Below are 288358 nucleotides of genomic sequence, written 5' to 3' on the forward strand. Positions count from 1 at the left end.
ATTAGGACCAGGAATCTTTCCCTCAAGCACTTCCATTGGAGGGACTCAGCCTTCCCCCACTAGTTTACCATATGCCTTTGTTTCCTCTTTAAGGGGGCCCACCCATCCATTTTCTCTGCCTTCACATTCCTTTTCCTTTCCTCTGTAGTTTCTTCAGAGAGGGAGAAGAGAGAGAAAAAATAAAGACCGAGAACAATGAGGTGTGATTCTCCCCCATGATTGTCCCTAAATCCTCCTAAAGATTCCCAACTTAAAAATGTGTGGTTATGAGTAGATTTTTGTAGAAACTGGTAAACAGACTGGGCCTTCTGCCTGGATTGATGTGTGGGAACACAGAGGAAGAAGCCCAAGGAAGCCAGTCCTGAGCATTCACAAGAATCATGGGGAAGATTCTGCCTTTCACAATCCTATAGAATTTGGGTTTGTCCAAGTTTAAACAGATCTTTAAATTCCCTATTTGACATATGTGTTTCATTTGGGGTCCTGTCCAGTATCGTTTGAATTAAGGGGCAGAGCTGAACCAGGAGTATAGCCTTATAATGACTTCCAAACTGTGGGGTATACTGTGCAGGGAGATTAGAGGTTTGTTGGATAGGCTAAAAATTTTGATGATTTTGGAAATTCCATTTATATTTAGAGCAAAGTTATGGAAACCATTTTGAGATAGGCAATACAGCCTTTGGGGAAAGTACACTTTAATATTAGCTGTTTCAGAACGAAGCTAGGTATGTGCTGAATCACAAACAAGATGGGTGGCAACATCTGTCAGCATGAGAGACATAAGAACATACATAAGACTTCTTGGTATGCAGTGTGGTTTTATTAATGGAGAGAAGAGACATTTTGTGGCAGACTCCTGCTAGCAGGAAAAACCATTGCTTTTCCAGGAGTAAGGTCAGAAAATGGGAAAGAAGTCAAAGAGGTGACTACTCCAGCACCATCAGTAAAGGTGCTCATTTAAACCAACTAACCCTTTCTTGTACACGGATGAAGCTGTAAAGAGAGATGCTATAGAGGGCAGGGTGCCCACCTAACACTTTCCAGGGTGGTCTCTGAGCCTGAAGATGAAGAAAATGTGGCACAAGGTTTAGATTGGGAGTTTCACTCCTTTCTTGGAGCTCCCTTAAGCCTAGTACTGTTGACTGTATTGACAGTGCCCCCTTCACAGACTTCTCTCCTTGGTTCCTCGGTGATCTCTGCTGCCAGAGAAAACCTTGTCTGGTTGGGTTGTGTGGGAGAGACCCTTCAAATGAATAAAGAGGCAAAGCTAGAAGAGGATTCCAAGATCTCTAAGGCCACAGGAGAAGGATAGCAGAAGTTAGGGCCATGTAGTGAAGTAGGTGTGATGTGGACGGGAATGGTGTGACAAGTAGTCAACATGCTTTATCTTCTCCTTTGGGGGAGAACTTGGTAAAAACTGTGAAAGATGGCTTATGTTCCCCTTTTCGCCTTCACTTAGGGGAAATTTTAATAAGATGGAGAAAATTATATTCACTAGAATTCACTTAGGTGGACAAATGTCCTGTTTAGGAAAGTGCATGGGGTTTAGAATGAGATTCCAAGGAATTCTTTTGAGCTAAACAAGCAAAGAACTTTCTTACTTCTTGGTGGGGAAGAAAGGATGCATCCAAATGATGGAAAGTCACATGCTCTGTAATGCAGTCTCTCTTCATGACTATATAACAAGGTTATACATTCAAGAAGTGCTTGAGCATGACTGTATTTTTTGTGGCAGCCAATGAGGAGAATCTGTATGGAATTATAGGAGCACTTGGATGGGAGAGGCTTAAGCCAGGGAGAAGGAAGAAAAAATTGGACATCACCTGTAATGTTCTGCACTCTCACAGTCTTAATAATTGGCAGCCAAATTTAACCAGATCCATGGTGTGTGTGTGTGTGTGTGTTTCTGTGTTTCTGTGTGTATGTGTGCCCGTGCGTGCACGTGGCCATCTCACTAAATAAAAGGAATCGTCTCTTCCTGGGAATCTTCCTGCCCTAGGACTGTATATTCCCATGGCAGCACTTTATATACTGTATTGTAATCATAATCCTTCTGACTCCTTTTTACCCCCAGACACAGACAGTTCCCATCCACTGAGTTATCATAGTTCCCTCATTCAAAGGTTCCCTTGTTTCTCTGTTTCCATAGGAAGTCCATGTAGATGAGGCAAAATTCTTTCAAATAATTTTAACCTCTTCTCATCAGACGGATATAATCAGACCAAAAGAAAAAGGGAGGGGAGGAAACCCCCTCATAATCCCGTGTGACTGCCATACTCCTGCCTTCACATCTTTGTTTATCTTAGCCTTTTGCCTAAATGCCTTCCTTCCACCCAAATCTTCCATCCTTCAAGGCCTAGTTAAAGGCATATGTCCTCCTGAACTTTTTTCTGATCTTTCCAGTCCTTGATGATCTTTCTGGCATTTATCATGCCTCTAACTCCACTGCATCCTCTTTGAGGATGAGACATGTATCATGCTTCTCAAACTTCTGCAGTACCTAGCACAATGCTGCATGCATTGTAAACATTTCATTTAAACACATTTTCTTACTAGCTATGGGCAAGCCCCTAGAGGGCAGAGACTAGGGCTTGCAGGTGTTTTTTTCTTTCTTCTTCTTTTTTTTAAACAGACTTCACACATTTTAGGCTGTTTGACTGTACTGAACAATGAGGGCCATGAGAGTACTAAAAACCTCATTAAAAGTTTCCATGGGATGCATGCTTGTTCTGATACTTTATGATGGATGTGAAATAGCAATGAGCTATTCTGTAGGTGACTCCCAGTGGCCAGGCATGCCAGGAAAACAATTATTGCAGTTATTACCTACTGGGATTTTAACTGATTTTACTTTGTGCAAATATTGCCATAAGGCTAAAAAACCCCAACGTCTTGGTTTTGAATTTATCCTGAATTGAATAATGAATTATTATTACTAGACAAGACATAAGAGCAAAGTGTAAGTAGAAAATCAGCAGCCATTGGTTAACAGTAAGACTGGAAAAATGGAATTAAGCCAGAGTCTCTTTACTCACTCAAAGAGCTCATACCTTTCTTAAAGCCTTGTGTTATTAATAATAAGAAGAAACTTTGTCAGCTACTTGGATCCAGAGAGCATTCCAAGACCAACAGAAATGATTTCAGGGAGCCAAGTCTTCAGGGTTTGCATAATTGCTAAACACTGTACTTCTCATCTTTCATAAGACAAGCCCATCTTCAAAATTTATTTATGAGATGAATAATTGAGCCTAAAAATTAGATTCTGACATTTCCTGCCTATTGTAGACCTCAGAAGAGTTGTCTTAATCACATTTTCAGTAGTGTCCAAGAATGACATTCTTCTGACTCCTTTTAAGTAGGGACTTGCAGAAATTTTTAGTGTAAATGATTACCTCAATTTTGGTAGCCATTTCCTTTGGGGAATGCAGTTGAGCGTCTTTCCTTTCTCTTATGGAGTAGGTCCTGCAGAGTGGAGGAATCACATCCCTATGGAAGATTTGACTTCATGACAACCTTTATGTATCACAGACAAAGGATATTCTTTTTCATCCTTGTAAAAGTGTTCTTGTCTAGGGAGTCACGTAGAGAAGGGTTGGGTGAGGCAGGAATGAACTGACTCATTGATATATCTCCCATGAACTCTCTGGATTGCTTTAGAGGGATGAAATGAGCAGTTGAACGATTGTCTAAATTCCAAGGCAGAGAACTGGCTTAAGAACAACAAACACAGTTTGGGCCTGCATAAAATAGAGGGCTTTCTAAGGGATCAGAAAAAAACCTGTTTTGCACAGGTGTTACTCTAATTGTGATCCAGAGCTGTGGAGAATTTCACAGTGTGCTGTGGTTCCTGCGTTGAGGCCACAGCTGTTATAATTCAAGTCCCTCCCCACCCTGTGTGGTGGTCTTGCCTTGTTACATAGATCCATAATGGGATGCACATAGAAAAATAAGGCTTATGCCTGGTTCCAGTGAATGTGGGTAGCTTTGCTCCCACAGTTAGGTTTTGATATGTTTAATAAATGTCTGTAGAGGCAAATGTACAAACTGAAAACTTCTTCTAGTATATAGAACCACTTTTAGGGGTTACAAGTGAGGATTGCACACACGTTTAAATTAAAGTGGAAGGCAAAATTAAAGGGGGAAAAAAAACACAATTCCAGAGATAGACACCCAGGTCAATAGGATATAAGTTTCTGTTAACAGGGTTTTTTGGAATCATTGCTCTTAAAAGTCGATTTGGTCTTGAACATTAGTCTTTCAGATATAAGATGTTATCTGCTAATCTATTCTTGGGGTAAGAATAGAAATAGAAAGTGAATTCATTTCATTAATGGATTCACTTGATTGTAAGTGGGTTTGTTAGCGGTCTGCTTTTAAATTGGTGGGTATGGATTTCCTTGAGGGTTGTCATCTTGTATATTGTTGGCACAAATATTAAGAAACATGGGGCCCAGTAGAGTAGACCAGTTTTTAAGATTGTGTGTTTGGTTTGCTGCACTTTCTGGGATGATGCAATAAGTTACTTCATCTCTTTTTAAAAATATCAACCGCAAGGATCCGGCATTGCCGTGAGCTATGGTGTAGGTCACAGATGTGGCTTGGATTTGGCATTGCTGTGGCTGTGGCCATAGGCCCCCTAGCCTGAGAGCCTCCAGATGCCGTGGGTGTGGCCATAAAAAGACCCCCTCCCCCGCCAAAAAAATCAACAGCAAATAACTTTTCCTTGGTTATTCAGAACTCCTTATTGAATATCAGTGTGATTGCTTTTAAATTTTGAAAATTGTCTTGTCTTAAACTGTCTTAGGTGTTCTTACCTCTCCAACTTTCTACAGAGCTTTTCTTTTCTCACTCTATATAAATCGCTTTACTGTCACCTTATCATGTAGTTACATTTCAGTGCCTTTTCCTTCCTGTTCCTATAGCCCCTTATCTGTCTTATTGTAAATTCTTCAAAGGTTGGGAACTGCTAATCTGTATCTTTGTTAATCCAAATGTATTTATTAACTCAAAGATTATTCTCCATCTCTTCTTTCACATACTTTTGTTTCTTTTCATAATATGCCTTCTTTTTATCATCTCACTGAGAGATATAGAACTCTGTTAGTAACTTTAATGTGGTGGTCCCCAACCTTTACATATTGGGATGTGGTGAGCCTAAAAAAATACTAATACCTGGGTCCTATCCCCAGGAATCCTGATTGAATTGGTCTGTAATGTGGTCTGGGTTTTGAGGTTTTATAAAAAGCTCCTTAGGTGATCCAAGGTTGAGGGTCACTGCTCTTATGCCCTATTGGTTCCAATCATGATTTGAATTTCCTTCAGTTAGCACTATATGCAAATGTATAGCACTTTAATCTTCGCAATGATGTTGATTTAAAATGATGATGATGTTAATTGTTATTGAGAGCTTCATATTGCCAGGCACTAAACACTTTACAATTTATTTTACTTTTACAAAAATGATGAGATAAGAAATAGTATTATTTTCATTTTACAGATGAAGAAATTTAGGCATAGGGAAGTTAAGTAAATTCCCCCAAGTCACGTAACTAGTAAATGACACTGCTGAGATTTATACCCAGGGAGGCTAAACTCCAAAGTCTACATTCCCAATTACATTATGCTGCTGTCTGTCACACCTTCTTAGGATGATGCATTCTGATGAATGAGGATTTCCAGTTACCAGAAAAAAATTGCTAGCCAGTCACATGGTATTTCGCCTGTAGCCTTCATCTACTCAGTTCTGTACTGAGGGGCATGATGAGGAAGAGATTTCTTCTAAAGAGGAAATAGGCAGATTAAAATATATGAGAATAACATGCTGCAGAGCCACAGAAGTATCTAATCCAAGTGTTTTCAGCTGTGGCACTGTTGATCGGTAGCATGCCCCCTTCAGTTGTGACAATCAAAAATGTTTCCTGACATTGCCAAACTTCCTCATTGAGAACCACCATTCTAATCAAACAGCTTTCAAGCTAATAATAGTAATTTAACTTGGCGTACTAAGATATTTTGATTGATGGTGACAACTTCTTTCAAAACAAACATATCATAATTTACTTATTCAAATGAGTGTTTCTATCCAAGTAATCAACTGGGAAGATACACACTTACTCCAATAATGCTGCTGTTCAAAACATTTAAAAATTGTCTTCAGATCTTTTAGTACAACTTAAAAATACTACCTAGCATAATAAATCATCATTTACATGGTGAGTCTAATATTTAGATACCTCTGAAAGATATTTAGAGCCAAGTCTGGTGATGCAGGGTGTGTTGATAAACTGTAGAGTATTTGTAACTCTAACAGCATAGCCTTGTATGGCTCATAAACTGTCTTTGACAGCCATTAAACAAGAAGAATTCAAACTAATGTTAGTGATGTTCTTTGTAGAAGTCCTTCCAGAACTTCTCCTCTGAAGGACAATACTATATAACAATACTGTATAATGCCAATTTTTGTTTGAAAATAAATTTCATTTCAAAGCATCACATATCATGCATGTACTAAGAATTTTCATGGGTGAGCAAGTCCTAGTACCAGAGAAGAGTGGGAAGGCTTCCTAAAGGAAGTTAATCTTGAAAGAAGGAAAAGTGCAGGACTAGCTGAGAAAAATTGGGGACGTAATCCAGGTAGAGGCAGTAATTTCTGCAAAGCTTGGAGGTGGGAGGGAGTTAGTCATGAGCTAGGGATGGTAAGCAGGTGCACTTAACTAGATCGGAGAGTCTGAATTGAGGACTGTGGTCTTAATTCTGGCCACATTGTCAGCATCGCCTAAGAAGTTTATAAAATGCCATAGCTGCCTGAGTTCCACACTGGACCTTTAATTAAGACACCAGTGGGGTGGTGTCTTGAGTCTCTTGTATTTTGTTTTGAAAAACCTTCACAAGGTATCTTAATGCATATACATGTTTGAGAATCAATATAAGACATATACCTGATTGAGTAAAGGGAGCCTATAATCCTTGTTTTCCATGCCCACAAAGTAATAGTGAGCCAGGTCAGGCTTCTGAGCAAGTCAATAAGAACCTCATGCAGTTTTGTAGATATTAAGATGATGGTACTGATTTAGAATCAGAGAATCCAAAAGAGATTAAAAATCTTGTCCAAGTTCATCTAGCCAGTAAGTACAAAGCCGAGGCATAATTCCCAAGTCTTTTGATTTTAGTTCTCATAAGGGCAGACCAGAGAAAGGATTGGGGAATTTTTGGTGAACAGAAGCGGAAGAGGGGTTAAAATAATATGTGGAAGGTATCTGTACCTTTAGAAGGTCTTAGAGATCAGAAGGAAGAAAATGAAAATTGAACACGCCCATGTGCTGGGCTGTATCTCATTTAATCTTCCCAGTACCCCAGCAGGGTAGCAGTGGTGCATGCAAAGTTAGTATTGAGGCTTGGAGTGGTCAATAACTTGTCTGATGTCACTTAGATAGGAAGAGAGATTCAAACCATACCTAGGTCTGCTGGTTCCAGATCTCATGATCTATTTATTACTTCATTTGTCCCCTTATCTGAGAGAAGGGGTTCTTTACTGAGGACAGTTTTGCCCTCCAGGGACATTTGACAATATTTGGAGATGTTTTGGGTTGTCATAATTGTAGGGGCTTCTACTAATATTTAGAAGGTAGAGGCCAGATATGCTGCTCAATAATAATGCATAGAACAGCCACAGAGAATTATCCAGCTCAAAGTGGCAATAGTGCTGAGACTGAGAAACCCTGACATAGAAGGATGGTTGTGGCTTAGGAAATTGGCAGTGAAAGAAAAGTTTATGGCTAAGATGATGAAGTGGCTTCAAACATTTATGTATTAGTTAAGCGTTCTGTTGAATCTAGCTGTCTCATCTCCTTCTACCTCAGAGTTACTTGAGGCTGATTACACTGTAATCTAGTAAGTGACCTCATGCCTTAACTAACTGCCTCTTTATAGGAGCCCTCCTTCAAGACTGCAGATGGGTTTATTACCCCAGGAATAGCTAGTTTCTAACCACTTATTAAGGTGAAGAGGGTTTTCTCTTTCTATTTTTTCCTTTTTTCTCTTAGTTTATTATTATTATTATTTATTTTTTTCTTCCTTATGGCCTACTTAATTCTTAGCAGATCCAATAGACATTTGCCCAAGGTTTCTCTTTTTAGCCTTTTATTTGTGGGAAGTAGATTCTTGTTTACCAGGACTCAAGTAGAAACGCCCAACCCCAAAAGCCACAATAAGGCAGCCATTTTCAGTCACTTTCCACCTGGGCTGAATCCGAGCCAGAAGATAAGAGGCAAAACATATCCTATTATCAGGCCCATGAGCCATCTACTCTCCTGATTTCTCCCACGGATATTCTTGTTCCAATGCCAGTAAGCCCACATATTCTGTTTGTGGTGGCAGGGAGCCAAAATCCAGGTTGGATATTCCAAAGCATTTTTGTAGAGGAGTTTTCAGCTGGTATTTTGTTTACCTGCATTTTTGGCCAGTCTCAATCCTTTGGGAGCCAAAAGCTTACAGAACAGTAACATCTCTAGCTTTTACCATACCTGTCTATAAAATATGTATGAATACAGATTTTACACAATATGTCTGTGGCCTTTGGTGACCCTTTCCTTGCCTTTGTCTTTCTTTAGGAAATTCCAAGAGACTGTGGGAACACCTCCTATTTAGCTACTGCTCATCAGAAATTTGCTACCCCCACAAAGTGCTCTGAGGTCTTCGGCATAATAAAAGCCCTCTAAAATCAAGGTATGTTGTTCTAGGGATTATTTCCTATTTTTCAGTAGAAGACCCTTCTTGAATGTTCATCTTAAGATAGCCCTGGAGCAAGTTCATAATAAATAAATTAGCCATAAATAAGTTCTTCCACTCTGTCAATTCTAGGGAAATACTAAACATAATCCAGACTTGGATTTTTGTGTATTTGGCTTTGAGATCACCTTCCTCTTTGGCTTCTTTGGGGCCGTTGTATTATTCCTCTCGCTTTGGGGCCTGGATGTATGTGTGCTCGCTGGCTCTTGTGTTCATCTCTGCTCCTGTCGTAGGCTTTACCTCTGGATGTCTGCATTGGCCTCCGGTATGTAGGGCAGTGGGACAGGTGGAGGGTCATGGATTAGTAGACAGAGACTTATGGCAGAGGGCCTGCAGGCAAGTTCTACTCTTAGTACTTTTACTGTTGACATACAGACCCTCTTAGTCTTATTTCTGTCATCTGTAAAATGGGGATGGGCTTTTCCCCCTGTACCTGATTTAGGACTTTGCCTTATTCACCATGTCTAGGACAAGGCTTGGTGCCTAATAACCACACAATAAATGTATGTTGACTTCATGAATAAACATCATATAAAATTCCCCAATTCTAAATGAATTTAATATATTGCTTTCTGGGAGAGGATGTTATACTTTAAACTAGTCTGTCTTTATTAAACATAAGGTAAAATAAAACTTTTTGACAATATTTCTGCCTTAACTTGCTTCTGGCCCTGGGCCATGGAACTATCAGAGTACAAGAAATGAGATTATCATAGATTTTTCCATGTCAGTAGTGAGGGGCCTTCCAGAGTACAGTTTTTTCCTAGGCATGTTTTTATTGGAAAATGATTATTACTATTTATTATGTACTTTTAAAGGGAAAATCATTGTATGGATTCTTCATCTACTTTTTTTTTTTTTGGCTTTTTGCCATTTGTAAGGCTGCTTCTGTGGCATATGGAGGTTCCTGGGCTAGGGGTCGAATCGGAGCCATAGCCGCTGACCTAGACCAGAGCCACAGCAACTCAGGATCTGAGCCACGTCTGCAACCTACACCACAGCTCACAGCAACGCCGGATCCTTAACCTGCTGAGCAAGGCCAGGGGTTGAACCCGCAACCTCATGGTTCCTGGTCAGATTCATTAACCACTGCGCCACGACGGGAACTCCTTCATCTACATTTTTTGCATCTCAGTTTTTAAGATTTTTGTGAGGGAGAGAACTAAATATAGAGTGTTAGGGTCTTAGTCTACTGCACTATGTACTTCCCAGAGACTTCAAATCAGGGAGACTCTTGGATTTGGCTTGCAGGTTGGGGAAAGTGAAGGCATCAACAGTTTGTGGTTGTCTCTTGATTCATAGGCATGATATATTCTCATGTGTGTGCATGCACACACACATGTATACACACATGTTATCAGGACAGTGGCAACTTATTTGATGGCTAACCTTGTTGTTGGAAAAGTCAAAACTGAGTATGCCTTTTGTTAAGATTCCTTCTTACATTTCTGTTGAATCTTAGTTAACTAGAGCTTGTGTTTGTGTTTAAATTAACTCAGTGGTAATTTTCTTCTTTGAACATTTGTATGATTAAAAGTTGAAATGTTAGGACCTCTTCTGCCATGTAGTCTGCTTGATCCTTAAGCTAAAATCCTCAGGACAACTTGAAACCTGAAATGTTTAGATTTGAGTGGTTTTTTTTAAATTTTTTCTTTGGCCACACCTACTGCATGTGCAATTTCCTGAGCCAGGGATTGAACCTGTGCCACAGCAGTGACTGGAGCCACTGCAGTGACAATGGAGGATCTTTAACCCACTGTGCCACAAGGGAACTCTGAGGTTTTAAACTTTGTACTTTAGATTTTTGAAAGACAATAAGATACATTTACTAGTAACTCTCTCATCTGGGTCTGGACCAGCATCCGTGGTCAGTTGAGTCTTTTGCAATAACATGCATGATAATTTTACTAAGAGGAATAAATCAAAACTATAAATAACCTCGTGGAGATTCAGGTCAGATTTTTGCCTGGGAGTTTAGTGATGAATTTTCAGATTAAGTCAGATTTGCTACCGAAAGAGTTTAGATTTTTTTTTTTTCAGTTTGGAAACTTTTGGTTATCAGAGGTTATAGAAGAAGGATTGTAGACTGATATTTCAAAAACATAATTATTAATTAGCTTTATTTTTTGGATTTCATTAAGAAGAGCGAAACCTCATTTTATCCAGAGCCTTGTGGAGGGAGGTAGGTGGCTTGCCTTGGGGTCCTTTGTCCTCCACAGAAAGCATACAGTGTTTCTATCCACAGTCATTTGAAAATCAGCTGAATATACTTCTTTGTGCAGACTGTCAAAATGGCTTGGATTCCACTAGAGGGCAGTTGGGCCTTATCTCAATGGACTTTATGGTTATCAGATCTGGTCCTATCAAATTGGATAATTTTTGCCATTGACCACCACTCATTTCTGTTTCTATTCAGCACCTGTCTGTCCCACTTGACGTCACCCATACATCATAAATATCAGTGATTCCCATGTTTGCATCCAGCCTAGACTACTCTTCTGGACTCTGCTCAGTGTCTCTAGTTGGTTGTTTTAAGACCATTCAATCTGGACATGTCAAAGGTTGACCTCAAGAGCTCTACTGCCTGTTCTCCACTCCCAGTTCTCTTCTTCCTGTGGCCCTTGGCTCACGGACTGTCACCCCTGTCTATTTGCTTATGCAAGCCTTGGAACCTAGGCTTCATCCTTGACACTCCTACGTCCTTCCTCGTCACAGCCTCTCAATTTACTTGTCAAATGTCTCTCAAGTTCTTTCTACTTTTGTGTCTCCACTCCTTGCTGCCACCTTCTTTTATTTGGCCACTAGCCACCTAACTGGTCTAGCTCTAGGTTTGCCTTTCTCCATTCTAAATTTTTCTCTTATCCTTTGCTTTTCCTTCTGCCAACTGTAGACCTTTCAGTCAATATCAGTTCCTGTCCCCATACTTGTATAATTCAACATTTTGAAATGCCGTTTTTTAAGCATGTGAAAGGCCACTGAACTAAAGGTGAAGATAGTAAGACTCAGTTTCCTGGGAGAGTAGCGCAAGGTCATATGTACAAATAGTTCTCATTTTGCATGGCTCCTTATATGTATGAATTTCACTTAGCACGAGTTAGTTACATAACATCAGTCTCCCAACAACATGGTAAAATTTTAGATCTCCACTTAGTTGTTTTCGTGGAGAAGTCTTCCCCTCAGAGATGGGAACATCTTAAAGGCACTCATAGCTCTCTCTCTTTTTTTTTTCCACGACACTTATCATAGTTTGTAATTATTTCTTTCTTCTTCCTTTCTTCCTTCCCTCCCCCCTCTGTTCCTCCATCTCTCCCTTCCTTTCTTCTTTTCTTCTGTAAATTAGCTTATTGTTGTCTGCCTTATTCATTACATTAAAGGGCAGTGAGGTTACTCCAGCCCCAGCTTATAACAGTGACTGGGAATTCTCGGTTAATAAAGGCTGAATGAGTGATTTAATGGATAAATTAACAAAAACAGGCCCCGTTTGTTTTTTCTTAGCTACCAGCATCTCCCAAGGTGTAAGGTGAAAGTAGATGTTATACCTCAGCCATAGGGGATGAAGAGGGAGGTATTTACATTTTAATAATGGGAAAGGAATTTTAGCATAGAGTTTAGTGTGCAGCATACACTCAGTGAAATATTCATTGAGTGGATGACAAATTTCTGGTGATGGAATTAATATGAAGGACATATTTAGGGAAACTGAGTCTTCTTAGTACCTTAAAAAGAATTATTTGAACAATTCAGGAAGATAAAAGAAAGTTTAAAGAAATCACAATTCATCTCTTACTCCCTTCTTTTCTATTTTCTTTTATTACTCAAGTTATACATGGATATAGTCTTATTTTAGATTCAAACCATACATATGTTTGCAAAAATGAAGAATTAAAGATGAGAAACTTTTTCTACCATCATTTCCATTCCTCTCCCAGAAGAAACTATTATCAAATTAGATGTACACTTTCTCTACTACCCCCCTGTGCGTTTCATAGCTATATATCTATATATTCACATTAAAAAAAATGAAAGAGAAAAACCACTGAGGTATGAGGCTGGCAGTCACCATGCAAGGCAAAACAGTTAGTAAAGACACTCTAGTAGGACTGTTAAAGAGAAGAGGAATAACATATTTAGCCCAAATTGATGCGCTAAAGTGCCTCATTTCTCTGTGCCCAACCCAAGCACTTTTCAATAAAGTCTCCTTCACACATATACAAAACAAAACAAAACAAAACAAAAGCCGCCCCAAAGAAAAAAAAAACCCAAATGTGATCATGTTGTAGGGAGAAAAAGTAATTTTCCCTTTACTCTTCTAGGTTTTTGGCTGAGACCCCCCCCCAATAATAAAAAGATAGATTCATAAGAGAAAAATAAACAAGTTTAATAACTTATGCCTCCATCATACATGGGAGATATCCAGGAAAACTGAGTAACTCCCTAAAATGGCCCAAGCCAACACCTTAAATACTATCTCCAGTTAAAGACAAAAGAAAGGTGTCTGCTAGGGAGTGGTGGGCAAGGCCAGTGAGGGGCCGTTAACAAGAAAAACACAGTAAACAAGAGTAGAGTTGTTTTGTGGGTTTATTGCTTTCTCCATTGATAAGAGATTATTTATTTATTATTATTATTTTTTTTTTTTTTGCTTTTTAGAGCCACTCCTGCAGGATATGGAATTTCCCAGACTAGGGGGTCAAATCATAACTGTAGCTGCTGGCCTACATCACAGTCATAGCAATGCAGGATCCAAGCTGCGTCTGCGACCTGCACCACAGCTCATGACAACACTAGATCCTTAACCAACTTAGCGGGTCAGGGATCTAACACGCATCCACGTGGATACTACTTGCATTTGTTTCTGCTGAGCCACAGTGGGAACTCTAAGATTAATTCTGTAGATTTAGAGTCAACCTCCTCTTCCTGATACAGAGAGGGTGACACTCTCAGGAAATGAAGATTTCTTTTATAAATGACCGAAGGGTAATTTCTACTTGGTTTCTACCATGTCTGCTGCTCTTTTAAAAATAATTGGTTCAAAATAATCCTTATGCCAAAGAGGCGTATTTTGGGGTGGCATATTCTGCTCCCCTTCAATATCTTAATGTTCTGTAATGATGCTTTTCTCCTTAATGAGGCTCAAAAGTCTTTTTAACATGAATAAGAAGTTTAGGAGTTCCCGTTGTGATTGAGTGGAAACGAATCTGACTAGTATCCATGAGGACGCAGGTTCAGTCCTTGGCATCACTCAGTGGGTTAAGGATCTGGCATGGCCGTGAGCTGTGGTGTAGGTTGCAGACATGGCTCAGATCTGGTATTGCTGTGGCTGTGGCATAGGCCAGTGGCTATAGCTCCAATTCGACCCCTAGCCTGGGAACCTCCATATGCCATGCGTGCAGCCCTAAAAAGACAGGAAAACAAGTTTACCTTATTCTTCTTAATGTTGTCATAATGCTTCATAATATGAATGTGCTATCATTTATTTACCATTCCTCTGTTAATGGAAACATGGCTTCTCCATTTTTTTTCAACTACAAACTATACTTTGTTGAACTTCCTACTTTTGTGCACATATTGAAATTTTCTTCTATGTGAATTCTTCAAAGTGGAATTTTTCCATCAAAACATGAGCATTTTTTTTACATTTTGATAGATATTGTCAAATTGAATCAGTTTGTATTATATGACTGTGCTTCTCTCCATTTGTCAGGACATAATATTAAAATAATTATTTAAAATAAGTAATGACAATTGATGGATGAAGAATATTTCATTATTGTTTTGGTTGGCATTTCCCTGATATATAAAATGGGTGAGAATATTTTAATGTGTTTATTGGATATACATGCAACACACACACATGTATCTTTTGCCCATTTTTTTTTAAATGGGCAAATTCATGGCACATGGAAGTTCCCGGGCCAGGGATTGAATACAAGCCACAGCAGTGACCCATGCCACAGCTATGGCAACGCTGGATCCCTCAACCCACTGCACCAGGCCAGGGATCAAACCTGTGCCTCTTCAGCAGTCTGAGGTGCTGCAGTCAGATTCTTAACCCACTGTGCCACAGTGGGTACTTTTTTGCCTATTTTTATAAACTTTTGTTTTTTCATTTAGAAGAGCTTTTCATAGTCATTTGTTTAATCTTGTCAACCAGCATTTATCAACGACTGGCACTCTATAGGCATAATGCTGGGTGTTGAGACTACAAAACGTTTACGGTATACAATACCTGTCCTTTTAAGGGTGGGCTGGTTGGAGGAAATGTGGACTTGCAAAGAAAATAAATGCAATGAGGTGTTAGCAACTGTCATGTTAGACAAACTACTTAAGAATAACTGGGTTGTTGCTTATAAGCCATCTCAGAGGGAGAAAAATTAAAACTGGCATAGCAGTTCATCTCGGTAGCAAATTCGCAATATATTGAAAATTGCTTACTATTTTTTAGCTTACTCTTCTTTCCTTAAATTAGACTTTTTACATATTTAACTCAGCAATTATTGCTTATGCTAGTAGTTCTGAAGGCCAGAGAACTAAGAATAAAGACTCTTGGGAGTTCCCGTCGTGGCGCAGTGGTTAACGAATCCGACTAGGAACCATGAGGTTGCGGGTTCGGTCCCTGCCCTTGCTCAGTGGGTTAACGATCTGGCGTTGCCGTGAGCTGTGGTGTAGGTTGCAGACACGGCTCAGATCCTGCATTGCTGTGGCTCTGGCGTAGGCCGGTGGCTACAGCTCCAATTCGACCCCTAGCCTGGGAACCTCCATATGCCGCAGGAGCGGCCCAAGAAATAGCAAAAAGACAAAAAAAAAAAAAAAAGACTCTTGGAGGTAATTTAGTGTTTCAATATAGAGTGGTTTTTTTTTTTTTTAATTTTATTATTTTATTTTTGCGACACCCATGGCATATGGAAGTTTCTGGGCCAGGAATCAAATCAGAGCTGCAGTTGTGACCTACACCAAGCTGCAACAATGCCAGTTTCCTAACCCACTGCATCATAGGGGGAACTCCCTACTGTATCTTTAATTGCACTGATGCTCTCATTCACCTACGTAAGAGTCCTTTGATAGCTCCCATGACTTTCCGCTCTACATATTTAAATAGACATACTGAGACAAAGAGTCACACAGACACACGGGCATAGCTGAGCCAGGTGGCATTATGAGAAAGTACTAGACAGAATGCTGGTGACTGCGATACTGGTGAAGAGGACGCAGCTGGGGAGACCCACATTCATGAGATCTCTATTTGCCAGTTAAAACAAAGTTGATTTAACACATTAGTGCTGCAATTTATTAAGAACCATAGAGACTGGAGTGAGTTAGTAAGGTAGTAAGTGCTTTACTTATGACCAGGAAGAGGGTTAATGTTTGTATATCTTTATGGAAAATTATAAAACTCATTGTTTTGGAAAGCAGGAGAGGTGGTTCAAATTTACTGAGAGAGTGCCCTGTGGATTTAAGAAGGCAGAAGAGTAGGTGGTCTTATTTCTTTTTAAGTATAATCCTAATTAGACTGACCAGAAAGGAATAAGGGGGGGGGATGGATTATTGATCAGGTCACTACAAAGAAGTGCATGATGCCTCCTTCGAGGCTTTGTATCTGTGTGTGTCTTTGGTTTGGGGGAGGGTGTCAGAAATATGACAAGCCATGAAATGTGATAGTACATGCAATAGCTTGCAAATTGGGCGACATAAGTCACAGTGGTATTATTTTCTGTAGAAATATAAATCCTAACTGTGAGCTTTGATGTTCAGTTATAGAATGGATTTATAAGCAGTACTCTCTCTGGAAAAGAACTTGCCTTGAAACTGTACTTGTATAGTAAACACCTTATTTTTGTTTAGATTGTATGTGGATAGGTAGGAAAGGCACCAATATAGATTATGGTCACTGCAACCCCACATGTACCCTCATCCCTGAAGAGATCCCATGGCAGCACAGTCAACCACAGAAATATTTGTCAAGATAGACAGAAAACAGAGATAAACTCTGACCACCATCTTCTGGAGGGGATCCCCATTACCAAGTTAGATTGCTTATGAGGTGGTGATAGAGGGGGGAGGGCCTGAAAGGGAGATAAAAGCCACAGGCATATGTTTTTTCTCACCTGAGGATTCTGATAGAGACTATAGGCGAATTAAAATCCCTCGGATAGGAGTTCCTGTTGTGGCTTAGCAGAAACGAATCTGACTAGTATCCATGAGGATGAAGGTTCGATCCCTGGCCTCGCTCAGTGGGTTAAGGATCTGGCATTGCCGTGAGCTGTGGCATAGGTCGAAAACACAGCTTGGACCCCACATTGCTGTGGCTGTGGTGTAGGCTGGCAGATGTAGCTCTAATTTGACCCCTAACCTAGAAACCTCCATAATGCCAGGGATGCGGCCCCAAAAAGACCAAAAAAAAAAAAAAATCCCTCAGATACAAAATTTGCCACTTGGCAAGAGAGCTACATTAGTTGAACCTATAGAGGAGGTCTTACCTTAATTTGATTTAGGTTTCTATAGCATGGGGGATCTAGAGTAGCTTTGAGGGAGCATTTGTCATTCCTTATCTCCTTGTTTCCAGATCTCCTACTCGGGAAGGCATTTTCCTCACATTCTTCAGAGTTCAAAGAGCTTTCAAATAACAGACACTCGATATTTATTCTTCAGTATTACTCCATTATATACCACACTAGAGCACATTTGTTTTCACAACACTTAATTAGATTTCCCGGAAATGGAAAAGCCATTTGATTTTTTATGGATTTACTATCAGTCTGAAACCCAAGAACCTTCCAATATTTTAATACAAACCAGTCTTACTGACTTAAATTAAAGGAATGTGTTCAAAGTCAGAATAACAGTGATAAAATAGGCTTTTGACATGTGCCAGATAGCACCCAGTCTGACAGGATGACATTTTGGTGAAAGTGAATGAGACATGTTATCAAAGAGAGATTTTTCTTTCTTGAAATATTTAAAGCATTGTTTGCTTTTCCTTGGCAGAACAACAACAACAACAACAACAACAACAACAAAAGAAACCACATGGCCATTTTTCACTTTGCAAAGCATTCTTTATAGATGCCTGTCTAATTGTTTTTGGATGCCTTGAGGGTACTGACACCGTATGCAACTTTTGAAAGTTCTCCGCTAGGTCCAAGTAGCTGATGTTGAGATCCCAGTAATGGGTGAGGCACATCATGCTTTCTAGTGGCTTCAGCATTTTATTTGTCTATAATGTTGCATGCTCAGGAACATATCTGGCTGAAGACTCTTTCACTGTGTCTGGAACTTTACAGGACTGTGGCATTTTGTTTCCAGTGTAAATTTGGCAGCAGTACCTAGTGCAATGCCTGGCACCTAGTAGGTGCTGAATGAATGCTTTGAGATGGAAGGGTCTAGCTATTACCCACAAAGCTAGAAATGTACTGAAATTCTTGAATTGATGTCAACAACAGCCTCAAAACTGTGCCCCCCAAATTTGGCTCTATTGCCATTTTGGGGTAGACAGTTCTTTGCTGTAGGTGGCTGTCCTGTGCATCGTAGGAGGTTTAGCAGCATCCCTGGCCTCTCGCCACTAGATGTCCATGGCATTCCCTGGTTGTGAAAACCAAAAATGTCTTGACAAAGAGGCAAAAGTCACTCCCACATGGTATTGCTGCCCTAAACTAAGCATAGTTGTGTGGAACAGATCTGGCTTTAGGCCTGAGTTGAGTTAGCATTAGTAAATAATGAAATATGATATGAGCACCCTGAAAATGTGCTTTTGACCAATAATACCTCCCCTGACCACAGGATCTTCTAGGAAGTCTGACCATAAACATGTTAGCTGGGGTAGTTATAGGAAGTTGAGAGCAAATGATGGGGCCATCAGCCAGGGAAATGGTGCCTTTTTGATTTAAGGAAAAGGACAGTCACTTAGGAGTCATGTAGTCACTTGTAAAAAAGCAGGTGTCCAAGAGATAATATGGTATACTGGGGGGAAAACAGAGAGGAAATCAGGAGACTTCCACTCTAATCCTGACTTGGCTACTGACCAGCTATGTCTCATAGGGGGACTTTCTTCACTTGGCTGATAGCAAGGGGGCTGAACTAAGTGACCTATGAGGTTTTCTACCCCTCAGGTGTGAAGCAATCATTGATTTGTTTATCCAGTGAATATCCCGTTACTACCTGTTTTTTTTGCAGAAGAAGAATAGGGCTTTGAAGGAATGCAATGTAGGAGTCAGGAAGGTGTTATTAGGAGTATGAGGAGATAAGTAATGGGGTTTCGGGGTTGACAAAATCTAAGATGAGGATAATGGAGTTTGTACAAAATGGAAATCAGATTGTACAAGAAAGACACAAGATCCATGCAGTTTTCCTTTTGTGTGTGTGTGTGTGTGTTTAGGTTGGTGGTGGGGGTGCCGAGTGAACCACAGCTAGCAAGCTAGTCAGCTTCCACATGGCTCCTTAGGGAGAAGGGTATCCTCAGAAGAACAGTCTCTCTTGCCAAATATGAAAACCGCCATCGTAGGTTACTGACAGCAGTGGGCACTCTTGGATGTGTATGGAAGCTCTCACTGGAGCATTCAGCTGATTCAACTGCATTACCTATTTTGCAGATGTACATGTCAAAACAGTCCATAAATATTATGTCTTGTGGAAACCAATGTCATGATTCATTGACTAAGAAAAGGTAAAATGGCTTAAAAGATTCTGATATTCAATAACACAGAAACCAGAGTAGGACAAATCTGGCTGGAATTTGAATGTTTGAAGAGTTTTTTTAGCCATTTTGGGTTTGATAAAAGAGCAAACTCATTTTCTGAAGCAGTCTTACCCTTACTTTCTAAACAGTATGTATATTTGAAAGGAAATTCAATCCATATGTTTTTGATTAATCATCAAAATATTATTTCTTGAGAGTTGTTTGATGTCTAAGAAGTATTTAAGCCCTTTGAATAATTTTAGAGAAATATATATATATTTTCTTTTTAAAACAGGAAATCACTTTTTAAAGAGTTTAAATGGGTTTGGACACAAATGAGATTCAGACTTGAAATCCTGACCCTGTAAGATTAGGGAGAGTTTGAAACTTGCCAAAATAGACTCTCCCATTCCTCTCTAAATGTCAGTACCTTCTGATATTATATTGTCAGCAGAAATACTTGGGCATTCTCCAACAGAGTAAAATATTTTGTTATAGTTTTCTCCCAAGTCATAGGGTTCATAATCTCAGTAAACTTTGACTCTCTTCTCTCTCCTTTGCATTGGCTTTCATGTCAGGTTAAGTCATTAAGTTCTCTACATTTTTCAGGTTGTGTCTTCCTCTTGATTTGTGTTGCCTTTCACCCTTTTAGGCTTTTATCACCTCAGGCCTAGATCACAACATTTACCAGCTAGCTGATGCCTCTCTCTGTCTAGTCTCTCCTAATACCAATCAACTGTGTATTTTGTTGCCTTTTAATCCTCACCCAAATCCTCATTAAATCTTGGCTAAAATTCTCAGTCTTCTTCTAAGGAACTGTCCATGATCATTCAATGCTTCTTTGCATTTACTGACCTCGGCATACTTTTCAAACATAATCTCTTCTCAGAGTGGTTTGGTTGCTTTGTGAAACACAAGATTTGTAGCTAGGTCTGAAATGTCTTCCTCCTCTTCCACCTACTCATTCAGTGAGAACCAATCTAAATCTCACCTCCTTTCTGATGATTCCTGTCTGTGCCATAACTTCCTCTTTAGAGTTCATCACTGTCTCTTGTACCACTTGTCTTTCTGAGTTGCTGTTTGATCTGATGCTCCTGCATAAGATTCCTTCACTTCATAGATGTCTATGCCTTGCCTCCTTATCTAGACTAGAGACTAAGTTTTATAGTGACGGTTCTCCAAGAATAGTTCCTGGACCATAGTATTAGCATCATCTGAGAATCTGTCAGAAATATATATATTATATATATATATATATATATAATATATATATAAAATATATATATATTATATATATATATATATATTTTGTCTTTTTAGGGCCACACTTGTGGCATATGGAGGTTCCCAGGCTAGGGATCGAATTGGAGCTACAGCTGCTGGCCTATACCACAGCCACAGCAACGTGGAATCCGAGCCAAGTCTGCAGCCTACCCCACAGCTCATGGCAACACTGGATCCTTAACCCACTGAGCAAGGCCAGGGATTGAACCTGCCTCCTCATGGATGCTAGTCAGATTCATTTCCGCTGAGCCACGTCGGGAACTCCCAGAAATATAATTTCTTAGGCCCTACCCCAGGACCACTAAATCAGAAATTCTAGGTGTGGGGCCCAACACTCTGTATTTTAACAAGCCTTCCAGGTGATTTGAATGCATGCTCAAATTTGAGAACCAGTGTTATAAAGGAAAAGACAAATCTTATACTTCTTTGTATCCTGCACAATGCCAGAACATAGCAGAAATACAGATGTTATAAAATTCTAAATAATTTGAATTTTAAGACAAGTTCTCAATGACATGTAGAGAGTAGAAACACCTTCAAAAGTTTGTTATTAAATTTTAGGAAATAAAAAGCTGCTATTTCTTACTGATTTCCATGGAGGATTAAATAGTTTTCAAGTTTATTAATAATCCTCCTAATGAGAATTTCTTTCTTTTTTCTTTTTCCCTTTTTAAGGATTTTAGTGTTATTTAACACTGAGTAATAAGATGATAGAATATTCAGCACATTATGCTTCTAACATTCTTGAAACTCTAATCTGTAGTTTATAGGTGATTTTTTTTTTCCCTTTGGAGGTTGTGTGCTTAATGGCCATATGTGAGCATGGAGTATAATTTCCTTTTCTTCTGTTTCTCCGTAAAGTCCTTTATTGTAGCTAAGAATTCTCACAGAAGTGGATGTTGCTACATAATAAAAAAAATAGTGAAATACAGAAAAATCAACCCCTTGTGTATATCTGAGCACTACCAGGAGAAAAATACATTTAACTTACTGTTTCTCAAGAAGTATAAATATTGCATTCTTCCATCTTCTTCCAATCAGTTTATACATAGCACCACAGTTTATAGGCTTCATTGCTGTGGCGAGCCTTAACACAGTCATATTTTCTGTATTCCCTAAGAAAATTTTACCATCAGGGATGAACCCTATAAAGTCCCTGGTTCTGGCAGGCCTACCTATTGAGCAAGCCCATAGTTGCACTGAGCCAGTCTGATGACACCAGTACACATGAGCCCAAGCAGATGATAGAGGAGCCAAGGTTTTCTGCAGTTTTCATTGGTAACAGCCTGGCTTTTGATTAGAGGCAGCAACCAAGTTAGAATAGCTTTGAAGAAAACATTTATGCCTTGGAGTCAGACAGACCCCTGGTTTTCAAGCCCAGCTATTTATCTCTGACTAGCCACTTGCCTCCTATTTGTTTTTTTCTTTCGGAATGAGGTTCTTAGTATCTGTCCTTCAGGGTTGTTGAGAAAGGTATGGATGATGTATGCCGAGTATATGGCCCAAGTTGTATGCTTAGTAAGTGGAGTTATTATTGTTAGTCTCTCATAATTATTGTTTGTAACTCTTTCCTTTTTAATCTTAAACATATAACACAAATGAAATCATCCCCTACCTGGTATTTTTGCTTTCAAAGAGCTCTGCTTCAGTTGTTCTCATCTAACAATAACTGTGCTGCATTGATTTAAGATGTGTTGAGCAGTTTTCCTTTTGCTTTTTCTTTGCTCTTCTTTACTGAAATTGTACCTTTTGAGTTTCTAGAAAACAGGTGGGTAACTAATCAGTGCTATCATTTATTGAGAAATCAAATCTGTCTGGACCTTCTTTCTTTTACTGAACTAATATTTATTGGATGCTTACTCTCAGACAGTCTCTGAGGATACACAAGTGTGCATAGGAATCAGAGCATGGTCTGTTTAATTTCAGCCAATAGAGGGCTGAACTAAAAACTTGTGACTAGAATTATCCTATTGTCCATATTGTCCTTGCAAACTCAGATTTAGGAGTTGTGGAAGCAGGTATATGCCTAGTGGTGAGATTTTTCAGAATTTGATGCAAGGCATTTCCCCCATCTGTTTGTAGTATACCTGATGTTTCCTCTGCTAGAGTTAGTACTTATCAAGGACTTGGATCTTTTATGTTGAAAGAGAGTATGAACTGGAAACAGTGCTTTTCCCCTGTAGCATTCTCTGGACACATTAATAAAAGCTCACTTACCAGATCAGTGAAGCTACACTTTGTGAAGACTAGAGAAATAAGAGATTAAAAACACTAAAAATTTACTTTGGTTGGGATTCCATCTGGAGAGGATGGCCAGGACAAATGCTGGCAAGTATGCCAAGGTAGAAGGCCTTAGGTGGTTAGGCTCTGTGGTGACCTCCAACATGACCCCCAGTGATTCTAGTTTGCTATTAGTTACACTGTATTGTCTCTACTACTTGGAGTAAAGGTTAATTTGTACCCAATAGGACTTGTGGAAATGACTCCCAAAGCTGGGTCACATTGAGTTTTCTGTTATTATTCACTCTTTGACCCCTAGCCTGGGAACCTCATATGCTGTGTGTAAGCCCCTCCCCCCAAAAAAAAGAAAAAAAAAAGAAAAATACTTCTTGTTTTAATAGATACAGAGCCCAACATATGGTACTGAATTCTTGGAGAAAAGAGCAAAGTTAAGGAAGATATTGAAAGGGAACATCAGAAGACAGAGAACTTCTAAAACTTATTTTATTTTAATATTTATTTATTTATTTATTTATTTTCTTTTTAGGACTGCAGTCATGGCATATGAAAGTTCCCAGGCTTGGGGTCGAATAGGAGCTGCAGCTGCTGGCCTGCGCCATAGCCTCAGCAATGACAGATCTGAGCTGCATCTTTGACCTACACCACAGCTCATGGCAATGCCGGATCCTTAACTCACTGAGCAAGGCCAGGGATTGAACCCGTCTCCTCAGGGATGCCAGTCAGATTTGTTTCCTCTGAGCCATAATGGGAACTCCAAGAACTTTTTTTTTTAAAGGGCATAGAGAGATGAGACTGGGAATGGTGCTGGAGGAGGAGAAAATATATTAATACTCAATTCCCAGAGTTCATGGAAGAAAGAAGAAAAGGCAAAAGAATATATTAGTTTGGGAAGGATTCCTGAATATGAAAACTTAGAAGTGGATCTATTTTTCAATACTGTGTGAGGTTTTAAAAATTGATTTTTACTTGAGCAACTCTTGGATTTCATCAAAGAGTATGATCATAGTATTAGAGGTAAAAAAAAGTTTCTAGAGATCCTTTAGGCCTTCTTTTTTCCCCCATACAAGACGCTTGTTAAAGCCACCAAAGACTGTCTCACCTTTTAAATGTCAACATGCCAGCAAAAGCAGCAGTTTCCAGAGTTGACAAAAGGTTTCACATTCATTTAAACAAAAGGGGCTCTTTCTAAAATTATTTCCAAATATATTAAACTATGAATCACTTCTGTAACTCCAGGAAGTACTTAAGTGACATATGAGCATTTAGGTAAGAAGGCTTTGTATTAGAGATTAAAAAAAAATTTTTTTTTAAACAAATTGCTTTCTCTCTGAGTGGTTTTATAACTGTCAACATTTTATGTGCTTTCAGTTGAGGGGAATGATGAGGTTCTTTAGAGAGGGACAAGGCAGGAAACCAGTAATGATTCATACCACTTTTTAACATGCTTCTCTGACGAGTTTTAATCACAAATCTGGGTCCACTTGTATAAGAAAAACATTAAAAGAGGGTGTTTTAAACTGTGTCTTTTTATTAATCATGTATTTGGTCTTATAAATAATACACGCAAGTACATCCTTGTTACGTCAGTTGGAAACAGTGATTAACTAACTAGCTGTTTAACTAGGAGACAAGGGTATCTTGCAATTTTATATGTAGTCCTGAAATAGCTATGTGTTTTCTTTTGTGCTGTTTAATTTGATTTAGGCAAATATTTTAAATTTTAGAATGTTTTTAATGATTCTATCTTCCTTTACATTTAATGGCAATTTTAAAGACTCTAAAGGTAGTTTTCTATGCCACAATAACCTTTTGAAAGAAAAGCACATTTATTTGAAAGAAAAACACTTTGTTATTTCTAAGTCCCTTTGATATCACCGAAAATGGTTTTACTTTAGCTTTTCCTTCAGCCTAATTCTTTTCCCCCTTTGTTTCTATTGGGATGAGGTAATCCTGGGTTTGTAGAGTCTTTTGTGATGGAAATGATTATGACCACACAGGCACAGCATAATATTTACTATGAATATGAGAAATAGAAATATCAATAGTGCTGCTCATGAAGCATTTGAAAATACTCAAGTCCTTTATTTTCAGAGAGAAAAATGCTACTTAGCATGTTCATTATTAATTTGGGTGACTAAAACATAGTGTGTACACAAGTGAACCAAAATTGAGTGGGAAGAGGAGTTAAATTTAAAAATTAATTATGACAGGTGGGTGAGGTCTGAAGTTAAGGAGACCAGCTAGATTAATAATGCACTAATATAGTACAGGACATTCATAAGTAGAATAAGAAAATTACATGGAGCTGAGCAAGCTCAACAGATGAGTAGGGGCATATGTGAATACAATAGCTAGTTAAGTAGTTGTAGCCTAGATTCTGGAGCAGGGCTCAGAAACCTTTTTCTATAAAGGTCCAGTTTTGTAAATATTTTAAGTTTGGGGGCCATCAGGTCTCTATCACAACTGCTCAACTCTGCAGTTGCAGTAGAAAGCTTCCAAAGACAGCCCCAAAATGATTGAACGTAGTTGTGTTCCAATAAAACTTTATTTACAAAAGCAGACTGCGGACCAGATTTGGCATGTGGGCTGTAGTTTGCTAATTCTTATTTGATAAGGTATATATATATATTTTTTTTTCTTAGTTGTTTGTAGACCAATACATTGCATCATAACATTTGAAGCCATGTCCAAGAATTTATATAAAACTCTATGCTTCAAAATGCACATGGTAGGTTAATGGGTCACTGGGACCTGCTGAGGTTTTTGTGAGTAGGATTAGAGTCGGCTCTGGTTTACACTAGATTGAGTACATTTGTTGCTAGCACCAGGGAATAATTTGGGAAGAAAACCAGTGTCTAGACCATTCTGTTTCTTTTTCACTGAATATTATACATAACCTGTGCTGAGGATGAGGACCTACTTAAATGCCCTTCATGTTGACTTTGGTGGCAGCCTCCTCAGTTCAATAGCCGGCATATTTCCCAATGATCTTTCAGAAAGATTACGCTCAATTCCCATTTGACTTTAGGTTAAAAGACCTCTTCTTTTCAATGGCTTAGAAGACTCTTAAGTGCTCTGAGAAAGAAGGTGGGGCCCCTAACACCTGGAAGAGTAATTGTGTGGAAGGAAAATCATCTGCGTCTACACTGGGATGTGACTAAACAGGGATAACTCAACCCCTCCACCCCTCACCAAGTAGAATGGGAATAAAACGTACCCTCTATATATGTATATGTCCTTTGATCCTATAATGCCACTTGCAGGAACTTATCCTAAGAAAAATTCTAAGCTGCTAAAGATTTAGATATAATATTTGAACTTCAGCCTCACTTATTAAATAAAAAATTGGAAAGAAGTTAAATATCCAGCAGCAGAATAGGTAAATACATTATCCTCCCTATGAAGTAAAATAATATATTGTCTTGTAAAACTGCTTTTGCAGATAATTTTTTTCCTTTGCAAACCTGTATTTTTTTAAAAAGAAGTCATAATCATATTTATTCTGTCTATTGGTTTATTGAATTTTAAAGTTCCCTATTTCACATTGTAGAATAATGCATGTCTATTATATATATATATATATATATTATTTAATGATTTTTATTTTTTCCTTTATAGCTGGTATATAGTGTTCTGTCAATTTTCTACTGTATAGCAAGGTGACCCAGTCACACATACACATATACGTTTTTTATCTCACATTATCATGCTCCATCGTAAGTGACTAGATATAGTGCCCATTGCTGTACAGGAGGATCTCATTGCTTATTCATTCCAAAGGTAATTGTTTGCATCTATTAAACCCAAATTTCCAGTCCATTCCACTCCCCTGCCCCCCCCGGCAACCAAAAGTCTGTTTTCCATGTCTATGATTTTCTTCTCTGTGGAAAGGTTCATTTGTGCCATATATTAGGTTCCAGATATAAATGATATTGTATGGTATTTGTCTTTCTCTTTCTGACTTACTTCACTTAGTATGAGACTCTCTAGTTCCATCCTGCAGATGATTTTATGGCAGACATGTGCTCAATATATTTTAAGTGAATATAGCGAAATAAAGAATGGTCCCAATTTTGTTGAAAAATATAGCAAAAAGCGTAGAAGAAAATACATTGTGGAGGAGACTACTATCTATGAAAATCCTTTCTTTCCTTCTTCTACACTACATTTCATAGCTTCCCTGGCAATTTTGTGTGGCCATGTTACAGTTCTGTACAATGGGAAGTGAACATAAATGATGAATTGCATTTTAAAGGCTGACTTATAAAAATCTATGTTTCCTTGGCCTTTTTATTTTTTTATTTTTATTTTTTGCCTACTTTATTATTATTATTAATTATTATTATTTTTGTTTTTTGTATTTTTGAGGGCCGCACCCGTGGCATATGGAGGTTCCCAGGCTAGGGGTCTAATTGGAGCTGTAGCTGCAGGCCTACACCACAGCCACAGCAACACCAGATCTGAGCCACGTCTGCGACCCACACCACAGCTCACGGCAATGCCAGATCCTTCACCCACTGAGCCGGCAACCTCATGTTTCCTCGTCAAATTCCTTTTCACTGCACCACGACGGGAGCTCCCCCCCTTTTTTTTAAATGCCTTTAATTAACCACAATGTCAGTACTCAGGGCAGCCTTGGAAGTCACATGTTGAAAATGGCACAGTGTCCATCAGCTGAGGTTCGTGAGTGACCATGAAGAGATGAGTTGCTGGCCAACTTGAGTACTCATCTAGAATTGTCACTTGGGGGAAGAAATATATGCCTGTGAAAATGTTCTGCTGACCATGGTGGTGCCTGATAGGAGAATAGATGTGTGTAAACCCATGTAATACATCCACTGGGGACTTACAGAAACATTTGGTTGGGAGCAGAAGTGGTATGTTTTATTGGAACCAAAAGACTGAAAAATAGAAGTATAAGCTAGTATAATTTTAGTTATTTTTCAGTTTATTTAATTTTTATCCACATGGTGATGAGGCCTGATGAAGCTTGTGCTACATGTGGTTTTAACATTTTTTTTTTACTTAAGTATATACTATATTTCTAAATTGGGAGAGGCAGTGAAACATACAAACGTATACATGTTAAAATGGCAAAATGTAAGTAAATTAAAAAATATGGGCCAGGGAAAGCATAAACTAATGTGGAAGATAAAGAACCAGTGAAGATACAACATATAAGCCATTGTGTCCTATACATTTTCTGATTATTGAGTGTAAGTTATGTCTGATTTTCTTGTCAACCAAAGTGAATAGTTAAATGATTAATATACCAGTTTCTTATATGTGCACATGTTTCCTTTGGCAGTTAGTTCTGAAAGAAATTTCTCAGTGGATCTTCATATAAGAAGCAGTGTGCTCAGCAATATCCCTAAGAAAATATCGGAATGGGTATAGTGCTGCTTCTAGATTAACTAAAAAGACACTGAATCAAAACAAACTTTATGGAAAGAAAATCAAAAGTGAGAGTGAGAGCTGCAGCTTGACAATAGGACATGGGAGATGAGGGCCCCACTTGATCCAGTAGATAAACATGTGTGTAGAGAAATGGTGGGCCTTTCTGCTTTCAAATAGTTATTTAGTTATTTTTTAGTTTACTTCATTTGTATCCATGTTGGGTGAGGCATTGGTTAATATCCTTGCTTTTTTTTAGTGAGGCTTTTTTTTTTTTTTTTTTTTAAAGTCAGGTTCTATGCTCTAATAGGAGATACTCAAAACATTTTTAAAAATTGAAGTATAGATGATTTACAATTTTATTAGTTTCTGGTGTACAGCAAAGTGATTCAGTTATATATGTTCTTTTTCATATTCTTTTCCATTATGCTTTACTACAGGATATTTAATGTATAGTTCCCTGTGCTATACAGTAGAACCTTGTTATTTATCTATTTTATATATAGTAGTTTATATCTGCTAATCCTAAACTCTGAATTTATTCCTCTCCCCTTTCCCCTTTGGTAACCATACATTTGTTTTCTACCTCTGTGAGTCTATTTCTGTTTCACAAATAAGTTCATTTGTATCATGTGTTAGATTCCAAATATAAGTGATAGCATATAGTATTTGTTTTTCTCTTTATGACTTACATAGTATGATAATTTTAAGTCCATCCATGTTGCTGCAAATGGCATTATTTCATTCCTTTTTGTGGCTAAGTAGTATTCCACTGTATATATATACTGCATATACATGTGTGTGCGTGTATCATTTCGTTAAAAAAAATTTTTTTTACTAAAATGAATTTATAACATCTGTAGTTGTATAATGATCATCACAATCCAATTTCACAGGATTTCCTTTCCACAACCCAACCACATCCCCGAGCCCCCAAACTATCTCCTCTAGAGACCATAAGTTTTTCAAAGTCTGTGAGTCAGCATCTGTTCTACAAAGAAGTTCAGTCTGTCCTTTTTTCAGATTCCACATGTCAGTGAAAGCATTTGATGTTGGTGTCTCATTGTCTGGCTGACTTCACTTAGCATGATAATTTCTACGTCTATCCATGTTGCTAAAAATGCAGGTATTTCGTTCATTTTAATGGCAGAGTAATATTCCATTGTGTATATGTACCACTTCTTCTTGATCCACTCCTCTGTCGATGGACATTTAGGTTGTCTCCATGTCTTGGCTATTGCAAATAGTGCAAAAAATGAACATCGGAGTACATGTGTCTTTGTGAGTCATGGTTTTCTCTGGATAGATGCCCAGGAGTAGGATTGCTGGATCAAATGGTAGCTGTATGTTTAGTTTTCTGAGGAATCTCCATACTGTTTTCCACAGTGGTTGCACCAATTTACAATCTGACCAACAGTGTAATAGGGTTCCCTTTTCTCCACACTCTGTCCAGCTCTTATTGTTTGAAGACTTTTTGATGATGGCCATTCTGGCTGGTGTAAGGTGGTACCTCATAGTGGTTTTGATTTGCATTTCTCTAATAAATGAGTGATGTTGATCTCTTCATGTGTTTTTTGGCCATCCATCCGTATGGAGAACTGTCTGTTTAGGTCTTCTGCCCATTTCTTGATGGGGTGGGTTGTTTGTTTGGCATGGAGCTGCAGAAGGTGTTTATAAATTTTGGAGATGAATCCCTTGTCAGTTGATTCATTTGCAAAGATTTTCTCCCATTCTGTGGGTTGTCTTTTCATTTTGTTTAGGGTTTCCTTTGCTGTGCAGAAACTTTGAAGTTTTATTAGGCCCCATTTGTTTATTTTTCTTTTTATTGTCAATACTCTAAGAGGTGGATCTGAGAAGATGTTGCTGTTGTTTATGTCAGAGAGTGTTTGGCCTGTGTTTTCCTCTAAGAGTTTTATAGTATCTGGTCTTATATCTAGGTCTTTAATCCATTTGGAGTTTATTTTTGAGTATGGTGTTAGGGAGTATTCTAATTTCATTCTTTTCCATGTGGCTGTCCAGGTTTCCCAGCACCACTTATTGAAAGGGCTGTCCTTTATCCATTGTATATTCTTGCCTCCTTTGTCATAGATTAGTTGGCTGTAGGTGCGTGGTTTAAATTCTGGGCTTTCTATCCTGTTCCACTGACCTATATTCCTGTCTTTGTGCCAGTACCATACAGTTTTGATGATTGTTGCTTTGTAGTATAGTCTGAAGTCAGGGTGCCTGATTCCTCCAGCTCCATTTTTCTTTTTTCAGGATGTCTTTGGCTATTCTGGGTCTTTTGTGCTTCCAAGCAAACTTTAAAATATTTAGTTTGAGTTCTGTGAAAAATGTCCTTAGTAATTTGATAGGGATTGCATTGGCTCTGTAAATTGCCTTAGGTGGTATGGTCATTTTGATAATGTTGACTCTTCCAATCCAAGAGCATGGTATGTCTTTGCATCTATTTGTGTCATCTTTGAATTCTTTCATCAGTGTCTTATAGTTTTCAGAGTACAGGTCTTTTATCTCTTTAGGTAGGTTTCCTCCTAGGTATTTTATTCTTTTGGATGTGATGATAAATGGATTGCTTCCCTAATTTCTCTTTCTGCCCTTTCATTATTAGTGTATAGAAATGCCATTGATTTCTGTGTATTAATTTTGTATCCTGTGACTTTGCCAAATTCGTGGATGAGCTCTAACAGTTTTCTGGTAGAGTCTGTGGTATTCTCTAGGTATAGTATCATGTCATCTGCCAATAGTGATAGTTTTACTTCTTCCTTTCCAATTTGGATTCCTTTTATCTCTTTTACTTCTCTTATTGCTGTGGCTAGGACTTCCAAAACTATGTTGAAGAGTAGTGGTAAGAGCGGACATCCTTGTCTTGTTCCTGATCTCAGCAGGAATTCTTCTTTTTTTTTTTGCCATTTTTAGGGCCACTCCTGTGGCATAGGGAGGTTCCCAGGCTAGGGGTCTAATCAGAGCTGTAGCCGCCGGCCTATACCAGAGCCACAGCAACGCAGGATCCGAGCCGTGTCTGCGACCTACACCACAGCTCACGGCAATGCCTGATCCTTAACCTTCAGCGGGAATTCTTTCAGCTTTTCACCATTGAGAATGATGTTTGCTGTGGGTTTGTCATATATGGCCTTTATTATTTTGAGGTAGGTTCCCGTTATGCCCACTTTGAAGGGTTTTTATCAGAAATGGGTGTTGGATTTTGTCAAAGGCTTTTTCCGTGTCTATTTAGAGGATCATATGGTTTTTATGCTTCAGTTTGTTAATGTGCTGTATCACACTGATGGATTTGCGGATATTGAAGAACCCTTGCATCCCTGGGATAAATCCCACTTGATCATGATGTACAATCCTTTTAATATATTGTTGGATATGGTTTGCTAGTATTTTGTTGAGGATTTTTGCATCGATGTCCATCAGTGAAATTGGCCTGTAGTTTTCTTTTTTTGTGGAGTCTTTGTCTGGTTTTGGTATCAGGGTGATGGTGGCCTCATAGAATGAGTTTGGTAGTATTCCTTCCTTTGCAATTTTTTGCAATAGTTTCATAAGGAGAGGTGTTAGCTCTTCTCTAAATGTTTGATAGAATTCACCTGTGAAGCCATCTGGTTCTGGAGTTTTGTTTGTTGGAAGTTTTTAAATCACAGTTTCAATTTCAGTTCTTGTGATGGGTCCATTCATCTTTCCTATTTCATCTTGGTTTAGTCTTGGAAGATGGTACTTTTCTAAGAATTTTTCCATTTCTTCTAGGTTTTCCATTTTATTGGCGTATAGTTGCATATAGTAGTCTCTTATGGTCCTTTGTATTTCTGTAGTGTCCGTTGTTACTTCTCCTTTTTCATTTATAATTTTATTGATTTGAGTCCTCTCTCTTTTTTGCTTGATAAGTCTGGCTAAGGGTTTATCAATTTTGTTGATCTTTTCAAAGAACCAGCTTTTCGTTTCATTGATCTTTTCTATGGTTTTCTTTGTTTCTATTTCATTGATTTCTGCCTTGATCTTTATGATTTCCTTCCTTCTGCTAACTTTGTCTCATCTGTTCTTCTCTCTTGAGCTGCTTTAGATGTAAAGTTAGCTGGTTTATTTGAGCTTTTTCTTGTTTCCTGAGGTAGGCTTGTAGTACTATAAACTTTCCTCTTAGAATGGTTTTTGCTGCATCCCATAGGTTTTGGAGTGTCGTATCTTTGTTGTCATTTGCTTCTAGGTGTTTTTAAATTTCCTCTTTGATTTCTTCAGTGACCCATTGGTTGTTTAGCAGCATGTTGTTGAGTCTCCACGTGTTCGTGTTTTTTGCAGTTTTTTTCTTGTTGTTGATTTCCAATCGTATAGTGTTGTAGTTGGAAAAGATGCTTGATATGATTTCAGTTTTCTTAAAGTTACTGAGGTTGGATTTGTAGCCCAGGATGTGATCAATCTTAGAGAATGTTCCATGTGCACTTGAGAAGAATGCGTATTCTGTTGCTTTTGGGTGGAATGTCCTATAAATAACTATTAAGTCCATCTCATTTAATGCTTCATTCAGGGCCTGTGTTTCCTTATTGATTTTCTGTCTGGATGATCTGTCCATTGCTGTGAGTGGGGTGTTAAAGTCCCCAACTATGATTGTGTTATTGTTGATTACTGCTTTTAAAGTTGTTAGCAGTTGCCTTATATATTGTGGTGAACCTATGTTGGGTGGGTAGATACCTAAAATTGTTATATCTTCTTCTTGGATTGATCCTTTGATCATTATGTAATGACCTTCTTTGTCCCTTAAAATATGCTTTGTTTTAAAGTCTATTTTGTCTGATATGAGTATTGCTACTCCAGCTTTCTTTTGATCCCTGTTTGCATGAAATATTTTCTTCCATCTTCTCACTTTCAATTTGTATGTGTCCCTAGAAGTGAAGTGGGTCTCTTGAAGACAGCATATATGGGTCTTGTTTTTGTATCCATTCAGCCAGTCTATGTCTTTTGGTTGGGGCATTTAGTTCATTAACACTTAAGGTAATTATTGATATGTATGTTCTTATTGCCATTTTATTAATTGCTTTGGATTTGTTTTTGTTGCTCTTTTTTCTTCTCTTCTTTTCTTTTTCTGTCCTATTCTGGTTTGATGACTATCCTTAGTGTTGTATTTGAGTTGATTTTTCTTTGTGTATCAATTGTAGATTTTTGGTTTGCAGTTATTCTGAAGTTTTGATACAAGAATCTATATGTATATGAGATTGTTTTAAGTTGCTGTTCTCTTAATTGCAAGTTCATCTCCAGTGTCCTGCATTTATACCCACCTCTTCTCATGATTTCTGAATTTGGTGGTATAATTGTGCATGGATGATTACGTATGTTTACTGTATATATACCTTTACTGGTGAGCCTTGTCGTTTGTGGTATTTTTGTTTCCTGTTGTTGTCTTTTCTTTTCTGCCTAGAGAAATTCCTTTAGTATTTGTTGTAAGGCTGGTTTAGTGTTGCTGAATTCTCTCAGCTTTTGCTTATCTGTGAAGATTTTGATTTCTTCTTCAAATCTGAATGAGAGCCTTGCTGGGTAAAGTGATCTTGGTTGGAGTTTTTTTCCTTTCATCACGTTAAGTCTATCATGCCACTCCCTTCTGGCCTGCAGAGTTTCTGCTGAAAAATCTGCTGATAACCTTATTGGGGTTCCCTTGTATGTTATTTGTTTCTTTCCCTAGCTGCTTTCAAGATTTTCTCTTTGTCTTTAATTTTGGACAGTTTGATTAATATGTGTCTTGGTGTATTCCTCCTTGGGTTTATTTTATATGGTACTCATTGTGCTTCCTGGATTTGAGTGAGTGGTTCCTTTCCCATGTTAGGGATGTTTTTGGCTATTATCTCTTGGAATATTTTTTCTGTCCCTTTCTCTCTCTCTTCTCCTTCTGGCACCCCTATAATACGGATGTTGGTGCATTTAACATTGTCCCAGTGTTCTCTGAGGCTCTCTTCATTTGTTTTCAATCTTTTTTTTCTCTTTTCTGTTCTGCATTTGTAATTTCTACTAATCTGTCCTCCACCTAGCTTATTTTTTCTTCTGCTTCCTGTATTCTACTGTTAGCTGCTTCTAGTGAATTTTTTATTTCAGTTATTGTATTTTACATCTCTTCTTGTTTAAATTTTATATCTTGAATATCTTTGGTCAGTGTTTCCTGTAAGTTATCCCTCTTTGCCTCCAGTTTATTTCCAATGTCTTGCATCATCTTCAGCATCAATAGTTTAAAGTCTTTTTCCTGGAGGCTAAGAATCTCCTCATCACTTAGCTGATTTTCTGGGGATTTTCCTTTCTCCCTCATCTGAGGTATAGTTCTCTGTCTTTTCATTTTTATAGGTTTTTGGTGTGGTGACCTTTTTACAGATAATAGAGTTGTAGCCTCTCTTACTTCTGGTGTCTGCCCCCCTTGTGGTACAGGGGCTTGCTGTAGGCTTCCTGATGGGAGGGGCTGATGCCTGCCCACTGGTAGGTGGAGCTGATTCTAATCCCTCTGGTGGGTGTGGCTCTATCTCTGGATGGGATTAGAGGCAGCTGTGTGCCTGAGGGGTCTTAAGGTAGCCTGTTTACTGAGGGGTGGGGCTGCGATCCCAGCTGGGTTGTTGTTTGCCCTGGGGGTTCTCAGCCTGATTGATGGGTGGGCCAGATTTTCCAAAAATGGCCACCTCCAGAGAAAGGCAGCTGCTGAATATTCCTGACAGCTTTTCTTCCAGTGTCATTCCCCCACAACAAGCCACATTCACCCCTGTTTTCCCAGGATGTCCTCCAAGAACTGCAGTCAGGTTTGACTCAGATTCCTATGGAGACCTCACTCTGCCGTGGGATCCAGTGCACATGGAAGTCCGTGTGTGCCTTTTAAGAATGGTGTCTCTGTTTCCCCCAGTCCTGTGGAGCTCCTGCACACAAGCCCCACTGGCCTTCAGTGACAGATGCTCCAGGGGCTCTTTCTCCCAGTGCCAGATCCCCACATGTGAGAGTTTGATGTGGGGCTCAGAACTCTCACTCCTGTAGGTGAGTCTCTGTGAACCAGTTAGTTTCCAGTCTGTGGGGCTTCCCACCAGGGAGGTATGGGGTTGTTTATATCATGTATTTGCCCCTCCTACCTCTTGATGTGGCCTCCTCTTTGTCTTCCAGAGTCAGATATCTTCTCCAAGGTTTCTGGTCCATTTGGTTGAAGATTGCTCGGCCTTTAGTTGTGAATTTTGTTGTTTTTAGGAGAGAAGTTGAGCTCCAGTCCTTCTGTTCCACCATCTTAATCCCATCTCTGCATGTATCTTTTCAAATTAGAGTTTTCTCTGGATTATTTGTTTTAGATCTGTGAAAAATGTCATGAATAATTTGATAGGGATTGCATTCAATCTGAAGATTACTTTGGGTAGTATAGTCATTTTAACAATATCTGGAGTTCCCGTTGTGGCACAGTGGTTAACAAATCTGACTAGGAACCATGAGGTTGTGGGTTCGGTCCCTGCCCCTGCTCAGTGGGTTAAGGATCCGGCGTTGCCATGAGCTGTGGTGTAGGTTGCAGACGTGGCTCAGATCCCATGTTGCTGGGGCTCTGGCGTATGCTGGTGGCTATAGCTCCGATTAGACCCCTAGCCTGGGAATCTCCATATGCCGTGGGAGCGGCCCAAGAAATAGCAAAAAGACAAAAAAAACCCCAATATTAACAGTATTAATTCTTCTAATCCAAGAGCATGGGATGTCTTTCCATTTCTTTTTATCATCTTTAGTTTCCTTTATCAGTGCTTTATCGTTCTCAGCATTTATGTCTTTCACCTCCTTGATCAAGTTTATTCCTAAGGTTTTTTTCTTTTACATGAATTTAAAAGGGATTTTTAAAAATTTCCCTTTCTGATGTTTCATTGTTAGTGTATGTAAATGCAACCAATTTCTGTATGTTAATCTTGTATGCTGCTACCTTGCTGAATTTATCAGTTTTATTAATTTTTGTTTTGAGTCTTTAGGGTTTTCTCTGTATAGTATCATGTCATTTCCATAAAATGACAACTTTACCTCCTCAGTTCCAATTTGGGTACCTTTTATTTCTTTTTCTTGTCAGATTGTTGTGATTAGGACTTTCAATGCTATGTTGAATAGAAGTGGTGACAGTGGGCATCCTTGTCTCATTCCAGATTTTAGTAGGAAGGCTTTCCGTTTTTCACCATTGAGTATTATGTTGGCTGTGGGTTTGTCATAAAGAGCTTTTAATATATTGAAATGTGTTCCTTCTTAACCACTTTGGTAGGAGTTTTTATCCTGAGTGGATTTTGAATTTTATCAAATGCTTTTTCTGCACATATTGAGATGTTCATGTGGTTTTTGTCTTTTCTTTTGGTTAATGTGTTATATCACATTGATTTTGCGTATGTTGAACCATTCTTGTGGCCCTGCAATGAATTCAACTTGATCATGGTATATGATATTTTTTATTTGTTGTTAGATTCAGTTTGCTAAAATTTTGTTGAGAATTTTTACATCTATATTCTTCAAATATATTGGCTATAATTTTCTTTTTTGGTGAAATTTTTGTTTGATTTTGGCATCAGGGTGATGGTGGTTTCATAGAATGACTTGGGGAATGTTCCTTCCTCTTCAGTCTTTTGGAAGAGTTTGAGAAGGATTGGTATAAGTTATTCTGTATATGTTGTGTAGAATTTCCCATTGAAGCCATTTCATGAGGCTTTTAAAATGGGGGGCAGCAGGTGGTTTTTTGGGAGCTTTCCCAGAAACTGCTGTAAACTCATCTTTTTCCATTTGTCCCAATGCCTGTCTGTAAATGATTGATAGAAAATATTGGCTCTCTTGCCTTCTTAGTTTTGTGGTAATACCTATTTCTTACAGAATTAAACCCAGAACCATAATTAAAAGGGATTTGGGGGCTTTTCCCTTGTGATTGTAAGAACTTAAAAGAAGAAGGAAACTATGATGTTGAGTGGGTAACAGACCATTTGGCACACTGAGGAATTTTATGTGTTAGATCTCCTACGTGGTAAGTCAATAAATAGACAAACCAAATTGCCAACAATTGGTAATTATAATATCTTTTTGTTTAAAATCACCTCAAAACAAAATTGCAAGTAGAAATATTTGTATGTAAATATGAAGGAAAAAAGAGATATAGACCAATCTGAGAATAAAAATATCTCACAGGGTGGGAGTGGGATTTTACAGGACCAAGATATTTGTATGTTATCTGTATTAGGTGAAATTAAAAAAAAATGAATTTCTGTATATTAGTTCTTTAAATTAAAAAAAAATAGGAGTTCTTTTGTGGCACAGCAGGTTAAGGATCTGGTGTTGGCACTGTAGCAGCCTGGGTTGCTGCTGTGGCATAGGTTTGATCCTTGGCTGGGGAACTTCTGTGAGCATGGCCAAAAAAAAAGAGGAAGCTGTCCTGGGATAATTAGTACCTTAACATAATAGTTTAAATTCTGTGATATGGTATTCTGTGACAGCTCTGAAGGCAGTAAATGATAGAAACTTGAATTCTATCTCAATTTCTGTATCAGTGCTATGTGCTATAACTAGATAAGCAATTTTATATTCCTACACTTCTGTTTTCCCAGTTGCGAAACAAGGGGATTGGTTTACGTGGTTTATAAGATCCCTCTTAGTGCTGACAGCCTATAATTCTAGGATTTGTTAGAGAGAGATATTAGAAGCATGGAACAGTTCTAGGTGTGGGGAAGAGAAGACACTGCAGTGCTGTTCTCTGGGAAGCATGAAGAACTGCGTAAGGCTACTCAGGATTCAGAAATTAAAAGTGTCTGCAGATTAAGGTAACTTTTACATACATTAAAATTTCACTGAAGTGCATCTCTCTTCCACTGAGACACTTGAAGTTACACAGAGAAATTTGTTCTTATGCCTGTGAACAGAGGTTATATTCACTTGTTTGCAACAAAATTGCTCTATGGTTTATTTTTAGAGGGCATCCTTTCTGATTGTTTAGGTCTGTCCTTTTTGTATTATTGAATTTTAATCCTATCCATACGTCATACTTGCATATCTAAAGAGATGTAGTCCTTTCTTATTTACATTAGGAAGACTCTAGATGTGAAGTCTTGAGGTTTTACCATTTTCTACTATTGAGGGATCAAATTTGCAAACAATTTGCGTCAAATCTAAGGATCTACCCTTTCAGGGACTGAAAGTGAAGGTGAATATCCTTCAAGTAAAAGTGAAACTAGACATCTTATTTACACAATCAAGGAGAATAAATACATAAAGACCTAATAGCATAGAGGTTGAAGAAAGTCTACTAGCAAAAAAGTGTATTAGCAAAATTAGATGTAAAACCTAAGTTTTTAAATTATTTGCTGTAATAATAACATGCATTTAAATCATTTCTCGAGTAGTATTATTGACTTTTGACATTTGTTAGACTTAATTTATGTTCTCAATACTGAATGTTATAAAATAGAGTCTTCTAGGTATACTGATTCTAAAAAACATTCCAAGAAAAATACTTTGAAAGATTGATAACACAGGCATTGGGGTGAAAAAGGAATTTTGTATGTTTATGAATGGGAGAGTCAATATTGTAAAGATGTTAATTGTCCGCAGATTGATTTGCAAAGTCACCTTAAACCTAGTCAAAATATCACTAGACTTTTTGTTTTGTTTTGTTTTGGACAAATTGATTCTAAACTATATGTGGAAATGCAAAGAATATAGAAAAACCTAAGAGATTTTTAAAAAGAAGAAAAAAAAATGAAAGACCTACAGTACCCAATTTTGAGATTTAATGATAAAGCACTAGTAACCAAGACAATATAGTATTAGTGTAAAAATAACCAATAAATTGATGTAACAATAAAAAGTCTACAAATAGACCTATGCATATATAGCCAATTGATTTTCAGAAAAGGTATCAAAGCAGTCTAATGGTGCAAAGAATGATCTTTTCAACAAATGGTGCTGGAGCTCTTGGATAGATACGTACAGAGATATAAACCTCTATTCTTCATATCATATACAAAAATTAACTCAAAATGGATCATAGATTTAAATATAAGAGCTGAAACTATAAAATTGCTAAATGTAAACATGTGAGAAAATTTTATGAGCTAAGATCTAAATTTTTTTCTCTTATCTTTCACAAACCTGGTATAATCCCTAAGGGTTGGGGATTGTACTGGTGGAAAGTGGTGACTTCATAGGCCTCAACCCCTGTGGGAAGTTCCCTGATGCCCCTTCCTTGGTATTTGCCCAAAACACTTATGAACTGAAAGAATTGGACTCTTAATCTCAACTCATAGTTTGGTATCACTTCAGGTCCTAGTTGATCCTACCCTAGATTGGATGTAGTGATAATGCTCCTCCCTGACCACCCAGGTTGAGACCCTAAGAAAACACAGAGAGTCTGAGTGCTCAGGTTTATCAATGAGAAGGTGGCTTAGCTCAGGGTAGGAGTTGTTCCAAAGGAATATAGTGAAGGGCACTTAAATCACCATAAACAAGTAAAATATTTATTTTTAAAATATGCACAGGAAGGATGTGATGCTGTTTTTATAAGAAGGGCAGAATTTCTTCATTTCCTGTTCTCTGAATTAGAGGTCTCCAAGTTACTTTGTTCATAGCCTAGACAAACCCTGGGAAGAGATACTGCAACAGAGAATTTTTTTTTCCTTCTCTTTTAGTCTCACCATTGTGCTTTTTCTAAGCACTAGTGACATTTTAACTTAAAACTTAAGCTGATCTAAAAAGAAGATGAAGAGAACAAAAGAGAACTGCAAAAACAACCCCCAAACAATGAATAAAATGGCAATACATACATACCAATCAGTAATTATTTTAAAAGTAAATGGACTAAATGCTGCAATCAAAAGACATAGAGTGGCTGAATGGGTACAAAACCATATATATCATATATATATAAATATGCATACATACACCTATACACACACACATACATACATACATGCACAGATACACACATGCATACTCCCTGTAAGAGACTCATTTCAGATCTATAGACACACATAGACTGAAAGTGAGGGCATAGAAAAGGATATTCCATGCAAACAGAAACAAAAAAGAAAGTCAGGGTAGCAATACTATGTTAGAAAGAATAGACTTGAAAACAGAGTATAACAAGAAACAAAAAAGGACACTGCATAATGATAAAGGGACCAATTAAACATATAGGAAGATATAGCAATTGTTAACATATATGCACCCAATATAGGAGCACCTAAATACATAAAGAAAATATTAATAGACATAATGGGAGAGATTGACAGTAACAAAATAATAGTTGGGGGCTTTAATGCCCCACCTACATCAATGAATGGATCATCCGGACAGAAAAACAAAGAGGAAACACTGGCTTTAAATGACATATTAGACTAAAAGTACTCAATAGTTATATGTAGGACATTCCATCCCAATGCAGCAGAATACACATCCTTTTTAAGTGCACATGAGTGTTCTCTAGGATAGATTACATGCTGGGATACTAAACAAGTCTCAGTAAATTTAAGAAGATTGAAATCATGTCATCATCTTTTCTGACCACAATAATATGAGATTAGACATCAACTACAATAAAATAAAACTACCAAAAAACCACAATAACTTGAAGGCTAGACAATATGCTACTAAACAATGAATGGATCACTGAAGAAATAAAACAATACCTGGAGATGATGAAAATGAAAATACAGTGATCTAAAATCTATGGGATGCAGCAGGAGCAATTCTAAGAGGGAAGTTTAAGGTACAAGCCTACCTCAAGAAATAACAAAAATTTCAATTAAGCAACCTAACCTTATACCTAAAGGAACTAGAGAAAGAAAACAAAGCCCAAAGTAACTAGAAGGAAAGAAATCACAAAGATTAGAGCAGAAATAAATGAAATAGAGACAAAAAAATAGGAAAGATAAATGAAACTAAGACTTGATACTTTGAAAAGATAAAATCAATGAACCTTTAGACAGACTCATCAAGAAAAAGAGGGAGCCCAAGTCAATAAAATTAGAAATGGAGTTCCCATAGTGGCACAGTAGTGGCACAGTGGTTAATGAATCTGACTAGGAACCATGAGGTTGCGGGTTCAATCCCTGGCCTTGCTCAGTGGGTTAAGGATCCAGCGTTGCCATGAGCTGTGGTGTAGGTTGTAGACTCAGCTCGGATCCCGCATTACTGTGGCTCTTGTGTAGGCTGGCAGCTACAGCTCCGATTCGACCCCTAGCCTGGGAACCTCCATATGCTGAGGGAGTGGCCCTAGAAAAGGCAAAAAGACAATAAAATAAATAAATAAATAAATCAGAAATGAAAAAGGAGAAGTTAACTGGCATCAGAGAAATGTAGATGGTTATAAGATATTACTATGAACAATTATAAGATGGATAAAATGACAACCTAGAAGAAATGGAAAAATTCCTAGAAAAGTACAATCTCCCAAGACTGAATCAGGAAGAAATACAAATTATGTACAGACCAAGTACCAGTAATTTAAAAAATTCCCAAAAGAATATGTCCAGGACCATATGGCTTCACAGGTGAATTCTACCAAACATTTAGACCAGAGTAAACATCTACTTTCTCAAATTATTCCAAAGTATAGTGAGGAAGGAAAGCTTCCAAACTCATTCTATGAGGCCAGCATCACCCTGATACCAAAACCAGACAGAGATATCACAAAAAAGGTGAATCATGGGCCAATATTACTGGTAAACTCTTATGAAAAAGTCCTCAACAAAATGTTAGCAAACTGTATCCAACAATATCTTAAAAGGATCATACACCATGATCAAGTGGGATTTATCCTGGGAATGCAAGGATGGTTCAATATCCACAAATCAATCAATGTGATACACCATACTAACAAATTGAAGAATAAAAATCATCTCATTAGGTGCAGAAAAACTTTGACACAATTCAACATCATTTATGATAAACATTCTCAACAAAGTGAGTAGAGAGGGAACATACCTCTAATATATGAAGGTCATATATAACAAGCCACAGCTGAAATCCTTATCAGTGGTGAAAAGCTGAAAACCTTTACTCTAAGCTCAGGAGCAAGACAAGAATCCTCACTCTTGCTACTTTTATTCAATATTGTATTGGAAGTCCTAGCCAGAACAATTAAACAAGAAAAAGAAATACTTGAAATCTAGTTTAAAAGGAAGGAAGAAGTAAAACTATCAGTGTTTGCAGATGACATGACGCTATACATAGATAATCCTAAAGATACCACCAAAAAAACTACTGGATTTTATCAATGAATTCAGTAAAGTTGCAAGTTACAAAATTAATATAGAGGAATCTGTTGTGTTTGTATACACTGAACTATAAATTGTCAGAAAGAGAAATTACAAAAACAATCCCATTCATAATCATTAGAAAGAAGTAAACACCTGGGAATAAATCTAAGAAGATAAAAAAAAACCCTGTATTTGGAAAACTACAAAACACTGATGAAAGAAATTGAAGATGACACAAACAGGTGGAAAGATATACCATGCTCATGGATTATAAGAATTAATATGTTAAAATGACTGTCTGCCCAAGGAAATCTATAATTCAGTACAATCCCTTTCAAAACACCAATGGCATTTTTCACAGAACTAGAACAAATAATTCTAAAATTTGTATGGAAACACAAAAGACCTCAGATAGCCAAAACAATCTTAAGAAAGAAGAGCAAAACAGGAAGTATCACACTCCCTTATTTGAAACTATACTACAAAGCTACACTAATCAAAACAGTATGTTACTGGCACAGAAACAGACAGTTATATCAGTGGCACTGAATAGAGAGCCCAGAAATGAACCCACACTTATATGGGCAGTTAATGTATGATAAAGAAGGCAGGAATGTACAATGGAGAAAAGATAGCCTCTTCAATAAAGAGTTTGGGAAAATTGGACAGCCACATGCAAACTAATCAAATGATTACTTTTTCACATCATATAAAAAAATCATAATATGGACTTAAAAAACCTAAAATGTAAGACTTGGAAACCATAAAACATCTAAAAGAAAATATAGGCAGTAGGCTCTTTCACATCAGTCTTAGAGATAGTTTTTTGAATATGTCTCTTCAGGCAAGGAAACAAAAGTAAAAATGAACAAGTGGGTCTACCTCAATCTAAAAAGCTTGTGCATAGTGAAGGAAAATATCAATAAAGTAAAAAGGCTGCCTATGGAATGGGAGAAGATATTTGTAAACAATATGTCTGATAAGGGGTTAATAGCCAAAATACATAAAGAACTCATATGACTCAACATAAAAAGCCCCAACCTGATTAAAAAAATGCTCAGAAGACCTGAAGAGACATTTTTTCAAAGGCAATATACAGATTGCCAATAGGCATAGGAAAAGATACTCAGCATCACTAATCATCAGGGAAGAGCAAATCAGAATTATAATGAGATATCACCTTATACCTGTCAGAATGGCTGTTAACAAAAAGACAATAAATAACCAGTATTGGTGAGGCCATTAAGAAAAGAGAACCCTTGTGCACTGATAGTGGAAATGTAAATTGGTGCAGCCCTTATGGAAAACAGTATGGAGATTCCTCAAAAAATTAAAAGTAGAACTACTATATGTTCCAGCACTTCCACTTCTGAGCATTTGTTTATTTGTTTACCTGTTTATTTATTTTTGCTTTTTAGGGCCACACCCGCAGTATATGGAGGTTCCCAGGTTAGGGGTTGAATCAGAGCTACAGGTACCGGTCTATGCCATAGCTGCAGCAACGCCAGATCCTTGACCCACTGAGTGAGGCCAGGGATCGAACCTGCAACCTCATGGTTTCTAGTCAGATTCATTTCCACTGCGCCATGGCGGGAAATCCCCTGCCCCTGAGTATTTGAACAAAGAAACCAAAAGCACTAATTAGAAAAAGATATATGCCCCTCTATGTTCATTGCAGCAGTATTTATAATAGCCAAGATATGGAAGCAGCCTAAGTGATCATTAATAGATGAACGGATAAAGATGTGATATATATGTATATATGTTTTATATATATATATATATACACACACACACACACACACATACATACACAGAGAGAGAGACAATAAAATATTACCCATACGAAGAATGAAATCTTACCATTTGCAACAACATAGATGGACATAGATGGTATTATGCTACATGAAATAAGTCAGAGAAAGACAAATACTGTATGATTTCACATATATATGGAATCTAAAAAACAAAACAAATGATCTAACATAACAAAAGAGAAACAGAGTTACAGATACAGAGAACAATCAGGTGGTTGTCAGAGGGCAGGGGCATAGGAGAAGGAGAGAAATAGGTGAGGGGGGTTAAGAAGTCCCAACTTTCAATTACCAATTATAAATGAGTCTCACAAGTGTGAAATTTACAGTGTGGGGAATATAGTTAATAATTATATAACATCTCTGTATGGTGAAAGATGACAACTACACTTATCATGGTCATCATTTTGAAATATATATAAGTATCAAATCACTATGTTGTATACCATAAACTACCACAGTATTGTAGGTCAATTATACTTCAAAAACAAACATAGAAAAAGAGATCAGATTTGTGACTACTAGAGGTGGGAGTTGGGGGAGGGAAATTAGGTGAAGGTAGTCAGAAGGTACAAAATTCCGGTTGTAAGATATATAAGTACTAGGGATGTAATGTACATGATAAAGATAATGCTACATGTTATAAGTGAACATTATTAAGAGAGTAAATCTTTTTTTGTTGTTTGTTTTTGTTTTTGTTTTGCCTTTTCTAGGGCCACTGCCACAGCATACGGAGGTTCCCAGGTTAGGGGTCTAATCGGAGCCATAGCTGCCAGCCTACGCCAGAGCCACAGCAATGCGGGATCTGAGCCGCGTCTGTGACCTACACCACATCTCATGGCAACGCTGGATCCTTAACCCACTGAGCAAGGCCAGGGATCAAACCCGCAACCTCATGGTTCCTAGTAGGATTCGTTAACCACTGAGCCACGATGGGAACTTCAAGAGAGTAAATCTGTTTTTTTTTTTTATTTAATTTTTTTTATTTTCCCACTGTACAGCAAGGGGATCAAGTTATCCTTACATGTATACATTACAATTACATTTTTTTTTCCTACCCTTTGTTCTCTTGCAACATGAGTATCTAGACAAAATAAGAGAGTAAATCTTAAACATTCTTATCACAAGGAAAAATATTTCCTATTTCTTTAATGTATCTATATGAAATGTGCGTGTTCACTAAACCTATTGTGGTAATCATTTCATGATTTAGAAGTCAAATCATGTTGCACACTTTAAACTTATATTGTGCTGTATGTCAGTTATATCTCAGTAAAACTGAAAAAAACAAAACTTCAGCTGATCTAGTCTGTGGCAGAGTTAGCACTAAATCTGAGTCCTTGTGAGGAGCTGTTGTCATTTATTTATTTAATTTAATTTTTAAATTTAATTTTATTGGAATATAATTAATTGACAATGTTGTATTAGTTTCACATGTCCAGCAAAGTGAGACAGTCATACATATAAATATATGCATCCTTTTTTTTCCCATATAGGTTATTACAAACTACTGAGTAGATTTTCCTGTGCTATATAGTAGGTTTTCATTAATCATCTGTTTTATATAGCAGTGTATATGTGTTATTCCCACCTTCCCAATTAGAAAACTGTAAATTTGTTTGTTTTTTAAATAAGTTCTTTTGTATCATTTTATTAGATTCCACACATAAGTGATATCACATGATATTTGCCTTTCTCTGTCTGACTTTTTTTAGTATGATAATCTCTAGGTCCATCCATGTTGCTGCAAATGACATTATTTTTTCCCATTCTTTTCATGACTAAGTAATATTCCATTGTATGTAGGTACTGCGTCTTCTTTTATTTTTTTTGTCTTTTTGCTATTTCTTGGGCCGCTCCCACGGCATATGGAGGTTCCTAGGCTAGGGGTCGAATCGGAGCTGTAGCCACCGGCCTACGCCAGAACCACAGCAACGAGGGATCTGAGCTGCGTCTGCGACCTACACCACAGCTCACGGCAACGCCGGACCCTTAACCCACCGAGCAAGGGCAGGGACCGAACCCGCAACCTCATGGTTCCTAGTCGGATTCGTTAACCACTGCGCCACCACGGGAGCTCCAGCGTCTTCTTTATCCATTCAACCAGAATGTCCATCAACATAAGAATGTATAAAGGAGCTGGTCGTCATTTAGCAACAAAAGTTCTTTTCTGAACATGCATGTATTTGTGGTTTTGTATTGTTAGAAGCAAATGATTGGAGATTTTGGAGGATTGCCTTGGTCAGAGAAGCCTAAAGAGCACACTTTGTACATCTGTTAACTTCAGATTCATGCCTTCTTAGTAGAATCCTAAACTTCACATCCTTTGCCTTGATAGTTTTTCATTCCCTTTCCTTGTGGCTTATGTATTGTTTTGTTTTATACCAGCAGGTGCTTTACTTCCAGGGATGCCTTTCTTTCCTTCATGGAACACCAAAGGAGTACTTCAGATAAATACTGTTTAATTCAGGTCAAGATTATTCTAAAATTGGGAGTTCCCATTGTGGCTCAGCGGTAATGAACCACACTAGTAACCACGAGGATGCAGGTTTGATCCCTGGCCTTGCTCAGTGGTTAAGGATGTGGTGCTGCCATGAGCTGTGGTGTAGGTCACAACTGAGGCTTAGATCTCATGTTGCTGTGGCTGTGGTGTAGGATGGAAGCTGTAGTTCCAATTTGACCCCTAGCCTGGGAACTTTCACATGCCTCAGGAGGTGTGGCCCTAAAAAATTAAAAAAAAAAAAGAAGATTATTCTAAAATCAAAGGAGTTCATTCAGAAGAGGGTCTGCTTCAGGATCTAGAATCCCTTTAAACATGCCTTGGCATTTGGATAATCCCACAGCATATATGAGATATATGACAATAATTATATATGACACTTATTTAAGCTCTCTGCTTAAGCTGGGATATTTATATTCTCCTGCCCTTGGACACTGGAACTTCTGCTTTGCAGGCCTTCAGACATGGGTTGAATTAAACCACTAGTTTTTCTGGTTCTTCAGTTTGTAGATGGCAGATTGTGGGACTTCTCAGCTTCTATTATCATGTGAGCCAATTCCTATAATAAATCTCTCGAAATTACTCCATGTATCTGCTCAGACGTTGTATAAAATCTTATTTTATTTTGGGGGTTAAATTAGCAAAACATTATCTTCAAGCTGGAGATATATATATATATATATATATATATATATATATATATATATACACATACACACATATCCCTTTACAGAGACTGAGTTTATAAAACTATTTTTGCTTTTCCTCACTACCTCGTACTCTAGATGATTTGAAAGTAGCTGGTTCTTGACTGAGGAGACTGTCATTGAGGCAACAGTTGAAGGAACTTCTGGTTTATAGGATGGGAATTTATGATTTTCTGTAAATTTCAGAGTATCTATAAGAAGAGCTAGCTTTTTATTTCCGGCACAATAATGTAATATATTTTGTAACATTTTCTCATTTTACCAAGTTTTAAACTGCTTTTCACCAAACCAGTTTTTGTAATAGTGTGGTTGACATTTATTTCCCTTCATTCTCTGTGACATTTGTAAAGTAGGAAAATGAACAAAAAGTCAAGCAGAAGAAAGGTCTGGAATCTCTTCCAATGACCATAAGTTGATAAACATTTCTTTGGTAGATTTCGAAGAACTAAAATTTGGACTGCTATCATGTTCTCTGGTATTGCTACAACATTGAGGCTTTCACATATGCCGTTTTTTAAAAAAAAATCACTGCTTTTTTTTTAATTAAAGAAAGTTTTTAATTTTATGGCTTCACCCATGGCAAATGGCAGTTCCCGGACCAGGGACTGAATTTGAGCCATACCTGTGACCTATGCTGCAGCTGGGGCAATGCTGGATCCTTTAACCCACTGTGCCAGACTGGGGATTGAACCCATACCTGTGTGGTGATCTGAGCTTCTGCATTTGGATTCTTAACCTACTGCACCATGGCAGAACTCCAAAAAAATCACTGCTTTAGAAAGCTGTATGTGTTCATAGCTCTAGTGTGATCTAAGGACAATTCTACCTGAAGTTGATGATGGCTTCTGTGTCCCTCACTTGTCTTCAGTATTGGAGTTTCACCTTGTCTTAGTTTACTTGGATAGCCAAAATAAAATACCATAGACTGAGCAACTTAAACAACACACACTTATTTCTCACAGGTCTGGAGGCTGGAAGTCCAAGATCAAAGTCTAGGCACATTTAATTTTTGGTACCTTCATATAGTAGAGAAAGAGAGAGGGCTCTGGTCTCTTCCTCATTTTATAAGGGTACTAATCCCATCATGGAGGCTCTATCCTCATGACCTTATATAAACTTAATTACCCCAAAGGCCTCACCTCCAAATACCATCACACTGGAGAGTAGAACTTCAACACATGAATTTGGGGGTTAAGTTCACATATAGTCCATAGCACAACTCTTGCCCTTAGTTGCATGTAGGGTCTTCTGATGACTTCACTGGACATAAAATAGAAGATCCTGGGTAAGATTTTAGTTTTGCTCCTTGTAATTTGGTTCCCAGGAGTAGAGGGTTTGGTGAATTTCAATTCTCATGAATTTGCCCTCAAAGGAAAGTTATATAATTATGATTAAAATCTAGCATCCAGGGAGGCCTTTGTTAAGCATTCCTTATATTTATTGGGGATACCCTGAATAGCACATTGACAGGAAAGCTATGTCAGGCTGAAAGGATTTTACCATTTACTTTTTGATATAAACAGGTTTTATCCGGCACTTAGCAACAACTTGACCTACATTTTGTGTGGTACAACAAAAAATTTCAGTGAAAAATAGGAGCCAAGAGTGCTGGATTTGAAGCTAGAAATATTCAAGAGAGGGGGTGTTTATAGGTACTTCTTTCTGTTTATCATCTTAAAATGGATGCAGTACCAATGAAAGTTCTAGGATTTTATTTCAGCCCACATTTAAAATGTTCTGAATAAACGCATGTGGTTTACTTTCACAGTGTTTACAGAGCAGTTAAACAACATTCAGTGTCTAGGGTTAACCTCAAAATATTATGCATTTTACTAAAGAAGAGTGTAATCTTCTGAGCAAGACTGGAGAGTAGGTGCATTTCTTCTGTGCTTTTTTATTTAGTCAGTTCCATGAACTCTACTGCAACCTCACCCTTTTGTTCAGTGATAACTGCTTGTAGTAAATGATATTTATTGTCTCTCATTTTTTTAAATTTCAGGTGTATAACAGATATTGTCAGATACTTTGAAAGCCTTTTAGGAAAATAAGGAAGAAGGACATTTCTTTTTCTTCTAATGATGCAGCACTTTAAGGATGTAGGCTATGATCCTTAGGTCAATGATCAGGTATGCCAAGTTGAGGACAGTAATGACTTCGTTAACCCATAGTCTGTTGCTTATCTTGGGGTCTAAGGGAATAAGCCCAGGGCTGAGAGATGGAGGTAGTATTTCTCCAACCTTTTTCAGAGTAGGAAGCAATTGTATGTTGCCTGGTCCTGGCTCTAAGACTCGGGGGGACACTGCTTTTTCATAGAGATGGGAAATATTTATTCATAGGATTCAAATTCTGTGATAACATACTCTAGTCAAAAATCACAGAAATGTTTTATGTAAGGTCTTTCTTACTGACTGGGGACAATTTCTTCCTCATTCCTATTGACATTGACCTTCCTTTGAAATATATAGGGACTATGTTTTGACTTTAGAAGTAGGAAGAAGTAAAATAGAGTAACAGAGTAACAAATTTCTAAGTAACATAGAAGACATTTCCTTTTAAAATCTGAATTTAAAACACTGTCTTTAGCTTTTGGATAGGGCATTTTGGGGCTGCCAAAATGCTTGCTATGCGCAAAGTCTCTATTAGGCACTTCTGGATGGATCCATTTCTTCATCTTTTGCCATTTCTCCAAGCCACAAGAGTTCTTGTAGTTTAGTTACTTAAAATCAATGCACAAAAACTAATCCTCATGAAACCTCTTAGAAGTAAATGAGAGAATCCATGGCTGATTAAATATCTCATTAGACTAATCTATAAGAATTTAGGTTCATGTAATTATGCATGTTAATTTATATAAGGATTAGTGTTTATAGCATTACATAAGTATTGACTAACAAGTATAAAGTCGATCAGTCTTAACAGCAAACTAAACCTTTCTTGGAGATATTTTCAGATGTACCACTGAATCCTCTGCCTATTAATTTTTACCTAAAGGCATGTGTGATGGTTAATTTTATGTGTTAACTTGACTGGTCTAAGGGATTCCCTGATAGCTGTAAAACATTTTTCTGGTGTGTTTGTGTGGGTGTTTCTGGAAGAGATCAGCGTTTCAGTTGGTAGACTGAGTAAAGAAGATTCCCTCATATCAGTGTAGGTGGGCATGATCCAATCCACTCCCAACCTAAATAGAACAGAAAGACAAAGGAAGGGTGAATGTACTCTCTGCTTAATATGGGATATCCATCTTCTCTTGCCCTTGGGCATTGCAACTTCTGATTCTCAGGCCTTCAGACATGGACTGAATTAAACCATTAATTTTCCTGGTTCTTCAACCTGTAGATGACAAATTGGCAGATTTGGGCACTTTTCAGCCACCATTATCATGTGAGCCAATTCCTGTAATAGATCTCTTTATATGTATATATTTATAAATAAAAATGTGTATACTGATATATGCTGTATTATCTCTTCTATGTGAAAAATATATATATATATATACACTAATATATGCTGTATTAAGTTTCTATAGAGAATATCCTATTGGTTCTGTTTTTCTTTTTTTTTTGAGAACCCAAATATGGCATATAAGATAGAAACATAATCACTAAATCTTTTAAAAAATTTTTTCTTTTTATTTTAAGTTTTATTGAAGTATAGTCAATTTACAAGGTTGTGATAATTTCTGTTGTGCAACAAAGTGACCCAGTCATACATATACACATATCCATTCTCTCTCAGGTTCTTTTCCCACATAGATTATCACAGAATACTGGGTAGAGTTCTCTGTGTTGTACAGCAGGTCCCCGTTGGCTAGTCATTCTGTATACCTCACATAGTTACTAAATCTTAAACCCTCATCTTAGTCATGTCCATTGGTTTATTCTTATTCCTCTGCTCCTGAAAAGGTTAAGTTTAGGACAGTGAAATAAGACACAGTTATGGTCTGATTGTGATTTTAAGAATTCCTTATGTGCTTCTTGGAAATATTTCCAATTGAAACAACCCAAAAGTTTAACACTATCATGATGATTAAATGCTAAGATTATTAGTATAATATTAAACTGTACAATGAAATTAGTAAAAATATATTTCAAATATTTATTGATATAGAAATATCTTCATAATATATGGTTAGAGTCACTTAAATAGAGAAGCATATGTAACACTTATAATGAGGTAAATATATATTCATAAGAGAAGTTCTAGAACAGCATTATTCTATAGAAATATAATACCAGCCGCAAATACATGCCACATATGTCATTTATAATTTTCTAGTAACTACATTAAATCAAATAGAAATAAAGAAATGAGGAGTTCCTCTTGTGGCGCAGTGGTTAACGAATCTGAGTAGGAACCATGAGGTTGCGGGTTTGATCCCTGGCCTTGCTCAGTGGGTTAAGGATCCAGCGTTGCCATGAGATGTGGTGTAGGTCACAGACGCGGCTCAGATCCCGCATTGCTGTGGCTCTGGCGTAGGCTGATGGCTACAGCTCCGATTAGACCCCTAGCCTGGGAACCTCCATATGCTGCGGGAAGCGGCCCTAGAAAAGGCAAAAAGACAAAAAAAAAGAGAGAAATGAAATTAACTATAATAGTGTATATTTAAGCCAATATAGCCAAGATATTATTAAATATTAATTTATCTAACAAAATATTAACATAACTAACAGAAATTATTGATGTTTTAATTATTCATATACTTTTTTTTGAACCAATGAGTATTTTTTCATTAGAGCACATTTCATTTCAGACTAGGTATGTTTTATCTGCTTAATAGCCTCATGTGCTGGTAGCCACCTTATTGAATAGGTCAGAGCTAGAAAGACACTCATCAAAATGTTAACAGTGGTTAGGAATTTCCATTGTGGCTCATTTTGGACTAGGTATGTTTTATCTGCTTAATAGCCTCATGTGCTACCACCATATTGAAGAAGTCAGAGCTAGAGGAGTTCCCGTCGTGGCGCAGTGGTTAACGAATCCGACTAGGAACCATGAGGTTGCGGGTTCGGTTCGGTCCCTGCCCTTGCTCAGTGGGTTAACGATCTGGCGTTGCCGTGAGCTGTGGTGTAGGTTGCAGATGCAGCTCGGATCCCGCGTTGCTGTGGCTCTGGCGTAGGCCAGTGGCTACAGCTCTGATTCAAGCCCTAGCCTGGGAACCTCCATGTGCCGCGGGAGCGGCCCAAAGAAATAGCAGCAACAACAACAACAACAACAACAACAAAAAAAAAAAAGACAAAAGACAAAAAAAAAAAAGAAGTCAGAGCTAGAAAGACACTCATCAAAATATTAACAGCGGTTAGGAATTTCCATTGTGGCTCATCAAAATGTTAACAGTGGTTAGGAATTTCCATTGTTGGTTAAGAACCCAACATAATGTCTGCAAGGATGTGAATTTGACCCCTGACCTCCCTCAGTGGGTTAAGGATCTGGCATTGCAGCAGATGCAGCTCAGATCTGGTGCTGCTGCGGCTGTGGCATAGGTTGGCAGCTGTAGTTTGTATTCAATCCCTAGTCTGAAAACTTCCATCTGCCTTAGGTGTGGCCATAAAAAGAAAAACAAAAAAACCAAAATATTAACACTGGTTATATATAGATGGTAGCTTATGAATTCATCTTTTTGCTTGCTTACATTTTATATGATAAACAAAATGGATTTTTTTTACAATATTACTTTTATAATAAATTTAAAAGTCTATGTTTAATTTGAAATTTCTTTCATAAAAGGACTTTAGATTCTGTGGTGAAATTCCTGTTTGCTTATACCTCTCAGAAGTCCTTCAGTAGAGAAAGATGTAGTCTGTGTGTTTCAAGATAGCAGAAGTTTATGAATGGAGACTCCTGTCAGTATTATAGGTAGTCACAGGATTGTGTGTACATGTGTATGTATGTGTGAGTGTGTGTGCAAGTGTGTGTACATGTGTGTATATGTACATGAGTGGAGATGGTGTTTGTAAAAGGCTTTATGTGGACACTGGCAGTCCCCACAGTCATGGAGACATGGTGGCCCTGAGGCATGAGTACCATATATGGCCTTTCAATTGAGGGTTATTAACCTGAAGTGATAGTTCTCAGTCTCAGTTAATGTTTTTCTTCAGTATTTTCACATTTCTTAGCCCAGAATGACCTGCTTGACTAAGTACAAGATCTGGGCTAGATAGTTCTTGGATTGAGTTGTAGAGGTTAAGCATGAACATTTCAGAGCAGTTGGGGCCAGATTCCCATCAAAAGCAACCCCTTGGGAATTTGGAGTACTCAAATATTAGCCAAGTTAGGGTCTAGTTCAATATTCTTCTGGAATGACACACTGGAATTATTCTGTCAGAGGGAGCTATGGAATGTACCCCACCACGTGATCAGAAAGCCCTGAACTGTAAACAATGGTACTGTTAGAATGCCAAATGGAGTCACATGGAGATCAGTGACACTTTACATGCTATCGTCTTAGTGGCCTCATAACAAACATTGTATTCATTAAAATTTTGCCCTTGGGATACCTATGTCTATGATGGTCTAAAATACTACATTAAATAATTTCTAATTCCTTTGGCTTTTGTTAAAGTTAATCATGATAAACTCACTTAGTATTAATGCCGATGTTATAAGATCTTTATCAGATTTCCCCCCACAATTCACTACTAATTTTTCAGGAGATTCCCAGACGTCCCTGGGATGGAGTTAAGGTAAACATAAACTGGTTTCCCAGGGTTATGATTAGAGCAGTTTGAGCCAATCTGACAAAGCCTCATGTGCCTCTAAGTATAAAGCACCTGCCAAACCACATGTGCACCAGACCACTGGAATTCCTTGGCATTGTTTTCTCGAGAAGAAAGCTTGGGCAGTGGGGTGCTAACCAAACCACTCAGTATTTCTTTCTTTTTATTTCAAAAATAGAACATTCTTAACAAAACAAGCCTCATCCCTGGTTTCCAAACCATAAAATTCTGAAGCAAGGGCTTTCAGGAAACCACTGTATTTCTGAATGAAATGTTGCTAAGTCCCATTATTATTTTCAACTTTTGCTTTATTTGCAGAGAACTCTGGTGGTTTGTTGGTAAAATCACTTCACTTAGTGAAGTTTCTTATGTGGAATTAAGGAGAACAATATAACACCTCTTCTTTATTTGGGCTACAAGAATTAACTGGCATTTTCCAGGCTTTTTTTTTTTTTTTTTTTTTTGACTTGATGCCACAGTAGATATGACCCATGACTCCTGTGTTTCCTATTTCAGGTTCTGTGAGGAAGAACACACTTAATAACATTCCATGTAATGGAAAAATTAGTCTCCCCTCTGTACAAGTGTAATTACAAAAAACTAAGATTTTGGAAAAGATAATTTTTTGAGCCTTGTTTACTAATTAGAGATTCTAGAAATACTTTGTATCAATTAAGGTAGGCCAGTTGCTCTAACAGATAGACCACAAAATATATATTTGCCCAAATATAATATGAGTTTTTTTCTTGCCCATATACAATCTCTGGGCAAGAGAGTAGGTGGGGAGTATCCTTCCTTCACACAGTCATTCAGGGATCCAAGTTCATGGAGGCCTTGCCAGCGTCAGCCTGTGGATGCCCCACAGTGCTCACATTAGGGGACAAGAGCGGCAAGGAAGATTCACAGGAGAATTTTGTGGCCCAGAACTGGACATGGCATGTAACATTTCCACTCACTTTTCTTACACTAGGATTCATTTATGTGATCTCACCTAACTGCAAGGGATGCTAGGAAAGGTAGTGTCTGGCTGGACAATCATTTTTTATATAATCTCTACATTGTGGTTGGGGGACCACGAATTTTTGGTGTACAGCTAGCTATCTATGTCAAATGCTCTGGGCTTTTCCTTGAGAAAATTTAGGCATTAAAAAAAATAAAATAAAACTAGTGCCTAAAGTGGAAAAATAACAAAACCAGAGAACACGTAATTTTCCCTAGGAATATAACCTTAATGATGATACCTTCACTATTGTCTCCATGAAACTTGTTTAGAGGAGACTGAAGAGAAAGGAAATGGGAGGAAAGAAAGAAACAGAGGAGGTGAAAGAAAGCATCTGTGTTCACCACTGTACCACCAACACATGTAAGAGGAGGGGAAGGACTGTGAAATTGGGTGGATATTGTTAATTGCCATTGAATATAGAAAACCATAGGCTTAGAACAATCAATCACCTATTTAAAGCAAAGTGTGAGAGTTAGGGGGCATCTTAGCCTTCAGAGTAACTTCATTTCCTGCTAGTGGAAGAGAGATGGAGATGACGATCAGGCATAGGACCTATTTTTTGAGTGCCAGAACTTTGAGAAAGGCTAAATTTTCAGTGTAGCTGAGTCTCCTGTGCTAAAGATAAGTTCCGCATAGAGAAGGAGTGAGACCATAAGACCTGATATGAAGTTGTCTTGGTAGATTAACTTGGGCACCCAGATTCCCTTGTGCTCTTTGGGTTTGTGGAGCTGGCACCAACTCTTCATTGTAAGAAAATACACTCTACCTTTCTTGAAGACTCTGAGGTATGTAGTGATATTTTGTTGGTTTCCTCAGGATCTACTCTCAGTTCACTTCCTGATTGCCAGACCAATATTAGTATTAAATTTCATCATTAACCAGCTGGGCATGTGCTGGGAAAACTAATGGAAGTGGTGATGATATGTTAAAAGGTTGTCAGGGCATAACGGTTATATTCTGATAAGAATTAGGAGAGTATTTCTTAGAATAGATCCTGGGGTACTGGATTCCGGGTGAAGGATAATATATGGACGAGTATGAAGGGTGACTTTTCAACATGAGGCTATTGTCTCATGATGTGGAATTTAACATATGAATATCTTAGACATCTGGATATACTAGATACCTGGGAGACAATTGTAGTAAACTGCTGGATTGCTCTTGAAACTCACTGGAAAGTTATGACCCATGTTAAAACTTCCATGGCAGACAGTGGAGAAATGGATCAAAAAGTTCAGAGACTCTGTACTGACAGGTTTGATAACTTAGTGAAATTGACCAATTTCTTAAAAGATACATATATCAAAATTTACACAAGGCAGAATAGCTAATCTGAGTAGGCCTATATGGAGTAAATAAATTGAATTGACAATTAATCACCTTACAGAAGACTGTAAGCTCTAGACCCAGGTGGTTTCTGGTGAAGTCTATAAAAGATTTAAAGAAGAAATGGTATCAGTCCTCTGCAATCTCTTCTATAAAACTGGGGCAGAGAGAACACATTCTAACTCATAATATGAGGCCAGAATTGCCTAATACCAAAACCAGGCAAACACATCATAAGAAAAGAAAGCTACAGACCAGTATCTCTTGTGATTGGTGATGCAAGAACCCTCAACAATGTATTAGCAAATCAAGTCAAGAATTTTGCACCACAACTAAGTGGGATTCGTTCCAGGTGTGCAAGGCTGGTTCAGCATTTGAAAATCAATGTAATTCATCAACAGGCTAAGAAGAAAAATTATATGGTCATATCAATAGATGCAGAAAAATCATTTGACAAAATCCAATACTCATTCATGATAACAGCCCTTAGCAAACTAGAAATAGAGGGATACTTCCTCGATTTGAAAAAGAACATCACAAAAAACCTTTAATAATAAGAAACTACATATTTTTCTCCTAAGACTGGGAACAAGGCACTCTTATTAAGTATTGTATTGAAAGTCCTGGCTAATGTAATAACACAATAAGTAAATAATAAGTAAATGAATAAATAATTTACGGCTTGGGATGGAAGAAATAAAACTATCTTTGTTCACATATATATGATAGTCTATGCAGAAAATCTTGAAGAACTCATGGTAACAACTCTTGGAACTAATGATATGTGAAAGAAGTCAGTGTGAAAAGACTACATACTATATAGTCCAAATTATGTAACATCCTGGAAAAGGCAAAACTATAGAGATAATAAACAGATCAGTGATTGATTGCCAGGAGTTCAGGGTTGAGGTTGAATAGGTAAATATAAGGGGCTTTTTTTTGGAAGGTAAAACCGTTATCTATAATACTACAATGGTGAATATATGACACTATGCATTTGTTGAAACCCATAGAATTTTATAGCACAAAGAGTGAAACAATGTATACAACTTAAAAAATCATTTAGAATGTTTTAAGATCTCAGATGTAATACAGAATGTGACAAACTGCCAAGACCAGCTCAGCAGGATGGGGCTGAAGAACGGGTGCTGTGAAACTTAAGGAAAAGAGTTAACATAAAACAAGACACAGAGACAGTAAAGGTGGGAGTCGGGGCGGGGTGGGGGGTGGGGGGGCGGCTCAAGGTCTCAGGGACCAAGAGCACTGCCTCAAGAAACCACACCTGCTTTTATTGTGCTCTTTAGATGAGATTAAGTGAGGAGGGGCTATGGGTGGAGGATATAGGGTTTGTTTACTATAAGTTCTTCTACTATTTTAAAAGTCACTTAGCTGGTAAAAGGTTAAGCTTTTACTCTGACCTTTAGGCACATAACAGTCTTTGTTCTTAAGCTTAAGTCATTTACCAGCACTGTGACTGTTTTTCCCAGCAGGAAGATTGGATAAAGTAAAGAATGAAGATGGGATAAAGTAAAGGAGGACAAGATGGAGTTTTCAGAGAAACATGTCTTTGTGACAACATACCAATCTAATTGCTTTACAAATGTATGAGATACTCTCACTAATATACTGATATACTAATATACTCACTCTCCATACTGATATAAACAATGATTGAATTAGATAAGTAAATGGGAGAAGAGGCAAATCTTCTCTGCAGAAAAATTCCAAATAATTTATGTAGGTACTCTAGTATCAAGGAGGTAGAGGATCATGCCTTAGTCCTTAGGTGTGGGCTGCACCTGATGACTTTCTTCCAAAAGTACAATATGCAAAGGGAGAAAAGAGAATCTTTAGTGGAGAATCCTGACAAACACTACCTCAAGCAAATGATTAGGGTTAACATCAACAGTGAAGGTCATGTTGATAATATGTATGCTCAATATGATGTGATGAAAATGGTACTTCAACTCTGTGGTCTTACTCCCCAAAGCTCATAACCCCCATCTAATCATGATAGAAACATCAGACAAATCTCCATTGATAAACATTCTACAAAATACTTTATCAATAATCTTTAGAATTGTCAAGGTAATCAAAGCCAAAAGTCTCAGAAAGTGTCACAGCTGAGAGGAGTCTTGGGCGATCTAATGACTAAATATAATACAGTGTTCTAGAACAGAAAAGGACATTAGGTAAAAAAAAAAGCTAAGGAAATCTGAACTGGACTTTAGCCAATAATAATATATCAATATGTTTTGGTAACTACTACAGCTATATCATACAGTTTTAAGATGTTAAATAGGGAGAACTGGCTGTGGAATATATGAGAACTTGCTGTACTACTCTCTTTATAATTTTTCTATAAATCTACAACTATTCTAAAAATAAAGTTTTTTTTAAGTAAAAACTGAAATTTTCATGGTTAGAGTTTCTTTAGTGACATTTTAATATTGAATAATTCAATCCATCTTTTCCAGAAGGCGAAAATGTTAATGGGCTCGACACTCCAATTAAAAGGCAGAAATTACCAGAATGAAATAAAAAAGCAAGCTTTTCTTCTAGACGCTCACACACTTAAATATAAGTACTAGATAAGCTGGGAAAGTAAGTGGACAGAAAAAGATATGCCACGCAAACAATAAAAAGAAGCCTTGAGTGACTGTATTAATATCAAATAAAATAAACTTTAAAACAAGAAATATAACCAGTCTACTGTATTAGCTAGTACTTCCAGTAAGATATTGAATAGGAAGGTAGAAAGAAGACATCCTTACCTTGTTCTTTTTTTATTATTCAATGAATTTATTACATTTATAGTTGTACAATGATCACTGCAATCCAGTTTTATAGTATTTCCATCCCACACCCCCAGCCCATCCCCCCACCCCCAACCTCAATTCTTTGGAAACTGAAAGTTTTTCAAAGTCTGTGAGTCAGTATCTGTTCTGCAAAGAAGGTCATTGTGTCCTTTTTTTCAGGCTCCACATGTAAGTGATAGCATTTGATGCTGGTGTCTCATTGCCTGACTGACCTCACTCATCATGATAATTTCTAGGTCCATCCATGTTGCTAAAAATGCCAGTATTTCATTCCTTTTAATGGCTGAGTAATATTCCATTGTGTATATGTACCACTTCTTCTTGATCCGCTCCTCTGTCGATGGACACTTAGGTTGTTTCCCTGTCTTGGCTATTGAAAAGAGTGCTGCAATGAACATCGGAGTACATGTGTCTTTGTGAGTCATGGTTTTCTCTGGATAGATGCCTAGGAGTGGGATTGCTGGATCAAATGGTAGTCCTATGTTTAGTTTTCTGAGGAATCTCCATACTGTTTTCCACAGTGGTTGCACAAATTTACAATCCCACCAACAGTGTCATAGGGTTCCCTTTTCTCCACACCTTCTCCAGCACTTGTTTGTAGACTTTTTGATGATGGCCATTCTGGCTGGTGTAAGGTGGTACCCCATAAAATGATTGGCATTTCTCTAATAATGCGTTTTGTTGAACATCTTTTCATGTGTTTTTTGGCCATCTGTATGTCTTCTTTGGAGAACTGTCTGTTTAGATCTTCTGCCTATTATTTGATGGGGTTGCTTGTTTTTTTGGTATGGAGCTACAGAAGGTGTTTATAAATTTTGGAGATGAATACCTTGTCAGTTGATTCATTTGCAGATTTTTTCCCATTCTGTGGGTTGTCTTTTCATTTTGTTTAGGGTTTCCTTTGCTGTGCAGAAACTTATTATCCAGTTTCTCACAAATAAGTATATACTGTTAGCTTTAGTTTTTAGTGATATTCTTTATTAAGTTGAGAAGTTCCTCCGCCATTTCTCTTTTTCTTAAAGTTTTTGTTATGGATTTTGTGAAATTCTTTTTCTGTGACAAATTGATACTGATGTAATGATTTGATTTTTCAACTTTAGCCAGTTGATGTGGTGGTACATTTATTAATTTATTTTTGAGCGTTGATTAAGCCTTGCACACTTGAAATAAATTTCACTTTGTTGTGTTGTATAATTCTTATATATTGTTAGATTTGATTGGCTAGTATTTTGTTGAGGATTTTTATATCTATAGTCATTATACATATGTATATATACATACATATTTTATGGTCAGATTATATATATATATATATATATACTTATGTATATATGTATTTTTTATGGCCACACCCACGGCATATGGAAGTTCCTGAACCAGATATTGAATCTGAGCTGTAGCTGCATCCAATGCTGCATCCTTTAAGCCACTGTGCCAGGCTGGGGATCAAACCTGCACCTCTGCAGTGACCCAAGCCACTGCAATCAGGTTCTTAACCTGCTGTGCCAGAGGAACTCTGTCATTAGAGATTTTAATCTGTAGCTTTCCTTTCCAGTGATGTCTCTAGTTTTGGTAGTAGCATAGTACTGGCATTATAGAATGAGTTAGAAAGTTTTTCCTCTGCTTTTACTTTTTGAAAGTAATGTTTGGTAAAATTCTCCAGGAAAACAATCTTAGCGTGGGTTGTTTTCTTTTTTAGAAGTTCGTTAGTTATTGATTCCAATTTAGTAGATATATGGATAGTCAAGTTATATATTTAGTTTTGAGTGAGTTTTGGTAGTTTTGTATCTTTTAAGGTATTCGTCAGTTTCACCTAAGTTATCAAATTTGTGGCCTTAGTGTTGTATTCTTTATTACCTTTATTTATGGGATTAGTATTAGTGACCTCTACTTCACTTCTGATATTGATTATTTGTGCCTTCTCTCTGTAAACCTGGCTATAGGTTTGTCAATTTTATTGGTCTTTTCAAGGATCCAGCCTTTGGTTTCACTATTTTTCTATTATTTTCTTGTTTTTAATTTCATTGACTTATGCTCTAATTTTATTGTTTTATTTTGCTTGATTTAAGCTTAAATTGTTCTTTCCCTAGTTCCTTAATGAGATGCTAAAGTTATTATTTTAGATCTTTCTTTTTTTTTTTTTTGTCTTTTTGCTATTTCTAGGGCCACTCCCGTGTGGCATATGGAGATTCCCAGGCTAGGGGTCCAATCGGAGCTGTAGCCACCAGCCTACGCCAGAGCCACAGCAACTCGGGATCCGAGCCGCGTCTGCAAACTACACCACAGCTCAGGGCAACGCCGGATCGTTAACCCACTGAGCAAGGGCAGGGACCGAATCCGCAACCTCATGGTTCCTATTTGGATTCGTTAACCACTGCGCCACGACGGGAACTCCTAGATCTTTCTTTTTTTACAGCATTTAGTGTACTAGATTTCTTTCTAAGCACTACTGTTATTATATGCTACAGTTCTTGAAAAGTTAAATTTTTATTTCCATTTAGTTCAGTATTTTTAATTTCTCTTGAGATTTCTTCTTTAAGCCACGTGTTATTTGGAAGTATGTTGTCCAGTTTTTAAATGTTTGGGTATTTTCCAGCAATTTTTCTGTTGTTGACTTCTATTTTATCCACTGTAGTCTGAGAACATACCTTGTATAATTTTTTATTCTTTTTAAAATGTTGAGGTGTATTTCATGGCTCAGAATGTGATCTATCTTGTTGAACATTGCATATAAACTTGAAAAGAATGTATTTTCTTGTTGTTGAATGGAATAGTCTATAAATTTCAATTAGACCCAGCTGATTTATCATGCTGTTGAGTTTAACTATGTCCTTACTGGTTTTCTGTCTGCTGGATCAAGCAGTTACTGACAGAGGGGTCTTAAAGTCTCCAGGTATAATAGTGGATTTGCTGATTTCTCCCTGCTGCTCTATTAGTTTTTGCTGTATGTATTTTGACACTGCATTGTTAGGTTTATAAATGTATAGTATTATGTCTTCTTAAATAATTGAAGCCTTTTTATTATGTAATATCCATCTTATTCTTGATAATTTTCCTTGTTCTCAAATCAACTCTGTCTGAGAATTCCCTGGCAGTTCAGTTGGTTGTCACTGCTGTGGCTCTGGCTACTACTATGGTGTGGGTTTGATCCCTGTCCTGGGAACTTCCATATGCCAGAGGTACCACCAAAAAAAAAAAAAAAAAAAAAGAAAAAGAAATCAACTTTGTCTGAAATTAGGATAGGTATTCCAGCTTGTTTTGCTTAGTGTTAGTATGTATTTCTCTATCCCTTTACTATTCACCTGAGTTTTTATATTTTTAGTGAGTTTTGTATGATAGCATGTTTTAAAAAATATACTCTGTCTTTTAATTGGTGTGCTGATAGCATTCATATTCAAAGTGACTACTGATATAGAAGAATTAACATCTACTTTGTCAGTATCTCCTGTTTATTGCATTTGTTCCTCGTTTCCCTTTCCTCCTGATTTAAACTGATCATTTTATATGATTCTCTTTCATGTCATCTTTCAGCTAACCAATAATATACTTTAAAAAAAAAATGGAGTTGTTGCCCTAGAGTTTACAATACCTATATTTTAAACAAATCTCAGTTCACCTTCATGTGTAGTGCAAATGTAGTGTGGGTACCTTATAACTGTGCTCCCAGTTTCCCTTCCAGTTGCCTTTGACACTGGGATCATTCATTTCACTTATCAATATGTTATACTCATCCCATAGATTGTTACTATTATTAAGCAGTTGTCTTTCAGATTAATTAAGAATAAAAAATAAATTTTACTTTCACTTATTCTTCTGCTGATGTTCTTTTTCTTGTCTAGGTCCAACTTTCTATCCTATATAATTTCCTTTTTGCGTAAAGAACTATTTTTAACATTTCTTTTTGGGAAGCCTGTTATTGAATTCCCTCAGCTTTTGTTTTCTTCTGAGAAAAATCTTTATCTCTGCCTCACTTTTGAAGGATAACTTTGCTGGATATAGAAGTCTGCACTGGTGATTTTATTTTTCTCAACACTGTAAAGATTTTACTCCACCCTCAGCAAAATTTATGATGAGAGGTTCACTGTAATTCTTGTCCTTATTCCTCTAGAAATAGAGTCCCCCCCTCCCCCCCGGTTTGTTTCAAGATTTTTTGTCTTTAGTTTTTTTTTTTTTTTTTTTTTTTTTGCTGTTTGAATATAATTACCTTGGAGAGTGTGTGTGTGTCTGTGTGTGTCTGTGTATGTCTGTGTTGATAGTTATCCTGCTTGATACTTCCTAGATCTGCGGTTTGGTATCTGTCATAATTTTGGCAAATTCTCAGCTGTCATTACTTCAAATATTTTTTCTACTCCTTTCTATCTTCTCTTTCTGATGTTTCAACTATGCATTTTTAACACCTTTTGCAGTTATCCCACAGTTCTTGGATTTTGTTCTTTTTTTTTTTTTGGTTCTTTTTTCCATTTGTGTTTTGGTTTGAAATTTATATTGATCTTCAAATTCATTGATTTTTTTCCCCTTGCCCATGTTGTGTCCCCTTGCCCATGTTGAACCCATCAAAGGCGTTCCTTATTTGTGTTAGAATTTTTTTTATATCTAACATTTATTTATTTATTTATTTTTTCTTTTTAGGTCTGCACTTGTGGCATATGGAATTCCCAGGATAGGGGTTGAATTGGAGCTACAGCTGCTGGCCTACACCACAGCCACAGCAGTCTGGGCTCTGAGCTCTGTCTGCGATCTATACCACAGCTCTCAGCAATGATGGATCCCAACCCACTGAGCGAGGCCAGTGTTTGAACCTGTATGCTCATGGATACCAGTCAGATTTGTTTCCACTGAGCCATGACTTGAATTCCCTCTAACATTTATTTCTTAGAATGTCCATCTTTTTGCTTATATTACCCATTTTGTCTTGCATATTCTCTAGTTTTTCCACTTAGCGCCCTTAACATATTACTCATAGTTATTTTAAGAGTTTCATGCTCTACTGACTGAGCTACATGGTTGGCAGTTATTTTATTTTATTTTATTTTATTTGGCATTTCTTGGGCCGCTCCCGCGGCATATGGAGGTTCCCAGGCTAGGGGTCGAATCGGAGCTGTAGCCACCAGCCTATGCCAGAGGCACAGCAACGCAGGATCAGAGCCGTGTCTGCAACCTACACCACAGCTCACGGCAACGCTGGATCTTTAACCCACTGAGCAAGGGCAGGGACCGAACCCGCAACCTCATGGTTCCTAGTAGGATTCGTTAACCACTGCGCCACCACGGGAACTCCTGGCAGTTATTTTAAATTCCTTGTTATATTCTAAAATCTGTGTCACATCAGAATCTGGTTCTGGTACTTGGTTTGTCTTTGTAGACTGTGTTTTTTCTTGCCTTTTAAGCATGACTTGTTTTATTCTTGAAATCTAGACATGATGCATTGGGTAATAGGAAATGAGGTTTTAGTGTGAGGTTTTTTGTTAATCTGGCTTGGACTTGGGTTCTGTTTAGTGTTTATTATATTTGTAGATGCCTGAGGATTTTAATTCCTTTAGTGTCTTTGATTTTGCCTTTCCTGTTGTCTTTAGGGTTCCCTAAGAACTTCCCTTAGACTCTTTAGATAGAGTCCCAGTCTTGGAGATCATTGACCTGAATCCACTGATATACTGGGGCCTGATGGTGTGGTGGTAAGGAGTGAGGGAGAAGTAGCATTTTATAATCTTAAAATTAGATCTCCTTCCTTTTGTGCATCTGTGTCACTAGGCTGTGACCTTTACAAATTGTTCTCCATGGGCATAGCCCTGCTTGAATTCCCTTCCTTGGCTGCAGCATCTTTATCCTGTATTGATTCTGCTTTTTTTTTTTTCCTACCTTAAGGGGGACAGAAAGGATTGAAAGGACTATGTTAGGAGGAATACTGTTCCCCTAGATGGGATAAAGTTCTGGGAAAGTCTTTTCCCATGGGAGTAGACCTTGGTTATTGAGAAGACTCTGGATATATTTAAACTATTAATTTTCTCTCACACCTGCTTGCCAGAGCCATGAGGGGTTCTGTGTGGTAACCTGGTAGGGTTCCTAGAGGTAAAGCCCATGAAAATTTGGAGGCATCTCTAAGACAGGCTTTCAGGAGACTTTTACTCTTGTGGTGGTGCACACTCAGCCTCCAGCAGTTCATCAAAATTTCCATTTAAGTGTTTCTATGAATTCATGCCTCCAGTGGTGTCTGCTCTAGGTAATCAGGTCTCCGCTGTAACTCTCAGTTTTCTTCTGTCTTTCTAGATTTTGGGGGTGATAGTGATTTGCTTTGTAATTTTAGTTTTTCTGATGGATCTAAGAAGAGTAATTGATTTTCAAGTTACCCATCTTTTTCTTGATGAGATGGTGAAGTACTGACTTTTAAACTCTTTATTAAAAGAGCTGAAACTATAAGTTGTCTAATGACATTTAATATAATTATTTAATATAATTATTGATATGACTGGATTTAGGCCTTACAGTTTATTAATTGTTTTATATTTGCCCTGCTGGTTTTTTTTTTTAAAGATTTTATCTTTTAGAACAGTTTTAGGTACATAGCAAAATTGAATAGAATGTACAGAGATTTCTCATATATCCTTTGTTCTCACACAAGCATAGCCTTTTTTATTATCTACATCCTCAATCAGAGGGGTACTTTTTTTGCAATAGATGAACCTACACAGACTCATTATTATCACCCAAAGTTCATAGTTTATGTTAGGGTTCATTCAGTTTTGGTGCATTGACAAGGGTATAATGACAGGTATCTCACATTATAGTATCATATAGAATAGTGTAATGTCCCTAAAATTCCTCTATGCTTCACCTGTTTTTGTTTTTCAATTCCCCTTCCTCTCTTCCTTTTTACCTTCAATTTGATTACTTAAACATTTTTAGAATTCTATTTTTAATTTGTTATACTGGCTTTTAGCTATACTTTGCATTTTTTAGAATATTACAGTATACATTCTTACTTTTTACCATCTTCTTTGATTTAGTATTGTATAATGATATAGATCCTTTGTAATGATACAGATCTATTTATTATCCCTTCAGGTCTGTTGGCAATTAATTCTCTTAGTTGTCTTTCTCCTGAAAAATGTCTTTATTTCACCTTAATTCTTGAGGGATACTTTGCTATATATAGAATTCTTGGTTGAGAGTTATTTTGCTTTTAGTATTTCAACGATCTTGTTCAGTTGTCTTTTGTCTTCTGCAGTTTCAGATGTGAAGTCAGAATAATCCATGGGTTTTATAAGGCTGTTTCAATATTTTCCCTTTGTATTTGATTTTCAGCACTTTGATGTACTGACTCTTGGTTTTCTTTGCGCTTGTCCTGTTAGAATTAAATGGTTTCTTAAATCTGTAGACTTACGTCTCTCATCAAATTCGATGTTTTCAATTAATTTTTTTTACTCTATTCCCCTCCTCCTTTCTTCTGCTTCTGTTGATATGATCAAGTGACTTTTTTCTTTAGCTTATTGATGTAATGGATTATATTAATTGCACTTGTGATATGTGGAAGTTCCCAGGCTAGGGGTTGAATCAGAGATACAGCTGCCAGCCTATGCCACAGTCACAGCAACATGAGATCTGAGCCATGTCTGAGACCTACACCACAGCTCATGGCAACGCTGGATCCCCAACCTATCAGGTGAGGTCAGGGATTGAACCCAATTCCTCGTGGATTCCTTTCTGCTGTGGTGCACCACAATGGGAACTCCTTATGTTAATTGATTTTTGAATGTTGGACAAGACTTGCATATCTGGTTGTGGTTTATAGTTCTTTAAGTTCACTATCTTCAATTTCACTAACACTATTCTGTATGATTTTTTACTCTATTTTTAAGACAATTTTGTGTTTTTTAATTTAATTTAATTTTAGTTTGGTGTTATCCATGGCATGCAGAAGTTCCCTGGCCAGGGATCAAACCTGTGCCACAGCAGTAATCAGAGCCACAGCAGTGATAACACTGGATCCTTAACCTGATGAGCCACTAGAAAATACCTGTTTTTTAAATTTTAGATGTGTTTTTCAGTTCAAGAATTTCAATTTTGTTCCTTTTTATAATTTCTATACCTCTCCTGAGATTTTTTGAATCCTTTCATTAATTTGGAGGGTATTTACATTTACCTTATTGAGAATTGTTTAAACAGTACCTTTATTGGAGTTCTTGTCATGGCTCAGTGGTTAATGAACCCAACTAGTATCCATTGAGGATGTGGGTTTGATCCCTGACCTTGCTCAGTGGGTCAAGGATCTGGTGTTGCCATGAGCTGTGGTGAAGGTCATGGATGTGGCTCAGATCTGGCATTGCGCTTGCTGTGGTGTAGGCCGGCAACTACAGCTCTGATTGAACCCCTAGCATGGGAACCTCCATATGCCACTGCAGGTGTGGCCCAAAAAAAAAAAAAAAAAAAGGACAAAAATAAATAAATAAATACATAGTATCTTTATATTATTACTCATTTGATAATTTCAACATTTGGTTCAACTCAGGATTGGCTTCTGTTTATTGTTTTCTCCCTTGAGAATGGGTCACATTTACCTAGTTCTTCATATATTAAGTAATTATGGATTAAAGCCTAGATACTGTGAATAGTATATTGTGTATACTTTTAATTTTGTTATATTTCTCCAAAGATTATTCATGTTTCTTTGTTAAATGACAGTTTACTTGGTTAGATGCAAGAAATCAATTCATTTAAGGCTCCATTTTATTGCCCCTCTCAGTAAACTTTGGGAATAACTTTGTCTTTCTTGTGCTATGTGGCAAATTAAACATGTTTTATTCTTTTAGCTTCAGCTGCAAGTTGTTTTGAGCTGGCATACTTATATGGGAACATGCATATTCATAGTTTAGAGGTCAGCAAAACACTAGGGCAGATTTTATACACAAATTTTGGGGTACCCCTTCTTTCAGCCTCCTCATTCTAGATTTCCCCTTTGGTTACTTTGGCTCCATCCTCTGGTTCTCCAGACAAGAAAGATAGAGGATTTTCCAACAATGTTTTAGGCACTCTGTGACATGCCGTGACAGTAACCTGTTCTCCGAATAAAACCACAAAGATAGAAAACTCAACTTGTGTTGTTCTTTTACAAATTCCAACACCCTCCAATATCTGCTTGGTCTTATTAACTCTATAGAGCTTTGAAATAGTTTTTTGTTTGTTTGTTTGTTTTTGTCTGGAATTATGCTTGTTATTTTCAAGTAGTTTTGTATGTTAGGAATGTGTTCCACCATACTGAAAATAGAACACTCTCAGCCTCTGGCTTCTATGCCAGAGTCTCTAATCTGTACCACAGTCCAGTGACTTCCAAAGAAAACAGTGCTTAGTTTCTGAAATTACACTGCCTCACCAATAAAATGGAATCTTAAATGAATTGAGACATCTAAAATGTTAGGCAGTAAATAAATATTGAAATTTTCTTTCCTATATATCCTTTTCCTCTTTCATAGTGAGGTTCAATCTCTAATTTTGACTTGTCCATGTCCAAAATCCAACCTGAAACTATAATTTCTGGAAGCATTTCTGGAGTAGATACTCTAATATTTTTTATTTTATTCTTTTATGTGAGGTAGTGGGAATAAGCAAGACAGGAGTGGGAATAAGTAAGACAAGAGGAAGTTATCTTAAGATAGTAGCTTACAACTGAATGTAAACATCTCATTTCTTATAAATCCTTTGGTTATTTCCATCACTCTCCCAATATTAGGCGATTTTAGTAGATCATCCCTTCTATCAGAACTCCTCTGCTCCCTTTTCTTTGTTTTTCTCTGGCTAGTTCACTGACCTTCCAAAAGTACTATCCATTTCATATGCAGAGGAGTTTAGTTATATTCTTATCTCATTCTCAGTTAAGGCTCTAAAAGCTCTCCCCCCCAATAAAAGAGCCATCAAATGTTGGGCTAATCAAATACAGCTCTACTCTAATGAAGATTACTGTGACCAACTCTTAAGCAAGGATTTTTGTTGCTGTTTTTAATTTTTGGTTTTTTAAAATTCCCATTACGGCCACTCTACTAGGGAGTGAAAATGACATATACAGCCTTATAGAATCTTTGCAATTCTGAAATCCCAAAAGTTCTGGAAACAAAGTTTTTCTGTGAGTTTGGTTCAGATTCATTTGGATGCAAAAACCTCATTGTAACTAATGTGAGGCTTTTCATAGTCTTTCATTATCAATTTAGTATAAGCATTCGTGCATGTCACTGAAGAAATATTGATGTGCTTCAGTAAGATTCAGACATTGGAGTTGCATAATATATGGTACTATACCTGTATCACCTATATAAAATTTGAAAAGTTATGAATTCTAAAACACATCTTGCCCTAAAAGTTTTGGATGAGGGATTTCAGATCTATATTTTGAAAAAAATACTTTAGAAGATATTCATGTCTTATATTAGAAAATTATATTCCATAAAGGTGATTATTTGGAGATATATTTGCTATTGAGTTAACTAAACAACTCACTACAAATTAAATTTGAAGTAGTGAAACTAAGCTAACATTAATTCGTACTTAAATGGTAAGAAAAGAAGTAATTAAAAAACCACAACCTAGTTGTCAGCAACATGTACTGATTTCCAAAACTGCAAGAATTCTGATTTTCTGCACATCAGCATTTCCAAAAGTTGAATGATAGACTTGATAGGAAAAAAAATCCTCAGAGAGCTGTAAGTGTCAGTTAATGGTAACTATGAATATATAGGTTTAGTGTCTTTGATTAGTCATTTTACAAGTTATAGGGTAATGCCTCTTAGTCATAAAGAATGTAAAAATGGAAGTCAAGAGTATTTATCTTCTCACCCTTAATAGAGGATTTTCATTTTTATGGTTAATTTTTGACTCATTAGGATTATTTGGTAGGCCAGGAACCATACTATAAAAATTATCAATCTAGAATCATATTTATCATGTTGAAGGGGTGGTGGTATTTGGTCATGGGATTGAGGAAGGATGGTAAGAATAAATTTCTCCAATGTAATATAGTCATGGTAAACATTAGAGCAAGTGTAAGCAATAAGATGTCTACTTTGTGGACATTTATGAAACCAACAGTAACAAATATAAGGGAAATACTCTCTATAAGTGTGGTTTGATGTAGTTCATAAGGCCCACAAAACCACCCCATTTTCCCATTGTTTTATCAGTTACAAATGGACGTTTTAAAATGGTGCAGGATGGTAAGTTATATTGTAGCAGCAAGGATATGTTAGAACTTTTGACTTATTTTGGGTAAATGGACCCATGGTTAGAACTTTGTGACTTTATAGTATAAAGTAAACCAAATGAGTTTTTTTATTTTGAGGATTAGGAGAGAATTTTAATCCAAATAAAAATTTCAATAAAATTGTACAATTATGGAGTTTTTGTTGTGGTGCAGCGGAAACGAATCCAACTAGGAACGTTGAGGTTGCAGGTTCGATCCCTGGCATTTCTCAGGGGGTTAAGGATCTGGCATTGCCATGAGCTGTGGTGTAGATCACAGATATGGCTCGAATCTGATGTTGCTGTGAGTGTGGCCTAGGCTAGCAGCTGTAGCTCCGATTGGACCCCTAGCCTGGGAATCTCCGTATGCTGCTTGTGTGACCCTAAAAAGCAAAAAAAAAGAAAAAGAAAAATTATTATTTAAACCTCTGAGCTTGAAATTGTATTGACATGTCTTGGAGCTCTGACTTAAATCACTGTTGCTCTTGGTTACATATATATATTTTCACTTTTCTTAGTTTTCTTATTTATTTTATAAAGAGCTGTATAAGACTTGATCTTTCATTATTTTCATTGTTACACTCTCTGTGTCTTTCCTCAGACACTTACATGGCTGGCTCTTTTTCATTCAAGCTTTAGTTTAAATATCGCCATCACTTTCTCCTGATTCTGCTCAGTTTTATTTTCATACACCACTTTTCTTCATAGCACTTATGACTATATTAAATGTTTATATCTGGTCTCTCTTCATACCCTGCTTCATGTGACCTTGTGCCATCTACTAAATGCTAGTGTAAGAACAGTGCCTAACATAGAAAAGGCATTTAAAATATTTGAGTAAATGAATTAATGTGTGAATGAACAGATCAGAATCAAAGTGCAGGAAAATTATAAGTACTTGCAATGGGTGAAAATACCATATCCAGGAGTTCCCATCGTGGCGCAGTGGTTAACGAATCCGACTAGGAACCATGAGGTTGCGGGTTCGGTCCCTGCCCTTGCTCAGTGGGTTAACGATCCGGCGTTGCCGTGAGCTGTGGTGTAGGTTGCAGACGTGGCTCGGATCCAGCGTTGCTGTGGCTCTGGTGTAGGCTGGTGGCTGCAGCTCCGATTCAACCCCTAGCCTGGGAACTTCCATATGCCGCGGGAGTGGCCCAAGAAATAGCAAAAAGACAAAAAAAAAAAAAGAAAATACCATATCCACTGATAGTGAACTGTATCTTGGATATTTCAAATGTTCACTATACATTTATAATATGAAGTGGACCTTAAAGCTTTTTCTAGATATTAAAACTGGAGGTGATCCTCAAAAATAAAACTACCGTTTGACCTAGCAATTTTACTCCTGGGTATGTAACTGAAGAAAATGAAAACACTAATTCAAAAAGATACATGTCCTCAAATGCTCATAGCAGTATTATTTACAATAGCTAAGATTTGGAAGCAACCTAATTGTCCATCAATAGATGAATGGATAAAGAAGGTGTGGTATACATATACAATGGAATATTGCTCAGCTATAAAAAAAGAGTGAAATTTTGCCATTTGCAACAACATGGATGGATCTGGAGGGTATTATATTTAGTGAATTAAATCAGACATAGAAAGACAAATACTGTATGTTATCACTGATATGTGGGATCTGAAAAATAAAACAAACAAATGAATATAACAAAACAGAAACACACTCACAGATATAGAAAAAAACTAGTGGGTTACAAGTGGGGTGAGTGAAAGCAGGAGGGGCAAGATAAGGGTAGGGAATTAAGAGGTACAAGCTACTATGTATAAAGTAAATAAGCAGAGTTCCTGTCATGGCTCAGTGGTAACGAACCCAACTAATATCCATGAGGATGCGGATTTGATCCCTGGCCTTTCTCAGTGGGTTAAGGATCTGGCGTTGCCATGAGCTGTGGTGTAGGTCACAGACATAGCTTGGATCCACTGTTGCTGTGGCTGTGGCATAGGCCAGCAGCTACAGCTCTGATTTGACCCCTAGCCTGGAAACTTCCATATGCCACAGGTGTGGCCCTAAAAAAAAACAAACAAAAAAAACCCCAAAAACTTGGGTTTGGGAGCTCCCGTCGTGGTGCGGTGGTTAACGAATCCGACTGGGAACCATGAGGTTGCGGGTTCGGTCCCTGCCCTTGCTCGGTGGGTTAACGATCCGGCGTTGCCGTGAGCTGTGGTGTAGGTTGCAGACGTGGCTCGGATCCAGCGTTGCTGTGGCTCTGGCGTGGGCCGGTGGCTACAGCTCCGATTCAACCGCTAGCCTGGGAACCTCCATGTGCCGCGGGAGCGGCCCAAGAAATAGCAACAACAACAGCAACAACAATAACAACAACAACAAAAAGACAAAAAAAAACCCCAAAAAAACAAAAAAACTTGGGTTTGAATAATCAAAGTACTGCCTTGCAGCAGTATCTCAAAAATTGCTCTGATTCTTGAAAATGCTTACCTCTAACAGCAAAATATATAATAATGACAGTCAACGCATTCCATAGCATTCACAGACATGAAGCCTAGTGATTAACAAGGCTGGCCAAGTCTTTTTTATTTGTTTGTTTTTTTAGGACTGCAACCGTGACATATGGAAGTTCCCAGGTTAGGGGTCAAATCGGAGCTGTAGCTGCTGGCCTGTGCCACAGCCACAGCAATGCCAGATCTGAGCTGCATCTGTGACCTATACCACAGTTTGTGGCAATGCCTGATCCTTAACCCACTGAGCGATGCCATGTATTGAACCCACATCCTCATGGATACTGGTCAGGTGTGTTTCCACTGAGCCACAATGGGAACTCCCCAAAGGCTGGCAGAATCTTTATATCTTACCTCCTTTTTCTGATTCCTTACTGCAAAAGGCTGGAGAAGATTAAACTGTGTTCCTGGTGATTCTGGTCAGGGTTGAGCTGATGTTCTGTGGGTTAGGATGAGTCATGCCAAAACCAAGAAGTAGAGTATTTTTGAGTTTAAAGGATAAACATGAGCTTCAAGAATAAAACTGGTAGTATATCAGGTAAACAATGGAATAGGAATAGGAATAAAACCAAGGCCAGGAACAGAGTAAAGTGGTCCAAGAAAATTGTTATGAGAGTCTGTGATTCATTGCTTTTGCACACTAAACTATAAGAGGCATAGGGAGATTGACCTGGTGTGAAGGAACAGATCTGAGGAAGGCATAAAGACAGATATATTGGAAAGAACACTAAACTTTGTCCTCGAGTGCTTAAGATGTACAATCTGAGGAAATGATCTAATTTCTTTATCTTTTTCTACATCCATAATATGCAAATATATGCTTCAAAGTGTGTGTGTATATAAATGTGTGTGTGAAAATTAAGCAAAATTAAGTAAGATAACAAGGTATTTTACATGGTAACTAGAGGATGTTTGTTGAAATTTTATAAATACTAGATCAATATTTAAGGTCTACTCATCTTTTGAAAAGCCATAATCTTGTAATATAGCCAAGGATATTGAGATAGCAATCTTCTTAGGGTTCATCATTATTCACACATATATTGAGCACCAATTTGTGTAAAGTACCATACTAAGTGCTCATGACTCAGATAAAAGAAATATAATCTGATAGAGAAATTTAAATGTTTGCAATGCTGTCATTAAAAAATGTTGAGGAGTTCCTGTTGCGGCTCAGTGGTAATGAACTCGACTGGTATCCATGAGGATGCAGGTTTGATCCCTGACCTTGCTCAGTGGGTTAAGGATCCAGCATTGCTGTGAGCTGTGGTGTAGTTTGCAGTAGTGCCTTGGATCTGGCGCTGCTGTGTGGCATAGGCTGGCAGCCTTAGCTCTGATATGACCTCTAGTTTGGGAACTTCCATATGCTGCGGGTGCAGCCCTAAAAAGCAAAGCAAAGCAAAGAAAATGTTTTCCAGCTATAACATTGTAAACAACTGCAGTTTAAAATAAAAAGTGATTAGTACAAGAGGAGAAGGTGAGAGTGTCATAAGCATTAGAAGACAGAGGGAGAGTGGTCATCTGAGGCTATGTGGAAACACAGGGAAGGCAAAAAGGAGGGTGGAATGTAGGTGACATTTCTTTTACAAATCAATGTGGCATAGATATGTTCTAAATAATAATTTTACATACATGTTTTTTCTGATCTTTCTAATATTTCAGAATTTCAGTTTTCCTGTAATTGTATATGAATTAAAATTTTTCTTTATTTTTTAAAAAATATTTGTTGCCATTTACAGAGTCTGTAATGTACCTATTAAACATGTAATAATTAGTAAGCAGTTCTGGGCGAGCCCAGATTAGTCTTAACAATAGATTAAATTGTGAGTGGCTTCAATTCTCCTGATAGAAAATGTGAGACTGTCGCACTTGAGAATTAGTTTCTCAGCAACATAAACAGTTGGCTTTGGGAACATCTTGTTCTAAAGCAAATGCTGAAAGTATCTTGATTTAAGTGAATTTATTTAGAAAGTGAGTGGAGTTGAATCTTATACAACTGTTTGATTAAGTTTGACATTCCTGTGAGAGGGAAACTTACTAAAAGTTAAAGCTGCAAATGACAGAGAAGTTCCAGAGGAAAGATTTTTTTTTTAAACATAGAACATGGAAACCATTTAACAGTAAAATTTAGTGAAGTCATGGAAATTGTTAACCTTTGGAAGACAATTTCAAACTCTGCTCAGGAAAAAGTTATGTACAACTCAACTACCTCTGTGGGATTTGAATCTCAACCCCTCTTACTTAGTTCCTTTCAACTCCCCACAAATAGTGTTTACTATCCACACATCTTGGACTGAAAAAATATCAGAGGCTTGACTTTATATAATTATAGCATGTCCCATCATTTACATGAAAAAGTTATATTGTACAAAAACTAAATTACTTGGAGTGGGGGAGGCAAGTCTGAATTGTTGAAAAGTTCAAATGTTAGATTTAAAGAAAGGCATCATTATTTTCATAAACACGAAATACTTTGAATTATCTGTAAACAAAGCTTTGTCAAGGCGAGAGAAGGCCTGCTATGTTTTGGTGAATAGATAAGATGACATTAACACGTTAATTGTTTATATGCAAATGAATGCTGTTATGTAGTGCTTGAAAACAATTTGTGATCAAATTTTGATCAAAGCATTCCCCCCTGAAATCTTGTTTACATCAGAGAGATTTACCTCACATAATTTGCTTTCTTTACAAATACGGCAAAGGAAGCCCAAGTCAGATAACACAAATTCCAGATTAATGGAGTTCAAATTGATGAGAGGTTTCTTTATTATTATGTATTAAAGTTCATAATATTTTGCTGTTCTTAATGAGTTGATAATCTGAATGATCCACTGGTTGAAAACAATTTTTATTGAATATTTGGAATGGTTTACTGAAAAAAACTTCAGATGATGTAATATAAATGCAAGATTCTGGATCATGGCCTTTTTCCATCAACATTTAGCTTAGTTCTCCCATATTTTAAAGACATAAGCTCTCAGCTGTGAGATGTAGTGGGCAGAGATGCTAGAATACTCAAGTCATCACCATGTTCTCTTTTTAACATTTGTGTCCCACCTATGTGCTTGAGCTTACTCAAAAGGCAAAAAAATGGGAGAAATAAGCCAACATTGAAGTTCCTTTATCCTCACTTCACCTCCATGAATGGTCTTAAAAATTACCCTAGTAAATGCCAGTCATGCTCTTTGCAGTCTCTTTCCCTGAAGACACGTCATAAAACAGGTTTGCGGTGCATGCTGTCTTCCTTGGAAATTTTCTCTTGAGTTTTTTTCTTTTCTTTTTTCATCCTTGCCTGGATCATGATGGATTGAATCCTCATTGCCAGGCTTAGCAGAAGCCAAACTGTAAGCTCCCTTCTAGTACAACACATACAGTAACAATGTTTTAGGTTTGAGCTGGAACTTGAATCTTCTTGATTTATTAAAAAAAAAAAGGGAAAAGAAGAAGGAAGTCATTGACTTAAAGATGAACTGGAACTTTATTTTCAGACCAAATAATAAAAAGAAATCAGTCCCCTCAGTTTTTCTTTGCTTTATTTCTTTTTTGGGGTGTGACTTCATTATTAAATAAAACCACTTTATACAGGAAACAAAACCCATGTACAAATGACTGAAATAAACAGAGCAAGATTTATCCTCTATCTCTCTTTTTTTTAACCTAAGGAATTGTTTCTGAGAGATCTGAAGACTTAAACATGAGTCCTAAAATAACCAGCAAGCAATTCTGCAAAAAAGAAACCAAAATAAATACATCTTCTTAGAAGTCAGTTATAATTTCCCTTCTGACTTTTTTTTTCTCTTTTGCTTACATACTCTTTAACCCCTATCCTTTTCTGTCCCCATTCCACCTCCTTTGGAGCCAAGGATCTGGAAAAAAAGTTGCCTGGTAAGGCATCTGGTCTTCCCTTTCCTTGGCAGCTGACATTACCACTTGAAATATTTCTTATATAGAAAACTTCAGGAGACTTGTGAATTAATGCCTTAAGATGACAATGCTCCTTAAGAAACCTTTAAATAATTGCTGCTAATAGGTTTGGTTTTGTGGTAGATTTAATGTATTAGAAAGAAATTGTATTCAAACTTGAGAACAACTCAAGCTTGACCTGATTTCCCTTGGTTTCTTTTCAAAAGAATGGGTAGTTTGCTTCCTAGAAAATTTATATTTTTCTTACATTAGTGGAATTTTAGGTTATACTTGATATTTAGCTATGAGCCTATCCCTGGTGCCATGATCTTCATGGCAAATATGGACAAATTAAGCCTTATGTTTAATTATTCTCAAGTTATAAATTTAGAGGGATTGATGTCTCGATAATAGGATGATCTTACTTTCTGATTTCAGCTCGCAATCGTCAAGCCAGATTTTTGTCTGAAGCTTGTAGTCTTGATGAGTTCTTCTGTTTTTCTGATGATCTGTGTTTTTCTCCCTTTTGAGACCAGTGATGTCTGACCACTGGTTCACAAGGTCAGGTTCTAATTCTTGCTTCTAACACCAGTTCCTGATTTGTAGTTATTTCTCTGTGTAAACTGGGTAATGCAATGTACCTTACTGAAGGTGGAAAAAATTGAGAAGAAATTAGCTTCTGGTCAAGCCCTTGATACTTCCTTTTCAGAGGACCTTTACAAGTAGGTTTATTTCTGAGTTCGTAAGTTAGATAATTAGCTTCATTAAGAGATCAGGAAATTCAATTTTTTTTGGTTTATGGATGGAAAAAACAGTGATATTTCAGAAATAAACACTTACTCTTTTTCTTGAATATTTCCAGCTTTCCCCCCACAGTCCTAGTCAAAATTGAGGAGAGAGTTTTTAAAATAAGCTTTTTAATCTTAGAATAGTTTTAGATTTATGGAAGATTTAGAAAAACATTATAGAGAGTTCCTCCATATCTGGCAGCCACCTTCCCCTATTGTTAACATTACTCTGGTATCATAATCATAGCTAATGAACTGATATGGAGATGTTATTATTAACTAAAGTCTGTACTTTATTTGGATTTCCTTAGGTTCACCCTAATGTTCTTTTTCTGTTCTAGGATCCCATTAGGATGCCACATTATATTTATTTATTTATTTATTTTGTTTTTTTTTTTTTTTTTTTTTTTTTCTTTTTAGGGCCATACATGCTGCATATGGAAGTTTCCAGGCTAGGGGTTGCATCAGAGCTGGAGCTGCTGGCCTACACCACAGTCATAGCAACACTGGATCTGAGCTGCATCTGCAGCCTATGCCGCAGCTTTTGGCAATGCCGGATCCTAAACCCCCTGAACGAGGCCACGCATCCTCACAGAGACTATGTTGAGTTCTTAACCCACTGAGCCACAATGGGAAATCCCCACATTACATTTAGTCCTTGCATCTCCTTAGGATATTCTAGGCTGTGACAGTCTCTCAGTCTTTCCCTGATTTTGATGATTGTGGCAGTTTTGAGGAATATTGGTCAGATATTTTGTAGACTGTCCCTCAGTTTGAGTTGGTCCGATATTTTCCTCCTGACTAGATTGGAGTTACAGGTCTTTAGGAGGAATAAAAGTGCCTTTTTCAACACGTGATATTGTGTACATTCTATTAAAATCACTTATGCTTGTTGCCATGGTTATCACCTGGCTAAGGTAGTATTTCTCAAGTTTCTCCACTGTAAAATTACTCTTTGTTCTCTCTTTCAATACTGTTCTCTTTTGGAAGCCACGAGTGTACATCCTACACTTAAAGGATAGGGAGTTATGCTCTACTTCCTTGAAGGTGGAGTATCTGTGTAAATTATTAGGAATTTCTCTGCATGGGAGATTTGCCTATTCTTTTCCTGATATTTATTTAATATCATATCAGACTCAAAGTGCTAATTCTATACTTTGGGTTTTAATCCAGTATTATGTTATTGTATTGCTCAAGTTGTTCCAACTTGGCCTTTGGGTGCTCTTCCAGTTGGCTTCTATGTCCCCTTGACATAATCCCTTCATTGTGGGTTTTTGGTTTTTTGGGTACTTCCTTACTTTCTAATGCCACAAGTTGCTTCAGGCTTATCTTTTATTCCCAGCTTCAACCCTAGAATCATTCTATTCACCAGGTCTTGATTCTTTTTATGGAAGATGATATCAGAAACTGTAATCTGGGTTTGGAGTGGTAGAACACACTTTTGACATTGATAAATTCCCTCTAATTCTTCTAATCATACTATCACTATGAATTGTTATCTTTTCTGTGATGAGGAGATAGTATAAGTTTTGCACATATATATGTATAAATAGGTGCTTTAAATATTTTAATAAGACATGTAAGGTTAAAAAAAAGTAAAGAAAATAATGAAATAGACTTCTGTCTATCCCAGTCCAGCTTAAGACAGAAGATTTTTCAGGTACTACTCCCTTCTTCCCTTGACAAATGTAGCAATGATCTTAAATTTTTATATTTTACTAATTTTGCATGCAACCTTAAACTATATGTTGTATTGTTTTTTATATTTTTAACTTTAGATAAATGTTCACATACCATATAGTTTCACCCTTTTTTCTGCTTGACTATATATTTCTGATATTTTTCCATGTTGTTATTAGTTTATTCATTTTCATCACTATAATTCAATTTATGAAAATAGTATGATTTTTTTCATTTATTCTCTTTTTGATGATGCTCATTACAGTTGTTCCTGATTCTTTTTATAATACAAATACTGTATGTAGTGAAGACAAATTTTTTTGATGTGTTGAAAGTTTTTGATTTGTAGGCATAGCTTGGTTTCTCTCCCCGCCCCGCTCCCCCAGCTCTGTTGTAGATACAGCTCTGACCCTCATCCACCCAGGAGTGTTCTGTTCCCTAGAACAGCCTTGGGGAAAAATTCTTACTTTGAATGAGTATACCAAAGTATCTCCTCATTGTTGCTATTATTAAGCATATGTGCAATGTTGATAATGCATTACTGATTTCATGATTTCTACATTATTCTGATCTAAGTAGTCTTGTTAAAATGAGATCCTTTGTATTGACAGTTTTTTTTTCATTCATTTAAATATGCAGATAAAATGGTGGTCAAGTCAATCTTGACAGTTAAATTGCTTACCTTTATAGTCCATCTTTTTTTTCAGCTCTTATACTGTAAACAATTATCCTTTTTTTGCAACCTATTTGGTGCTACGATTTTTGCTTTTTTGTTGGTGATTTTGATGTTTCTAGGGGCCCCCAAGCCTAGTGTTGAAGTGCTGTCTAGTATTCCTGATGCAAGAAGGCTGTGGTTTGCCTTATGGAGAAAATATGTCTTAGATAAGCTCTGTCCAGGCACAAGTTGTGGTGCTGTCTGCCACAAGTTCAGTGTTAATGAATCAACAATATATGTTAAATTAGGTGTCTTTTAACACCTATCATACATAAAATAAGATTGTGTATTGATTGGTTGACAAAAAGATTGTGACCAAGGGGACTTAATATTATATTTTCCCTGGAGGCAGTGGTTTAGTGTTCACTAATTCAGTGTTCTCAGTGACGTAATAGACCACTTTAAAGAATCAGCTGTATAGTTTATAATAGAAAATATCAGAATTCATTTCACATTGTAGTTAAAAGTTCTACTATGTGATGTTTTGTTTCATATATATGTATGTATGTGAATACATATGTCTATGGGGTCTGAGTAATTCTATTAAATTATATAAAATAGATTTCTTACTCTTGGTCATGGTAGAATGTTTCAAGCCACTGATCTGTGATAATTTTGGGTGATAGAATTTAAGTTTTCCAGGACTGAAGATTGTGTACATCAGTGAAACTAGAGGTCAGGTAGGTTGATTTATATAAATCATTTAGCATTGAAAAGTTCTAAATAATTTTCTATAAATAATAGCTCCCTTTTCAGGAGATCCAGGAAAATTATTAAATCTACCAACTGTCCTCAATTCAGCTAAATTTCTTTGGGACCTTCAGCAGCTCAGGCTGGTATGTCTTAAAGCTTCTAATTTTTTTTCTTTCTTTCTTTTTTTTTTTATAGGGCCGCACCTACTGCATATGGAGGTTCCCAGGCTAGGGGTTGAATGGGAGCTGTAGCTGCTGGCTTGCAACCTACACCACAGCTCATGGCAACACCGGATCCTTAACCCACTGAGCAAGGCCAGGGATTGAACCCATGTCCTCATGGATACTAGTTGGATTTGTTTCTGCTGAGCCACGATGGGAACTCCAAAGCTTCTAATTTTGTTTTTTTATAATTAAGTTTTTATTATTTATTTATTTATTTATTTTTGTCTTTTTGCCATTTCTTGGGCCGCTCTTGTGGCATATGGATGTTCCCAGGCTAGGGGTCCAATCGGAGCTGTAGCCACCGGCCTACGCCAGAGCCACAGCAACACGGGATCCGAGCTGCGTCTGCGACCTACACCACAGCTCACGGCAATGCCGGATCATTAACTCACTGAGCAATCAGGGCGGGGATCGAACCGGCAACCTCATGGTTCCTAGTCGGATTTGTTAACCACTGCGCCACCACGGGAACTCCCAAAGCTTCTAAATTTCTTAAGTGTCAGGGTCACACCAGGATTTCACTGAAGGTCTGAGTGTCAAAGGGACATACAGTTCTCTTGGGAGGAGCTAGTTTCCACTTGGTTACTTGTGCATGGATACAACCCTAGAAAAATACAATCAAGGAAAAGAGAATGGGAAGATTATATGAGCCTCTTAGAAAACAAGTCTATTTGATGTTAATCATTGGCCATGCTCTGGTGAGATTGCTAGTGAGTGTTTGGAGAATATCAAATGTTATTCAACAGTTGGAATCAATGAAACTTAAATTATTCAAACATTCTTTGGATCTCATCATTGAATCTCATGTTTCCTTATTATCTCCTCTTTAATATCCAATATTAATATTTATTAAAAGAGGTTTTGTTGTAAACCACTACAATAGAAAATCTAATGTCTTTAGATTGCCCTAATAAAGACTGAAAAATAATCTCTAAAACTGGCATTGTGGATATAATGGGAACAGACATGACTTGAAATTTTTATGTGATCAGTTGCATACTATTATATTACCTAGACTTGCTTTATTCAAAAATGTGTTTCAGCCCATCAGAAAAGCAATGCCAAAATATTAACAATGCAAGCTTTTGCAGGCTTGTTTCATTGCATTACATTGTATCATCTTTGGCTTCATCTTTAAAGTTTAGTTTTTATGTTTATTCTTAGGTAGAAAATTCTTTCCCTGAAGGGATGTCATTCACACCATCAGTGAATAGGTGTTAAGGGATGCAGTAGACCCTCTCTAAATTATATTAGCCAGTTTTATTGCTCTTTCTGCAGAAATTCCTGCACATCCTCTGGTGCTGATTGGCTCTTGATGAGCTTTGGTTCTTAATTGGTCTTCACTAAGACAAGGAAAAGTCCACTTTAATGCTGTTTTAACATTAGATTGTAGTCCAGAGTCCTTGCAGTCTAGTGGAAAAAAAAAAACAAAGAAAAACAACAACAACAACAAAAAAACCAAAAAAAAAAAAAAAAACAACCCCACTGAGCTTCTCTTAAAACCAGTTTCCTCACTGGAAGGTTCCAAGTGATCTCCATAGACTTACACTTGGGTGTCCCAGTTCTTTCGGGAGGTAATTCTTTCTGAGTCGGTGGCCCTTGTTAAAGGTTGTATATTTCAAGCAAGTGCCTCTTATTCTAAAGAAATGTGGCTAGAGTAAAGAATGATTTTGAAATATCCATTTTTAACTCTTGCTGCCTGGCTGTTTTACTTACCAGATGACTTAAATGTGTTGCTGTGTCACTGTTGTGCATTGACTCAGCTAGACTCTGACCTTAGATTTACCTCGAAGCCACTCATCCCAAAGGAAATAGTTAAGTAGGAGCTAGAGCAAACAAACAGGCCCACATGTCTTATATGTTTACTATAATCACCTGCTCAAATGGAGGCACTGTTAGTGCATTAGGAAATCTTTCTGCATTAATGAAAAAGATATTTCTGATGATATCAAATAGAAAAAGTAATTCTGGCTAGGAAAAGTGGCTGCTTTAGGCAGGCAAACTGGCTAGGATAAAGGGGGAGGGAGGAAGAAGAAGGGAGACTCACGCCACCGAATACACTTTTGGACTTTGAACAATCTGTATGTATTATCTATTCAAAAATAAAAATACAAAAACTGTAACTATAGATGAAGACAGAGAAGGGGATGAAAAAAGTAATTATGCCTAATTACTTTGACTAAAAAGGAAGCTTGGGCCTACTGGTTTTTAGGAGAACTTTTTTGTTGTTGTTATTGTGGTTTGGTTTATGACGTGTTTGCAGCTTTTCAGAACTTAAGGTAAACCTCTGGGTGGATGAACTTTTCTTCAAATTCAGCTTAAGACAAGAACTCTGCTTTGCTCACATGCAACATTAAGGCATGTGCCATTTTGAATCTGAGGTTTCATTTGGACATTTATTATATAATCAGAGTCAAGAGCATGCTAAATATTATCATTTAGAATTAATGTATATCTTTTCCCCCTTTTTACAAATAAGAATGCTTATGCTGAGGGGCCGCACTAAGAAACATTCAAGGTTACACAGGCCTGCAAGAGCTGGGTGTGATGCCACGTCAGTGACTCTTTCCCCACTGTAGTTGTATCTGGTGACTTACTTGAATAGAGAATAGTATGTGTGACTTGGAGAATGCAGGCATACTTAAAGCCAAGATTTGTTGTCAATATCATGAAAGCCCAAATATTATTTGTGATAAAGTATTTTAAGTTAATAAACAGTCATAATGAAGGTAATGGGATAATGTAAAATGTAGTCCACATTCATTTTACCACTGGAGTGGAAATTAATATGGGAATGGACAGATTTTATGCAGTGATGAACATCCTTATAGTCTTGCATCCAGTGTGAAAATTACTAATTTTTCTTTATTTATCCATGTGTATTTGCTTTTGTGTCCTCAGGAGAGTAGAAATAGAAACAGCACTACCTGTCCAAGAGTGCAGGCTAGATATCCTGTTCTTCTAAGACCTCCACAGAGCAGGCTACTGGAGAAATCCCATTTTAGAATGGGCTTTTAGGTGATTAAAATCTGAAAGATTCTGTGAGGGTGGATCAAGAAACACTTGAGAGAAGGAAACTGTGTTGTTCTGATGTAGATGCCAGTTCTTAGGAAATGGAAATCCTAACCAAAAGTGGAGTATGGCAGTCCAAGGAGGACTCTCACCATTTGAATTGTACTAGGTTGTGCTTAAGGATGGGGCTGTGGTTGAACCAGAAGTGACTTGACTTATCCATTTTTAGTTGTATTTTGCAAGAACCTCTGAAGTCATCTTCCTGACCCTGTACACTTGTCACTGAAACCCATCTGCTTGTGACTGCCAGAATACACTTAAAGAATGCATTTTTGCTCTAAAGTGCTTTAATGGTTCCTCATTGCTTTTGGTATCAAGTTAAGATTCCTTAATGAGACTTGCAAAGTCCATTCTTGACTGCCAGCATCCCAGTCCCACTGTCCTCCATTCACCATCAAGCCTGTAAGTCTCAGACTCTCTGAACTGCATGAAATGCCTTGAACATACTGTGGTTTAAGGCATTTCCTAAACCTGGTTACCTGCAAATATAAGATGCCTCCTCTTCCTTTAAAAAGAAAAATCCATTTCCTAGTTGTGTATGATGTTTCAGTTCAAGCAACATTTCATCTATTATTTATTCATCAAGCATAATTGTCACTGGAGATATAAAGATGAGTAAAATATGGCCACTGCTCCAAAGGAACTTTCAGTGTATGGGTGATAGGTATGTAAACAATTAAATGAACTTGTTACAGACGTATGTGCAGGTCATGGTAAGGTATAGAAGAGGAACAGAAATATTCTTTGATCCCTCTGTGATGTCAAAGGTCCCCACTTAGTGCTCTCATAGTCACAAAGCCACCAAACCAGCATAAACACATATCATTAGAATTCTAATTATTGGCTCATTTTCTCTCAAGTAGAACTACCTCAGTGATTTCTAAATCTTTAGCCCCTGCTACATTATTGGGTTGTAGTAGGTACTTCAGGAATGTTTTCTTTCCAGTTGAATAATATAGGAGTGATTACACCCAGGAAGTGTTGGCACTCTGTGTAATCCAGCCAGTGGTAGGGAACTGGACCAAAAAAAAAAAGAAAAATCATGGAGAATCAGGCCCAGAATCTGTAGCATAAAAGGCCAAACCTACGCATATGCTCAAATCTGAAGGACACAAATTCATGGGTCTGCGGAGGAAGCCGTTCTGCAGAGAAAAGAATGGAGCTTATGCCAGAAAGAAGTACAAGCAAGTAGGAAAGAAGGGGAGGGAGAGAGGTGCTGGTTGTCTCTGAAGAGAAGGACAGCCAGTCCCATCTAACCCAGTTGAACCTCATTTCAGGAGAGCTCCATGTACCCAACAAGATGTCTTGCTTCCTCTCTTCACACCTTAGGTACTCCTTTATTTATTTAATTTTTAATGAGCTTGATTAGATTTTGTTTCATGTAATACCGAGACATTTAACTTCATGTTATTAATATACTGAGAGTTTTAGAACAACGTAACAATAATCAACACATAATTCATGAATGGTGAGGTTACTTTTCCCTGCTAACTATAGTTCATTCAGCTGTCACATGTTTACATTTAAAAACATTTCTGGGTAAACAGTTTAGAAAAGTTTTTTAGTCTTGTTATTTGAAAATGAAAATGACCTGAACTACTACAGCCAAGAGAAAGAATGAAATGAATCAATTATTTGCATTATTTGACTACTTGTCACTGTTTGTTGATTTGTTTTGGGTTAAATGACTATAGGAATGTTCCAAAGTATCTCACATAGTAGTAAATGGCAGTATAACTCAAGAACATTTGGAAAAATTTTTAGTGCAAGCCATGGAAATAAAGTATACTTTTTTTTTTTTTAATTTATTTATAGTCACAGACATATGCCACAGCCACAGGAATTTGGGATCTGAGCTGCGTCTGTGACCTACACCACAGCTCACGGCAATGCCAGATCCTTAACCCACTGAGCGAGGCCAGGGATCGAACCTGTGTCCTCATGGATACTAGTCAGATATTTTTCTGCTGAGCCACAACGGGAACTCCTTGCTCAGTTTTAGAAAGAGATGTGTATTCTATGTTCTTTTTGTTCCAAAAAGAAACTAATAATACATATAGTGTGCAAACCTTCAAACAAGAATTATATCATTTAAAATGGAGGGATACCATATTGAGCTTTCTTCTGTAATCTAAGTCATATTCTGTCCACGTTGCTTTTCATATGAGAGCTCAAGTTAAGGAAAGGAAGAAGGCTAAAAATGTCTTAGTGCTTTTGCAAAAATGACTTAAATTGTGAGTTCCCGTTGTGGTCCAGCAGAAACGAATTTGACAAGTATTCATGAGAATGCATGTTTGATCCCTGGCCTCACTGAGTGAATTAAGGTTCCAGCGTTGCCATGAGCTGTGGTGTAGGTCACAGACACGGCTTGGATCTGCGTTGCTGTGGCTGTGATGTAGGCTGTGATGTAGTCCAGCTCTGATTCGACCCCTAGCCTGAGAACTTCCTCACCTGAGGGTGAGGCCCTAAAAAGCAAAAAAGCAAAAACCAAAAAAACCCAAAAAACCCACCGCAAAAAACCCCCCACCTCAAATTAACTTAAAAAAAGAGACATCATGAACATGGGTGGCCATTTGATAAAGAGTTATTGTTGGAGTTCCCGTCGTGGCGCAGTGGTTAACGAATCCGACTAGGAACCATGAAGTTGCGGGTTCAGTCCCTGCCCTTGCTTAGTGGGTTAACGATCCGGCGTTTCCGTGAGCTATGGTGTAGGTTGCAGACGCGGCTTGGATCGCGCGTTGCTGTGGCTCTGGCATAGGCCGGCGGCTACAGCTCCGATTTGACCCCTAGCCTGGGAACCTCCATATGCCACAGAAGCGGCCCAAAGAAATAGCAAAAAAAAAAGAGTTATTGTTAATTGTTTTAGTCGGCATAATGATATCTTGGCTATTTTCCTTTTCCTTTTTCTTTTCTTTCTTTTTTTTTTTTTGGCTGCCCCACAGTATATGGAGTTCCCAGGTATCAGATCCGAGTGGCAGTTGTGACATATGCTGCAGCTGTGGCAACGCTGGATCCTTTAACCCACTGTGCTGGGTTGGGGACTGAAGCTGCAGAGAGGCTGCCAATTCCATTGCACTATAGCAGGAACTTCCTCTTGGCTATTTTTAAAGTGTAATTATTCGAGATATATGATGAAATATTTGTGGATGAAATAATATGATATTTGAGATTTACTTTAAAATAATGTAGAAGGGAGAAGTAGATGGGGGGTATAAGTGAATTAATATTAACCATGGATTGAAACTTGTTGAAGCTACATCCTGTGTATATGGGAGTTTATTATTAATCCTACTTTTGTTAGCATTTAAAATTTACTGTAATAAAAAGCTAAAGAAATAAAGCCAGGGCTTTAAAATAATTTATAGATAACAATTGATTTTTTTTTTTTCCCTGCTGTCTAGTTAGGTCTCAGACTAACTTGTAACTGTAAGGTTGAATAGAGAGAGAGGAACAAGATCAGGCTGGTTATTGGAGGGTGTCATTTTTTTGTGTATATTTGTGTGGCTTTTTGTGTGCATCCATGTGTTTGGTCATATATGTATATGGGTCACTGAAAGTGAAAAATTTTAAATATGTATCAATGCTTAATAGTGTTTATACTGTTTTTAGATTAATATATTGAATTATTCATGCTTCTTATTCCTTTTATTAGTTATGTGCACTTGAAATGTGGAAATATCTTTGGTTCTCATGTGTATTAGCTGTTCCATCAGGAAATTTGCAGGTAAACATTGTTGCTTTTACCTAATCACTGGAAAAAATTCAGAAAGGTTGAATAACTTTCCTAATATTCATTGAGTTAGAAGCATAAGCAGAAAAATAAGTCCCTGTTAGTGATACTTCTAGCTTTCTGTTTACCAATCTTTCTGTTATCCTAACATTCCCATGAGTTTCGGTCACAAATTTGTTTTTTACTGTAACAAAATCAAATACTTTAAAACTTAGGCATTGTGGAACAAGTTCAGATAATGAAGTGCCAACTGGATTTTGGCACCATTCCTTGCATATTTGTCATCAAGAGTCAAAAGTAATAGGGAAGAAATCAGGCAGATGAAAGCAGTTTGGTTTCGCAGGAACAGAACTGATGTTGTACAGTCAGCGCTGTGGAATTCGGAATTCTGCCACTACAACTACCACTACCATCCTCTCTAATCAGTTTCAGCAGATACATTGGGTTGAATTAATATCCGGAAATCCTCTACTACAATGAAACTCAACATTTCTGCTTAAGTCTACAATGTTTAGTCATAGCTCATGTTTATTCTTTTTACGTTCAACAGCTATTATACATAGCTTGTCGTTGAATTACTTTCAATTAGTGTTCCTTTATTGAGTTTTGGCAGGAAGCTTGCCCAGTCTTTTGACCAACTAGTATGGTACTAGGAGGCATTTTGGAGAGAATTCTGTGCTTGTTTTCATAACAGTGTTTTCAAAGTCAAAATTTTAACCCAAATTCTTTTTGCCTCTCTGGTTTCACTGACTTTATTTAAAGGTGGTTCTTTTAAAAGGCAATTTCTCTGTTAAGTTTAACTACCAAGTACATTTTTTTTTTTTTTAGATTTTAGTTGGGGTAACTATTACTCTTCTCAATTTCTTAGATATGATTAAGCAGAGCACATTTTGTAGCTATTTATGTGAACTTGAAGGCAGTTCAGTTTCTCTTAGGGAAGAGTTACTACTTGGCCTGAAGTAAAATGTGAAACGTGTATAGTACATTGGAGGTCTCTCTGGGCTAGGATGAGGTGTCCCCAAATAGGTGGCAGTCAATAGCTGTTGTCAGAGTTCCCGTCGTGGTGCAGTGGTTAACGAATCCAACTAGGAACCATGAGGTTGCGGGTTCGATCCCTGGCCTTGCTCAGTGGGTTAAGGATCCAGCGTTGCTGTGAGCTGTGGTGAGCTGTGGTGTAGGTCGCAGATGTGGCTCGGATCCCGTGTTGCTGTGGCTCTGGCGTAGGCCGGCAGCTACAGCTCCAATTAGACTCCTAGCCTGGGAACCTCCATATGCCATGGGAGCAGCCCAAGAAATGGCAAAAAGACCAAAAAAAAAAAAAAAATAGCTGTTGTCTTCTTAGGCATAGTTTATTTCTTTCGGTTCCTATCTAATTCACACTTTCAGCACCCAGTTGATAAAAGATTTCCCTAAGGATAGTGATTTTTGGTATACGCAGGTAGAGTTGTGGGCAGGCAATAAACAAAATTCAAAGATTATTTTTGCTTGTGGTAAGTTTTAGGTGATTTTGAAGATATTATACCGTGGTAACCCATGCAATTGTTCTAGTCCATTTGTTGGTGACAGCATTACAGAAGCCATGGACAGATTGCACTTCTGTGACCTTTCCTGAATCCAAATGATTGGTCTCAAAATTGGGTAGATTCTGCCATCTTCAGTGAAAGAGGCTAAGGAAAAAGGAAAAGTATTATAATGATGACACACCATGGTCACATAGTTCTTCCCTACTCACTGAAGAGCATGTTATAATAATGGAGGTATTATTTCATGCTTGTCACACCACAAAACAAAGATATAATAATGATCTGTGTACTAAATGGCAAATTTCTCTCTGGTAAGTAAATAACTCTGCAAGCATTAACTCTTAAAGAAGCACAGAAGAGAAAAAAGCAATAATAGGGAAATTTTCAAAGTGTGTCTAAGGTCATGTAGATGATTGCTTTAGAATTTAATCTTCCTCCATTTGCCCTTTAATAGATTGAGACCTTCATTTGGGTGTCAGTTGGGGCAGTTAAGTAACAATTCTGCAGCATGGATCCAGCATTTTTATTGTGAGGTTACTATTAGAAGTCACAGAAATATACTCCAGTAAGGTATCAGTAGGAAAATAAATCCAAGAACTATTCTCATCTATTCAAAATTGTTCTCTTAGAATTAGTTGACTCTTTTTGACTTGAAAGGATCAATATATTTTAGAAAATGCCCAACTTCCTGTTGAATAATTAATTTACTGAATGATAAATTTGGTTCAGAAAAGTCTGGGGTTGCCATCTATATAGCTTTCACCCAAATGATGGGGAATAAAACGGAATAATTATTGCCTTAGATGCCCAAACACAAAAGTTATTCATGAAGTTCTCAGCAGTCACCATGGAAAAACAAACAAATACCCCCCCCAAGACCACTGTTTGTATAATTCTTGACCAAGCACTGAAAAGTATGATATGAAATGCTTATTAAACACTTTGTAGACACGTATTAACATTCTTATTAATATTAGCCTGATATTGGTTCAGTAAACTTGTACCACAGAGAAATATGACATCTGTGGAACATTGAAGCTCAGTAATTGGGTCACAAAAATACTAAACAGAGACCTAGAGTCACTTAAAAATGTTTACTTTTATTTAAAAACAGAATTCTCAATGCCTCTCTGCTTTCTGATTTCATCTAGGACAAGAATGAAAATACTGAAATGTGGCAGGATTTCTAATAGAATGAAATCCAAGAAACACTGAAGACACAGTTTTGAGATTTCTGGGTTAATTTCTAGGACAAAGATTCATTGTTGGTTTGTATCATCTCTGCTACATAGATACCTGAATCAACAAAAGCTATTGACTTCTATGGGGTCAGCTGGTGCCCCATTTTGGCTCTGATTTTGCATTACTCTTCCCAGTATGTTCTGGGATGAGGCAAGCCTCTCTTTGCCACAGTGGCTCCTAAGCATTCCCAGAGGAAGAATTGGAAAATATTTGGGATTTTTCTTCTATACTTTCACATTAGTTTATTCTCAGAGCACTTATCATTTGTGTTTTGAGCCACATCTTGGGTAAAGAAATGTGGAAGAAGCATTTAACAACTTTTTTTTCCCTAAAAAGCAGTATCATATTTTTGGTAGTATAGTGTTTTGTTTCGATTTGACACATGGCTTCTGTAAAAATTTCAGTCAGTCTTCCTCTTTGAATTTAAGCACGCAGTTCAAGGGAATAAAAACAGACACCAAAGCATGAGTTTTTCATTTTATGAATTTGATTGCTTTTCATGTCAGTCTTTTAAAAATATCATTCAACTCATTATCTTATACCCATTATATGTAACACAAAAGAATGTATCAATTTTGAAAATTTATAAGAAAATTCATTAGCACTCTGGGTTTCACTTGGCACTATTTTTCGAAGACACAATTTCCTTTTCTTGTAACTTTACTTCATTCTTATGCTTAAATGTGGGAATAAATTACAAAAGGCAAGCTTTCGTTAACAGTGAGTACTTTCGTATCACCTTGGCATATCCAATTCCTTGACATAAGACAAAGAAGAAGTTGCAAAGGAAAACAGAGGTCATTAAATTTGGTTAAGGGATGGCACCTGGTTCTCTGCTGTCCTCATTTTTTTGGGCCAGAACACATTGAACAAATATTAGTATTTATTGATTTATTGCTAGAATTCGTGTCTGGCTATGTTCTGGAATATTACTATATCTTATGATACTTTACCATATCTTTCATACACATTTCTTTTTTAGCATTCTCATAGCCATCACCCTATGTCGGCTTTTAGCACCTTTCACTTTAAAAATCAGCTATATCCTCCTCCTAACGGGAAATTGTAAATTTAGGTGACTGTCCATGAGAACAGTAGGATTAAGCTGGGAACAAGCTGATCTGAGAGAGACTAGGCTCAGCCAATAAAACTCCTTTTGGAGGTCAACTTAGTGTCTGTTGAACTTCAAGTTGAACCACTGCTGCTGAGTGGCTCTATATCCATGGCTTTTTTACTACTTGGCACTACTACCTCCCACCAGATTCCCCTAGTGACTCAGCCACTACACTGAAAGCTCCTGGTTTCACTGCAGTTTGGCAGGTAGGAACGACTGTTCTATCATGGTCCACCTTGGTGTCTCGTCTTGGTTTTCAGTCTCCCATTTATATTTCTCCTATTCTGCATGTGTTTTAAACAACCAGCACTTTACAACATGGGACTTCAGTTTTCCATGACCTTTAGCAGTGAAAATTATGGAAGAATATGGTTCATCTTGATACTTCGGTATCAGCCACCAAGGGTGGTACCTAATAATTCTAATAATTTGTTTTCTATGTACAATGCTTATTCTGTCTTCAGAGATACTTACCAGTAAATGTTTTTATAAATGCAAATTGGTCTCTCTATTAGGATGGAAGGTGAATTGTATTAAAGAATGCTTTTTTATCTGGTAAATTATCAGGACGGATGAGCGGGTTTCTAGATAGATATGAAGAATCCGCTAGGTTACATGATATCTTTTATGCACTGGCTTTTTATGTTCTGGCACAATCCATTCAAAAGAGATAAATTCAGCTCATAACACATCAATACTCAATTGCCATCCATTCCAGCTCTTGAGACCCTAAAACTTGATAAGGTTTACTTTTCTGGCCCAGAGGATATTGATCTGCCAGTAAGGGCCTTCTGACATGAAATGCTGATAAATCTTCACCAAATTGGTTCTTTGCCCTTCTCTGCCCAGATGTGTTTCTCAAGAGCCTGACCTCTTTATGGGCTATACCACCTAAGCTCCCTTACCTTAGAGTTTCCATTTGTGGTCAGAAATGCTGGAGATTAGATGACAGGAGATAAGGAAAGATGGAGGTTGTTTTTTTTTATTTTTATTTTTTTTATCTTTTTGCCTTTTCTAGGGCCACTCCCTTGGCATATGGAGGTTCCCAGGCTAGGGGTCTAATCGGAGCTGTAGCCACTGGCCTACATCACAGCCACAGCAACACGGGATCTGAGCCGAGTCCAACACAGGTCACGGCAACGCCTTGGGTCCTTAACCCACTGAGCAAGGCCAGGGATCGAACCTGCAACCTTATGGTTCCTAGTCAGATTTGTTAACCACTGAGCCATGACGGGAACTCCAGTAAAGATGGAGTTTTATTTTCTCTGCTTCTCCTTGCCTGGTTTGAGTAGTCTTCCTTTACCTAGCGTAATAGCTATTTTAATTCACTGGTGCTGTTCTTATGGTTCTGGATCTCACTGAGTAACATAATCCCCCCCCCCTTTTTTTGTTTCATCTAGAGTAGAGAGGGTAACAGCTTTCTACTGTAGCTAGTCCTTGCACGTTTCATCGTCCTTCATAGGTAGCTTAATCTGACCCACACTTTTATAAATTGTTGCATCATTATACTTTTTTCAGTTTGTCATTTGATTATACCATCTGTTTCTTGTGGGACCCCTGTCTGATAGATGGGTGTTGAGAAGACAGAAAGCATGTATACTTGCTATTAATAGGTCTTTGTGAATGTGACTGCTCTATGGGGGATAGTGATGTGAAGGCCACAATGTATGTCTCAAAATTGTGTGTACATACATATTTTTTTAAAAAAAATTATTAATTATTATTTATTAAGAGATTTTTATTTTTTCCATCATACATCTTAAGCAGATGGAAAAACAGGAACTGTGAGGAGAGGATTGCTTGAGGAATATGGAGAGTTAAGATTTCCTTTCTGAGGGGATGAAATATTAAGACGGGTACACTTGGATAGCCTTTTGCTGTTCTGCTAAGTTAGTACTTTATTGAATAGGCACAGTGACAGGCAATAGAATAGACACTGGAAAGGTTGGAGCAGAAGCTAAGCATGTGTGTGTGAATCATCCAGTCCACCCAGAGAGGACTTGGACTGCTTCCCTCCTTTGGGGGTTATGAATGTCTACCATATTGGAGTCAACTCATGAATTAAGTGTAAACTGCATAACTTTGGGGATTAGCGTTTTCCTTTACTGAGGCAGAAAAATAGTGGTGGGCAAAGCTCTGTCAACACCTCAAAAGAGGAGTGGATAAGAGCATTTTAGCTGAATAGAATGTGGAGGATACAAAGGTCATTTCTGGTGGTGCTATGGACTTTAGCGGCTTTGTGCTATATAAACTATGCTTTATAAGAAGTGCCCATGGGCATGCATTTACTGAAGAATAATGACAAATGATGCTGTAAATTTCTTTAGGAGCTGTGAGGCTGTAGGAATAACAGAAAAAATGGGGCAAGTGAGAAGCTAAATCATGCTAATGTGACCTCACTTTCTAGAAAGCCCTCCTTAGGCCATAGTAATGGTGCTACTACATTCAAAGTTAAATTCAACTCAGTATGTCAGTTACAAGATTACTGCCTTAATCCACTGGCCATAATCTCTGAACATATCTCTGTACCTTTAAAGTGATCAGATTGCAGAAAATTTAAGGCATTCCATCACCGTGTATGGACTCTGGTATTTTTGTCAAAAACATTGAACTACACAGCCAAATTTAAGTGGAGAGTGTAGGAATTATCTGGTAAGTTATTCTGTGCCAACAGCTAAATGGGATCATTCTGGATCCAAGTTGACTTTTTTTTTTTTTTGGCCTATTCAACCAGTCTGAATTGGCTGTGTATGACAGACCAAAATTAATAAATCATAGGCTTTTAGACAAGGGACTGTCATTAGCAGAATGAAATGGGGCCATATTCAGGGAAATAATGAAATCCCTTGTGTTTTAGCTAGGGTTGAAAAGGAGGGGTGAAGAATAATATATATGTACCTTTTATTGGCACTAAGTGTTTAAATAATGATTGAAAATTAGCGTTAAAAACAAAAGTTCCATGTTCTAAAATTTTAGGTCATAGAGAAAAATTAATAACAGTAAATATTCACTGTTTGCCCTATGTCAATAGAAATGACATGGTACAGATTCAGTTCACCAGATTGCTGTTCTGTGTGTATTAAGCAGAGATGATTTCAGACAAGTCTGCCTGTCTTTACTGTGAATTAAATAACTATCTCTAAATTTCTCCAGTTCTATCCTACTCAATAACAATTCACACAGTCCACACTCACAGTGAACAAAGCTATTATTTAATGGAGTCTTTCCACTGTGAAACCCAATTATTTTAATTGGCTTAAAATAATACTAAATTCTGAAAGTCAAGTACATGACCTCTGGCTTTGTTGGTTTTTAAGAAATCATACTCTTCATACTTTCTGGTGAGAGTCTCAGACCTGTCTCTGAAGAAGAGCCAAATGTAAATAAATTCATAGTGTTTAGATCAGAGTTTTGCCAATGTATATCATGTCTCATATAAGCCCTTATTATATAACTTCCTCCTTTGGGCTTTACAGAGTTCTTGTTTGTTGACATTCAGGGTGTATCTAAAAAGTGTATCTTTGATTTATCCTACTCACCTAGGCAGAGTGCCCTGGACATTAGGGGATCTGGTTTATACTTAGTGGTTTATTTTTTTGTGGTTGTATATTTCCTACATTTTTTTCATGTGCCCTTGGACTTCTTAGGGAAAGCTTGACAGCTCATTTTTATAAATCAATAAATAAGTAAGTAATACATCATGGATCAAAGGCCACAGCAACAGCAGTGTAGAGAGAATTATATTGTCCTAGGCACTTATGTACTTATAATGATGATATCCTTGGACCCAAGGCCTAACACATTTTTCATTAAAACTATTAGATTCCATACAAGATCAACAATTACAAACACTCTAGTGAAGATGATTAAAATTAAACAGGCTTCTTTTACAGGCTTCAGAGTTTAGTATTCTTATGCCTTCCTCTTTGGCCTGACTTACTTCTGTATTTCTGAATTCCCTTGTTTGACTTCCAAAAGCTACTCTATTAATACCTCTTAAACCCAGAGGCATTACTGAAGAAGAATGAAACTTGGAATTCTTGAATTTTTAATGAACCTTTCAAGAGCCAGGTCCACCTTTGGAATTCTGTCCAGAAGCAAGCATGCCTGTCACTCTACTTGCTCCAGGTCAAACTTTAGAACTTCTAGTCCAAGAAGGGATTATATATCTTGTTTAATTCACCATGTTTCCTTTGGGAAGAAAGGACTGAGCCTGGGAGGGAAGTACTTCTCAGGAGCTGCTACCTAAAATATACCTGCTGCATATGTAGATATTCACCTGCTGTATTTAGCTGTGTCTCCTAGCCCCCAACACAGTACCCTGGCGCTAAGGAGGACTCACACATTATTTGTTGAATCCATGAATGAATAAAAACAATTTTTAAAACAAGGTAGAAAACGCAAGTATTTAATAGTTTTTTTTAAAATATGTAGTCTTAAATCTCTAACTTACGCATGTATCACCTATACTTGAAAGCAAAACAAAGGAACATCTTATGAATAAATGAAAATAAAATATAGGAAGATTGGGGAAAAAAGAGAGGCAAAGGCGAATAGAGAGAAGAAACAAGACTGTGGCACTTTATTCTGATAACAAGATTGAATATTTTGGTATGCTAGTTGCTTAGTCTTCTGTCATACTGTCTCATTTTGACCTTGCCTTCCTGTTTTATGGTCAAGTATTGGGTAGACTTGAGCAAAATTGTGGTCATTGAAATTTGTTGTAAAAGCATCTTCATTCCTTTCATCATTCTATTCCAAAAAGTTAGATTAATAATATTGTCAGCAATAAAAATAGCTCACACATTTTGAAGCCTTGCTCTATGTCAGGCATGAGCCAAAGGGTACTAATTGGACCAAGTCCTCATGACTACCCTGTAAGGTAGATGCCATGGTTTCTTGCATTCTCCAGATGAGGAGATTGTGATGAGGATGTTTAAAAGAGTTAAGCACCTTTGCCCAGGCGCACCCAGCACACGGGTAGCAGATTTGAACCCAGGTAGCCTTTCCCCACATCTTCTTGCTGGGTGCCCAGTGTCTTCAGTGCTTTCTCCCGGTGCCCTCAACCCTCATCACAGGGCTCACTCTGAATGTGAAGCTTCAGGAGTCCTACAGCGTATCTGGATGGGCTTTTCTAATTTCATTCCCTTCAAAACTTGCTTGTTGTGTGTTCTTCAGAGCCCTGCTCTGAGAAGTAAGTCCTTGCTAATGGATTAAGAACCAGTGATGAGTTGTTATTCCAAGGAATTCATTTATATATTTAACAGAGACTCCTTGAAGATTGTGCTTCACTCAAAGGAGTGACTACAGTATTGAGAATTTGAGACAGAGTAGATCTTTGGGGGAGGGACACTAATTCAGTCCAGGCCATCTTTTCAGTGCCCTTCACATCACAGTAAGAAAGCAGATGCCTTTTTGGCATATGTTCTGGGAAGATGTGATGAGGGAGAAAGTGTTGCATGTTCCTTTATTATTTATAAGTAATTCTAGTCAGTCTCATTCATATGTATGTACTCATTTCTCCTTTTGGCTATGAGAGCACCCAGGGAAGTTTGCTTGAATCCTTTGGGTTTTCTTAGGAAAGAGGGCAGTTTGACACCGGAAAAGAAAGACTGGATCACTCTTTTTAATTGACATTTGTGCTGATGCAGCAAGCAAACAAGCTTTTCTGTGAGTGGGTGTGTTCTAAATCAATTTCCAATTCTTCCTTTAGTGGTATTGTTTGTTGTGCTCTGTGTGGATGGAGAAAAGGAGAGAGAGGGGGACAGAGAGAGAGACTATGAATAAAACCTTGGAATAAATTTAGAATTGAGTTTGAATTTCTGCCTTTCTATGAGATATATGAGAAAAAAAAATTCAGTCTTGAATTACCTGATTTCAACTCTAACTATGGAGAGTTGAAATCAGGTAATTCAAGACTGAAATTTTTATTGTATATAAATATATATAAATATATGTAGTCCAATAGTCGTGATAGTAAGCTGAGGAAAAAAGTACAAATGGTAAAAAGAACAAAGGTCTTTGAGTTGCAAGGCCTGCGTTCTTTGACTCACTTGCTGTGTCTTATCTGTGAGAACTTCAGCAAGTTAACTCAGGATACTCAGGAGACCCTCTTAGTTTGGGTATGCTATAATTTTATGATTCAGTGATTTAAATCTTTGCCACTTGTAAACCTTTACCTCAAGGACCTCATCATCTGTCTTAGGGTGAGTTCCCAAGAAGCAGACCCTGAGACAAAGATTCCTATGCAAGTGTTTTTCAAAGGAAGTTTCACAGGGAAGTCCGGTAAATGGATGGGAAATAGAACAGGAAGAGTAGGAAGCAAAGCAAAGATCCATCTTAAGCAAAGTCTTACAGAATGTCTCTCAGCCTTATCCACAAGGGAGCTCTGGAGTGTTACTTGTGCCTCAGAGTGGTCATGACACAAGGCAAAGGAGCTGGGTTTTCTGCTCTTGTCTCTTGTCAAGGGCCACTTTATCTCCCTTGCTGCCTTTCTCCCCAGTTCCCTGTACTTCTGATTTCTCCCAGGCATAAATTCAAAGGGACTCCAGTGGTCTGAAGGCAGTTCTAAAAAGGGTGAGTGCTGGCTCCTGGAAGTGAAAGCATACTCAAAAGGGAATGGTGCATGGACATGGTAGAAAGAACTCTGAGGAGAGCTGGGTGGGGTGCCATTCTGCTCCACCCTACCATGCATTGTGAAAATGGCTAAGCTTGTGACATGGCTAAGTTACTGTCAACTTAAATTTACCCATGACAAGAAAAAAGATGGTAAACCTATATTTAGAAAGCAACCACTCTAGGAGTTCCCTGGTGCCTCTTGGGCTAAGGATCTGGCATTGTCACTGCTGTGACTCTGGTTTGATCCCTGGCCTGGGAACTTTCACATGCTACTGGTATGGCAAAAAAAATAAATAAATAAAAGAAAGGAAGAATGAAGAGAAAGCAGCCACACTCTTTCCAGAACTCCTCAGTTAGGCTAAATGCCCTTGTCAAACCAAACCAATTCTTATCCTCAAATCTGATTGCTAACAAAGTTTCAGGAGATATGAGAAAGGCAACAAGAATATCTAATACAACACAGAACTTAGATTCCCTTTGAGGTCACTCTAACATTTTTTACGTAAGGAGAGACAGCCTTGGGTCAAAGGTTGTATGCTCCGTGTACATGGTATCTTATAAATGAGAATACTCTAAAAAGTAATCATGTGAAGGGAAAAAAATGAACTAAGAAAAAGTAACTGGGAGAATCTGCATATTCAAATATTCTTAAAAGCAAAGATATTTATGTTCAATTTTCAGGCAATGGTTCTATCCTCAGACATACTTTTTTTTTTTAATGAGTTACTCATTTTCTTTCAAAACACCTACATACTTAAAATGTTTTCCTTATGAATCAATTTTTTATTTGACAGAAGTGAAGATACTTGTGCCCATAAAAAATGCCATGTGTTTTTGAAGTGTTAGAAAAAACAGCTCTTTGGCACTAAACAAAGCTGAGGCAGGAACGTAGGAGAGCAGCTGCAGAATGACAGAAAAAATGTAAGATAATGAGACATGTGAGAGAATGTATAATTTAATGTGAGGCTTGAAGCAAATGGCGGGAGGAGGAACATAAATGAGAAAACAGTTAAAAATAGTGACTAAAATGACTTTAAATCCAATAAAACATAAAATGAATCAATTAGTGCTTAAACGATGTAGAGGAGGCATGGTGCTGTGAAAGAATCTGGAAAAGGCTGACAGATTTTCAGTCTATGAATTTAAATTCATAGGACCAACAATTTCTCTGCTTAGGGAGATTTATCTGCTATTTTTTTTTTTTGTCTTTTACTAGTTGACAAAATGACTTCCTTTCTTTTCCACTTAGATGTGAATCAATCTGTTATAAAAGCCTCAGTTTTCAGTTTTCTGAAAACATTCCACAAGATGTATGGTAAAATGTGTTCAAGTTTTAAAATTCTTGTAACTCCCACTAAACTGTGGTTCTCTCTGTATGTGGATAGCAAAGGTGCTTCATAGGAATTGACCAGAGTGGGCTCACTGTGTGATTGATGGAATTCTGAGGAATGATGGCAAGTAGCATGTGGCTTCCCATGATGCCTGTTTGCTTCTTCCTGGTTTTTAATTATATTGTCCCTGAGCCTGAGTGTTAGACCCTATAACAATAACATACAGAGTCTTTGCAGTGAGTGCTTGTTCCAGGGGAAGTTATAGAAAGCTTTTAAGAAGCTGAAAGCTTTTAAGAACAGGCTGGCTCTGTCTGTCTTCCTGGAAGCTTGTGTTCATGGAAGCTGAGGCTTGGATGACTTCTAGAAACCCTTCTTGTTTCTAGGAAAATAAGATATTCTCCATACCGAGTGCTCATTCAATGTTGATTGAATGCATGAAGGGATAAAATACTGGGAAAATGAGTTTCATGGGCGGTTATGCTAACAAAATGACATTTCACCTTAGAACGTCAATAAGAAAGCTTTTATTTTAACTAGAGTCCAGTCCAGCAAACATATTTCTCACTCTTAGTTTTTTACATTTTCAAAATTCTAGCCATCGGTTCCTCTTCTAAAAGGTGTATGTTTTTATTTTATTTATTTTTTATTTTTGGTTTAAAAATTGTTTTAAATTATTTTTTTCTCTACTGTACAGCATGGCGACCCAGTTACACATACATGTGTACATTCTTTTTTCTCACATTATCATGCTCCATCATAAGTGATTAGACATAGTTCCCTACACAGCAGGAGCTCATTGCTAATCCATTCCAAAAGCAATAGTTTGCATCTATTAACCCCAAGCTCCCAATCCACCCCACTGGTGAATGTTTTTTAATTCTTTTTTTTTTTTTTTTGCTATTTCTTGGGCCACTCCTGTGGCATATGGAAGTTCCCAGGCTAGGGGTTGAATCGGAGCTGCAGCCACCAGCCTACACCAGAGCCACAGCAACGCTGGATCCGAGCCGCGTCTGCAACCTACACCACAGCTCACGGCAACGCCGGATCGTTAACCCACTGAGCAAGGGCAGGGACCAAACCCGCAACCTCATGGTTCCTAGTCGGATTCGTTAACCACTGCGCCACGATGGGAACTCCTGGTGAATGTTTTTAATGGGTTGTTGATCAAATTTTCTTCAGTTTTCCTCCAGCTTGGTAGTATGAATAATAATCAATTTAGCACTGAGGGAATATGATAGATAAATGTCTCTAAGAGTTTTGAAAATGTTCTCCTATTATCTCTTTCATTGAAAGAATATGCCTTATGGAGAAGTCTGTTTCAGAATTTTTGACCACCTATTCCTATCCATTTGTATTGAGGTGATATTTCTAAAATATGGTCTGTGAACCCACTGCCTTAGAATCACCTTGAATGCTTGTAAAAGTTAAGATTCCTGGGTTCCAAAACAAACCAATGAAATAGAATTTTAGGGAGTTCCTGTTGTGGTTCAGTGGTTGACTAATCTTACTGGGAGCCATGAGGTTGCGGGTTCGATCCCTGGCTGCACTCAGTGGGTTAAGGATCCGGCATTGCTGTGAGCTGTGGTGTAGGTCACAGACGAGGCTAGAATCTGGCATTGCTTTGGCTCTGGCGTAGGCTGGCAGCTACAGCTCCAATTAGACCTCTAGCCTGGGCACCTCCATATACCAAAAGTGTGGCCCTAAAAGGATAAAAAGAAAAAAAAAAAAAAACGAAATAGAATTTTAGGGCCCTGGGCTCTGAAATCTTCATTTTCCCAAGCTCCCAAGGCAATTCTTATGAAAAATTGACAACCACTGGCCTAAAGGGCAGAATGTACCTCAGACAGAATAGTGCAGTAGGCTTTGTCTTCAAAGATGTTTGACTCTTTTACCCCATTCTTCCCCTGCCTTCAGCACCTCTGGTTGTTATTTCAGTCCCCCATAATGTATTTTATAATGAGTTTACACTAATGCATCAATGACTTGATTTGTTGCCCATTCTAGATATTTTAAAAATATGCCTGCTGAGGATAGTAAGGCTAAGGCCCAAAAGGGACTGGCTGTCTAATGATGGATTTTTAGCCTCTGGAACAAAGGAGTTTTTTTCAGGGAGGGGAAGCCTTCTCAGCAACCATCACATCACTAATACAACAGACAACCATTCACCTACTTACCCAGTAACCCTTTGAAAGTCACTTCGTCCACAGTCCCTGGAAGCAGGAGTCTGAGTAGGGATGAGGCAAAACCAATTGGAATCTTTTGTTTCCCACTTTAAAAGTATTTAATTAGGGAAAATTCTTTTCCTGCTCTAGATGAAAACTTGTGCAGCGCCATGATATTTTTGTCCTTTAAAGTGAAAGAAATACATTTCAATGGAGTCATTCACAGTGTCTAGTTTCATATAATAATCAAAACTTTGAACCTGATTTAAAACTCAATCTTCCCTTTTCCCCACCAGACTTTTCTTTGCTTTGGGATGTCTCTTCACAGTAGCCTCCTTTTTTTCCCCATCTGGCATTTCTCTTCCTCTCCTAGGTTGATAACTACCATTTATTATCCTTCTAGTATTGAACCAAGGGAACACAGAAGGGTAAGAGGGACAGGAAGGCTCTTAACCTGATTGTTACTGAGGATGGTTTGACATTCTTCATTCAGTTCTTCAGAAGCTGTCACCCAGCACATTTGATGGCATATCTTGTGATATATATGTGGTGATGCATTTTTCTCAAGTTGGCCCATGTTTTTCTCACCTCCCTCCTTCTTTCCCTCCCTCCATCTTTTCCTTTCTTTTTTAACCTTTTTTTCTTTGCTGGATCACTCCACACAGATTAAGTTGTGATTCTCTTAAGTAGTTTTTAAAAATGGCTTCAAATCAAATCAGAGTTTCCCTTCCTTTTGTGTCAACATGCATGCCTCTTTTCCCTCAGCAAGTCCTGGGAATACCAGCAGATTACACAGTATAGCTACACCCTCTCTTTGCTTGGACTGATAGCCAGCTGTTTCAGTTACCTATTGCTAGGTAACAAATGACTCACACAGTGGTTCAAAATAACCATGATTTAATATTTCTAATGGTTCTTGAGTTGATTTGGTGGTTCTTTGCCTGTTTTGCCTGGGTTTATTCATGAGCTGCATTTAGCTGGAGGGGTGGCTCGGCTGGAAGACACAGATAGCTTCATTCATATGTCTAACAGTTGGTGCTAGCTGTTGCCTGGGGTGTCTCTCTTTCTCTTGACCCACCTTATCCTCACACCATTGTCTTTCAGCAGGTAAAATTGACTTTCTAAGTGGAAGGCTCAGTACAGTGCCTCAAGAAACAACAGTAGAAGTTGCAGAGCCTTTTAAGGCTTGGGCTTCTAGGTCATATAACATCCGTGTTGTTGCATTTTATTCATCAAAGCAAGTCCAGAGTCCAGCTCAGATTCAGAAGGTAGCGAAGTAGATGCCACACCTTGATGGAGGAAATGACAAAATCACAATACAAAATAGCTTAAATATTATGATGAGAGAAATTTGTGGTTGTATTTTGTTATCTACCACATTGATTTTTTAGAGTTTTTTCAAATTTATGTCAAGTATTAGTTCACAGAGTTCCCTTTGTGGTTTAGCAGGTTATAAACCCAATCAGTATCCATGAGGATGTAGGCTCCATCCCTGGCCTTGCTGAGTGGATTAAGGATGTGGCATTGCCTTGAGCTATGGTGCAGGTCGGTTGCAGACATGGCTCAGATCCCATGTTGCTGTGACCAGTTCACTGTGTCTCTGTAACTGCAGAAAACATATCAAACTGAATGATTCCATTGAAGAAAATTTCTCATCCTGGGCTTCAGGGCATAAAAAACAAGGTACAGGAGGTCACAAAGAACTATTTATTCCAAAGAAATCCTCCTTATAAAGATCTTCTTAATTTCTGATACCTTCATTCTTTTACATCATCAGCATAGATAAGCATCAAGTAATGTGTTTATGGATGACTTCTTTGTAAATTCTTTATGTGATCTCATACCTCCTTTGAAATGCATTATTTTTTGTATTTTGATGTCTTAACCCAAAGTTTATGTTAACATTTCATTGTACTTATTTGAAACAGAGTTCCAAAGTGAGCTTCACTAACATCTGAGCAAACAATAACTACTAGTGCAGCTTTGGAGTCATATGGGCCAGAGTTCTCTCTGACTTCTACATGATCACCTCTGCAATGGGACTCTAAGTCATCCTCTTGTGAGGCTTAAGCTTGTTTTGACAGTCCCATTCCTCTTTGCCAGTGATTTGTCTGTAGCACCGTGTGATCTGGTTCTGGCTAATCACATGTAAAATGAAGTTTGATAGGGATGTCCAAGGAAGCTAGAAAAGATGAAGGCTTTTTCCTTTGACCATCTTTCCTCCTTTTCTTAGTTTGGATGCTCTCATGTGAAGATATGATACCTAGAGCTAAGGCAGTCATCTTGTGACCAACAGGTGACAAAGCAGAAGGACAAAGGCCATTTCACTGAGAATGGTGGAAAAAGTGAGATTGTCAGAAGATCCTGGCTAAGCCGCCAAAGTAGCCTGAAAATGCTACTTCCAGCATTCTTATTATGTGAGAGAGATAAATACCATTATAATTTTGTTGAATATGGTTGAATATTTTACTTGCAGCCCAAAGCATACAGGATACATTTCCAGTCAGCAAGTATTTATTGAGCACCTACTAAATGCAAGTCCCTAGAAGAAACGTTCTCCACCTCTGGGCCTGAATATCATCAGGTGCTAGCTTAATATGGGGAAAACACAGGTAGGAAAGTGAAAAGAACACAGGTACTAGGTACACAGAGAAGCCCACTTCTGCCACTTAATTACCAGGTGATTTGGGGCAGGTCCCTTTTCAGAGCCAAGTTTCCATAGCTCTCGAATGCAGTTTTGCAGATCTGGCAAGGTTGTGACAAGAATGATATGCAAAATTAAGCAAGATAATAATGTCTGTGAATTCTATCACAAGATTGTATCTTAACCAGCCTTTTTAACATGTCAACAAAGTGTTTGGGCTGGGATCAGTTTCCCAAAGGCTGGTGAAGGAGGACAGATTTCCTCTCAAAGGTAATCTATAGTCTTTGGAGTGAGAAGATAAGCCAAACCAAGCCTGTCTGGGAAAGTCTTTATCTCAGGTGCAAACTCAAGGGCCACAGGCCAGCTCTAGTTGATGATAACAGTCATAGAGGGGCTGTTTGGGAACTAGTGTGGATGAAGTTTTAGGAATATGGCTGCAAACAACCTCAGGGTATATCCGACCTGCCTAAATGTATGGGTATAGAAAGCCTGCAAGGCAGATGTAGAATTTTCAAGTGTGCAGAGTGATTTGAACAGAGATGCTTAACAAGCTTTTTCTTTGAACTGATCCCAATGTCAGAAAATCTTTCTTCTGCCTTCTCTCCATTGTTGGAAAAAATCTCTACAGGGAAGGAGGAGCATGTTCTGGGAATCAAGCAAAAAGGATGAATAGGCTTCATGCCCAGGTATAACAGAGTTAGTCTTTGGATGGGAGGGAGGTGTCAGCCTGCAAAGAACTGACCCAGCAGACTTGGGTGAGGGCTTGAGTGGTAAGGATTAGTAGGAATCTCTGTAATATTGGGCTTTTTGGAAAAAGATTCTGAGCTAGAGATATGCATGCAGGAGTTTCATTGGGAGCACTCTCAGAAACACTGTCTGTAAAGGAGTAAGGGAAGCAGGACTGGTAAGGGGAGGAGGTGAACTTCAGCATGGTGGCAACAAAGGCCTTTAGTCAAGCCAGGCAGAACTCTGGGGCTGGGAGCACTGTTGAGGAATGGGGGCCTCCTTTAAACAAGCATTGGATGCAGGTTGTCTGAAGAAGGACCATGACCTTAAGCAAGGCAGCTTTCTTTGGCTTGATGTAATTCTCAGGGAGGAACATTGGGAACCAGTGTTCCCCACAGCTAGAAGAAAGAGTGAGTTGGTCTTGAGGGGGAGATTTGGCACATTTTAGCATTCAGTATAAACCCAAGTCTCACCTCCTACTAAACAATATGACCCAATACAAGGACTTCATAACTACTCTCAGTCCAGACTGCCTTCAGCCAGGTGAATTCGTATATAGTTATTGATTAAAAAATGAATAATGTTTTTGTGTGCAAGTTCTTGAGTACTTGGCCTCTGTCTGCAGCGATGATCTTTTTCGTTTTAGGAAGTTATTCTGCCCCAGACCTGATCCCAAGGCAGCTACCCGCCCCCAGCCAGATCCTAGGAAAAGGAAAAGCAAGAAGAACTCTATGATGTGTGCTACAATAAGAGTTGTGCTCATATCCAGAGCTCTTATTTAGAGTCATATATCCATCGATATCAGTCAGACATAGGGTTAGGGTGATAGGGATATTCAACCTTGCCCTACCTATAAGTAGGGAAAAATTGTCACTGCTTCTTAGTAGACCCTACTCCTTATTAAAGTAGTGAAGCTTGGCTTTCACAAATGTGCGATCTTGAGGCACATTTGCAAAATGGCCTAAATTCTTTATGTTATTACATGTAAGGTCAGATACTTTATCTTAAAAAGGTGTGTATTAAAATCTCAGTTCAAATTCTTTCCCTCTCTCCCATCTGTCACAGTAATAATCAACAATGAAACATACAATACAGTTGGTCTCTAAGGTCGATAGTCTTATTTTGATGTTAGCACCTGAGATAAACATTTAATGAGTGACTACTAGTGTTCTATAGTAAACACTTTCTGTGCATTTTTGTCTTTTAATCTGGGCATCAGCTCTCTCAATTTGATACAGTTATACCCCTGTTTCATATATGATGATATTGAAATGTGGAGATGGGGTGATTTGCCCAAGCTTCTGTAGCTAGTAAGTGGCAGAACTGTGGTTGGAACTCAGGTAGTTGAATGTCAGAGTTTGAGAACTTTTTTTTCTATAGCACACTGATGAATACCCAGCCCCATCCCCCAAAAGGCTAATGAGCAGGATATGAGTAAACATCCTGAAATCTAGAAAATAGAATGCTATTAAACTTAAGGAAATTAAAATAAGGAAATATTCTTTAGGTTTTTTTTTTTTTTTTTTTAAGTGCATAGGATTGGTATTTGAAGGTCATTCATGTATCAGCTGCTTCCCATTTCCAGTGTAGTTTGATATCATGGGTGATTGTTCAGTGCAGACCCTCCGTCTGAAGCAGATCAGACAGAGTCCTAATAGCAATAACCTTTAAATCAAGTGAGTTTACTCCAAATGTTCCCAACATAGCCCAAAGCCAGAAAAGTTCACAGCTCTACATTAAAATGTTAGAAAAAGATCACATTGCAGCAGCTGCTTATGTGGATTACCTAGTCTAGCCATTCTGCTAAGACTTAAAAAAAAACCTGTCTGAGTTGTAGGAAGAAAAAAAAGCAAGCCTCTAAAATATCAAGTTGGTGCTTGTTGGTAGAGCTGTGATTTCCCATTTGTTGCCCTAGAAGACTCAGGTGTATCTGAAATAAAAAGTCAAGATGTTTTTCCAGACTCTAAGGCACTGGAAGGTTTCATTTCTATACTTGCCCCCACCATGTCCTATGCTGTTTCCAGAACCATTAGCTTCCCTTGAAAACAGTTTTTAATCCTTGAAATGTTTCACAGCAATCCAAAGCACATTAGGAAATCTCAGTTCCTTCTCAGAGCCATTTTATGCAACTTCCTTTACTACTTTACAAATGGACTCACCCTCAGCCGATGTCTTCTGACTAAAGTCCAGTGATACTATTACTAATATGTGTGCATGCGCATACGTGCACACACCTGACCCTTTTGAAATTTAATGCATCTTAAGATTTTTATCTTCAAACATCAAAGCATGATCTGTAAGGCATGGTATGAGCTCCATTTTACAGAAGAGGATGCTGAAGTACAGTCTGGAAAAGTTCTTACAACAAGATTAGAAACTGCAGTGAGGCTTTTCAACTATCAGATTGGATATCTCTTCCTGAGCTCCTTATGTTCCCGTTTCTCTCCATAGTGCTACTTTTAGCATCATTAGTTTCTTGCCTTTCCTTGTTACTGTGGTTATTGCTGGTTTAATCATAGTCAGAAAAATCATGAAAGTAGATCCTACAATGGAATATTTCTTTGTGTGGTGATGTTAAAGACCTGGTTTCTGACATCATTCATTTAATTCCAGTATAATCTAGACCCCAAGGTGGAAATGATATTCTTTTCAGGGTTCAGAGATTTGCCAAGAGGGGAGATAGTGTTAGAGTATAAAGGTTCTGCTCTGTACTACAACCTTTTTCATCACAAAGAACAAAGTAAAAGTTAAATTGTCAGTCTAGTTTGAGGATGTTTATGAAAAGCTTTTTTTTTTTTTTTTTGGTCTTTTTGCCTTTTCTAGAGCCACTCCCATGGCATATGAAGGTTCCCAGGCTAGGGGTTGAATCAGAGCTGTAGCCACTGGCCCACACCAGAGCCACAGCAACACGAGATCCAAGCCGTGTCTGCAACCTACACCACAGGTCACAGCAACGCCGGATCCCCAACCCACTGAGCAAGGCCAGGGATCGAACCCGCAACCTCATGGTTCCTAGTTGGATTCGTTAACCACTGTGCCACTATGGGAACTCCTATATACCGTATTTTCTTAATCTACTGTATACGTCTATGGCTACTTTCATGTCACAACAGCAGAGGTGAGTAGATGTGATAGCAACTCCATAGCGCAGAAGGCCTAAAATATTTTCTGTCTGGTGTTTTTTAGAAAAAGCTGGCTGAGGGAAATTTGGGAATTAGAGATTTTTTTTAATTGGATTGTAGTTGATATACAGTATTATATAAGTTATGGGTATACAATAAAATGATTCACAATTTTTAAAGTTTATATTCCATTTACAGTTATTATGAAATACTTCTTCTATTACTTGTGTAGTACAATATATCTTTGTAGTTTATTTTATTTTTTATTTTTATTTTTGTTTTTTGGGGCCACACCTGCAGCCTCTGGAAGTTCCCAGGCAAGGCGTCGAATTGGAGCTGCAGTTGCCAACCTATGCCACAGCAACGTGAGATCTGAGCTGCATCCTTCACCTACATACACCACAGGTCATAGCAAAGCCGGATCTTTAACCCACTGAGCAGGGCCAGGGATTGAAACTGCAACCTCATGGATACTAGTCGGGTTCGGGCTTTGTTACTGCTGAACTGCAGTGGGAACTCTGTGTAGTTTATTTTATACCTAATAGTTTGTACTTCTTAATACCCTACAGTATATTGCCCCTCCCTCTTTCCTCTCCCCACTGGTAACCACTAGTTTGTTCTTTATATATATGTTGAGTCTGCTTCTTTTTTGTTATAGTCATTAGTTTGTTGCAGTTTTTAGATTTCACATATAAGTGATATCATACAGTATTTGTCTTTCTCTGACTTATTTCAGTTAGTATAATGCCAAGTTTATCCATGTTGCTGCAAATGGCAAAATTGCATTATATTTTATGGCTGAATAGTATTCCACTGTATATATTTATATACCACATCTTCTTTATCTATTCATCTGTTGATGGACACTTAGGTTGCTTCCATATCTTGGCAATTATAAATAATGCTACTGTGAACATTGGGGTACATGTGTCTTTTCAGAGATTCCAGTTTTTTGTTTGTTTGTTTGTTTGTTTTTTTACTTTACCAGATCTACTTAAATGTTCTCATCTAAATTTTCAGGATTCTGCTCTTTCCCAATCAGGGCCTCAGCCTTGGTGGAACAGACCTGCTAAGGCTGAGAATTCTGCTTTCTTAGTAGCTGTGCTCCTGTAGTCATTAAGTATTGGGTTTGATCCTCAGTCTTTTCTGCCTGTTGGCTGCACGAGGCAGTGATCTCTTTATAAGCCAAAATGCCCCCTGTCTTTCACATTTCATCCTTTATTGGTGATTAATCTCCATTAGTCTTCCACTGTCTTTCTCCAGTGCATCAGTGGCCCTGAGCAGTAGCCATCCAATTTCATAGTCCTTATGAACCTCTCAAATGCTTGAGATGTTATATTTGCTGGTACATTTCCTTCTCCCAATATCCTGACCCAGTTCATACTCAGGGTTTCCTTTATGGATTTGCAACCTGCAGAGTTGCACAGGGCCCTATGCTTGGCATTGTCCCACACATGGCTTAATGCTATGCCATTACCCTCTTGAAATTCTTAATAATTTTATTATTGCACTGCATTTTGCGAGTGAAGTCCAGTGGGACAGTCGAGCTGTGTGTGAGGGACAGGCGCACTGTGTGCACCCACCATTCTTTGCCATTCCATTACTGCAAAGCATTTGCTGTGCTCCACAAACACAGATCTCTCCAGCATATGTGGGTGTTCAGGGACATGCAAAGCAAGGGAAAGATAAGAATTTTAAGTTTGCAACTGAGTAAAATGTGGGAACTGGAATGATGGAAGGAAAGAGAAATCAAGAAGTTGAAGATAGTATTGGTAAAGTGTGTGTATCAAGAAGTGAAACTAAAACAGTTGGGTTTTTTTGGTGCCATTTTCCCACACTTCTGCTAAGAATGAGGCACATATGCATGTGAAAGCTAAGAACTATGAATTATGTCCTTCATGTGATTCTCCATTTGAATTAATCTTATATCTGCATAATACAAAGATGAACAGTAGGACTCATGCTAATAATTTAAAGTTTTAATTGACAGCAGTAGATAGCAAATTAGAACCCCCTCAGAAGTCAGAGACCTCAGAAGAAAGGGAAAAGCTTTATATTTAAGAGTCTATGACAACACTTTTTTTTTTTTTTTGTCTTTTTAGGGCTGCCCTTGTGGCATGTGGAGGTTCCCAGGCTAGGGGTCTAATTGGAGCTATAGCTGCCAGCCTACACCACAGCCATAGCAACGCCAGATCTGAGCCACATCTGCAACCCACACCATAGCTCAGGGCAACAATGGATCCTTAACCCACTGAGTGAGGCCAGGGATGGAACCTGTGTCCTCATGGATGCTAGTCAGATTTGTTTCTGCTGACCCATTATGGGAACTTTTTTTTTTTAAACAAAGGGCCCCACACATTAATTTTGCACTGGGTCCTGCAAATTACATAGGTGGTCTTTTCAGCACTATGATTTTTTGTTTGTTTGTTTGTTTTGCAGGGCTATCAGTGTACCACCTACTACTAGTCTTCATTGCAGGCTAGACAGTGATGGGTCCAGGCCCTAAACATCATTTCATAGTCTAGTTCTCAGGATAGCGTCTGGGAGCTATCTTAGACTTGGTTTCCCAGGGGAAAAGCTCTGAGATGGAGATGGGCTCATAGGTCCGATATGGGTATGATTATATAGGTATGATTCTAGAAATATCTGTGTAAAGGTGAAGGAAGCAGGAAGTCAGAGGGAGAAGTGGTATTGTGACACAATTGTGACAGAAGCTGCAGATAATCTTATGGGAAGTTCTAGAGCTGGGATAGGCCTTCGGAGTTATTCCAATTGAGGCAAGGGGCCTGGCCCTTTCTCCCCTCACATTGATCACACATTGGATGCAACCTGCACCCAGGGAGGGGGGTCATTCTCCCTCAGCTGAGGGCAGTTCCTGGAGAAACAGTTGGTTGTAAACCCCAGCATCTATTAGTCGCAAGCCCCAGCATCCATAGCAGCAGGAGGTTGAGTGTCTGAAGAGGGTTTAGGCAGTACTGAGCAATGTCCATTTAACAAGGCCCATGTAGCAGCCCCAAACAGGAAGGCATTAACAGATTCCAAAAGAAACAAAGACTTCCTCTCAATCTTCCAGTTTTTTAAAATTCAGACAATGCAGAGCAGATAAGAAAAAATGCTGTTGTCAGATTCACCATATAATTACTTCAGTGGTTTAACTATGATTATTAAAATAGTCAGGCAATATGAGTTTTAGTACAAGAAAACTAGTACTTAAAAACTCCTTTCTACTTTTTTTTTTTTTTTTGTTCCAGTGGTTCAGGATGAAACCCTCTTCTATCCAGAGTCTTGACTTTTGGAGAAATGTGTAAGCTAGCATACTTCTTACTCAAATGTGTTACCCTGTAACACTAGGAAGTAAGTCAAACATATCGGCTGCATAAGACAAGTGTTGGAGCTCACAGTCCAAACCTTACTGAACTGTCTGCAGTATGTAACATGGTTTTAGATTTAAAAATAAAATGCCCTTCCCTTATGGTGATGAGGTTACATGGGGGCTGGGCTGAGATGGCATGCGAATGTGCTTGTGTGCATGTGTGTGGGTATGTTGGTTGGGAGTAGAGTGGAAAGGACACACCTTACAAGTTTGAACTGGGTAAGCTCAAAGGGATCATGCTTGGCCTAGATCCCAGGGTACAAGTTTGTACTGGGCCATGAAAGATGATTCTTGGTCCTATGTGTGACACCTGGTTTAGAGGCTGAAATGTAGACATGCCTCATTAGGGATTTTCCCAGATGCTTTCTGGATTTCTCCACTGTTGTCAGCAGTAGCTCCTTTTATACATACAAATCATGTGCACCATTGCCAGGGCACCTTTGCTTCTGGGAGTAGCCTGCTAATTATTTTTCCTCATTGACATAATCCTGAGGGAAGAGGAAGATGGGCAAGAAATCAACATTTTAAAGAACTCTATTTCCTGGTTTGAAGGAAAAAAAAATAAGATTCTTTGGGCATTGGTCAGAATATCCAAGGTTATGGGGAGAGGCAGTCTCTATCTCTCTCTGTTGGCTTAACTGTCCTTCTCATGGTAGTAGAGTGAGAAGAAATGAGACTTTCAGGGGAATAGAGGAAAGCTCAAAGCTCTAAAACCTTGAATAGGAGAGACAGGCTGAGCTACTCAGGCCCCTTTTACCATGCTGTTCCTCTTCTAGCAATGGGCAGGGTGGTGAGGGGTGTTGGAGAATGATATTTAACCCCTAGTTACCATCTTGATAAAGGAACAGAGTATCACTCATTTTGTTCTTTGAGGTTATCTGGTTCTATATAGTTAAAGAGAGCATGGATTGCCATTAAATGAACTTGAAACAGGAAAGTGTTTTATGCGATAGGGAGAGATGCTGGCACATTTTTGCTGCATTTCCAAAGACCAAACTTGGACTAAAGTCTTAACATCATAAGCAGAGCAGGTTGTCCATTGGAGTATCCACTTGTAGACAGCACTGCACAAACTCCCTTAGGGCTTATGTCTTCATTGCCACAGAAATGAAAATCTGACTCTAGAGATTAAAATTCTCATAAAAGTGGAAAAGATCTCATAATTACCTTCTTGAGAAGGCACTTGGCCACTGTGCTTTTTCCTCATCAGATACTGTCCCCTCTCACCTTCTAGTTTTTCTAGCAACTAGGAACCAAAATTCTCATAGTGTTCAAGATACCCTCTCTTCTCATAAAACAGTAATCATATTGTAAACCCCCAAGAATGCTGCAATAGGTGTCTCTCTGGTTCTTTATTAATGCCGCTGGTATTTTTCTAGCCTTAGAAAAGCTTTTGGCTCAGTGTCCTACTCATATTTTTGGGCTATAGAGTTGTCAGGACAAGTAAAACATTTCCCTTTCAACATTTGTTACAAGAAAAAAAATCCTATTGTATTTCTTAAAAGTGACTTGTGACTCATCTCCTTTTTTGGGATAGAGTTATAGCTTAAAATTTGGTCAATGGTATACTTTTTGGTTGTGAAAAGTAATGCAAATGGTTAGAGGCTAAGAGATGCTGAAAATGGTATGAGTTTTATTCATTCATGTGCCACACCTACAGGATGCTGAGGAACTGTAAAGAAATGTAGTAATGAATAAATCATATGGGCTTTTAGTATAACTAATTTACGATCGAACTCGAAATTCCAGGTGCAGGTGTTCCCATCGTGGCGCAGTGGAAACGAATCTGACTAGGAGCCATGAGGTTGCCGGTTCGATCCCTGGCCTCACGCAGTGGGTTAAAGATCTGGCGTTGCCCGTGGTGTAGGTCGCAGACCTAGTTTGCAGACGTGGTTTGGATCCTGTGTTGCTGTGGCTGTGGTGTAGGCCGGCAGTTGTAGCTCCAATTGGACCCTTAGCCTGGGAACCTCCATATGCCTCAGGTGCAGCCCTAAAAAAAGCAAAAATAAATGAATAAATAAATAAATAAATAATGAATTCCAGGTGCAGTTCATATTGAGGAAAAGGAATAAATTTCCACATTAATAAAGACTTATTTTGACTAATATTTCTTCATCTTATTAAAAAAATGAAAATAGCTTATTTTTCTTTATAATTGTTAGGTAAATGTTCATATACTTAAATTTATATTTATAGGCAGGAAAAAAGCCAGTCACTCATGCTATTGCAGACATTTCAGAAAAGACAGTGGAATAAAACATGAATATTCATAATCTCACCATCCAGGGATAATCAGCTTTAAGTTAGCAGTTTATAGCTTTACAATGTATTTTTTACTTGTAGATACAAAAGTGTATTTTGCCCTCATGGGATTGTGTGGTTGGTAGGTGGTGTGCAGCTTGCCTTTTTAAAAAATTCCTCATCGTTTTTAGTGAGTAGATAGATATACTTGTGAAATGTTTCCCTCTTTAAACTGCTTATTGTAGGAGTTCCCTTCATAGTTCAGTGGTTAATGAACCCAAAAAGGAACCATCAGGCTGCAGGTTTGATCCCTGGCCTCGCTCAGTGGGTTAAGGATCCAGCAAGCTCCGATTTGACCCCTAGCCTAGGAACTTCCATATGCTCTGAGTGTGGCCCCCCAAAGCCAAAACAAACAAAAAAAACCTGCTTGCTGTGGTGGAAGTGGAAACATTTCATTGCAAATGAATAGTTCATCATTTTGTTAGCGGTTTGATGGAGAGACTGTATAGATAGGAAACAAATTTTTTGCTTTTAGCTTCTTGTTTAATTATATTGAAGGAAAGTTTCTGTGGACAAAGGGTTTTCGACTGTCATAGAGCCAAACAAAATGATCAAGAGTTGTCAAAAGGCCACAGTATATAATAGTTTGTGCATTTCTGTTTCCTGGGGGACCTGTTGGGGTGTCATGGGAAGTAATAGGGTGTAATTCTCCACAAATAGTAGTCCATGTCTTCTCTTTGTCAGAAGAGCATATGAAATTTATCTGTGAACTTTTTTTTTTGAAAGTTACTTTGTTTTGCTTTTATTTATTTATTTATTTTTTGCTTTTTAGGGCTGCACCCACAGCATATGGAGGTTCCCAGGCTAGAGGTCGAATTGTAGCTGTAGCTGTCAGCCTACACCACAGCCACAGCAACACAGGATCCGAGCTGTGTCTGTGACTTACACCATAGCTCACGGCAACGCCAGATACTTAACCCACTGAGTGAGGCCAGGGATGGAACCTGCAACCTCATGGTTCCTAGTTGGATTCGTTTCCCGCCACGACGAGAATGACCCCCCCTTTTTTGTTTTTGATTGCCAAAAGTCTAACTCTAACTCCATAATACCACTTACTTGCGGATTTTTCCCTCTCATTTTTATTTCTGGCTGTGTATAGAATCCAGACTGAATTAAGGTCAGGAATGGAGGTAGAAGAATTACAAATACTTATGTTTGAAAGTTCTTGCCTTATTTAGACAAGGTCAAAATACTTTTTAGTCAAAATGTGGTTAGCTTTTTTTCTTTCCCCTTGAATCACTTGTTGCTTGTGTAAACAAAAGATTACACAATGAGAGTAGAATCCAGTAAAAACTTACCTGTTCAGGGTTTTGTAAAACATAGTCAGCCAAACTTGTCAGGTACTACCAAAGGTGAGGAATCTAAGTTGGTTGAAATTTGGCTGTGATGCCTGAGCCTGAGCTGGATTAAATGAGTACCTGGACTGAGTCATGATGTGCACGTTGAACGGCATTTGCAGGGCGTGACTCTGCCCCATAACTGCACATGTGCATATGGCCTTCCAAGTTGATTCAGAGAGATGCCTCTTTGCTTTATCATGCCCATGTCCCATATTTCTGAAGTGTAGCCCAGGGAGGATAAAACTCCTGGGAAAGTAGTTGAAAGTAGTTAAAATTACCAGCAGTCTTGGCTTATCCTATCACGTGACTCTGAAATCCTTTGCTGTTAAAGAGTCATAGGGCTGGAAATGATGGAAAGAGGTCACTTAGTTCATTTTTCTGCCCAAGGCAGGACTGTAAATGTACACTGGTGGTCTTACTTCTTATTAAAGTGAATTTTTTTTTTAACAAGAAAACACTTCCCCTGCCCCCGTAATTACTAACTTGTGCTTACTTTTGTTTTAGTCACAGTAACTTTGTCTCAGTGTTCGTTGCAGAACAAAAAAAAAGAGATACTGGATACTGAGTGATTAGGTTTCTCAAATAATTAATTTGTACTACCACTGATGAAGTTAAATAGTCAAAATGATCTAATAGGATAAAAATAAGTTAAGGTTGTTATAAGTACACAACAACACACATATCAATAGTAATGGCATATTGTTACAGGTATATTTTCAAAAATCAGTTTTTCAGTAATTAAGTTAAAGTTTCTGAAAAAGTGTATGAAAAATCTCCTGGAGTATTTTGTCCAAAGCTTTTGATCTACATTCAACTATGAAAATAATAAACTTTTTATATTTTTCTTATTCACAAAAATGACTAATTCTCTAAGAAACAAATAGAATTTATAAACATTTTTGAGGTTTTCCCAAGTTGAATTCATAGTTAAAAAAAAAAAACACTTCTGTATTTTGCTTCTTCTATTTCTGTCTCCAAAATATATTTTAAATAAAAAGCCTTATGCATATCAATGCCAGGTTTTCTGGTCACCTGGAATGAACTGCAGGCCAAAATAAACTTATATGTAAACACTACCCACAAGAAGATTGCATTTGGATTATATATAAAGAGTTACAATGCAGAGTAACCTAAGACTCTTGCAGATAGTACTAAAGAATTACTAGATAGTAATAAAAACAATTGCTTGAGGCCAAAGGGGAAAGAAGATGAGTCATATATTATCTCTATTATAAAAGATTGTCCGAATGGACAACCTTTTGGGATCCCTTCAGGTTATAATTGAATGATACTCATTCATGGTCAATGTGATGTGGCAGGACTAGACTTACTCAAGTTGTACTTCTCTTTGGAACTACAGAGAAAAATATAAAGAAAATTCTCTTTTTTAAGGTGCTTTTTGCCTTTACTATTTATTGTCCCCACTATGAGAAAAAGACATATAAAGATATAAATAATGTGTAGAATTTATTTTGATGCTGTGCCCTTACATACAACCAACCAGGAAGCCCATACTCAGTAAAAATCTCACAGGGTTTTCAACCCCCCTTGAAGGTAGCCATCCTGCACCACTTGTTTGCTTCTACCTTTGCTCTTCAGGTCCTGTTTAATCACTGCTCACTCTGCTTCCTTTGCTCTGATCTTTTTGGATTTGTCTCCATGTGATTGCCTTTGGCAGCTTTGGCTTCTATAATTTTAATTCTGGGTAACCTGTAGGGCAATTTGCCCCTGGCTTTTGGCTTTTCTGATTATTGAACCCTTTGTCTTGTCATCAAATCCTCCTCAGTTTCAGCAACTACAGGGCTCTATTTGGGTTTTATTTTATTTTATTTTATTATTATTATTTTTTTGTCTTGTTGCCATTTCTTGGGCTGCTCCCGCGGCACACAAAGGGGTCTAATTGGAGCTGTAGCCACCGGCCTACACCAGAGCCACAGCAGTGCGGATCCGAGCCGCATCTGCAACCTACACCACAGCTCATGGCAACGCTGGATCTTTAACCCACTGAGCAAGTGCAGGGATCGAACCCTCAACCTCATGGTTCCTAGTCGGATTCGTTAACCACTGCGCCATGACAGGAACTCCGTGGGTTATATTTTAAAGGATGAACTGAATGCACAAAAGATGAAGTGGAAGAACATTCTAAACCAAGGCAGTAACAAATTTAGAGATAAAAAAAAATGGGAGTTCCTGTTGTGGCTCACCAGAAATGAACCTGACTAGTATACACGAGGATGCAGGTTCGATCTCTGGCCTCAATCAGTGGGTTAAGGATCCGGCATTGTGGTGAGCTGTGGTGTAGGTCAAAGACGTGGCTTGGATCTGGCATTGCTCTGGCTGTGGTGTCCGCCAGCAGCTACAGTTCCAATTTGACTCCTAACCTGGGTGTGGCCCTAAAAAAAAAAAGAAAAGACACACACAAACAAACAAAAAAACATGAAAGAAGATGGCACATTTACTATGCTGTGATGATATATTCAGATATTAGATCATTTTCAGAGGGACTTCTGTGGCTCCATAGGCAATTTGATGGCTTGAATCTTGGCAGAATTCACAAAGGCAGCTACAGTTGCTTTAATGACTGGGCATCCATAGGCTAAGCTGTAGTTGTTAACTTAGTACCACTTAGTTTGTCTTTCACCAGGGGCATTTTGAACAAAATTATTCACTTCAACATCTACTTTAGGTCACTAACAATATTTTGAGATACTTTCTAGTTCACCTGCCACCTTAAACACATGTCCTCAGAGCAGGGCCTTCAATTTTCACCCTACTTCAAAGGGGTCATCTTGAAAGAACTTCAAGTTTGCATGTGCTCACTTACCTGTATCCATCCATGCAAATTAATGCTGGATTTTCTGATCATTTGGAATGACCTGAAGACCAAACCAATATGTAGGCTCTGCCCACAAGAATATTTGAGAAAGTATTCCTTTAGTATAAAATATTTCCCAATATTTGACACCTGCTTCCAGAACCACTGAGCCACCTAGCTTCTCAAAGCAAATTTTTTTTTTTTTTTGGTCTTTTGTCTTTTCAGGGCTGCACTCGTAGCATATGGAGGTTCCCAGGCTAGGGGTCTAATCAGAGCTACAGCTGCTGGCCTACACCACATCCACGGCAATGCCAGATCCGAGCCATGTCTGTGACTTACACCACAGCTCACGGCAATGCTGGATCCTTAACCCACTGAGTGAGGCCAGGGATCAAACCCACAACCTCATGGTTCCTAGTCAGATTCGTTTCCACTGCACCACGATGGGAACTCCTCAAGGCAAATTTATAGCATTTTTTTTCTTGCAGTAATAGTGCAGCTTAGCCTATCCCCCCACTTCCTAGCCCTGTTGCCAAATGATCCTCACATGCCTAAAACACTTTAGAGAAATCCTAGCAGATCTTTCAAACCACTTCATATTCTTTAGGGAGTTCCCTGGTAGCTCAGTGGGTAAGGATCCAGTGTTGTCACTGTGACAGGAGTGTGATCCCTGGCCTAGGAAATTCTGCATGCCACAGGCAGGACCTCCCCCCCCCCAAAAAAAAAAAAACACTCTGTAGTCTTTAAAAAAAGGTGAAAAGCCAAAACTAGAGTGTGGTACATGCTAGGGGAAGTTAGGTGTCCACATCAGAGGAGGAAACTTTAAATCCTATAGCAAGAAAAAATCAAAAGCACTAGGGCTATTATAGCTGGAGGAAAGAAGGAATGTAATTGTCTTCAAATATTTGAAAGTTATGTCTGAATGAGAGATTAGCCTCATCCCATGTGTTCTTCAGGGATAGAATTAGAACTAAGATTAAAGACAAGTACACAGATTTCAGTTCAGTATAAGCAAGAAATACCTAATAAATAGTACTGTAGAAACATTAGACAAGCTAAGTTGGGAGCTCCTTGTCACTGAAATTATAGTAAATGCTGCATTCAAATATAGGGGCAGGTGAAAAGAGTTGGAGGTGGATCTTTTCTATAAGAGCATCCTCCATCTCTAACCTCAGAGCAGGAATGTGATCTGATATGGAGGAAGAGTTCACAATCAAGAAGAAGGACACCTAAACTTGTTCAAGGCCAAGGGTATGAAATTGCATTCTACGTGCTGAAATTGTAAGCAGTTTTACATTGTTGGAGCATGTGATTTGGGGCAGTTGATGGGAGGAGACAAGTCTGAAAAGGCTGAGGGAGATTAAGTTGCAAGATACATTTTATCTATTAAATACATTTAATAAATAGAGTAACATGATCAGATTTTCCTTTCAAAAGAAAACTCTGGCAGCAGTGCAGGGGGAATGGATTAAGACCAAAGTGGACATATAGGTGGTTATTGCAGTCACCTAGGGAGGAGATGAGAAATGTTTAGAATAGTGGCAGCTAAGACACTGAAGATAAATTTGAGAAATATTTAAGGGAAGTAATTGATGGTTCTTTGTAAGTAATGGGATGTGGGTGTGGTTATGGCTGATAAGGTGGTTATGGCAAGGAGTAAGAAGACAACATCCGTGATAGTGAGTCGTGGTAACATAACAAATGTACTATACAGAAATATGAGAGATGGAGGATTTAGGGCCCTGTGGCTTATTGGAGAGAGCCTAGGAGTGGACATTTGGTTTTATGGAGGAATGTTCTGAGGAGAGAATAAATATATATTGTAAATCATCTACATATACCAAGGTGAAGTGAATGTGGATAAAGTCATCAAAGGAGAGTGTGCAAAATAAAGTACGAAGAGAGATGAGGAAACAGCTGAGGAATATAAATATTTAGAAGGTTGAAACTTATCGTCACCTAGGATATGGCACCAGTATGAGCCTCTTGGGATAGCAGGGACATCACTAGAATTTGATTGAAATAGGAGATGGCATAGTTCACAAAGACATATTCAATTTTGATTGACAGTATTTATCAATAATACCATCAGTAAAGGTGAGGCTAATTACAAAGTGATATCAAATAGACAAAGGGGAACATTTTAAAAAAGATCTTGGAGTTCTTGCCATGGCACAGTGGGTTAAGAATCCGGCTGCAGCAGCTGAGGCCTCTGCCAAGATGTGAGTTTGATCCCCAGCCCAGCACAGTGGGTTAAAGGATCTGGCATTGCCTCAGCTGTGGCATAGGTTGCAGCTGTGGCTCAGATTCAGTCCCTGGCCTAGGAATTTCCGTATGTCATGGGTGCAGCCATAAAATTAAAAAAAATAAAAATTAAAAAAGATCTTTCAGGGAGTTTCTTGGTGGTCTAGAGGTCTAAGAACTTGGCATTGTCATTTCTTACACTCAGGTTTGATTCCCTGGCCTGAGAACTTCTGCATGCCACTGGCACGGTCAAAAGGTAAAAATACATACGTACATATCTTTCATGGGAAACCTCGAAGAGTAACATTCCTAATTTATAAAATGGCAATAAGATCCAAAGTAGAGCTGATGAGATATTCAGGGGAAAGTTCAGATGAAGAATGTGCTAAATCATGTTTTACTGTTTTTTTTTTTTTTTTTTCACATTCTCACAGTTTGACTTTAATACATACATTGTCTTATTTATTTATTTTTTTTAGGCTATTCTTTCTTCATAGGGCTATGGATCCCTAAAGTTTATATTCTCACTCTACAGTGGAGTTAATGGCCATCAGAAATTATTAGATAAGATCTATCTAGTCAGTTTATACAGGCAAGGAGTGGCGTTAAACTTGGGTGTGCCACTAAAATGGACACCATCTGATAATAAGATGTCTCACTGCCAAACTTCACGGGTCTCCAAAGCTCTCTTTAGTCTACAGGGCATTCCTTGGTTGTCTCTAATTCTTGTACAAAAACAAACATATAAACAATATGGAACTATGCTAATTTCTTTTTTTTCCAATATACATAAGCATTTTGCTTCTTCATTGGCAGCTGGCTGGCCTCCTGAGACATGGTTCTGGACAGTGTCCAGAAACAAGTTTAGTGCCTGAGGAGAAACATTGTGAAATCACTAAGAAAGCAACCTTGCTGATCCAAAGGGGCAAAATAGTTCTTTGGTTGGTGAATGCTCCAAGCAAAAATGCTTAAAGGAATCTGAGAGTTCTAGTTCTCACCTGACTCAGGCTCAGTTAAATTTCATTTCTGTTGAGTCTTGGATCACGATTGGGTGAAACTGTTGCTCATGATAGCAGATCACTCATTTCCTTTGACACATGCTCTTGTTTTGCTATGAACACTAAGTGACCTCTAACACATTTTTTTTTTCTCTAAAATTGTAGCAGCAAGGGACTTGAAAAAAATGAAACTCATGAGACAGTTATCTGTCTTGGCTCCTGAAAAGGCTGCTTCTTAATTGCCCCAAGAAAGATGAAGTGATGTTACTGACCCCATTTCTCAGGAATGATAAATGGATTGCTTCAGCAATAAATGCAAGAATAGATACTGGCTAAGAATGCTTTCAGAGCTTTATTTTTGCCTTATATGTTTATCATGGATCAGCTAATTAAAAGCTGAACCAAACTAGAGCTCAAAACATCACTTTTTTTTTTTAAATGTTGCAGGAATTTTAAATATAAAATCACTAAAGGCCTCATACACACATTGAATATCTCTTACCTCTCCCCAAGTTCTGCATAAATAAGGTATATTCCTTGATTTGTACCATTAACTGTGCCAGATTATCAGTTTTTTTCCTGAACAAAGCTTGGAGGGTTTCATTACAACTTTCTTGTAATTTAATTATGATATTTTGTCATCCGGAAACATTTAAAATAATTACTGACAAAGATATCTGCCTAAATCTGGAAGAAATCAGGTTTAGATTAAGGGACAAAAATGATAGAATTGTATCTCTTATTTGGTCATTTGGAAAGAGAAGGAATCTTTACTCCCTGCAAAAGGCAAACAAAATCCTCCATGTTTAAAAAAAAATCGTTAAGTAAAAGTTCCTTTTTTTTTTCTTTTTTTGCCTTTTAAGGCCACACTTGCGGCATGTGTAAGTTCCCAAGCTAGGGGTCAAATCGGAACTACAGCTGCCATCCTATGCCGCAGTCACAGCAACGCTGGACCCTTAACCCACTGAGTGAGGCCAGGGATCGAACGCACGTCCTCATGAATACTAGTGGGGTTTGTTACCACTGAGCCGCAGTTGGAACTCATTAAGAATATTTTGTTTGTTTATTTTTGTGTTAATTTTTAGCTTGCATTTTTTTTTCCAAAAATGATTTAAAGTTACCAAGAGAACGTGTTTAAAATATTAAAAAGGTTGTTACAAGAAAAATCAAAGTATGTTACTTGGCAGTTGTGGTTCTAAAATAGATATAAACTTAAAAAAAAAACTTGAAGGAAAATTTTTTCTACCTTGTTAATCTTTCTGACTACTTTGGTGGTTTTTGTTTTAACAAGTGTTTATTGATTTTTTTTTTCCACAATTTTAAGCGTTGGGGACCAAAGAAGGTGTAAGATTGAGGTGGGCCTTCAGCTGTTGTATGTGGGAGATGAGTGGTCTCCACTTTGCTGAGAAATTGCATAATTATTATTTGTGATCAAAGAGAAAATTGTTCTCATAATCATCAGATGTTTGTTTCACTCGACCAGTGTTTCCCTGAAATTGGCTAATCATCAAATTATCAGAGACACTTATGAAGCATAGAGATTCCTAGAACTCATCCTTGAATCTTTAATCTAGGGCCTGGGCAGTAGGGATGGGAACCTCTAGTTTTCAACAAAGGGTCAGGTGATTTAGATACTTAGCAAAGTGTAAACAACACGGTGTAAGAGTATAAACTCTGCCGGGGGAACGGACCACATCTTGTTTTACCTTGGTGTTTAGTGCTTAGCACAGTGCTGAGCACATAAGGGCACTCAATAAATATTAGTTAAATAGAACAATAGACATTTCCATAAATAGCCTTTCTGGAAGTACTCCCTTATTGTTAAAGTTCTAACTTCATTGCTGTCTGTGTTTGTATCCTTTGATGCTTTGCCCAAACGGTGTAAACATTCCTCTCTGCTTACCAAGTCTTAGCATCTTCATGTCATCTTGATCAATAGGATCAATAGCATCACTTTGAATAGAAAAATTAATTGCCTAGCAGGATATTACTCATGTCTTCTGGCCTTCAGCTGGAGGATCTTTATGCATCAAATCAGAGTCTACAGACCTGGGAGTAGATCAGTATTAATAATATTAATACTGTGTTTATATAATATCTTTCTCTCCAGACTGAAATCCTTCTTCAGACATTATTTAGCAAGTACAATCTATTCATCCCTCTGTAGGTGTGTATGTTGTCTTAAGGATGCCTTACACATGAGTCTAATTGATTGGACCACCAAGAATTTAGTGGCAATGATTATTCCACCTGGCTGCTGGGCCTCAGGGTGCCTGAAAAAGGTGTGTCCCAACAAGCAAAGGCATCTCCCCTTCAGACAGGCAATAGTTTGACACTTAGTTTATAACTAGGTGTTACCTTACCTGGAGGGGTGAAACAGGACTGGGGCAGACCAAGGGAGGAGTGTCTTGGCAAAGGCGATATGGTGGATGGTAGAGGCTGTGACAAACTGACCTGAAATTCAGATGGGAGAACAGAATCTGATCCAACAGAACTGACAACTGGTAGAAAGTGAAATTGAAGATTGGCATGCTGAAGAGTTTTCTGCAAGGTCACTGACTAGTTGACACAACCATGGATAAAACTGAACTTTGACCTAAAATCCAGTCACCAGACCACATCCTGTAGAGGGAATACCCACATCCTCAAAGGTCTAATCAGTTAACTTGTCTGGGCAAGGCTAAATGAAGTTAGTCCTCTGAAAAGTCCTTCCCCCTACACTATTATTGAGCCCTAGATTTTAGGAGAAAAATTCCTGAGGTTATTCATCCCATTGCTTCTTGGAACACATATGTGGACGAATGCATCTTCGTCAAGATAAATTTCCATAGACGCTTATCAAGTACTGAGACTCTTCCTGACAAGGCATGTATTTCTATACTTTTGGTTAGTAACTGATACCAGCTAATATCAGATAATATTACATCAAATTTCTGTTCATTTGTGATTTGACTTTTGCATATTCTGAATATGCAAGACAAGTATGAATCACAAGTATTCAGCTATCTAACAAGTTCCCAGTATTTGCCAATCTCTGTAGTAATTTGAAATTTTCCCAGTTGGCTTATGGTCAATGGGCCCTGTAGGCAATGTAAGGTGTTTATGGAAACTCAGTGTGTGACGATTACTCCCAGGATCTTTGAATCCCGGTGATAGGAAATACTTTACAGAGCAAAGAATACTGAGGAGATGTTTGGTTCTCTCCTCCACAACCCTAGCCTCCTCCCAGATGTAAATCTTATTTAATTTTAATTGAACTCATTAATCTCCTATTAAAGTTATTAGGCTTAGGGAGGGAGAATTAGCTTTTTTCAGAGAGTTTATAATTTTCCCTCCAGAAACAGAACTTGAATGACATCATCATTGAAGGGGATTTTTCTAGAATAGAACATGGGAAGTCTCATTTTCAGGACAAGTTAGGAGTTAAATGCATGTAGTGAGGGACAGTCTCATCTGTCATTTTTGACTCATTATTGATATTGTACAAGCTCTTTTACTCCTTTCTCTAGTCTCTGATAAACCTTAGGAAAAGCCTATTATGGAGTCCAGTGAAGCTATACTTGTTAAGTATCTCCAAAGAGCAAGAAATTTATTCCTCATAGAAATTTTCACTGCCATTTTATCAGAAAAACCAAGCCTAAGAGAGATTAAATAATTTTCTAAGAGCAGATGGGTATCAAGAAATAATGCTAGGACTTGAATCTGTGTCTCCCTAGCTTCAGAATCCAAGCAGCATGACTCATAACAGGAAGTTGGGGAAACAGATGAGAAGTTGAAAGACTGTAGTTTTTGGCTTGGCTTCACAACCAAATGTGTGGATTTATGAAATTTTATTCTTTCTAGTATCCGTCCTCATCTGCACACTACTTACTCTCATTTTAATCCACACATCAATTTGTGAGGGGCCTATTGAAAGTTCTGGTACCAAAATTTCAGCTACAGTGAGAGACCCAAGGACAGCAATGACAACTTAAAGCAGTCATATTCAGTTACAGAAGAGAGAGACAAAGAGGTCTGGAACAGAGGACACTCTCTGAAAGTGAATGTTTAGCTGTTGCCCTTGCATTTTATCTTCTAAACTTCTATGTTTAGTGGTTGGGTGTAGTTCTAGGGTTGTTCTACCTCTCTAAAGCCTTTAGAGAACTTTCAGGCCTGGAGGAGTCAAATTGTGGTTTAATGCAGTTGCTAATTAAAGAACTGCTGGCGATCCCTTTTAAGGACACTATTAAGTGTTCTGGGAGCTAGGGTAAAGTGCTCTACAGATTTAAGATTTCACCATTTAAGAAATAGATGACCTGAAAATACAAACTTTATAAAAAAATAAATAAATCAGAGATGTCACTATATGAATTAGCTTTTCTGAATAAAAGTAATTTCTATTTTTCATTTTACTTGGGATGTTTTCTGATACCTCTAAAATAGGATTTAATTTTCAAAAACTTGTTTTGCACATAGTTTTAATGGGCCATACCTGTCTTCTGCAGCATCACACAGTGGCCAGGGTCCTGTATTGTCTGTCAGATGATTTACATTTTTGTCAAGGTTCTTCCATTAGCTCTAGCTGTGTGTCCTTGAGCAAGTTACCTAACCCTTCTGAGTTTCATGAGTTTACTTGTAAATGAGAACATTGGAGTCTTGGAGATCTTATAATCTTTGCTAGGTCTTCATTCTGTGATCTTATTGTATACCATTTGGTTTCTTGTTTTAAAATATTTCTAAACTAATAGTTTACCTATAGAGTTATAAAATATCACATTCATGATTACTACTAACAGTTCTTTCTTAATTATTTTTTAGAATGCTTCGATATGAATTTACTACTCATTGGGAAAAACTCAAAAAATAGAATCTTACTTATGTGTTTTTATTTAAGATGGAGAGTGTGTGGTTTCAGATATTTTAATGGAGAATCAGATGTTGAACTTCATTAAGCTGTTTAACTCACACAAAGAGATACATGGGCTGTGGGAAGTTGGGAGTGACTTTAATTTTTGTTCACGAACAAACATTCTATTTCACAATATTTCCGTGTTGGAATTGTAATCATGTCCTTGTTCTCTTCTTTCCTTTCTGGCCAAATAAGCAGACATGTTGTTTTACATACCAAGGGTGTTGATGGTCTTTGTAAGGAAAACAGTCTGATTTTTGAGCAGATTGTTTTTTATGGGTCAGCACTTTTGTGACTATAACAGACTGTGACTGATTAAGACAAATGGTTGTTGGATGACTTGAAGGAAGGAGAGGTTCATTCAGTAAGCAGCTAGAGAGGGTAATAATTTTGGTTTTCGAGAGCTGCGGGGAGTCTCCAGCCATCGAACACAAATTCTAGCTATCGACTATACACTAAGGCTTGACAAAATCAAATCTCATTTGGGAAACTTCTTTCTTATACTGGGGCATGTCAGATTCTCAGTTGAAAAGGTCTACTGAAGATACTGTAATTAAAGACAACTCTGATAAGACTAAAGAGACATGATAACTAAATGCAAGGCATGATCTTGGATTGAATTCTGGACTGAAAAAAAATTGCGTAAAGAATGTCACTGGGACAAATGGCAAAATTGGATTGTTGACACTGGATTAGAAAATAAAATGGTAAATTTCCTGACTTTAGTTATTATACTGTGGTTTTTCCAGAGAACGCTTTTGTTTCTTAAACATGAAAGTATTTAGGAGGAAAGGGACATGATGTATACAACTTATTGTTAAACAGTTCATAAAAATATACGTACACTACTCACTATGCTGTACAGAAGAAATTGGCACAACCTTATAAATCAACTACACTACACTTCAGTTTAAAAAAATGAAAAAATATGCATACACGTAGTAGCTGATAAAGCACATTTGCTTGCAACTTTTTTTTTATAAGTTTGAAAATAAAAAGTTACCCCTCAAATTGCCTAATTTTGCAGAATTGGTGGGAAATGTTAATGAGTTCATCACATTCCCTTTGGCCAGGAGCAGCAAGCTGGTGAACTTCTAAACTGGAAATTCAAGGATTTAGCTGAAAATAAAAGCTTTAAGCTTATTGGTGCCATGAAACCATAAGCCTTGCCTGCCTCTCCTTACTCAATATCACAACCTATTCTTTTGTATCATTATCCTTTGTCCTGGATCAGTCTGGGTAGGAGCTTGAGTTAATCAGTTCCACTCCTTCAGAAAGTCTTTCTAATGCCTTGACCTAAGTCAAAAGAAATATGTGTAAAATCTCCCCAGGAATTGAGGAAGACTTCAGAATTTTTCAAGCTAGTGGGCCTTTTTTGTTGTAAGCAAAGGACTGTAGATAATATTTCACTTCTCTCACATTCAGCTTAGTCTCTTCTCCCTTTTCTCACTGTAAAGGGAAAAAACCAGAATCCTGGCTTTTGTGAAGCCATTTTTGTGCGTGTATGGGGGTACATTTCATCCACTCCAATCACCAAGAACAATACTGCACAATTAATACCGCTCAACAATCTCTTGCCCTCTGAAGGGTCAAATTAAAATTGTTACATCTAATCATGTTTTCATTAAGATTCATATAAGTTCCTTGGAGAAGTCATCAGTGGGCTATAGAAAGAGGGCTACCTGATAGAGTCTTTTATTTTAATAGGAGTATTTGTTTTTACATGTGGTTTTTCACTGCTCCTGGAGTATTAACCACATAATGCTGAAGATGCCAGTTTCGTATTTGCAATTCCCACCCAAAGAGCTACCTTTGATCTCATCTGGAGTTCATATTCTTGGAGTCTTGGGGAATAAAAGTCTTTTCTTGCTACTTCATGGCTGTAAAAGCATGTCTGAGTCCGGAGCTTCATATAAGCTGCCTTGAAGTAGAGACTGCTTTAAAAGAATCTGTTCAGCTGTAACATTCCTGGAGAAGCAGGGTGTCCAGAGAATGTGATTCTTCTTGGAAACGATCCTCATCAGAATTGTGAGGCTGAAGGCGGTTAGAAGGATACTTTTGCCTTCAGGGTGTCCCATCTCAGCCTCTGGGTACTAGTCTGGGCAGGTAACTAGTCTGAGCAGGCTACGCTTTAGTTGACACCTTCAGGATGAACAGACAAGGAGAAACTTGTAGTCATTTTTCTTGGCAGAAGCCACAACCCAGCCCAAGTTAATTATGTCTGAGAAGAAGAATAGTGTCTGGGCACCTGCAGTTTTCAGTTTGGTACCTCATTTTCCAGTGCCAAGTATTCTATCAAGCTATTCACATGTATCTTCACAAAGTCCCTTCCTGGTTTCACATCAGACAATGGGAACACTGAGTTTAGAAAGTTCTATGTAATTGTCACTGTTTACTGAGAACTTCTTATATGCCTGAAGTGATTAAATAGCTGTACATGCATCCTATCTTTTAATCTTGATAACATCCCTTTGAAGGAGGTATTATTATTGCTCCACTTAGTATTGCTCTCTTAGTATTTGAGAGAACTTGGAGCTTAGAGAATATCTTTCCCCAAATCACATTACTGAATAACATGGAATTGATGTTTGAAATCAAGCCTGCCAGATTGAGAGATTCAAGATTTGTATAAAGTCCTATCTAGGAATAAATATTTCTTCTCTTAACATTCATATGAATTAGAGGATGGACATTACTGGTCCTGATTTTTGTAGCCATACCTAACTTAGGGGCGTTTGCCCAGAACTGTAGATTTGTTGGAGCTAAATGAAGAACTCTCTTTTCCATGCTATTTAAATCTTTTCCTTTTCCTAATAGTAAGTGTCAACTGGCAATGTATTGTCTTTAGAAAGGCTCTGACTTAAGGATTAGGAAAGGCTGAGAAAATTACATTCAAATGTGTATAACTTGCTTCCTAACTGACTTCTTCCCCACAAACATAAATATGCAAGTCTCATCTAAAACAAAACAAAACAAAACAAACAAAACAAGAAAGCAAACAAAAATCACCTCTCTCAGTCCTGTCTCTTCCTCTTACTGTTGTCCTAGCTGTCTCTTTCTCTTAGCAGTCAAGTTTCTTGGAAAAAAATGTTGATAGCTACAGTTTCCATTTTTTCACATCCTGCTCATTCTTAAACCTACTGCAATCTATCTCTCCACCTTGCACTAACACTTTTCTGGAAAGTTCATTAATTTATTCAATATCAAATTTAATAGATCCTCCCCTGCCCCAACGTTTTTATAAAACTTTCAATCATTCAGAAAAGTTGAAAGAACTATGTAGGGCATGCCTATATACCTAACTCCTCAATTTTATAATTAATGTTATAGTCGTAAAATATTTTCTTAATCTATCTACCCCTCTATCTATCCATCAATCCATCTAATTCAAAGTAAGTTGCGAGCTTCAGTATACTTCACTCCTAAGAGTACATGTCATTGACCAGAGTTCAATGCATTCTTTTAAATGTTCTTCTTTCCTGGCTGTAATTTGACATGGTATCTTGTCACATTTCTATGCTAGAACTCCCAAATCCAGACTTAACCATTCCTGACATGGGTATCCAATTATAATGAACAGTCAGATATCAGAGCCTTCTTATAATTCTCTTTTCCTTGCCACTGTTTCTTCTTTATCTCTGTGGCCTTTCTCTTTCAATATATTTTCTGTCCCTTTTTCTTCTACCCACTCCTTAAACATTGGTGTGTTTGATCTCTCTGACTTGGCTATATTCTCTCATATCTCTTTTTATTTCCCCATATCTTTGGTTTTGTTCCCTGTGAAACAGATTATAAGATGAAGGTTTGCATGTGCGAAGTTAGTGGGGGGAGGGTGCTTTTAGGACCAATACAAAGTGAAGGAAGCACGATACCATTATGACAGAGGGCACAGCTGACTCCAGAGAGCCCTGGAATTTGAATAGCTTTTCAGAACTATCCTAAATCAAGGCAAGCTGGCTAGGCCTTTTACCCTTATATCAAGCAGTGATTAGAAATCCAGTGTTCACCTTGGGCCTTTTTGCTGAAGTCTCTGTGGTGCTACACTAAACTAAAACCCAAACTTTTGGAAGTCACCACTGTTAATTGTTATTTACTATGGCTTGCCCTGGTTAGAGACTGCAGTCTCTCTGAGAATTATTTTTTGCTCAAGGAACGTGTGTGCGTGTGCATGTGTGTGTGTGTGTGTGTGTGTGTATCTATTCAGAGTTACCAATGAGAAACTAAAGGATTCAAGAAGAATCTGAAGAGAAGGACATATCTTTGTTACTTACCAGCAGAGGCCTAGACTGGGAAATGAGTCTGTCACATTGTGTTACAGCAGTGTAGGCTGTGTACTGCAAAACTCCAGGGATTGCCTTTCATTTGGTAACTAAAGCTATTACTATCGCCTTCTAATAATACGTCTTCCCCCATTACTTTATGAGACAAATGCATACATTGAATTTTATATTTTACTTGCCTTCATTTTTATTCTTACTGACTTTTTGTCTATTTATTCTGTCAGTTATTGAGAGAAGGTATGTTGAAGTGTCTGACTATAATTGTGGATTGTCTATTTCTTTTAAGTTCTATTGTTTTTTTCTTCATGTATTTTCAGACACTATTTTTAGGATGCTTGCATATTTATGATTATTATGGCCTCTTGACTCCTGTATCATTATTAAATGTCCCTCTTTATCCCTGATATTTCTTGTTCCAAAGTTTACTTTCTCTGTTATTAATATAACCACTTCAGCTTTCTTATGTTCGCATAGTATATATATTTCCAGCCTTTTACTTTTAACCTGAGTCTTTTGTTTAAAGTGAGTTTCTTGGAAAGCACATATCATTGGGTTTACTCTTATTATCCAATCTGATGATCTCTGCTTTTTAATTGGAATGTTTAGGCCATTTACATTTAATCTGGTTGTGTAGTTCTATTTAAATTTATCACCTTGCTTTATGTTTTTTATTTATCCTTTGTTCCCCTTTCCCTCTTTTCTTTGTTCCTTTTCCTCTCTTTTTTGCCTTCTTTTGGATAAATTGAGTATTTGGTATAATTACATTTATTCTACCATTGGTTTATTGGTAATAACTCTTTGTTTCCTATTTTTGGAGGTTGCAGTAAAATTAATAGTATACATCTTTAACTTATCACAGTTTATCTTTATTTTTTTATTTATTTTTTAAAGTTTTTTTTTTTTTTTTGTCATTTTGCTATTTCCTTGGGCCGCTCCCACGGCATATGGAGGTTCCCAGGCTAGGGGTCCAATCGGAGCCGTAGCCGCCGGCCTACACCAGAGCCACAGCAACGCAGGATCTGAGCCGCGTCTGCAACCTACACCACAGCTCACAGCAACGCCGGATCGTTAACCCACTGAGCAAGGGCAGGGACCGAACCCGCAACCTCATGGTTCCTAGTCGGATTCGTTAACCACTGCGCCACGACGGGAACTCCCACAGTTTATCTTTATTTAAAATTTTTTTTATTATCATTGACTTACAATGTTCTGTCAATTTCTGCTGTACAGCAAAATGACCCAATTATATATACATTCTTTTCCTCACATTATATTTCCATCACAAATGATTAGATAATAGTCCCCCATGTTACACAGCAGGATTTTATTCCTTATCCACTCCAAATGCAATAGTTTGCATCTACTAACCCCAAACTCCCAGTCCAATCCCACTCCCTCCCCCTCCCCCTCGGCAACCACAAGTCTGTTCTCCATGTCCATGAGTTTGTTTCTTTTCTCACAGTTTATCTTTAAATAATATTATACAACTTCATAGTTAAGGTAAGAATCTTACAGCAATATTTATTCATTTTTACCTCCCTTCCTTCATGGTATTTTATATATGAGACCCACAGTACTATGTAATTATTATTGCTTTAACCAGTTATTTATTTTTTTAAGAGATAAAAAATTCTTTATATTTACTCACACATTTACTGTTCCTGGTGTCTTTTATTCCTTTGTGTAAATCCAAATTTCCATCTGGTATCATTTTCCTTCTGCCTGAGGAACTTCCTGTAGTGCCACTCTGTTGGTGATGAATTCTCTCAGCTTTTGTTTGTCCCAACAATCTTTATTTTGCCTTCATTTTTGAAAAATATTTTCACTGGATGTAGAATTATAGGTTGACAGTTGTTTTCTTTCATCGCCTTAAAGATGTCATATCATGAAAAGCAAGCCCTGGAGTTTTGTGTTACACAGCCTGCATCACCATATGTGGCAATCCCATGTCCCAATCCAGGCACACTTCAGGGCCTTTCTGCTACTGTGTGGTAAAGATATGTTCTTCTCCCCCAATTCTTAAATTTTTCTTGTCTCCTACTGGCAACTTTGGGTAGAACACACACACACACACACACACACACACACACACACACACACATGTTTCCTTGATCAAATAAAAATTCTCAGATGTGGTATAGTCTGATTCCCTATTAAAGCAGAAAAAGATTTTCTTTAAGTCAGTTATCTGCCTGCAGCATTTATGTAATCATGCAAGAACATTCATTTCCCCTTTCTAATGTTCAGATTCCATGTACAGTGTCTTGCCTTGCACAAAATATTAGCTTAATAGTATGAATAAATAACAGGGTTATCTTCTGACATCTTCTTTTGCTTATACAAAGACTTATACAAAGAAAAAATTCTTAAATGATAGTTTTTTCCTAAATTGGGCCACATTAAGATTTTAGTCTGCTCCTAATCAGAGGAGATGTGACTATGTGTTTGTTTTTTGCTTTCAATTATACTTCTACAATGTCATTCTTCTCCCCTTAAAGATGCGATTAATTATTTTCTCCTTTGGGATGTCATTGTATCCTGAAGATCAGTTATCACACTTGTAACATTTTACTGTATTTGTTTATTTACACACCATTTTTTATCCTATATATCTTTAGAAGAGTAAAATCAGTAATTTATTTTTGTTTCTAGAACATTGCCTAAAACATGAGACATAATTTCATATATTTCTCAAATATATCATAATCTCATATAATTTTCTTTGAGAAATATTTGTTGATTGAATTAATGAATGAATGAAGTCCTATGTGCTTTTGGTACTGTTGCCTGAATCCTGATATTAATCAAGGATGAATGATGGTCATTATTGCTCAGAGTTTTGATTTTAGCACATTCAGCATGATTTCATAATATGCATAGTCAGTTTTTTGAAGACAATATGGAAATTACAACAAGGAGTATGTTTGGTGAAATAAACCTGTAATCTCTGGAAATATCTTTCAATATAGTCAAAACACTTTCTGAGGATGTTTGCTATTAAAAAAAATTAAAGCTCTAGTAGGAACTGGAGAAGAATTTCTTTAATGGATGAGGCCAAACCATGATTTAAAAATGTATGAATAGTAGCTCATTGATTCTTGATGCAGTCCACAGAAAATTTATTTTATAAGGTGGTCAGATATCCATCCACAGTTTCCAGACTGAAGATCACAAAAGGAACTCAATAGGACTCATATCCATGAAACTCTTTGGAAAAGAGAATAGGAAGCAGAATATTGCTTTATGCATATTACCAATGGACTCCTGGGAGAACATTTATTGGAGGTAAACAGGGATGTTCAGAATTTTGTGTATTTTAGTTTGGGAGCTGTTTGTTCTGAGAGAACCTTGGCACGAACTTAAAACTATGGACTCAGACTTAACTTTATTTTTTAGAAAAGGAACAGTCTTGCATGTTATGAGGACAACAGAATTAACACTATTCTGTCTACTTTTTGGGTCACATCTGTGCTGCAGATTTGGCTGTCAGTGGAGTAGTTGCATTTCCTAGTCTTAGATCTGGGAAAACATGGTCATGAGTTATTATGATTATAAATACAGACAATGAAAGTGCACTCATGTGTGTTCAAACACAAGCTTAGATGCCCTCATATGTACCTCCTCATAAATGGTGCTACAGTTGTAACATAAACTAGATCTTATAGGCTGCTATTTATATATTTGTTTTTTCCTCCAACAGGTGACTGAAATTTAGAAGTTATTTGTAAACTGGTTATAGCTAGAACCATAAACTCAGAAACGTTCAGGACAGAGTATATTTTAATTTGATGACCCTAACTTTTGGTGTGTGTGCTTTAGTTTGCTGTATTTTACTGCTGTGTGCAAATAAGTTAGATTGTATTTAATGAAGTTCTGTGACATGTGCAGCTGATAGATTTCTTCAGATGTGATTTATAGGGCATTAGTGGCCTTTTTAGCATATATAAAAGTAATATCCGAGCCTTCAATTGAGAGATCTCAGTGATGGTTCTCAGTATGTCCTGTCTTGGAGCCTTGCAGTTGTGCTCACATCAAAGTGTATTTGCAATTATGGATTGTCAAGATGGAGCATAGCTCATGCCCAAATAAGAACTATTCTTTTAGTTATATTTTAAAACATTTTAGGTTCAGAAATCCAGAATTGATAGTGATTAAAGCATGTTCTCGAGTTAGCATGATTTTGTGAACTGGTACTACTACTTATAAAGTCTCTATTTTCTTATTAACAATATGTGGCTATTAATGACATCTAAATTATAAGGTTGTTTTGAGGACCCTGTAAAGTACCTACCTCTTATAGTGCTTGGTACCTGGTAAGCACTTACTGGACATTGGCTATCCTTATATGATTAAAACAATTATTTCTATAGTTCTAGTAAAGAAGAGCTTAAGTAATATCTGTCCTCTGTTTACTCTCTGAGAAAAGTCTGTTGAGGTGCTGGTAAATGTCTAGCTTCACGGAAGATCAGGTAAATGTAAATTGCAGTGTTATGTGCATCACAGACACAGGGAAAGAAGCCAGATATGGCCATAAATTTCACTAGGGCTTTATTTATTTTTGTAAAAGCATAATGATATGAGAAAGCTAAGTCAAATAGAGAGCATTATGAAATCAGCACTATTTTAATATCACATTAGCAATTACATGGGATTATCCTAGAGTGATTTCCAAATGACTTACTCTGTAACCCAAACCAGTGCATTTTGTACATACATACACAAGCATACACTTGCACGTGAGCATGTAACATCCAGTCATTGATTTAGGAACAAAGACTCCCTGAGGGAGTTTCAAAAACTCTGCTGTGTCCCAGCATGCTATTCTATATTTTACATCCATTTCTGAGTCAGCAGAAACATGTGTAAAATCATATAAAGTCTGATAACTCCCCTGCTAGCCTGTGAAGCCAGAACCCACATATGGGGGTGGTGTGAATTACTTATCCTCTCCTAGGTCTGGAACATGTCATTACCGCAAAATTCATTCCCTATGCAATCATCAGGTTTGATGGTAATATAAGAACAGTTGGGGCATGAAATTACAGTAGATTGTCAGGATTGTCTAGCATATGGTGGATCAGAAACAGAGGTATTGCCTTATGATCTCTGGGAAAGTAATATTGTAATGTAGGCTGGGCAACAGGCAGGCCACTAATTTAGGGGCTGAAAATTCTAATCATTCTTTGGTCACTAACCTGTGATGTGCGTGCAGCTAGTCACTTGGTTTCTTCATATGTAGATAAGCATAAATTAAGAGTCCTGTCTTTATGGTTGTATATAGTCTTCAAAACAAGCATTAAAGTAAAATCAGGGCGCCTCATTCCACAGTTCTTGGGTGGTCAGGGCCAGATCGACTGAACACTCTAGTAAGGAGCATAGGCTATCCAGTCCCCCTTTGCCTACCAAAATGTTGTGGGAGGATGATGATGTAAACCAGCTGTTCACTATCATTATACCGTGGAGTGGCATTCCTGCAGACTTATCCGGTTGGTCCTTTTTGGTGGCTCTCAGTTTGCTCAGGATATTGTAAATAATGGGAGTCAGTGTGATACAGTGGTAAAGAACTTGAGCTTTGGAGACAGATGACCAAGAATTTGAGTCCCAGTTCTGCCATTTACCATTACCTGACCTTCTACTTATTTGTAAAATGGGAAAAATAATTGAGCCTTCCTCATGGTGTGGTTATGTGGATGTAGAAATCCTTGGCATAATGCTTTGTTTCATAGTTAACTGTTAATAAATGTAAGGTGATGATATCGTGCTTCAAATGGATGAGGTAGTTTCCATTTTAGACTATGGAACTATTGCTCAGACTTCATAGGTATTAATCCTGAGGGGATTCTGAGGATTATCTATCTGCCAGGAGGATTCCATGAGCCTATGAAAACAGAATGAGACTTTGAGGATGGTGGATAATCAGTTAATGTCAGCATTCTGAGGTGTTGCAGGAAATTTCCTATCCTGAAGCATTTAAATAATATTTATTCCCAAAGGTTGCTGCAAAATGTAAATGAGACAGGGTACACAAGGTGCCAAGCAGAGTGCTTGGTGTATAGCAGGCACTTAAGGACAACATTTTCCTTCTTTCTTTTTTTATTTTTTCAATTTGGTTTAATTTTTATTTCATATTGGAATATAGTTCATTTACACTGTTTTGTTTCAGGTGTACACTAAAATGATTTAGTTATGCATATACATATATCCATTCTTTTTTCAGATTCTTTTCACATATAAGATTATTATCAGATAGTGAGTAGAGTTCCCTGTGCTATAAATAGGTCCATGTTGATTCTCTATTTACTTATAGTAGTGTGTATATGTTAATCCCAAACTCCATTTGTGTTGCTGCAAATGGCATTATTTCATTCTTTTTATGGCTAAATAATATTCCATTGTACAGATGTACTACATCTTCTTTATCCATTTCTTTGTCGATGGGCATGTGGGTTGCTTATTTCTTGAGAATAGTTGCCTTGGATCTGCAGCTTGAGTTTGTTTCTGGTATCTGGGGCCACTGTAGTAGCTGAGTCTATCTCAGGGGTTCACAGCAGGTGCCTGGGACCAAAATGGAGTCCACTTGGAGGACTTCTAGGATATTGAGTTAGTTACAAGAGCACTTCAGAGAGAGGGATCCTTTGAGAGGAAGGCAGTGTGATGTAGGAGAAAAAGTCTGAGAAAAAGTACTCAGAAATGTGTTCTAATCTTATTCTACCATGTACTGGCCTTGTGACTTGTGTGTTTTTCTGATAATCTCCTAAATGGTTTTTCATTGTTAAAATGGAGGGAATGTTCTAGGCCATAGAATCTATGGTGATAGCATGAAAACCAAATGCATATATGTAACAATGAGAATGCTTTGAAGATTAATACATATAAATAAGTGGAAGGTTGGAAATCAGAATGTTGGAATCATCCTGGAGCCCCTTAGGCAAGACAAAGCTAGATCTTGATTAGGTTGTTAGAAGTGGTCATGGATAACATCAAGTTCAAGTTTGTTCCTCCTGAAACCTCTACCTGCACTTCTCATATGGGTCTAAGCTTGAGAAAATAGCTCAGCTCACATGCCATCTCCTTCGTTAAGTCTTCTTTGATCCTCTGCCCCTACCATCTCCATGCTGAAAATAATTGCTAATATTTCTAAACGTCTATACTACTTTGTCCATATTAGCACTGTCCAATAGAAATATGATATGAGCCACATAAGTAATTTTGCATTTTCTGGTAACCACATTAAAATGTTAAAAAGAAACAGTCTGAGTAATTTTAGTATTTTATTTAATTAAATATTTTAGTTAATTTAATACTTTAAATACTTTATGCAAGTATAATTTCAACATTTAATTGATATAAAACAATGAGATATTTTGCATTGCTTTTTTCTTACTAAATCTTCATAACCTGGTGTATACTTTATACTTACTGCATATCTCAACTTAGACAAGCCAGATTTCAAGTGCTCAGTGGTCTCATGTGGCCAGTGGCTACCATATAGTCAGCGCAAGTGTCTGCCTTTCAAGTGGCATTGAGGTGTGTCTTTTGTTTGAAGTATTTGTATAAATGCTACAGATGTGTTATTAAACTGTGGATTTCTTGAGGACATGACCTCTGTATGATTTGCCTTTGTTTCCTTCACAGTGCACATCATTTCACTTTGCATGTAATAAGTACTCAGTTGACTGGAATAAATTAATATAGTTAACAAGGGAACGTACAAACAAATGAATAAAAGAAATGGAAACCCTGAAGAACCAGTTTTAAAAAAATCTGTAAAATATTACTTTAATCAGCATAGTCATGTGATCTCTTAGCACTACTCAATGCAACTAATATTTAACCAGTGTCTACACTAAGTAAGATGTATGCTAAGTGCTGCGGGGCCTAATGTATTGAATAAAGATATAGTTCTTGCTCTAAGTGATCTTAGTTGCAGAGGCCCCTAAGTTAGGAATAAATGTCTGTGTACAAGCTTTGAAAAGGGTGACACAACTGATCATGCTGTTCAGTAACCTAGGATCTTGTACACCTAGAATTAAATGTATTTGCCTAGAAATTTAACTATGCCAAACAATTTCTTAAAAAGATATGTTTTTTCCCTATATCCTGTCATTTTAGAGGCAAATAAAATGAGAAAATATTTTAAATTCACATTACTAACTTTCAGTAAGTTATCCCTAAGGAACTTAATCACTTAATATTGTTTTGTGCTTCAGGGGAAAAAATTGACACTGAGTGCTATAAATATATCAAGATCTAATCCACTTCAATGGCATGGGCACATAAATTCCCTTGGGGAGTTTCAAAATCCAAGTTTTGGCCCAGAATACTTGGTCATGTCTTTGGGCTTTTAGTTGGTAAAAAATATTTACTTGTCTGATGCTCTTCCTGAACTGGGGGTTCTTTGAGGGTCAGGAGTATCTAACTATCTGTCTGCCTGCCTGTCTATCTGACTATCTATCTACCTACCTACCTATCTATCACCTATCCAGCTCTCTATTCAATTGTGCACTTAGCGCAATTCCTGGCACATATTTGGAATTCAACAAATGTCTATTGAATGAATAATGCAAAGTAGAATCCATGATGATTTTCATTTGTGATTCACTACATGTATCCTCTGAGATTAGTAGTCGTCATTTGCCAGATGAGAAAATGTGAATGACCAGGACTGTGCACGCAGTATACTCTCTTATTCATGACTAGCCATGTTCACAGATTTGTGGTGTACTTTCCTATAATGTTTTTATTTCCTCATACCTCTTCCCCTTCATATGACTCACATTGTTACAACCCTTACATCTTAATCATTTCAAAACCGCAGTACTCTGAATCATTGATGGATACTGAAATACATCCACTAGGAAGTGAGAGCACTTCTAGGAAACATGTCAGTGCCATGTGGCTCTCTTGATAAGGTTCCAGGCTACCAACTCAAGTTCATCTAGAGCAAAGTGGTGGAATCGATCTTCAGTATTCCTGTAGGGAACTAAGAAGTACAAGAGTGATTATGAATACTGAGTTTCTCAAGGCGGTTGTGTGAGTGTGAATATACTGCCCTTTAAACTTTTCAATCACTTTATGCTTTTTATAATTAAAGGATATAGTACATGAGTTTTACATAGCAGTTCCATAGTGGATATTAAACTGGCTTCCTTTTCCTACTCTAGATTCATTTGCATGTCATTAGGGACTGAACTTCTGTGGTTTGTTTTTAGATGTAAAACTTGGTTGTCAAAGTCTCTTAGGCCAGAAGTCTTTAATCTTCCTATCTAACCATCTTAACATAGGTTATGTTTGTTTTCATAAACACACTAGTAAAAGAGTTAAAGCAGTTTGGTCTCTGTGAGAAAAAAATAAGCTGACTGAATAACTGAATGGATTATTGGAAGGCTCTAGAGAGAGTGTTTTACTGGTTGTGAAATCAAAGGCTGTATAATCTCATTGATGTTTAAGTGTCATGATGTTCTCTTTACAGACTGCGGAGGTTACTCATTGAGTCAACCTTGAATTTTAAGGCACTCTACATCTTTTATGTTATTACTCACCATTAATATCTTAGCACTTTCATTTTTCACAGTTAAGGAGAATTTGACTTTAATTTTCTTTTAAAAATGTGTAATACATGAGCCAATTCTTTGGAAACTTTTTTAGTTTCTTCTGGGATTATAAAGCTCTACAGGATCTCAATTCCCTCTTGAGCCAATTTGGTAAAATAATATATGTCGCCAGAGCATGAAAATTGAGACTCATAGCTTATAATAAAAACCAACATTATCATTTCACATACTTCCATCCAGACCCATTCTGTGGATCCAGATCTCTGCCCCTAGCCCCATATTTTCCCCACTCACTCTTATAAATCTTTTCCCTTTCAGTTACAAGAAGAGTTTCATTTTGAAATGAATTTGTCATGCCTGCTGTAGTAATTAAATGACAAGTGCTGGGCCTTACCCAAATTAAAGCTTTCTTTCTGACTTAGGCCTGCTTCAGTTACCCTGCCAGGACTAGGGCTGGTGGCTTTTCTAGTTCCCCTACCTTGTTCTTTCTTCATGTACTCTCATTTCCCCATGTGGTTCTGGCTTCTGCAAAGTGGAGGAAAAATGGGGCCAGGAGAGTCATACTTGTAGGACACAGATAGTCTGGCACTGAGTTCTTCTGGTCGAGGGTGTTGTTTAAATCAAACTCTTTACCCTGAGGGTGCCCTGTGGGTTTTCCAGAGATGGCACTGCATATGGTATACCTCTCTTGCCTCAGGCAGAATCTCACCTTCAGCTAGTCACATGAACTCTTAAATCTCATTCTTTCTCTGGCAGATAATCTCCTACATGGTATTTGTTGTGGGTTGAATTGTGTCCCTCTAAAAGATACTGAAGTTCTAACCCCTGACACTTATGAGCATGACCTTGTTTGGGAACAGGATCCTTGCAAATGTAATTTACTTAAGATAAGTTCACATCAAATATGATTGGTGTCCTTATAGGAGAAGAAGATGGAGACACATAGAAAGAACATATGTGATGACAGAGGCAGAAGTTAGGGTGATGCACCTGCCACTTCAGAAGTGCCAGGGACTGACAGCCACCACTAGGAGCTAGGTAGAAACAACAAAGAATTCTATCCATCGACTCAGAGAAAGCATGGTCCTGCTAATATCTTGATTTCAGCCTTCCAGCCTTGAGAATTGGGAGAGAGTAAATTTCTGTATTTTAATCACTCTGTTTGTCCTAGTTTGTTATAGCAGCTCTAGGAAACTAACACAGATGAAATCTTTTTTTTTTTTTTTTTGTCTTTTTAGGGCTGCACCCATGGCACATGGAGGTTCCCAGGCAAGGGGTCGAATCAGAGCTACAGCCGCTGGCCTTTGCCACAGCCACAGCAATGCCAGATCCAAGCCATGTCTATGGTGATTCTACACCACAGCTCACAGCAATACTGGATCCTTAACCCACTGAACGAGACCAGAAATTCAATCTGTGTCCTCATGGATATTAGTCAGATTAATTTCCACTGAGCCAGGACGGAAGCTCCTGGAATCCCTTTTGAGATGACTCCATCATGACTTTCCCAATCCAGAATTTCCATTTTGTCTCTAGGAATTATATATCTTTAATCTGCCATTGGTAAGAAAGTAGTACCTTTCCAGTTTTGCTTTCCACTTGGGTTGGGTAGCAGTCCATTGTGTGTCCTAGACTGCACAGGACACACTTTCCCCATGGGGTAAGGAGGAACTGCCATTGAGCCAAGACCCTTTAATTTCCAACAACCTTAATCTTTTTCGCACCATCTCTTGGTTAATAAGTAGGCTGCAGGTAGGAACCATATAGGATCTGCACAGGTCAATTAGTGCCTCACTTTGGAGACTGGGAGTATTTACACCTGTTCTTTTAGTTTCTGCACCTTAGAGATTCTGCCAAAACTGCAACATAAATGTCCCTCTTTAAATAAAGCAAAAATAAACAAGTGGGACATAATTAAACTTAAAAGCTTTTGCACAGTAATTGAAATCATAAACAAAATGAAAAGGCAATCAATGTACTGGGAGAAAATATTTAGGAATGATACTACTGACAAGGGACTAGTTTCTCAAACAGACAAATAGTAGATATAGCTTAATATATAAAAAAAAAACAACCCACAACTCAATGGAAAAATGAGCAGAAGACCTAAATAGATGTTTCTCCAAAGAAGATATACAGATGGCCAACAAGCACATGAAAAGATGCTCAACATCACTAACTATTAGAAAAATGGAAATCAAAACTACGATGAAGTATCACCTTATTACTGATCAGAAAGGCCATCATCAAAAAATCTACAAATAAATGCTAGAGAGAATGTAGAGAAAAGGAAACTCTTCTACACTGCTGGTGGGAAGGTAAACTGGTACAACCACTGTGGAGAACAGCGTGGAGGTTACTTAAAAAAACTAAAAATAGAGTTACTGTTTGATTCTGTAATCTCATTTCTGGGCATAATCTAGAAAAGACAAATATTCCAACTTGAAAAGATGCATGAAATTCCTGTGTTCTTAGCAGCACTATTTAAAGTACCCAAGACATGAAAGCAACTTAAATGTCCATCAACAGATAAATGGATAAAGAGGATGTGGTGGAATTACCCATAAAAAAGTATGAAATAATGCCATTTACAGCCACATGGATAGACCTAGATGTTGTTATACTAAATGAAGTAAATCAGAGAAAGACAAATACCATGATATCACTTGTATGTAGAGTTTTAAAAAATGATACAAATGAACTCATTTACAAAATATAAATAGACTCACAGACATAGACAACAAATTTATGGTTACCAAAGTGGAAAGTTGGGGGGAGGATAAATTAGGAATTTGGGATTAACATATACACACTGCTATATATAAAGCAGATAAACAACAAGGACCTAACACATAGCACAGGGAATCTATACTCAATATTCGGTTATAACTTATAGTGGAAAAGAATATATACTTACATTTATATATATTCATATATATATATGTATATATATATAAACTGTGTAACTTTGCTATACACCTGAAACTAACACAGCATTGTAAATTATGCTTAATATACTTACTAATAAAAATATATTAAATAAAAAAGATATTCTTTCTTGAAACAGATATTTTTTGATTGCCTACTAAATGTCAGTCATGTTCTATACACTTGAGATACATCAGTGAATAAAACAAAGATTCTTACTCTTGTGGAACATCCATTTTCATGAGAGGAATCCCCCAAATTTAAGCAATTATTTTTGAACTATTCTCATTTTTCATCTCTAGAATATGATACTTGGACAGGAAGGCATCTGTAAATAGTCAAAACCAAAGATGTGATGATGCTGATTCATATAAATGTAAAAGAAACATTTAAAAGACTACCAGAAATATTTAGCTTGACTAAAATTCAGAGACAAAAAAGTTATGTAATTTATTTCAATCCCTTATTAAGAAAAAAGTTGCCATCTACTGGTCTTAATATTTTTGAACTGTATATACCTTTCTCTTTTATCAGCACATGGATATGTTTTGATCATGATGTATAGTTAAATTACTAGAGTTATTTCTGATTTTTATAAATAATCCTTATTTTATTATTCCTTAAAACCAAACACTGAAGTTTGATGTATAAATACATATATTTAGGAGTTCTTGTTGTGGCTCATCAGTAACGAACCAAACTTGTCTCCATGAGGACAAAGGGTTTGATCCCTGGCCTTCCTCAGTGGGTTAAGGATCTGGTGTTGCTATGAGCTGTGGTGTAGGTTGCAGATGTGGCTTGGATCCTGTGTTGCTCTAGCTGTGGTGTAGGCTGGCAGCTGTAGCTCCGATTTGACCCCTAGCCTGGGAACTTCTATATGCAGCAGGTGCCGCCCTAAAAAAGACAAAAAAAAAAACAAAAAAAACACAAACCCCTATCATATATTTATAATATTCAAATGATGAATAAGATTTAGTCACATAAAGCATAGCCTTTATTATAAACAATGAGAAAGAGTATACTGATTAGTATTTTGTATAAAACACTATAAATAGATATACTTGTTATTAGATTTATGTCTTAATAGTCTTGACTTTATTGCTTTTAAATATCTACCTTATAATATATTCTCTGTAAGTTTCTCCTTAGCTTCATAGTCTACAAAAATTCATATTGACATGTTTAACTTAAAAGAATAAAGTTAGGGGTTTTTTGTTCTTTACAGAAAGTAAGTCTGACTTGTCTGAACAACTTGACAACTATTACTGGCTTTGCCAATTCAGTTATGTGACAGATTTTCTATATAAGTGATATGAAGAAAATGGTAAATTTGAAGCTCTAAACATATAATAAAATGTATTCAAAGCATATGAAATAAAAATACTCTGTTTTAGAAGTTATTTTGGAAAAAATATAATAAAAATGAACAATAATTTAGTTTTTCAATCCTTTCTGAGCATGTCATGTTAGAAGAGGCCTCTAACTGAAAGTGTAAAAGATATAATTAATAATAATTTGATAATCTTGCTTTTGAGAAACTGAATGACAAGTTGTATATATAGGTAATAGATTTTGTAAGTCAAGTGTTTTTTAAATTTTATTGTTGATTTACAATGTTGTATTAGCTTCAGGTTTACAGCGAAGTGAATCAGTTATACAAATGCATATATCTATTCTTTTTTCCCATATAGGTAATTACAGAGCATTGAGTAGACTTCTCTGTACTATCCTGTAGGTCCTTATTAGTTATCCATTATATATATAATAGCGTGTATATGTTAATCCCATCCTCCCAGTTTATCCCTCCCTCACCAGTTTCCTCTTTGGTAACCCTAAGTTTAATCAAGTGTTTCTAATTCTTTGCTTTCAACAAAATTTTAGGATGTGGTAATCAAGTTTTCAGCTAATAGAGCAAAATAATTTTTGGTAGCGATCACTATGAGGTATTTGGCATTGCTAATAATTTAATACTTGGTTTTTCTTTGCTTAGAAAGATATTAAGTAGCAAATAAAAACACGATGACAAGTAAGAGTGAGGTCTGGGGAGGAAGGAAAAGAGTTTGTATATTATTACCTTTGTCAGCACTTTATCCTTGGTTTTGAGCAAAGGGCCTTGCATTTTCATTTTATACTGGGCCCTGCAAATTATGTAGCTGATCCTGCTCCTCCCTTTATTTGGGAAAGGGCCATCAGGTAACCTTAACATAGTTCTTTCTGGGGAGTGGGAGGAGATGGGGAGGTGGGGTTAAAGCCAGCAGAGAGGTCAGAGTTCCATGGTTATCTGTCTTTTTGTAGTGACTTGATGGAAATTCAGGACATGGTCAGGGAGTAGACTCCTGACGCCAGGCCATGTTCTCCAATCCATCTGTACCAATAACGTGGTGGTGGTTATATGACCATCCGACACTGGTGTTGCCTTCTGAAATGGAAATAGAGTAAAATTTCAGCAGAGAACTTTGCCTTGTCTCTCAAACAGACCTCAAAGTCTGAGGATGTGTTTGTCTTAAAAAAATTATCACTAAACAATACAATAGCAATTCTAATCTTTTCAAAGAACTTTAATTGTTGCTATTACTAGACTTCAGGGACAGATTTTAGTAGGAAGACTAGGGAACTTCTTTGCTGGAATGGTTCAGGGACACTAGAACCACACAGTGTAGTGGATGAAATTGAATATGCGCTTATGGAATTAGCCAGAACTGAGGTGGATCTGCCCTTCTCAAATTATATAATGGAACACTGTTTCCCTTGTGTATGTTGTGAGGATGAAAAGAAATAATGTGTGGGGATATCTTTAGCACAGTATATGTTACAGAAGTCCTCAGTAAATAAATGCAAATTAATTATCATTATTAAGATTTGGGAGTAATTTCACATAGGAAAGGATGATTCCTGAACTGTTTTCTGTCCCCTTTTCATACTCCTCACTTCTCTTATTCCCCATGCTTTTGTTCTCCCCTCTCCCTTGATGAGGCCATTTGTTAAGAACATAGAATGGTGGGACATGATCGATGATGGGAGAATGCAGAAAAACATTCAAGTGACACATTTACATTTAGGCAATGCCCTGCCTCAGGTAAGATGAGTGAAAGGAATGACTCTTAGACATCCTTCCAGTTTTGTTTGATCATTATCAGTGCCCCTGTGTAGTATGTACATAGTGGTTAATTCCTCCTCCCATTGCTCTTTTCTTTGATGGATGTTTGTTTTCTACTTTGCTTGCACTCAAGGAAGTTTATAGTCTAATGGGTGAGGAGCCTTACAATTTTAATGATGTGTCACTATAAAGAAGGGGATAGTGAATATGAGGGCAACATATGGGATGCCATCTAACACAAAGTGATTTCTGGAATGCTTCTTGGTCTTATAACAGTTAGCTGATTTTGAAGAAAGAAGTTAGCCAGGTGGGTAAAGATGTCACTAGCTTCAAGAGTTGCTAATGTAAAGTATGGAATCCTGTGAGAACTTTGTGTGTTTAGAAAACTGGAAGATTGAACAATGACCACTTAATTTCCCTTGTTTCCTATTCATTGCTTTATACATTGTCATGTCCAGAAAATAAGAATTAGAGACCATTTTGTGGTCACATAGTGGTTAAAATATACTTTAACAGAAAATGATTTTGTTAGGTGTTTCATATACTCAGAACTAGTAAAAACAAACGAACAAACAAAAAAACCTGAACCCTGACATTATTGCTTCATGTCTCTTTTTAAAATGATTTATTCTGTATTGATTCTGTTTTTCTTAAGAAAAACTTATTTTAGTCACATATCATGCTTATGAAGCAATGGATTTATCAAATTCTGCCATTATCTCATTGTAATGACTCATCATTCCAACATCCGGACTTTACATCCCCTTGAATGACTTCTGTTATTTATTTGTGGGAAATTCCAGTGCTGTGGAATGCAACATTTGTTTTTACTTTCAATTCATGATTTTGCTATTTAGCCATACTTCCTCAGCATGTACATTCTGATCACTTAGTCCAGGCACTGTGTCATACACTGGAAATAAAACCATGAGCAAGAAAGCTCTGCTCTGAACCAACTGATAGTTTAATCTGTGTGTTTAGCAATGGAGGTGGGGGTGGGCTGAAGCAGGGGTAAGATGTGTGGGCAGTGAGGATACGGAGAGGTTAAAAGTCATTTACAGTGCAGCTATAATGTGGATGATGGGACTGTGCACAGGAGAGAAAAACAGCCCAGCTGAGGTAGTTCACCTAAAGGAAAGTAGGGATGTAGGACAAGAGGAAAAGATAGGATTGCAAGAAACTTTACTATTTAGAATCTATGGAGATTAACTGATAAAAGAAGCCCAGAGTCATGAGTGAGGTCTTGGATTTTCCTGCATCATTCAGTTCTCCAGCTGGTCACAGATACTTGGGAAACCCTAGATAAACCCAACAAAAAGACCACTGCAGTCTATGTTCAGCCCCAGTTTGCAGAATCATGAGCAGACAAAGATAGTTGTTGTTTTAGATCACTATGTTTGGGGGTGGTTTGTTAGACAGTAATAGATAACACAAACATCTGGGTTAACTATCCATCCAGGCACAAGTTCCTTCACAAACACGGTCTTCCATACTCTTCACCTGGAAAATCTATTTCACAGGGTGTGTACTAACCCTCTGGGAGCTCATGTCTTGGGGCAAGAAGGTTTTGTAGTTCTCTAGTGCCCCTTCTTTTTTTTTGTCTTTTTGCTATTTCTTTGGGCCGCTTCCGCAGCATATGTAGGTTCCCAGGCTAGGGGGTCTAATCGGAGCTGTAGCCACCGGCCTACTGCCAGAGCCACAGCAACGCAGGATCCGAGCCGCGTCTGCAACCTACACCACAGCTCACGGCAACGCCGGATCGTTAACCCACTGAGCAAGGGCAGGGACCAAACCCACAACCTCATGGTTCCTAGTCGGATTCATTAACCACTGCGCCACGACGGGAACTTCATAGTGCCCCTTCTTATTTCCTTACCTTTCCCTGTTTCAGCAAACACTCCTTGGCCAGAAATACCCTGGCATAGGGGGAGATCTTCAGGGAGTATGAAAGCGCCCACTCCAAGTTGCAGTTTTCCTCTTGGTTTTATTTAAATGCAGTTTGTTTGTTGTATTTCAGCTAGAATGGCCACAGACAAATAGGAATGTCCCTACATGATTAAAAGAATTGTGTTTGTTGCCAACAAGGAGGCATGTTTTCTCAGTATGATAAAAGTCAAGACCTATTTTCCCCCCTGTTGAGCAGTTAATTAGGAGTGCGAACAACTCTTAGAAACATCTCTAGTTCCATCTGAGGTGTAAGTGGTAAAAGATGTCAAAGGAAGAACCACATTTAGCTGGAATGAAATGGAGAGCAGCCCTTTCCAGGATCAATTTTGTATTGGATATATCTTCTGATTTCCTACATATGAAAGTGATTGAACTTTCTGAAAAGAACAAGGTTTTAGGTATGGGTGGATCATGGGTCCGTCATCTCTGTCAGGAAGATCATTTTTAAAAGTTTCCTTAGTTGTGCACCCTCAAATTATGAGTTGTCTTCGATCTTATTTTGCAATAGAAAATGGCAAGTTTTACTAAGAGAGACAGACTTAACTCTGACAAGGTAGTTCTCCAGAGTCTTATTACACAACAAGAGATTACAGAATCAGCACTTATTCTGGAAATTTGCAACGGTTTGTGCTAAAGTGACCCTCCCTAAGCCTTGAGTATTTGGCAAAGAGAGTGGGATATAAAAGGCAAAACAGAGTTCAGCTATTTATTTCTTTATTAACTAAATGTAACCTAAACACAATCCAAATGATGACTCCATAGCAATGGACTAGTTTTGCTTTGCAAAGATTTGATGAAATATTTGATTGTATGATAACACTTGGCATTACATCATTGAAACTTGAGACAAATATGAAAGAACAGTGTAGTCTTCTTATCACTTCTAAACACTGGTAGAAGATGGCTTTGATACTGAGTTCTATTTATATGATTTATATTGCTAAATTTCCCTGGGGAAAAAAGTTTATTATGGATGGGTCCCAACTTAGGGTGATTTCTGACTTAAAACTGATTCCTGGCAGAATCCTCAATAACACTGCCCCTTGTCCTTCTGACACCCATCTATTCAGCAGACCTTTAATCAACTCAAATGTTTGCCTGTGCTTCTCTTGCAACTAGGCTGCCAAGAGAAGGGATACAATTGCAGAAAATGGTGCTACTGAAAATTCGTAGTTAATTTTCAGTTTAGTGCAGCAAGTTTTTTTCACATCCTTTGTCTGTTCTTGCACTAACTCTTGAGAGAAACTATTCTGAATTGTTATCATTCTTATCAAGTACAAGGCACATTACTGCCTTCCTTTCGTTTAGCAAATGACTATATCAGACAGAATCTGTCAAGAAAACAGAGACCACAGTAGGTATTTTGACAGAAGAAATTGAACATAGATGGTTACAGAGGAATGGAAAAGCTAGAAAAGCAGAAAGGAAATGTAGAGATAACACTACAGAGATAATAACTGTAAGAACAAGCTGCCATCTCTTGAGACTGGGGAAACAAAAGGAAAAAATTGGGGCATTAAACCTAGAAGCATGTAGGAGGGGCTCTTTGGAGTTCAGACCTTTTAGGAGGGAGAGTGAACTAGATGCTGCTGGTACCCTTGAAGAGATGTAGTGAGGCTAAATGACAAACAAAGCTGGCAAAGAAATTTGGGAGGTATATTTGCAGTCTCAATGCTCAATGCCACAAAATACAGGATAGAAGGGAGTATCTGGAGAGACAAGAGCCAAATAACTAGTATATTCCACCCTTTTCTCCATGTCTTTGCCTGGGTTCTTAAAAAGACAAACGTTGAGACAAAGGTTTATGTGCTACTCAATAATTGTGTAGAAGGGAGACAGGAGTTAGGGAAAAGAGCATTCTGTGACACTCCATTCAGATCTCTCTTCTAGGCTAAAACACCCATTCACTAGCTGTTCCAAACTGAAGCTTTTGGAGGCTCACGGTTGCATTGTTCATGGCATTTACCCTTGATCTAAGGAAACTGTTTCTTCAAGATTACTCTCTTTCCTGTGGCATGGCGCATGATCAGTGTCTGAGTATTTAAGCCCAAAAAGATTGTCTCGGTTCGAGACAACTCTGAAGAGCCGTGCTGGCTTCAGAGCTTCTCATAGGTCTTAGTTAAAACTGCATTGCAGGTCAGCTCCTCCCTCTAGAGACCTTCCTGCCACTCCTGCCTTCTTTACTTCCTTGCAGATGTATCTCATAAGAACATTCCCCTATCACCCTGCATGCTGTTCCCCATCTCTGTTTTCAGAAATAAATGCAAACCTGTGGAACAGGGATGATCCTGGAAGCAGTCTCTAAAATGAAATTGTGGAGATGGATTTCTGAACAATAGGTTGGCACTGAAGACCACATCATGGGAGGGTGTAAGTGGAATGTGGATAATCTCTACTATGCAGTTGATGTGCTATTGTTAAAACTTTCACCAGGGATGAACATACAGATGGGATATTCTGAGTAATGTGATATTTTTAGCACTTGAGGGGTATGAGGGAAGTGGTTACTCTAGTATTAAACTATGTAATTGATTGGCTTTCCTAATCATTACTGAATCATGGGAGAGATGGTGACAAACATAAATGATTATTTACCAATCAAGGTAAAATGTAAAAGCCAGGTTGTCTTCTTGTGAGCATTCAGGGAAATCTTTAATCCTCTGCGGCCAGGAAATAGAGTGGAACACCAGGCTCAGGCTTAGTAATTAGAGTAGTGAGGCTTGAGAGAAGGTTGAATTCTTATCTCCAGCAGATGTTCTACATCAAGCTCATGGAGGGAGTAGGACACTGAAACTTGAGATGGGGACAAGAAGAAGGCTACTTCAGAATCTTGAGCTCCCAGAGTCTCTCGAAACCTCAGGTCCTTTAGAAATGGTTCATTCCCCCTGTTAGGAAGTAGTGAGACCATTAGATTTGGGATAGGGACATCTGGATAGGCTCACTTCAGAACCTTGCTTCAGAAGTGGTTCATTTCCCTCTTTAGAAAATAGTGACTCCCTGTTTCTTTCAGTGATCAGAGATCCCAGATGAGCTAGATGCTTACAAGTGCTTGTCCGCCTTGGGATCTGGATCACCTTCCCCTTCAGGCAACCAGAGTCAGATCCCAGAGTCTGGCAACAGTAGTCAAATCCCAGCAAAGCCAGGCTGAAATCTGCTGGTCTGCTAAAGCAGAAGAGGGATACTGTGCTAAGGAAGTTGTGCCAGCAGGTTTGGAAAAGTATACATTGGAATGAAACTTGACCATGCTGGATGAAGGAAGGTAGAACATATGATTGGATAAAGGAGCATTTTCTCTTGATATAACATTTAACACCCTGCTGAGTATTCTGGTAGACAGTGTCTTGTGTCTGCACCCACTTCATTCACTTAGTTTTTCTTTAAATTATCTTGTCACAAAACTTCTAGTTTTGTTCCCTACAGATCCATGAATTATAAAAATAGGCAACAAATTATAAACAGACAAATCTCAAGAGACAAAATACACTTGGCTAATAAACATAAAAAAAGCAGTCCATGCAGTAATTCAAAATATAACTTAAGGAGTTCCTGTCGTGGCTCAGTGGAAATGAATCTCACTAGCATCCATGAGGACACAGTTTCGATCCCTGACATCACTCATTGGGTTAAGGATCTGGTGTTGCCACGAGCTGTGGTGTAGGTCGCAGACGTGGCTCAGATCCTGCACTGTTGTGGCTGTGGTATAGGCCAGCAGCTACAGCTCTGAGTTGACCCCTAGCCGGGAAACCTCCATATGCCCCAGGCGCGGCCCTAAAAAGAGTACACACACACACACACACACACACACACACACACACACAACTTAAAAGTTTTTTTTTTTCCCCCACCTGTCAAATGGGAAAGACATTCAGGGAAAAGATTTAAAAGACTGATATTTTAAACTCATTCTGTATTTTTTGAAGGCTATATTGCTATAAATTATCAAAATCTTAAATAGACAGACTTTACTTCTTGTCATGATGGAATAATCATGGCTAAATTTCTCATTTTTTCATTATTTGGATATTTTTGTATTTTCCTTTTAGTTTTATAGGAGCCAGATATATGACAGATACATTATTTGGTTCATCATGTATGTTACAAATATTTTCCATAATTTATAATTTCTTGATTTTTCTCTCTCAAGACTGGAACTAGGGCAAGGCAAATGAGATGCCCAGGGTGAGAAATTTAAGAAGGATATCACTCTTTGGCTATTGAACCCTGCATTTTTATGACTGAGAGTGAATGCCTCCTTCAAAGGCTTCACCATAGTCCTAACCCTGTTAGTTATGACAGTTATTTTCTGCTGTAAATGATTATTAAATTGAGCAAATATGTGAAATAGCCAATTTCAGACAGTACAAAGCTTGATCTCTAAGATAAGGGAAATAAATGAAATGACTTCTATGGTATCTATGGTTTCTGCCTGGTGGCACTTTAAGGATCATTGTTCAGGGAGGTGATCTCCCAAAAGTATGTCACTTTCACTGAGTTAAAAAAACAGAGATTAGCATTCATGTTAGTTGAGGCAACAGGAAGTGTGATGCTTCTAGCTTTGTTCTTTTTTCTCAGGATTGCTTGGTTGTTCAGAGTCTTCTCTGGTTCCATATGAATTTTAGGTTTGTTCTTTCCATTTCTGTGCAAAATGCCCTTGGAATTTTGATAGGGATTGCATTAAATATGTAGATTGATTTGAGTAGTATGGGCATTCTAACAATATTCTTCCAATCCATGAACATGGTATATCTCTATTTATTTTTGTCTTCTTCAGTTTCTTTCATCAATGCTGTATAGTATTCAGTGTACAGATCTTTCATCTCCTTGGTTAAATTTATTCCTAAGTATTTTATACTCTTTGATGCTGTTTTAAATTGGCCTGTTCTCTTTATTTTTTGTATAGTTTATTACAAATGTATGGAAACACAACTGATTTTTATATGTTTATTTTGTATATCAACTTTGTGACTTTAATCTTTCTAACAGTGTTTTGGTGGAATCTTTAGGGTTTTCTATATATAAGATAATGTCACCTGCAAACAGAGACAAACTGACTTCCTTTCTAATTTATATGGCTTTTAGTTCTTTTTCATGTTTAATTGTTCTGGATAGGACGTTGAGTATCTGCTGAATAAAAATGGTGAAAGTGGGCACCTCTCTCTTCTTGATCTTGAAGTAAAAGCTTTTTGCTTTTTGTTACTGAGTATGGTATTAGTTGTGGGCTTGTCGTATATGGTCTTTATTATGTTGAGGTATGTTCCTCTATATTTTACCTGTTGAGAGTTTCTAATCATGAAGTAATGTTGAATAATATCAAATGCTTTTTCTGAATCTGCTGAGATGATCATATGATTTTCATAATTTATTTTGTTATTGTGGTATATCATGTTTATTAATTTGCCTATGCTGAGGTTCCTTTCATTCCAGGAATGAATCCCACTTGATCATGGTGTATGATTCTTTTAGTGTGTTGAATTTGGTTTATGATTATTTTGTTGAAGATTTTTGCATCATTTTGGTCAGGGATATTGGCCTGTAGTTTTCTTGTAGTCCTTATTTGGCTTTGGTATGAGGATAATACTGACCTTGTAAAATGAGTTTGGAAGTATTACCTTCCCTTCAGTGTTTTGAAAGAGTTTGAAAAGGGTTGTCATTGGAGTTCCTGCCATGGCTCAGTGGTTAATGAACCTGACTAGTAACCGTAAGGTTGTGGGTTTGATCCCTGGCCTCAATCAATGGGTTGAGGATCTGGCATTGCTGTCAGCTGTGGTGTAGGCTGCAGACGTGGCTTGGATCCTGCGTTGCTGTGGCTGTGGGGTAGGCCAGTGGCTACAGCTCCAATTGGACCCCTATCCTGGGAACCTCCATATGCCGTGGGTGCAGTCCTAAAAAGACAAAAGACAAAAAAAAAAAAAAGAAAGAAAGAAAGGAAAAGGATTGTCATTAATTGTTCTTTAAATGTTTAGTAGAATTTTCCAGTGAAGCCACCTGGTCTTGGGCTTTCCTTTGTCAAGAGATTTTTGACTACTGCTTCAACCTCCTTACTCATTATTGGTCTGTCCACATATTCTATTTCTTCATGATTCAGTCTTCATGGGTTTTATGTTTCTAGGAATTTATCCATTTCTTCCAGGTTGTCTAAATTGTTGGTGTTTAATACTTCATAGTAGGTTCTTATGATCCTTTGTATTTCCATTTTATCAGTTATATAATGTTTCTTTAATTTATAATTTTTTCAATTATAATTTCATTTATTTGAGTCCTTTCTCTTTTTCTTAGTCTAGCTAAAAGTTTGTCAATTTTATTTATCTTTTAAAGAAACCAACTCTTAGTTTGTTGATATTTTCTATTGTCCTAGTTTCTATTTAATTGATTTCTGCTCTAATGTTTATTACTTTTTTCTTCTGCTAACTTTGAGTGTAGTTTTTTCTTTTTTTTAGCTCCTGGAGTTGTAATGTTAGGTTGTTTATTTGTGGGTTTCTTTTTTTTTAAATATAGGCATCTACTGCTATAAGCTTATCTTTCTAGCTGGTTTTCCCTGTATTTCATAAATTTTGGTATGTTGTGTTTCCATTTTCATTTATTTCTGGATACTTCTTGATGTCTCTTTTGAACTTTTTTGAACTGTCTGTTGTCTAAGAGTGTGTTTAATTTCTGTATATCTGGGAATTTCCCAGCATTCCTCCTGTCACTGATATCTAGTTTCACACTCCTCTAATAGACTTTTATAGAATACTATAATGTTAGAGATCATTTGGAGATTACACACTGTTTTCAAGGGCACATGGAATATTTCACAAAGGTAGACCATGTGCTGGGACGTAAAATGAATCTCAATAAATTTAAAATAATTGAAATCATAGAATATATTCTCTCTTCACAGAAGAACTAAACTAGAAATCAATAATAAAATATTTCCTGGAAAATTCTTAAATATTTGGAAATTAATATACAGTTTAAAAAATGAAAATGAAGAAGTCAATGGGGAAATTTAAAATATTTTAACTTAATGAAAATAAAAAACACAGTATACAAAGTTTTGTTGGATAGAACTAGATCAGTGCTAGAGGGAATTTATAGCTTAATAATATTCATGTTAAAATGAAGAAAGTTTTAAAATCAATGATCTAAATTTCCTCCTGATGAAGCTAGAAAAATAAGAGCAAATTAAAGGCAATAGAGAAGAAAAGAAATAATGAAGATAAAGTAGAAGTCAATGAAATAGAATATGTATAGAGAAAAATCAGTTAAACCAAGAGCTGGATGCTTGGAACCATTAACAAAATTGATAAACTTCTAGCTAGGTTGATTAAGGAAAAGGAGAAAAGACACAGATTACAAATATCAGAAGTGAAAGAGAGGATAGTACTACAGATGCTATAGAAATTAAACAACTTCATGCCAATAATTCAGAAACATAGTGAATTTGATAAACTCCATGAAAGAAATGCATTATTAAAACAGCTTTAAAAAGAAACTTTCAAATGTGAATAGTCCTATATCTAGTTAAAAGAAAGAACAATCAAATTCCTTTGTATGAAGAAAACTTTAGTCATAAGTGGCCTTACTGATAAATTCTATCAAATATTTGAAAATGAGATAATACTAATCCTATCAACTGAAAATACAAATAGAAGGGAATACCTCCCATTTCATTAAAAAAAAAAGAAAAAGAAAAAGAAAACTCTAGGCAAATATCTTTCATGAACATAGATGTAAAAATCCCTAATAAAATATTAGAAAATTGAGTCCAGTTATATCTAAAAAGAATGATGCACCATGGCCATGTGGAGTTTATCTCAAAATTAAAAGATTGGTTTAACATTAGGAAATCAATAAGTGTAATTCACCATGTAAGCAGGATAAAATATAAGAATAACATGATTGCAATAGATGCAATAATATGATTGCAATAGAACACAGCATAAGACTTACTGTAAAGCTACATCAATTCAAAACAATATATTCCTAGCATAAGGATGCATGTGTAGGTCAGTGAAACAGAATGGAGAAGCCATTGGTCAAGTGATAGTCAATAAATGTTCCAAAGTAATTAAATGGGGAAAGGATAATCTTTTCCAAAAATAGTGCTGGGAAAACCGATATATAAAAAAATTAATCTTAGCTTTTATACTGTAGACAAAATGTACATATTACACACAAAAATTAACTAAAAATGGATCATAGGCCTAAACATAAAAGTAAAAATAAAACTGTAGGAAGGAAATATAAAGAAAATCTTTAGGACCATGTGGTAGGCACAGGTTTCTTAAATGGCATACCAAATGCATGACCCATTTAAAAAATTATAAATTAGACATAATTAAGATTAAAATTTTCCTTTTTATGAGAGACTTAATTTAAAAAAATTAAAAGCCAAGTCAGGTCGATAAACATCTTACAGTGTAGATATTTTTTAAAAGGCTTGTATCTAGAATATATAAAGAACATTTACAACTCAATAAGAAGAAGACAAACATGATACTATATATAGAAAATCCTAAGGACTCCACGCAAAAACTACTGGAACTGATCAACGAATTCAGCAAAGTAGTAGGATACAAGATTTAACATTCAGAAATTAGTGACATTTCTGTATACTAACAATGAAATATTAGAAAAGGAACGTAAAAATAAAATATTGTTGAAAATCACACCCCCCAAAATTAAATACCTAGGAATAAACCTGACTGAGGAGGTGAAAGATTTACATGCTAAGAACTATAAAACATTAATCAAGGAAATTAAAGAGAATTCAAAGAAATGGAAAGATATTCCATGCTACTGGGCTGGAAGAATTAATATTGTAAAAATGGCAGTCTGCAGATTCAGTGCAATCCCTATCAAATTACCCATGACATTTTTCACAGAACTGCAATAGACAATCCATATTTATATGGAACCATAAAAGACCCAGAATTGCCATAGCAATCCTGAGGAACAAAAACCAAGCAGAAGGCATAACTCTTCCAGATTTCAGGCAATATTACAAAGCCGCAGTAATCAAGACAGTGTGGTACTGGTACCAAAACAGACAGGCAGACCAATGGAACAGAATAGAGAACCCAGAGATAAACCCAGACACCTATGGCCAATTAATCTTTGACAAAGGAGGCAAGAACATAAAATGGAAAAAGACAGTCTTTTCAGCAAGCATTGCTGGGAAACCTGGACAGCTGCATGCAAAGCAATGAAACTAGAACACACCCTCACACCATACACACACAAAAAAACTCAAAATGGCTTAGAGACTTAAACGTAAGACAAGACACCATCAAACTCCTAGAAGAGAACATAGGCAAAACGTTCTCTGACATCAACCTTACAAATGTTTCCTTAGGTCAGTCTCCCAAGGCAACAGAAATTAAAGCAAAAATAAACCAGTGGGACCTAATCAAACTGACAAGCTTTTGCACAGCAAAGGAAACCATAAAAAACCACCACCACCAACAACAAAAAACCCCAAACCCCAAAACAACAACAAAAAAACATCCAAAAAACAACCTCCAGAATGGGAGAAAATAGTTTCAAATGATGCAACTGACAAGGGCTTAATCTCTAAAATATACAAACATCTTATACAGCTCAACAGCAAAAAAGCCAACAACCCAATGGAAAAATGGGCAAAAGAACTGAAGAGGCATTTCTCCAAAGAAGATATTCAGATGGCCAACAAGCACATGAAAAAATGCTCAACATCACTGCTTGTTAGAGAAATGCAAATCAAAACTACTATGAGATATCACCTCACACCAGTTAGAATGGCCATCACCAGTAAGTCCACAAATAGAATGCTGGAGAGGGCATGGAGAAAAGAGAACCCTCCTACATTGTTAGTGGAAATGTAGGTTGGTACAACCACTATGGAAAACAGTATGGAGGTACTTCAGAAAACTAAATATAGAACTACCAAATAACCCAACAATCCCAATCCAGACAAAACTTTCCTTGCAAAAGACACATGCACCTGTATGTTCATTGCAGCACTATTCAAAATAGCTAGGATATGGAAACAATCTAAATGTCCATTGACAGATGAATGGGTTAAGAAGATGTGGTACGCAATGGAATATTAGCCATGAAAAAGAACAAAATAATTCTATTTGCAGCAACATGGATGGAACTAGAGACTCTCATACTAAGTGAAGTAAGTCAGAAAGAGAAGACAAATACAATATGATATCACATATCTAGACTCTAATATATGGCACAAATGAACCTTTCCACAGAAAAGAAAGTTATGGACTTGGAGAACAGACTTGTGGTTGCCAAGGCAGAGGGGGTGGGAGTGGGATGGACTGGGAGTCTGGGGTTAATAGAGGCAAACTATTGCCTTCGGAATGGATAAGAAATGAGATCCTGCTATATAGCACAGGGAACTATATCCATTAACTTGTGATGGAACATGATGGAGGATAATGTGAAGAAAAAGAATGTATGTTTACATGTATGACTGAGTCACTTTGCTGTACGGTAGAAATTGACAGAACACTGTAAACCAACTATAATGGAAAAAATAAAAATCATTTAAAAAGTTTAAAAAATAAAAAAATAAAAAAAGAAGAAGACAACTTGGTTAAAATGGGGAAAATATATATATATACACATTAAGAAGACATAAAAAATGATGAATAAGCACATTGAAATGTTCAACAACATTTTTATCAGGAAAATCCAAATTAAAAGCACAGTGTGATATAACTACACAGCATATCCCAGTAGAATGGTTCAAATTTAAAAGACTGGCAATACTAAGTGTTGGTGAGGATGTTCAGGAACTGAAACTCTCACATTGCTGGTAGGAATGCAAAATAATAAAACCACTTTGGAAAATATTTTGACAGGTTTTTATAAAAGTACGGCTATATTTACAACAAAACCCAGTTATTATACTCCAAGATATCCACTCAGAGAAATGAAACTATATAGCCACACAAAGTCTTATCTGTGAATAAAGACGTCTTTATTCATAATATCTCAAACTGGACTTAACACAAATTTCCATGACCAGGTAAATGGATAAATAAATTTTGTTTGTATCCATACTGTGGAATACTACTCAGTCATAAAAAGAATGAACTATTGATATATGCAGTAATGTGGATAAATCTCAAAATATGCTGAGTTTAAGATGTCAGACACAAGAGTCCATACTGTGGGAGTTCCTGTTGTGGCTCAGTGGTTAACGAATCTGACTAGGAACCATGAGATTGTGGGTTTGACCCCCGGCCTCGCTCAGTGGGTTAAGGATCCGGAGTTGCCATGAGCTGTGGCTCTGGCATAGGCTGGCGGCTACAGTTCCCATTAGACCCCTAGCCTGGGAACCTCCATATGCTGTGGGTGCGGCCCTGGAAAAAAGACAAAAAGAAAAAAAAGAGTCCATACTGTGGAATTTCATTTATTTGAAATTCTAGAGAAAGGAAATCGGGTTAATACTAATAGAAAACAAATTAGTGATTTCCTAGGGCAAATGATAGCATGGAGGTTGACTGTAAATAGTAATGAAGAAACTTTTTATATTGATATATACTATATCTTGATTGTAGTATATTTGTCAAAATTCATTTATTGAAACTCATTGAAGTGTACACTTAAAATTGATGCATTTCATTATGAGAAAATCTAAATAAATTTGATTAAGAAGAATTAAATGTGTATTTCATTTGAAACAATAATACCATTTCTCAGAATATATAGGAAATTGGATGACTACGGAAAAATAAACAAAAATAAATAATATATGAACAAGTTTATTTATTGCTGTTTTTAAAATCCTTACAAATTGAATTCGAATCCATTTCTGTCAACCGAAATGTGTAGAATAGAATACTCTGCAGCCATTGGAAAGTATGAACTAAAGTTATCTTTGTAGACAAAAAAAAGTTGTCCATAGTAAATAAAGAGGGAATAATACAGAATACAAAGCAGATTTGTACATAAATTATAAATGTATGTATGTATATATGCATGTGTATTAGAGTCCTCCAGAGAAGCAGAACAGATAGGGTATTTGTTTATATATATATGTATATGTATGTGTAAAATCAAATTTATTTGAAGGAATTAGCTCACACAATTGTGGATGCTTGATAACTCCAAAATCTGATGGAGGATGTTGGCAGGCCAGAAATTCATGACAGTTGCAGTCTGAGACTGAATGCAGTCTGCCATAGAAACAAGAAGAGCCAGTGTTGCAAATGAAGTCCAAAGGCAGTCTGTTGGAGAAGTCTCTCTTACTTCAGAGAGGTCAGCCTTTTGTTTTATTCAGGCCTTCATCTCATTGGGTGAGGCCCACCTGTGTTGTGGAAGTCAGTCTGCTTTACTCAGAGTCCACTGATTTAAATGTAAATCTCACCCAGAAACACCCTCATAGAAACATACAGACGAATGTTTGACCAAATACCTGGGCACCCCAATAGCCTAGCCAGAGTGACATAAAATTTACCATCTCAGTAAACATGTGCTTATCCATAGAAATATCACTTCTTTGTTTTTTAATGCTGTTGTGGTGATTGGCTTTTGCTTTTTAAGTCAGGAGTATTTGTTATATTTCTCATCAGCAAAATCGCCAGGATACGTCTGTTTTTTAACTGTTTTCATTGCATTTATTTATCTATTTTTATTAAGGTAAAATTGAGATGTAACATTGTTATAAGTTTAAGGTATATATGTAGATGGATACATTTATATATTGTATTTATTTTAAAATTTCTTTTTATTGGGCAAAATATATATTGTAAATATATACAATATATATTTACCATTTTAACCGTTTTTAAGTGTACAGTTCGGTGGCATTAAGTACATTCACATTATTGTTCAGCTGTTACCACCATCCATTTATAGAACTTTTTCATCTTCCTAAATTGAATCTATTTGTTTTTAAGTGTGGCATTAAGCTTGCAAAAGATACACATGTAAAATGCCAGGATCTGATTCTTAAGGTGAAAAACATGTGGTGTTGATAACTTAGATTAACTGGATTTCAATAATCCTGTTCTCCTAACATGTGCCGACTTGATAACCAGTGCTTTTATTGTTCCTTACCTGCCTCTCAAGCCCCCCTTTAAATTAGATAGTTCATTGATATATGCGTAATTCTCCAGTAACAGAAATAGAAAGCCTGTACTAGGTTCTATTTGGGGTAAATAGTTATTTCTCATTTCTGCTGTTTCCTTTCATCTGAAAAAGTCTTCTATTAAAATAATCTTGGCCTTTTTTTGCCCTGTCCCTCACTCTTCCCCAGGGAAGGGAAGCTATTCTCTTATCTGATTTACGTGTTTGGGACCTCTCCCTGTCATCTTTGAGATCTGCCTACCTGCAGAGAGTCCATGTTCTCCTAACATGTGCCCACTTGATAACCAGTGCTTTTCCGCTATAATTATGGAGTTTAGAAACCAATTTTGCAGCATATCTAGGCCATGTTCTCTAGCATCAGCTTTAATGGTAATTAAGCTTACATTTTACTTTTCCTCTGATGTCTATCTCTCAATTAGATTTGAACACCTGTGGAGAACTGAAGGTTTTTTTTTTTTTTTGTATTTATTTATTTACCTTTTTAAATTCTAACAGTACAGTAGACTCATCTTCACTCTGAGTAGATGCCCTCTATCCCCAGCCCCTATCATATTTGCTAATGGGTGGTGAGTTGCCACATTATTATTGTTAGTGGGTGTTGTCACAAGAATGCTCTGAATCATGGCCTTCATGGCTTTTAGGGTACATGAAACCTAGTGAATGACAATAATAACTTTGTGTGTGTGTTCCTGTGTTGAATATTTATACCTGTACATGGCATGAATTATGTTCTTGAATAAAATCATTAGAATGTGAGTTCAGCAGTTTACATATGAGGATGTCACCTAATCAAAGCATTCCAAATTGAGGTCAGAACATGAAAGTCCTAAATTTATATATAACCCATTCAGCTACTCTGATTTTCTCAAATGGATAAGTTCCAATATTTTAAATTTCCATCTGCATTGTTTTGTGCATTCAAGAAAAGCTTGCCAAATACTATAAATAGACATCTAGTTTTATTAGCCTACTGCATTCTTTTGGGTGACCTAGATTCCAATAAAAATGTCACCAGGTGCTAACAATGAAAGTTGGTATTCTTATCTAGTCATCCAACAGAAACCATTATTAACATTAGAAAATCAGTGCGTGGCTGTTAGTATGGCAGTTCTTAGATTTAACATGGGGAAAACAATGAAACAAATTTTAGTATTGTTAGTAATTGAGGTGGGTATTTCATGTTTTGGGAACTATGTTTGTATTAACATGTCAAGTCCTATTACAGAATATGTTGTTAGAATGGAAATATTCATCGCAAAAAAACATGTCCATACCCCTGGCCAATGGCCCATTTAATTTCAAATAACATTGAATACAAAACAGAGACATTTCCATTGTCTTTGGAATTCACTAATAAAATTTATGTTGTATTGCCATATATCTCTTGCCAAAGGATTCACATCTAGTGCACATTTTCCTGTGCGTTGATCTTAGAACTACATTCTTCATGATCCCTTTCCACACTCTCTTGAATTCCCTCTCCACATTCTTGCTAGACTCTTGAACTAGACCATGGATTTTACTTCTGTTGAATTTTTCAAAATGGGTAAAAAGTATTCAGGACAAGCCAAGAATTTTCTAAGAACTTTGCTGATATCTAATTATTCCAGATGATAAAGCATTGCCTTCCAACACATGTCAGGATTGGGTAGCATGATCTTCTGATATCTAAGGAATGTAATTTAGCATGCACTTTGGGCTTAGGGCTTTCAGAGGATTGATTTAGCTGGGTAATGTTTCCAATACTGAATCAGAATCCAATTTTACAGACAATTTCAGCATCTCTGGGAATGTAATGGAGCAAGATATAATACAAATGTCCAGTTGTACGAATTCCTAATGTAGAAAGTAGCATCTAATAGTTCCTGGGAACTGAAAATTCTTTCTGGATCTACTGATTTTACATACAAAGTTGTCACTTAATTCATAAATTGTCATGACTGGAATATGAGGAACTCGATCTCAAGGAGAAAAGTACTCCGTGGCATTCAATGGACACAAATAAGAAAACACTTGAATGATATCTGAGAGACTTGATTTTTTTTTACCTTTTATTTTTTATTGAAATATAATTGATCTACAACATTTCAGGTATGCAGCAAAGTGATTCAGTTAAATATATATTTTCTTTCTCAGATTCTTTTCTATTATAGGTTATTATAAGTTGTTGAATATAGTTCTTTGTGCTATCAGTAGGTCCTTGTTGTTTATTTATTTTACATATAGTATTGTATATCTTTCAATCCTAAATTCCTAATTTATCCCTCCATTCCCTTTTTCCCCTTGTTAAAAATAAGTTTGTTTTCTATGTCTATGAGTTTGTTTTGTAAATAAGTTCATTCGTATCATTTTTCTTTTTAAAGATTCCATGGGTAAGTGATATCACATGATATTTGCTTTTTCTGACTTACTCCACTTAATATGATAATTTCTAGGCCTGTTTATTTTGCTGCAAATGGCATTATTTCATTCTTTTTAATGGTTGAGTAATATTCTGTTGTATTTGTGTGTGTATACACATATACAATGTGTATATATGTGGTATATATGTATACCACATCTTTTTTTCTTTTTTAAAGTTTTATTCAAAAATAGTTGATGTACAATGTTGTCATAATTTCTGCTCTACAACAAAGTAACTCAGTTATATATGTACACATATCCATTCTTCTTCAGATCCTTTTCCCACATAGACCATCACAGAATATTGTATAGAATTCCCTATTTTATACAGCAGGTCCCCCTTAGCCAGTTATTCCGTATACCTCAGTGTGCATACGGCAATCCCAGACCCCCAGTCCATCCCTCCCCTACCTCACTTGGTAACCATAAGTTTGTTTTTGAAGTCAGTGAATCTGTTTCTACTCTGCAAATAAGTTCATTTGCATCCTTTTTTTTTTTAGATTACATATGTAAGTGATAACATATAATAATATTTGTCTTTCACGATTGTAATTTCACTTACTATGGTAATCTCTAAGTCCATCCATGTTGCTTCAAATGGCATTATTTCACTCTTTTTATGGGTAATATTCCATTGCATATATATACCACATCTTTATCCATTCTTCTGTTGATGGACACTTAAGTTGTTTCCATGCCTTGGCTATTATAAATAGTGCTGCAATGGACGTTGGAGTGCATGTATTTTTTCAAATTAGAGTTTTTTTCTGAATATATGCCAGGAGTGGGATTGCAGGATCATATGGTAACTATATTTTTAGTTTTTAAGGAGCCTTCATGCTGTTCTTCAAAGTGGCTACACCAGTTTGTATTCCCACCAACAGTGTAGGAGGGTTCCTTTTTGAGAGGCTTGATTTGCAAGAATAGCCAAAGCATGGCTGTAGCTGCTCAGGACAGGGGTTGCATTTGCCAATATTAACTATAAGAACCTTTCTGAATGAAGACTATTTTAAAAAGTGGCAACATATTGGAAAAAGTATCGACTAAATCCTAGTTTAGAATTATCAATCCAATGCATTATTTTTAGCAAAGCATTGAATATTTGCTTGTCAAATGTATCAGAAGTCTCTCTTGGTAGAGGTATAGAAAATTTGAAGAGGAGTTCCCTAATGGCCCAGCAGTTAAGGATTCTTCATTGTCACTGCCGTGTCTCAGGTTCAGCCATAGGCCTGGAAGTTCCGCATGCCATGGGAGGCAAAAAAAAAAAAAAAAAGACAATTTGAAGGTATCTGGTAGCTATAAGTGGTTCTTGTTGCAGGAAAAAAATAGAAAATAAGCCTTTTTAAAAAATATTACTTTTGTGTATGAATATCATGTTGAAGCTGTGTGAATAGATTTTCCTAGGTAGAATAGCTCTATAGCTTGATTTAGCAATGTTCCAGAAGAAAAACTGGTAAGAGAGTTAAGGAAAAAAGTATTCCCAGGCACGCCTTTGCCCCAGTAAGTTATTATTCCTTCCTTTCTCTGTGGGGTCCCAAGGGTTTGCTCTTCAGTTGGTCATAGCATGATTTAGTGCTTCTGATGCCCCTCAAAGTATTGCCCTAGTTTTCTGGTCTAACAGATAACAATGTTCATTGTGTCACTTCTGGTATAATAAGGATCTTGTGAAGTTGCAATCTTATTTATTAAAAGCCAGCTCAAATGCTTACCATAAACCTGAAAGTCAAAAGATGCACATCCAACACGTTAAGTCCTTTATTTTAGTCCCAGAGGCTTTTTAGACATACCCTTGACAGCTCCCAAAAGACAGCAGGGAAATAGCAGCTTTTGTCCCAAAGGTTTGTCTTTTTTCTGCCAATAAAAATCTTATCATGGAGATTCTGCTGAGGACACGTTGCTACATATCAGCCTGTTCAGTTGAAATCAGAATTTTCTTCTTCCAATAGCACTTAGTATGATTCCTTTGGACAATTGTTCTGCTTTTATTTTTCTTGTTTGTACTTTCAAATTTCCAATTTAATCACTAAACATTCAGGGCATTGGGCCATTCTCTAGATGTCTCTGAAAACCACCAGAGAACAACCTTCATAAAACATTTCACATGCTAATGAAGCTAAACCATATCCTACAGGTCACAGTTTGGTTATTTGTTAGTCTTTGAATTGTTTAGGGGTTGTCTATAGACCATAAAACCTATTTGTTTATGAATCCAGATTGAAAACCACTTTCCTTATGCACATTTATATTAATCAAAGAGATCCTTGTGCAACTACTGCAGATTCCAAAATACAAATATCAGGCAATTAAGGTTAGAACCTACATACATTGCCTTGTAGTGCTGTATTGTCCAAAGCAGTAGCCACTAGTTATCTGTGGCTTATTAAATAAAACTTATTAAAATTAAATACAATTAAAAATGTAGTTCATTGGTCACATTAGCCACCCCATGTGGTTAGCAGCTACCATGTTGGGCATTGAAGATATAGAACATTTTAAATCATAAATTGGTGCTATTCTAAGACACTACATTTAACATAATCATAATTTTTACTCTTTAATAAAAAAAAACAAACCCACATTATAATGTTGTGATTTTATTATCTCTAAGGGAAAGTGATATGGATCCCATTGCAAAAATTCTACGCAATAAATAAGAAATCCTTACACAATCATGTGAGTTTTGCTCTACATTATTTATCTTATTTTCCACTTCACAAAACACCAAGAGGTAATAGGACTTGTTCTGTCATCCTCACAAGGTTAAGTGAGTGGCTCAGGTAGAATGAAATCTGACAGCCCAGACCACTTAATCTGTGGAGAATCCAGGTGCCAGACACAATGGGGATAAGCATCACAAGTGAAGACAATCTCAAATGAGCCCCTGAAAACCCATCAGTATACTGTTTACTTTACAGACTGAAACGGAAGTGTGTTTATTGATTTTTCTTTTCAAATTGGCCTTGGAACTGAAGACTTATATTCACTTCGTTATCTCTTGTAGTGACTATAGAATCCATCAGCAAGTTTTTTAATATGGAAACATGGAAATGTAGGAGATGGTTTTACATTTTTAAACTTGAAGGAGGACATTCAGACACTAGGAAAAACTAATTAGCTCAAGCTTGGTAATAGAGTAACTGACATGTTTAAAACTGAGGCAGTGGCATACTGAAACTGGCTTATAAAGCCACAAAAATGTTAAATCTCTGGGAATTCTGCAAACTGGTTGTTAAATATAGCCATTATTAAAACTTCAGTTATACAAACTTATAATTAAATAAATTATATTTAAAAGCAAAGGTAAAAATACTCATTCTCTATTTATTTTACCATATTTTACTATATCTGTACTCTCGAAGTTATTTACTTTTAGTATATACCTGTACAATTGAAATATTATATTATGATATACTACTGCACATCTTTTTCCCAACTCTCCTGTAACCAAAATGGTCAACTTGTTATTTCAACTGCCACTACATCTGGTGCTCTTTTGTCAAGGAATCATGCCATACAGAGATGAGGAAGAATTAGAGATGCTTTCTGGAGTCCCATATCTGCTGTTATTTTCTGTAGGTTATTAGAGGGCAAAGTGACCATTTGAATTGAGTCTCCAAGCAAGTGGATGATTTCAGGAGTCAGAGAAAGAGGTTAAGAGTGGTCTTCCAGTTTGAGAAAATAGCATAATCATATATATATAGCAATGTACCTTGAATTTTATATTTATATGTTATATATATGTATATATATGCTGCCATGCTTCTCAAATTTTATATGTGCCTATAAATCAAATTCTAATTCTGTAGCTAGAGTTGGTGCCTGAGATTCAGCATTTTTAACAAAATTCCAGACAAGGCTGATTTTATTGTTCTGTGACTCACACTTCACACAGCAAAGACCTAATACATATATGCATGCATATAAACGTACACATAGGTTTGATGTGAGTGTTTATTGTTGTTTTTGATAGAATTTATGGGAAAGAGCTAAATACCACCCTTGGATGATATCATGTGGACTGTGAAGTAACTTGCATAGGTTGGAAATAAAAATTCCTAAACTCAGCTAATTTAAAAGAAATAGGAGCTCAGACTCAGAGTATCCATGATACTGTAACTCTCTTGGAAATTTAGAGACTTACTGGAGTAAGCATTGCACTTCTAAATGATGTGTAGTGGGCTGTTGAATCTGCTTTATTGAAGGAAGTGGAAAGATATAGATGACATCTGGGTTATAGAGACTTATTGAACATTATACATGTTCTGTGTTTCTCCTCCACTTTTATGATCATGCTATTTTCTCAAACTGGAAGACCACCCTTGACCTCTTTCTTTGACTCCTGGAATCATCTACTTGCTTGGAGACTCAATTCGAACGTTCACTTTGCTTTCTAATAACTTACAGAAAATAACAGCAGATATGGGACTCCAGAAAGCATCTCTAATTCTTCCTCATCTCTGTATGGCATGATTCCTTGACAAAAAAATAGCAAATGTAGCGGAAGTTGAAATAGCAAGTAGACAGACCATTTCAATAACAAGTAGTTGTATGGGTCCTATTTAAAAATAAATTTGCTGGAGTTCCTGCTGTGGTGCAATGGGATTGGCAGCATCTTTGGAGCACTGGGATGCAGGTTAGATCTCTAGCCCAATACAGTGGATTGAGGATCTGGCATTACTGCAGCTGCAGTGTAGGTCACAACTATGACTTGGATCTGATCCCTAGCCTGGGAACTCCATGTGCTGTGAGGTGGCCAAAAAACAACAAAAATAAATTAATAAGTTTGATGAGTGGATTTACATGTAATAAGCCTTGATTGGAGTTCTCTGGTGGCTCAGTAGGTTAGGAGCCAGCGTTGTCGCTCCTGTGGCTCTGGTGACTGCTATGGTATGGGCTTGATCCCTGGCCCAGGAACTTCCACATTCCCCTGAATGCGGCCAGTATGTGTGTGTGTGTGTGTGTGTGTGTGTGTGTGTGTGTGTATAAAATCTCTCTATATAATATGCATTATATTATATAATATATATAATAAGCCTTAAGTATTGACAAGCTTTGTGAAAAATGACATCAGTGATTAACTGACATTCATTATCTCCTAAAATGAGGTGGTCTGACCATTATCTTTATGTGGAGAGACAACTTCTTTTTAATCTCTTTCTCTGAAGTTGCTTTAGTATATTATTCATAGACATAATGATACATAGTCAGGGAGAATATTTGTGTGAATGGCTTTGACCTTGTTTGTATTTCTAACAAGTTAACAAGTAAGACTAAGTTCCTTACAGAATCATTCTAACTGTGGAGAGAGGAGAGTTACATATTAGGGAATGCAGGATGGGGAAAGAATATGAGTAGACACAGCAGTGGCCACACAGTAGGAAAGCTTAAAATCTGGCGCTGGCTCCAGCACAGAGTTGGTTTGGACACTCTGCTTCTTTTCCTCTGCGTCATATTCCCTTACTACATCTCTTTTGTGATCAGTCACAGGACCACAGAATTTCCCAGTTCCTAAGAGCCCTCAGGATTACTTACTTTGAGACCTGATGGACCTCAAAAGGGCTACAGCATCTCTGAGCTTACATAGTATTGAATCCAACACATTTTTGTAATTTAAAGACCAATGATTTTCTTCATCTGCCCATTAAAAAATAAATAAATAAATAAATAAAAAGAAATGCAACTCTTTCTCTTGAGTACCTACAAAACGTTACTCCTGTCTGGGCTGTTTTATCGGCACTGTTCTTTTGTCCCATTTATTGGAAGAGAATTGATGTATTAGTTTCCTGGATTTGAAACATATGCCAAATAAAGACATGTTTCCTTCTTTTCTTGGTGGTGCTATAACCTGAAATAACCTGCTTTATCTCCTGGTAACAATAGTACAGGGAAACTAAGAATAATTATCAGAGATCAGGAATAATTCTTACTATCGAGCGTGAACTAAGATTTCTTCTAAGTCTAGCCTACCAAAGTAAAAAACAAGTGAATTATTGTAGAAAATCTGGTGAGGTTTACTTTTGACCTGCTTCTTGCTTTCCCACATAGATGTGTCTAATCATGAACCTTTTTCAAAGATATGGTTTCCTCATGTTATTGTTTGCTTTTCTAGGTCTTCCTTAAGGGGCCTGAGGTCCTAAAATTATCATCTGTGTCTTAAATTTCCCTCTTTCCTCCTCAGTTCTAATACTGAGTACTGATACTGAATATCTGTTCTAATACTGGTTCAGTTAGAAATACCTGATAACAGAATCTACAAGAAAGATTGATGACTTTGATCCTATCTAGAAAGTTTACATTTCAGAGCCTTTTGATTTAGCCCAAAAAAATATTAGAATAATCAAAAAACTAGTTAGTACTCCTAAAATCCAAACCAGACCTTTATTTCTCCTGCTTTTAAAGGTGGTCCTTGTCCCAGGTGGCAAGTAAGGACAGTCCAGTGTGCAGTAGGGCGTAGGATCTAAAAGGCATGAATCTGAGCCCCCTGGGAGATTTTTGTTCAGTTTATCCCGCATTATTTCTCCAGCATATTCAGGTATGTGGTAGGCTCTTGGTACCCACCTGGATCCCATTTACCACACTAGTGTGCCCATCCCTCAGTTGCTATGAGTGTTAGCCCCCAGTGACTCACAATAGCCTTCTTTTCTAGAGAATTGCTCTCAACCTAATGGGAGCTTCTTCACCTTGGATGTTATTATACCCCTGAAGGAGGAGAGGGGTTGAAGAAAGCAGCCCATGGACCCCTTGCCTGGAGGTAGGAAAAAAAAATCTCTGATGTATTCATGCTCCAGAGGTGTTTATAAATTAGGTAAAATTAGTCTGCAGCTGAGACTACATCCTTGTCTAGTCTTACCATGGCATACCCTGCTTCCTTTACTCCTCTTCTCCTGAGAGTAACCTCTTGGTAAGTCATTCTTACAAGAATTTCTATCTCAGCCTCTGGTTCTAGGTTATTTGGTACTAGGAATAGCAAATGCTAAAGATGGGATTCTGGGGTTGGATTATTCACTGGCCAAGTGGCAATGAAAACCCCATCCTGGCCAGGTGACAGTTCCTGGCATGCTGTAGAGTTCACTTGCTAAAACATTTACCTCTGGTAAACTGGTGTGGAATATAGATAAAAGCAGGTACACTGGCTAATTCGGTGTCTCTGGCATTTAAAAGGTACAGGGAGAAGAATAGCTTTATTAACCGCGGAATGGTTTGCTTTCATTAAATGGCATTTACGTGTTAAAGAGAGATCATAATACTCTGCAATCTATTAATCAATAGTTTAAAGGAAATTACGAGTCAGAGATCCTCCTTGGTAATCCAGTCATCTGTCGATGGACATTTGAGTTGTTTCCATGTCTTGGCTATTGTGAATAGTGGTATATATACACAATGGAATACTACTTAGCCATAAAAAGAACAAAATAATGCCATTTGCAGCAAGATGGATGGAACTAGAGACTCTCATACTGAGTCAAGTTAAGTCAGAAAGAGAACGACAAATACCATATGATATCACTTATATCTGGAATCTAATATGCGGCACAAATGAACATTTTCGCATAAAAGAAGATCATGGACTTGGAGAATAGACTTGTGGTTGCCAAGGGGGAGGGAGAAGGAGTGGGATGGATTGGGAACTTGAGGTTAATAGATGCGGACTATTGCCTTTGGAATCGATAAGCAATGAGATCCTGCTGTGTAGCACTGGGAACTATATCTAGTCACTTATGATGGAGCATGATAATGTGAGAAAAAAGAATGTATACATGTATGTGTAACTGGGTCACCATGCTGTACAGTAGGAAAAAAAATAATGCATTGAGGAAATTAAAAAAAAAAAAAAGGAAATCCTCCTTGGTAGTATTTAAAAAAACCTTAATTTCTCTAGATGAAGGGCAAACAAAGCTTATGGCCTAGAATAGGATTTAGTTGTAAGCAGCAGAAAACTTGAGAGAAAGTTGAATTATCAGCCTAGGAAAGTCTTCTACGCCACAGTCAGAGCCTGATGGGAATGGAGTGGGAGACTGAGATGGGGACATCTGGGTGGATGCACTTGAGTACCTTGAAACCCCAGATTTCCCTGAATCCTTTTAGTCTTTAGACTTGACCATTGCCCTTTATTGGAAGATAAAGTTTACTCTTCCCTGTTTAAAGACCATACAGAGGTCTCAAAGGAGATGGGCATCTTTAGGAAAATCTTCCTCGTGAGCTGTTCTCCCCCCTGTCTACCAGGCCAATAACTTGGGTCAAATTTTAGCAAAATAAATTAGACTTGAAAGTATTAGCCTCCTAAGGAAGAAGTATGAAATGCCAAAAGAGCTATTGGATCTAGTTAACATATACTGCCAGGACCAAAGGAATAGTGCCTGGGAGTGGATCCTGAAGCCAGCAGGAAGTACTACAAACTAGATGAGGGATAGTGTATTGGTATAGAGACAATTCTCTGTGACACAGGTTTTAACACAAGGGTCATAGGAAACAGTTTCAATACTCTATAGGTATGACTCTTAAAAGATTGGAAAAAGCAATGCCATACATCAAATGTCAGCAACCTTTTTCTGTAAATATTTTATATTTTCAGTCATATGGCCAATATATAAACAAATATGTGTATCCAGCAAATTGGATGTTTAAATAAAACTTTATTTACAAAAAATGGAAGGACCCTGGATATGGCTCAAGGGCTCTAGTTTGACAACTGCAGCTCTACATTTAAGGAAATAGAGGTGCCAACACTTCTGTGGCAGTCTATGAAGGAGGATATGAAAAGGGTCAGAAAGTGGGCATGCTAGAACGGGCCTATTATATAAGATTGGAAAAGCCATCATCTAACTCTATTCCTTGGGAGGTCCTAAAGGAGATTTTATTTATTAAGACAGTAGGGAATGTGCTGGTGAGGGAGAACCAGTATCTTTAAGAAGCACTGAGGTGGCCGTCCTCTACACTAGCCTGAGTGTGTGTGTTTCATATATACTGATGGCTATATTTGCCATCACTTCCATTGACTTCTTTTGAAAATTTATGCTTATCATTCCTGCAACTGTAAGCTCTATGGGTCTGGTGGTCCTGGTTTGCAGAGGAAGGACTTCTTATTCAGTCTTCCTGAAGATATAAGAATCCCAATAAACATTTGTTGTCATTTTGGGACTTCTCATGCCAGTAGATCATCACCCTAGGGAAATAGTTACATAATGGTAGGATAATTGACCACAGTCATGAGGGGGTAGGACTGCTGCTACTAATGGGAGCATGGAGATACTTTTGTCACTAAGTTGATCCATTTTGGCATCTTTTGAGTTTCCCATGTCCAGTTTTAAGTGTAAATGCAACCATAGCAATCTTAGCCTGATGTCACTAGGGACTCTGATTCTTAGGGATGAGGACCCACCAAGCAAATGACCTAGCCCTCTCCCTCAACTCCTGACTTCTGCAATTACATTGATATAATGATTTGTGAATAATTGAAATGAAAAGGAGAGATAAGATTATCTGCCCTACCTTGCATCCCTAATTCTCTCTTTGCTGATATTACTTTCTCGATAAATCGTTGCACAAGAATCTATACCCCAGGCTCTCTTTCTAGGGAGCCTGACCTAGGTTAAGGTGTAAAACAAATTTCCGAGTCTTGCTGGTTACTAATTTCAAACTAGCTATAACAGAAGGATTTTGGTAAGGGAAGGTTTGATCCAAGAGCTATCCCAAAGATGTGTGTGCAAACACATGTAAATGTGTGTGTGCATAGGTGGATCTGTGTGTGTGTGTGCATGTAAATCACAGATACTTTGTATGCTTCACTGGGTGAATAAGCCAAACTCCTATTCATCCAAATGGCTTGGGAATCTTCACATTTTGGGACCTAGGAAAAGTACTTGTTCAAATCCTGAGTGGTGGGCATGCCTGTTTTAGTGACTTGTGGGCACTTGTATCTTCTTGGAAAGGAATGTCGGCTATATGCCTGCATGGGAGTGCCCCGGATGAATGCATGACTCAATTGCATGCCTTGGAAAAGAACCAGTAGGCTGATGGCTTGCTGAGTAGAGCACAGGTGAAGTAGTTTTGATTTACAAATGTACTTTAGGAAGATTTTATGTTAGGCAATAATCATGACCATCAAACTAGGCCTGGATCAAATTCTTTGGACTTGGATACAAGTGGATTTTGGGATTAGAGGTATTATATTAGTGCAATAATTTTTAAAGAGCCGAAGTGAAAGGATGATAAGTTCATGTGCCCTGTAGACACAGAGCATGTATGTTTAAAAGCTATGATAAGAGAAGATACCCAATGACTTGCAAAAGTCAGCATCTCAGCAGGAATCAACAAGATAGATCAGAAAATCTGAATCCGAAAACACTCTAAAATAAAAAACTGTTCTATTTGCATGCTAGAAGCTTTACTAAAGCCACATGTGTGGTTATGGAAATTTCTGATAAATGTCAACGTTGAGTCTGGCCCAACAATTAGTACATTTGGTTTAGTTTCATTAATTATTTGATTTTGAAGTTGGCCTTGTTAGCAGTCTCTCATATGCCAAGAATACTAAAAGAAAACTTAGACAATTGATTTTATCTAATAGTAAATGAAAGTTGCTCAGGCCTTGTCTATGTCTATGGCAAACCCCTTGGGAGCATTTACCAACTAAGTTACTTAGGGTGAGGAGAACAGATGAAAAGAATGTCAAAGAAGGGCTGCTGTAGAGTATGACTCAGAAGGCTCCATAGGTGTGAGGCAGGCGCTGGGAGACCAGTGTCTGAGTATGTGCTCTAGATGGAGGAAAATTTGCAGCACAAAAAAGTAGTTGTGGATTGTAGTCTTTATAGATGCTACTCATTCAGAGCCTCATGGAATTTCTTTCAGGTATTTGCAATCCTGTTTCTTAATTGCATTTTCTCTGAGTTCAGCTCTTTGTGCTTGCCCTGTTATTCCTTCCTGCTTGACAGTTTCTCACAAACTTGACCGGGAAAATATCACCCAGGAAGATGACTGGCTTTGCCTTTCTATTGCAGGACAACTCAGATAACACAGACCCCATCCTGAGTCATCCAGCATGGGTTAGAGGTTTGGAATATGGATAGAAGATGATCTAGGCAAGTGATAAGCTAACACTAAAATACTTGGCACTCAGGTCTGTGGAAGCACCTAAGAGGATAGATAATTCTCCAGACCCAAAATGCTCTTGAGAGCCATCAAATCTAGACTTGAAATCTTACAACAGAATAATTTCCCATGAAATTTCTGGTGCTTTGTTTTTCATTAAGTCATAAATGTCGAGAAAACAGTTTTTCTTGCTATATTTAAGTTTATACAGTGCCAGTTTAGGCCTTGGCCCAGAGCCAAACACTCAGAAGGGGGAGACACTGGAAAAAAAGAAAGTAATTGACCATTTTGGAAGAGCCCAAAGGGTTTTGTACACGTTCTGCACCAGAAGGTGCTGGTGGTGCAGTGGTTCTTATTTTTGTAAGCTGGTTGCCTCATCCCTCTAGCAAAGGAAGCGACGTGTACAGATGGTGGTTCTGACAAGCGTCTGGCCAAGGGCCTCTACCAGAGTCATCCTCTGCTGAGGAGCAACTGTTTCAAGTAGGCAATGTTGGAACTCTAATAGAGGAATCTCAACTGACACACATACTTAGACTTGTAAATCCTTAGTCATGTGTAAACAGCCAAGAAATACACACCAGCTGAAGATTTAAGTTGTCTTCTGAAATGTGAGGAACCACTGGGCTTGGAGTTTGGGAACTTACAGGAATAAAAAGACAAGGCAAGATTGTGAAGGTGGTATGTTGTACTGCAAAAGGTACAGATGGGACCCTTTGGGGACAGATGACTACGCAAAGAGTGATGGATATGGGAGACTGTGGTGGCAAAGAGGGGCCTGAGTGAGGAAAGAAGTAGTACATCTTTGCTATAAGCCCTCTAATTCCCTAACAACATTTCAGAATCCATCTCTTGGAGATTGGCATCTATGCCGTATGAATTTTAACTTTTAAAAAGTCTCTGAAACAAATAGAAAAGAGGACTGTATGTGTGAAAGTAGCAAGCCTCCTCTAATTGGTTTAATTAACTCCTCATTTCGTCTACTGGAAATTCCAAATAGCATAACTACACCAAAGGGCACATCGTTCTTTCTCATTGCGAATGAATTTGACTTTTCTTTATAAGATACTAGAATATTCTAGGACCCAATAGTTTATTGGTTCAGTCTTTCACCATTCATTTACTCAAATACTAGGATAAGTTCTGGGGTTACAAAAGTGAATAAGACATAGATGGTTGTCCTCAGGAGCAGAGCTGGCTGCCTGGGTGTGTGTTATTTGCAGTGACACAGGGCCCCACTCTTATGGAACCGACTCTTGGCTTGATGCTCAGATGTCACTGTATTGACATTCTTAAAGATTTTTAAACGAGGAGCCCTACATTTTCATTTGCACTGGGCCTTGTAGATTATGTAGCCAGAGAGTAGGATTTGTTAAATAACTTAACTTCTAACTTGTTGCAGACTATTCTTGCTTCTCATTGCCTATTATATGGAGCAAGGTTTGAGGGGGAGGGGGCAGAGAATATGATGCAAATATGTGAATGTGTCAATGTGTGTGTGTGTGTGTAAATGTGCACACAGCACTTTAGGCAGGGGCAGACAGACATTTGGTTATTAATTGTTTTTCTTTGAGATGCTAATAAGCATATTTTACTGAACTCCAGTGATTGGATTGTCGGAGGGAACTGCTAAGGGTAAGAGAAGGTAGGAATTTGGTGCTGCTGATAAAGAACAGTATTTAGAGGCAGAAATCTAGGCTAGATAAGGATAAAGATAACAAGAAACTAAAAATAATGAAATTACAATATATTATACAGTAATATAGTAACTCTGTGTTTTGTATTCTAATTAGTTTCTTCGGCAAGTTAACAATAGCCTTTTGTCTTTTTATCAAGTGGGAGGATTTTTTTTTTTAAGGAAGCAATTTAAATGTCAGAGTTGAGCACTGGAATACCAAAAATTTCTGTTCTCTTCCAAGATGTTTTCTCAAACTGTTCTCATATAGATTGTCTTTAAAGATGTTTTTTAGTACATTATGTGAACAGTTCTTTTTTTTTTTTTTTTAAATAAGAATTTCTGCTTCAGACAAAATAATCCCTCTTTAAAACTGAGCTCTCCATGGAGTTCCTGTCATGGCACAGTGGAAATGAATCCGACTAGGGACCATAAAGTTGCAGGTTAGATCCCTATCCTTGCTTAGTGGGTTAAGGATCCAACGTTGCCATGAGCTGTGGTGTAGGTTGCAGACATGATTCGGATCTGGCATTGCTGTGGCTGTGGTGTAGGCTGGCAGCTGTTGCCCCGATTAGACCCTTAGCCTGAGAACCTCCATATGCCGAGGGTATAGCCCTAAAAAGCAAAACAAACAAACAAAAGCAAAAAAGCCCAAAACTACTGAGCTCTCCTTCATTTCCTTTAAAAAGAAAATGAAAACAAAAAACCTAACCCCCCACTGTTAACCCAATGCTATGCCATTCAGAAAAGAGCAACATTTCTTCTTCTTTGTTTCCATTTATTTTATGAGGATTGGATTTTGCCTGCTCTGTAGACTACACATCTAAAATTGTGTTTGATAAAAGGAAGACAGAGTGAATTTTGAAAGAGAAGGCAAAGGCCTTGATACCAATTTAATATGAGAAAAATGGAAAAGAGATTATAAACCAACAGGCTTAGGCAGGAGAAAGGAGATAAACTCAGACACTTTGGAATGATTGATTGTGTTTTGGTAACAAGCATTATGATAAAATGAGCATTGTCACTTTCAAAGCAATATTTGCAGATCCAAGTTAAGAAGTGAGATGTTTTGCAGAGGTAAAAAGTTTTGAGAAAAGGAACACAGTGAAAAAGAGTTTCTAAAAAATTCAATATAGATAAATCCTACAGCATGTTGTTATGCTATGTCTACGCAGGTATCTTCTAAGAAAATAAAGCCCCATGAATAATTCTTACAGCTTTGCATATAAAAAAGTGATTGTTTAAAATGTGTATTGATTTGAATGGGACAGGAGTATCTGTCCCCATTTCATAGATAAGCATGTACAGGTTTGTGGCTTGTGGTTTTAAAAGCAAGGTGCCCGGTATAGCAGAAATTGATGAAACATTGTAAATCAACAATAATGGAAAAAATTAAAATGTTAAAAGTAAATAAATAAATTAAATAAAATAAAATAATAAAATAAAATAAAAGCAAGGTGCCCAGAGGGAAAAGCAAACAGCTGGGGTGGTTGCTCTGCAACCTTTATCGTTATCACCATCATCATCACTGGGCAAAAAGTACCCTGTACATTTTGGGATGTTGAGGCCCAGAAATGTGGTCCAAATTTCAGCTGCCTGGATGTTTCTAATTCTCCCAGAATACTGAGGTCACCCTATCCAGTCCCAGAGAAATCAGTGTTCTCAACCACATTCCTTATCTCTAAAATCTAACAATTCTGGGGGTTGCTATTCTCATTACTATCACCTCTGTTCTCAATCTTGTCTTATGTGACTGCTATTCTCTCTTCTCACTTTGTCTTGTTCTGGACACAGCCTTATTTCAGTTCACTACTTTGTCCTTTTCTTGACACAGCCTTGATTATTTCAGTTCCCTAAAGTGACATTAACACAAAACTGAGTGTGTGGCAATATTTTGCTTTGAGGATACTTGACATGGACTGAAAGTTTTTGTCCCATGAAATCCATATTTTGAAATTTTGATTTCCAATGTAATGGTATTTAGGAACTGGGGTCTTTAGGATGTAATTAGTTTATGAGGGTGGAACCCTCCTTATGAGATTAGTGACCTTTTTAAGAAGAGACACAAGAACATTTACTTCCTCTCTGTATGCATGCACAAAAGAAAGGCCATGTGAAAACATAACCAAGAAGAAAGGACCTTCACCAGGAACCCAACTGTGTTGGCACCTTGATCTCCAGAACAATGAGAAAGCCACTTAGTCTATGGTAATTTGTTATAGCTGCCCAAACTAAGACAGTAATGGGTTAATGGAATGATTATGCGTTATAACTGTAGAGATAAAACAATAAATAGAGTATTGATTATCATTGCTCTAATATCATTAGCAATTTCCTCCCCTTCTACATTTTTTCCTATCTCTATGCCCTCCTTAAGTTTTGGCTGCCTTCATCTTTTTCTCTCTGGTTCCACTCTACCTGCCAGCCTCCAAACCCCAAATTGCCATTATTTTTTTTCTGCAATATGATTTAGCTTTCTGCTTCTGCTGAAAGCTAACCATATGATTGAGCATGTTTTAATATAAAAGACTTTCTATCATGGGTGACTACCATTTCATAGCACAAAAGTTTTAAGGAGCTCTACTAACTTATAATGCTTTCTGTTGTGGGTGTCGTATAAAATTTAACAGTGCAAGCAAACAAATGAGCAAAACACTAGAAGAGGCTCTGAAATTTCATTTTTTTTTTCTTTTAACATGATCAAAACCATGGACAAGATTACCTTTACCTGGTTAGAGCACAGACATGGAATATGTTCTCCTTCCTTTAGAAGCACAGATTAAACACAAATGATGCTTGTAGTCCTTTATTTTTATTTTTTTAAATTTTGAGGGCTATACCAGTGACCTATGAAGGTTCCCAGGCCTATGCCACAGCCAGAGCAACACGGGATTTGAGCCATGTCTGCGACTTACACCACAGCTCACAGCAACACCAGATCCTTAACCCACTGGGCGAGGCCAGAGATCGAACCTGCATCCTCATGGATACTACTCAAATTTGTTTCCACTGAGCCACAATGGGAATGCTGATGCCTGTAGTCTTAATGATTGCAAAATGAAACAGTTCAGTGTAAATTGAGTAAATAAATAGAAGAATGTATTCATACAAAAAATTTAGTTAAGAAAATATAGAGAGAGCAGGATCAAGATGGTGGAGGAGTAAGTGTTGGCTCTCACTTTCTCCCCAAAACACATTAAAAGAAAGCCACCTTCATATAGAACAATTCACAAAGAACATCTATTGAACACTGGCAGAAGACCTTAAAACTCCAAAAGGAGCAAGAAACCCTCCACATAACTGGGTAGAACAAAAGGGGAAAAAAAGAGAGAGGAGAAAGTAGAAAAAAAAGGAATCAGGATGGAAATTCTATAAAATTGGATTGTGATGATCATTGTACAACTATAAATGTAATAAATTCATTGAGTAATTAAAAAAAAAAAAAGGGACCAGCACTCTTCAGGGGAAGCTGTGAAAGAGGAAAGGAATCTACATCCTGGGAGGCCACCTAACTGATGGGGAGATCAGCCAGAGACAGAGAGGGAACCTCAAAGCCTCAGTGAAAAGTGCAGCAGCTGAACTGAGGAGGGCAAAGCAAAGGGATAGCTGCACAAACCATTGGTACCACCACCCCTGGACACCAGAGCCTGAGACTCTTGGGCAGGGGCTGGATGCTGAACTCAGGCTCCAGAGGTCACTTCCAGAAAGAGGACTAGGGTTGGCTGTATTGGGACAAGCCTGAGGGGCTAGGGAGCAGCACCATGGGCTGGGGAGTGGAGTGCCCCAGCCAAGGAAACTCAGGAGGCCTGTGGCTGCAGGAGTAGCAAGGTGCCATTGTTGGAGAGGGTGAGAGGAGGAGGGGTGGGACTGTGATAGGAAAATCTTTCTCTGTGCATGAGCAGGCTCTTGGGCAGCAGTGCACCTTTGGTGCAGGATGTGGGTGGCAGGGGCAAACCATTGCAGCCATCTTAGATACCAGAGGTGGGCATGGCCCATCACCACGAGGGGTCCATGAGCAGGCACCACCTGAGGCACCAGGCACCTAAGGAGTCAGCACAAAGGAGGGCACTGCAATTGAGAGCCACTTGTTGTTGCTCTCACTCCCCTGGGAATGCACATGCCTTGTTACTGCCATGCCAAATACTCTGGGTGCCACCTACACCTGTCTGAGGGTCACTGCCACTTCCCAGGGCCCAGGAATCAGGAGCAGCTTGTGCCACCAACCTGCAGGTCCTTGCCACTGTCAAGGGCCCAGAAACCAGGCATTGGCTACTAGCCCAACCCATTGCCTTCATCTCCGTGGAAGCATGTGTAGCACCTTACCAAGGAGATAACAGCCTGCACACACTGAGGAAAGAGACAGCAAGCACCCAAAAAAGTAGCCCTCACACCAAAAATAAAAAGCCCTCATGAAATACCCAGGAACACTCTTGCATATACATAGCCCTTCAAGATTATAGTAGTTGTTTTCCTTAAAGAATAAGAAAAATATAACCAAAATGAAAAAGCTCAGGAACCATTCTCAGTGAAAAGAATAGGAGAATTCACCTGAAGGAGCAAATAATAAAACAGACCTCCGCAAGTCTAATAGACATTGAGTGAAAAAAGGAGATGAAAATACTGAAGGAATTAAGAGTGAAAATGAAGGAATTAAGAGAGGATATGAATAGTAATGCAGATTACTTTAGAATGGGACTTGAAAATATGAGGAGCCAAGAAAAATTAGAAAATTCATTTGCAGAGATGCAAGCTCAGTTTAAGGCACTAAAGAGCAGAATGAATAATGCAGAGGAATGAACTAGTGACTTGAAAGATAGAATAATGGAAATCACCCAAACAGGGCAGCAGACAGAAAACCAAGTGAAAAAACATGAAAGCAATATAAGAGATCTGTGGGATGATATAAAGCAGGCCAATCTATGCATAATAGGAATTCCAGAAGGAGAAGAAAAAGAAAAGGGAATTGAAAATATATTTGATGAAATTATGGCTGAAAACTTTCCAAATTTAAAAGAAACAGATATCAAGATACAGGAAGCACAGAGGGCCCCAAACAATTTGAACCCAAACAGGCCCATGCCATGACAAATTACAATAAAAAATGGCAGAAGTTAAAGAGAGGATTCTAAAGGCAGCAAGAGAAAAGCAAAGCATTAATTATATGGGAACCCCCACAAAGCTGTTAGCTGACTTCTCTTCAGAAAAACTACAGGCCAGAAGAGGGTGGCAAGATATATTCAAAGTTCTAAAAGGGAAAAATATGCAGCCTAGACTACTCTACCCAGCAAGAATATCATTTAAAATAGAAGGAGAAATAAAGAATTTCTCTGACAAACAAAAACTGAAGTACAGCAATACTAAACCTATTCTAAAAGAAATACTGAAAGGGCCCCTCTAAATAGGATAGATGTAAGAAGAAATAGGATGGAGGAAATTACAGTTGGAAAGTAATCACTTAAGTAAGCCAGTATACAGATCTAAAAGAAAGAAAAAAAAAGCTATTTGTAAAAGATGAAAAACACAAGTAACAGCAAAAGGATAATCAAAAAGATGTTAAAACAGGACCCCAAAATCATAAAATGTAGGGAAGGAAAGTAAGAAAATCTAGAGTCTTTTATTGATTGATTGGAATGTATTTGAGCCTATATGATTATCAAGCAGATATAGGAAGGGGTTAACATACTTAAAAAAATCCACAAATCAAAACCAAACAATACATTCATAAAAACTAAAAAGAAGAGGAAACAAACATAAAATAAAAGGAAAGCATCCAACCAAAAAAGAAAGGAACAAAGGAGAAACATAGAATCAACTGGAAAACAAGGGTTAAAATGACATTAAATACATATTTATCAATAATTTCCTAAAATGTCAATGGACTGAATGCTCCACTCAAAAGACATGGAGTGACAGGCTGGACATCCCTGATTATTAGAGAAATGCAAATCAAAACTACCGTGAGATAACACCTCATACCAGTAAGAATAGCCATCATTAGTAAGTCCACAAATAACAAGTGCTGGAAGGGTTGTGGAGAAAAGGGAACCCTCCTGCACTGTTGGTGGGAATGTAAGCTGGTACAGCCACTATGGAGAACAGTATGGAGGTACCTTAGAAATCTATATGTAGAACTACCATATGACCCAGCACTTGGGCATATATCTGGACAAAACTCTCCTTAAAAAAGATCATGCGGAGTTCCTGTCATGGTGCAGTGGTTAAGGAATCTGACTAGGAACCATGAGGTTGCAGGTTCAATCCATGGACTTGCTCATTGGGTTAAGGATCTGGCGTTGCCATGAGCTGTGGTGTAGGTTGCAGACACAGCTCAGACCCCACGTTGCTGTGGCTCTGGCATAGACTGGCGGCTGCAGCCCTGATGCGACCCCTAGCCTGGGAACCTCCATATGCCACAGAGTGGCCCTAGAAAAGGCAAAAAAGACAAAAAAAAAGATACATCCACCCGCATGTTCATTGCAGCACTATTCACAATAGCCAAGACATGGTAACAACCCAAATGTCCATCGACAGATGATTGGATTAGGAAGATATGGTATATACACAATGGAATACTACTCAGCCATAAAAAGGAATGACATAATGCCACTTGCAGCAACATGGATGGAACTAGAGACTCTCATACTGAGGGAAATAAATCAGAAAGAGAAAGATAAATACCATATGATATCACTTATAACTGGAATCTAATATACAGCAAACATGAACATTTCCACAGAAGAGAAAATCATGGATTTGGAGAATGGACTTGTGGCTGCCTGGGGGGAGAGAATGGGAGTGGGAGGAATCGGGAGCTTGGGGTTAACAGATGCAAACTATTGCTCTTGGAATGGATTTACAATGAGATCCTGCTGAGTAACATTGAGAACTATGTCTAGATACTTACATTGCAACACAACAATGGGAGGAAAAAGTATGTATACATGTATGTGTAACTTGGTCTCCACGCTATATAGTGGAAAAAATAAAAATAATAATTAAAAAAACCCTACAATATGCTGCCTACGAAAGACTCACCTTAGGGCAAAGGACACATAAAGGTTGAAAGTGAGGGGATGGGAAAAAATATTTCATGCAAATGGAAAAGATAGGACAGTGGAAGTTGTGATACTCATATCAGACAAAGTAGACTTTAAAACAAAGGCCATACATAAAGAAAGACAAAGAAGGACACTTTAATGATAAAAGGATCCAGTCAAGAAGAGGATATTACACTTGTCAATATATATGCCCCTAATAATAGGAACACCCAAATACATACAACAAATATGAACAGACATAAAAGAAGAAATTGATGGGAATACAATAATAGTAGGAGACTTTAGTGCCCCACTGACATCAATGAACAGATCCTCTAGACAGAAAATCAGTAAGGCAAAAGATAACCTAAATGACACAATAGAAAGGTTAGACTTAGTAGATATTTTCAGGATATTACATTACCCCCAACCAGAATATACATTCTTTTCAAATGCACATGGGGCATTCTCAAGGATTGATCCATACTGGGGTGCGAAACTAACCTCAACAAAATTAAGAGTATAGAAATTATCTCAAGTATCTTCTCTGATCACAAAGGCATGAAACTAGAAATCAACCACAGGAAAAGAAATGAAAGAACTAACTACATAGAGACTAAACAACATGCTACTAAAAAAACCAGTGAGTCAATGAGGAAATCAAAAGGGAAATTAAAAGAATACCTCAAGACAAATGATAATGAAAACACATCCATTCAAAATCTGTGGGATGCTGCAAAAGCAGTTCTTAGAGGGAAGTTCATAGCAATACAGGCCTTCCTCAAAAGAGACGAGAAATATAAAGTCAACCAAGTTAATCTACCACATAAAATAATTAGAGAAAGAAGAACAAACAAAACCTGAAGTCAGTAGAAAGAAAGAAATCATAAAGATCAGAGAGGAGATCAATAAAATAGAGATTCACAAAACAATAGAAAAAAATCAATAAAACCAAGAGATGGTTCTTTGAAAGGGAAAACAAAATTAACAAACCTCTGGCCAGACTCACCATGAAGAAGAGAGAGAGAACTCAAAATAAGAAACAAAACAAGAGAAATCTCAACAGATAATGCAGAAATACAAAAAAACCATAAGAGAATACTCTGAACAAATATATGCCAATAAATTTGACAACCTAGAAGAAATGGATAACTTTCTAGAGACATGCAGCCCACCATAACTGAATCAAGAAGAAATAGAAACAGACCTAGAAATTACTAGAAATGAAATTGAATATGTGGTAAAAAACATTCCCTACAACAAAAGTCCAGGACCAGATGGCTTCACAGGTGAATTCTACCAAACATACAAATTGGAACTTATACACATCCTTGTTAAACTTTTCCAAAAGGTTGAAGAAGGAACATTCCCAAAGACATTCTATAAAGCCACCATCCCCCAATACCAAAAACAGACAAAGATACTACCAAAAAAGAAAGTTATAGGCCAATATCTTTAATGAATCTATATTCATTAAAGACACACAAATTCTCAACAGAATTTTAGCCAACCAAATCCAACAACATATAAAAAAGATCATACACCATGACCAAGTGGGATTCCTCCCAGGGTCACAAAGATGGTTCAACATAAGCAAATCAATCAGTCGTACACCACATTAATAAAAGTAAAAAACCACATGATCATCCCAATAGATGCAGAAAAAGCATTAATAAAATCCTACATTCATTCATGATAAAAACTCTTACCAAAGTGAGTATAAAGGGAATATACCTTAACGTAATAAAAGCCATTTATTACAAATGCACTACCAATATGATATTCAATGGAGAAAAGCTTAAACCTTCCTACTAAAATCTGGAACAAGACAAGATGCCCACTATCAGCACTTTTATTTAACATAGTATTGGAAGTCCTAGCCCCAGCAATCCAATAAACAAAAGACATGAAAGATATCCAAACTGGAAGAGAAGAGGTAAAATTATCACTCTATGTAGATGACATGATACTGCATATTGAAAACCCTAAGGGACTACAAGCAAAACTACTCAATCTGATTAATGAATTCAGTAAATTAACAGGATACAAAATTAACATTCAGAAATCAATTGCATTTCTATCCCAAACCCCCAGCATTTCTATCCCAAACCCCAGTACATGGAAATGCTATAAAATTTGGTTCTGATTATCATTGTACAACTATTAATGTAATAAAATTCATTGGGTAATAAAAAATTAAGAAATTAAAAAAAGAAATGTTTCATTTATGTATACTAACAATGAAACACTAGAAAAGGAATATAAAAATACAATACCTTTTAAAATCACACCCCCAAAAATAAAATACCTAGGAATAAACCTGACTGAGGAGGTGAAAGACTTATATACTGAGAACTGTAAAACGTTAATCAAGGAAATTAAAGAGGACTCACAGAAATGGAAAGATATTCCATGCTTCTGGATTGGTTATTGTTAAAATGGCCATACTACCCAAAGCAATCTACAGATTCAGTGCAACTCCTATCAAATTACCCATGATATTTTTCAGAGAACTAGAACAAACAATCCAAAAATTTATATGGAAACATAAAAGACCCAGAATTGCCAAAGTAATCTTGAGGAACAGAAACCAAGCAAAAGGCATAACTCTCCTAGACTAAAGACAATATTACAAAGTTACAGTAGTCAAGACAGTGTGGTGCTGGTACCCAAACTGACATATAGACTAATGGAACAGAATAGAGAACCCAGAAATAAACCCAGACACCTATGATCAATTAATCTTTGGCAAAGTAGACAAAAACGTAAAATGGGAAAAAGACTGTCTCTTTAGCAAGTGATGCTGAGAAAACTGGACAGCTGCCTGTAAATCAATGAAACTAGAACACACTCCAACACCAGGCACAAAAATCAACTCATAATGGCTCAAAGACTTAAACATAAGACACCCTAAAACTCCTAGAAGAGAACATAGGCGGAACATTCTCTGACATTAACCATACAAATGTCTTCTTGGGCCAGTCTCCCAAAGCAGTAGAAATTAAAAACAAAATAAACCACTTGGGACCTAATCAAACTGACAAGCTTTTGCACAGCAAAGGAAACCATTAAAAAAGGACAAACTACAGAATTGGATAAAAAATATTTTCTTTCTTTTTTAACTTTATTATTTTTTAAAATGATTTTTATTTTTCCCATCATAGCTGGTTTACAGTATTTTGCCAATTTTCTACTCTGCAGCAAGGTGACACAGTCACATATGAGAAAAAATATTTTCAAATTATGTAACTGAGAAGAACTTAATCTCCAAAACATACAATCAACTCATACAATTCAACAGCAAAAAAGCAAAGCAAAACAAAACAAAAATCAATTGAAAAATGGGCAGAAAACCTAAATGGGCATTTCTCAAAAAAAGACATACGCATGGCCAATAGGCACTTGAAAAAATGCTCAACATCACTGATTATTAGAGAAATGCAAATTGAAACTACAATGAGGTGCCACTTCACATGGGTCAGAATGACCAGCATTAATAAGTCTACAAATAAATGCTGAAGAGGGTGTGGAGAAAAGGGAACCCTCCTACGCTGTTGGTGGGTTGTAAATTGGTACAACCACTATGGATAACAGTATGGAAGTACCTCAGACAACTAAATACAGAACTACCATATGACCCAGCAATCCACTCCTTGACATATATCTAGACAAAACTATAATTCAAAAAGATATATGCACCCTAGTGTTCATTGCAACACTATTCGCAATAGCCAAGACATGGAAACAACCTAAAAGTCCACTGACAGATGAATACATTAAGAAGATGTGGTATATATACACAATGGAATACTGCTCAGACATAAAAAACAAAATAATGCCATTTGCAGCAACATGGATGGAACTAGAGACTCTCATAGTAAATGAAGTAGGTTAGAAAGATAAAGACAAATACCATATGATATCACATATTTGGAGTCTAATATATGGCACATTGTACCTATATACAGAAAGAAAACAAACTCATGGACATGGAGAACAGACTTGTGGTTGCCAAGGGGGAGGGGGAGGGAGTGAAATGGATTGGGAGTTTGGAGTTAGTAGATGCAAACTGTTGCATTTGGAGTGGATAAGCAATGATGTCCCACTCTATGGCACAGGAACTATATCCAATCACTTATTATGGATTGTGATGGAAGGTAATATGAGAAAAAGAATGTATATATATGTGTAACTGGGTCACTTTGCTGTATAGCAGAAATTGACAGAATCAACTATAATAATAAAAAAAAGAAAATTAAAAGTTGGAGAACTGAGAATGTTTTTTTGAACTCTATTTCCATTTTTAAATTAGATTTATATTAAAAGAATGGGGAAGAAAAATGTTCAAAAGAAGGAAAATGTTAAAAAATGTATAAGTTAGACTTTGTGCTCAATACTTTCACATACACTATCTCTTTAATTTATGTAACAAACTGGTAGGTAGTTTTTAGTCATCTAATTTCACATATTGTTAAGATATTGAGTGACATTCAATTAGAGATGTTGACTAATGGGTCCCTACATTTCAGGATCTGTATTCATTTAACAAATTAATAATCTATGCAGTTTCATATACTCTGAAAAGATTAGGATTTCTTATACTACCTAAATATACAAAAAGCTGATAAATAATCCAAAATGCCAGAATTTTAATTTGTAATAGGACATATCTATTTCTAATGACAGTAACTTTTATGTATTTCATTCTTAGGAACTATTTCCTCCCTTCTGGAATAAATATACTCAGGGTTCAAACTCTTAATCAGAAATATATAATTGAAAAATAGGAAGAAATGTTGTGTGGAGATATTTTACCATATTCAGAAAAATTTGTTTCTTCCAAGGAGACATTTTCCAGTGCAGGCCACCCTCTTTTCCTTGCCACATTTTTTCATAAGATCAGTTATATTACTGGCTTGTACATAATTAAGTCATTAATTCACAGGACTGAGAAAGAATTCCTTCCTCAGACTCTGGATTACCCCCAAATCATAGTTTATATACACTATAGAGGAAACGGAAAACCAAGATTAAATGACTCATCTAGTCTCAGATAACAGGTGCCAGTGCTTTTAGCATCTACACACCAGAGGGAGAGGCACTTTTTAGTTAACTAAGAGAGGCTAGAGCTATTCCAGGTGATAAATGAAATTAACTTGAGTGAGTCGGTCTTGATATATAAGAGAAATAAAATTATCACAGTATAATTGGGACATAAGACATTGTTAAATGTGTTTTTTATAATCTGTTCCTTCCTCCCATTCTCATGAGATGAAAAGATTCCTACTCTCTATATCAGCTTCTGAGCTCCCCTTTGGGGCAGAGAACATTAGTAATGAGCAAAGCAGAGAAAAAAGGAAAAATCCAAGAGGCTGAACTGATTTACACAAGAGCTAGGGGAGAAGTGGTTGGAGCGAGCAAAAAGATTTAAGGGCTTGGTGTCATGGTGAATATTTTTGGTTGTAAAATGGCAAGAGAAGCAAAGAATAAAAGACTCTAGAGAAGCTTCTGCGAGGGAGGACTGGAGAGGAGAAACCAGGAGCTTAAAAATTCTTATTTTGAGTTATGAATTAGATTCTCTTTATTAGTCTTTGCATAATGCAAGCAAAAAGTGGCATTATTTTGAATAACTCTTGGTTGTTTTATTGGACCATTTCTTTGAATGAGACACCTTGGCAAGATTGGGTCACTTGGAGCGCTGAGATTTTTTGGATCATGATTGTAGGAAAGACACATTATTCCTGAAAACATTCATTTGAAGTAGGGATGGGGCTGTCCTCCTGGGCGTGTGACCAGTGCAGTGGCACACAGGTCCCTGTGCTCAAAGGAGCACATGGTTGTCAACTGTAGTGTGAAATTCTTGATAAATTTATGTTTGAGTTTATGCCTTGTGAGTGAAGTCTGATGGGACAGTGGAGCATGAGTGTAGGGGAAGGTGTGCTGGTGGCGGTCAGGCAGCATCTGGGAGTGAACACGGTGGCTTGGTCCCAGTGCCTGAGATCTGGAGCACTAGGTGGCACAACAGAGTCTAATGTCTTGCCCACCCTGATCCAGGAACTGAGTGATTCTTCGTGCAGAGGTTTAAAGATCAGTGGGGTTTGCTCAGAGTTGGGCTGGTGGGAAAGGGAAATGCCTGACCTGACTTCCTCTAGGACAGATGGTGGGAGAGTGAACCTGGCAGTGTGGGACCAGAGGAGAGCATGCTGTGCTTCACATTGCAGGGCCTAGGGCCTAGAGCCTAGAGTTGGGAGGTGGGAGTGGGCTGGGGTTGCTCTCTCCTGGCAAATATTTCTGTGGTCTGGGGGGCTCCCTTGACCAGCTCTGTCTTTGCAGGCATATTCTCGTCCTACTTCCAACCTTTCTGGGTCTGACTTATCTCTTCTGATCAGCCCAAAAGTGCTCTAACTGGGTACTCTCACTGGTGCCCATACCAGTGAAATACTCTGACATGTTCATGTAAAACTGGCACTGCACAATATAAGGGGAAGGTAACATTCATGCTAGTAATTTAAAATTTTAATTTTATTTACTTAGGATGACATTAAATGGCAAATAAAAATAGCATAGTGAATAAAGAGAGAGATCATTGGAAGAAAGGACAAAACTTTATATTTTAGTACTTTTAATAGCATTTTCCCACTGCTTTTTGAACAAGGGGCCCTAGTTTTTCATTTTACACTGAGATTCACAAATTATGTAGCTAGCTTCCAAGAGGGAAGGTTTTTTTTGTTTGTTTGTTTTTTTGCTTTTTAGGGCCACATCCACGGCATATGGAAGTTCCCAGGCTAGGGGTCAAATCAGAGCTATAGCTGCCAGCCTGGGATCTGAGTCATGTTTGAGACCCACACCACAGGCCACAGCAATGCTGGATCCCCGACCCACTAAGTGAGGCCCGTTATCGAACCTGCATTCTCATGGAAGCTAGTCAGATTCATTTCCGCTGAGTCATGATGGGAACCTCCCAAGAGGGAAGTTTGTAAAACAACATTGCTAGGAGAAGGGAGAGTTCTGGCTGAAACTGCTTCAGGCTTAAGATAGAAATAGACTCAACATGCTTTACCACTGGAAATAATGGAATGACTTTGGTGGATGAAGTGTTGTAGAACTCAAGATCCCTCTAGCATTCTTCTTTTTTTTTTTTTTTAGTTATTTCTTGGGCCGCTCCTGCGGCATATGGAGGTTCCCAGGCTAGGGGTCAAATCGGAGCTGTAGCCACAGGCCTACGCCAGAGCCACAGCAACGCGGGATCCGAGCCGCGTCTTCGACCTACACCACAGCTCACGGCAACGCCGGATCATTAACCCACTGAGCAAGGGCAGGGACCGAACCCGCAACCTCATGGTTCCTAGTCGGATTCGTTAACCACTGCGCCACCACGGGAACTCCCCCTCTAGCATTCTATAGTATGGCAGGTTATATCTCAAATTATGACTTCCTACAATGTAGTTATAGAACTTCGTATTTTCTGGGAAATGAACCACTCTATCAGCTGCAACATGAGATGTTACTTGAGTAGAGGAGCCATTTGCTTATATTGATATTTACTGAATTTTCCCAAGATCTTTACTTCTTTGCATAGAGCCACTCTCTCCATTTAGGATGGTGTTTATTGGATTGTCTACCAAAACTTGTGCTCCATCTTCCATAACTGCTGTGTGGCAATCAGCCAGGGCTACACTTCCCAGTCCCCCTTGCATATAGGTGCATTCTGGCCAATGGAAACAAGTGAAAAGACAGTGTATCATTTCTAGGCAATGGTGTTTAGGAAGTGGTTGTCCTTTCCTCAATTCTTCTTTACTCTCTTATGGGTCAGGTGCAGAGGAATCCAAGTCTGAGAGAATGGTAGAACCACAGATGGAGGAAACTTCAGTTCCCCAGTTGGCACATGGCAGAAAGCCACCTGGAATCTGCCCATTGAACCTGGTCATATAATGACTACAAAGTAAACTTCTCTTGTGTTAAGCCTCTGCATTTGGGAGATTTCCTTATAACAACCGGCTTACCCTAATAGCTTTCACCAAAATCCGTAATAGACTGACTAAAAGTCTTTCAAGTAACCTTTAAGAAAACAGAATCTATGCTTCTAATTTTACAAGTGAGGAACTTGAGATCTTGGAAGTTAAATTATTTTCTTACATAAGTGTAAATAGCTGGTAGCAGAACCAGACACAAATACAAAAGCACCTGTTTTCTAGTCCAGCTCACTCTTTCTACTTTGTTGATAATAAATTCTAAAGGGCAAACTTAGTAAATATCTGTGACATGCTTGGAAGTGTTATTAGGTAGAGAACTGCAATAGCACTTCTTACTTAAAAATACAAATAGAAGCACACTAGACAATATATAATTTCTTCATGATGTTATATGGCATATTATTCAATTTTAATCTCAAAATCTATCTTTTTCTTTTAAATTGAATTTTAAAGGTTTCATGAAGTACTAATCTTCTGCTATGAATGTTTATTTTAGAAAAGAATTGGGAGGAAGAGAGCTTGTTACACTTACCAGCAATTTCTTTTATAGCAAACTTTGTTAGAACATATTCATTAACATTTCACAAATGAAAAAAGAAATGCCAGTTATGAATGTTATAAAGTTGAATGGCATTTTTGGAGAATGTCAAGAGATTTCTATGAACTCCATCGTCAAAGACCCTGCTCCATCAAACGAAAGAATCAGATCAAGAAAGAAAAAAGCACAAGAGAAAGAATGTGGAAGTTCTTTCCTTGTTTGAAAATTGAATGGGGAAGGGTGAACATAATATTGTGCTTCTGACTTTTTCATAAAAATTGTAGGCAAAGAATAATTTTGTAGAAAGAGTATAATAATATATGTCAGTATAAAGTATTTGGGGGTGGGAAATAGTGATAATGCAGTGAATGGTGAGAATGGTTCTCTTTTGGGTGGAAGGTTTAGGAGGTTTTCATTCTCTATGTCAAATATTTCTATAATAATAGGATTTTGAGAATTAATAACTGCTTCTACAAACATCAAACCTCAATTTAGCACAGACCTGAATCAGACCACACACTATGTCAGTTCTGCAAGATATTGATCGAAGGGTTCTAAATATCTGTCATATCTCATAGTGAAGTAAACTGTCAAAGGCAAGATTTTAAGGCATAAAGTTGTCCATGTGAGAGAACTTTTACATAGTGGAGGCTTCTATAGAAATAAAGCTTGTTAGAATTGTGTTTGTGATGTGAGTATACCCTCCTTCCCTTTACTCAGTTCTCCTTTTCTGGTTATTCAGACTTTCTCATAACTGTTTTCATAGTTAACACTGGTTTCATTACATTTTTGGAATGGAGGTGGAGACAGGAAGGAAGAGTATTAACCAGGAGAGAAAGGCATTCTTCAAGGGAGGCCATGAGCTGCGGAAATCTCTTAGAGGTGTCTTTCTAAGGCACTCCTGTTCTTAATTTTTGTTGAAATCATGCACACCCCTTTGATCTACTGGGTCTGGCAATACACACCTTCTTCCTTCCCAGCCAGCCATATGCACTTATTTACATCACAAGCCTCTGCCAGAGGCCAGGAAAGAGATCTGTACAGTAATTCCAAACATGGTCAAAAAAGGAAGTGGCTCAGTAGTTTTCATAAAAGTCAATGACACCTATCAAATGGCATTAGAAATATTAGGAAGGACTGTTCACAGTTGCTTCAAACCAACATGATAGTACCTGTCTCAGGTGAAATTGCACATTACTGGATGGTTTTTAAAACATTCATCTGAAGTCATGCAGTTAGCAAGACAGTTTCAACTGCCCAGAAAAACAGATGTTAAGTGGTGATTATGCTTTGAAATAGAAATGAAGTCAAGGGTCTTCTATTGCTTTTGAGTAAGTCAAGCTGTCTAAAAAGCAAAGCAATTTAAATGAAAAACATTCTTTTATGTTGTGGATTTTTTTACTCATAACTCATGTTGTGTTGTCTGTGTGTGCAATCCTATCTACTTAAATAATTGGTAAGAAATTCTAAAAGCGAAGATTGTACATAGTATTGCTAGTAAAATTGGCTGTATAACTTTAGATATCCACTCACCTTGTTATATTTTATTAGAGGTAGACAATTATAAACACAGCTGTACGTGGGATAGGCAAGTATAAGAGTTTTAGCTGTTCAATTTATAAATTAAACAACAATGTGTGTGCCATAATACATCACACGTTGATGGCTCAGTTTTTAAAAAGCAAATCTTTTTTTTTTTTTTTTGTCTTTTTGCTATTTCTTGGGCCGCTCCCATGGCATATGGAGGTTCCCAGGCTAGGGGTCCAATCGGAGCTGTAGCCACCAGCCTACGCCAGAGCCACAGCAACGCGGGATCCGAGCCGCGTCTGCAACCTACACCACAGCTCAAGGCAACGCCGGTCCCTGAGCAAGGGCGGGGACCGAACCAGCAACCTCATGGTTCCTAGTTGGATTTGTTAACCACTGCGCCACGACGGGAACTCCGCAAATCTTTTTTTTAACCAAAAAGGAGAAATTTTTGTATTGTCAAAATAATACTGCCCTTTTGCATTTCATCGTTAGTTTTTATGTGCTGAATTCAGACCTGCTCAATAGTACCAGGAAGCATCTTGCTGCCAAAGCATTTATTTGTTTGCTCAGATGTGTTCTTTTCTTTTCTTTCTTTTTTTGCTTTTTAGGGCTGCACCTGTGGCATGTAGAAGTTCCCAGCCTAGGGGTTGAATCAGAACTACAGCTGCTGGCCTATGCCACAGCCACAGCAATGTGGGATCCAAGCCTTGTCTTCGACCTACACCGCAGCTCATGGCAACTCTGGATCCTTAACCCACTGGTTTGAACCTGCATCCTCATGAATCCTAGTTGGGCTAGTTAACAACTGAGCCATGAAGGGAACTCTTCAAACGTGTTCTTTTAACCAGTCTTAGGGTATAAGCCTCCAAAAGGCAGTTTGCTCTCATAATCTGTACCCCTGCACTGTTTTAATCCCCAGCTTATAGCATCTTTCATTCACACTCTCTTATGTAGAAATCACTATCCAGCCTCCCTAAATGAGGACAGAAGGCTCACTCAATATTCTTTCCCAACTTTGGGTTAACAGTGACCTTTCCTCATTGTTTGAGGGCAGTCCAATTTCATGATTAGGATGAGATCTAGCAAGAATGCAGGACTCATGTCTTGTTCTAGCATCCAGTAGAGTTTGCCCAACTTGTGTGTATGTGTATGTATGTATGCATACATATTGTATACATGTATTTGTATCTTTATAAGAATGATTTAGATTTGTATAATACACTGATTTTAAAGGACCAGTTAATTTTTAGATATTAATGAATTTATTCTCCATAAGTATGCAAACCTTAGGTGCAGTTTAGTCCAGTGCTCTCTTGGCGTGCAAAGCACTAATAGTCAAAATCCTGTTTACCAAATCTGAAGCTGTTGGTCACGTGTTCAAACAATACTTCCATACATATACATCTATTTTGTCTTTAAGGGCTGCACCCACGGCGTATGGAGGTTCCCAGGCTAGGGGTCGAATTGGAGCTACAGCCGCTGACCTACACCACAGCCATAGCAACGCCAGATCCAAGCCACATCTGTGACCTGCACCACAGCTCACGGCAATGCCAGATCCTTAAACTGCTGAGTGAGGCCCAGGATCGAACCTGTGTCCTCATGGATACCAGTCAGATTTGTTTCCACTGAGCCATGATGGGAACTCCAATGCTTCATATTTTAAAAAATGAATTAGAGTACTTCCATAGAGACTGTATTAATGACTTTCCAAATTTTAAAAACCAAAAATTTAAAATAATCAACTTACATATCTAAATACCCAAATATTTGGCATTATACATTAAAATGACTGGATATGTTTATAGAGAACCCTTATTCCAGTGTTTGGAGACAGGTAGCTATGGTCTGTGTCAGCTATGAAGATAAGCATTGATCTACAGTGGACATGACTTTGCCCAGAGCTTAAAAATGATCATCGTATATTTAATGGAAATCAGGTGTCACAACTTCACAATATAAAGACGACTCTCTTCATCACACTAAACATGGGATTTTATGTTTGGAAGAAGCTCATAGATACTAGTATTTCTTTGGACTAAGTTCCATTAAATGTAAATAAATATATGATGACAGATGACAGATCTTACCTTTTTCTTTTTTTAAACAACTACCTTCCTCCTTTTGTATCTTCCCTTCATTAAGTTTCATGGGATAGTTCTGCTATGTTCTGCTTCCAAACTCAGAGAACTGAGTGTGCTTTCTAAAAGGCCAGCCCTAGGGTTTTCAGAAAAACTTCAGTTGATTATTCACATTAATCAATGTTAGTATTTTATTACATTACCCTTTCCAGTTAAGCTATTTAAATTTTAATGATGATCTTCTCTATATCAGCTTTCATACTGGTTATGTGCTAGAACTGAAAAAAAATTATATAATTTATAGTCCAAAATATCTGGGTCAAATTCTAATTTTTCTACTTTCCCCTAGGTAGTCAACCTTCCATTACTTCAGTTTTTTTCATTTGTAAAATAGAAACAGAAAGAAGAAAATCCTATAGAATGTGAAACATGAACAAGCCTTGAGGACATTATGTTAGGTGAAATGAACTAGTCATAGAAAACAAATGCTACATGGTTACACTTGTAGGAAGTACCTAAAATATTTAAACTCATAGAAGCAGAGTAGAGCAGTGGTTGCCAGGGACTGGTGAAGAGGATAGACTTCATGATGTGTTCTTACCACAGTAAAATGCAAATTTCAAACAAACAAACAAAAAAACAGGATCACTTAAGCTTGTCTCAAATGTAGAGGACACTTTTTGGGATAATCTGCTTAGTTGATTACCATCCAATTGTTTGCAGTACATGGCCCCTTCCTGCTCCCAGAGACTGTTGGATCAGGAAAGGGTATCTTTTCAAACCTGACTGATCAGAGCTATACTGTCCTGGGAATTGGAATTGATACCAAGTAATTATAATTCAGCTGGACTGGTCTCTTGATCAGAGAATGAGTAAACTGGGAGTCTTGATGGGCAAGTTGGACACAACGAAGCAAATTTACAGAGAGAGGCAGAACAAGTGATGAAAAGTTCTGCCCTAAGTCCTCCTGGCCTTTCAAGTCCTGGTTCCAGCCCATCCTAAGGCTGGTTGCACCTTGGGTTTTATGAAATGATGATGATGATGGTGATAAAATGTCTTTTTTTTTTTTCCTGAAAATCTAACATTGGTTTCTGTTACTTACTTTTTTTTTTTTTTTTGGTATTTCTTGGGCCGCTCCCGCAGCATATGGAGGTTCCCAGGCTAGGGGTCCAGTCGGAGCCGTAGCCACCGGCCTACGCCAGAGCCCCAGCAACGCGAGATCCGAGCCACGTCTTCGACCTACACCACAGCTCACGGCAACGCCGGATCGTTAACCCACTGAGCAAGGGCAGGGACCGAACCTGCAACCTCATGGTTCCTAGTCGGATTCGTTAACCACTGCGCCACAACGGGAACTCCCATCTGTTATTTACTTCTAAGAGGATTGACTAAGACGCCATAGATGTGCTATGAGGATTAGATCATAATATTTGAAAAACTTTGTAAACCAAGTTAAACTGTATAAATATAATCTTTATTATTAGCAAATGTTTAAGAGAAGTGAATACTAGGTAGGACAGTGTAGGAAGTACTTGGGAGCAGATAGGATCCTTAGTTAGAACTTCTTCAGTGTGCTAGGTAGCTGGGTGTTATTCTACTACCCGTGGTCAGTTTTGCTTTCTAGTAATAAAGTGAAAAATGGAAATACATTTGGCCTAAATGTGGAGGAAAGTAGCCCTGAAAAATTTGGGAATGGCCTGATTTAATATTTTTAAGTCAAATTTTGTCACCTAAATATTCTTGAAAGTGATTTATAAAAATCCAGTAATGCAGTAGCCTAAGAGAATTAGTGGAGATCCTCAATTTTTGTGTATAAAAACAGATCAATCAATAGAACTGAAATTAGTGATTGAGAAATGGACGCATAATACAATCATTAACAAATTATTAACTAATATACTTTTTCTTATTCTTTATCTATGACATATAAATATATATTTTGTGTCAGTGGTTTCTGACCTGAGAGCCAATGATGCCTAGTCTGAAGGTATGTGAATGCGGAGTGATCTAGGGAAAATGATCCTTAAGTTTATATATATATATATATGTTTATACATATATATGTTTATATATATATATATCAGACCTTATCAGTAGATGTGATAGGTACATTATTTGTATTAAAAAAGCCAATACTTGTTAAATAGTTATATGAATTATATAATTTAATTCTTACACCAAGCCTAGATATTACTCCCATGTATAAATGATCTGGGATTGAGAAAGATTTAGCAATTTGTTCAATGTCAAATAGGTAGTTAGTAATAGAATTAATTTGCACTCGGTCAGTATGATGCCCAAGGTCTTAACTGCCATTCTTCATTACTTCCAGTATAAATATTATTATGTCGAAACATAAGAAATTGCCATTTGTTTAGGTTAACATACAAATATTAGCAACTTCAGGATTCAGTCTTATTATTTTCAACTATGAGCTTATATAAAGCACTAATTTATTTAAAAACATAATTGAATCTAATGTATTTTAGCAACATGTGTTTTTTTATAATGCAGAAATTGAAAATACAGCTACTGTCTAATGGAGGGTATCTTAGCCAGGGTTTTCTAGAAAATAAAGCCAGAGACAAAGATTAAGTTCTTTGGCTTTACTGGGAGGTGAAATCAACAAGAGTAAGAGAGAAAGAGAACTGAAGCAGGGAATAAAGAAAAGCAAATATTAGTTAAGTAAATTTCTGAGCTGGCCGTAGCTTAAAACCACACACACACACGCACGCACGCACGCACGCGCGCGCGCGCGCGCGCGCACACATGCACACATGCACATCTGGCTACTCAAGCATACAGGGTACCTTCTTCTGCACACTGTACCAGAACAGTCTGTCAAGGAAATGAAGGCAAAGGAGTTCATCTACTAGTTCCTCCTTTCTGTTTCCTGACGCTCACTGATCAAATTTCGTCTTTTCCAGGTTAAGTTATCTGGTCTTTGTGGGCACATCTCCCTCTTGTCATCTGAGTTTGGAAGTTGTAGAAGCCAGAGCCCACCATGGGTTCAGATTGGACATGTATTCCGATATAGCCAATTGACTGAAGGTGGTGCTGACACCCAGTTCTCACCCCAGAGGATCCTGAGACATAGCATTAGTACATGAAATGGAGGCACCAACAGCTGAGGTGCTCCTTTGAGCAAGAAGTTGATACCCAGAGGGCAGGGTGAACCAAGAAAATATGGGCAAACTCATAAACTCTATCATGGGAGAATTTAATTTTATCTTTTTATTGAAGTATAGTTTATTTGCAGTATCATGTTAGTTACAGGTATAAACACAGTGATTCAGCTATGTTTAATTATATATTCAGTTATATAGTCTTCAGATTCTCTTCCCTTATAGGTTATTACAAAATATCGAGTATCATTCACTGTGCTATACAATAGGTCCTTGTTGGTTTTGTATTTTATATATCTTAGGGTATATATATTAATATAAAACTTCTAATTTAGCCCCCCCTGCCTTTTCCTTTTGGTAACTGTAAGTTTGTTTTCTATGTCTATGAGTCTCTTTCTGGCTTAGAAATAAGTTCACTTGTATCTTTTCTTTCTTTCTTTCTTTCTTTCTTTCTTTCTTTCTTTCTTTCTTTCTTTCTTTCTTTCTTTCAAGATTCCACATATAAGTGATATATTTATCTTTGGCTTACTTCACTTAGTTTGATAATCTCTAGTCCATCTATGTTGTTGCAAATGGCATTATTTCATTCTTTTTTTATGGCTGATTGATATTCATTGTGTGTGTTTGTATATATATATATACACACCACATCTACCACATCTTCTTTATCTACCTGTTGATGGACATCTAGATTGCTTCCTTGTCTTGTAAATAGTGTTGTTATTAACACTGAGATGCATGTATTTTTTCAGATTAAGATTTTCTATGGATGTATACCTGGAGAACCTTAATTTTATTAGAAGGTTTGAGGAATTTTTGATAATCCAAAAACTGAAAAATCACCAAAAAATACAGCATTTTTCTCTTGTTAATAGGTTGATGTTTTCTACTTCCTTTCTTGGGTTGCCTCATTATAAGTCATTCCTAATGAAACCATAAATTTTTAACATTTGCTTTTGGAAAGGGGAATCCTCTCACCCCTGTCTTGCTCTGGCTACAAAAATTATAGCAAACAAAAACTGTGGTCTGCAATTCAGGAAAGGCTGATTAAGAATCTTATCTGGTACAAAAAAGGAACTTGCATTATTTCTAAATATCCAGGGCTCATCCCTATTTGAGAAAAGATGTTTGCAATTTTTGAGGTCCTCCAGTGACCATGACTTTGCCTTTTACTCTCGTTGGAAAGACAGTACCTTCCATTATACAATGCCCCCAAACACTGCTATATGGACTTGATCTCAAGAATACTCAATAACCCAGACAGTACTTGACCACATTTCTATTGTTGTTGGATGAGTCTTATTTCAGCATTGGCCAGAAATGAGCTTTCATAGTTGATCCATCCTGAATAGTCCACAGCTTGAGGTATTAGGATGTCAGCCAAATTGAAGGAAATACGATCTTAGAACACAGTGTATTACTAATTTTTCCCTCTCTTTAGATAGGTTTTCAAGAGCCTAGGGATTGGAAAATTGAGTGGAGAGGAGGAGACAAGGGGAAGATTTTCCATAATCCCATGTTCTGAAGTTGCCATTGTCTTATGCCGCCATATGGCGGGTGTCAATAGCATTGCCCCTACTATCCAGCTCAGTGATAGCAGGACAGTCCTTTCAGGTGGAGAACAACTGATAAGATGATGTATCTTGTCTGCCTGAGTAAGGAGCCTGTGTGTGAATACAGCAGAGCTACTCCATGAATAACCTTGCTTGTTCTTTTCTTTCATGAACAAAATTCTTTTTCCTACCTGAGACCTGCCACAGAACAAGGACATGATGGGAAAGATTTCTACACCAGGGCGTTCAGGGTCTTGGAAATCTATTTATTTGGTATATGCATTTCAAAACTACTAGTTTTTATAGTTTTAAGACCCTGATAACTTTAATTGTAATTCACTGTGGAGCTGGCTAAAATTCAATAGCTAAAAGGGCTAACAATCAGTAACTAGAAGGTCAAAATACAATTACATAAGGAATGGGCAAGTGAGATCAGTTTGGAATGGGCTCAGATTTTCATCTGATTTTTTTCGTGGCCCCAGATTTGAGTATTTCTTAGTGGGGAATATTTTATTTATTTATTTATTTATTTATTTATTTATTTATTTATTTATTTCAACTTAGTATCAACAAATTGGTGTAACCTCTATGGAAGACAGTATGGAAATTCCTCAAAAAATTAAAAATAGAGTTCCCTTCATGGCTCAGTGGTTAACGAACCTGACTAGGATCCATGAGAATACACGTTTGATCCCTGGCTTTGCTCAGTGGGTTAAGGATCCGGCATTGCTGTAAGCTATGGTGTAGGTTGCAGATGTAGTTCGGATGATGTGTTGCTGTGGCTGTGGCGTAGGCTGGGAGCTGTAGCTCCAATTCGACCCCTAGCCTGGGAACTTCCAAATGCTGCAAGTGCAGCCTTAAAAAAGAAAAACGTTAAAAATAGAACTACCATATGATTCAGCAGTCTTAGTGGGGAATATTTTAAAAAATATATAAGGAGGAAAGTGAAATGAATTCCCAATATTCTGAAGTGGTGTGGCAAACTACAGCATAATTTTTTTTTTTAAGTTCATAGCAAAAACTTGGGCAATGTATGATTTCTCCTGTAATTCCCCACCCCTCCACCCCCAGAATTATACAGTTTAGTTGAGGCCTTTTTAGTTCCTCTGTATTTCATTTTTTTAAAATTAACACATAAATGGTCAAATGCACATAGATTAAAGAAAAGACTGAAGTATAAGAATACATCTTTATTGATTAGCCTGTGACAAAAAGTAAGTCCTACTTGGAGAAGAGACTTGTGGCTGCCTGATGGGAGGGGGAGGGAGTGGGAGGGATCGGGAGCTTGGGCTTATCAGACACAACTTAGAATAGATTTACAAGGAGATCCTGCTGAATAGCATTGAGAACTTTGTCTAGATACTCATGTTGCAACAGACGAAAGGCTGGGGGAAAAATGTAATTGTAATGTATACATGTAAGGATAACCTGACCCCCTTGCTGTACAGTGGGAAAAAAAAAAAAAAATGGATATCAGTAAAAAAAAAAAAAAAGTAAGTCCTAGAAATAGCTTAAGTCAAAGACCTGGAATTTTTATATAAAATGCCAAACGTTTAGAATCATTTAACTCAATTCAACATTATTATTATTTTTAACACTTGATCCCTTGCCAACCATCAGTGATCTGGAGGAGAAGGTGTCCAACTTTGTCATTGCCTGTGAGTGAAACAATATGCAAAAGACAGCTAAGGCCCCTAGGGCTTCTCTTCTACATTTTCAAAGCAGTTCACACTTTCCCAAAACTCTCATTTCACAATGACCCTATGGCATAGGTGGGCCAAGTGTTTTCCTTATTTACAGACAGGAAAACTGAAATTCCAAGGAAACACTTTACTTGCCTAAGATTATATGAGAAGTTAAGTGGGGTGTGGAACTCCAGTAATAATGGATACAGATGTAGTTGTGAGCCACAGTGCAGGACACAAACGTTTAGACAAAGCTACACACATAAAAACAGTAAGTGATTAATGGCAGCTACTTATGAATCATCCTGAGTTGTTTCCTCTGCTGAAGCTGGATCTTCTCAGCTGGTACTCTAAAGTTCTGGAAGGACCATTGCTAAAAAGAGTCATGAAAATAGACAATTCATGTACTCCTTGTGGGTGTGGGTACGTATGTGTGTGTGGGTGTATGTAGACATGTCCATACATATATTCATTATGCCCATGCAGTCATTTTTGTGCCTTATCAGTTATCTACTTTGTGTCAGACATTATTCTAAATGCTAAGAGTACAATGCTGAACAGTAATTGGAAAAATACATATTAAATTTAGTTTTTTTTTGTTTCTGATCAGCAAAAATTTTTCAAATTATAATTTTAAAAAATCATAAGGGACACTCATATACCATTCCTGAAAACATAAAGAGGTACCAACTTCTGGGAAAGAATTTTGGTAATATATTTCTAAAGCATTCAAAATGTGTGGTAGAGCCAACAGTCCAACTCCTAGGAATTTATCCTGAAGACATAAAGATATGCTCAACAGTATTGTACATTTGAAAGTTGCTGAGAGAGTACATCTTTTTTTTATACATCATGATTTTTATTTTTTTTCATTATAGCTGGTTTACAGTGTTCTGTCAATTTTCTACTGTACAGCATGGTGACCAAAGATACACATATGTGTGTAGATTCTTTTTTCTCACATTATCATGCTCCATCATAAGTGACCAGATATAGTTCCCAGTGCTATACAGCAGGATCTTGTTGCTTATCCATTCCAAAGGCAATAGTCGGCATCTATTAACCCCAAGTCCCCAATCCATCCCCCTCCTTCCCCTTCCTCTTGGCAACCACAAGTCTATTCTCCAAATCCATGATTTTCTTTCCTGTGGAAAGATTCATTTGTGCCATATATTGGATTCCAGATATATGTGATATCACACAGTATTTGTCTTTCTCTTTCTGACTTACTTCGCTTAGTATGAGAGTCTCTAGTTCCATCCATGTTGCTGCAAGTGGCATTATTTTGTTCTCTTTTATGGCTGAGTAGTATCCCATTGTGTATATCTACCACTTCTTCCTAATCCAATCATCCATTGATGTACATTTAAGTTGTTTCCATGTCTTGACTATTGTGAATAGTGCTGCAATGAACATGCGGGTGCATGTGTCTTTTCAAGGAAAGTTTTTTCTGGATATATACCCAAGAGTGGGATTGCTGAGTCATATGATAGTTCTATGTATAGTTTTCTAAGGTACTGCCATACTGTTTTCCATAGTGGTTGTACCAACTTACATTCCCACCAATAGTGCAGGAGGGTTCCCTTTTCTCCACCCCCCTCCAGCATTTGTTATTTGTGGACTTATTAATGATGGCCATTCTGGCTGGTGTGAGGTGGTATCTCATGGTAGTTTTGATTTGCATTTCTCTAATAATCAGTGATGTTGAGCATTTTTTCATGAGCTTGTTGGCCATTGTATATCTTCTTTGGAGAAATGTCTCTTCAGGTCTTTTGCCCATTTTTCATTAGGTCGTTGGCTTTTTTGCTGTTGAGCTGTATAAGTTGTTTGTATATTTTAGAGATTAAGCCCTTGTCAGTTGCATCATTTGAAACTATTTCCTCCCATTCTGGAGGTTGTCTTTTTTTTTTTTTTTTTTTTTTTAATGGTTTCCTTTGCTGTGCAAAAGCTTGTCAATTTGGGTAGGTCCTATTGGTATATTTTTGCTTTTATTTCTGTTGCTTTGGGAGACTGACCTGAGAAAACATTTGTAAGGTTGATGTCAGAGAATGTTTTGCCTATGTTCTTCTAGGAGTTTGATGGTGTCTTGTCTTACGTTTAAGTCTCTAAGCCATTTTGAGTTTTTTTTTTTTTTTGTGCATGGTGTGAGGGTGTGTTTTAGTTTCATTGATTTGCATGCAGCTGTCCAGGTTTCCCAGCAATGCTTGCTGAAAATACTGTCTTTTCCCATTTTATGTTCTTGCCTCCTTTGTCAAAGATTAATTGACCATAGATGACTGGGTTTATCTCTGGGTTCTCTATTCTGTTCCATTGGTCTGCCTGTCTGTTTTGGTACTAGTACCACACTGTCTTGATCACTGTGGCTTTGTAATATTGCCTGAAATCTGGAAGAGTTATGCCTTCTGCTTGGTTTTTGTTCCAGAGGATTGCTTTGTTAATTCTGGGTCTTTTGTAATTCCATATAAATTTTTGGATTATTTGTTCTAGTTCTGTGAAAAATGTCATGGGTAATTTGATAGGGATTGCACTGAATCTGTAGATTGCTTTAGGTAGTATGGCCATTTTTATAATATTAATTTTTCCAACCCAGGAGCATGGAATATCTTTCCATCTTCTTTAATTTCCTTGATTAATGTTTTATAGTTCTCAGCATATAAGTCTTTTACCTCCTTGTTCAGGTTTATTCCCAGGTATTTGATTTTTTTGGGGGGATGCAATTTTAAAAGGTATTGTATTTTTGTATTCCTTTTCTAATATTTCATTGTTAGTGTACAGAAATGCGACTGATTTTTGGATGTTAATCTTATATCCTGCTACTTTGCTGAATTTGTTGATCAGTTCAATTAGTTTTTGGGTTGAGCCCTTAGGGTTTTCAATATATAGTATCCTGTCATCTGCATACAGTGACAGTTTTACCTCTTCTCTTCCTATTTGGATACTTTTATTTCTTTTGTTTGTCTGATTGCTATGGCTAGGACTTCCAATACTATGTTGAATAACAGTGGTGAGAGTGGGCATCCTTGTACTGTTCCACATTTTAGTGGAAAGGCTTTCAGCTTTTCTCCATTGTATTATATTTGCTGTGGGTTTGTCATAAATGGCTTTTGTTATGTTAAGGAATGTTTCCTCTATACCCACTTTGGTGAGAATTTTTTGTCATGAATGGATGTTGGACTTTGTCAACTGCTTTTTCTGCATCTATTGAGATAATCATGTGGTTTTTGACTTTTCTTTTGTTAATATGGTGTATGACATTGATTGATTTGCATATGTTGAACCATCCTTGTGCACCTGGGATGAATCCCACCTGGTCGTGGTTTATGATCTTTTTTGTATATTGTTGGATTCGGTTGACTAAAATTCTGTTGAGAATTTTTGTGTATATATTCATCAAAGATATTGGCCTATAGTTTCTTTTTTGGTGGTATCTTTGTCTGGTTTTGAAATTAGGGTGATGTCTAAAATGTTTTGGGGAGTATTTCTTTTTCTTCAACCTTTTGAAAGATTTTAGGGAGGATGGGTATAAGTTCCTCTTTGTATGATTGGTAGAATTTGCCTGTGAAGCCATCTGGTCCTGGGCTTCTATTTATAGGGAATGTTTTTATAACATATTCAATTTCATTTCTAGTGATTGGTCTGTTCAGTTGATCTATTTGTTGTTGATTCAGTTTTGATGGGCTGTATGTCTCTAGAAAGTTGTCCATTTCTTCTAGGTTGTCAAATTTGTTGGCATACAGTTGTTCATAGTATTCTCTCATGGTTTTTTGTATTTCTGTGGTATCTGTTGTGACTTCTTTTTCATTTCTTATTTTGTTTATTTGGGTTTTTTCTCTCCTCTTCTTGGTCAGTCGCCTGAGTTTGTCAATTTTGTTTACCTTTTCAAAGAACCAGCTCTTGGTTTTATTGATTTTTTCCTATTGTTTTGCGAATCTCTATTTTATTAATTTCCTCTCTGATCTTTATGATTTCCTTCCTTCTGCCAACTTTAGGTTTTGTTTGTTCTTCTTTTCCTAATTCATTTAGGTGGTGTGTTAAGTTGTTGGTTTGAGATTTTTCTTCTTTTTGAAGGAAAGCCTGTATTGCTATGAACTTCCCTCTGAACACTGATTTTGTGGCATCCCATAGATTTTGACTGGTTGTGTCTTCATTATCATTTGTCTCGAGGTATTTTTTAATTTCCTTCTTGATTTCCTTATTGTCCCATGGGTTTTTTAGTAGCATGTTATGTAGTCTCCATGTAGTAAGTTTTTTCTCATTTCTTTCCCTGTGGTTGATTTCTAGTTTCATGCCACTGTGGTCAGAGAAGATACTTTAAATAATTTCTATACTCCTAAATTTGTTGAGGTTAACTTTGTGCCCCAGTATGTGATCAATCCTTGAGAATGTATCATGTGCACTTGAGAAGAATGTATATTCTGGTTTTTTTGGATGTAATGTCCTGAAAATGCTGATTAAGTTTAACTTTTCTATTGTGTCATTTAGGATATATGTTGCCTTATTGATTTTCTGTCTAGAGGATCTGTCCTTTGATGTGAGTGGGGTGTTGAAGGCTACTACTATTATGGTATTCCCATCATTTTCTCCTTTTATGTCTGTTCATATTTGTTATAGGTATCTGGGTGCTCTTATATTAGGGGCATATATATTGACGATGGCAATATCCTCTTCTTGAATGGATCCTTTTACCATTAAATAGTGTCCTTCTTTGTCTTTCTTTTTGGCCTTCATTTTAAAGTCTATTTTGTCTGATATGAGTATTGTAACTCCTATTTTCCTGTCTTGTCCATTGGCATGGTATATCTTTTCCCATCCCCTCACTTTTAATCTATATGTGTCCTTTGCTCTAAAGTGAGTTTTTTGTAGACAGCAGATTGAAGGTTTTTGCTTTTTTATCCAATCTGCCACTCTGTGTCTTTTTTTTTTTTGTCTTTTTGCCTTTTCTAGGGCTGCTCCTGCGGCACATGGAGGTTCCCAGACTAGGTCCAATTGGAGCTGTAGCCGCCAGCCTACACCACAGCTACAGCAACGTGGGATCCAAGCTGCTTCTGCAACCTACACCACAACTCATGGCAATGCCGGATCCTTAACCCATTGAGCAAGGCCAGGGATCGAACCCGCAACCTCATGGTTCCTAGTTGGATTCATTAGCCACTGCGCCATGACAGGAACTCCCAATCTGTGTCTTTTGATTGGCACATTCAGTCCATTGACATTTAAGGTGATTATTGATAGATATGTATTTATTGCCATTTTAAACCTTGTTTTCCAGTTGATTCTATGTTTCTCTTTTCTTCCTTTCTTTTTTTGTTTGGATGTTTTCCTTTTATTTTATGCTCATGTCCTTTTCTTTTTAGTTTTTGTGAATGTATTGCTTGGTTTTGATTTGTGGTTGCCCTGTTTTTCAAGTATGTTAACCCCTTCCTATATCTGCTTGCTTTAGCCTGATAGTCATATAGGCTCAAACACATCATTAAAATTAAAAAAAAAATCTATATTTTCTTACTTTCCTTCCCCACATTGTATGATTTTGAAGTTTTTTTTTGTTGTTGTTTGTTTGTTTGTTTGTCTTTTTAAACTTCTTCATATTTAGATCTGTATGCTGGCTTATTTGAGTGATTGCTTTCCAATTGTGGTTTCCTCCATTCTAGTTCTTCTTACTTCTTTTTTTTTTTTTTTAGAGATGCTCTTTTAGTATTTCTTTTAGAATGGGTTTAGTATTGCTATACTCTTCCAGTTTTTATTTGTCGGAGAAATTCTTTATTTCTCCTTCTATTTTAAATGATATTCTTACTGGATAGATATTCTAGCTTGCAATTTTTTTCTTTTCAGCACTTTAAATATCTTGGCACTCCCTTCTGGACTGTAGTGTTTCTGTAGAGAAATCAGCCCATAGCCTTATGGGGTTCCCTATAATTAATGCTTTGCTTTTCTCTTGCTGCCTTTAGAATCCCCTCTTTGTCTTTTACTTTTGCTGTTTTTATTATAATATGTCTCAGTGTGGTCCTATTTGGGTTTGACTTTTTTGGGGACTTCTGTGCTTCCTGTATCTTGACATCAGTTTCCTTTAGATTTTGGAAAGTTTTCAGCCAAAATTTCTTCAGATATATTTTCAATTCCCTTTTCTTTTTCTTCTCCATCTGGAATTCCTATTATGCATAGATTGGCCTGCTTTATGTCATCCCACAGATCTCTTGTATTGCTTTCATGTTTTTTCATTTGGTTTTCTGTCTGCTGTCCTGATTGGGTGATTTCCATTTTTCTATCTTCCAAGTCACTAATTCGTTCCTCTGCATTAGTCACTCTGCTCTTTAGTACCTTTAGCTCAGTTTGCGTCTCTGCGAATGAATTTTCTAATTTTTCCTGGCTCCTCCTTATATTTTCTAGTTCCTTTCTAAAGGAATCTGCATTACTGTTCATATCCTCTCTTAATTCCTTGATATTCAGCCTTAATTCCTTCAGTATTTTCACTGCCTCCCTTTTTAACTCAATGTCTGTCAGACTGCGGAGGTCTGTTTCACTGTTGACTGCTTTAGGTGAATTCTCCTGTTCCTTTAACTGGGGATGGTTTCTGGGCTTCTTCGTCTTGCTTATGTTTTTATTTTTCTGTGAGTTTAGGGAAGCCAGACTGTAGTCTTGTAAGTCTACTTCTATGCAAGAGAATCCCTTTGTATTTTTTTGGGGGGGGGGGTTACTCTTTCTTTTTGGTGTGGGAGTTTGAATATGTGCTGTCTCTTTCTTTGGTGTGAGCAGGCTTTTATCCCCAGGATGCTCAGTGTGTTTTCAAGGAGAAAGAGGCAATGGGTAGGGCCAGTAGTCAGTGCCTGGTCGCTGGGCTCTCAACAGCAGCAAGGACCTGCAGGAAGGTGGCTCAGGCTACTCCTAGTTTCACGGCCCTGGGAAGTGGTAATGAGCTCTAGGCATATCTACAAGGTGTCCAGAGCACTTGGCAGTAGCAGCAGCAGGGTGCATGAGTTCCCAGGGGAGTGAGAACAACAACAGCTAGTGTTCAATTGCAGTGCCCTCCTCTGAGGTGATTGGAACCGCAGGTGGTACCTGTTCAGGGATCCCTAGTGATAGCAATCCATGACCACCTCTGGAGTCAGTGATAACTGTGGTGGTTTACCTCTGCCACCTGTAGACCATGCATGAAACACCCCATCTCACTTAGCCCACATAGGAGGTGCTGCACAGGCTGCTTCTAGTTTCAAGATCCTGGGAAGTGACAGAGGTCTGGCATGTGGGTACTGCCCAGAGCATTCAGCACTGACAGCAGCAGGGCGGGTGTGTTCCCAGGGGTTCGAGAGCACCAATAGGTGGTGTTCGATCACAATGCCCTCCCCTGTGGTGCCCTTGAGGTGATGGGCTGCAAATGTGCCTGTTCATGGGCCCCTAGTGGTAGCAGGCCACTCCCACCTCTGGAGCCAGGGATAACTGTAGTGGTTTGCCCCCTCCTCCTGTAGATCATGCAAAAGAGGCACCTCCTCTTGCTTAGCCCCCATAGGAGGTGCTGCACAAGCTGCTCCTAGTTGCAGGTTCCTGGGAAAGGACAGTGATCAAGCATCTGGGCACTGCCCAGAGCATTTGGCAGTGGCAGCAACAGGGCAGGTGTACCCCCAGAGTAGCGAGAGCAACAGGTGGTATTCCGTCACAATGTCCTTCTCTGTGGTGCCCTCTGAGGTGGTTGGAGCTGCAAGTGATTTTTGTTCAGGTAGCCCCAGTGGCAGTGGGCCCTGCCCACCTCTGGAATCAGGGGTAACTGCAGTGGTTTTCCCCTGTCACCTGCAGACCACACAAGAAGCACCCTGTCCCACTTAGCCCACGCAGGAGGTGCTGCACCAGCTGCTCCTAGTTGTAGGGTCTTGGGAAGGGACAGTGACCAAGTGTCTGGGCATAGCCCAGAGTGTTTGGTAGTGGCAGCTACAGCGTGGGTATGTTCCCAGGGGAGTGAAAGCAATAGTGTATGGTCTTGGTTGCAGTGCCCTCTTTTTTTTTTTTTTTCCACCAACTTCTGAGGTGACTAGGGCTGCATGTGGAGCCCACTCACAGGCCCTCAGTGGTGGCAAGCCACGCCTCCCTCTGGCCTCTGAGATGACTGTCGTGGTCTGTCCCTGCCACCTATAGATCATGCAAGAGGCACCACATCACACTTAGTGCCCTGATGTCCTTAGCCCACACCTGAGGTGCCTGGCCGCCAGTAGTCTGCACAAGAAGCACCCAGTCTCCCTTAAGTGAGCAAGAGGTTTCTCACTGCCTGTAGCCTGTGCCAGAGCTGCCACACCCTCTGAGAGCCCACGGGCATGCGCACACTCTAATGCAGGGAGTTTCCTATGGCATAACAGAGTACATCTTAAAAGTTCTCATCACAAGGGAAAAATTATAGCTATATGAGGTGATGCGTGTTAAGTAAACTCACTGTGGCTATCATTTTGAATATATGCATATACAAAAGCATTGTGTTATACACCTAAAATGAATACAATATGGCAATTATATCTCAATAAGATTTTTTTTTAAATGGGGCTGTAGAAAAGATCAGGAATTGCATATAGGTGACTTGAGAGACACATGAAGCCCACAGATGTGTTTTCTTTAGGCACATTTTTGTGTGTTTGTTTTAGTTTGGTTTGGCTTTTCAGGGTGGTAGACTGTATTAAATTTTAATTCCTTTAAGATGACCAGTTCAGACACTGGCCCCATGACTCCTTATTGTTCTAAGAAAGTCTGATTCACTCGTTTATGTACTTTCCCAGTCCCCAAAGTCTTTTGAAATTGCAAATTTTGATTAAATTATCTTGGAGACCAATGTCAATTATGTTTATTTCCCACTGGAACTCCCCTGCCCCCTCCTCCCAGAAAGGATATGCTCAGGATTTAACTTCTAGAATGTATAACAATAATATTAGTAAGCTAATGAGAATTATCACATCATTTTACTATGTATCAGCAGTGTTCTAAGTACCTTACTATGTTAATGCATTTAATACTTGCAGTGATTCTACAATCCTAACAATATTTGTAAGAACTATTATTTCCCTTATTTTATGAATGAAGAAATTGCCTCATAGAGAAGTGAAGTGCTTTGCTCAAAGATTTAAGTAAAGGGTAAGATAAAGATTTGATTCCAGAGAGTCTGGCTTCAAAATAACCCTTCCTATCTGGCATTGCTGCAAACTGTGGCATAGGTTGCAGATGTGGCTCAGATATGGTATTGCTGTGGCTGTGGTGTCAGCTGCAGCTCTGATTCAACCCCTAGCCCAGGAAACTTGCATATGCTGCCAGTGCAGCTCTAAAACAAAACAAAACAAGAGAAGACATTTCTTAACCAATGTGCTTAATTCTGGTATGCTCATAAAAAAGAATTCTATTTCGCCATTAAATATGTTAGAAAAGGGTCCAGAAGGGAACATACTTTAAAGTGTTTAAGATAGTTCTCTTGGCATGTGACACTGTGAGTATTCTTTCACTTTTTTCTCATTTAGATTTTCTAATAATTGTCTGATACGTATATAGTATTTTTTAAATTAGAAATAAAAAATTATTTAAAGAGAAAAAAGAGCCAAGAGAAAGTTTCGTATTAAAATAACAATAATGATAGTTCAAACTGGGCCGCCTTCTCTGATCTCCACTGTGACATGCCACCTCTGAGTGTGCACAAGGCAGGTGCAAGAGGACCATCCCTTAAAAATCTTCTAGCCTAGTCTGAAACAGCCCAAATGCTCTCACTCTCTCTCTAATCCAAACCACACATTTTGTCACACCGTGAGCAATAGTGCATCAATGTCCCAAGTTAAATTTAGAAAACAAACTGAAACACTTAACACTCCCCTACAGAAGGAGGTAGAAGCAAAACTATGAGGAATCACCAGAAGTCCTCATTTTATCATGATAGACACTAAAGTAGTGACCCTGTAAGTCATTGTATCTGAGGTTCCAGCCACAGCACACCTTGAAGCATTGCTGTATCCAACTCTGGATGCGATAACCAATATTGATGTCCTTTGTGGCATCCATGGCATGTGGGTATATGGGAATAATAGATAAACTTGAGGAGATATGGTACAGTCTCGTATATTTTCTCAATACCTTCAAGACTAGAACCTTTTCAATATGGTTTATCAAGGATCACTGCCAAATAGTAACATCAGAAAGTACACTGTGGATCCCGCAGGCAGTAGCTTCCAAGTCTCTGGGGTTTGGAGGCATGTTTGCTTTCAAAAACAGAACATCCAAAATGAGCAGAGCACTAGTGAAATGGAAGAGCTGGCTCCACTGCAAGAGAAATGTGCAAGTCTGAAAAAAGTTGTCTGTGAATGGAGCACAAATGTAAAAAACTGAGATTACATGAAGAGCCCACAGTGTTGACACCACTACTGTACACTATGTTGTATGTCAAGGTCCATTATATTATACAAAATTTAGGTGTTGTGGAATCTAAAGTGCAGAGAAGCTGAGTGAGTTTATTTTTAAAACAGTGGGCATGCGCTAATTTGTGTCATATACCAGTGAGGTACTCAAAGTAGACAAAGACTAATACTTACTACCTGTAACCGCCCCCCCCCCCAAGAAAAAACAGTTAAAGGGGGAAAATGGTGCATCCTGAAGGAATTAGAGCAGAATTAGTTCATGCCAGCTTCTCAGTCCTGTACCTAACTGTCCTGTACTGGCACATGGAATCAGGTGCCATCACATGGAGATGTGCTAGACAGTCTAAAGAAGGAATATGCTACTGTGTTCCCCTCTGCACCACCAGTGACGAGTAGCAATCTTCTATTGATCCTGAAACTGCAAACAGCCAAGCACGACTCTTCCTTGAACTTCTGTGTTTGTCATATGCCCAGACTACTGCTTGGAAGATCACAGCAATGGCCTCTGTGTCAATGCAGAGTTTGATGGTTCCCAAGGCAGTTGGTGCTCCCTGGAGAACCACTCACTGAGTTTGACAGAGAGCTTTGGTTTTGCTTGTACTGTGGTCACCTCCATGAGCAGAATTCTTCTGTATATAAGTAGAAATATCCTGAAAAGTTTCACTTGGTTCACTAGAATACTAAATATTCGGGAAATTTGTCAAAGCTGTGAAACATCCTGATACACTGTTTATTTTTTTGTATTTTTTGGAAGGTTCAAAATGTTCAAGCAAATCTTTGGAAAATCATTACTGTCCTGGAATCTATTAAATAAGTGATAAGATCCCTGAACTTGGAGGCTCATGACTTTCTTCCTGAAATCTTTAGGTGTTAGACACACTCAGGCTCATTTTCTGGAAACACGTAACCTACATTATGTCCAATGAATCCTTAAGTGTCAGTAGCAAATGAATGCCCCAAATCATTTTAAATAAGGAAGGTGAATTTAAGGGGCTAACACAAAGCAAGTAATACCCCCACTTAGTTACTGAAAAACAGGAACAATTAAAGTGACTTTTAAATAAGATCATCTCAAAGCTGGTGTGCATGTCTTAGTACTTCAGGGCACTTTTGCTCTTGCTAAGCACAAATCAGCCTTGGCAATCTGGCTCTGGCAGTGTTTCATTGTGCCTTCTATCTCCTTTAACCATACACTTGATATAGTTTCCAGTGAAGTGTAAAAGGCTGTAGACAAAGTTCAGCATTCTTAACAAAGAGGGACCATTGTAGTCTATGTGTCATGCTCCATAAATTTATGATGATTGGTGGTTTGGCTGTGGTAGTGCTTTTCCTATAACACAGATTATAACTAAATGAAAGAGGAACATAATTAACGACACTTCCTTTGCAGGATATAGGGCCCATGAATACCTTCTATTGATCACTTAAATGCTATTTTTGTTTTTTTTTGTTTTGTTTGTCTTTTTAGGGCCACACCCTTGGCATATGGAGGTTCCTAGGCTAGGGGTTAAATGGGAGCTGTATGTAGCCTCTGGCCTACGCCACAACCACAGCAATGCCAGATCCAAGCCATGTCTTCAACCTACACTACAGCATGTGGCAACACTGGAGCCTTAACCCACTGAGCAAGGCCAGGGATCAAACCTGCATTCTCATACTGGTCAGTTTCATTTCTGCTGAGGCATGACCTGAACTCCTTAATGTCATTTTTGAATCAGAGGAAAACAGAATGGTTAACAGCAAGTCTCATTAGTTAGGTAAATTGTATTGTACAAGGGGAATTAGGTACACTCACACATAAACTGTACAGATTTTCTGTTATACTTCCATCACACATAATGTAATTTCTTCTTTTCATATTAATCTAGCCACTCACTGCTCACTGTAACATGACTTTTCCTTTTAACAAAAGCTTATAAAGTAGATAAATCCTTAAGGTTAAATATTTATTTTTCATAATGTTTCCATTAAATAGTGAGATTATTGTCATTTAAAATATAATATTCACAAAAATTTATTTGGATATACCTTAAGAAATAAGTGACAACAAAGTCACTGCTATATTATAATTAGTCTTCTCAAAGGAGCTGCAATCTGGCAGCTTCCGAGCAGTAATATCTGACCTGTAAACATATTTGGTCTGGACTTACAGAACATTTTGTAAATGAAAAATCTTTATAAAAATTTTGAATTTATGGCTTCTTGAAAAAAAATCAGAAGGCCTATCAATGCCAACTTTATTTTCCTCCAAGGAAACAGTAGACCAGAGCCAAGAAGTGGCTGTTCCCTGTGAATGGGGCCTTTAGTCTCTGTTTTACCATAGTCCTTGCCATTCCCTATTGCATCTCACATTCAGCTGCATGTTATACATTTACAGCAACTCTCTGATTCTATAATATGTTTGAGCTTATGACTTTTTAAAAAAAATTTGAGTTTATCAGAATTTTTGTTTCTTTTCTTCTTCTTCTTTTAATTTTTTTTCCTTACTCCTCCTTTCCTCTCTCCCTCCCTCCTCCTTTCCTCTTCCTTCCCACCTTCCTGCCTTCCCTTCCTCTTTCTCTCCCTCTTTCTTGTGCATGCATATCACTTTTTGTCACCTAATTAGCTCAAATTCAGAGGCTGGATTTAGGTTCATTAGTTACCTTATTTTTTGGTCACATCAGTCCAACTTGATTGAGGCCATGCATATGGAAACTCCCCAGAATAGTTTTCCATATAGATCAGAGAGATTCATCCCTTTCTGTATTTTATTAAAATACTTACAACTTTTGTTATAATGGTAGTGATAAAGGCATTTTCATTTTCTCTCCCCCTTTAATACATCAATCACAGTGATGACTTTCTGTGTTACATTAGCCAAACAGAAACACAAAGCAGAGCCACTGAGAGCTTGGAGTGACCAATAAGTTTAAGAATATTGGACAGTTTTCATAGAGAAAGATGGGCTGTTCTTTACTTATGAGGTATATTTTTTACATTGTCTGATTTAGTAACATTTAAGGAATGCTTAAATGTTAACTTAATATGGTCACATATTTGGTCTTTCTGGAAGGAGACTCAGACTGAGTTGGTTGTGTGGCCTATTTACTGAAGAGCACCTTGGGATCAATACCTGTGGAAGGGAAAAGTCAGTCTGTGATACAGCCCAAGGATAGTCATGGCTGACCTTGCTGGCACTCTGGAGTTGGAATGGTCCTTCAGAGTTATTCCCCATTAAGCCAGGATGGCTAGTCCTTAATACCCCCACATCTGTAAATTATTAGATGTCGGTTGTCCCAGGAAAAGGTGACCTTGGGTGGGGACACTTTCTGTAGCTATAATAGTTCCTAAAGAAACTGACAGCAATAAGCATCTGCTGGCAGAACCCCCAGCAGCTGGAGCAATAGGTCCTTCACTGAAGAGCATCTGTGTGGTGCAGTGGGTTAAGGATCCATTGTTGTCATTGCAGCAGCCCTGGTCATTGCTGTGGTGTGGATTCAGTCCTTTGCCTGGGAACTTCTATATGCCACAGGTGTGGCCAAAAAGAAAGGTGGTTTATGCACATAGTAGGTATTTAAGAGAATGGATTTTATTTTGTTTTCAATCACTTAATGATTGAATTTTAAGTCTGTTTCTCTCTCTGTCTTTGTCTTTCTCTTTGTCCTTTTTAAGCTGGGAGTGGAATGTGCAAACCAGTGTAGACAGAAATGCCAACAACATAAATATCAACTTTTTTGAAATCATAATTACCTAGTCCAGGAATCTTCTCACCTAAATACCAATACCCTTAATAAGACTGGAAAGAAAAGCAAAATGAAGCCAGTAAAAGCTGTTCTGGGAACATTCCTAATTTCAGGAAGCATGAGCTCTTCAGGATGTGTCTCAGTTATGATGCATCTGCTTTACATCTTCAGTTAACGGAGTCCTCATGAGTTTTGGTGATATTGTGACAGGCAGCAGCTCTTCTGGATCTGGTCTAGACTCACAAATGCACAGAAGGCTTAGCGAGCTGGCTGAGTGAAGACCATTTATTTCTGTGTGTTCTTTTATCCCTTTCTCCCTTTTCTCATTATATGCATCCATCCCAACAATATTTTAATATTCTTGCTGCATTTGTAAAACTCAAACAATAGCTTGCAAATTATGATTTATGTGGTATCCAGAATATTTAAAAAAAAATCTTTGGGGAGTGCCAAACTAGATAAATCTTTTTTCCTTTTGAGCTTCATTTGAAATGATTTACCTAGAATCTCTTTCAATAGTAGTCTTTGTTTCAAGGGCTGAGATATTTGTTTTGGTTTCAAAATAGTCTCACAGGTTTTGTCTTCATAACCATACTTGGTGTCTTTGCAAATGTCAAATCTTTTACATAGGCTTTCCCTTATTTTATTAAACACTAAATATATATGTATGAATAAAATCTTTATATTACATTTTGAAATAGTATTAAGCATTCTAAAATTTTATTTCAAACATACTCTGGACATTAGTAGGTTCATTGTGCATGTATCATTAAAAATAGCCCCTAAAACAGATTTATAATAAAATTCAAGACTCTCAAAACCACAGTATTGACTTGGAATATAAATTTAAGTCAGATAATCTGCTTTTTACACTTTCTTGTAGCAGCTTTTGCTCTGAATCATTTTTAAAAATTTCTTTAGTTGTGGACTTTATGTATCTTATATATCTTGTTTGAGCTCAAATACCGCCGAAATTTAAGAAGAAATCATCTTCCACAAGAAAAATTATGTTTCCCTCCAATTTACATTTTGCAACAACTAATTCCTTTGTATATCCATTACCTCTGCAATCCAGACTACTTATAAACTTTCATTAACCAGCTGTCTGTTCTTAGTTAAAATATTTCAAAATTTTAAAATAATAAATCAATTTAGAATATACTTTCCTCTTTGTGCCTGAAACTTTCCTAAATATTGACAAAGCAGACTTAAAGACAGTTTCATCTACTGTAAACTTACTCTTCTAATTACAACACATATAGCTGTGATAGCTATAAATGTATCAAGACAAGGAGAATGAAAAGGTAATATTTATTAAATACAGATCAAAAATGCCAATGAGAGTTTGCATGATATAGGACATTTAAAGATGATTTTTTTTTCCTTTTTCTTTTTTTGGCTTTTTAGGGCTGCGCCCACAGCATATGGAAATTCCCAGCCTACACCACAGCTCATGGCGACACTGGGTCCTTAACTCAGGAATTGAACCTGCATCTTCAGGGATACTAGTTGGGTTCATTACCACTGAGCCATGACAGGAATCTCATTGAAGGTGATTTTTACTTAAGTATTTGAGTTAGACTTGTTAGTAGGCTGAATTGTAATGGGAGCATGTACTGTAAATTATCTGGAAAGATTGTTAGAGATTACTTTGAGGATGCAGAAGTTGAATGATAAATAGAAATCACTCACCTATTAAGTTTTTTTCATGTGCAAAAGACAACATTTGAAAATATATGACTTTTCATACACAGTTGGTTGGAATGTAAATTGGTACAGCCACTGCAGAGAACAACATGGAGGTTCCCTAAAAAACTAAAACAGGAGATAACATATGATCCTGCAATCCCATTTCTGAACATATGTCTGGAGAAAACTAATTTGAAAAGACACATGCACCCCAGTGTTCATAGTAGCACTATTTATAATAGCGAGACATGGAAGCAGCCTAAATGTCCATTGACCTGTGAATGGACAGGATAAAGAAGATGTGGTATACATAGACAATGGAATATTACTCAGCCATAAAAAGAAGGAAATAATACCATTTGTAGCAACATAGATGGACCTAAAGATTATCACAGTAAGTGAGGTAAGCCAGAGAAAAACAAATATCATATGATATCACTTATATGTGAAATCTAAAATTTGATAGAAATGAACTTATTTCCAAAACAGAGACTCACAGACATAGAAAACAAACTTTAGGTTACCAAAAGGGTTGGAGGGGGAGACAAATTAGGAGTTTGGGATTAGCAGGTACCAATTACTGTATATAAAATAGACAAACAACAAGGGCCTACTGTATAGCACGGGGAACTATACTCAATATCTCGTAATAACATATAATGATAAAGTATCTGAAAAAGATTCTGTACTCTTGAAACTAACATACTTGTAAATTAACTATACTTCAATAGAAAAACAACTAAGAATTCTTGCCATATAATATACATATTTATGACTTCTATTACATCTGCTAGATTATCTCTGCCTAATGTCATGATACCATATCTATGTCATTCCCTTTTTTGCATTCAGAGAAATTCCAGATAAGTTGGGGGAAATGAACCTCCTACTCTCCATAATCAATGTTTTTGGAGTGAAGAGGAAAGAAAAATTGACTTAATCAGTAAGAAACTATTTCATTTCCAGGAACACTGACATAAAAAGAGAGCAAATTCATGTATTGCTGATGACTCAGTATTGGCAGGAAAACCTACAAAGGCTTCGCTAACAGTGAATCATATGGTAATGTCATGTTAGGTGGCAAGTCATTTAATTACCCTTAATAATTTATAATTCCAGTGGTCAGTTTCTATGTTATGGATGTGAGATGCATAAAAACACATTTCATATTATTGTACATTTTGAGTTTGCTTTTTTCATAAAATCCTGAATGCTTTTCTCAGTCTTCTGTGCATTAGAGATTAGTAAAAAGATCCACTGCTTTTATAGTACTCTGTCTTCAGTCTCTGCCTTAGTCCATTCAGGCTGCTATATCAGAAATACCACAAAGTGGGTAACTTAAGCAAGAAACCTTTATTTCTCATAGTTCTGGAGGCTGGGAAGTCCAAAATCAGGATGCCAGCAGATTCCTTGTTTGGTAAGAGTCTGCTTCCTGGTTCAAGGATGGCTGTCTTCTTACTTTGTCCTTATAAGGGAGCTCTCTGTGGTCTCTTGCATAAGAGCGCTACTCCCATTCATGAGAGCTCCAATCTCATGACCCAGTCACCTCCTGTAGGCTCTCTGTCCAAGTCCTGTGTTGGAGATAAGGTTTCACCATGTGAATTTGGAAGTGGAGGGGGTCACACATACAGTCTGTAGCAGTCTCCTATACATCCACTTTTTTTCTCTTCACCAGAAAGTATTTCAAAAAATAAATTGACTGTTGTTTTTTGAGATACTCTCTGGGGATCTCCCCTCCCCTCTAGTTTGTGTTTCAAACTGTGTTAAATGCTGTGAAAAATGTAATAGAATTAAACCATATGTTTCCTATTGGGGCTGCCCGTAGCCTATAAATATTTGTTGTGTAAATCTGAAAAAGGTTTCCCTTCCCTTAGCAGCCACAGCCCTGCACCAGGGCCCAAGATTGGAGGGTAGAGCACCAGCTGGATTTAAGTCCCTGCCCAGTCCTCATCTAGGTGTCTGTGGGGTCGGCCTGACCAGCAATCCACAGTGCCTTGTTCCTACCCTCCTTTCAGGAGTCTTCACTAAAGTTGGGGAGAATGATAGACAGGCAATAGCTTGAACACTCTGTGGTGTGTAACTAAATGTGGGATAATGTGGTATGAACTTGGAGTGAAAACCTGGAGAAAATAAAAACACGGTGGAGAGGAGGAGTGGGTTTCTACTCTGAGTAAGAATTTTTGATTTCATTTCAAAATGTGGAAGGCCACTTGGGTCTTGCTAAGCTTTGGTTCAGGATAACCCTGGCTCCCATTTATTGAGAATCAGAGGCCCCTTTCAAAAGCATATGAGCTCCTGAAGTTCATGTATTCTCCAAGGGAGAAGGAAGTGACTTTCCAAATGACTGATGTTGGATTTTCTACCATGTTTTAGCAGATGGAGGTCCAAGCTAGTTCAAATTAAATTTGAGAAAAATAAATGTTCCAGGCATTATGCTAAGTATTGGACATACATTTGAACATACACATGATCCTCAAACACCCTTATGAGGAAACTGCTTTTTACATCAACTTCCATGAGAAAACTAAAGTTTTATTTATTTTTCTTGGCCATGCCTGTGACAAGTGGAAGTTTCTGGGGCAGGGGTCGAAACCTGTACCACAGCAGTGACCTGAGCCACAGTGGTGACAATGCCAGATTCTTAATCACTAGGCTACCAGGGAACTCCAGAGAAAACTGAAGTTTAAAAGTCCTCAGTAACTTGATATTTACCAGTAAATGGCAGAGCCTGAATGCATACTGAGGCAGCACCCACAGGTATCACCATGTGGCCATACAATGTGGCCTTATTAGGGCTGATTCCACGAGTCTTACACTTCACAGGAGGTCTACAAACTCAGCAAGTAACTTTATGAACTAGCAGTTCTGGCACAAATCAAAGGGCTTTGATTAAAATATTGGTATTGTAAATCAATTATACTTCAATAAAACTGTAAGAAAATGAAAAAAATAAAATATTATTACTTCAAATAGAAAAATAGCAATATATCCATGTCAGTTATGAGCTAGTTATTCCTTGAGGTGGGCAGAGACTAAATTGGGTTTAGTTATGGCATGTAATACAAACTAAGCCTATGTTGATATGACAAATGTGGACCATGTCATCTACACATGCTAATGATGACATCCATAAAAGCCCTTAAAGGCTTCCTGGATCCTATTTGTTAATTGGTGATCTTCTGAGTTAACATTTGTTTTATGCTTTTCCCACATATATTTTCTGTTCACACCTCTGTTGCTAAGCAGGAAGAAGGCATAGATCTAGGGATGTGGGCAAGAATTAGGTATTAAGTCTGAAGCCTGGGAAATCTTCATAGTAGCCAATGGGAGGTAACACTCAGCCAAGGTGAAGGATTTTGCTGGCCTGCATAGAGAGCTTGAGGGGGCGCTGTAAGACATGAACTCATGAAGTTCTCATACTGTCCCAGGCCCGAGGAGGAGGCCTTTCAAATGACTGGACTTCACATCAGTTTCTGTAAGATTCGTATTCAAATTCGTTTTAATTAAATCTGAGAGAAGAAGGAAAATGAAGGAACGTGAAATTCCCTCTATCCTGAATGTCATAGGAAGAGAGAGAATAGAATTTATCATCCAAGTTGAAATCTTTTTGAGGATAAAAGGGGATTCTGTTAGTATAGGCATGAATTATGTTGGTCCCAGTTCATGTGCATCTCACATCTGCCATATTTTTAGTTGTTTTTCTTTGTATAATATTTTAGAGCTTGGCAGGGTATCCATTTCCATATATAGAATATAATAAGCATCAACCACTGTAGACTCAATTGAATAGCCATCTTATTCTTCCTGGGCTTTTAAAAAATTTTTCCACTTAAATTTATCAAGAATCCACTATATCAGAAAAGTGTATCTTAGTCTGTTTTATGAATTGGGTTTTCCAAGATTTGGGTCAGAAGTCAAAGGTGAGAGGAAGAGCTAATCAGGGAATTTGACTATAACACACTGCTTCCCCAAGTGAACTCCTTAAATGCATACTCTTCAGGTAGGTCCTCAAAGCCCTCAGTAATATATCCCATCAGTCTTTCTGCTTCTCTGCTCCCTCTACTCCTCTGCCCACTGCCCCTAACATATTAACCTTAATCTTCCTATTTGTCTCCAAAATATCCTAGTCACTTCTACTTTGAACCTTTGCTCAAACTCAGAGCTGTTGGAATGCACTTCACCCCAAACCTTATGTGCCCCATTATCTGCCTAGCAGAACACTATATTTTCTTTAGGTTCCAGTTCTAATGATCAAATCCCATCAGTAGGATTATTTTATGTTTTCTCAGTGCCATATTTATATGTCTCCTATACCATTTATTATACCTTCTCTCTATAGGGTAGCATGTAGCTTTTCATTTAAACCAGTATACCTTTGAAAGTGAAAGGATGTGCTAAAAATAATTATCAGGTGTTAATTGACATGTAATAGGTTTGAAAAAAGTGAGATGTCCAATTTTTATCAGGCAATTTGGAGTTTTTTAGACGTGTGGCTATTTGCTCTCACTATCATGTGAGCTCCAAAAAGGCAAGTGTTTTGGTCAAGATAGGTCAGGTTTATGCTTCAGTAACAAACAACTCTTAAATTTCAGTAGCTTAATTGAAAAAAAAAAAAAAGGATTACTTATTATACTGTATGTCAAATATATGGCACTGGGAAGATCTTATCTATACAGTTACTTAGAATTCTAGCTGGTAAAGCTTCTGCTATTGTGGAACGTCATCATTCTTCGTTGTCAAGGAAGGGGAAGAGAAATGAGGAAAGTAAAGAACCCGCTCTTGCATGCTTTGGCCTTCTACTCACAGATCTTTGGCAGAGTTGGCCACATGGTCTTGCCTAACTCCAGGGAGGCTGATAAATGCAGCAGAGCAGATCAGCTATTTGGGGGACACTATTATCTTTGTTAAAGAAAAGGTCTTTGAGGACTCTCTTTTTTAAATTTATATCTCCACAGTGCCAGCATAGTGCTGTATACATGGAAAATGCTCAGTAATTATTCGTCATCTTAAATTTGTTGAGTAGTTTGCTTCAACCCCTCTTGCTTTCCTTTGTATATTGTTTGCGTTCTTTAAGAGGAAACCTGACTTTTTGAAAGCCAGGTTTGTGTCTGGAAAACTTATCTATGTATATCAGAAACAAATGTTTTAAATAAAGCTGAAAACAAAGATGAGGAAAGGGTGGGAATTGGTTTTTACCATGAGATACTGCCATCTATAAACATATGGAGGCTCCTCTCTTTGCCAAAACATCTGTTTGCTGTTGTGTATACATGGCCTCTCTGATGTGATCTACATTTAAAAGTATGTTATTACATATTGATCTATGACTAAAGGTTACACATGGAATCTTGTGAAATTTATTGACAGCTTTATCACTGGGAGGTAGAGCATAAAATCCATTAAAGTAACCCTCAAGCTGAATCTTCAAGATTTCAGGCAAAGAGCCGGAGATGGAAACACGTATTTGTTCTTTCATACGGGCAGAGGTATTTCATGTGAGGGACAGGACTTCTGGTGCATCTAGAAGTGCACCAGATGTGAGAGAACATCATCTATGCCCACTGGATGGGAGTGGCATGGAAGGTGGGAGGAACTGGAGAAGAAACAATCGCTGATACTGTTGACAGCCCTTTGTATTCAACTGTTTTCCTCTTTTTTCTTCTGTGACCCTCCTTCTTCCTGCTTCTCCTCTTATCTCTCTGAACATTTTCTCTCTCTTTTCTTTCCTAGCTTCTCTTCCCCCAACTGCACATTTAATATAATCCCTAGGGGAAATTTATCAGCTTGCATGGTTTTATGTGTCACCTTTCTGCAATAGATCCAGTCTGTATTTGCAAACAATAAATGAAGAATTCCAGTTTCCTAGTGCTCAAAGTCTAGGAAATATCACCATAAATTGCAGAAAGTATAAGTCTGGTTCTGGTCTTGGTATTTTCCAATGTGGCCTTGGGGCAAGCTATTTAACGCCCTTGAGTATTGGTTTCCTTTCATGTAAAATGGAAATAAAGTTTGTTCTGCTTACATTTATAGATCTATAATGTGGGTGAAATATGAAAATGGTGAGGATATAGTTTGTTTAATGTACAGAACTATTAAAAATATCACTCTAAATATTACCAAGGGAAAAAAAATCTAAAGATCTAGTGCTGACCACTCTCCTCAGCATCAATTCTGAATTTCCATCTACTTGCTGAACACTTATCTTCACACCATCATCTTCCGGGCACCTCAGGTTCAACATTTTCAGAAGCAATTTCTATCTCCCCTTCCCATGGGGTTTCCCTTTCCCTGTCCTCTGCATTTCCTCTATTATCTCGTGGCCATTTTGCTCAACCTGAAACCTTGGGGTCATCTCTGATTCATGTCTCTATTGAACCTTCATGCTTGCATCATCCAGTCATTTACATATCTTGTTGATTCTTCCTCTAAAGTGCTTCCCAAATACACCCCACAATTCAGTTCAGACTGCTGCTAATTTTCTGCCCTGTTCAGATCCTAATTGCTTTTCTTCTTCTTCCAACCTATCAATAGTGTATTACCTCTATACCAGTTATGGCTCATTATGGGAAATATTCCTTGGCCCTTCCCTTTGGCAGTGCCTGGAACAGTCCATGGGATATAAGACAAACCAAGTGTTTCAGTCCTTTCTGATTTGATCATCTACTTCAGAGTCTGTAGTCATGTTATACTTCAGCCAGCCAAAAAATACTGCCTTAAATAAAATACAGCAGCATCGTCGAGCTCATGGTCCAAGGGATTTGGTGCATAGTGAACCTGTTGAGGGAAGATATGTGTTGGTACAGTCCCTGTAGTATAACCAACATCTTACTTACAATCCAGAACAACAATAATAAGATAGTAGCAAAGCTACAAAACTATACCGGTATCACTTGTTTCCAAGTTACTAATGTCCATGAATTACAGTGGGGGTAATGGGGGTTCAGTCAGTGGTTTCTACATCTTATGTTTCAACATGCGTCTCCTGAAATAAGTGTTCATTGCAAAAAAATTTTGTGTTTACTTTGTGAGACCAGCAACAAATGAAGGTAAAACAAAAATCAGCCTCAGAAACCTTTTAGTGTGTTTATTTTCTCATGTGCATGTCTCTTGAAAGGCCTTGTTTTTCAATTATTATATAAAAACTTGTGAATCAATTAAAAACAACGTCAGGTCTCACACATGCAAACAGAATCGTTCTTTCCTCTCCATGTGTTTCAGATTAGTCCATTTTGTTCATCAGTGAGAAATAAAGCAGTAGGCTGCGTTCCTGGCAGAGGCTAATCTAGGAATATCAAAGTGTTGAAAGATTAATACAACATTAAAACTTAGAGTCAATAAGATTGCTTTCCTGGGAATTTCACTTGAGATTTTCCATAATGGCGTGTATTAGTGTTTCTGAAATGCTATTTCTCCCACTTTTGGTTTATGTGACAGACTGTAAAAACACTTACTGACCTTTCCAGCAGTATCTTATTGCTAATGTTGTGCTAGATATTTATTTCAGAGTGAAATTTGTCATCTTGAGATTGCTTCTATATTCTACAAAATCACAAAATTATAAAAATTAGTTGTAGCTTTAAAACATTACTTTATTCAATTACTTTTAAAAGTCGTACTTCTTTACTAATAAAAAAGAGTTGAGAAAAATTATAGAGAATACACAGATCTGTGTTGTTATTCTAAGCCTTTTACATATACAAACTCATTTAATAGTCACACTAACTCTATAAAGTAGATACCATCATTATACCCATTTACCTATGAGGAAACTGAAGCAACATAAAGAAATGGAAAAGTGATTACCCCTATCTTGTATCTCACCTCACTTGAACATAAAACTCCAAAGACTTTTGCTCTCCTTAATGTAAGCTTATTTATTCTTATGTTTATTTGGGAGTTAATGTGACATAATTCATTTATTCTACAAATACATTTAGGCACAGCCACTTACCAACACTAGGGAGACCTGAAGATCAAAGATGAAGGTACAGACCCTGCCTTAGGAGAGCTTATAGTGTGTCGAGGAGAAAGTAAGCCAAAGCACAAGTGCATGAGTGGGACCAGAGTAAAAGATCATGTAAATGGGACCCCAAGCCAGGAGTGGGGGTCAGAAGAGAGGGTGAAGTGACCTCTGTCCTTGAGAGAGATGGGAAATGGCATTTGAATACGTCTGTGTGGCTGGCATACAAAGAGTGAGAAAAGAGCTCAGGCTTTGGAATGCAACTGAACTTGACTTTTCTGCCACCTATTTGTCAAGTGACTTAATATACTTATTCTGACCCTCAGTTTCCTTATCTGTAAAGTAGGGATAATAGCTATCTCACAGTCATGAAGGTTAAGTGAGATAATGTGTGCATTTGTGTCCTATGGCTGTTATAAAAAATTATCACAAATTTGGTGCTTAGAACAACAGAAATTTATTCTCCTACAGTAATGAGGCCAGCAGTCTGACATCACTATCTCTGGTCTGAAATCTGGGTGTCAGTAGGACTAAACTTCCCTCTGGATGTTCTGGAGGGAATCTGTCCCTTGTCTCTTCCAGCTCTTGGGGCTGCCAACATTCCTTGGCTTGTGGCTGCAAGCCACAATCTCTACTTTCATGGCTATATTTTCCTCTCATTTTTGGTATGATCTTCCTCTTCCTCTCTCTTATGAGGATGTGTATGATTGCATTTACGACCTACCTGAACAATCTAGGATAATCTTCCCATCTCAGGATCCTTAACTTAGTTCCTTCAGCAAAGATCACTTTTCCATATAATATAACATTTACAGCTTCCAGGGATTAGGAGCTGATGTCTTTAGGGAACCATTATTCAGCTTGCTGCAATATTTAAAGGATATTGGCAAATCAGAGGTCCCCTATACATGCAGATTGATACTCTCCCACTATTATGTGTTCGCTAGGCCATCAGTGGACTTTAATTTCAATGGTCAGACTTTGCACCTGCTGGCTGATTTATTTCTAAGAAGGGATTAGACAGCTTGGTCTTCTAGACAAGCCTATCACCATACAAATAACAAGAAAAGAAAGATGGATAGCTTTGTATTAATGCAGGAAATAATTTTGGTTTATTTTGCTAGTGAAGTCTAAATCATTAAGATTAATGTGTTAAGGACCCAGTGGTACACTTCAGAGAAGGCTTCTCTTCCACATTTCATTTTGCCAGGTATGGCAGTGTGCTTCATGTAAAATTTAGAGTAGCTATATATTGATCTTCTTTTTTCTCTAAGTGTTACTCATGCTCCCTTGCTCATCAGTGTATGGGAAGAATAATCACTGCAGAAGTCAAGTAGCACTTAAGAGTAATGTAAGTCATAGCCCTCGGCTATGAACTTTGGGGTATTGCTCAACTTTACAGACTCATCCACCCTTTCATTTATTTTGACAGAGAGACAGATATTTTCATAACTCACAATCCTAGGAGGGAAAATCACAAGGATTTAAGATAAAAATATTTTCATTGCCCTGAAAAAGCAAAACTTTGAATTCACTTACAAAATTACTGTTAATGGAATAAAAAGCGATTGAATATCTGGAGGGCATAATTACTAAAAGAATATGCAATGTGAAGGATGTGGTCCACTCTAGGTTCTAGTGGTTGGCTGACTTGAAATTCTTTTACTTTGGCCACTGGGCCTAACTTCCTACATTAGCACTTTAATAGGCATCTGTTACTCGGAAATGTAGATCTCTAGCACATTTGACTGCCTGTATACTTGTCCCACTTTGGTAGTCTTTTATTGCTCCCTTTTTCCTTTCACTCAGATTGTAACAGTAGATATATCTTGGGTACCTTCATGTACTAGAGATGTTAACCTTGCCCCAAAGAACTGTTAGTCTTAACCTGTGTTTCCCTTGAAAGCAGAAGCTGAGGCAAGGACTTGAGACAAGTGGTTTATTTGGGCAGTTCATCTCAACTAACAGGAATGTGGCATTGAGAAGGCAAAACAGGGAGTTCCTTGGTGGTTCAGTGAGTTAAAGTTTTGGTGCTGTTACCACTGTGGTGCAGGTTCAGTCCCTGGGCTGGGAATTTCTGTATGTGAGCATAGACAAAAAAAGAAAAAAAAAAAAGTTAAAACAGGAACTGAGGGAAAGCCAGTTCAAGAGTCGTGATCCAGCTGGTTACTACTATGGTCAATCTAATCAGTCCTCTTTGAATTCATTGTGAATGAGAATGTGCATTGGAATTTTTGTCTCAGGAGACAGTAAGAGGAATATTTACTTATTGGCTCCTGTCTCCTGTTTGTCAAGGATCTCTTTACTTTAGATTTGCATCAGGATGGCTGAGTGGGTCCCTGCAGCAGAGATCCAGAATGACCATGAAAGAGGGGCTAAGAGGCAGAGAGATAATTAGTCCATTTAATTGAAATAGGTGAGGTGCTGCCAGGTTACACTGGCAGTAGCTGATGGCTGAAGCTGTGCCTGGTCTGTACAGACAGGCCATGAGAACCTGAAGCTGGGCAAATATCCACATGGAAAGCTAAGATTACAAACTATAAACAGTAATTTATGACTGCTAGGGACACGATATCACAGGCTGTGCAGAAGTTATTGCCAAAGGAGTTTTAGAGACAGTAAGTATATTTGGGAGTTCAGTGTAGACTCCTTCAGGACTGGATGTTCAGAAAAGTTTAATGGGAAAGGTTGGGTTTCAGTCTAGGACTTGAAGGAGGGGTAATGTGGTGGACATTAATTGTGTTGGTCACTCTGCATCCATTTGGTTACCTTCTTCTGCTTACCAAATGAAAATCCCCCTAAAAGATGAATTCTCTCCCCTCAGCCCTGGTACTTCAATTTCCTCCAGCTCAGGGGTGGGGAATTGACATGAGTCTATGCAAATTTGAACATGGTACTTGGCCACTGGATTGACATGAGATTGACATTGAGCAGTTAAAATGAAATGAGACCTTTGCTATTATTACTGGGCAAGAGACTTGCTCTTATTTGCTGGATTGAAAACAAAACAGATACAAAGTGTAGACTTGCTAAAGTTATCTTGCTCCTTCAAGGTGTGAGGCTGCCCAAGGAAGAGAGTGAGAAACTAACATAAAGATGGTGTTTGAGTCCTGGCACCAAGCCCTACTTGAGGTCAGAAGTTCCTTTGAACTTTTCAAATCTACGAAACAAAAATTTCTCTTTAATATTTAAGCTAGTTTCCAAGGGGTTTTCAGTTGCCTCCAACAACGGAAACAGCAACAGATATTATAACTTTAGGTAATTTTGTCTTTTGTATATAATTTATTCATTTCTATTACTTTACTTATAATCATGCCAATGGTTTCTTCCATAACCTTTTCACTTGAGAATGAATAGAGAGGAGAATGACTGTTAACACAAAGAGTCAAAATAGGGTAGAGGTAGAAAAGTGTGACTTGGAAGCTTGACGATGTAAATATGATAGATAGGTCTGTGTGTATGTCATATTTGTCTTATAGCTTTATCATGTAGATGATAAGTACAGTAAGACTCCTACCTTGCTGCTTATGCATTGACCTTAAACATTTGTTGTAGGCTTCAGATGAAGAGTGTGAAGTACACACTATCGACCAAAAGTCTAAACAGACTGTCTCTGAAGGACCTACACTTCCAGGGAGGACACAAGAAAAGTGAAGATAAATTTGCAGAAAAGAAAATTTAGCCTAGATGCCAGGAAAATCTTCTAGACAATGAGATAGTTATTTACTCACATACCATATTTATTGGATTTGCCCATCACTTATTAGCTTATAAGTACACTTGTATATCAAAACTCTAAAAGGTTGAATGGCCATGTCTGACATTATAGCTCACAGGCTATAGTGCACATAAAAGTAAATTCAGGATGAAAACAATATTTCAAATAAAGCCAAGCAGAGCCGGAGGCCTCAGAAAGGAAATTCGCAATGACAATGCTGATTTAGGAAGCTAAGGGAAGGCAGCCCATCAATCTCACCTTTGCTGTAATTTCAGATTCTTAACATGACTGAAAAGAAGATGCTTTTGTGCTCAGACATTATTTCTTCATCAGAGTTGGTCTAAACACTTAATAAGCCATGACTGGTCTACATAGTCCTGGTCTTTGGCCTCTATAACAGACTTAGTTCTTAATATGCTACAAATTATTGAAACTATATGAACAGCCATTTGTGCTGATTATATTTATAGCCTCTCTCTTATGGAAAACATATATTGGATGGTCATTATTTTTGTCCCAAATCATATTAGAAGCAAGTATATTACATGTAAATATCTACAGAGTAGAAGTTACATTAGAGGACTGGGGCTATTATCTTGGATCCGCAATCTCTGATTTTAAAGTTTAAACTGTCCAGATCAATCTCTATCCATCTTTTCTTTACCTGGAAGATCTTGGCCCATACTTAGAGCCTAATACATGTTTCTCAAGTAAATTAATAATATGAAATGTGAACTTTCTTTCAGTAGTAGAAGTTGATATTGAGTTTAAGCTTTGAGTAACACACAACATTTTTAAATTGAAGTATAGTTGATATACAACATTATATAAGGTGCAGGTGTATAATACGGTAATTCATAATTTTAAAGATTAGGCTCCTTTTATAATCATTATAAAAATATTGGCTACCTTCCCCGTGTTGTATAGTATGCCCTTGTAGCCTATTTTGTACATAATAGTTTGTACCTTGTATTCCCTTATCTCTGTATCACCTCTCCCCCTTCCCTCACCCTACTGGTTATCGCTAATTTCTTCTCTACGAGTCTGTTTCTTTTTTTGTTATATTCATGAATTTGTTGTATTTTTTAGATTGCACATATGTGATGTCATACAATATTTGTCTTTCTCTGTTTGACTTATTCCATTTAGTATATACCCTCCAGATCCATCCATGTTGTTTCATGTGGCAAATTTCCATTCTTTTTATGGCTGAGTAGTATTCCATTGTAAGTATATACCACATCTTCTTTATCCATTCACCTGTTGATGGACACTTAGGTTTCTTCCATATCTTGGCAGTTGTAAATGATACTGATATGAACATCGGGATGCATGTATCTTTTCAAATTAGTATTTTTGGTTTTTTTCAGGTGTATATACCCAGGGTGGAATTGCTAGGTCATGTGGTAGTTTTCTTTTTAGTTTTTTGAGAAACCTCCATGCTGTTTTCCATAGTGGCTGCACCAATTTACGTTCCAGCCACTAGTGTGCAAGGGTTCCCTTTTCTCTGCATCCTCAGCAACATTTGCTGTTTGTTTTCCTTTTGATGATATCTTTTCTGACCTATGTGAGGTGTTACCTTATTGTGTGCATTTCCCTTATGATTAGCAATGTTGAGCATCTTTTCATATGTCTATTGGCCATATGCATGTCCTCTTTGGAAATATGTCTATTTAGATCTTATGCCCATTTCTTGTGGTTTTTTTTCATGACAATGAGTAGTATGAGATATTTATGTATTTTAGATACTAACACCTTATTGATCATATCACTGGCAAATATCTTTCCCATTCTGTAGGTTGTCAGTTCATTTTGTTAATGGTTTCCTTTCCTGTGCAAAAGTGCTTTTTTTTTAAGTTTTATTGAAGTATAGATGATTTACGATGTTGTGATAATTTCTGCTGAACAACAAACTGATTCAGTTATACATGTACACACATCCATTCTCTTTCAGATTCTTTTTCCACAAAGATTATCATAGAATATGGGATAGAGTTCTCTGCTATATAGCAAGTCTCTGGTGGCCAATCATTCCATATACCTAAAAACTTTGAAATTTAATTAGGTCCCATTTGTTTATTTTTGCTTTTACTTCCCTTGCTTTGGAAGACAGATCCAAGAAAATGTTGCTATGATCTACGGCAAAGAGTGTTCTGCGTATGTTCTCCTATGGGAGTTTGATGGTTTCTTGCCTTACATTTGTCTTTAATCTATTTTGAGTTTATTTTTTAATTAAAGTATAGTTGATTTACAATGTTGTGCCAATTGCTGCTGTACAGCAATGTGACCCAACCATACATATATACATTCTTTTTTTGCTTATATTATCTCCTATCATGTTCTATCCCAAGAGATTAAATATAGTTCCCTGTGCTATACAGTAGAACCTAATTGCTTATCCATTCCAGATGTAATAGCTTGCACCTACTAACCCCAAACTCCCAGTCCATACTACTCTTTCCTCCCTCCCCCTTGGCAACCATAAATCTATTCTCTATGTCTATGAGTCTGTTTCTGTTTGTAGATAGTTTCATTTGTGCCATGTTTCAGATTCCAACAACAAGTGATATCATACGGTACTTGTCTTTCTCTTTCTAATTTACCTCACTAAGTGTGATAATCTCTAGTTGCTTCCATGTTGCTGCAAATGACATTATTTCCTTCTCTTTTTTTATGGCTGAGTAGTATCCCATTGTGTGTATGTACCACCTCTTCTTAATCCATTTATCAGTTGATGGACATTTAGGTTGTTTCCATGTCTTGGCTATTGTGAATAGTGATTTTATGAACTAATGGATGCATGCATCTTTTATAATTGTAGTTTTTTGTCTGGATATATGTTCAGGAGTAGGATTGCTGGATCATATGGTAGTTCTATATTTATTTAGTTTTCTGAGGAACCTCCATGCTGTTTTCCATAGTGATTATATCAATTTACATGCCCATAAACAGTATAGGAGGGTACCCTTTTCTTCACACCCTCTTCAGCATTTGTTATTTGTAGACTTACTAATGCTGGCCATTCTGAATGGTGTGAAGTGGAGTTTATTTTTGTATGTGGTGTTAGAGAATGTTCTAATTTCATTATTTTCCAAATAGCTGTCCAGTTTTTCCAGCACAAATTATTGAAGAAACTGTCTTCTCTATTAAGTATTCTTGTCTGCTTTGTCATGGATTAATTGACCATAAGCACATGGGTTTATGTCTGGACTCTCTGTTCTCTTTCATTGATCTATGTGTCTATTATAACATGCAACATTTTGTTTCTGTTTTATCTTAAAATCAGATGAAAAAGAAGCTACTTAAGAGACAATATTTTATTTTATTTTATTTTATTATTTTATTTTTTTCAGACAGAGACAATATTTTAAATCTTCCAACCTGGTATAGTGTCATCTAATATATCTTCAATTATTCCAATATGAAGCAAGAATCCTAAAAGTGATTTCTGAAACAATAAAATTTCATTAAAAAAAAGAGAAATGCCATGCAATATTTGGGATAAGAGTAGAAGGTCACAAAATCAAAATGCCTCCCTCCAAGAGAGCAAAGAATCACTGCCCTGAACTAATGAGAAGGTGGCTTGGTTAAACAAAAATATTTGGGCTTATTTTGGCTTGATTTAGGTTCTCAGAAATACCATATTAACATGAGGATCATTTTGAAGATTAACTGGGTATTTAAAATTGCTCACTGAATGATTTTAATCCCTTCTGATGGGAGAGTTCACTACATCTGAGACAAGCTTAATTTTGTTAAACTTCTAAGTCCCATGTTTGGCCACATTAACCTGAGAGCATAATTAGAGTTAGAAAAGCAACTCTGTAAAAGATGTTACCTTCCTACTGAACCATGTCTGCAGTTCCCCATGTGTCTCTGGATCACATCTGTTTACTGACAGTGGTCCAGACAATGTCCTCATTCACTCACATGCAACATCAGTGAAGGTTGCATTCATGTTCCAACATGTTGACCCCAAACATAAGTTGTTCTACTGTTAGTCTTGAAGTCCATACAGAAATGACCTAGAGTCTATCTACTCCTGTTTGTACATCATTAAAATAATGCCTATCCAGGCTCCTACCCCTGAAGCTTTACCTTTTGTGGTGGTAGGAAAAACAAATACTGCACTACACTTTGATTTTCATATATCAAGGAGTGCTATTTTAAGCTTTTAAATAATAAAGCTTATCTTTCTAGCTAATTAAGCAACTTTAGTAGGGAGGTTAAATTTACTAGTTAAATTTGAAGTATTTAATTCTTCAAAATGTTTAAAGTTACATTTCTCCATACTTTTCCCCCCACCAATCCTGGGTACCCACAAATAGAGTAAAACTCTTTTTTTCTTTTTTTTTGGTCTTTTTGCCATTTCTTGGGCCGTTCCTGCGGCATATGGAGGTTCCCAGGCTAGGGGTCCAATCAGAGCTCTAGCCACTGGCCTACGCCACAGCCACAGCAACGCGGGATCTGAGCCACATCTGCAACCTACACCACAGCTCATGGCAAGGCCAAGGATCGAACACCACAACCTCATGGTTCCTAATCAGATTCGTTAACCACTGAGCCACGACGGGAACTCCTAGAGTAAAACTTTTTTAAAAAGAGAGAGGAGTTTTGTCATTTAAAAAAATGAGTGTGAGATATTGTCTCAGATGATTTCAGAGTATTACATAGAGAAAGGATATAGAGGTGTTTGAATGATGACAACTGTAGAATTCTACCCTTATCTTAAAATGAATAGTTTTATTTAATGTATTTTTCTTTATCATAGATGAAAATAAGATTATGCCTTTCCCTTTTAAGGGCTGGCACAGATTTTCTTTTCTTTGGTAACTTTCTCTAGTTTTAAAAGTTAGCTTTTCAAAAAGAATACTAAAACATGACTATATAACTTTACTTTTATAACTTTACTTGCAGATTAGTGGTAGATACACAGTGATTAACATAACAGTTGGTGACCCAGTTTGAGCCAAATTCATTCTTTTTCCTTATGGGGAAGAGAGGTCTGCAAACCACCACAAACTCATAGGCAGCAAATGTAAATAGGAGTCAAATGAGAGCTTGTAACTACAACCAGGGACACTGGTCACACATCAGTCTTTGCAAACACATTTATTTATGTGGGAAGTAGAGCAGACAAAAGCATTTTTTTTTCAACACAATATTTCTAAGCTAGAAATAGTATGTGGCATTAGTAGCAAATACATAGAAGAGTATATTCAGGATTTAAATTTTGTTCAATCATTGACCAATTTTACTTTTTTGGTTATATATTAGTTTTACTCAAAAATATGTTCTTAAGGCTAGGTACCATGTTGGCTTACCATTTAGTGTACAGATGACTGATTAAGGAATTACAACCCATTCATGTATTCATATATATTTATTAAGCCTCTATTACATGCCAGGCACTTATGTTAAATAATGGATATAGACGATTGAAGGCAGGGATGGAAGAGGAAGTGCTTATCCCAGGCAATGAAGATCTGATTTATAAATTTGGAAGATAGAGTCAGGCAAATCTAACTCGAAACCTTTTCCTATTTGTAGTCAGTCTGCTTGCAAAGAACATGTTCTATGGTCTACCTTTTGCTGTGGGATAATAGAGACTTTAACCTAGAGGAAGGGGCCTGAAGTTGCCCACCTAATGATTAGATGCGATTCCTAATTCAGGAATGAAGTTATTAGCCTGCCCACTTGGTCTTATGCTTAGGAATTGTTTTCCTCAAACACTCTTATCATTAATAAAGTTAGCACTCTTGGGAGTTCCCATCATGGCACAGCAGAAACAAATCCGAGTAGGAATTATGAGGTTGTGGGTTTGATCCCTGGCCTTGCTCAGTGGATTAGGGATCTGGCATTGCCGTGAGCTGTTGGTGTAGGCCTCAGACAGGGCTCAGATTCCTCATCGCTGTGGCTGTGGTGTTTGCCAGCAGCTGTAGCTCCACCTGGACCCCTAGCCAGGAAACCTCCATATGCCATGCATGCAGCCCTAAAAAAGCAAAAAATTAAAAAAAAAATTTAAAAAACAAAGTTAACACTTTCTCTACGTGACTCCTAAGTCTGTCTCTCACTTGTTCAAAACTTGAATGGTTAAGAGAAGGGAAGTAATATTGACCTCTTGAAGTACCAAGGTAAACTTACCTTTTCCATTAATTAGCAGAATGACCTATGGCAAATTACTTAACTTCAGTGTATCTTCATCTATAAAATAAGACCAGGAAGTGGTTTCCTTTGTTTCTGTTTGTTTTGTTTCACTGCACTGTGGCTTCTGGAAGTTCCTGGGATAAGGATTAAACCCAGGCCACAGTTGCAGCCTGTGTCACAGCTGCAACAATGCCAGATCCTTAACCCACCATGCCACACGGGAACTTCCTAGAAAGTTATTTCTAAACTCCCTGATTGCTCAAGTATTCTGTGACTGTTTCAACCAGAAAGTGTTTAGAAATTTGATGGACTGAAATTATTATCATTGAGAGTTTAGAAAATTTCTAGCTTCAAAACTTATTATTGATTATTCAGGGCAAGTGTTTAGGACCATGGTGAAATTTGGGAAAATACATATCAAGTTTCTTTCACATGGAAAGTGTTATAGTTATACTTGATTTTTGTTGCATTACTACTGGTATGCTCAATAAACATAGAAATTCTGATAAATTTCATTTTATATGATTTCCATCAAAATTTTTTTTAAATGTAGAGCATTTATCATTGTATTCACTGTATTATTTAATGTATTTCTAACTTCCCTTTTCTTCTGTTTATGCTATTTTATTTTTCATTTTATTGAAGTATAGTTGATTTACAGTTGATTTATAATTGTGATAATTTCTGCTGTACAACAAAGTTATTCAGTTATACATGTGCACATATCCGTTCTCTTTCAGACTCTTTTCCCACATTGATTATTGCAGAGTATTGGGTGGAATTCTCTGTTGCTATGCAGCAGGTTCCCATTGGCCAGTCATTCCATATACCCCGTTGTGCATCCCTCCTCCCTCCAATTTTCACCTTTGATAACTGTAAGTTTGTTTTCAAAGTCTGTGAGTCTGCTTTGCAAGTAAGTTCATTTGTATCCTTTTTTTAGATTCTACATATAAGTGATATAATATGATATTTGTCTTTCACTGTCTAACTTCACTTAGTATGATAATCTCTAGGCCCATCCATGTTGCTGCAAATGACATTATTTCATTATTTTTATGGCTGAGTAATATCCCATTGTACATATGTACCAAATCTTCTTTATCCATTCCCCTGTTGATGGAAATGTTGTGGTTGCATTCATGCCTTGGCTATTGTAAATTTGGCTATTGCTGCAATGAACTTTGGGGTCCATGTATATTTTCAAACTGTTGTTTTTTTTTTCTGGATAGATGACTAGGAGTGGGATTGCTGGATCATATGGCATTTTTATTTTTAATTTTTTGAGGAAACTCCATGCTGTTTTCCATAGTGGTTTTACCAGTTTGCATTCCCACCAGTAGTATACGAGGGTGACCTTTTCACACCCTCTCCAGCATTTATTGTTTGTAGACTTTTTGATGATGGCTATTCTGGATAATGTAAGGTGGTTCCTTGTAGTAGTTTTGATTTGCATTTCTTTAGTAATTAGTGATGTTGAGCATATTTTTATGTGTTTTTTGGCCATCTGTATGTCTTTGGAGAAATGCCTATTTATATCTTCTGCTCATTTTTTGATTGAGTTCTTTGTTTTTTGATATCAAACTATGAGTTGTTTGTATGTTTTGGAGATTAATCCCTTATTGGTTGCTTCATATGCAAATATTTTCTCCCATTCTGTGGGTTGTCTTTTGTTCATGTTTTCCTTTGCTTGCAAAATTTTTTAAGTTTAATTAGGTCCCTTTTGTTTAATTTTGTTTTTATTTTCATTAGGAGGTGGATCAGAAAGATATTGCCGTGTTTTATGGCAGAGAGTGTTCTGCCTACGTTTTCCTCTCAAAACTTTATAATGTCCAGTCTTACATTTAGGTCTTTAATCCATTTAGAGTTTATTTTTGCTTTTATTTATTTTTTTACTTTTATTTTTTAGGGCTGCATGTGCGGCACATGGAAGTTCCTGGGCTAGGGGTCGAATTGGAGCTGCAGCTGCCGGCCTATGCCACAGCCACAGAAATGCAGGATCCGAGCCTCATGTGCAACTTACACTGCAGCTCACGGCAACACCAGATCCTTAACCCACTGAGTGGACCAGGAATTGAACTTGCGTCCTCATGAATACTAGTCAATTTCATTACCACTGAGCCACAGTGGGAACTCCCTAGAGTTTATTTTTGCGTATGATATTAGAGAGTGTTTTTTTTGTTTGTTTGTTTGTTTTTTTGGCCTTTTTAGGGCTGCACCCATGGCATATGGAAGTTCCCAGGCTAGGGGTCAAATCAGAGCTGCAGCTGCCACCACAGCCACAACCACAATGCCAGATCCAAATCACATCTGCAACCTACACCACAGCTTACATGCCAGATCCTTCAACCCAGTAAGCATGACCAGGGATTGAACCTGAGACCTCATGGATATTAGTCAGGTTCGTTACCACTGAGCCACAACAGGAACTCCTAGAGAGTGTTCTAATTTTGTTCTTTTGAATGTAGCTGACCACATTTCCAGCCCCATTTCTTGAAGAGACTGTCTTTTCTCCATTGTATATTCTTGTTCTCCTTTGCTGTAGATTAGTTGACTACAGGTCAACAGGACCTTTGCCATAGATTAATTGACTGTAGGTGTGTGGGTTTATTTCTGGGCTTTCCTTCCTGTTCCATTGATCTATATTTCTGTTTTTGTGCCAGTACCATACTATTTTGATGACTGTAGTTTATAGTATGTTCTGAAGTCAGGCAGCCTGATTACTCCAGCTCCATTTTTCTTTCTCAGGATTGCTTTGGCTATTGAGGGTCTTTTGTGTTTCCATACAAATTTTTAAAAAAAAAATTGTTCTAGTTCTGTGATAAATGCCATTGGTAATTTGATATTTGTATTGTATTGTATTGATTGTATTGAATCTATAGGTTGCCTTGGGTAGTATAGTTATTTTGATAATATTGATTCTTCTAATCCAAGAACATGTATATCTTTCCATCTTTTTGTGTCATCTTTGATTTCTTTCAACAGGGTATTATAGTTTTCAGAGTATAGGTCTTTTGCTTCCTTAGGTAGGCCTATTCCTAGATATTTTATTCTTTTCAAAGTGATGATAAATGGAATTGTTTCCTTAACTTTTCTTTCTGATTTTTCATTGTTAGTGTATGGAAATGTAACAGATTTTTTTTGTATTAATTCTGTGTCCTGCAACTTTGCCAAATCTGTTGATGAGCTCTAGAAGTTTTCTGATAGCATCTTTAGGATTTTTTATGTATGGTATTATGTCATCTGCAAATGGAAACAGTTTTACTTCTTCTTTTCCAATTGGATTTCTTTCATTTCTTTTTCTTCTCTGATTTCTGTGGCTAGGAGTTTCAAAACTATGTTGAATAAAAGTGAGAGTGGACATCCTTGTCTTGTTCCTATCTTAACAGAAATGCTTTTAGCTTTTCACCATTGACAATGATATTAGCTGTGGGTTTGTATTATGTGGCCTTTATTATGTTGAGGTAGGTTCCCTCTATGCCCACTTTCCAGAGGTTTGGTTTTTTTTTAATCAAAAATGGGGTGTGGATTTTGTCAAAAGCTTTGTCTGCACCTATTGAGATGATCATATGATTTTTATTCTTCAATTTGTTAATGTAGTATATCACACATATTGATTTGTGGATATTGAAAAATCTTTGCATCCCTGGGATAAACCCGACTTGATCATCGTGTGTGATCCTTTTAATGAATTGCTGGATTCAGTTTGCTAGTATTTTGTTGAGGACTTTTGCCTCTGTATTCATCAGTGATATTGGCCTATTGTTTTCTTTTTTTGTGACATCTTTGTCTGGTTTTAGTATCAGGATGATGTGATGGTAGCATCACAGAATAGGTTTGGGAGTGTTTCTTCCTCTGCAATGTTTTGGAATAGTTTCAGAAGGATAAGTGTTAACTCTTAATTAAATGTTTGATGGAATTCACCTGTGAAGCCATTCAGTCCTAGACTTTTGTTTGCTGGAATTTTTTAAATCACAGTTTCAATTTCAGTACTTATGATTGGTTTGTTCATATTTTCTGTTTCTTTCTGGTTCAATGTTGGAAGATAGTACCTTTCTAAGAATTTAAGTTGTCCATTTTATTAGTATATATTGCTTATAGTAGTCTCTTATGATCCTTTGTATTTCTTTGATGTCTTTTGTAACTTCTTTTTCATTTCCAATTTTATTTATTTGAACTTCCTCCCTTTTTTTCTTCATGAGTCTGGCTAAGGGTTTATCAATTTTGTTGATGTTTTCGAAATACCAACTTTTAGTTTCATTGATCTTTTCTATTGTTTTGTTCATCTCTATTTCATTTGTTTCTGCTCTGATCTTTATGATTTCTTTCCTTCACTAACTTTGGGTTTTGTTTACTCTTCTTTCTCTAGTTGCTTAAGTGTAAGGTAAGGGTGTTTTTTGAGGTTTTTCTTATTTCCTGAGGTAAGCTTGTGTTGTTATAAACTTCCCTCATAGAACTGCTTTTGCTACACCCCATAGGTTTTGGATCACTGTCTTTTCATCTTCATTTGTCTCTAGATATTTTTTGATTTCCTCTTTGATTTCTTCAGTGATACACTGGTTGTTTAGTAGCATATTGTTCAGTCTGCATGTATTTGTGTTTTTTGCATGTTTTGTTGGCCATTTATTTCTAATCTTATAGTGTTATGGTCAAAAAAATGCTTGATATGATTTCAATTTTTTTGCATTTACTGAGGCTTCATTTGTGGCCCAGAATGTGACCTATCCTAGAGAATATTCCTTGTGTGCTTGAGAAGAATGTGCATTCTGTTGCCTTCTAATTGAATATTCTATAAATATCAATTAAGTCCATCCGGTCTTTTTTGTGTGTGTGTCTTTTTTTTTTTTTTTTTTTTTTAGGGCTGCACCTGTGGCACATGGAGGTTCCCAGGCTAGGGGTCCAATCAGAGCTATAGCCGCCAGCTCACACCACAGCCACAGCAACATGGGATCCAAGCCACATCTGCCACTTACACCACAGCTTACAGCAGTGCCAGATCCCTAACCCACTGAGCAAGGCCAGGGATTGAAGCCATAACCTCATGGTAACTAGTTGGATTTGTTAACCACTGAGCCACAACAGGAACTCCAGAAGTACATCTGGTCTAGTGTGTCATTTAAGGTGTGTGTTTATTGATTTTCTGTCTGGGTAATCTGTCTATTGCTGTAGACAATGTCTACATTGCTGTAGACAATGTCCTTCTTTGTCTCTAATAACCATCTTTATTTTAAAGTCAATTTTGTCTGATATGAATATTGCCTCTCTAGCTTTCCTTTGATTTCTGTTTGCATGTAATACTTTTTGATTTTCATTTGCATGGAATATCTTTTTCTATCCTCTCACTTTCAGTCTGTATGTATCCCAAGAACTAAAGTGAGTCTCTTGTAGAAAGCATATATATACATCTTGTTTTTGTATCCATTTGGCTGGTCTATATCTTTTATTTGGAGCATTTAATTCATTTACATTTAAGGTAATTATTGGTATGTATATTTGTTTGTTTGTTTGTTTTCACTTTTTAGGGCCACACCTGCAGCATATAGAGGTTCCCAGGCTAGGGGTCGAATTGGAGCTATAGTTGCCGGCCTATGCTGGTTCCAAGCTGCATCTGCAACCTACACCACAGCTCATGGCAACACTGGATCCTTAACCCACTGAGCAAGGCCTGGGATTGAACCCACAACCTTATCATTCCTAGTCAGATTCATTTCCACTGTTCCATGGTGGGAACTTCAGTATGTATGTTCTTAGGACCTTTTGTTAATTGTTTTGGATTTGTTTTTACTTGTTTTTATTTTTTTCTTTCCCTTTTTTTAGTTCTCTTGTGGTTTGATGACTATCTTTAGTGTTATATTTGGATTGCTTTTTATTATTTGTATGTGTGTATCTATTGTAGATTTTTGGTTTGCAGTTACCGTCAGGTTTTGATACTGGACCCTCTATGTATATACAAGATTGTTTTAAGTTGCTGGTCTCTTAATTGCAAATGCATCTCCAGTTTCCTACATTTGTACCCTCCTCTTCACAAGATTCCTGGTTTTGATATCACATTTGTGTGTGGATGATTTCCTACCTTAACTATATGTTTGCTTTCATTGATGAGCCTTCTCATTTGTAATTTCTTGTTTATGGTAGTGGCCTCTCTTTTCTCCTTAGAGAAGTTCCCTTAGTATTTGTTGTAAAACTGGTTTTGTGGTGCTGAATTCTATGAGCTTTTGCCTGTCGGTAAAACTTTTGATTTCTCCGTGAAATCTGAATAAGAACCTTGCTGCATAGCGGATTCTTGGTTGTAGCTTTTTTCCTTTCATCACTTTAAGTATATTGTGCCATTCTCTTTTGGCCTGCAGAGTTTCTGCTGAAAAATCGGCTTAAAAACTTATTGGGATTTCCTTGTATGTCATTTGTTGCTTTTCCTTGCTGCTCTCAGTATTTTCTTTTTGTCTTTAATTTTGGTTAGTTTGATTAATATGTGTCTTGAGTGTTCCTCCTTGGCTTTATTCTGTTTGGTACTCGTTATGAATCCTGGATTTGAGTGAGTGATTCTTTCCCATGTTAAGGAATTTTATGGCTATCATCTCTTCAAATATTTTCTCTGGTCCTTTCTCTCTCTCTTCCTCTGGCATCCCTATAACACAAATGTTAGTGCATTTAAAGTTATCCCAGAGTTCTCTTAGGCTGTCCTTATTTCTTTTCATTCTTTTTTCTTTATTCTATTCCACATCGGTAATTTCCACCAGTCTGTCTTCCATCTTGCTTTTTTGTTTTTCTGTCTCCTGTATTCTGCTATTGGTTCCTTCTAGTGGATTTTTCATTTTGGTTATTGTGTTGTTCAGCTCTGCTTGTCTGTTATTTAAATTTTCTATTTATTTTTTAAATGTTTCTTGTGATTTCTTGATCTTTGCCTCATATTTTTTTCTGACATCTTGCATAATTGTTACTATAATTACTCTAATTCTTTTTCATGTTGTTTGCTTATCTCCACCTCACTTAGTTGTTCTTCTGGGGTTTTTGTCTTATTCCTTCATCTGGCTAATATTTCTGTCTCTTCATTTTGTATAGCTTTTTGTGTGGTTTCCGTTTTGCAGGCTGCAGGATTATAGTCTCTCTTGTGTCTGGTATCATCCCCCTGACGGTTGAAGTTGATACAGGGACTTGTGGAAGGCTTCCTGATAGGAGGCACTGGTGCCTCCCCACTAGCGGGTAGAACTGAAACTTGTCCCTCTATTAGCAGGCCCATGTTGCTAAGTGTGATTAGAGGCTTATGTGTTTCTGGGAGGACTTTAGGCAGCCTGTCTGCTGATGAGAAGAGCTGTGTTTCCACCCTGATTGTTATTCATCCTCCCCTGCCTCCTCAGGAGACCCTTCAAGACCCACAGGAGGTCTGGCCTAGATTTTTATGGAGTCCCTGCTTTGCTCTGGGAGCCAGCACAAATGAAACCTTGTGTATCCTCCAAGAGTGGCGTCTCTTTCCCCTCCAGTCCTGTGGAGCTCCTGTGCTCAAGACCCTGTCCTTCAATGCAGATGCTCTGGGTACTCCTCTTCCAAATGCCAGACTCTCAGGCAAGAACCTGATATGGGGTTTGGAACTCTCACTCCTGTGGGAGAGACTCTGCAATCATTTTCCATTTTGTGGTTCACCCACCTGGTGAGTATGGGATTGCTTATAATATAAATGCACCCCTCTTACCACCTTATTGTGGCTTCTTCTTTTGTTTTTTTGGTGCAGAATGCCTTTTCTTGGTAGCTTTCAGTCTGTTTTGTCAATGGTTGCTCAGCAGTTAGTTGTGATTTTGGTGTTTTCTTTGAGAGGAAGGGAGCTCAAGTCCTACTACTCCACAATTTTGTCTCCTATTTCAAGAATTTCCCTTTTGATAAAGCATCAATGAGAATCAATTATTTTTTAAATTGTATTGGAGTTTAGTTGACTTATGTTGTCTTAGTTTCAGATATACGACAAAGTCAATCAGTTATACATACACATATATTCATTCTTTTTCCCCATATACCTTATTACAGAATATTGAGTAGATTTCCCTGTGCTATATGGTACGTCCTTATTATCTGTTTTCTGTAGGATGTATATGTTAATCCCATCCTTGTAAATTATCCCTCCCCCAACAGTTTCCCCTTTGGTAACCATAAATTTGATTTTGAAATCTGTGAGTTTGTTTCTATTTTATAAATAAATTCTTTTTCATCATTTTTATTAGAGTCCACATATAAGTGATACCATATAATATTTCTCTTTCTCTAACTTACTTCACTTGGTATGGTAATTTCTAGGTCCATCCATGTTGCTACAAATGTCACTGTTTCATTCTTTTTTATGGCTGAGTAATATTCCATTTTATACACACACACACACACACACACACACACACACACACCCCACACCACACCACATCTTCTTCCTTCATTCTTCTGTCAGTGGACATTTAGGTTGCTTCCATGTTTTGGTTATTGAAAATAATGCTGCAGTGAACACTGGGAATGAGAACCAAATCTTCTCCTTCCAATTTACATGTATGATGATTAGACCAGTTTTCCACAGACTAGATTCTGGGTTCTCTTGCATTGTCCAGATACTTCCAACTGCCATTGGAAATATGTGAAATCAACCTTTCTGAATTTCATAAATATATACCTCTAAGCCCAAACAAACTATATCTCCAAATTGGGTTCACTTCAGCTAAATCCCAGGTATCCCCAGGACTACTCCCACTCCATGTAACATAAGGGTAAATGTGACAGAGGGTGTCCTGGACTGAATTGCATCTCCCTCAGATGCAAAATAGTATTTTGTAGCACATGAAGATTATATAAAATTCAAATTGCAGTGTCTCTAAAGTTTTTAGGAACAGTCATACTCACTGTTTGTGTTTTATCTATGTCTGCTTTTGCAGTACAGTTGAATAGTTGCAACAAATTATATGCTCTGGAGAGCCTAAAATATTTACTGTCTGGCCCTTTACAAAGTTTTTTAACCCCCAGTTTAGAGGCCTGTAAACCCAAGACACAGGGAATTTGTGCTTACCTGCCAGCTCTTTTCCATGCCAGGTCTCTATCACATTCTCATGAAAAGGTTAGTGGCAAGATAGGAGGCTGAGAGTTCTTTGACAGTGCACGGACATACAATCATGTCCTCTTCCCCAGAACTTTGTCTTATATGAAGCAAAAGCTGCAAGCCACTGTAGGAGTGCCAGGAAATCCTTCTACTCATTAGGCCAGGAAAAAATCCAATACTATGGGGGAAGTGTAGGAGTAAAATCCACAGGACAGTGCAGAGAGGAAACTCTCCTGCTCCCCTAGTCTTCCTGCTAAGGAAGAGTTAGAAGCCCGTGTGCACTGAAAGGAACTAAAACAATAGCAAATCTAAACTCAGTTCAAGTATTGGGTAGATTAACTTAACTCCCTACACTAACAGCCTTTCAGAAGAAGAAGCATTTCCTTTTCCAGGTACAAATATTATTGACCTCAGTCTCTACTGCCATTTTTCCTACAAAATAACCACCATACTACAAAAAAAAAAAAAAAAAAAATTAGACATATAAGAAGAAGCAAGGAAAAGAAAACCTGACCTATCATCAAGAGAAAAATTAGTCAATAAAACCAGATAAATAGATGACTTACATGGTAGAATTATCAAACCAAGACCTTAAAATAATTGTAATTCACATGGTAAAGGCCTAGTGGAAAAGATAGACAAAATGCGTAAACATATAGGATATTGCAGCAGAGAGTTGGAAACTATTTTTAAAAGCCTAATGGAAATCCTAGGAATAGCTAAATATTAGAAGCAAATAATTCCTGTGATGGGTTAATTAGCAGACCAGACACAGTTGAAAAAGAGAATCAGGGAAAGTCAGGAGAAGTTCTCCAAATTGAAATAACAGAAAGGAAGAAAAAGTAGAAAAGTGCCTAAAAGAGCAGTGGCCCACCATCCAGTGGGCTGATGTGTATAACTGGAATCTCAGAATAAGAGAAAATGAGATGGAATAAATATTAAAAGAGTTAATGACAAAAATTTATAAATTACAAATTATCAATATCAAGAATAAAAGAGAAGTCATTGGTACAGATCCTATCGATATTAAAAGGACATTGAGACTATTTTCTACCTTTCATGTTACATAAATCTGACACCTTAGGTGAAAAGTAAAAATCCATTTAAAAGTGTAAATTCTCAAAGCTCTTTTAAAAAAAAATAGAATGTCTTAATAGACTACACTTATGAAATAAGTTTGATTCATGTTTTTTTCTTGCTTTTTTTTTTCTTTTAGGGCCACACCTATGGCATATGGAAGTCCCCTATGGATGGAATTGGAGTTGCAACTGCCAGCCTAAACCATAGCCACAGCAATGCCAGATCCAAGCTGCATCTGTAACCTATACCACAGCTCACAACAACATCGAATCCTTAACCCACTGAGCAAAGCCAGGGATGAAACCCCACCCTCATAGATACTAGTCAGGTTCATAACCTGCTGAGCCACAGTGGGAACTCCTGATTCATATGTTAAAAACTCCTTTATTGGTGAATTTTTCTAAACATTTAAAGTTAAGGATTTAACATATAATATTGGAAAGGGGAGCACAGTTCAGGCCATATCAAGGATTGAGAAAGGTGCTTTGTACAGGTGGCATTTAAGAACCTGAGGTTTGAGGTAGAGCCAACCATGAAGAATGAGGGAAAGAGCATTGCGGGTAGGGGGGGACTATGAATATAGATAGAACACCTTCAAGTACTGGAGTTTGAGGTTATCAGAAGAAAAAAATAAATCCAGCTATTTCTAGCCTAGTTAGAGGTGAGACTTTACAATCAAACCTCCTCATCTTCAGATTTATACTCAGAAGTCACTCCCCTAGCATTTGAAACTGGTATTTGGACAAGGTCAGAAAGAATACAAAGAGAAGAGATTAATTATGGGTGGGTGGGAACTGCAGCTTTATTTCTATTACCAAACTAACACTACTCACTGAAACTGGTTCACTTAAAAGCCACCTCAGGAGTTCCTGTTTGGCTCAGCAGATTAAGAACCCAGCTAGTATCCATGATGATGTGAGTTTGACCCCAGGCCTCACTGGGTGGGTTAAGAACCCGTGTTGCCACAAGCTGTAACATAGGTCGCAGACATGGCTCAGATCTAGCATCACTGTGGCTATGGTGTAGGCTGGCAGCTGCATCTCCCATTCGACTCATAGCTTGGGAATTTCCATATGTGGCAGGCACAGCCCTAAATAAATAAATTAATTAATAAGCCGCCTCAGTGAAGGATGACTTCTTGGGATGTCTCATTAAGTATTCAGTGGCTATATTCCTGTTCCATTGATGGTGATTTTAAAGCATTACCCAATTCCACTGTGAAGGACGATGCCTCAGAAAGCTCTAAAGGTCTCATTGGCTAATGTTTACAGAGATTCTTAATCTCACTCTAAGTCAACTGAAAAATATTTGACATCACGTGTCAGTAAAGGCTTCCTGTTAGCGCCAGTGGAAGCCTTCCGCTGTAGTTTTCCGCTGTTTACCAAGCAGCAGTGCCCCGCCGATTATGGTTGAGACGTGCTCCAGGCAGGAATGGGGAACGCGAAACACTGAAATCCTTCCACATCTATTCAGCCACACCCTATTTTTATTATCTCCACACAAGGAAGTGAACAGAGAGAATTATTAAATACAACAATAGGCATGGTTTGTGCTTGATTCACTCTTTCCTCCTTCTGATGGAATAATTATCAACAGTTAGCATCAGTGCACTACAAACGAGCATCTTGCTGAGTTCAGGTGGTAAGGTGTTCCTTTGAAGACAGGCCTTTAAAGACTTGAAGTATTAGGTTAATTCACTCAGACTCTTCGTTTAACCTCGTGGTATTACTTTTTAGCAATCCTCTAATCAAGAATTGTATTTTTAAAAAATTATTTTAAATAGCTTTAGAGTGCCTAAGATTCTATTGTTGGTTAAAAAGAAATAAACAGTATAGCACTGTTTCAATATCTTGTAATAACCTATTATGGAAAAAAATATATGTAACAACTGAGTCACTTTTCTGTACACCTGAAACTAACACAATATTGCAAATCAACTATGCTTTAATAGAAAAAAATGAAATATATGAGTACAATACACATAGATTACTGGATTCAATTTTAAGTGACACTATATATTCTGTTGCCAATGAATGAGTTGTATTCTTGTTTGATAGGTTCTCTAACTCATACTCCTTTGATAAACAGGTAACTGGTTGGTTTCTTCAAGTAATGGCCAAGGAAAATTAAAATTTAACTTTCTTTACATTGCATTTTGTACTTATACAAATAATAAATAGAATAGTTGCTTATCTAGATTTATGTGGTTTAATTTGTACTGGTGGTTTAATTTGATCTTAACTGGGCAAAATTGGAAGAGACTTTTCAAAATACTTCTGAAAATCTACTTGGTTGTAACTATTATAGCCAAACAGAATCTCACATTTTCCATCATGAGATATATAAAAAAATCTACTTACACATGAACATGAACTTTTAAAATTTGAGTTTGTATAATATATATGTTTATTTCAATTTAACTTCTTTTTGGTGAACTATAATTTTTCTGTCTATTAATATAATTAAGAATCATTTAAACAATTATTTAGTGAGATAGATTACCTGAAAACTACTATTGTGGATTCAATTTTAAGTGACAGTTATTTAGCTGAAAAATCCACTTGCTAAAAATGTTATTAACAAAACCTGTATATTCTTCTTGCTTTTCTTCAAGGGCCAATATGGGATCTTTTTCTGGTTTTAGTTTGTACTAATAATCTTTTTTTCTTACAAATAATTCCAAGTTTACTTTATTACAGATGGTATTTGTCTACGGCCAAAATCACTTTCCAAAAATGCACCCTAGCTCAATAAACTAGTTTTAAATGTATCTTTAATAAAAATAAACAGTCAAAACAGAGATGAACAAGAATCAATACCCCTAAAAGCATCATAAATGGCCTTTTTCGCCTCGCTAGTCCTTATTTTTTTAGAAATCTAATCTAGAATACAAACATATAAGAAGCAGAAAATTTGCTTGACTATCTACATGATCTAATGGGACATGGTCACTTGAACGACTGCCACCTGTGCTGTGTTAAAAACAGGATCTTGCACATCTTTCTAAACTGTGCCAGATAAAAACAGTCACTGAATTCAATACAGTCTAGATGGTTTAGGCTGAAATCCTGGACAGTTGGTTGAATAGACAGGGATATTAATTTTTTTGAACTTAGAATTTATATTTTTATGTTTTTAAAAAAATCTTTGTCTACTACTTGCCAAGCAATAAACTAGATATCCATGAACAACATAAATATCTATGGTCTTGGCAATTATTAATATATAAATATATATGAACATCTGAAAGAATTTCATTCCTGATCATCTTTCATCATTTATATGGCCAATGAATGGCCTTTATAGAAAGATTGCTATTAGAATTTAAGAAAATTAAATACAAATTCCATCTCAAAAATAGTATGTTAAATTAGCAGTGTTAGGTTGTTCTGAACACGTACTGCCACCCAATGGAAATATGCCCCAATGGCACTGGTCTGTAGGTTTGGAGACCATACATCCTTCTGGAGAATTAGTACCATTGTGCAAATCATTCAGTGTGGCAGGTGTTTTGCCCAGAATAAATTGGATTGCCCTGGGAGAGGGGTGGCATGGGGAACTCCAGCTAAAAAATGTTTTTCACTATAAACCCAGCAAAAATAACCTCATTCAAAATCTGATCTGAGGTGACTATGGTGAGATAGTGAAATTGCCTATGAATATCTTGAGTGATATCAATTAACAATAACCATTTCATAAAAAAATTACCAACATGCTACAGATAACATCTCTGTGTTATATATGGTTGTATCATAAAGAATTGAGGCTGGGAAAAAGCACTGGAATAGATCACAGTTCTTCTGGTCTGTGGGTCTCTACATTTTCAGCCTGATTCCTCTTTTGTTTTATTTTTGTAGAATCAGCCTGATTCTTGTGTATGAACGGTGCTTCGTTGGGGGTCCTGAGTGCTAAAGAGTAGGAATGGACTAGGATGGTCCTCAGTGTCCCTTCTACCCTTGTGATTACATTTTCAATATCATTGATCAAGCCTCTGACAAGAATTATTTAAAGGTGGGGGATATAATTCACACGGAAGTTCTTAAAATCACTTGTTAGGTGCTTTTAAAAAGATGTTGAGAGTTCCTGTGTTGGTGTTGGTAATGAACCCAGCTAGTATCCTTGAAGACCAGGTTCAATCCCTGGCCTTGCTCAGGAGGTTAAGGACCCAGCATTGCCGTGAGCTGTGGTGGAGGACACAGATGTGGCTTAGATCCAGCGTTGCTATGGTGTGGTGTAGGCTGTCAGGCATACCTCTGATTTGACTCCTATCCTGGGAACTTCCATATGCCACAGGTGCGGCCCTAAAAAGAAAACAAACAAACAAATAAATAAATGTTGAGTATGCATTTTCACATTTTTATTGATCAAAAAATTGAGTTAACCAGTATATTATCCCATGGCAATTTTTTAAATAAGAAGGTAGCCTGGTGTCAAAGGCTTGCTTTACTTAGGGAATTTGTCATTCAGGAAAAGCTAATTTCCAGTTGAGTGAGAATGTTGCCATGGAGGCTTTTTATATCCAAAATGCCACTTCTCCTTTTCCCATAGGAAGTAACAGAGGACATTGGGTGGGTCCCCAGTGTGTAGGAACCAGACTCCCTTTTTAACTTTAGCTGTTAAGAAGGTGTGAACATAGCTTGGCATGCTGAAAATACCCTGCTTGGCGTGCTGAAAATTTTTCCAAGGCAGCAGTTGCCTTATTGAATCTATCATTTGATTACCTTAATACCCCAGTCTCCAAAGAGAATAATTACCAACAATATATTGTGTGACTATTCAAGTTATATTATGAAGTATGACAAGAAAGATTAAGTTGGTTTAATGAAGAATGTTATGGTAAATTTCTTACATAGATTTCCTGAATAGGTAATTAAAGTCATGCTTTGTGGAGGCGTTGCAGAGTTCTTCTATTTATTGAAGTATCAGAAGTGATAAATGTTATTTAGTCATTCAACAAATATTGATTGTATACTTACCATGTGCTCTGTGCAGATGTCTTGCTGTACATAAAGATAAGTAGCAAGACAGAATCTTTGCCCAGCCAGGAAGGAACACTACTATGGTTTGGGCAGCATGTGATGAGTTATGTGCAAGAGTGGTGGGACATTACATTAATTGATCATCATGTGAATTAGTACATCATTGCTATAATTAGAACCTACTCTGTTCCATTAAGAAATAACTATTAAATTTTTAACAAATATGCCACAGATAGCATATATTAGCCAGAAGAAATTTTCTGTGATCAAACCAGATTTCTTTAATAATGATAAACTACTAAAAAAGTTACAAATGTCATATGTATGTAAGATACAAAGTGATACTCCAATGATAAATTAAATGCATGGGAGTACAATTACTCTGCAGAGTCCTCATGAATAAATTTGTCTCAAAGGAAGCTACTAGAGGGCTATAGGGGAACCCACATGCCTAGTCAAGGAGAAAGGTTCTTCTCTCTCACTTGCAGTTCATTGGGACTGAGAATCACTGGAGAAATTCATGTAAATCTTGACCTTGCTTTTGACTTGCCCAAGTTACAAAAGAACATGTCTTACTCCCTCTTTGTCTTACTCTTGGCCAAACTCTCCAAGTACAGAAGTCACTTCCACTTACAAGCTCCTCGGAGTACTAGTCAGCAAGTTCACTCTTTCACTAATAGTTTTCAAGTGACCTTGGAGTTGAAAACTTTCTAAAATTGCCTAAGTGTCTACCAGGGAATGATTTATGAACAGGAAGTTACTGGTTGATCTGTATGGAGGCCCACTCTATACTTCAGAAGGCTAGTGAACTAATAAATATCTTCATAGACTTGTTATATTTTGGGTCTTGGTTTACAGGGTTAGAGTTAACTCTAATTTTCCTAATTTTATTCCATTATATTCAACTTTGACATCCATCATTAATAACATCAACTACACATCCACTGTTTATAGAACCCTCTGTTATCTTTCTAGTTTTCTAACTCCTTTTAAGGGAGATATTTTGTTTTCTTTTGACAAAATTTATATCTGTTCTCTTCCCTTCCAGTGGACTGAGGAAACAAAGTGTTCTGTGGGGGAGAAATATTTAATGTGAAAAGATTTCTATTCTGTGGCTGCATCTGGACTTTCTAATTTGGACAGTATACAATAAAACTTGATTATTTTAGAGGATAAAAGGAATGTCTTTGGACTGATTTCATTTATGATAAATAAGTGCTTTATGAATGTGTAAAGACCTCAACTAGTTAATTAAGGGATAGCTATGGTTCAAAAACCATGTCGTACTTCATAAATGCCCATGGTAACAAAATGAAAACAACACGTCGAGTATTTATGATTTCTCCAGAGCCACCTTCATTCTCCACTCTCCACAAACCCAACTTATAGAAATCACCTCATCTTTTCTTTGATTCTGAGGCTTTTTCTGTATCTTTAAGACCATGCAATGTTTCTTGTTTGTCTTTTCCTTCCCATGGTCATTGCCCAATGACACCAGGTCCAGCCAATTTCTATCCACAAGGATCTGAGTTTGCCCACAGCTATGTCTCCCAACTGTCCCTGATTTCTGTTCTCAGTTCTGTTCTTTGTCCTCAGCTGCAGCTTGTCCCTGGAACTAGTCCCAGTTTTAGGAACTGGCCAGAAGAAGCTGACGTACAAGATGAGAGGACTAGAAGAGAGATTTCTTAGGCTCTCTCCAACTATGTGGACCAGTGGGGCTGTCGTCATAGGCAGTGGGAGGACATCAGCTTCCAACAGTGTCCTTCCATTCTCATTGTGGGCATCAGTCCCTTGAATCTTCACAACAGTCCCATAAAGTAGATAATCCTTTTATAGATAAGGAAACTGAGATTTCAAGAGATTGAGTCACAGGCCCATGCTGGCACAGCTAGAGAGAGTCAGAGCCAGGATTTGAACCTGACACCGAAGATTATGTTCTTAATTACTGCAGGTCAGACACTCTACCATATAAACAGCACCCATGACATTTGGGTTTGCCAGCTAAGACAAATGAAATGTAATATAAATGGCCTAATCAATTATGTTTTATTTAATATGTTTGAAGTTTGGAGCCTCTTGAATTAATATATGAATTTATGGTAGCTATTGTTTTTGAGTAGATATATGCTAGACACCAAAGGTTTACATATATTTTCTCATATAAATCTCCCAACCACCATGTGGAAAGGCAGATACTACTATTATTTTTAATAAACATCTTAGTGAAATACACAGATGGAAAAATGTATAGAATCATAGATGTACATTTCAGTAAATTTTCACAAATTGAAAGCACTGTCCAGCTCAAAAAAAAAAAAAAAAAGAACGTTGCCACCATCCAAGGAGACCCTTCATTCTTCCAATCACTGTCCCTCCCACCCGGGTTACAGGTACTACTGTTCTTTGTAGTTAAAATAATTGAGAACAGAGACATAGCATACTTAAATAACTTGCTCCAAATCAGATATCTGGGAAAAACTGAGGTTTCAACTAGATCTTTCTTCTCCATTGTACCTTACTGTTTCTGATAGGATTTTATGTCTTCCATTGAGGGTGCTTCCTGTGAGTAGGAAGCAGGAAGTAGGCATTAGGCAAAGAGGTATTTATGCATAATTTATTGAGTCCTCATATCAACCCAAAGAAGTAATACTCTTATCCACCTTTTACAGCTGAAGAAATCAAGGATAAAAGACTTTTGGTGATGCCTTGATAGAAAGTAGTAGAACTAGGATTTGAACTTAAATCTGATTCATTCAGAGTTGATGCTTATGGCAAATAATCTGAAAAATAAATAATGCCCCCAAATAACTTAACATTTCTGAAAAGGAGATTTCAAAAGAACTCCCTTATTCTCTTGGCAAGTCCTTTCACCTCTGGTTTCCTTTGAAGCCTCTACTTTTGCCCGTGAGCAGCACCATTTTTATCATAATAAAATACATATTGGAGTAGATTCTGCGGGTTGGTCATAGTTAAACAGTTTGGCATTAGCATGTTGTTCTTACCTTCTATTTGAGGAATTAAATTACCCATTTTAATGTTTTGACTCTTAATTGTGCACAGGTTGATTGTCATAGGCAGACCGTTAAAATGCCTACTATCACTTGCCATCTACTATGTGTTCCTAGAGTCCAAAAACCTTTCTACTGTGAGTCACTTCCCGTTACCTGTGGCTTTCTAGTAGACCTGCTAATGCAGTTCTCCTGACTTTTCTGGAAATGCTACCAGCTCATTCTGTGTTGCTATTAGAGTGGCCTCACATGGTTATTGACCTGATGTGCCCCTCTGTGATCTTGTTACAACCCTCTCAGCTACACACTCTGGCTCATATAATATTTGCAAATATGTAAAGTTTTAATCTCTGCTCTTGGAAGTGGCAAATCTTATTTGGGAATGAAGAGTACTCTGATTTTTGTTACTTGCTCTTTTTCTTTCTCTTCAGACCAGATTTTGGACAGTTTCCCTGTTTCATATTATAATTCCCAATTGCATCGGCATTCATATTTCCAAGTTGAATTTCATTTCACGACTTTCTGCCATATTTCTAGCCTCTTTTTTCCATGGTGCATTATATTGTCTATTGTTAAAATTTCAAACAGCTGCCAACTTAACACATTTATAAAAGTAGCAGGGGATATGGTTTATCCCCACCCTCTACCAAAAAACGAATAAAGATATTAAATTAACCTGGTTCTACTCCAGTACTGTAGAGGCCTCACTGAACACCTTCCCCTGTCTGGGGATGGCCATTTATCACTGATTTTGGATGTGATACTCTGACTTGTTTTCAGCCCATGTGACAGGGCTTCCATACGAATAAATCTACTTCAAGGGAGATTTTTGTGTTGTAGTATATTAGCTATGATATTAAAGATCATTTCTATGAGATCTACTGAATTCTTTCCTTTGCACTAATTTTGGTAATTCATTCAAAAGAGGGATTAAGTATGCCTGGTGCTATACACACTGTATTTTGTTTAGAGTTCCATTATTCCAGATGTTCAGAATAAGCAGCTGAAGGCACTTTGGAGGAGAAAAGTAAAATATTCCCAGGCACCCCATTTTGTGCATAAATGCTGGAAATGGTTGATAACATGTTTATCTATGAACCTCTATATGTATATTCATAGATATGCATGTCTGAGAGAGCTTATGGTGGTGTGTGAAACAGAACCGCAAAAGAGACAAAGCACTGAACAGGTTGTTGTGGTTATCTCCCCTCTACTCCAGGCTCTGACACTGTTTGGCCCAGTTTAAGACAACCGATTCTATAAAGACTCAGTTTCTTTGTAAGTGAAATCTCTAGGTGGGTCAAAATTATTTCTAATATCCAATGTGACATCTCAGTGTGTGGTTGCATATCTTTTTTTCTTTTTTCTTTTTAATATTCGATTAAAAAAAAATTTTTTTTTTTTGGTCACACCCCCAGCATGTGGAAGTTCCTGGTCCAGGGACCAAACCCGAGTCACAGCAGTGACAATGCCAATCCTTTAACCTGCTGTGCCACAGGGAACTCCAAAAGTCTTCAACTATTGTATCAGAACAAAAAAAATGTCCCTTTGAGATAGCCTGAACAAACTACTTGTATGCTATGTGACTCTGTGTCTTTTTTGCAATAGTAGATTAGGGGATCCAGGCTTTCTTGGTACACAAGCAGAAAAGATTTGATTCTGGAACCAACCTATAGGAAAGATGTGGAAGAGTTGCCAGTACTTACTTGCAGAGCAGAGGAGCTGCATTGGATACCCTGGGCTGGAAGATACACTCTTGAGTTTCCCCCCAGGGTTCCTGACAATAAAATGGAAACTTGCTTGTCTCTGCAGAGCTTCTGCTTTAGTGATGCTTAGCATTTTAAATCTGGGATTATGTTTGATGGTCAATGATCCTGTTCCTCATTTTAAGAAACCTGACAGCCCTTAACTTTTCTTTGCATGCAAGAGAGTTGAGAGTTAAGAATTCATGGCAGAGGGGTGGTCCTGCCTTTAAATTCCACTGGGAGCAGGAGCTGCACTTGCCTCCCACAGATGGGTAAGCAAGAGACACCCAGAAGTGTGTCAGATACCCTCCATGCCTCTAGAGAATGGGTGGGAAAGACAAGACCAACCATCTTGCTTCCCAAGCCAGAGCACAGGACTTTGTCCTTGGATTTTCATCAGGTCTTATTTCATAATTTTAAGGCAAGACAAGTGGCCATGACCTCCCACCCTGGTTCATCTCTCAGAGCTTAGAGTTCAGTGAAAACAAAGGTGAGGTAAATGCTGAGGGCACATGTCTGCTCCAAAGCACAGGAGGGTTACAAAGTTGTTTATTCACAAAAGCACTAAAACCAAAGAAAAGTCTGTACTTTATTTAATCAAATCCAAGTCATTTGAAAGCCAAGTTTCCCAGAGTAAATTGTGTCCATTTCTATTACCAGTGAAATATCTCTATCCTTTCATTAAGTGATCTGCAACATGAAATAATGAGACACTGAATGTTTCAAAAATTATACAAATACCTTGCAATCACTGGATCATAAAAACAGTTCCATAAACTATCAAATGTGTGAACTATTTAAAGATAAATTATCTCCCATTTTTATAAAAAGGGTGTATAATTGCCTAGAAAGGTGACCAGGAGAATGCTCACCAGAAAATAAATGTTTACTCGGGGTTGTAAAATTTTGGATGATTTTTCCTCTCTCTTTAAACTTTCAATGTATGGCTTAAACAGTCTAAGTTAAAAAAAATGTACTCTAAAAAGACAAAACTTGCTATATTTTGAAAAATGCTAATATAGAGCTAGCTTTAGCGTATCTTCAGAACTCTTGAGCTTGCTGTTTGTAGCAAGTACTTGAATTTCTCATTATTTCAACTTCTTCTTAGGCCTCCATTATCTGTTCCTCTTCATCCCCACTCTAGTGGAAACTTATTTTGAATCTTACTGATGATCTGACCTTTTAAAAAACCTGATATTATTTTATCTTAATTCTCAATTTTCCATAGTCCAGAAACCAGCTGGCTCTATGTTCCTAGAAGATCTCTTCCCATAGTTTTCAATGACACTGAAATTTTCTCCTTCTCCTTCATTCTTTGTAAACCTTCCTTCTCTGTGCTACCACTGAAATCAGCTCTTTCCCCCCCTTCTCATCACTCATTTCATTTGTAAGCCCATCCACTTCCATGATTCTAACCATTCAGGATTCCACCACGTGGAAAATGAAAACCACTGGGTACCAGGCATTACAGTAGATGGTGAGGATTCAATCCCCAATAAAACACAATATCTTCAAGGGATTCACAAAAAAGGGAGACTATTAGGTTATTCAGCTTGCTAAACTTAAAGGTAGAATCATATAGGGAAATGCAAGGAAGGATTACCTAACCCCTCTTGGGAAGTGAGGAAAGGCTTCATTAAAGAAATGATCAGGGGAGGAGGAGGGAGTGGGATGGATTGTGAGCTTGGGGTTAACAGATGCAAACTATTGCTTTTGGAATGGATTAACAATGAGATCCTGCTGGGTAGCACTGAGAACTATGTCTAGATACTTAGAATGGAGCATGACAATGGGAGAAAAAATTATGTATACATGAATGTGTAACTGGGTCCCCATGCTGTACAGTGGGAAAAAAATTGTGTTGGGGGAAATAACAATAAAAAAAATAAAATAAAAATACATTAAAAAAAGAGAAATGATCAGTCATTTCAGAAATAGAGCACAGCTCGAGTGAAGACACAAAGACAAGAGAAGGTACAATATACAGCAGGAGCTATATGCAGCCTGGTGCTGATGAGCCTGCAGGGCAGGGATGCCCACAGAAGGTAGACAATGGAGGGTCTTATGTGATATGCTAATGCTATGGACTGAATTATGTCTACCCAGAATTGTTGAAGTCCTAACCCACAGCATGACAGTATTTGAAGATAGGGCCTTTATGTAAGTTATTAGGGTTAAATGAAATCATCAGGGTAGGACCCTGATCCAATAGGATTAGTGCTCTTATAAGAGAGACACCAGAGGACTTACCCTGTCTTTCCTTCTACCATGTGAGGACACAGTGAGAAGGCAGCCTTTTGCAAGCCAAGAGGAGTATACTCATAGAACTTCTGACACCCTGATCTTAGACTTCCAGCCTCCAGAATGGTGAAAAAATAAATTTGTGTTGTTTAAGCCACCCAGTCTCTGGTATTTTGTTATGGCAGCCTGAGCTGACTGAGGCAGTGAGGGAGTCTGGAATTCATCCTGCAGATCAAGGATTCTTCACAGGGAAGTACTGCTGCCAGGGGCATTTTGGAAATTTGAGAGAGGTTTTTTTTTTTGACTGTCACAATGATTGCCAGGTGCTATTGGCATTTACTGGGTAGGGGCCAGAGGTGTTAGATGTTTTCTGCTTCATGGAGCATTCCCATGCAATGAAGAAATGTCCTACATCTACCAGACATTTATGCAGGTGAAAAACATGTTTATCATTTGTGGGACCAGAACCAATCTCCATTTTACATTAAAATACCTAGTGTTTTTATGTATGTTGAACCTTTTCAGAAATATCACTATCTGTAAAGTGAGGAGTATTTTTAAATGTGTAGTTAAACATTATTCAGAATTTCAGAAAATCATGTTGCTGCAAGAAAATGAATCTTGGTGTTTGTATGCCTCTATCAGTTGGCATATGTAATTGTCACAGGTGGTGCTCAACATACAGATGTAAACATCAGTCTACTTTATTATATCTTTTAATGTTTTTGTGTCTGGGCATTTACTATTGAAAGATATTATTTTATTATTATAAGTACTTTATGTTTCTCCTTCATTATACAACTATAAAGGTTCTAGTTTTTTCATTGTTTTGTTTTACATATGTATAGGAAGGTTCCACTTATCTATAAGTTTTATTTCAGGATAATGAAAAGGACAATGCAAAGTACTTGCTATAAAAATGAGGGAATTAAGAACTACTGCTGGAGTTCCTGTCACGGTTCAGCAGTTAACGAATCTGACCAGCATCCATAAGGACACAGGTTTGATCCCTGGCCTTACTTGGTGGGTCAAGGATCCAGCATTGCCAAGAGCTGTGGTGTAGGTTGCAGACATGGTTTGGGTCCTGTGTGGCTGTGGCTGTGACTGTAGCATAAGTTGGCAGCTGCAGCTCTGATTCAACCCCTAGCCTGGGAACCTCCATATACTGTGGATGCACCCTTAAAAAGCAAACAAAACAAAACAAAACAAAAAGTACTACTGTTAAAGATGGGGATCTTGAGAAGAATTTTTGACCAAGATTTATGTTAATCTAATCAGAGCCCTTGAATTTTTCTCCTCTCTCCAAGTGTTCAGAGGTAAGCAAGACATGAAAGTCCCTCTTCCTGCCTCCTTCCAACTCCAGGGTGTTGGTACTATGGGAAACCTTTCCAAGCTTCCACTTTGAAAGTCTCTGGATTAAGGCTTTAGGCTTGACTAAGTCACATGCAACAGCTCTGTGAGTTGGATACCAATACTATCTGAGGATCCTGTGAATATCTACTCCCAGCCACATGGTGCAATTCAGCTTCTTTGGCCAAACCTAGCTCTATGACTGAAGCTCCACTAAAGTCTTAGAACTGTCCATATCATGACATAATAACGCTCTGAAAAGCCCACTTTTATGGGCTGATGGACTTACCCTGATGTCGATATGAGACTGTCAGAAAGATTACATTTCCCTTATCACCTCTCTCACTCCTACCAAGAGGACAAAGATGCCTTTTTGCTGGGAATTCTGGCCCACCACTCCCTCCCCACTTGCCAAATTCTGCAGCTGGAGCCACTTCTGCTGCCTGCTAGGCCTCAACTCCCTGAAGGGGGAATTACAATTCTAGAGGATTTCCAGGAGATGGGGGTTTGTTCCATGTTATGACATCTATTGTTTCATTGGCATGGGCTGAACTTTGCTTGCTAGGCCAGGCTGACCATCTACCTCAGGGCTCTAGCATTTGGAATATACTTCACTAACAGTTGTGTTAGTGACCCAGGAAAGTATACCCACTAAGAGAGTTGTGAGGAAAAATCCTGAGATGCTGGACCATTGACCACATGTTCCCTATACCATACTTCAGTCTTCACTTGCCTGGCTAGAGGTCCATGACTTGACCTTGTAAGTGAGCTACCCCATCTGCTCCTTTTCAGACTTCTGCTAGCATGGGATATGTTCTCCCAGAAAGCCCCATGCAACCCCCATACCATAGGCTGTAAATCAACATGCCACTTATGAGGAAGCAAAATCCCCAATGCTGGTCTCCTTGCCCTTATTTTCACCATGAATAAAACTATGTGATTGATCTTGGGTCCATCTTCAAGGCAAGAAGACAATGCAAGCTTTTTTGGGCTTTGCCAAGTATATTGTCACAAATTCAACAGAGTTTCATTGGGCTCCCAACTACTTCTGGGAGAAACACAGTACTCTGTGTGAAGAAAAGTTTTGTGCAGCCCTGCTTCTGGAAAGAGACCATGGCCTAAACATGGTCATACTCTTTTAATTGGTATCAGTTTCCTTGATTCCTAAGCTCTTGGATCAGATCTTGGGATGCCCTCCAGAGATTTTTCAACTTCATCTAATTTTGGAACGGTGATAAATGGGAGGTCTTGCAGACATGCCTTGTCTAGTATGAGTACACTCTAACACTATGTGTGGAGGCTGTGGTGCCCCACCCAGATTCCCCTTCAGGAATGAAGAATTTATTACCCTAGCTGCCGGGTGTGCTATCAAAAATACTCTTTGGCTGTTAGCCTCCTCCAGGTTTGCCTCAGCTGAAGAAAGCAGTCTTGCTCAGTGCCATATCCCCTTCCCAGGGTGGTCAACATTCAATGTGGCAGAGCAATAAAGACCTTGTCATTTCTCCCCAACGTGGTATTACTAAGGGAGGATCCCATATTCAGCATTACTTAGAGCATCAGCCAAGGCATCTGTTGAGACTGTATCCCAGATAAGCTTCTCCATCTGACCAATCTAGCTCCCTTTCACAGGTCTCGATCCCAAGAGCACTGCTTCATAACATCCTATTTGCCAATTTTGGTTTCAGGGTCTGCTTTCCAGAGAACATAAACTTCAGTAATTGGTGCCAGGGGTGCTCTGTGAAAGCAGATACTGAAATGTGGTTTTGGAGCTGGGTCACCCACAATGTTCCTAAGATAGGAAGGTATGCATTGGACTGAATTCTGAGGTTATTGATCACGGGAGAAGGAGCAAAAGTTTGGAAAAAGAAGAGGCTACCGATTTGGGATCACGTTCCTAAGAAACAGCATTTAACATCCTGAAGATGGTGCACACCCATCATTAGGATAATCCCTAAGAGTGTGGAGAAAATAATGGCCCACTCTCAGTGAGGCAGAAGTGCCAAAATGCCATGGTTTGTGAAGAGAGAAGAGATTGAAATACTCAGAGAAGTGGGCATGCTGCAGTGGATATACCATAAGGCAGAAAACCCATCAAGACTGTGTTGCACAGGAAGGTCTGGAGGATACACCATTTACTCAAGCAATAAAACATGTGCCAGTGAAGGGAGCATCACCCAGAAGCTCCATTAGCAATACCCCTCTATACACAGGGAGATGGTGGGTAATGCTGTTAGAAAATTAGGATCAAAATAGTAATATAGATGACACAACCCTGAAACAGTATAGACAAGGTAGATAACTATACCAACAGGATCCTGGTGGATGGAATGTCTGTAATGAGGGGCCAGAAGGGATAGGGGACTGCTAACCCACTGAGAGTTATGGATATTGTTCAAAGAACATGGTATCCCTAATGACAAATAAAATCAAGGATGGGTGATTAAGAAACTGGGTGAGAGAGTTTCTGTCTTGGCGCAGCGGAAACAAATCCAACTAGGAACCATGAGGTTGCTGGTTCAATCCCTGGCCTCGCTCAGTGTGTTAAGGATCTGGCATTGCCATGAGCTGTGGTGTAAATCGAAGATCCGGCTTGGATCTGGCATTGCTGTGGCTCTGGCGTAGGCCAGCAGCAACAGCTCTGATTAGACCCCTAGCTTGGGAACCTCCATATGCTGCAGGTGTGACCCTAAAAAGACAAAAAGAAAGAAAGAAAGAAACAAACAAACAAAAACTTCAGGTGTGCTCTTGGGCCCTGGTAGATACAGAGCATATGACTGTGGGTCATCAAATGACCACGTCACCAGAACTAGGCTCATGAGTGTTATCAAACCTACCAAAGCTGAAAGTCAGGCGAGTCCAATATCAATCAATCTTAAGATAGATGTTGTACATCCAAGATAAAGCAAGGACTTTATCATTAGGACCAGTACAGGAAATGCAAACACTGCGAGCAGCTAGTCCAGACCCCCATGTTATCTACCACTGCTGCACTTATCCTTTCCTTGGTTCACAACTATGAGGGAATCCCTTATGGGGGAATCCATTGTGACCAGGAAATGAAGGGAAATAAAAGCCCAAACTTGGTTCACGGATAAATCGAGTTAGGAATGTGAGTATAACCCAAAAATGGATGGTGGCTGCACTATAGCCTTACTCAGGTGTGGCTTTGAAAGTCATTGGTAAAGAGGAATTTTCTTTTTCTTTTCTTTCTTTTCTCTTCTTCCTTCCTTCCTCCCTTCCTCCCTCCCTCCCTCCCTCTTTCTTTCTTTCTTTCTTTCTTTCTTTCTTTCTTTCTTTCTTTCTTTCTTTCTTTCTTTCTTTCTTTCTTTCTTTCTTTCTTTCTTTCTTTCTTTCTCTTTGTTCTTTTTGTCTTTTAGGACCACACCCACAGCATATGGAGGTTCCTAGGCTAGGGGTCCAATCAGAGCTATAGCTGCCGGCCTACGCCACAGCCACAGCAACGCCAGATCTGAACTATGTCTGCAACCTACACCACAGCTCACAGCAATGCCAGATCCTTAACCCACTGAGCAAGGCCAGGGATCAAACCTGTGTCCTCATGGATATTAGTCAAATTCGTTTCCACTGAGCCACAAAAGGAATTCCTAAAGGGGAATTTTCATAGTGGACAGAGCTTTAGGCAGCAGGCTTGTTCATCCATCCACTTTTTGTAGAAGAAGTGGCCTGAGGTTAATATATACATAGTGTACATACAGTTACTGGCAATGCCAAGTGGTTTGGCTCAATCTGTAAGAACCTGGAAATGAGAAAGTTTCTAGCTAGAGACAAGTAGACCTATGGGAATGGAAATAAGGGGTGAGTATCTTTGTATTTCCTGTTAATAGCCACAAGAGAGCATCTCTCATAGAAGAGGCACTTGGAGTTCCCATCATGGCGCAGTGGTTGATGAATCCGACTAGGAACCGTGAGGTTGCGGGTTCGATCCCTGCCCTTGCTCAGTGGGTTAACGATCCGGCGTTGCCGTGAGCTGTGGTGTAGGTTGCAGACGCGGCTCGGATCCTGCGTTGCTGTGGCTCTGGCGTAGGCCGGTGGCTACAGTTCCGATTAGACCCCTAGCCTGGGAACCTCCATATGCCGCAGGAGCGGCCCAAAGAAATAGCAAAAAGACAAAAAAAAAAAAAAAAGGCACTAAGCTATCATATAATTAAAAAGACTTGGCAGTAGACATCAGCCAGACACTATTATTGGCCACCCCAAATCTGTCATAATGGACATGTGAATTGAATAGCCATTTGGCAAGGATGGAGGCTATTCATGGGCCCAACGACATGGGCTCTCAAGGCTGAGCCAACTACTCCTGTTAGTGACAAAAACTAGTGCTGAATCCACAGTCGATTGTTAGATGTATGAGCCTGGAACCTAGGCAAGAGGAGTAGGCTGGTGGTATGCCTTTGGTACTTACTGGGATAATATTAGTGTGTTATGCACTCTGAGCAAAGGGAGAGGAGATGGTAAAGCCTAGGGAGTAACAATAGTTAAAGGGCAGGCAAAGGAAGATAAATTTCAAAGGGAGACTGAAAGGAAAAGTTATATAGGAGAAAAATCAAGAGCCAAGGGAGGAGAGCTTTATAAGAAAAAAAAGGTACAGACAAGTTAAGTAAAATTGGGATTATAAAATATCCATTGGTTTTAGCAACAAAGAGGATTTTTTTAATAACTGACTAGGGCAATTTCAAAGTAAATGAGAGTACAGGGAAATTTAGATGTGATTGGGAATTAAAGAAAGGAATCAAATGAGTCTTAGTTGAATTTTAAAGCATCATACTAGTATGGGAAAAGAGCAGATAAGGTGGAACATGAAGAGGAAAGGAGTAGATATTTAAAATAACTGCTATGGAAAAATAAGAGAGATAGCCAGCTATGTGCACATATAAAGATCATCAAATAGAGCCTAAGCCAAGCCGAGGGAGGAGTTCACCAATCTGTACTGGCACCAATCAACTTGATTTATATGCTTTTTCTCTGAGAGTGCTTGGCTTTCAGGGCTTGGGGGTCCAGAATGAATATAGTTGGATTGACCTAAAAATTAATATAAAGGTAAAGGTTTTCAGGAGTTCCTGTCACAGCGCAGCAGAAATGAATCTGACTAGGAACCATGAGGTTTCAGGTTTGATCCCTGGCCTCACTCAGCGGGTTAAGGATCCAGCATTGCTGTGAGCTGTGGAGTAGGTCACAGATGCGGCTTGGATCCTGCATTACAGTGGCTTAGCATAGGCTGGCAGCTGTAGTTCCAATTCAACCCCAAGCCTGGGAACCTCCATATGCAGCAGGTGTGGCCCTAAACAAGCAAAAGAAAAAATGGTAAAAGTTTTCACAGCAGGTGAATTGAGGAAAATGGGGCCAGAATGTTCAGGGTGCTGGCAAGTTAAATTATAGTGTGACTCACTGGGTTAAAAGGATAGGAAACCTTGAGGAAGTGACAGTCTAAGAAGAAGAGAGAGTGCCCAGATATCTAAGACCAGATATCAGGAGCTCTGAAAGCTAGGGAGTGAAAGAGATGGAGGGATGAGAGGTTATGGGCAGATGTTGATATACCAGAGTTTATACTTTCATAGGTCGCTCACTTCCAACTGATGGTAATGCCCACATGAGGCATCAGTGTGCAGTGAAGAGCCTCTTGTAGATCAATAGCCAGGTAGTCAGTGACTGAAGTACAACAAATTTGAAAACTATTAAAAGTAAGGAAATCAATAGAAGTTGAGTAAGTATTCAACATGGATGCTGATGACCCCCAGAATGATGATAGTTACTGAGCTTTGAGCATCCCAGTAGCTAAGGCACAGTGGAGAATCCATTAGGTTATTTAGCTCTTATCTTATTTTAAAAGTATCATATTGATCTGAAGAGATGAAGAATTCTGGAAAGAATGTGTTGGGTAGATAATTTTCAACAGGACTCAGATGAAGCTGATGAAATTGTTCCTGGAGAAGCTCCTGAGTTCTGTAACTGACAGACAGTGCCTTGACTACCTTCACCATGCCCAGCAACTAGGAATGCACTGATCTTCTTTTCTAACTATTCAGAGTGAAAAAGTGTCATTTTATTTAAGTCTCCAAAAGATAACAGTAGAGGACATGTCAATCGTGGGACTCAGATGTCATCGAGAGCATCCCTGCTGCTTGAATCTTCCAAATTCCATGAACAGTAGGAATTGAAAGCCTTCCCAAGAGTGGCTGCTAATTGCACAGGTGGTTTCTGTTTCCTAAGCCTCCCTTAAGTCTTAGATTTTTCACTCACTACCTTTATCCTACACCATAATGACCCTGAAATCAAATCCAGCCCTTTCTGTACTTTTCACTATTAAAAAATAAAATGACCACAAAGAAATTAATCATTCTTTCTTAGGAGTCAAAACTTATAACTTAAGTCACATAATGGATGGAAAATCAAGAGAGAGCATATAGAATGCCTTTCCAAGACAACCAAGCAGTGGGCTAAATAAAACTTCACTTTGTCAACTCTAAAATTTCATGTTTCTAAACTCTAAAACTTCATCATAGCTGTAATGATATCCAACTTCATCAATACTTTATATTTTTATTTTAAAATCTTTTTATTGAAATATAGTTGATGTATGATACTATGTTACTTATATATAATACAGTGATTCACAACTTTTGAAGTTTATACTCCATTTATAATTATTATAAATATTGGCTATATTCCCTATGTTGTACAGTGTATCCTTGTAGTTTATTTTATACACAATAGTTTGTACTTGGTTTTCCTACCTCTATACTGTTCTTCCCCCTTCCCTCTCCCCACTGGTAAGCACTGGTTTGTTCTCTGTATCTATGAGTCTGTTTCTTTTTTTGTTATATTGACTTGTTTGTTGAATTTTTTAGATTTCATATATAAGTGATATTTTACAGTATTTGTCTTTCTCTGCCTGACTTACTTCATTTAGCATAATACTCTCCAAGTCCATCCATGTGGTTGTAAATGGCAAAATTTCATTCTTCTTTATGGCTGAGTAGTATTCCATTAGACATACATACTGCTTCTTTATCTATTCATTTGTTGGTGAACACTTAGGTTTTTTCATATCTTGGCAATTGTAAACAGTGCTGATATGAGCATTCAGGTGCATGTGGGGTTTTTTTTTTCTTTTTTTCACCTTTTCTTTCTTTTTTCTTTTTTTGCTTTTTAGGGCTGCACCTGTGGCATATGGAAGTTCCCAGGCTAGGGGTCAGAGCTGCTGCTGCCAGCCTTAGCCACAGCCATGCAGGATCCAAGTTGCATCTGCAACCCACACCACAGCTCATGGCAATGCCAGATCCTTAACCCACTGAGCAAGGCCAGGAATGGAACCTGCATCCTCGTGGATACTAGTTGGGTTTGTTACCACTGAGTCACAGTGGGAACTCCAATGCATGTATTTTCTTCAAATTAGTGTTTTTGTTTTGTTTTGTTTCCAGATATATACCCAGGAGTGGAATTGCTGGGTCATATGGTAGTTTTATATTTAGTTATTTGAGAAACTATTTTCAATCATGGCTACACCAAGTAACATTCCCACCAAGAGTGTAAAAGATCTCCCTTTCCTCCATCCTCACTCACATTTGTTATTTGTGTTCTTTTTGATGATAGCCATTCTGACCTGGGTGAGGTGATGTCTTTTTGTAGTTCTGATTTGCATTGCATTGCATCTTTTCATGTGCCTGTGGGCCATCTGTATGTCTTCTTTGGAAAAAAAAAAAGTCTATTCAGTTCTTCTGCCCATTGTTTGTTTTTTTGATGGTGAGTTGCACAAGCTGTTTATGTATTTTGGATATTAACCCCTTATTGGTCATACTACTTACAAATATTTTTTTTTCATTTTGTCATTGATTTCCTTTGCTATGCAAAAGCTTTTAAGTTTAATTGGGCCCTATTTGTTTATTTTTGCTTTTATTTCCCTTGCTTTAGGAGACAGATCCAAAAAAATTTGCTACAATTTATGTTAGAGTGTTTTGCCTATGTTTTGCTCTATAAATTTTTTTATTTCTGGTCTTACATTTAAGTGTCAATAGTTTCTTTATTTGTATGGTCATGCAAACAGGAACTTCTTCTCTGTGAGTAAGAATTTTGTACTTATGTATATCATTTTGTCACTGAGGGCCATTTACAAACCTGTCATTTTGACTGTCCTCCTGTCTAGTGTAAGTAAACAGGAGAGGGGTGGACTGAGGATGCTGTGTGTGGACATAATAAAAAATTCTTACAGGAGCAAGAGCACTTCATTACATAAAGTAATTATAGCTTTTATCCTTAGAGGAATTGACAAGGGACAAATAAGTTGTCACAGCTTGATTCTTTCAGTTCTATAACAGGAATGATCTTCTTGATACAGTTTACAGGGCAGAAAACTGTACTTCAAAAATGGTGGTGTTCCCTCCTATGTTTTAGAATATATAGCTTATAAAAGATGCTGTGATAAAGAGAAAATCTCCTGTTATCAAGTGCATATTACTTTAAACTCTTGTCCTGATCATATTTCCCACAAACTAATCAGTGGTACTTTTATTAACACATGTAGATGGATATTATTTGGCAAATTATGAAACAGTTTGTTACACTTTGTAGAAAGTCAATAACATAACATCTGATTCTTTTTAACAAAAAGTTTCTTCCCTTGCATACTTTCATTACTTTTGTCTGTAGATTATAACCAGTTGTTATTTCCATTGAATAACCCAACATTTCTAGTTTCTGGTTCCACATAACTGGAGCCCAGTAGTCTTAATTACATTTAAAGATGACTTAAGTAACAGAACTCTGCCTTAGCTTGAAGATGTGGGTTTAACTGTGTCTTGATATGCATTAGCTGCCTTATTAGTCACTCAGCAGACTTCATATTGTACTGTAGGAGAGTTCGGCTGTGTGTTCACGTGAAAAATAATGGAACTGGGTCCAAAAGAATACCCAGTGGACTCTCAAATCATTAGTTTTTGGATTAGATCTTTACTTTGGCAACATGTGTACAAATAAACAAGCATGACTGAAATTAATTTATTGCATTCAAGAGACATCTGTAATTCTGCTGTTACTCTGTGAGAAAGAATTAAACAATTTCAGCTTTGACCATTTCCCTTCTTATTCCAACTAAACAAACCTTGCCTTCCTAAATTACTCAGATCCTCTCTTCCAGCTGATAGGAAAACAAAAGGCCTCATCAATAAGCCTTTGTGTTTATAAGTTTTAATACATATAAAGACACAAGGACAAAATTAAACTGTCATGAAAAGCCAGCACAGAGACAAATTAAAGATTAATTCTTCTCTCTTCAAGTGGATCTTTGGCATCTGTGCCAAAGTGTTGTAGCATATGCTATGCAGGAGGACAGAGATTGAGCTCATCTCTTTCGCATTCTGAAACATGAAGGCTGAGGTACAAATCATCTCTGAATGTCTTAGGGATCCTGGGGAATTATATTCAATAGGATATATTGAATCCCATTTCAAAACTTTTTCCTGTTTTATTTTCTTTTTTTATTACTAAAAGTAGGCAAAAAATATAGTCTATGAAATTGTCCTAGAGCCAAAGGCCAAAGGAGATGAGAAATAAATCAGAATAAATGAACAATCCTACTCCAGTAATTGACCAATGTAATATTCAAGGGTATTTACTGTGGACTCTGAAAGGAGAGTCTTGAGATTTCTGCCAAGGTTAGAAAACTTTTTAATCCTGAGTAATTTACTGTGGAAATGTTCTTGAGTACTAAGATGTGTTATTGGAAAGCCTATAGGAAGAAGGAAAAGGGAGAGAAGGAAGAAGATAAGTTCAGGTAGAAGGGGAAAAAAGAGAGATGGGGAACTATTTGATAATAGTAATGGAAGGAGACGATCAACAAAATAAAAAGTCAGCCAATGGAATGGGAGAAAATATTTGCAAACCGTATATCTGATAAGGGGTTAATATCCAAATATATATGTATAAAAAGCACTCATACAAGTCAATAGCAAAAAAAAAGGCAAACAATAAACACATAAGCTTATTTAAAAATGGCAAAATACATAAATATTTTCTAAAGAAGACATACAGTTGGATAGCAGGTATATATAAAGATGTTCAACATCACTAATCATCAGAGAAATTTAAAAAAACCCACAATGAAACCTGACGCCTATTAGGATGACTATTATCAAAAAGTCACAAGATATCAAGTGTTGGTGAGGATGTGGTGGAATAGAAACCCTATACACTGTTGGTGGAAGCATAAGTTGATGCAGCCGTTATGGAAAACAGTATGGATGTGCCTCAAAAAATTAAAAATAGGGTTACCATATGACCTAGCAATCCCACTTCTGAGGATTTATTTAAACAAAATTAAGTCAGTCTCTCTAAGAGGTATCTGCACATTCATGTTGATTGCAACATTATTTATAATAGCCAAGACATGGGAATAAGTTAAGTGTCCACCTACAGTTGAATGGGTAAAGAAAATGTGAGATGTATATTTTTAATGCATTTTTTTCTTTCTACACAAGAACTTTTTTGCCACATGGTATTGTTTTGAGAGTTTTGTGGAAGTAAATAGAATGGAATAGTTTCCATGTATTGAGTACCTAATATGCACTTAGTTTTACAGCAAAATCTTAACGGGTCTTATCTGGATTATATAAGTAAGGACACTAGACCTCTGAAAAGCTAATATGTTAAGAGATTTGCTCAAGTCATAGAAGTAACAGGAGGAGAGTTGGGCTGGAACTTGGTTCCAGCTTCAAGGCCTGGCTCTCCCAAACAACCCCCTCCATAGAACCAACTCTTGGATGACAAATTAAAATTCCTGCATTAGGTATTTATTTTTTAAGATTATCTTTCTTTAAGTAAGATTTATTATTCGAAAATATCATCTTCTTGCTAATGCATTTCCTATTCCATAGAATGTCATTTTCTACATTTACTTAGGACTTGAACTGGCAACAAAATGATATAGGAGACAGACACAGGGTCAGAAAACAAAGGCTGTGATGTCTCTTTAGCATTGTTTAGACAGTCTCATGGTATGTTGTTTATGCTTTTATTTTATTTTAAATTATAACTAACTTATAGGGTTAAAAATATGAAATTAAATTGTCTGACAGAATTAAGAATAATTTGTAACTCATCTTGTCCTAGAAAGTATTTCAGGAGTTCCCGCTGTGGCACAGTAGGTTAAGAATCCAACAACAGCAGATCAAGTTGCTGCAGAGTCAGGGGGTCTATCACCAGCCCAGTGCATCGGGTTAAAGGATCTAGTGTAATTTGAAGCTCTAGCTCGAATTCATTCCCTGGCCCAGGAATATCTGTATGCTGTGGGTGCAACCATTAAAAAAAAAAGAAAAAAGAAAGAAAAGAAAGTATTTCAGGTGCTCTGAGTCATAGTTAACTAGGTATTTCTATATTCCATTATCTCTCCCAACTAGATTGCCCAATCCTTGGGGCCAGAGACTCTCCTAGCCATCTTTGTTTTTCCAGCAGTAACCTACAGTCCCTGATGTGGTAAGTCATCAACATTTGTTGAATTCAGTCCTGCTGAGATGGCTTGAAAGATGGAGCATACAAAGGAGGGCTTCGGTAGAAAGGAACTGTGTTGATTCTATCCCAAATGAAATACAATATTTATTTATTTATCAATGAATTTATTCCATTTATAGTTGTACAATCATCATCACAATCCAATTTCATAGAATTTCCATCCCACAACCCCAACCCATCCCCCCACTCCCCAAACTGTCTCCTTTGGAGACCATAAATTTTTCAAAGTCTGTGAGTCAGTATCTGTTCTGCAAAGAAGCTCATTGTGTCCTTTTTTCAGATTCCACATGTCAAGTAAAAGCATTTGATGTTGGTGTCTCATTGTCTGACTGACTTCACTCAGCATGATAATTTCTAGGTCCCTCCATGTTGCTAAAAATGCCAGTATTTCATTCCTTTTAATGGCTGAGTAATATTCCATTGTGTATATGTACCACTTCTTCTTGATCCACTCCTCTGTCGATGGACATTTAGGTTGTCTCCATGTCTAGGCTATTGCAAATAGTGCAAAAAATGAACATCGGAGTACATGTGTCTTTGTGAGTCGTGGTTTTCTCTGGATAGATGCCCAGGAGTAGGATTGCTGGATCAAATGGTAGCTGTATGTTTAGTTTTCTGAGGAATCGCCATACTGTTTTCCAGAGTGGTTGCACCAATTTACAATCCCACCCACAGTGTAATAGGGTTCCTTTTTCTCCACACCCTCTCCAGCTCCTATTGTTTGTAGACTTTTTGATGATGGCCATTCTGGCTGGTGTAAGGTGGTACCTCCTAGTGGTTTTGATTTGCATTTCTCTAATAATGAGTGATATTGAACATCTTTTCATGTTTTTTTGGCCATCCATATGTCTTCTTTGGAGAATGGTCTGTTTAGATCTTCTGCCCACTTTTTTTGATGGGGCTTTTTGGGGTTTTTTTTGGTATTGAGCTGTAGGAGGTGTTTATAAATTTTGGAGATGAATCCCTTGTCAGTTGATTCATTTGCAAAGATTTTCTCCCATTCTGTGGGTTGTCTTTTCATTTTGTTTAGGGTTTCCTTTGCTGTGCAGAAACTTTGAAGTTTTATTAGGCCCCATTTGTTTATTTTTCTTTTTATTGTCAATACTCTAAGAGGTGGATCTGAGAAGATGTTGCTGTTGTTTATGTCAGAGAATGTTTGGCCTATGTTTTCCTCTAAGAGTTTTATAGTGTCTGGTCTTATATCTAGGTCTTTCATCCATTTTGAGTTGATTTTTGTGTATGGTGTTAGGGAGTGTTCTAATTTCATTCTTTCCCATGTGGCTGTCCAGGTTTCCCAGCACCACTTATTGAAAGGGCTGTCTTTTCTCCATTGTATATTCTTGCCTCCTTTGTCATAGATTAGTTGGCTGTAGGTGCATGGGTTTAATTCTGGGCTTTCCATCCTGTTCCACTGATCTATATTTCTGTCTTTGTGCCAGTACCATATGGTTTTGATGACTGTTGCTTTGCAGTATGTCTGAAGTCCGGGAGCCTGATTCCTCCAGCTCCATTTTTCTTTTTCAGGATGTCTTTGGCTATTCTGGGTCTTTTATGCTACCAAACAAACTTTAAAATATTTTGTTCTAGTTCTGTGAAAAATGTCCTTAGTAATTTGATAGGGATTGCATTGAATCTGTAGATTGCCTTAGGTAGTATAGTCATTTTGATAATATTGACTCTTCCAATCCAAGAGCATGGTATGTCTTCACATCTATTTGTGTCATCTTTGATTTCTTTCATCAGTGTCTTATAGTTTTCAGAGTACAGGTCTTTTGCGTCTTTAGGTAGGTTTACTCCTAGGTATTTTATTCTTTTTGATGTGATGGCAAATGGGATTGCTTCCCTAATTTCTCTTTCTGATCTTTCATTGTTAGTATATAGAAATGCCATCAATTTCTGTGTGTTAATTTTGTATCCTGCAACTTTGCCAAATTCATGGATGAGCTCTAACAGTTTTCTGGTAGAGTCTTTAGGATTCTATAGGTATAGTATCATGTCATCTGCAAATAGTGATAGTTTTACTTCTTCCTTTCCAATTTGGATTCATTTTATCTCTTTCACTTCTCTTATTGCTGTGGCTAGACTTCCAAAACTATGTTGAAGAGTAGTGGCGAGAGCAGACATCCTTGTCTTGTTTCTGATCTCAGCAGGAATTCTTTCAGCTTTTCATCATTGAGGATGATGTTAGCTCTGGGTTTTTCATATATGGCCTCTATTATGTTGAGGTAGGTTCCCTGTATGCCCACTTTCTGAAGGGTTTTTATTGGAAATGGATGTTGGGTTTTGTCAAAGGCTTTTTCTGCATCTATTAAGAGGATCATATATGGTTTTTATTCTTCAGTTTGTTAATGTGGTGTATCATGGATATTGAAGAACCCTTGCATCCCTGGGGTAAATCCCACTTGATCATGATGTACAATCCTTTTAATGTATTACTGAATGCAGTTTGCTACTATTTCGTTGAAATAGAATATTTTAGAATCAAGACTAGATGGGATGATTCAAGTTTAATTCTTTTTATAGATTGACCCTTTTGAGTCTTTAAATATCAATATCATGTTCATGTTGAATGAGAAACATTTATACATTTAAAATCTATCACTTTGCATATATTCTCCCGGGCCAGCAACTGTCATCATTGTACTCTTATATTATAAAAATATTATTTCTTCTCTTTCATCAGGGGACTAAAGAAGCAGGTGTACTGAAAGCCGATGAGCTGTTTTTTGGGAGAAGGAGTAGTTTATTTTATTTTATTTTATGGCCACACCCATGGCATGTGGAAGTTACCATGCAGCTGTGGGAACACTGGACCCTTTCTTTTTTCTTTCTTCTTCCTTCCTTCCTTCCTTCCTTCCTTCCTTCCTTCCTTCCTTCCTTCCTTCCCTCCCTCCCTCCCTCCTTCCCTCCTTCCTTCTTTCCTTCCTTCCTTTCTTCCTTCCTTCCTTCCTTCCCTCCCTCCCTCCCTCCCTCTCTCCCTCCCTTCTTTCTTTCTTTCTTGCTTGCTTGCTTGCTTTCTTCCTCTCTCTCTCTCTCTCTCTCTCTCTCTCTCTCTCTCTCTCTCTCTCTCTCTGCCAGATCCTTTAACCTACTGCACTGGGGCAGGATTGAACCTGTGCCTCCTCAGCTACCCAAGCCACTCCAGCTGGATTCTTAGCCCACTGTGTCACAGTTGGAATGTCCACAGGGTCTCTCTTTATCCATAGGTTCTGGCTTTTATCTATCCTCAATTTTGTGGATGTTACTGGTTGCCTTCTGCTGTGTTCTTTTTACTTTTCATTTGTTGACAGATCTTACTTTTATTTTGAGAAAATAAAAAGCACATCGCAAACTTTGGTTTTACCTTATTCTTGTATTATTTTTTCACTTGCACAATATAAATGCTATAGTTAAAATGGCAATTAAAATGCAATACTACATTATGTATATTTAAAGCTATATTATCTGTGACAATCCATGGCACATAGTAAATAATAAATAATTATGGATTAAGAGATTGATCATCATAACTATCCTCTGAAGCCCTAGTTCTGCAACTCATTTGCTGTTGAGTTTGGACAAGTTGTATCACCCCTGCAGGTTTCAATTTTGAAAAATGAAGAGAATAAAGCAAACAGTATATAAGGATCATTGAAACTTTGGCATCCTTGGATCTATTGCAGAGTATAGGTTACTTCATTACTTCTGCTTTTCCACTAGAAGAGTCAAATTATATGTATTTTTATGGGGTAGATGAGTTTAGAATCCAGCTTTACCTTTTCTGCTTTTCAGAGAAAAGGCCAAATTCAGGGAAAATTATATTAACGATTTTTTTTTTGTAGTATCATAAATGTTCTTCCTTCTTTGGCCACTTAGGATAGGCTTAGGGCTGGAAGCAGAGATTCCTTCTGGTATGTCATTTCACTAATGGGGTAAAGGCTTTCAGAAATATCATTGCTCCCACTGGTTTTCAAGCTACCCCGACTATACGTTTTTAGCCTACTAAAACTGCTCCATAAGGAAAAGAAATGCCCAACGTGGACTTGACTTTAGATGAAACTATAAACTAATCCAAACACAAGTTAATTTGGAAAGAAATTAAACCCCTTCACGGTGAACTTCTAAATTCTGTGCAAGTGGTTGGTGTTTTTCAGAGGGGTGTGTGTGGGGAGGCCACCTTGCTCCCCACCCACCAGAAGAGTTTGTGGGCCTATAAATTATTTCTAAAGGACTGTTGGTGGTATTCTTCTGTTATACATAACAAATTTCCAGCAAGAGAATTACCAGGGTTGATATCTGATATCAAGCAAGATAAAGAGTAAAAAACAGAAAACTTATTATGAGTGCCAGTGAAGTACGTACCATTTCTCCTTTCTTTCTAATATGATTGATAATTTAAACATGACTTATTTTACTTTTTGGTCCCTGGGAATCATTTTTCTGACTCTAATGATCTGTGATCAACAATGTAATGTGCTCCAAAGATGGTAATGGATTGCAAAAGTTAGACAGGAATTTACTTTAAATGCTTAGACTTAGAGGATCAGAAGATATAGTTTGGGTTTCTAGGGATTTCTGGAATAAACTTGGATTATGCTGCTAGCAGTGGGTAACCAACACTCTGCGTATACTGCTACTATATGCTGACATTTTTGCTGAGTTATAGAAAAATCTCTGGATAGCCCCTCGGGTACCTGCTTGCTCTAGCACACTTATTCCTGCAATTACAGTAAAATACTTACTAATCATTGATAGATGACACTAATCAAGTCTATAAAATATGTTTTAAATCCATTTGAGTATTATATGGAAATAGGTATGTCACAGGTTGCTTCCTTCCATTCAAAATGTAAGTACTCATGTTTGAAATAAATGTTTAAATATATCCTTATGGGAGTTCCCGTTGTGGTAACGAACCCAACCAGTATCCATGAGGATGCGGTTTGATCCCTCACCTTTCTCAGTGGGTTAAGGATCCAGCATTGCCATGAGCTGTGGTGCAGGTTGCAGATGCAGCTTGAATCCCACGTTGCTGTGGCTGTGGCATAGGCCTGCAGTTGCAGCTCTGATTCAACCCCTACAAGCCTGGGAATTTCCATATGCTGCAGGTACGGCACTAAAAAGGCAATAAAAATAAATAAATAAATCATTATGGATTAATATTTAAATTTTTAAAGAAAAATCTATAGAGAATTTAAATAAAAACATCTCCTGAATGGATGAATGGATGTTTATATCTCATTTTAAATAGATCTGTTGTACTCTTAAAATCTACCCTGGTACTGTGTACTGCTATAGAAGGAGAACAACAAATATTCAGAGGTGCCATTCCTTCCCTGGAAGCCCGACTTTTGGAGATTTTTGTTCTTAAAAGTTATGTACAATTCTGGCAGTTTATCCCCTGAGATAGTTAAACCTTTGAGTCTGTCAAGACAAACAGAATAAAGACTACTTTCTACACTGTGGTCACAGAGAGATTTGCAACCACTTGACTCTGAAGGGCAGTTTGAATTGGTGTGCCATTGATTGGCAGAGTCGCTGTACTCTGAATCGAGCAGGCAGCTCATTCTGACCTTGACTCAAAAAACAGAAGGCTGACTTACATTTGCATTAGAAGTGATGCCCATGGATTGGTTTAGTGTGCAAAATATTGGGACCTGATAGTGTTAATAGAGAGAGATGAGTGGGTAGGTAGGTAGAGAGACTCATACATAAATGGACAGAGATCACCAGAAGTTATCTTTGTAATATTCATTAAATTCACCTCAAGGAGAAATAATTACTTTTAAAAACACCTTCTCCAGGCAATCTGTGGTTTCTGGGATTTAGTAGAAATAATAGGTGCTGGGACTTTCCTATGCTCTCATTAGTGTCAGATGTTAGAAGTTTGCACCTGCGTAAGTTTGGCAGCAGTTCTGTACCAGGAATTCTGCTTGTCTCTATAGAAAACTACCTATGTTTGGTTGGTACCTGTAATACTTTCATCAAATTGTACTTTTCATCAAATTGTACTTGACTTTTAAGTGCTGGTTTGATCTAAGGTGTAGCTTCTTCTATTTGTAATGATCTTATTGTGGCTACAGGAAAATCACTATTGAAGGTTATGTTGCCTGCATCTGCTTTGTATAAATGCTCTGTTTCATTTGGAAAAAGCTCAGATGTTTGAGACCGTAATTTCTGATTATTATAGTCAGACAAATGATGCTCTGGAACTTCAAGAGATAATAATGAAGTGTTTAGTTTTTCAGGGGTAGTTGAAAAATGTCTCTCTTCTTTACATAAGATGTGGTTATCTTAGAGGCACACTTTGTTTGCTTTCTTCCTACTCGGAGCCAACATATACATCACTCTGATTTCCTAAGTTTCTTTACTCCTCTTTCTGCCAAATTACATCCCAGTCTCCTTTCAGAACTATGTGTAAAACATACCTCCTTTGGAGAGCTTTCTGGACTAACCCCACCAAGCTCCAGTCACTCTCACACAATTCCTATTGGGTTTTACTTTTATTTTTTAAGACTCAAGTATTCATTCATTGAGTCATCTAACATAGGTACAAACTCTATGCTAGGCCTTTTCCTAGGTACTTAAGATATATTAGTGAAGAAAATAAAGATTTCTTTCCTTTAGGAGGTTATATTTCAGTAAAGAGAGTGATTGTTAATTTTATGTGCTACCTTGGTGAGGTCATGGCATCCATATATTTGGCCAAGCTGTGAAGATATTTTTAAGATGAGATTAACAGACTTTGAGTAAAGCAGATTACCTTCCATAATTTGGGTGGCCCCATCTAATAATTGAAAGTCTTAGGAGAAAAAGACCGAGAAAAAGGAACTTTGTCTCCAGACTGCCTTTGAGTTTGAGTGGCAAAATCATCTTTTCCCTGGGTCTCCAGTTGGCCAACCTACCCTGCAGAATTCAAATCTGCCAGCCACTACAATCACATGAACCAACTTCTTAACTTTTCCTCTCTCACTGCATGTGTGTGTGTGTGTGTGTGTGTGTAAATTGTATGGTATATTAGAAGATAATATGTGTAAAAGAAGAAAGGGGGAAAGTAGAGTAGGATAAGGGGAACTGGGAATGTTGGGGATGGGAATAAGACTGTTTTATTAAATAGAGGAGGCCTCATTGATAAGATGAGATTTGAGAGAATATCTGAAGATACCGGGCAAGTTAGCTGAGGGGCTCTCTTGGGAAACAGGATTTCAGGCAGAGCAACCAACTGGAGTGAAGATCCTAAGGTAGGAAGTGTGTCTGGTGTGTTCAAGAAATAGCGAGGAGGTGGATGTGGCTGGAATGGAGAGCACAAAGGGTTAGGTCGTAGGAGATGTGAGCAGCATGGTAACCAGAAGCCAGATGAATATTGAATATAGTTGCATATATATATTTTTGAATATAGTTTGAATATAGTTGTGTATATATATATATATATATATATATATATACACCATGGAATATTACTCAGCCATAAAAAGAATGAAATAATACTATTTGCAGCAACATGGATGGACCTAGAGGTTATCATAGTAAGTGAATTAAGTTAGAGAAAGACAAATTGATACCACTTATTAAGCATGCAGAATCTTAAATATGATAGGAATGAACTTATTTCCTAAACAGAAAGAAACAGAAATAGAAAACAAACTTATGGTTACCCAAGGGGGAAAGGGAAGTAGGAGGGATAAATTAGGAGTTTGGGATTAGCGGATATGAACTACTATGTATAAAATATATAAAGAACAATTTCCTCATACAGCATAAGGAACTATATTCAACATCTTATAAAAACCATAATGGAAAAGAATATTAAAAAGTATATATGCATGTGGATATATATAGATGGATAGATAGATAACAAACACTTTGATGTACAGCAGAAACTAACACAACATTGTAAATTAACCATACTTCAATTTAAAAAATTTTTTTTTAATTTTTAAAAATTTAAAAAAAATTTTTTTTTAATTTTTAAAAATTTAAAAAAAATTTTTTTAAATTTTCTTTAAAAGACATGTTTGAGAGAGAGGTTTGGGCTGGAGTCCTCAGCACATAGCCAACATTTAAAAACATGGGACTGAACAGTATCACTTCGGGAATGACTAAAAATAAGAGAACCAAATACTGGGCCCCAGAACTAATACACTAATACAAATAGTAACACTGTAGAGTATTAGGAGTTTAGGAAGAGGACGAAGAACCAAGAATGGAGGCTGAGAAGGAGTAACCTAGTGATATGGGGAAAACCAGACCAGAAGAATGCAGTGTCCCGGAAGTCAAGGGAAGACGGTGAGCTGAGGCGTAGGAAAGGACTGCGCCGAATGCCTTGACAGGTCAACTGAGGCCATTGCCAGCCAGATTGTTTGAGGGGCTCTTAAAAAAAAAAGCAAGCTTTGGGATTCTCTTGTTATTTTTTCTAGCAAGAAATATTTCCACCGTGGCTGTCAGAGGAGGAGCAGTGGCTGTTTTTTTTAGTAGTAAAAGTACTGGTGGTGGAGTTCTTGCTATGGCACAATGGGATTGGCAGCATTTCTGCAGCACCAGGATGCAGGTTTGATCTCTGGCCTGGAACAGCAGGTTAAAAGATCTGGTGTTGCCACAGCTAAGGTCGCAACTGTGGCTCAAATCTGATACCTGGCCTGGGACCTCCATATGCCTCGGGGTAGCCAAAAAAGAAAAAAAGAAAAAGTGGTGGTGGGGTAATGCAGCAGTGGTTGTAGTGGGGTTTTAGTAGCAGCAGCAGGAGCAGAATAGCAGTAATATTGTAACAGTACTGATGGTGCTAATAACAGTAATGCAACAGCGTTGCAGCATGGTAACAGTGTAGTAACAGTAGTAGTAGTAGTAGTAGATAGTAGTAGTAGCAGTGGTGATGGTGGTTTTGGTGTAGTAACATGATAGTAGCAGTGGACACAGCGTGGTGGGCAAAACGTGGTTGTAAACCCATTCCCATCATCAATCTATCCCACTTGGGAATGGATATACACACATGCGTGTTAATGTATGTATGTATGTATATATACAAAAAATTAAACATGTTTCATAAGGGACATGTTCTGAATTTTCCTTTGTGCCTCCAGTCTCTTGGCTCTCTTTCCATTCTTCACACCACCACCACCAGATTAATCCTATTAAAGGATTGTTGTTCTGAAAATCATTAATGACTATCTATTGCCAATAAGATCCATACAGTCCTTCCTTGCTTGGGCAGGTTGGCTAGCTAAGGCAACAGCCATTCCCAAAAGTTTTCTTCCTTGTCACCCCACTACAAAACCTGGAAACACTTTATTCTCTGCCTCTCTTTTACTTATAGGTAGCCATTGACTCATTTTTAGACAATGAGATATAAGATTACTAGAAATTCTGGAAAAGACTGCTTTTCTGATAAAAAGAACATAATTGGTTGTTGCTATTCTTTCTCCCTGCTTCCTGTCTTGATTATAGTTCTAATGCCCATAGCTTCTGCATCCGTTTTGTGACCATGAGAGATGGATGTAAGAATAAATAGTCTTGGAGTTCCTGTTGTGGCTCAGTGGCTTAAGAACCCAGCAAAGTGTCAATGAGGATGTGGGTTTGATCCCTGGTCTTGCTCAGTGGGTTAAGGATCCAGCATTGCTGTGAGCTGCGACATAGATTGCAGATGCAGCTTGGATTTGGTATTTCTGTGGTGTAGCATAGGCTGGCAGCTGCAGCTCCAGTTGGACCCCTAGCCTGGCGACCTCCATATGCCACAGGTGCAGCCCTAAAAGGAAAAAAAAAAAAGGCATAAAAAGTCTTTAAGGATGGCAGAGCAGTAGAACAACTCTGGTCCATAAGAAATCTGTTGAGCTGCTGACACAATTCTACGTCTGTCTACTTCTGGATTTATTGTTAATAAAATAAATTGTCTTTATGTTTTAATCAGGTGTTCTGCTTTTTGCAGATGACATTATTCCTGATTCATCTTTGCTTTCAAATACCTACACTAGCTGATTTGAAGTTGTTTCTCCATATACGTCTGTGTTTTCTTCCCTTCTTGATCCCTGTGTTTCAGAAAAATCCCCACTAGTTTCCATTTCTAGAATACTCCCTGGCTTTTCCTGCTTTAGTGACTTAGCTCATCTTATTTCCTCTACACAGAATTCCTTTTTTTTTTTTTGGGATTCTTCCACAAACACTGCCCTTATCCATTCTTTGCTGTTAGTCTTGCTGTGTAGTCTTAGCTGCCCAGCTGTCATGTCACTTCTTCCATGAAAACTTTTCTGCTCTTTCTGGAGGCAACAGCTTCCTTTTTTGAATTCCTATGAAATTCGGCTCTGTACAACAAAGATCACACCAAACTCCAGAATATAATTACTTACGTCTTAAATTGTAATCTTTGACTAAAATTTGACTCATGTGTCATTATTTCTCCTTAGGGAGGGGTTGAACCGAGGTGTTTGTTTGTTTGTTGTTCCAAATGAGTAGATGAATGAATAAAAGGAAATGGAGTCTGGGTGTCTAAAATGTAAAGTAGATTGGGAACAAAAATTGAAAAGTGGTGAAATAGTGAGGACTCCATGGATAGAGTCAAACAGTAGAGTATTTACTCACTGTAAAGAGGTCATGAAATTTCCATCAATTTCAGAACAACCTAAAGAGCTTTTTGTCACTTGCAAGGTATGAAGCAACTCTTGGGTCTCAAGGCACATTGTTAAGTGGCTGTGCTTTTGCACATTGGTTTTGTTACATTAATGGGAATTGGACACATAATTCTATATATTCCACAAGGAAAACTGGGCCCATAAAATATTCTAATTAAAATTGCATTTTTTGTGGCTTTATTCACATGTTTTCTTCGTATTATAACCTAATATTCTTGCTTAGAAAAACACATTTCATTGTTTTTGAGTCATTTCCCCATCTTGAGCTTATTAAATTTGAGTTAAAAGAAATTATTCTAAAAACATTGCTCTGTTTTCTACACTGGAAGTTGAAAAACTTTTGAAACTAAATAAAGTTAAAATTCAAAACATTGATCAAATATAAATCTTAAAAATGGTAAGGCCTTGCCCATATCAAATATAGACATTTATTACAGCAACGCAGGAGTCATTTTTGTCCCATAGTCTTTTCTAGCTGAGCCCATTTGATTAATGTGATATTAAATGCCTAATATTAGGTAATGAATTAAGTTACTCATCCTGTGCCTAGCCTCTTCCCACCCACTTCTACCAGCAAAGGGTAGCTGAGGACAAACAGTTCCAGGAGGGGAAATAAGTACACTTACACATGTGTACAGACAGACATAACTACAGCCTTAAAGAGAGAAACAGAGAAGGAGAGAAAGAGGGTTTAAAAAAAAAAAAAGCTTTGGGAGAAACTATTTCAAATATTTGCCTCTCTCTCCCCATCATGTTTTATAAATATGTATTACAGAGGAAAAAATGCTTAGCAAATAAGGAAAGCCCACTAGCACTCCCTAAAGACTGCTGTCACTACTCGGTCTTGATGACAGCCAGCATTCTGAAGAAATATATCTAAATCATGGAATTTTTTTTTTTAAGTTAAGAAATCCAGAAAAGTCACAGGTCCTGATTACAGATTCTGGCACAATCTCAGTAACAGTTTTTAGACATAATGTCCTCTCAGTTGTAAACCCACATATGGGTCCTTTACTGGCCAAGTTCGAAGCCAGTTTCTTCATGCAAGCGTGGAACTCTATCTGCTCCTTTCAGATCTTTCAACAGTTTTCAAGGAGTCAGCCTTCCTTCTTTCCAGAAAGCAACCACCCATTCTTTCAACTTCATGTCACTAACATTACTCATCACAGTGGAAGAATAGACAAGGGTAATTATATTTTTTTTTTAATTTTGGAAACAGCCCAAAGTTTCCATATTTCTGTCAAAGTTCTTAAAGTTGTTTCCCTGCCTGTGACTGTCAGTTTTCTCAAATGTTATTAGAAGTTTCCTTATTTTGTTCATTCACTCACTCACTTCTTCATTCAAAAAATATTTATCAAGCCCCTACTCAGTGCTGGCATTGTTCAGGACTCTGGGGATATATCAGTGAAAAAATCCTCATGGAGTTTACATTCTAGTGGGAAGAAATGGTTATAAACAAATGAAGAACATTTACCAGGTAGTGATAAGTGGCACAAGAAAAATAAGCAAATTTGTGGGGAAACAGAAAGCTGTGTGGGACGGCTGCTGTTTTGCAAAGGGTGGTCAGTGAAGTGTGTGTTGAGCAGGAAGTGAGGGGGCACACTATGCAGATATCTGGGAGAAGAGCCCTTCAGGCAGAGAAATAGGAAGTGCAAAGGTCCTGAATATGCTGATGTGTTCAGGGAATGACTGGGGACCAGGGTGGCTGGAGCAGAATGTGCAACGTGCATGGGGTTGGAAGAAATGATACTAGATTGGAAGAGAGTTGAGGCCAGATCAGAGCCTCGTTGTCCATTTTTTGGAGTTCTGGCATTTTGTTCCAAGTGAATGGGAAGCAATGGAAGAATTTTTTGAAAAGTGATATGATCACATTTGCCTTAAAAAGATCACTTTGGCTTGCTATGTTGAGTACTGTCTGTAGTGGTCAAGTTCATAAGCAGGAAACCAGTAATTCAAATGCTAGGTGAGTTCTTGTCTTAGAACTTTATATATCCAGCCTTGTCTGGGTTAGATGTTTAACCAAGACGTTCACCTCACAGCCAGCTTCTGGGCATAGCATTTTCTTAGAGCAATTCACAACCCACTCTGATTTCATTTCTGTACATGGACTAACGTGTCCCCAATCCACCTACTTCCCACTCAGCCTCTGTGACACTATCTTAGGGGAGGAAGACATTTGACCTTTTGGATCTCAAAGATTATTCCTCTGGGCTTAAAATGTTTTTGCAGGAGCCCTGCATTTCTATCTTTCTCCTCTTTCAAAGTGTCTCTGATACCTCTAGGTTTGAGATAGTCTCTCCCATCCCTTGGTCCATTTAAAAAAAATCTTCCTGGTCTTATCTGTAGCCCATCCAGTTTTATTACCAAAGCAGGTCTGGCTTTAGTTGCAGCTCAATCTCCTCACCTGTTCTCAACAGTGCCTGAAATTGGTCTGTAGCTGATTTGCACCCTGTGGCAGGTGACATTGTTGGGCATTAGTACCTCATTATTGTGTTTTGTTTTGTTTTTTTTTTTCTTTTCAGGGCCGCAGTTGTGACATATGAAAGTTCTAGGCTAAGGGTCAAATGGGAGCTGCAGCTGCCAGCCACAGCCACAGCCACAGCCACAAGTGGGGTCCAAGCCATATCTGTGACCTACACCACAGCTCACGGCAATGCCGAAGCCTTAACCCACTGAGTAAGGCCAAGGATTGAACCCACATCCTCATGAACACTAGTCAGATTCATTACTGCTGAGCCACAATGGGAATTCCTTATCCTAGGGGCACTAGCACCTCATTCTTTAGCATTAGCAGAATCTGTCCTGCTTCCTCTACATCTCAGACTTCCTGCAAAATTCCTGTTTCCAGTCCAAGAGATACTGCTGGTCTAGAGCTCAGCTTTGGAGCCCTGAGCTTTCATTCCATTTTCAGTTCTGACCACCTTCTCGCATTACCTATGCCAGAGGTTTCTGGCAACTCACCAGCCATTTCAGCCTGTAGCTATGTATTGTTTGGCCCATAGAGTGCTGCTGTTTAAATTTTTTTGAATAACTGCCAACACTTAAAAGTAATGAGATTTATATAATAACCTGAATTTTTCATCCTCTTGAAAAAGAGAATCGTTAGGTTTGGCCAAACCAGGTAAGCGTGCGCTCAGTGCAGCCACAGCTGTGGCAGAGAACAAGATGAGGCATGCACACTGCAGTGCCCCAGCCCTTCCCAGCCCCTTTCACGGCCACGGTTTCTGCCTGCTGGCTTCTTTGGAAGATACCTGGGTGCAAAACCTTGGTTACTACTCTCATTCTCCCACATTCCACTAGCCTTTAAAATTCTTCTAGAGGTCCCCAATGCCCTTTGCATAATTTTTAAGGGTGAAGGTAATATTCTCCAATGATATAAAAGCCCCAAGACCTCCCAACATATAGAAAAGATTAAGAGATGCTAACTTCACATAGGAAAGAGTACCTGGTTTCATATAGCTTCTCAAAAGAATACTCTAAATTGATTTTGGCTAGTTATCCAATATAATGCAACCTGGGTAACCATTGGACATATACCTTGACCTTCCATTTGGCCTAGCCCTCCCCATCCCAAATCTGTTCCAGCAAAGTCTTCTGATATAGGGTTTCTAGAAAGACCAACATGGCAGTGCAAGTGTGGACAGAGATTGGTGCTACATTTGCCCTGGCCTCTTCTGACTTGATGGCAAAATTTCTATTGCTTCTTGGTCCATTTTCAGATGTCTGAATGGTACGGGAGAAATTCTCCAATATCCCGTTAGAATTTCTGGGCAGTCTCAGCTCATTGGGGTAGAAATTTATAAAGGATTTACTTCTTCCAGTCACTGCCTTCGTTCCTTTTTCCATTCATTCATTCTCCATTTCTTGTCACTCAGAACCATCTGGGATCGATCCCATAAATTTCCAGTCACTTTGAGACATTAAAACTCAGCTACTTTAAAGCATTAATCTCAAATTTGGTTTAAATCCCATCCCTCCTTCGTGACCGTTCTTGTGTGGTCCATGAATGAATCCTTCAGATGGCGCTGTAGGGCGTATCCACTCCAAAGTTCGCTGACCAGGAAATCCAGCTCTCACTCCACTTTTCCCACTCCCTGTTTGCTGGTGCCACCACCCCACAGCTTCTTGTTACTGGACTCCCCTTGACAGGAGGTCACCAGCGTGGGCAGGGCCATATGTCTGAAATCTGGGTATTTTCTGTGGTAGCCACTAGACCTACGGTCAACTTGCTCATCTTTGCCACCAAAGAGTGGAAGGGGAGACCACCCCCTCTCTCCACTCTGCTATCTCTCTTTAGGTCCCCCACCCAGATAGGTACAGGGACAAATCAGGCAGTTCACTGCCTAAGCAGACATCTTACTAGGACATCCATCTGTTCTAAGGGTGTGAGTCACGCAGGCCCCAGTCTGAGCTGTTTTCTTGCAGGTTCACTATCACTTGTCTTGGTGACAGAAGTACCCTCCTCTTCTCCCTGAGGAGGGGGAGAATTATCTTCCATTTAAACCCTTCAGTTTCCCTGGGCACAAGGAGCCCATTGACTCTCACTCTTTTCCTCTCCCTAGTCTTCTGCCCTCCAGACGGGAGGAGGGACAGCCACATGTGGGTGGGTCAGTTCTGTGGACTCTTTGTAAGCCCTGAGGGAGCTGTCTGGTCCATTGTTGGCTGCTCTCTGCAGAATGCAGGCACTTCATGACTCCACTTGTGGTGTTCTCTGTTCTTGGTGCCAAGTTTGGGAAAGTCTGCTCAATATCTGCTACGCTGTTGTATTTGAGCTGGTTGAATCAGCTCAAGCACATCTAGTTATGAGGGACAGAAAACTTGACCCAAAATGGCTCTGCCATGAGGAGGTATGTTGTCTTACTTAACCCCAGAAGTGGGAAGATCTGGCTTCAGGTCATGTTGCTTCCTGGTTCAGATGGTATCCTTGGGTCCCCAGCTCCACAATCTTTTCTGTGGGTGAGAAATGGTAGGAATCCTGGGGTCCTTATGGAGGCTCACTCAAGGCGTTTATTATCACATGTCAGGAGAGGAGAGTCTACTTTCCCAATTGCTCAAGCAAAAACCCTGGAATGTGACTTAGGTCACATGCCCATTCCTGACCCAGTCACACTGAGAACTAGCTGAAGTTTGGAAATGACTTTCTTCCATCTCTCCTACCTCCTGTGACATCCATCAAAACAGGCCATAGATTTCCCAGATCTACCCCTATTCAAACATAACCTAAGGGTACACTTTAGGACCTGAGTCGAAAGTATGACTCTGGCAATATGATGAAGCCATTGCTATGTTTCAGAGGGGTGTGAAGAATAATGGTTAAAAGTTTAGGGCCTTGGCAATAGAAATAAAAGCAAAAATAAACAAATGGGACCGAATCAAATTTACAAGCTTTGTACAGAAAAGGAAGCCATGAGCAAAATGAAAAGACAACTTATGGACTGGGAAAAAAATGTTTGAAAATGATGTACTCGATAAGGGATTAATTTCCAACATATACAAACAGTTCATACAAACTCAATAACAAGGGAGTTCGCGTCGTTGCTCAGTGGTTAAAGAATCCAAATAGGAATCATGAGGTTGAGGGTTCATTCCCTTGCTCAGTGGGTTAAGGATCCAGTGTTGCCGTGAGCTGTGGTGTAAGTTGCAGATGTGGCTTGGATCCTGCGTTTTTGTGGCTGTGGTGTAGGCCAGCAGCTACAGCTCCAATTAGACCCCTAGCCGGGGAACCTCCATATGCCACAGGTACGGCCCCAGAAAAGACAAAAAAAAAAAAAAGACAAACTTGATAACAAAAAAAATGAATAGCCCAATCAAAACTGAGCAGAAGACATTTCTCCAAAGAAGACATACAGATGGTCAATAATCACATGAGGAAATGCTCAACATCACTAGTTATTAGAGAAATGAAACTCAAAATTACAATGAGGTACCACCTCACACTGTTCAGAATAGCTATCATTAAAATGTCTACAAATAAATATGCTGGAGAGGGTGTGGAGAAAAGAGAATCCTCCCACACTGTCGGTGGGAACGTATATTGGTACAGCCACTATGGAAAACAGTATGGAGTTTCCTCCAAAAGCTAAAAATAGAATTTCCATATGCTCCAGCAATCCCACTCCTGGGCATATATCTAGAAAAAAACTATAATTTGAAAATATACATGCACCCCTGTGTTCATAGCAGCACTATTTACAGGAGCCAAGACATAGATGCAACCTAAATGTCCATCAACAGAGGAGTGGATACAGAAGATGTGGTACATACAGACAATGCAGTACTACCCAGTTATAACAATGAACGAAATAATGCTATTTGCAGCAACCTGGATGGACCTAGAGATTATTATACTAAGTGAAGTAAATTGAAGAGAGAAAGACAAATACCATACATATCACCTATAGGTGGAATTTAAAATATGATACAAATGAACTTATCTACAAAACAGAAACCGACACGCAAACATAGAGAATAGCCTTGTAGTTCCAAAGGGGAGGGAGGTAAGGGAGAGATGGCCTGGGAGTTTGGGATTAACAGATGAAAACTATTACATATAGGATGGATAAACAACAAGGTCCTACTATATAACAGGGAACTATATTCAATATCCATGATAAGCCATGGAAAAGAGTATGAAAAAGAATGTATATAGAGGTACAACTGAATCACTTTGCCATACACCAGAAACTAACACAACATTATAAATCAACTATATACTCCAATAAAAAAATATTTAGGTAGGGCGTTGTAATAGGACAGAACTGGATCCAAAACTTGGCTCTCCCAGAGGAAGGGAACATGACCATGAACTTCTCTGAGACTGAGTTTCTTAGTTTTCCCAGCAATAAAATGGGAGTGTTAGTAATATCTAAGTCATTGGGGCTTTAAGAGGCTAAAATAAATTGTGCCTGGTACAATTATTATTGTGTAATACATGGCACAATTAGGTACTCAGTAAATACTGTTTTTATTTCTAAGAACTTTCTCCTTTGTGCACAGAGCAATACTATAGAAAAACATAGTAAATTATGAAAGTTCTCCTTGCACTTACTAGAAGGGACCAATTTGACACTGTTTTCCCTTGGGGGTGAGCGGATTTTCCTTCCAGTTCTCTTATTCTTTGCATACAGCAAGTGGAGGACTCAATGTGAAAGATGGAGGGTGGGGGAAATCTATGTATTTGAAATGTTTTAAGCATTGGTATACGGGGGGTGTATG

This window comes from Phacochoerus africanus, chromosome 1, assembly GCF_016906955.1.
Source record: "Phacochoerus africanus isolate WHEZ1 chromosome 1, ROS_Pafr_v1, whole genome shotgun sequence".
Lineage (NCBI taxonomy): Eukaryota > Metazoa > Chordata > Mammalia > Artiodactyla > Suidae > Phacochoerus > Phacochoerus africanus.